At 40.2% G+C, this 205,260-nt stretch overlaps 1 protein-coding gene across 1 annotated transcript; it reads left to right on the top strand.

Annotated features, from left to right (window-relative positions):
* The first annotated feature begins 13,827 nt into the window (after positions 1-13,827).
* ENTHD1 (ENTH domain containing 1) lies at positions 13,828-169,344 on the top strand. The gene is made up of 6 exons (XM_049885192.1): positions 13,828-14,176; positions 45,811-46,053; positions 65,931-66,049; positions 81,006-81,129; positions 148,937-149,332; positions 168,630-169,344. Exons 1-6 carry the CDS (start codon positions 13,828-13,830, stop codon positions 169,232-169,234), a joined length of 1,836 nt encoding a protein of 611 aa, XP_049741149.1. The 3' UTR covers positions 169,235-169,344.
* Positions 169,345-205,260: the final 35,916 nt, after the last annotated feature.

The raw sequence follows: 205,260 nt of genomic DNA, 5'->3' as shown, positions 1-205,260 counted from the left end.
CCAGGGGCAAGGACTAGAAGGCAGGAGGGGACAGGACAGCTAGTAATAGGGAACCCAAGTTCAAGAAGGGAGACTGTTGACATGTCGTAGGTTTGCCAACCAATGTCATAAAACAATATGTGTACTATCTGTTTAATGAGAAGCCAGTTTGTTCTGTAAACCTTCATCTAAAGTGCATTAATAAAAAAAGTTAAACATAGAATCATCATATGATTTAGTAATTCCACTGCTAGATATACATATACTCAAAAGAACTGAAACCGGGTGTTCAAAGAAAAATTTATATATTGATGTTCATAACATCATATAGAAACAACCCAAATGTCCATCAACTGACATCAACAAAATGTGGTATATCCATACAATGAAATATTATTCAGCCGTAAAAAGGCATGAAGTTCTGATGCATGCAACAATATGGATGAACTTTGAAAATATTCTGCTAAGTGAAAGAAGCCAGACATAAAAGGCCGCATATTGTACGACTCCATTTAAATGAAATGTCCATAATAGGCAAATCCACTAGGTGGTAATGCTTTATGCTTTTGCTGAGCCTAACCAACTCTCTCACTGCTGCTGGTGTCTCTACCCTCATTGGGATTACAGTCTTTAATCTTGTCCTGTTCTCATCTTTCCACTTACCTCTTCAATCACATTTCATATGCTGACTACTTTGGAGTCTGTGAATCTAGACTGAACCCTCTCCTTTGTTCTGTTCTCTCTACTCAATTACCTGTGGGCATCTTCATTTCAGATTCCCCTACAGAATTCTCACATTCAAAATGTCCAAAATAGAATTCATTATCTTTCCATGTTAAACCTGCTACTCAGACTCTATTCCTCATTCTGGTGAATAACAATAACCATCTACACAGTCACTTCAGAAAGAAACTTGGTGGTCACTGTAGATTATTCCTTCTCCCTAACTCTTTTATGTAGTAGGAGCCAAGTTCGAGAACTTCTACCCCTTTAATATTTCATGGAAGAGTAAATTGGAAACAGGAGAGTGAGCAGAGTGAAGTATCCCCATTTCTTCTGCTTTCGTTGTGCCTTTCATCACTATTTCCAGAACTATTGCAACATTCTCTTAACTGGTCCCTCTATTCTGCTTCTTATCTATTTTTCAAACAGCATCCAGAGATTCATTCTAAAAGGGGATAATGAATGGGTTTAAGAATTAAAAAAATAGAATCTCTGGCCTTCTCAAAATACAGCAGATAGTCTTGTAATCCCTCAACAAGGTCAATGGAATTCAACATCAAGGACAAAAGATTAGTCCTTAGGCTGAGGGGAAGAGCATAGTATTTGGATTCATGAGATTTGGGCTCAAGTTATAGCTAAATCACTAGCTAGATGAATATTCCTGCACAGTTAACATAACCATATCTGTGCCCAGTCCAAGAAAGGTGATTAACAGAATGCAGAAATTATTAAACAATATCATTAGTATCACACGCAAGTAAAATTTTGCTGAAGATCATTCAAAAATGGTTGCAGCAGTACATCAACAGGCAACTGCCACGCATTTAATATGGACTTAGAAGAGGACGTGGAACAAGGGATGTCACTGCTGATGTCAGATGGATCTTGGCTGAAAGTAGAGAACACCAGAAAGATGTTTACATGTGTTTTATTGACTATACAAAAGGCATTCGACTGTGTAGATCATAACAAATTATGGATAACTTTGCAAAGAATGGGAATTCCAGAATACTTAATGTGCTTATGAGGAACCTGTACCTAGACCAAAAAGCAATCATCTGAACACAGCAAAGGTGTGGTTTAAAGTCAGGAAAGGTGTGTGTCAGGGTTGTATCCTTTCACCATACTTATTCAGTCCATATGCTGAGCAAATAATCTGAGAACTAGAGAAGCTGGACTATATGAAGAAGAACGGGGCATCAGGATTGGAGGAAGACTCATTAACAACATGTGATATGCAGATGATACAACCTTGCTTGCTGAAAGTGAAGAGGACTTGAAGCACTTACTGATGAAGATCAAAGACCACTGCCTTCAGTATGGATTACACTTCAACATAAAGAAAACAAAAATCCTTACAACCGGACCAATAAGCAAAACCATGATAAATAGTGAAAATATTGAAGTTGTCAAGGATTTCATTTTACTTGGATCCACAATCAACACCCATGGAAACAGCAGTCAAGAAATAAAATGACATATTGCATTGGGCAAATCTGCTGTAAAAGATCTCTTTAAAGTGTTAAAAAGCAAAGTTGTCACTTTGAGGACTAAGGTGTGCCTGGGTGGTGGTTAAGAGCTCAGCTGTTAACCAAAAGGTTGGCATTTTGAATCCACCCAGCTACTCCTTGGAAACTCTACAGGGTAGTTCTACTCTGTCCTGTAGGATCGCTAGGACTCAGAATCGACTTGATGGTAACTGGATTGCTTTTTTTTTTTTTTTGATCCAAGCCATGGTGTTTTCAATTGCCTCATATGCATGCAAAACCTGGACAATGTATAAGGAAGACCGAACAAGAATTGAGGTCTTTGAATTATGGTGTTGGCAAAGAATATGAATATACCATTGTCGTGTATTGAATTGTATCCCCCCCCCCCCAAAATTTGTGCCCACTTGGTTAGGCCATGATTCCCAGTATTGTGTGGTTGTCCTCTATTTTGTGATTGTAATTTTATGTTAAAGAGGATTAGGGTGGGATTGTAACACCCTTACTAAGGTCACATTCCTGATCCAATATAAAGGGAGTTTCCCTGGGGTGTGGCCTGCACCACGTTTTATTTTACAAGAGCTAAATTTTTAAAGAGGAAGCAAGCAGAGAGTTGGGGACCTCATACCACCAAGAAAGCAACACTGGAAGCACAGCGTGTCCTTTGGACCCAGGGTCCCTGGGCCTGAGAAGCTCCTGGACCAGGTGACGATTGAGAACAAGGACCTTTTTCCAGAGCCGACTGAGAGAGAAAGCCTTCTCCTGGAGCCGACGCCCTGAATTTGAACTTTTAGCTTACTTTACTGTGAGAAAATAAGTTTCTCTTTGTTAAAGCCATCCACTTGTGGTATTTCTGTTATGGCAGCACTAGATGCCTAAGACAACAATGGACTGCCAGAGGAACGAACAAATCTGTCTTAGAAGAAGTACAGCCAGAATGCTCCTTAGAAGCAAGGATGGCAAGACTTCGTCTCACATTATTTGGACATGTTATCAGAAGGGACCGGTCCCTCAGGAAGGACATCATGCTTGGTAAAGTAGAAGGTCAGAGAAAAAGAGGAAAACCCTCAACGAGATAGATTGACACAGTGGGTGCAACAATGGGCTCAAATACAGCGACAATTGTGAGGATGGTGCAGGACCTGGCAGTGTTTTGTTCTGTTGTACTTAGGGTTGCTATGAGTCAGAACCGACTGGACAGCACCTAACAACAACAATAATATTTGTTTTTACTAGCTCAGATCAAGGTCACATCTTCCAGGAAAACTTCCTTGACTATGTAGATTTAGACAAGCCCCTCTTTAAAAAAACTTTTTTTTCCTCTTACTCCCATAACATTCTATGCTTGCCTTCACCATGACACTTACTATGTTATATTATAATTATTGGTTTATTCCTGTCTCCTCCATTAGATTCTAATAACTTCCTTATTTTCCCATGGTCCAGCATAGTGCTCAGTACTATAGAATGAATGCATGTTCCTCAATCTTAGCTTCCTCATTTGTAAAATGGGATAAGAATGCCAGCTTTTCACAGTTCCTTTGAAATTTACATAAGGTATGCATATTAAAAACTTCATAAACTATAACTCAATGTCTAAAATACTTGTTGTTTGTCCCCCACTGCTTTATAGAATAATGTCCAGACACCTTAGCATTGCACTCAAGGCCCTAAACAATTTGGTTGCAAGCCACCTTTTAAATTTCTCTCTGGCTTTTTAATTTCACTCTATTATAGCCAACTAGGAAATATTTCAAACATGTCAACTTCTTTCATACCTCCTATCATTTTACGTTACACTTAACCTATCCATGTCAGTATTAATAATGTGGGCTATTATTATGATAATGGTTATTAAAGTAGTAAATTACCAAAAAACAAACAAAACCCATTGCCACTGAGTTGATTCTGACTCAGAGGGACCCTACAGGACAGAAGGAAATGTTACTTTCATGCCTGAACCATAGCAATAGTCTACTAAGCACTTTCTTTGTCTCAGAGCCTCCCCATTCTAGTCAATATTCAATTTGGCCACGAAGGTGCTTCAAAACATGTGTTTGATTTTATTTTCAAAGTCTATACTGGTTTTTTTTTTTTTTTTATTCATCACCTACTGGATAAAGTCATGTACAGGGTTCTTCATGATCTGACTTCCCTCTGCCACTTATCTCCCTCTGCTATTCAATTAACAGCATTTTAGACAGCCATAGTAACTACAGTCCTTGCAGTTTCACCGGAAACCCTGGGGGCCTAATGGTTAAGTGCTATGGTTGCTAACCAAAGAGTCGGTAGTTCAAATCCACCAGGCGCTCCTTGGAAACTCTATGGGGCAGTTCTACTCTGTCCTATAGGGTGGCTATGAGTTGGAATCGACTCGACGGCACTGGGTTTGGTTTTTGGGTTTGTAGTTTCACCAAGGCAATAGGCTCTCTCTCTCAACTTCCATGCCTTTACACGTGATGTATCCTTTGCCTCGAATGTTCGTCTTCACTTTGTCTACCCAGCGAACACCCTGTCATCCTTGAAGATTCAATTCAGATGTAAACTCTTCTGTGAAGGCTGACCTTAAATGCTTCTTGGCAGAATTAGATGCTCTCTCCTCTCTTATTACGCTATATATATCATGTCACAATGTTCTGTGACCGTGCCTGTCACCTCTACTAGCCTGTAAACTCATTCAGCAGGAGGTTTGTGTTCTATCTCTGGGTCCTTAACGTTAGGCAGGATGCCTGGCACATGGTGGGTGCTTACTGAAGATCCGTTAAATGTATCAGTGACTAGCCGTCAGTGGTACCCAAGCTCATCCTTGGAGGCACTCCATCGTGCACAGGACTCTTTTCATCTATAGAGACTACTATTACATTCTTTGTCCTTTGAGGTGGAAATCAGCTGCGGGTGGCATTTTTCGTCAGTAAAAATTACAGTAGTCAAATTTTAAATACGTATTCTTTGAAAGAAGAATTAGGGCAGCGCCACAGCCCAACAGATTGTGAAAAGAAGACTTTTGCTTTCGTTCCCTTTGATTCTTTCCAGCTGGGGCATTTAATACGCTCTGCCCCAACCCCGCCCCCATATTGCTCAAAGACCTTGGGAGGGGCGGACACCAGAACAGGCAGGAGCCGGAAGTGAGGGAGCGGAAGTGAGGAAGCGGAAGCGGGGAAGAAGGTGGGTGCTTGGGCCTGGTTGGAGGAGGTGACAGGGGAAGAGGCATGGCGTTTGAATTTGAGCGGGAAAAGGCCCCAACCACTGCGGCAGGTGGACTTTTCCCTCAGGTAAAGACCATGTTTAGGGGTAGGAATGGAGAGGAGCCTGAAACAGCCGGCTCCCATCCCATGCTGGTGCCAAGCAGGTCCGGGCAGGAAGGCGAAGAGACCGTCATAGAGGGGTTTACGGGGCTCAGCCAGTGTGAGGGAAGGCGCCTGCTGTGTGACGCCATCACGTTCCTCTCTACTTCTAGGAACTTACCCGCAGCCATGCCTGCCCCTCTGTACTAAATTGCTCCTTCCCTGAGGGCAGTCGCTGGTCTGATTTATCTGAGTGACCCAGTGCCCCGCATAGGGCCCTTGCAGCCAATAGTAGTCATCCTGAAATGGTTGTTGGATGAAAGAAGAAATGGATGCCATTGAAAGACCCTGTCTACAGTAGTTGATTCTTTCTTAGCCGCCACCACTCTTTCCCAAGCACCTCATTTCTTCCTCTCAACAGCCCTGTTGTTGTCGTTAGGTGTGTTGGTTCCGACTCAGCAACCCTATGTACAACAGAATGAAACACTACCCTGTCCTGTGCCATCCTCACAATCGTTGCTATGTTTGAGCCCATTATTGCAGCCACTATGTCAATCCATCTCATGGAGGGTCTTCCTCTTTTTCACTGACCCTCTACTTTATACCTGTGCACTTTACAGCCCTATCTGATAATTATTTCTTAAGCTGCAGATGAGGGAACTGAGGCTCAGAGAAATTCTTAAGCCCTAATTAGGGAATGACAGAGCAAGACCTCAAATTCATGCCTTTGGAGTCCTAATTAAAGTAATGAGACAGCTATGTGAAGGTCCCAAGTAAGATTACCGTGTGAGCACATGGTGAACAGTCAATAAAGAATCACCATTTACACCAGAGGGCAGAGACAGTCTCGTGCACCTGTTTCTCCATTTCCTAGAAACGTGTCCGCCACATGGTAGGCTCTCAAAAATTATTAGCTGAGTGAATGAACACACAGTTGGGGTTAAAAAAAAGTTAGTTTCTCTGCCCCTTGCAGTGTTGTTTCCATTAAATCAGTAACACCTCCTAATGACATGATATTCTCTACAATAGTTCTCCCATAACAATCTTGGCCAGAGTTTATTTCCTCCTGAGTTACCTGAGTCTAACTCATGTCAGTGGGCAGAACCTGTCCAGATACAAGAGCTGCCTTCTCCTCATAGCCCTACCCTAAGTGTGTCTTTGCCTGTAGGTACCAGCCTCTTAGGTACTGTTGCTATTATTGTTCTATATGTATGGATAAAGTCAACTCAGCATCTCAATCCGTTATCCTCAATTCTGAAATCCAGAAAGTTTTGAAAAAAAAATTTTTTTTTTAACGTATATAATCTGGCAACAAAACATGAACTAAAGGGAGGCAATTTATAGTCTTTATTCCACTTGGTGTGAATATTTACATGTTTTGTTGCAGACATGTTAACATGTTTGATTTTGAAGAGCTGCCCCACATCCTACTGTGAGTATCATGTCATGTATGGTATAGGCACTGCATTACCCTTCAAAAATGCTCTCATATTTGAATTCTACAACTCATCTGGCCCCAAGAGGTTTGGATAAGAGATTATAGACCAGTAGTTTAAAGTTCCCCCCAGATGTCTGTCAGTTCGTCGTCTTGTGGGGGCTTGTGTGTTGCTGTGATGCTGGAAGTTATGCCACCCATATTCAGATATCTGCAGGGTCACTCATGGTAGACAGGTTTCAGCTGAGCTTCCAGACTAAGATAGACTAGGAAGAAGGACCTGGCAGTCTACTTCCGAAAAGAATTAACCAATGAAAACCTTATGGATAGCAGTGGAACATTGTCTGATAATAGTGCCGGAAGATGATCCCCCAGGTTGGACGACACTTAAAAGATGACTGGGGAAGAGCTGCCTCCTCAAAGTGGAGTTGACCTTAATGATGTGGGTGGAATCAAGCTTTTGGGACCTTCATGTGCTGATGTAGCATGACTCAAAATGAGAGGAAACAGCTGCAAACATCCACTGATAATCAGAATGTGGAATGTATGAACTAGGAATCTAGGAAAATTAGAAACCATCAAAAATGAAATGGAATGCATAAGCATTGATATGCTAGGCATTAGCTGAAATGGATTGGCATTGGCTGTTTTGAATCAGACAATCATATGGTTTTCTATGCCAGAAATGGCAACTTGAAGAGGAATGGTGTTGCATTTATCATCAAAAAGAACATTTCCAGATCTATACTGAAGTAAAACACTGTCAGTGACAGGATAATATCTATATGCCTACAAGGAAGACCAGTTAATACTATTATTCATATTTACGCACCAGGCACTAAGGCCAAAGATGAAGAAATTGAAGCTTTTTGCCACCTTATGGAGTCTGAAATTGATCAAACATGCAATCAGGATGCGTTGATAATTACTGGTGATTGAAGTGTGAAAGTTGGAAACAAGGAAGAAGGATCAGTAGTTGGAAAATATGGTCTTGGTGATAGAAGTGATACTGGAGATGGCATGCTTGAGTTTTGCAGGACCAATGACTTCTTCATTGCAAATACCTTTTTTCACCATCATAAACGGCAACTATACACGTGGACCTCACCAGATAGAATATACAGGAATCAAATAGATTACATCTGTGAAAAGAGATGATGGAAAAACTCAGTATTATCACCCAGAACAAGGCCAGGGGCCTGACCTGTAGAAGAGACCATCAATTGCTCCTATGCAAGTTCAAGTTGAAATAGAAGAAAATTAGAACAAGTCAACAAGAGCCAAAGTATGACCTTGAGTATATCCCACCTGAATTTAGAGACCACCTCAAGAATAGATTTGATGCACTGAACACTAACATCAAAAACCAGAAAAGTTGTGGAATTACATCAAGGACACCATACATGAAGGAAACAAAAGGTCATTAAAAATACAGGAGAGAAAGAGAAGACCAAAATGGATATCAGAAGAGATTCTGACACTTGCTCTTGAACACTGAGCAGCTAAAGCCAAAAGGAAGAAATGATGAAGTTAAGGAACTGAACAGAAGATTTCAAAGAGCAGCTCGAGAAGACAAAGTAAAGTGTTATAATGACATGTGCAAAGAGCTGGAGATAGAAAACCAAAAGGGAAGAACACACTGGCGTTTCTCAAACTGAAAGAACTGAAGAAAAAAGCCAAGCCTTGAGTTGCAATACTGAAGGATTCTACAGGGAAAATATTAAACGATACAGGAAGCATGAAAAGAAGATGGAAGGAATACACAGAGTCACTATGCCAAAAAGAATTGGTTGACGTTCAGCCATTTCAAGAGGTAGCGTATGATCAGGAACTGATGGTACTAAAGGAAGAGGTCCAAGCTACACTGAAGGCATTGGCAAAGAACAAGGCTCCAGGAATTGATGGAATATCAATTGAGGTGTTTCAACAAACTGATGTAGTGCTGGAAGTGCTCGTTCGTCTACGCCAAGAAATTTGGAAGACAGCTTCCTGGCCAACTGACTGGAAGAGATCCATATTTATGCCTATTCCCAAGGAAGGTGGTCCAACCAAATGTGGAAATTATAGAACAATATCATTAATATCACGTGCAAGCAAAATTTTGCTGAAGATCATTCAAAAACAGCTGCAACAGTATATCGACAGGGAACTTCCAGAAATTCAGGCCAGTTTCAGAAGAGGACATGGATCCAGGGATACCATTGCTGATGTCAGATGGATCCTGGCTGAAAGCAGAGAATACCAGAAGGATGTTTACCTGTGTTTTATTGACTATGCAAAGGCATTTGACTGTGTGGATCATAACAAATTAAGGATAACATTGCGAAGAATGGGAATTCCAGAACACTTAATTGTGCTCATGAGGAACCTGTACATAGATCAAGAGGCAGTTGTTCGGACAGAACAAGGGGATACTGTATGGTTTAAAGTTAGGAAAGGTGTGTGCGTCAGGGTTGTACCCTTTCACCATACCTGTTCAATCTATATGCTGAGCAAATAATCGGAGAAGCTGGACTATATGAAGAAGAACACAGCATGAGGATTGGAGGAAGACTCATTAACAAGCTGTGTTATGCAGATGACACAACCTTGCTTGCTGAAAGTGAAGAGGACTTGAAGCACTTACTGATGAAGATCAAAGACCACAGCCTTCAGTATGGATTACACCTCAACATAAAGAAAACAAAAATCCTCACAACTGGACCAATAAGCAACGTCATGATAAATGGAGAAAAGATTGAAGTTGTCAAGGATTTCATTTTACTTGGATCCACAATCAACACCCATTGAAGCAGCAGGCAAGAAATCAAAAGACACATTGCTTTGGGCAAATCTGCAAAGAATCTCCTTAAAGTGTTGAAAAGCAAAGATGTCACCTTGAAGACTAAGGTGCGCCTGATACTTTCAATTGCCTCATATGCATGCGAAAGCTGGACAGTGAATAAGGATGATTGAAGAGGAATGGACACCTTTGAATTGTGTTGGCGAAGAATATTGAATATACCATGGACTACCAAAAGAACGAACAAACCTGTCTTGGAAGAAGTACAACCAGAATGCTCCTTAGAAGCAAGGGTGGCGATACTGTGTCTCACATACTTTGGACATATTGTTAGGAGGGATGAGTCCCTGGAGAAGGACATCATGCTTGGTAAAGTACAGGGTCAGTGGAAAAGGGGAAGATCCTTAATGAGATGGGTTGACACAGTGGCTGCAACAACGGCTCAGGCATAACGATCATGAGCATGGTGCAGGACCGGGCGGTGTTTTGTTCTGTGGTACATAGTGTCACTATGAGTAAGAACTGACTCAATGGCACCTAACAAAAACAACAACAGTTTTATGTCACTTGATAATTTACATGATTTTCTCTTAGGTAAAGTAAGGGGCTTAAGTGTGTGTGTGTGTGTGTGTGTGTGTGTGTGTGTGTGTGTGTGAACAACCTTGCCAAAGCATTGTGGAAGGGCAGATCTAAAAAGAAAAATAGGAGTCCTCATCATTTGTTTAAATTGGGATTATTTAAGGGAGAAATAAATCTCCTTAACCAAACTGTAAGCATTTTGAATGTAGGGATCATGTCTTACATTTTTATATCCTCCACAAAGCTATATAAATGATAGAAATACTCAAGAAGTATTTGCTGATTGATTTGAAAATATTTGCTCAAAACTCTAGAGTTTTACTTGACAATTACGAGAGCTGGGCTTTATTTTTCAAATGCCGTGTTTATAATCCAAAGCTGTAGAGTCAGTGCAGGTTTATCCCAAGGCAGATCATTCAGTCATTGTGTCATTCACTCAAGACATGTTCTTGACTATTTACTATATGCTAAGTACGTAATACCTGTGTTAGGAGGCCTAGTTGTGCAGTGGTTAAGCGCTCGGCCACTAACCAGAAGGCTGGTTCAAACCCACCAGCTGCTCTTTGGGAGAAAGAGATAGCAATCTGCTTCTGTAAAGATTTGCAGCCTTGGAATCCCTATGCAGCAATTCTGTTGTGTCTTACAAGGTCGCTATGTGTTGGAATCCGCTAGGTGGCAATGGGTTTGGTTTTTTTTGAGGTACCAGTTAGGCAATAGGATTGTGGTGGTAAGTAAGATGATCAAGGTCCCTGACCTCAAGAAGCTCCCGGTCTGCTGGGAGAGAAAGTCAGTGAGCAGATGGACAAACACATAAGGACAGATTATGATAAGTGTCATGAAGAAGATAAACTGGGTGCTAAAACGAGTATGATGGGGAGACCTAAGTAGTTAGCGAGGTCAGTGAAGGCCTCTCTGAGGAGCTAACACAGATTTGTGACGTGAAATACCCCACTTCTTCTTTCTGTTTCTAAATATAGGGATTTGGGTAGCCAGAAAACTGAGATCCAGGTGTGGAAAATTACCCTCATGGGCGGTAATTTTGTCTCAGATGTCACATTACTGTAACTAAAAGCTCAAGGTTATTTGATGGTATAAGTAAACTTGTTATTTGCATATAGTCAGGCATCTAAAATAAATAATAATATAATTTATAACTAGCATCAATAATATAATTTATAACTAACATATAATTTATAACTAGCATCAATTAATTCAGTTCCTTGTTAGTCTATCTTACATATTCTTTGTTCTTGTTACAAAGTACTGTATATTAGTAAATGATATGAATTCACTTATCTAGACTTTTTTTGTGATTTTTCTAATGGTTGGGAATGTATCTAATTTTGGTATAGTGTCAAGCACATCCATTTTAAACTACTACACTGAATAAACCAAAAAAACAAAAAAACCCAAACTCATTGCCGTGGAGTTGATTCCAACTCATAGTGACTCGATAGGACAGAGTAGAACTGCCCCATAGAGTTTCCAAGGAGTGCTTAGTGGATTTGAACTGCGGACCTTTTGGTTACAGCCATACCTCTTAACCACTACTCCACCAGGGTTTCCAACTATACTGAATAGAAGGTTATTATTTTCGTATTTTTTCAGGACAAAAAATTCATTTCAGAAAACATTTTTGAAAAACTGAATCATGCACGTTATAGAGTATAGGAAAACCTAAAAATTAGGATTGTCCCTCTAAAATAAAGATAGGTAGCTATCATAAAAAGAAAAAAACCAGAGATGTAATGGTGTTCAATTCTAGCACGTTGTGATTCTGAGGAGTTTTTTTTTAAAGAGATGTGTGAGGGAACAGATCAATATTCATTGTCCTAAGCCAATGTCCCAGTCATCTCTGCACTGAGTGAGTCTGGTAGAGTGAAAAAAAGGACAATAGAAAAAGAAAACCCTCATGATTGAAAATTTTAATAGCTTATTGAAACACATTATAAATCAAGGTTTTGCCACAGGAATGAATCAGATAAAAATGGCTATATCTGAAGTGCGAACAAGAGAGAAAATCAGAAATTTGTAAAAACGTACAACTCGTTTTCTTGCTAGGGTTGATGATAGTCTCTCTCTAAGAAATCTTAATTAAACTAATACATTTTCTAACTTGCTTATTTGAGAATGTGTCATACTTTTACAAAAAAAAGAAAAGAAATTTTAATCATCCCCTATCCTGTTGTTGCTGGTTTTTTTTTTTTTTTTTTAAGGAAGTGGTAGTTCATTTAGGATGGTTCTGAAAATGTATGTCTTCCTTGAAAACACACACACGAATTAATCAAGGCTGCACTAGGGGATGAGAAGTTCAAGGAGAGAAACAAAACTAAAAATAACAAACACGTTCGTTATGGATTTTAAGATTTTTTCTTTGTATACGTGCACTGTCTCTAGTAAAGTCTAATTATAGATCATCTGGGTGTCATGGGGCCTGGATGCATGTCAGGGCTTGAAATCAATTCGGTACACCATCTCAGTGGCCATCAGTGGTAGATCACTAGGGAAATGGGAAACCAACTGACCCACCTTAATGCAAAGTAATGAAAAGGAGGAAAGGAAGTGGTTTCATGTACCCTGTGAACTGACGGTTCACAAGCGTTTCAGGTTTACGGACTGCGTACACCTTTTAAGTTTTAACGTATCAACCTGCACGGGCCTTGCTGTGTGTGTCTCCTTTAGAGAGCCTACAGACACGTGCTGGTCACTCCAGGTTTTAGGGAAATCTTTACAGTGTTTGAATCTTACTGTTGACACTGTTTAATTCTAAACTCATACTTCTTTTTCTAAAGCTGAGTAAAGAAAGTAATTCAGCCCTTTCCTCAAACTCACCAGCCCTATCTGGACTAAAATATTGGTTCAGTGTACCATGAATTAGCTGTGGAGTCCACTGAGGTACAACTCCCAGTTTTTAGATGAAGGAGAAGACGGACCATCCTTAGATCTGATTGTAATGACTTCAGTTCTGAAAAGAATACAATCATAGTGTCACTTGAAGAATGTCAGGCTTAATTTTCACCATCATTTTAATTATTTTCAGAGCATAATGTTTTTGTTTGTGGCAATATATCTTAAGCTTAAGATGTCAGAGCACAACTCACTTGCCCACTGTCCCTGTGATGGTTTATAATCATTGTATTTCTGGCCAAAGAGGTCGAATGATATTTTCTGTGGAAACTTTTAGGACTAGAAAGACCACTTATATTTCTTTATATGATATAGGCCAATCATTTATGAAAGATTTCCCCATACCCATTCTAGGAAAATGTATATGGTACCCTAAATTCTGGCTGATGTAAGTGAGGGGCTAATTTAGAAACTAAACCTAGATTTTTCAGACTGACTTGATCTACAAACATTTTAAAAGATGTTTAACTTACATATTTTTGTGCTTTTCTTTGCAGGAAATTGATACTTTGTCAACATGGAGATGAATCATTTGTATTTGGGAACAGCAGAACTGGGCACCAATGACCTGTCAAGAGCTTTATAAACCAGTCACACAAACCGTATTCCATTGCTCTCATCCTTCATCTCACCTTCAAACTTGTCTTACCTATGGCATTTAGGAGGCAAGTGAAAAATTTTGTGAAAAATTACTCAGATGCTGAAATAAAAGTCAGGGAAGCAACTTCTAATGACCCTTGGGGTCCTTCTAGTTCTCTGATGTTAGATATCAGTGACCTGACTTTCAACACGATTTCTCTCTCAGAGATTATGAATATGCTATGGCAGAGACTCAATGACCATGGGAAGAACTGGCGCCATGTATATAAGTCCCTTACACTAATGGATTATCTCATCAAGAATGGATCAAAGAAAGTTATTCAGCATTGCAGAGAGAGGTTCTGTGACCTTCAAACACTAAAAGAATTTCAACACATAGATGAAGCTGGAAAAGACCAAGGTAAGAGTTAAAGAAGCTGATAGAACATGTCAATAAAAATTAGGAGTTTTGGAAGAAAAATTTTGAACCAGGAGCTGGGGAAAAGTTGTTCTTAAATGTGCTATCTACCTCTCTTTCCCCTCAGACAGTTATAGTTTCCAGTTTAATCCTTTGTGTTGACTCTTCAGTGCCTTGGAGAATTTTTTTTATTCTTTCCAAGAAAAAAAAAAATTTTTTTTTTTAAGAGAATGTGTAAAACTAAGACACTTTAGTTCCAATAACATGATACCTCATAGAAAGTGAATAAAATAGGAGGCATGGCAATTGGTATAATAAAGTCACTGTACTTCATAATTATAATTAGACTGGAATTTAGTCATGAATGTAAGGAAGTGTTTCCAAAGACTGTAGAATCTTCAAAGACTATCTAGATGGAAATAGTTATATGAATACAAAAATTTAGGTCATAATATTTAGGTCTGTTGGGGGTGGAGGAAGAGGTGAAGTAGGGAAGGGGTATATGGAATACTGAGATGATTCAGTAATGCCTCGTCTTCTACAGTGGTAAAAATCAGCACTTCCTCCCTATCTAATGTAAAATAATAATTTATGTTTAAAGTGAATAGACTGATGAGTCGTGAGAAAAGGGTAAGATTCAGTACAATCTCAGTGTTAAGTATTCATTTTGAGTTTAAATTATTTGATTGTTTGTAATGTGTGTGTATATATGTAGTAATTATTGGAATTTTATTAGCTAAACACTCCATACCCCAGATACACTGAAGAGTTAATCAAACTCTAAAATACAAAAATATAATTTCACAACTTTAGCCAACAGTTTACATGGTTGTTAAGATTTTAATAACTACAGTGTATATATTTTTAAATCTTTTGAAAAATCATATGAACAGGTTTTAGTAGATTATTACAACACAATACAGTCTTGATTCAGTATCATACTAGAACAAATAATTTTCTGCTATTGTAAACAAATGTCTCATAGAAATATTGCTTTATGTTCTTGTATACAAGAAATATTGTTGAGCGAATGGCTTCCAGACTTGGCTTACAAAGCAGTGGTAGGTGAGCTATTAAATAACAATAGACATAGTATAACTGTGTAGGGAATTGGTATTACATTGCAGTAACTTTAAGCACGGTGCTTTGCTTAGAATATATTATACTCCTTTCTTAATATGTACTTAGGACAACTTGAAGGAAAGCATTTGTTGCAACAACAAATGCATAGTTCTATGGATTTGGTAGTGAAAGTGAACGTCTTACTCCTGGATTGCTGATTCCAACCTGGTGCTGGTTGGTAGTGACTATAAACAGCTAGGCCATGAGAATTGTCTCTGTGAGAGCTTAATTTGTGGTTTGTTTTTGAGATGTATAGTAAGCACCTGTCCTGTAGTGAAAGTATTAGGGCTTCTTGGCAACTTAGTACTAAAGTGAGTAGATATTCCCATCTGGACTGGACGATGTTTCGTTCTGTTGTGCATAGGGTTGCTATGACGGCACCTAACAACAAGTTTCTTTTTTAAATTGAGATATAATTCACATGCTGTAAAATTCATTCTTTTAAAGTGTACAATTCAATGGTTTTTAGTACAGTCTCAGAGTTGTGCAACTATGACCCTTTCTGATTCTAGACATTTCCATCACCTCAAAAAGAACCCTGTACCTGTTAGCAGTCATTCCCCATTTTCCCCATTCCTGGGCGACCATTAATGTATTCTCTGTCTCTGTGGACATGCCTATCTGGACGTTTCATATAAATGGAATCATTCAATATGTGGCCTTTTGTGTCTGGCTTTTTCCACTTAGAATGTTTTCAAGGTTCACCCGTGCTGTGGCATGAGTCAGTACTTTATTCCTTTTCATGGCTGTTTAATGTTCCATTGTATGGATGTACTACATTTTGTTTATCCCTTCGTCATTTGATGGCTATTTGGGTTGTTCCACTTTTCTGCTGATGTGAACATCCAGGCATAAGGTTTTGTGTGGGCATATGTTTTCACTTCTCATGGGTGTATACCTAGGAGTGAAATTGCTGGGTCATATGGTAACTATGTTTAACATTTTAAGGAACAGCCAAACCATTTTCCAAAGTGACTGCACCATTCTTCAGTCCCACCAGCAAGGTGTGAAGGTTCCAGTTTCTCCATATCCTTGCCAGCACTTGTTATTGCCCATCTTTTTTATTATAGCCATCCTAGTGAGTGTGAAGTAGTATCTCATTGTGGTTTTGCTTTGCATTTCCCTAATGACCATTTGGAGTCCTGGTGGCACAGTGGTTAAGAGCTTAGCTGCTAACCAAAAAGTCAACAGTTTGAATCCACCAGCTGCTCCTTGGAACCCTTATAGGGTGGTTCTACTCTGTCTATAGGGTCACTGTGAGTCTGAATCGACTCGAGGGCAACAGGTTTGATTTTTTTTTGGAATGAACAAAGATATCGGACATCTTTTCATGTACTTACTAGCCATTTTTGCCTCATATACATGCAAAAAGTAGACAATGAAAAAGGGAGACAGAAGAAGAATTGATGCACTTGAACTGTGGTGTTGGTGAATACTGAATATACCATGGACTGCCAGAAGAATGAGCAAATCAGTCTTAGAAGAAATATAACAGATTTCTCCTTAGAAGTGAGGATGGTGAGACTTCAGCTCACTTACTTTGGGCATGTTACCAGGAAAGGCCAATTGTTGGAAAAGGACATCATGGTTGGTAAAGTAGAGGGTCAAAGAAAACGAGGGAAACCCTCAGTGAGATGGATTGACACACCAGCGAAAACAATGGACTTAAGCGTACCAACAGTCATGAAGATGGCACAAGACGGGGCAGCATTTTGTTCTGTTACACATAAGGTACCCATGAGTTAGAGCCTACTCGATGGCACCTAACAACAAGAGCAACATTGGCAATTTGCATATCTTCTTTGAAGAAATGTCTGTACAAATCCTTTGACCATTTTTAGTTGGGTTATCTGTCTTTTTATTGTTGAGTTTTAAGAGTACTTTATATATTCAGGAGACTAGGCAGTGGGTAGGCTCTTATCAGATAGGCAATTTTCAAATATCTTCTCCCATTCTGTCGGTTGTCTTTTTACTTCCTTGTTGGTGGCCATTGACACACTAAAATTTTAAATTTTGATAAAGTCCAGTTTATCTAATTTTTTTTTTTTTTTGGTTGCTTGTACTGTAGGTGTCATATATAAGAAACTGTTGCCTAATTCAAGGTCATGAAGATTTACACCTATGTTTTCTTCTAAGAATTTTATGGTTTTAGCTCTTACATTTAAGTCTGGGACCTATTTTGAGTTAAATTTTATATATGATGTGAGGTAGGGGTCCAACTTCACTTTTTTGCATGCGGATAGCCAGTTGTCCCAATCCCATTTGTTACAAAGACTGTTCTTTCCCCCATTGAATTATATTGGCATCCTTGTTTTGAAAATAGGTTGATCATAGATGCATGGGTTTATATCTGGACTCTCAATTTTATTGCATTGATCTACCTGTGTGTCCTTATGTCAGTACCATATCTGTAACTTTGTAGTAAATTTTGAAACCTGGAAGTGTGAGCTCTCCAATGTTGTTCTCTTTCAGGATTATTTTAGTTATTCTCATTCCTTTGCATTTCCATGTGAAATTTAGAAGTAGCTTGTCAATTTCTGCAAAAAAGGCAAATGGAATTTTGATTAAGATTGCATTGAATCAGTAAATCAATTTGGGGAGTTTTTACCATTTTAACAGTATTAAGTTTTCCAATCCATGCATACTGGATGTCTTTTCATTTATTTAGGCTTTCTTTAATTTCTTTCTACAGTGTTTTATTGTTTTCAGTACAGGTCTTGTGCTTTTCTTATGTTTATTCCTCAGTGTCTTACTTTTTTGGATGCTGTTATGAATGGAATTTTTCAAATTTCATGTTTGAATTGATCATTGCAAATGTGTAGAAGTGTAACTGATATTTGTATGTTGCTTTTGCATCCTGTAACCTTGCTGAACTGGTTTATTAGCTTAGCAAATAAAGATAATTTTATTTCTTCCTTTCCAATCTGGATACTTTTTACATCTTTTTCTTGCCCAGTTGTCCTGGCTAGAACTTCTAGTACTATGTTGAATAGAAGGGGTAAGGGGACTTCCTGATTTTGCTACCCATCTCAGTAGGGAAGCTTTCAGTTTTTTACCATTGAGGATGGTTTTTTGCAGATGCTGTTTATCAGGTTGAGGACATTCTCTTCTATTCCTAGTTTGTTGAGTGTTTTTTATCATGAAGCAGTGTTAAATTTTGTCAGATTTTTTTTTTTTTATTGAGGTGATCATGTGTTCTATGAATATGGTATATTACATTGATTGATTTTTGTATGTTGGGACAACTTTGCATTTGTGGGATAAATCCCACTTGATCATGGTATATAGCCCCTCTTTTTTTGCAGGGGGGGTGTGGGCTTCCTCTTTTATTATTACTGTACTTTAGATAAAGGTTTACAGAACAAACTAGCTTCTCATTAAACAATTAGTACACATATTGTTTTGTGACATTGGTTACCAACCCCAAAACATGACAACACTCTCCCCTTCTCAAGCCTGGGTTCCCTATTACCGGCTTTCGTGTCCCCTCCTGTCTTCTAGTCCTTGCCCCTGGGCTGGTGTACCCCTTTAGTCTAGTTTTGTTTTATGGGCCTGTCTAATCCATATTTATGCCTATTCCCAAGAAAGGTGATTCAGCTGAATGGAGAAATTATTGAACGATATCATTAATATAACCAAACCAAACCAAATCCAGTGCCGTCGAGTTGATTCCGACTCATAGCGACCCTATAGGACACAGTAGAGCTGCCCCGTAGAGTTTCCAAGGAGCACCTGGCAGATTCGAACTGCTGACCCTTTGGTCAGCAGCTGTAGCACTTTAACCACTACGCTGCCAGGGTTTCCATTAATATAACTCGTAAGTAAAATTTTGCTGAGGATCATTCAAAAGTGGCTGCAGCAGGATATCAACAGGGAACTTCTAGAAATTCAGGCCAAATTCAGAAGAGGATATGGATCCAGGGATACCATTGCTGATGTCAGATGGATCCTGGCTGAAAGCAGAGAATACCAGAAAGATGTTCACCTGTGTTTTCCTGGCTATGCAAAGGCATTCAACTCTATGGATCATAACAAACTATGGATAACATTGCAAAGAATTGGAATCCCAGAACACTTAATTGTGCTCATGAGGAGCCTGTACACAGATCAAGAGGCAATCTATAGAACAGAACAAGGGGATACTGCATGGTTTAAATTCAGGAAAGGTGTGTGTCAGGGTTGTATTCTTTCACCATACCTATTCAATCTGTATGCTGAGCAAATAATCTGAGAACCCGGACTCTATGAAGAAGAAAAGGGCATCAAGATTGGAGGAAGACTCATTAACAACCTGGGTTATACAGGTGACACACCTTGCTTGCTGAAAGTGAAGAGGAAGCCCTTACTGATAAAGATCAAAGACCATAGCCTTTGGTATAGATTACACCTCAATATAAAGAAAACAAAAATCCTCACAACTGAATAGGTAACATCATGATAAACGTATAAAAGATTAAGTTGTCAAGGATTTCATTTTACTTGGATCCACAATCAACACCCATGGAAGCAGCAGTCAAGAAATCAACAGACACATTGTATTGGGCAAATCTGCTGCAAAAGATCTCTTTAAAGTGTTGAAGAGCAAAGATGCCACCTTGAAGACTAAGGTGCACCTGACCCAAGCCCTGGTGTTTTCAGTCACCTCATATGCTTACAAAAACTGGACAACGAATAAGGAAGATGAAAGAAGAATTGATACCTTTGAACTGTGGTGGTGGCGAAGAATATTGAATATGCCATAGACTGCCAAAAGAACAAACAAATTTGTCTTGGAAGAAGTACTACCAGAGTGCTCCTTGGAAGCAAGGATAGCAAAACTACATCTTACATACTTTGGACATGTTATCAGGAGAGATCAGTCCCTGGAGAGGGACAATGCTTGGTAAAGTGGAGGGTCAGCAAAAAAGAGGACGATCCTCAACGAGATGGATTGACACGTTGGCTGCTACAATGGGCTCAAGCATAACGATTGTGAGGATGGTAGGACCAGGCAGTGTTTCATTTTGTTGTACGTAGGGTTGCTATGAGTCAGAGCTAGCTCCATGGCACTTAACAACAACAGTCTTTGGCTGAAGGGCAAACCTTAGGAGTGACTTCGTTACTGATCTTAAAGGGTGTCCGGGAGCCATACTCTTGGGGTTTCTTTGGTCTGTCAGGCCAGTAAGTCTGGTCTTTTTTTGTAAGTTAGAGTTTTGTTCTACATTTTTCTCCAGCTCTCTCCGGGACTCTCTGTTGTGATCCCTGTCAGAGCAGTCTGTGGTGTGTTGCTGGGCACCATCTAGTTGCGCTGCACTCAGTCAGGTGGAGCCTGTAGTAGTTATGGTCCGTTAGTCCTTTGGACTAATCTTTCCCTTGTGTCTTTCGTTTTCTTCATTCTCCCGTGCTCCAGACCTATATCCCCTCTTTTTTTTTTTTTTTTTTAATTTTAGGTCAGATTGAGGCTTAATGATGTAAGTAAAGAAAATCTTCATTGTTTTTGATCATGCCGTGCTTCATAATCCAGAAATTGTGAAGACATAAACTTCCCTGAGGATTAAATTTTTTCTTAAAAATTAAAATAAAATACTCATTAAAATTTTGCATCCTCAAGAGTTAGGTGGAAAAAAAGGCAGACTTTTAAAAAATAGTAGTTAGTGGTATATAATCATCTTTGTAATGTACGGAGCAGCTATTTTTAATCATAGTACTGAGTGCTATGATTTCATAGAATGGGAAGAGAAGATCAGCCCCTCCTCTAAAAAGCTTTTATGAGCAATTTTGAGAGATAAAATAGATAAGCATGTAATTGTAAATATACGGACAAACCTATTTATGCATTTATATCTAGGTATAAATAACTGGGTTTAAAAAGCAAAGATGTCACTTTGAGGACTAAGGCGCTCCTGACCCAAGCTATGGTGTTTTCAGTTGCCTCATATACATGCAAAAGCTGGACAAGGAATAAGGAAGACTGAAGACGAATTGACGCCTTTGAGTTGTGGTGTGGGCAAAGAATGCTGGATATACCATGGACTGCCAAAAGGACAAACAAATCCGTCTTGAAAGAAGTACAACCAGAATGCTCCTCAGAAGCAAGGATGATGAGACTTCATGTCACATACGTTGGACATGTTATCAGGAGTGATCAGTTCCTGGAGAAGGACATCATGCGTGGTAAAGTAGAGGGTCAGCTAAAAAGAGGAAGACCCTCAATGAGATGGATTGCCATAGTGGCTGCAACAATGGGTTGAAACATAACAACGATCGTGAGGATGGCACCGGATTGGGCAGTGTTTTGTTCTGTTGTACATAGGGTCGCTGTGAATTGGAACTGACTCTACGGCACCTAACAACAATAACAACATAAATGTGTACTCTTATACGTAGAAGCCCTGGTGGCGCAGTGGTTAAGCATTTGGCCCCTAACCAAAAGGTCCACAGTTCAAATCCACCAGCCACTCCTTGGAAGCCCTATGGGGCAGTTCTACTCTGACCTGTAGGGTTGCTATGAGTTGGAATTGACTTGATGGCAACTGGTCTTTTTTTTTTTTAATACCTAGGTATACTATACACAAGGTGTATGTATATGTTTACATCCACCATCATAAAGGTCTTAGAATTTTCAACAGTTGGGCTTAGAAAAATAAGCATAAGTACACTGTGGAATTCTTTGTAAATATCAAGAGAGCAAGAAAAACACGTTAGAACTGAGATGTCAACAGAAGCACAGTATATAGTATATTCATTTGTTGATTACTGAAGAAACATTAGCTATGGATTGGTAACATTGGTACAGATTATTCATTAATTTAGTAAATATTTATTAATTGATAGAAAACTATTCCACTAGAAAATATTTCTTATTTTATCTTTTAATTTTCTGTTTTTGTGCTTGTTTTATAATGAGTGAAGTATTGTTAGAATAACAGGTCTTGGTATCATTTACTTTATACATAAATAAACGCATATGTACTGGAGATGCGGCACAAACGTTTGTTACTGAAGCGGTGTGTGGTCAAAAGAGTTTGGAAACCACCGGCTGTCAGGATGAAGTCCAGACCCCTTAGCACATTTCCAGTCTGCCTTTCCACTCTTGTGTCCTTAGTCTTCAGTTGAGCACATTGTGTTGCTAAGTATTCCTGATACGTTGTTTTCTTACATATCTCTGTGCATGTACATAAGATGTTTCTTCTTCCTTGGAATATTCTTTGCTTTCTATCTGCCTAGTGAACTCCTACTTAACCGTTAAGTCCTAGATCAGAGGCCTTTATCTGTGCCCCCGACTCCGTCTTCTTTCCCTCACTGGGAAGAACTAATTGTTGCAACACTTTATTGATAATATCAGTGTGGTGGTTTCCATAGTATATTTTGTTTTATCTATTTATTATATATATTTTTTCCTTAACTAGATTCTGAGAGCATGTACCATTTCTTAATCGTCTTTTTTACCACGAGACTGTGGCACATAGTAGGCAAGCAGTCAATTTTCATTGAATGGAATTCGTGGAAAAAGGCAAGAGACCTGAGGAGGGACCTGTGATCACTGAAAAACCGGTTGAAAAAAAGAATTTTGTTCAATTGGGGAAGAAAAAAGGTAGAGAGTGAACTCCATACTGAGAAACTAATGGAAGAAAAATGTGGTTATCCAACTAATATATAACTAGGGTATAAAAGTTATCAAGAAGAGACAAAAGAAAAAGATAAAAGCTGAAGATGGCATAGGAAGAAGACTTTCTTTCTGGCTTTCCTGATTGGTCTTTGCCCTTGCTGGCCTTTGCCTGGAGTGGTCTCCTCCCAGATGTCTGCGTGACTTCCTCACCATATTCACATCTTCGCTCAGAAAGTCTTCTTGTTAGTGAGGTCCTCTGTGGCTACCTTGTTTGCACCTCCTCTTTGCACTGGCACGTCCTAGACATCTTTTCTGTTTTATTTTTCTCCACAGTATTTCTCATGTGACATGGTGGGTATTTTATTTTATTACTTGTTTGTTGTCTGTCTAGCCCTGCTAGAATGTAAGTTTCCTGAGGGCAGGGACACTTTGTGTTTCTTTTGTCCAACCATGCTCTATCTCCAGCATCTACAATAGTGCCTGTCACATAGTATGTCTTCAGTGTTAATAGCAATAACTCAGGGAAACAGAAAAATTGAAAAATGTAGGATAAGCTTGTTTTCAAACGACATGTTAGTTACATTTGAAATAATGACCTCAATATATTTTTTCTTTAACCTCCAGGCAGCTTTTCAGGCGAAGTACCTCTGTATATTTAAAACAATGAGTCCTATTGTTAATCTGAAAAAATTAACAATAAATGCCTGATTTTCTTTGCCTCCAAACCTTTGGAACACTGTGTAGTGTATTTATTGTAGTGCCTTTGTTTTTCAGATTATCAGTTGGACACATTGCTTTAAATTTAGAAGTACCTTACCTGAAACAGTGTCTAGAAGCTATACTAAAACATATTGAAGATATTATTTGAAAATGTAAGTAAAGTACTGTTTAAAAATAATATTTTTCTACATTTCCCAATATTTTGGACCCCAGGAGCCCTGGAGGTACAGTGGTGAAGCTCTCGATTGCCACCTGAAAAGTTGATGGTTTGAACCCACCCAGCAGTTCCGCAGGAAAAGACCTGGTGATCTGCTTCTGTTAAGATTACAGTCTTGGAAACCCTATGGGGCAGTTCTACTCTGTCACATGGGGTGGCTGTGAGTGAAAATTGACTTGACAGCACGCAACAACGATCTTCACAACAACCTTTTGAGATAGGTGGTATTGGCCTCATTTTATAGATGAAGAAATTAAGGTGCAAAGAGGTTGAATAAATAGTTTCCACAGCTCGTTAGTAGCTGAGCCAAGATTATAATCTAGGCATTTTGGCTCCGGAGTCCATGTTCTTAATGACAGTATATTGTTGAGTGCCTGACTGAATGACTGAATGAATAATGTTATCCCATCCTTATCATTCTGGTCCCTCTTCTACTCTATCCTGTAAACGCGTGTCATGTCTGTAGACCTGCCCAAGCATTGAGCCAGTTACACAGAGCAGGATGGAGCAGATAGGAAGGCCTGAGAACTGGAACTAGCTCTGCTCACTAATTGGGGCAGGAACTGAGAAATTTATCCTTTTCTGCATCTGTTTCAGAGTTACTTAGGTCAAGGATGGTATAGGAAATGTACAACCTTATACTCTTGACTTGTGTCTCTCACAGCTTAAAAAGTTCTTCGTTCAAGTCTGACTAGTTTGATGATCTTGGGCAAATAACTAGACACCCTTGGCATGGCTGGGTCGCCACCCTTCATCTCAGATTGGGGACCCAGTACAGTTTAGGCTCAGCCTCATCAGAATGGGTGCCGTGTTACTCCAGATGATTCAGAGTCCCTAGCTGGTAAAAAAAAAAAAAAAATTTTTTTTTTTTTTTAGCTGGTAGTCCTGAGTCTCCGTGACATTCCTAGCGAGCGTCTAACTTCTTTCCTTCATGTCCAGAATGTCTGTATACCTCTGTCAGCAGGTTTATGCACATGTCTATAGCGCCTGAAAAACTGACTTTCTCAAGAGTGAGCATAGACAGTGTCCCCAGCACTTAGAACATTGCCTGGGGGTAGAATCACTCAGTAGATATTAGATGGATGGACGATTAATACCTTAATATTTTCATTCCTTTAGCAAACTCATAACAATTTACTTTTTCTTAGAAAGATAAAAAAATACAAATATCAGATTGACTAACAAAAATTTCCGTTTATTTACTATAAATTATTTTTTATTAGTTTTTAAATGCTAGTAGTGCTTTATTGAGATATAACTTATTTATTATAAAGTGCATAGATCTGAAGTGTACAATGTGATGAATTGTGGCAAGTGTAACCATCACCCGGATCAAGATAAAGAACATTTTCATCACTCCAGAAAGTTCCTTCACGCTCCTCTCCAGCCGATCCTCCCCCCTCCCAGAGGCAACTACTACTATGATATCTTTCACCATAGATTATCTTTATTTATTCTTAAATTTTATATGAATGGAATCATAGAGTATGTATTCTTTTGTCTTTGGATTCTCTCAACATAACGTTTTTGAGATTCATCCATGTTGTTGCTGAGTTGTGTTCCATGGCATGTTTGTTTATCCATCTCCTGTTGATGAATTTTGGGCTGTTCATAGTATTTGCCTATTTTGAATAAAGCATTCTGCTGAAAGTCTTTTCGTGGCCATAGATTTTCAGTTCTCTTAGGTATATACTTAACCAAAACCAAACCCATTGCCATCAAGCCGATTCCGACTCACAGCAACCCCGTAAGACAGAGTAGAATTGTCCCATAGGGTTTCCAAGGCTGCAGTCTTTACAGAAGCAGACTGCTACATCACGGAGTGGCTGGTGGGTTCGAACTGCCAACCTTTCTGTTAGCAGCCAAGTGCTTAACCACTGTGCCACTAGCATTCCTTGGGTGTATACTTAGGAGTGGCATTTCTGGGCCATAGGATAGGTGTATACTTACCTTTAATGGAAACCACTAAACAGTTACCTTAAGTGGTTTTACCATATTCCTTGCCTACTATAAATGGATGAGAGTTTGTTGTGCCATATTCTTGTTAACACTTAGTATCATCATTCATTTTAATTTAACCCTTCTGGTTGGTGTATAGTGTTATTTCAGTTTGGTTTCATTTGCATTTCTCTGATGACTACCTTTTTATGTGATTTTTGGCCCTATGGACATCTTTTGTCTGCTTAAGTGTTTGGTCTGTTTTTTTATTGTCTCACCCCCCTCCCTTTTTTTTTTTTTATTATTGATTTGTAAGAGTTCTTTATATATTTTGGAAGAGTCCTTTGCCAGATATATGTATTACAAATATTTTCTCCAAGTCTACAGCTTGTCTTTTTACATTCTCGGTGGTACCTTTTGATGAACAGAAGTTTTTAATTCCCATGAAGTCCAATTTTTTTTCTTTTATGGTTAATGTCTTTTGTGTCCTACCTGAGAAACTTATCTATCCCAAGGTAATGAATATATTCTCCTGTTTTATTCTAGAAGCTTGATAGTGTTAGCTAAGTCTGTGATTGATCTCAAATTCACTTTCGTGTATATTGTGAGGTAGAGGAAAAGTTCACTCTTTTGCCTGTGGCACCCAGTTGTTTGAGCCTTATCAGCTTTTAATAATGGAACATTTCCATGTATATTATCTCGTTTAATCCTTACAACATCTTGTGAGAAAAGGAGGTTATATATTATCTCTCTTACAGAGATGAAGAGCTAAATCTCAGAAAGATGAATTACTTAGGTAAGGTTGCACAGTTAATTAATAACTGAACATGATTAGAACCCATATATCTCAACACTGTGAACTCTGACTCCTAGCGACCCTACAGGACAGAGTAGAACTGGCCCACAGGGTTTCCAAGGCTGTAGTCTTTATGAAAGCAGACTGCCGCATCTTTCTCCCACGGAGCAGCTGGTGGGTTTAAACTGCTGACCTTTTGGTTAGCATCCAAGCACATAACCATTGGGCCCCCTGTGCTCCTTTGATACTATTTAGTGCTGTTCTCGAATACAACCCAACCTCTCTTACTTGAGTTCTTAAAAACATCCTAACGGGGTTTTACTATATTACTAGAATGAACTTATTAATGTCTGAAAGTACTCAATGGAATTGGAAATGCCTTTCATGCCATCAAATTATTTATTTATACAAATTATGGTATTTTTAAAATAAAGCCAATTCAGATTCTAGGAATTGTATGCATTACAGGTTTATGTGTTATTTTAATCTCAATTAGGTGAGTCATGAAATTGCAGTTAATTTTGTTTAACTGGGACATTTTGTACACACACACACACGCATGCATTTACATTAAAGGTATATATTTTTAAAATGAGGCATTTTAAAAAGACAAAAATTCGGTGTTGCTAAAAAAGCTGTTTTGGCACAGGTAGTATGTGTTGGTGATATTACTGGTATTTTAGTTTTCCAATATCATCATCACTCACCTAATTTAGAAAATTAGGTACTTTGCATTAATGTCCGTGGCCGATTTATGTATAGGTTTCCTCTCCCCCTGTCGTGTCCGCTGACACTCAGGGATGAGCCTGACCAATCGCCTACCACCCTCCCATTTTCTCACCAAAGTTTGAATATCTTGGCCTAAGAACTAAGCCTTTTAAGCCAGAGTTAAGAGATATGAATTAAAATGTGAAAGGTAAATACTTTGGAAGATATAATACATTTATTTTTACATTTACTAAGTTATAAATTATTGAAATCTCTTTTTTTGGGAGAGGGTTCAATTTTTGAGTTCAGCTTTCACAGAAGGGGAGAAAACACCAGATATTTGGCCCTTGAAAGGGTTTACTGAAAGAAGGAGTCCTGGACCAGGAAAAGGGGATGATTGAGATTTCCTCTTTGTAGAGACTATAATATTGAATAGAATCAAGATTCCTGGCCAAGAAAAAGAAAAGCATTTAAAAATGTAAAAACAAAACAAAAAACCCAACTGCTTAGATGTTAGATTAGCCATGTTAACGCTATAAAGCCAAATGGCTAACATTAGTTTTATGTTAACTTTTACAGAGGGATTGGACGTGAGGTGGTTTGAGGCAGACAGCTCCTAGTCAGTATGATGCCGTGACTAAGCACTTTGGAAAAAAATCTATCTTCAGGGTGGATCAGACTTATTTTTTTTTTCTACAGCGGTTGTACAGCACTAGTCAAAGTTCTTTAACCAGAGAACCCATCTGATACATGGCAGTGAATTGATTAATTAAAGCAATGTGGGTGTGTTCATTTACAGAGCGGTATATTGACAGGTTAATTTACACAAGGCTGCTGAGGTCATTTATAGCTTAAGTGAGCAAATGTGATTTCCCGTAACCAACATTTTTTATAGCCTTGATGAACAAATGAATTTCCTTTAACAAACATTTCTTATAGGCTTTGGGTCATCATAAGCCTTGTGACTAAAAGTTATATTATTATGTTTAAATAAAAACTTTATACTTAAAATTGTTGAATATTTTGATAGGCTTTTGTTCTTTTTCAACAAGTATAGTTGTATTGATTGATAATCATGATAGCAAGAACCAAAGCATGAATTCATTTAACCTTAAATATAACCTTTGTCCATCTGGCCATCTTCCCACAGTGCTCTTTATCTGGTGTACTCACATGGATGACAGAGTACAATAAACAAAAAAATGGGATCGTAGCCAGGATAGCACATCAGTGCTATATACGTCAACAGAATTACTCTCTTCTCAAAATTATTCTCATCAAATAAAATAGTTTACCTTTGTATGCTAAGGTCAGTCAAAGAAAGGAAAGTCTGGATTTTGTTATTTTTATAGAGCCAGTCTCCACTTTCTAGTTTATTACCTTTATGACCTTGGGAAAGTTTATTAATCACCATAAACCTACTTTTCTGTAAATGGCACACACACACTCAATAATAATTAACTCTGAGGGTTGTTGTCAGGATTACAGATACTATCTGAAAGTTAGGCACATAGTAAGTCACCAGTCAATGCCGGCTAATCCTGCTAGTCCTAGCGTGCTGTTGCAGGCTTAACGAAGGAGTGGCCAGTAGCTTTTCAGGTTTTGTCTTCATTCTAATGCTCTTCAGCTTTTCTGTATTTTTTTTATCCCACTTGGTCTTTGGGGATCATTTTAGATGTGAGGATTTAAGTCTTTTCTGCAACACTCTCAGCTATCGTCTCTCTTAAGATTACTTTTCTGTTATTACCTTAATTTTCTTCTGTGGAAACTCCTCTGGATGAATACTGGGGCCTTGCAACCTGTGCTTTTATAACTTTTAATTAATCGTTTTGATCTTGTGGCCTCACTGTGTTGTATTTTGGAAGAATTCTGTGGTCCTTTTCCCTAGTGACCGATTCCCTGCCTGTTCAAGTCTGGAGCATATCTTGGCTACTGAGGGCTTTTTGTTTTGTTTTTTAGTGTAACCATTGGTTTCATTTCTAGATTTTTCTTTTTTTTTCCCTATTCATCTGTTCTTGTTTTATTTCTGTCAGTTTTTCTTTTGTTTTATAATTTCATAGTCCTTATTGTGGCTATGATTCCTGTATTAACCTCTCTTCCTCATATTTATTTAAAAATCTTTGTTACGGGGCTCTAAAGCATTGAATTCGTTTGTGGTGAATTTATGTTTTGATTGCTGGTTTTATTGGCTGTTTTTCTTATCATTAGATTTTTGAAAATGTATTTTGGAATTTTAGTTTCCAGGCTTATTTTGAGGCGGTTTCTTCCTCCGACCACTCATATTTACTTTTTCCTGTATGCTGTTTTTTCATTTCCCTTTACCCAGCCCCCCTAGAGCTACCACAAACCAAACAGGCCTTATAAACGTGGCGCAATGCCCTGCGATAACAGTGGGAAGTCACAGATCCGGCCACTGAGCAAGCAGGTGGCTGAGCTCAGCTCTGGGTCTGGAGGCTGCATGTGCACCCTTCTGCTGTTAGACCCGCGGCCATGTCTGCGCCATAGCCCGGGAGGCAGTTAGCAGCTGGTGTGTTTCTTTTCTTCCCAGCCTTCTCTCACACACAGATACCCCTTAACATCAAAGAGGGAGACCAGCTCTGGTTCCCTACTGCCTGAGGAGCTGAACTTCTGACTGCCAGATCAGGAGCCCAGCAGCCCTGTAGCTTCAGCCCTCCTCACCCTGCTTTTCATTTCACTTATGTTTCTGGTTTGTTTAGATTCTTATCTGGGTTTTGAGACCGGCATTATCTATCATTGCTGTGTATTTGGAGCAGAGTGGAGGGGTACTGTGAAGATGAACTTACTGTGCCATCTTGACTGTGGTGTTTTAACTTGAAAATAACTTGATCAGATGTACTGTTTTAGAAATCTCCCCTGGAGGCACTGTGGAGGGATATTGGAGGGGAGAACAGGTAACACCATAGGGCCTGCACCAAGGCAGTGGTAGGGAGATGGAGAGGAGGCACGAATTTAGAAGATGCTTCGTAGGTGTGATCAGTAGATATGGATAACTGAATTTGGGGAGAGCTATGTTCATATTTCTGGACTAAAATGGAGGTTAAATTCTCTGAGAAAGGAATAGTGGAAGAAGAGAAGATTTTGATGGGGGTGGGTCAGGAATGGGAGCAAGAGTGTTAAGATGCTTTATAACTAATGTTTGAAGCCTAATAGTTGTTTTTCTGAAGATGTAGTGTGTGTCTTTCCTGGCGGTTCAACTCAGTGCCCAAGATTTTTGAATTTCCCATATTTCCAAACCTCTTTCCATGATGTTCAGTTATAAACTCCTCCCCAGCATCTGGGAAAAATTTCCTCAGCATATTCATTCATCTATTTAACAAACATTTCTGAAGTGTCTTTTAAGCAAACAAGCACAGTTCTGGCCTTCATGGATTTTATATTCTAATGGGGGAAAAAGACATTTATCAAATAAATGGACAATTACAAACTGTGAGAGAATTATACAAGAAGGTGCTATGAGACTATATGAAAGCAGGACCTGATCAAACCTGAGGCCCTGGTGTACACATAGGGGGTGGTAGGAGGGGGCTTGTCACCTATCAGCAGAAGGCTTTCCATAACAAGTGAAATCTGGGCTTTAAGCTGAAGGACGAGTTAACGAATTCAGGGAAGGAAGGGGGAGATGTTCATTTCTGGGCAGAGGTGGTATAGTTTCATGGGTGGGGGAGCCTGGTACATGCAAATAATTTATGTATGTTTATTTATTGTGCTTTAAGTGCAAGTTTACAAATCAAGTCAGTCTCTCATACAAAAACTTATACACATCTTGCTATGTACTCCTAGCTGCTCTCCCCCTAATGAGACAGCACACTCCTCCTCTCTACCCTGTATTCCCTGTGTCCATTCAACCCACTCCTGTCCCCTCTGCTTTCTCATCTCACCTCCAGACAGGAGCTGCCCGCATAGTCTCATGTGTCTACTTGAGCCAAGAAGCTCACTCCTCATCAGTACCATTTTCTGTCTTATAGTCCAGTCCAATCCCTGTCTTAAGACTTGGCTTTGGGAATTGTTCCAGTCTTTGGATAACAGAGGGTCTGGGGACCATGACCTCTGGGGTCCCTCCAATCTCAATCAGACCATTAAGTCTGGCCTTTTTTACGAGAATTTGAGATCTGCATCCCATCGTCCTCCTGCTCCATCAGGGATTCTCTGTTATGTTCCCTCTCAGGGCAGTCATCAGTTGTAGCTGGGCACCAGCTAGTTCTTCTGGCCTGCAAAGAATTTAAAAAGAAACCAGAAGGGAGGTCAAATCAGGTAGGGCCCTGTGGACTACATTAAGGACTCTTTGTTATCCTGCAAACAGTGAGAAATCATTGGATTGTTTTAAGCAAAGGAGTGACATGATTTGTGTTTGAAAAGATCAGTCTGACTTCAGTGTGAAGGGAGGATTGGAAAGGTGTAAGATTAGGTGTGGGAGACCAATTAGAGGCTGTTTTAGTAGTCCAGAGATTAGGGTGGTGATGGTAGTGGAAACACAGACACGAAGAGATTTGAGGAGTATTTAGGAGGTAAAATTGATAGCATTCTTAGCCAGAAGTGTAAATATCCTCTCAAACATGGGACGCTTCAGGTAGTCTATCCCTTCACCTCTCTCCCATGTTGGATCCTGTTTCCTGGATCCTACCCATTTCTTGCTTTTTTTTTTTTGGTTTGTTTACTGGTCTGTTTCAATGAAGCACATTCTTTAGTCGCTCCCTGTGAAAGAGTGCTTGAGATGTTGATTTTTTGAAACCCTGTGGCTGGAAAACATCTGAATAATATTCTCGTACTTGTTAGGTATTTGACTGAATTTAGAATTCTAGATTGGAAGTCACTTTCCTTCAGAATTTTGAAGGCATTGCTCTATTCTAACTGTCAGTGTTGCTCTTTCAAAGTCTGATACCCATATAATTCCTGAGCCTTTGTATATATGATTATCTTTTTCTCTCTGGAAGCTTTTGAGGTCTTCTCTTTGTCCTCAGCATCCTGAAACTTGGTCTCGGTCCGTTTTCAACCTTTTGTGGAGCATTTGTGGGCCCTTTGACACTGAAAATGCGTACTCTTCAGTTCTGGAAATCTGTTTTGAATTATTTCCTTGATAGTTTTCTCTAATTTCTGTGCTCCTTATTTCAGAACCTCATATTATTTGGTGTTGGACTTCCTGTTGAACCTCTGATTTTCTTGACTTCCCTGTTTTCTATCTCCCTTTTTTTTTTTTTAATTATCATTATTTTATGGGACATTTTTTCAACTTATCTTTCTACTCTTCTATTGAATTTTTCATTTCTCTGGTATTTTAAATTTATAAAAGCTTTTTTATTCTTTAAATGCACCTATTTCTGTAGCTTTCTTTGTTTTAAGCATATATTCTATTATTTCTCTGAAGATATTACTGGGGTTTTGTTTAGTTTTAATCCATAGTATGAATTTTTCTGTTTCCTTTGAGTTCATTTATATTTATGTAAAAATGCATTCAAAGCAACTGTATACATGTAATTTTAATTTTGTAAAGTTTCTTTCACGTGAAACAACATATATACAAGGAGTTCCGGAAAGTCTTAAACATAAGAATAAGTTTATCAGAAATTTGTAAAAATGCTATGTCACGATAAATTTCTGGAAATTGCAATATTGTCTATGACTTTATTTTTTAAGGATCTACTCTAGTAGCTTTCAAATGCTTCCACTGTGAAAAGTTTCCATTAAAATACCTCCACCAGAAAATTCATCATACATTTCTATTACATTTGATGCTAACTTCTGAAAGGTTTCTGCAAAAATAAGAGAAAATGCTGCACGATTGAACACTGACTATTTGATCTACTGCTCTAGATCAAGCGTCCAGTTTTTGGTGGGAAAAAAAAACCTCATGTTCCATTGATTCATTGCTTTTCTTTTATCTTTTAGAAATAATTTTACTTTCAAAAAAGTTGCAAAAATTGTTCAGAGTTCCTGTATATCCTTCATTCAGCTTCCCCTAAATGCTACCATCTTACATAATTTACAGTGCAATTATCAAATCCAGTATAATAACTTCGATATGTGTCTATTAACTAATCTTATTCAATTTTGCTGATTGTTCCACTCATGTCTTTTTTCTGGTCCAGAATCTGACAGTGCTTTAGTTCGCTCATCTGCTTAATCTGAGAAATCTGGGGAAAGTTCGTCAGTCTTTCTTTCTTTTTCTTTTTTAATTAAAAAGATTATTGTGATAAAAATATACAACACTTTCGCAATTTTAACAATTTTTATGCGTACGATTCAGTGACATAAATTACATTCACCACGTTGTGCAACCATTGCCACTATTTCCAAAAGTTTTTTCATCACCGCAAATAGAAACTCAATACCCCTTAAACAATTCCCCCATTCTCCGGTTTTGCCAGCCCCTGGTAACCACTAATCTACTTTGATCTCTATGCATTTGCCTATTCTAGATATTTCATGTAACTGGAATCATACAATACTTGTCTTTTTGTGTTGGACTTCTTTTACTTAGCCTAATGTTTTCAGCCACCATGTATCTGTCAGTTTGTCATACTATGGTGGCTTATGTGTTGCTATGAGACTGGAAGCTATGCCCCCGGTTTTGAAATACCAGCAAGGTCACCCATGGTGGACAGGTTTCAGCAGAGCTTCCAGAATGTTGATATACCATGGATTGCCAAAAGAACTAGCAAATAAGTCTTAGAAGAAATATGACCAGAATGTTCCTTAGAAGCGAGGATGGTGAGACTTTGGCTTGCTTACATGGAAAGGCCAATAGCTAAAAAAGGATAGCACGTTTGGCAAAGTAGAGCCTTAGTGAAAATGAAGGAAACCCTCAATGAAATGGATCGACACAATAGCTGGAACAAAGGACTAAACATACCAACAATGCTGAAGATAGAGCAGGATTGGGCAACATTTTGTTCTGTTATACGTGTGGTCACTGTGAGTCAGAGATGGCTTGACAGCAACTATCGAAAGCAATGTTTCCAAGGTTCATCTGTGTCATATCATGTATAAAAACTTCATTTCTCTTTATGGCTGAGTAATATTCTATTGTATGTATATCCCACATTTTGCTTATCCGCTCATCTGCAGATGGAAACTTGGATCGTTTCTACCTTTTTAGTAACTGTGCATAATGCTGCAATGAATACTAAGAGCACAAGTATCTGTTTGAGACTCTGCTTTCAAATTGTTTGTGTATATACCTAGGAGTGAAATTGTAGTGGTGTGTGGTAACTCTTATGTTTAATTTTTAAGGAACTGCCAAACTGTTTCCACAGCTGCCATGCCACTTTGTATTCCCACCAGCAATGGATGAGGGTTTCAGTTTTTCCGCAGCCTCCCCAACACTTGTTATTTTATTTTTTTGATAATAGCCATTCCAGTGGGTGTGAAGTGACATCTCATTGTGGTTTTGATTTGCATTTCCCTGATGACTAATGATTATTGAGCATCTTTTCTTTCATGTCTGTTGGTTTGTCGTACTGTGGGGGCTTGTATGTTGCTATGAAGCTGGAAATTATGCCACTGATATTCAAATGCCAGCAGGGTCACCCATGGCAGACAGGTTTCAGCTGAGCATCCAGACTAAGACAGACTAGGAAGTGGGACCCGGCGGTCTCCTTGTGAAAAGAATTAGCCAGCGAAAATCTTATGAATAGCAGCAGAACTTTGTCTGATATAGTGCCAGAAGATGAGCCCCTCAGGCTGGAAGGCACTTAAAATACAACTGGGTAAGAGCTGCCTCCTCAAAGTAGTTGTTGTTGTTAGGTGCTGTCGAGTTGGTTCCAACTCATTGTGACCCTGTGCACAACGAAACACTGCCTGGTCCTGAGCCATCCTTAGAATTGTTTGTTATGCCTGAGCTCATTGTTGCAGCCACTGTGTCAATCCACCTCATTGAGGGTCTTCCTCTTTTCCACTGACCCTGTACTCTGCCAGGTGTGATGTTCTTCTCCAGGGACTGATCCCTCCTGACAACATGTCCAAAGTACGTAAGACGCAGTTCTGACTGATGATATTGGTCGCCATCCTTGCCTCTAAGGAGCATTCCGGCTGTACTTCTTCTAAGACAGATTTGTTTGTTCTTTTGGCAGTCCATGGTATATTCAATATTCTTTGCCAACACCGCAATTCAAAGGTGACAATTCTTCTTCGGTCTTCCTTATTCATTGTCCAGCTTTCACATGCATATGATGTGATTGAAAATACCATGGCTTGGGTCAGGCACACCTTAGTCTTCAGGGTGACATCTTTGCTCTTCAACACTTTGAAGAGGTCCTTTGCAGCAGATTTGCCCAATGCAATGCGTCTTTTGATTTCTTGACTGCTGCTTCCATGGGTGTTGATTGTGGATCCAAGTAAAATGAAATCCTTGACAACTTCAATCTTTTCTCCATTTATCATGATGTTGCTCATTGGTCCAGTTGTGAGGATTTTTGTTTTCTTTATGTTGAGGTGCAATCCATACTGAAGGCTGTGGTCTTTGATCTTCATCAGTAAGTGCTTCAAGTTCTCTTCACTTTCAGCAAGCAAGGTTGTGTTATCTGCATAACGCAGGTTGTTAATGAGTCGTCCTTCAATCCTGATGCCCCGTTCTTCTTCATAGAGTCCATGTTCTCATATTATTTGCTCAGCACACAGATTGAATAGGCATGGTGAAAGAATACAACCCTGATGCACACCTTTCCTGACTTTAAACCAATCAGTATCCCCTCGTTCTGTCTGAACAACTGCCTCTTGATCTATGTTAAGGTTCCTCATGAGCACAATTAAGTGTTCTGGAATTCCCATTCATTGCAATCAAAGTAGAGTCAACCTTAATGATGTGGTTGGAGTCAGGCCTTGGGGACCTTCATTTCCTGATATGGAATGGCTCAAAATGAGAAGAAACAGCTGCAAACATCCATTGAAAATCGGAACCTGGAATGTACGAAGTGTGAATCTAGGAAAATCAGAAATCATCAAAAATGAAATGGAATGCATAAAGATTGATATACTAGGCATTGAAAACAAAAAACAAACCCATTGCCATCAAGTTGATTCTGACTTACAGTGACCCTATAGGACAGAGTAAAACTGTCCTGTCCCATAGAGTTTCCAAGGAGCATCTGGTGGATTTGAACTGCTGACTTTTTTTTTTTTTTTTTAGCAGCCATAGGTCTTAATCACTATGCCACCAGGGTTTTCATCCTAGGCATTAGTGAGCTGAAGTGGCCTAATATTGGTCATTTTGATTCAGGCAATCATATGGTCTACTATTCTGGGAATGACAACTTGAAGAGGAATGCCATTGCATTCATTGTCAAAAAGAGCATTTCAAGATCTATCCTGAAGTACAACACTGCCAGTGATAAGATAATATCCATACACTTACAAGGAAGACCAGTTAATACGACTGTTATTCAAATTTACGCACCAACCACTAAGGCCAAAGATGAAGAAACAGAAGATTTTTATCAGCTGCTGCAGTCCGAAATTCATCAAATATGCAATCAGGGTGCACTGACAATTGCTGGTAATTGGAATGCCAAAGTTGGAAACAAAGAAGGATTGGTAGTTGGAAAATATGGCCTTGGTGATAGAAATGATGCCGGAGAGCGCATGATAGAATTTTGCAAGACCAACGACTTCTTCATTGCGAATACCTTTTTTCACCAACATAAATGGCGACTATACACATGGACCTTGCCAGATGGAATACACAGGAATCAAATCGACTATATCTGTGGAAAGAGACGATGGAAAAGCTCAATATCATCAGTCAGAACAAGACCAGGGGCCGACTGTGGAACAGACCATCAATTGCTCATATACAAGTTCTAGTTGAAACTGAAGAAAATTAGAACAAGTCCACAAGAGCCAAAATATGACGTTGAGTATATCCCACCTGAATTTAGAGACCATCTCAAGAATAAATTCGACATGTCGAACACTAATGATTAAAGACCAGATGAGTTGTGGAATAACATCTAGGACATCATACATGAAGAAAGCAAGAGGTCATTAAAAAGACAGGAGAGAAAGAAGAGACCAAAATGGATGTCAGAAGAGACTCTGAAACTTGCTTTTGTATGTTGAGTAGCTAAAGCTAAAGCAAAAGAAAGAAATGATGACGTAAAAGAACTGAACAGAAAATTTCAAAGGGGAGATCGAGAAGATGACGTAAAGTATTATCATGACATGTGCAAAGGCCTGAAGGTAGAAAACCAAAAGGGAAGAACACACTTGGCTTTTCTCAAGCTAAAAGAACTGGAGAAAAAATTTAAGCCTCCAGTTGCAATATTGAAGGATTCTCTGGGGAAAATATTAAATGATGCAGGAAGCATCAAAAGAAGATGGAAAGAATACACAGAGTCACTATACCAAAAACTGGTCAATGTTCAACCATTTCAGGAGGTAACATGATCAGAAACCGATGATACTGAAGGAAGAAGTCCAAGCTGCACTGAAGGCACTGGGGAAAAACAAGGCTCCGAGAATTGGAGGAATAGCAGCTGAGGTGTTTCAAGAAACAAATGCAGCACTGGAAGTGCTTGCTCGTCTATGCCAAGAAATTTGGAAGACAGCTACCTGGTCAACAGACTGGAAGAGATCCGTATTTATCCTAAGAAAGGTGATCCAACCAAAGGCAGAGGTTATCAAACAATATCATTAATATCACATGCAAATAAAATTTTGCTGAAGGTCATTCAAAAGTGGCTGCGGTAGTATATCCACAGGGAACTTCCAGAAATTCAAGCCAGATTTAGAAGAGTTTGTGGAACAAGGAATATCATTGCTGATGTCAGATGGATCCTGGCTGAAAGCAGAGAATACGAGAAAGATGTTTTACCTGTGTTTTATTGACTATGCAGAGGCATTCGACTGTGTAGATCATAACAAATTATGGATAAAATTGTGAAGAATGGGATTTTTTCTTTTTTTAATTGTGCTCATGAGGAATCTACATGAATCAAGAGACAGTCATTGGAACAGAACAAGGGTTTACAGTCAGGAAAGGTGTGCATCAGGGTTGTATCCTTTCACCATACGTATTCAATCTGTATGCTGAACAAATAATCCGAGAAGCTGGACTATGTGAAGAAGGATGGGGCATCAGGATTAGAAATTTTTTAACAACCTGTGTTATGCAGATGACACAACCTTGCTTGCTGAAAGTGAAGAGGACTTGAAACACTTACTGATGAAGATCAAAGACCACAGCCTTCAGTATGGATTACACACTCACAACTGCACCAATAAGCAACAGAGAGAAGATTGAGGTTGTCAAGAATTTCATTTTACTTGGATCCACAATCAACAACCATGGAAGCAGCAGTCAAGAAATCAAAAGGTGCATTGCATTGGGCAAATCGGCTGCAAAGGACCTCTTTAAAGTGTGGAAAGGCAAAGTTGTCACCTTGAGGACTAAGGTGCACCTGATCCAAGCCATGTTTTTTTCAGTCACCTCATATGCATGCAAAAGCTAGGCAATAAATAAGGAAGACCAAAGAAGAATCGACGCCTTCGAATCATAGTATTTGTGAACAATATTGAATATATCACGGACTGCCAAATGAACGAACAAATCTGTTTTGGAAGAAGTACAACCCGAGCACTCCTTAGAAGCAAGGATGGCAAAACTACGTCTCACATACTTTGGACATGTTGTCAGGAGGCATCAGTCCCTGGAGAAGGACATCATGCTTGGTAAAGTACAGAGTCAGTGAAAGAGAGGAAGACCCTTAATGAAATGGATTGACACTGTGGCTGCAACAATGGGCTCAAGCATAGCAGCAATTATCAGGATGGCTCAGGACCAGGCAGTGTTTCCTTCTGTTGTGCACAGGGTCACTATGAGTTGAAACCAACTTGATGGCACCTCACAACAACAACAACAACAACAACTAATGACTATTGAGCATCCTTTCATGTGCTTATTGGCAATTTATGTCATCTTTGGTGAAATGTCTATTAAGTCCTTTGCCCATTTTTTAGTTGGGTTGTCTTTTTGTTGTTGAGTTGTAGGAGATCTTTATGTATTTTGTTCTCAGTCTTTCTTTGCCTTTCATGACCTTGATACTTTTTTAAGAGTACTAATCTGTTGTTTTGCCTAATGTTCCTGACTTTGGGTTTGTCCGATAGTCTTCCTGATTATATTCAGGTCATGTACATTTAGGAGCCCTGGTGGTATAGTGGTTAAGAGCTTGGGTTCTACCAAGAGGTTGGCTGTTTGAATCCACCAGCTGCTTCTTTGAAACCCTATGGGGCAGTTCTTCTATGTTGTATAGGGTTACTATGAGTCGGAATCTACTCGATGGCAATGTTTTTTTTTTTTTTAATGTACATTTGGCAAGAATAGTACAGAAGTGATGTTGCGCCCTTCTCAGTGCATCATATCAGGAGGTACTTGATGTCAGTATGTCTCATCACTGATGATACTGAAGTGGGGTCTCCCAGGTTTTTCCACTGTGCAGTCGTTATTTTCCCCTTCATATTTAATAAAGACCATCATTTTATGTGTATGTTGTTGTTAGGTGTTGTTGAGCTGATTCTGACTCATAGCAACCCTATGTACAATGCTGCCCAGTCCTGCATCATCCACACAGTCGTTGCTATGTTTGAGCTCATTGCAGCCACGGTGTCAATCCATCTCATTTAGGGTCTTCCTCCTTTTCACTGACCTTCTTCTTTACCAAGTATGATGTCCTTTTCCAGGGACTGGTCCCTCCTGATAACACGTCCAAAGTACAGAAGATGAAGTCTCGCCATCCTCTCTTCTAAGGAGCACTCTGACTGTACTTCGTCCAAGACAGACTTGTTCATTCTTCTGGCAGTCCATGGTATATTCAGTATTATTTGCTATACTATACTATAATTCAAAGGCATCAATTCTTCTTTGGTCTTCCTTATTCATTGTCCACCTTTCACATGCATATGAGGTGACTGGAAACACCTTGGGTTGGGTCAGGTGCACCTTAGTCCTTAAGGTGACATCTTTGCTTTTTAATACTCAAAAGATTCCTTTGCAGCAGATTTGTCCAATGCAATATGTTGTTTGATTTCTTGACCACTGCTTCCATGGGTGTTGATTATGGATCCAAGTAAAATGAAATCCTTGACAACTTCAATCTTTTCTCCGTTTATCATGATGTGGCTTATTGGTCCAGTTGTGGAGATTTTTGTTTTCTTTATGTTGATGGGTAGTCCGTACTGAAGGCTCTGGTCTTTGATCTTCATCAGTAAGTGCTTCAAGTCCTCTTTACTTTCAGCAAGCAATGTTATTTCATCTGCATATTGCAGGTTGCTAATGAGTCTTCCACCAATCCCGATGCACTGTTCCACTTCATATAGTTCAGCTTCTTGGATTATTTGCTCAGCATACAGATTGAATAAGTGTGGTGAAAGGATACAACTTTGATGCATACCTTTCGTCACTTTAAACCACGCAGTATCCCTTTGTTCTATTTGAACAACTGCCTTTTGATCTATATACGGGTTCCACATGAACACAATTAGGTGTTCTGGAATTCCCATTCTTGGCAATGTTATCCATAATTTGTTATGATCCCCACAGTCGAATGCCGTAGCATAGTCAGTAGAACACAGGTAAACATCTTTCTGGTGTTCTCTGCTTTCAGCCAAGATCCATCTGATGTCAGCAGTGATAAAACTTCATTCCACATCCTCTTCTGGATCTGGCTTGACTTTCTGGCAATTCCCTGTTGATGTATTGCTGCAACTGTTTTTGAATGATCTTCAGCAAAATTTAATTTGCATGTCATATGGTATTGTTTGATAATTTCCGCATTCTGTTGGATCTCCTTTCTTTGGGATGGGCACAAATATTAATCTCTTCCAGTCAGTTGGTCAGGTAGCTGTCTTCCAAATTTCTTGGCATAGACAAGTGAGCACCTCCAGCGCTGTATCCGTTTGTTAAAATATCTCCATTGGTATTCCATCAATTCCTGGAGCCTTGTTTTTCGCCAATGCTTCAGTGCAGCTTAGACTTCTTCCTTCAGTACCATTGGTTCTCGAGCATATGATAGCTCCTGAAGTGGTTTAACATTGACCAACTCTTTTTGGTATAGTGACTCTGTGTATTCCTTCCATCTTTTGATGCTCCCTGTGTAGCTGAGTGTATTGGGGACTGAGTGTATAGCTGGGAGTTTCGAATTAACTTTTATATGGAATGCATTGTTTATTAAAGGAAGAGTAAGAACAATGTGCTAATTTGAAGGATATGTACATGACTGTTATAAAAATTATGTATATAAATATATATGATTATTATTAAAACTCCATAGTAACTGCGGTAATAATTTAGAACCTAGACTAGTAAAATAATTTTTTGGGGAGGAGAACAAGTGTTTTATCACAGATATTGTTTCGAACTGTTAGCACATGGTAATAATGAAAAGATGCCTTTTAATCAGTTTTTAAGTCTCCACAATTTGCCTCCTTATTGCCTGCTCTTGGGAAAGACCATTGCTACTACCCCACTATTGGTACTAGGTACTTTACTGCTAAACTTGTTCTTACTTTGGGATTTTTCCGTCCTCTGTTCCCTCTGCCTGGAGCTCTGTGCCCTTATGTCTTTGTGTGGCTGGCTTTTTTTTTTTTTTTTTTTTGCTGTTCAAGAGTCAGCTGATATTTTACTTCCTCAGTTAGGCTTTCTGTGACTCTGCATCAAATTTGTTTTTAGCACATCGCCCTGCTTTAGTTACTTGAGACCACTTATTTTTATCTGAAATTATCGTGTTTATTTATGATTATTAGCTCTTTCAACTACTAGAATGTACATGCTACAATGCAGGGACCTTGTCTCTCTTTTTCTCAGCTGTGCTTCTACTCCTTAGAACATTTTCTGAGAACTTAAGTGTTCAAGATGACTATATAACTACATAAATGAATATCCTTGGCTGTTGATCTGTTGCATAGTTGTTCTGGTACTTTGTCCTTTACTTTTCATTTGTGAGAACTTCTCAAATTGGCTTTCCATTCATTCATTTTTTTTTTTTTTCATCACATTGATCCTCCCCTTACCCCATGATGCTGTTTTATTGGGATTGCAGATTATAGCATAATGGGCTATAGTGATGGGCATGTGAGTGTTTAAAGCTGGGCCAATCAGAGCCATTCTCCTGGATATTTCAAATTTGAACGAAGGAAGAGTGTGGCAAAGTATGAGATGTGAGTTTGGAGCTCTCAGTGGCCATACTCATGTCTAGTTAGAAGAAGCCAATCTGCAAGAGGAGAAAATGAAGCCACTGGGCAGAGAGAAGCAGAGATGGGAGAGGAAAAAGCCCTGGAGGTTTTCTAGCCTCTGGTTCCATTGCACCTGAGGCTCAATTGCAGCCCCTGGTTTTCCCGTGACTTTTGCCTTAGTAAGTTCAAATTGAGTTTCCATCACTTGTAACTAAAAGATACCCAATTAAAACAGAATGTAGTTCTATTTTCATTTTAACCTGCATCTCAACTAACAACCTTTTCATCTTGTTTCAGAGGACCCATGTTTTCTTTTCTTTGACACAAAGCGTTGCTGCCTAAGCTTATTCTATTTTCAGCAGTTCTTTTACAAGACCCTCTTGCCCTCACATTTTAGAATGATGTCCTCCTTCCTTCCTTTTCAGAAACATTAGTTAGAAGCGAGTAGGTGCCGTCTCAATATTACTATTGTTATTATTTAATTCGTCCTTGAAGCAGGTTTATCATTAGATTTCCTAACTTTCAACTTTGGTACTTCAGAATAGCCAGTTCGGTAACACAACATCTTGCGGTTAGTAGAGGGGTAACCAGAGCAGTAGGCAGCCTTGAGAAGTTCATCTCCGGGAGATTTCTTCCCTGGTTTTGGTAAGCTCTTCTGACCTGACCTTCCTGGTGCTGCTGAATGCCACCTCGGGGAGGAGCCCTGATGTTTCAAGAAGAAGTCTTCCTCATTGCTGTGGGCTTGCTGCTTGGTGTCCCTGCCTGTTCTCTTAGAACTATCACAGTGGCCCTCAAAGCCCAACAACCTGCACAGACTCCAGGTGGAACATTGCACATCAATCCCATAATGTCTAGTTCTAACTTTTTTCTAATCAGGGTGTTTCAAGAAATTATTTCGGGCCAAGCAACTTTCTCAGGCAGCTAAACTGTAAGTTGACTGTCAATATCTTTCATCTACCTGGTTGCATTTGCACCAGATTAAGGAGGATATCTGAGACTTGGTAATTTGTTTCTTTGTTGATTCATTCACTCAATAAGTATTTGTTGAGCATCTGCTTTGTGCTAATCACTCCTTTAGATGCTGAAGATACAGGGGCGAATGAGATCTCTCTGCCCTCATGGAGCTTATAGTCTAGGTGAGGAAAGAGTTAACAAACAAGTAAACAAACATAAAATTAGATAGTGGTAAATGCTGAGGTGAAAAATAAAGCAAGGTAAGGGAATAGACAGTGAAGGGGTGGGGCTATTAGACAGGGTGGTCAGAGAAAGGCCTCTCTGAGGAGATGATGTTTGGGTAGACACCTGAATGAAAAAGCAATCTAGCCGTGCAAAGAGGTCCTGGTGGAAGCAACAGCCGCTGCAAGGCTCCCAGGAGGTGAAGAGTGTGGTGGGATTGCAGAGTAAGGAGGCTTGGCTAGAATGGAGGAGGGGGTGAAGGGAAGGTGGAGAGAGATGAGTGTATGAAGTGAAGCATGGGAAAACAAGTTTTACACCTCTCCAAAACCAAACTGTGTTGATTTTCTGGGGGAAGATAGTGTCAGATTGTCCCCAAAGGCTGAAATTCACAACAGACTTCTCTCTATCATGACACCTAAGTGGTAACCCAAAACATTGTGGAATTTTCTGACTATGGACTGAGAGTTAGTCACAGAAATTAAGGATGTTTAGAATGATAAAATTTGAAGCAAGTATGGAATATGTTAGAAACCCTGGCAGCACAGTGGTTATGTGCTCGGCTGCTAACCAGAAGGTCGGTGGTTGGAACCCACCAGCCGCTCTGTTGGAGAAAGATGCGGCAGTCTGCTTCTGTAAAGATCACAGCCTAGGAAACCCTATGGAGCAGTTGTACTCTGTCCTATAGGGTCGCTAGGAGTTGAAATTAACTTGATGACAATGGGTTTGGTTTTTGTTCTGGATGAAATACATGTGGAAGGAAGAAATGATGAGGAAATGAGACTAAATAAAATATAAAACATAATGTTGGAAAAGATGGCAACTTGAGCAAAGGTTTTTGACACTGTCTATATCAATCCATAATGAAATGACTAGCAGTTAGAGGCATTGCTGGCTTCTGTCTTCAAAATATACCCCGAATTTTACCATTTCTTGCTACTTCCACTGCTAGTAAATTATAGTTGGAAATGTTAATACTTTAATTCATTATCAGTGGAGCTCAAAACGAGCATCGTAGTGTATCTTTAGGGATTTCTAGTTTATTTTTGAAAGAATGCTTGGGAAATCGTGGAATGTTTGTATGAGTTGGTCCCAAGTTGTGGACAAAGTGATTTTTTCTATCAGTTCTTCTGGGAGAGGGTTGAGAATAGTAATAATAATACCACCTTGTATTTGAATGAGTACTAGGTGATAAAAAAAAAAAAAAGGTGATAGAGTTCTTTTATATTTGTGAAGTAGACTAGAGGATATGCTTATACTGCTTTTCAGAAAGCAAACTCAGGCCCAGAGAGCTCACCTTACTGGTCTCACAGATGGTTAGGGGTCAAGCCATCACTAGGACTCTGGTCTTCTACTCATGCTCTGTCACTATTATGGCACCAAATGTTTTGACAAGCTATTATGTTTAAAGAAAGCCAGTTGCCCCTCCTTGCTCCACCTCAATTCCATCCCTCTAAGATAACATAGAATCGACTCCACAGCACTGGGTTTTTTTTTAAGATAACATATTAACAGTGTTGTGGGTACATTTTCTGTCTCTCTCTCTATCTATCTACCTACCTATGTATTTCTCTACTCTCCTGCACATACGTATAGTGGCTTATTTTCCCCTATGCGTTACAGATTTTGAATCATCCTATACACATTACTTTAAATCTGTAACCACATGTCACAGTCATACTTCTAGGTCAATACTTCTAGATCTAATTCATTCTTCTTTGTATGGCTATATTGTTTGATTTGTTTCAAGAAGTATGTATTGCTTTTAAAAGGAAAATCCAATAAAGTAAAAAATATAATGTCAATGTATTTTTATCATATATTAATAATTTATTTACTTGGTAATGTATAGGAAAACCAAACCTGTTGCCGTCGACTTGATTCTGACTCATAGTGACCCTATAGAACAGACTAGAACTGCTCCATAGGGTTTCCAAGGAGGGACTGGTGGATCCAAGCCACTGACCTTTTTGGTCGGTAGCCAAGCTCTTAACCACTGTGCCATCATGCCTCCAATATACAGGAAAAGAAGTATACTTATTGACAATTCTATTGAAACTGAGGCTTCCCTCTTTATTTGCTACAAGATTTTTTGCTTTGCTTACGTTTTCATTTTTTTCTTAATTGCTCTTGAAATAAAAATTAATTGTAGCCTTAGGATTTTATTTTCTAAGCAAATTCCATGTATTTTTCAGGTTACTATATCCGGGAAAAGTCTAAGCAAGTCATCACATTGCTGATGGATGAACAATTGCTGCATAAAGAGAGGGAAGTAGCATGTCGGACTAGACAGCGTACCTCCTACTCTGTGCCGTTCCCTAAAAGATTCCCTGGTACAGGTAGCTCACCAACAGCGTGTGCTTCTGCCCCCACACCAGAAATTCCTGCTTCCAAGAACAAGCATAAGCTTCTTAAGGTTGCAAGACTACATCGTAAAAGTGCGTATCATGAACACTAACCTAAAAAGTAATGGATATCATTTAAGAAAATATAAAAATATTAGGTTTTAGTGCTAAATTATTAGGACTATGTTAGTACTAGTATAACTATGTTAGACTTTATATTGTAGAGAACAAAGATGATGAAGAATATTCAGTAGAAAATTTTATGACTATTTTCTGAATGGAATGATTGAGGACTCAATTAAAAAAAATTTTTTTAACTTGAAAGGTACTATACTAGTGATTGGCATGTTTGGCATCATGATTAAATTTTAGTATTTTAATCATTAAATTATTTTCTGAGACCAGGGTTTTGGGTATGTGTGCATTTGCACTATTTGATTTACTAATCGAGATATTGAAATTTTCTAAAATGTGCCTCAAAATTCTAAAAGTGCTCTGATATTCTTCTAGCGCAATACCTTGAGTTACATGACCTTTCCTTGCCTCAAACTTTAAATCTGGACTATTGAACTTTTTAAAAAAGGGATTTATTTCTAATTTTATAATAGAAATCAGCAGAGAAACAAAATTATCTTTTCTACCAAATTTGGTACAACATAAATCAACATCATTTAGCCCTAATTTCTCCAGTACAAGCCCTGTTGATAAGTTGTGTATAAGGAGTAGACAGCTTGAAGAAGCAAAAGCACTAATGAAATGTGACTTGGATAACTCTCCCTTGAAGTGAACTTCATTAGTGTGGCTTTGTGCCACGAGCAAGGTGCACAGCGGGGCTAATACACTGTCCAAATACTGTCTTAGCTATCTAATGCTGCTATAACAGAAATACCATAGGCGGGTGGCTTAAACAAATAGAAATTTCTTTTCTTACAGTTTAGGAGGCTAGAAATGCAAATTCGGAGCACTCGCTCTAGCAGAAAGCTTTCTCTTTCTTTCAGGTCTAGGGGAAGACCCTTGTCTCCTTTTAAGATCTATGGCCCTGGGATTCCTTGGAGATCTTGGTATCAGTCTTCCCCTGGGTCTAGGAGGTTCTCAGCACAGGGATCCTGGGTCCAAAGGATGTGCTGTGCTCCCAGCTCTTCTTTCTTGGTTGTAGAAAGTCCTTCTTCTCTCAGCTTGATTCTCCTTCCTTTTATCTCTTTTAAGATAAAAGGTGTGACTCAAGCAAAGATGTGACTTGAGTAAGGATATGACTTAAGTAAGGGTGTATTATTGACATTGTCTTGTTATCTAGTGCTGCTATAACAGAAATACCACAAGTGGGTGGCTTAAACAAACAGAAAATTCATTTTCTCACAATTTAGGAGACTAATATAGTTTTGTTTTTTTTTAACATAGTTATGGAAACCCTGGTGGCGTAGTGGTTAAGTGCTATGGCTGCTAATCAAAAGGTTGGCAGTTCGAATCTGCCAGGCGCTCCTTGGAAACTCTGTGGGGCAGTTCTACTCTGTCCTATAGGGTCGCTATGAGTCGGGATCGACTCGACAGCACTGGGTTTAATATAGTTGCAGTTATTTTCAGAGGCTGACCTCCTGGCTTTCTTCTGGACTCTGTTGAGAGATCCTGAAAGAGCTGAAGGCCAATGTGAATAGATAATTCCAAACATCAGTTAACTGTGGAAATTAAAAAACGTTAATAGTTGATACCAACGCCAACTAATCATGCTCAAAATCAGTAAAGTACTTCTCCAGTTTGGTCAAGAATTCTCAGCTGTTCACTCAATTGTATCTAGTAAACCACCAGGGAGATAAAAAGATAGTAAAAAGAGGTGACCATTGTTATTTTAGCAGTAAACTAGCACCCTTGTGTACTTCAGTGCTTCTAAAAGTAGTGGAGTCCCTTTCTTTTGGGTATCTCTCTCTTTTTAAATGAATCTCCGAAAGACACAGAGACCCATTCTAAAATTTTCTCCTGGAAGCCTTTAATTCAAACTGACACTAAAATAAACCGTTTAAAATAACCAGTTATGACTCATCCAGAATTTCTCCCCTTTCCCTACTTCTCTCTTACCTTTTTGGTCTTCCTTCTTCCTTTTTCTTACTCTCCTTTTCATTATAACATATAATTATTGAATTTTATTATTTGAAATTTGGTTATGTAGAAGAAATTTGGAGATAGAGCAGTGAATAAAACAGGTAAGGTTCCTGCCATTGAGGAGGTAACATTCTCATGACAGAGACAGGTATTAAACATACATAAGATAGGTATAAAATATAATGTCTCATAGTGGTAAGTCATATAAAGAAAAGAAAAGCACAGTCAGTGTATAGAGACTGACAGGGGATGGCTTTATTTTAGGTTAGGTAGTGTCTTTTTTTTGTGTGTGTGTGTCTTAGGCTGGGTTCTCTAGAGAAGCAAAACCAGTGAAGTGTATAAATATAAATTTAGAGAGATTTATATCAAAGAAATAGCTGATGTGATTATAGAGGCTGGAACATCCCAAGTCCATGGATCAGGATAGAGGCTTCTCCTGGTTCACGTTGCCGCTGGAGCTGGTGGACTCAGGATTGGCAGGTCGGAGAGCAGGGTATTGCTCACAGGCTGTGAAAATGGACAAATCCCAAGATGAGCAGGTAAGCTGCTAGCTCACGTCCCAAGAACTGGAGGTCAGACGAACAGGAGGCAGCTGCAGGATCCAGGGCAGGCAAAAGCCAGAACACCCACTTCTATTCAGATGTAGGCCACACACCCAAGGAAACTCCCTTTGAACTGACTGGCTACTCACAGCAGATCCCGTCAGGGGGATGATCACAAATACACACCAAGAATCGTGGCCCAGCCGAGCTGACGCACAATCTTAACCATCCCAGGTAGTGAGGGAAAAGCTTTTGGAGAAGGCGAACCTTGAAGCAGAGACCCGAAGGCTGTGAGGGGGCGAGCTGTGTCTATCTGGGGGTTCCAGGCAGAGGAACTGCAGATGCTCTGGACCTGGAGAAGGTTAGCAGGCTTAATTCAGAGCCCCTGAAATGGGTCCCCGGATCACCGGAGAAGTAGCTCCACTCAGCCATTTGTGATTCATGTAAGAAAATCCAGCTTATTGCTTTATACTCACAATTTTTTTAATGCAAAATGATATCCCTCAGCTTGGTCACACACCTCGTCCACTGTACTAAGCTCTGAGTGACATCTGACTAGTTCACAAAGTCAGTCAACCTTCAAATGAAGATGTTTTGCTACAGTTTATTTTTTTAATACCGCGAACACGTATGGAGCGCCTGCTTACTACACGCCAGGCCCTGTTCCAGGCACGGGAAGCAGAGCAGGTGTATTTCTGCCCTCGCGGAGGCTGTGCCTAGTGACGTCCTGGGAAGCTCTCAAGTCTGTTGCAAAAACAGATGTTCTGAGAGAGCTTTGGTCGGTGATGACATCACTGAAGTGAACACGTATTAGGACTACTATTTAAAATGAATAGGGAATGTTTGGCCTTAAAAGCTGTAGTCAGTTTGTTAAAAATGTTATATTATTTAAAAGTTCATCCATCCATGTGTAGATATAGCGACGTACACATTCACACACACACACATATCAACATACATACATACGTATATAGATACACGATATATAGATGTGTGTGTGTTTGTGTGTGTTCAAATATGAATGATTGGATTGAGTTAGCAATACTAACCATTTCCATATAGGCATTTCACTCCGAAGCTGTATTTTAAAGGAAGAAAGAAAACTGACTATTTTTGTAAAAGATAGGAGACCAAAAAAAAAAACCAAACCCATTGTCGTCGAGTCGATTCCGACTCATAGCAACCCTGTAGGGCAGAGTAAAACTGCCCCATGGGGCTTCCAAGGAGTGGCTGATGGATTCAAACTGCCGACTTTTTGGTTAGCAGCCGGACTCTTAACCGCTGAGCCACCAGGGCTCCAGAAGGCAGGAGAAGATAGGGAAATGAATGGGGGAGGGGCATTCTTAGTGGGACAGGAGAAGTAACAAGTAAAACTTGGAGGTGGATAGACCAGTTAGAATTAGGTGCATCCGCAAGTGATAGTAGTAGAGGACACACAATAGTAGATGCTTAAACATAATAGGACTTTATTTCTCTCTTCTAAAAATGATCCAGAGCTAGGTATTTTAGTACTTAGCTGGCTCTTCATAATGTTAGGGACTCAGGGCTTTTTCTGTCTTGTTGCTCCACCAAGTTAAGCATATGACTTTCACTTCATGATCCAGGATGGCTGCTTGAGCTTCAGCCATCTCATCTGCATTCTAGCTAGTAGGAAGAAGGAAAGGTTGAAAATATGAGTTTTCTTTCCCTTTAAGGAAATTTATTTGAAGTTGCTTATAACATTTTGGCTTATATATCACTGTTTAGCACTTAGTCACAGGGACGCACCTAAATGCAAAGGAAGCTGAGAATTGTCCTCTATTCTGAGCAGCCACGTGCTCAGATAAAACAGATTCTGTTGTTAAGGAAGAAGGGGAGAATAAATATAGGGTACAAGAAAATATCCCTACCATAGTGGGAAAGTATCCAAACAAGAAATGGATCAAGCATGGTAATACATGGTTTTCTGACTGGATGGAATAGAGAATATGCATTTGAATATACAGAGAGATGTGGGCAAGAGAGATGAGAATACTCAGAGCAATCCATAGAGGATATAAACAGTACAGTATTTGGAAATTTCAATTTGACATGACTAGCAACTAGGAACCACTGTAGGCTTTGGAGAACAGAAAGGATGTTTAGCTTAGTCACAGAATTTTGCTTTCTTATTACTCAAAACAGCTGTTGGTGGGAGATAATTCTTACTGCTTTGTGTAGAAATGAAGGAGATGCGAACTAAGGGAGGCGTTGTAAGAGACAGTTGTTCAGTCTAGGCATCCAGGACCTGCTCTCAGGTGGTGGAAATCAGGGAAAGGCAGTGTTTAAAGATAGAATGTAGAGGAAGAAATGGTGTAAGTGAGTGATGTATTGGAGAAGAAAGAAATTGAAAAGGACTAACGTTTGGAGTTAGAGAAAACGGAGGCAAGTGATGGTATCATACAGGTGGATGTCTCTAAATTATTTAGTTGTAAGGAAATGTGAAATTGAATACATTGCTAGAAATCTGATCCTCAGGCTTTAGGATCTAGAATTGAAACAGCTGTGCCTAGCTTCTTTGTGGTAAATTAGCAAGGGAAGAGAAGTACTTGAAAGAGGTGTTATGCACACATCACCACTTCTACTCCTTTTTTTTTTTTTTCTATTTCTGGATATTTTCTCCATGTTTTATTCCGGTAGATAGCTTGGATGGTTTCTGTTTAGATGATTTTGATGTTTGAAGGAAGAGATGAGCTGAAGGGTAATTGCTGCCTGATGGCAAGACAGAAAACTGTAAAAAGCACAGTTAACAACTCAGCTTCTTTGAGATAATGAGCATCAGAGTTAAGTCCTTTCTTTAAAGGCAATTATTATTATAAAAGCAATCGCCAGAGGTAGTGCTTACAACCAGACCAGCAAAGCATTGCCTCTGTTGGTCATCTGATCTTCTGTAAAGAGCTCTTTAGTAGTAGTAATCTTTGCAATAGAGCTTTACTTGTATTAGAGAAGAATTACTCTGGTCTGTGTTAAATGTTAATAGCATTCTATCTCAAGGAAATATTTCTGTACAAATAGTATATGACTGCTATTGAACCAAAACTTACACACCTTCTCCTCACTTACGGAGGACTGTCTCGTTATCCGATATTTTGCATTTACGACATAGTAAAAAATCTATTATCTGACTATTTTGCTCTTTAACAATGTATGTCTGGCAGTAACAAACCCTGAGGCGACAGTAATGCCGACTGTGATGCCTAAGGTTATGTGTTAACTTGTCTGGGCCATGATTCTCAGTGGTTTAGCAATTATGTAATGATGTAGTCATCCTCAATTTTATGATCTGATGTGGTCACCCTCCATTTTTGCATAACAATAATTTTGTATAACAACCAGGTCTTTGGAACCTAACCATATTGATAAGTGAGGACAAGGGTGTATTGCAAAGTAACGGTCGTGCTTTTATAATCAAAGACACTAATGTTGATATTGCTACTTCCTACAGCAAGCTTTATTCTAACAGAGTTGATGTGGAATCATACTTGCTTCCCTTATCATCTATAGACTACATGGCAGGGCTTATGGTTCAAATTCCGGTTGCTGCTAAACCATTTGGAATGATGAATATTATGTGTTGCTTTTTTTTTTTTTAATTTTGTTGAGCTTTAAGTGAAAGTTTACAAACCAAGTCAGTTTCTCATACAAAAACTTATATACACCTTGCTATATACTCCTACTTGCTCTCCCTCTAATGAGATAGCACACTCCTTCCCTCCTCTCTCTGTTTTTGTGTCCATTCGGCCAGCTTCTGACCCCCTCTGCCCTCTCATTTCTTCTCCAGACAGGAGCTGCCCACATAGTCTTATGTGTCTATTTGATCCAAGATGCTCACTCTTTATGTGTTCCTTTTTTAAAAATTTAAGAATAAATTACAAAAAATCATTGTTAGGTGCTGTTGAGTTGGTTCCAACTCAGAGCAACCCTGTGTACAACAGAATGAAACACTGCCTGATCCTGCGCCATCCTCATAATCCTTGCTATGTTTGAGCTCATCATTGCAGCCACTGTGCCAGTCCATCTCATCGAGAGTCTTCCTCTTTTCTGTGACTCTCTACTTTACCAAGTATGATGTCCTCCTCCAGGGTCTGGTCCCCCCTGGTAACATGTTCAAACTACTTGAGATGAATTCTTGCCATCCTCACTTTTAAGGAGCATTCTGGCTGTACTTCTTCCAAGGCAGATTTGTTTGTTCTTCTGGCAGTCCACGGTATAGTCAATATTCTTTGGCAACACCATAACTCAAAGTCATCAATTCTTCTTTGGTCTTCCTTATTCATTGTCCATCTTTCACATGCGTATGAATCGATTGAAAATACCATGGCTTGCGTCAGATGTATCTTACTCATCAAAGTGACATCTTTGCTTTTTAAAGCCTTTTCTTGGTCTTTTGCAGCAGATTTGCCTGATGCAATATGTTGTTTGATTTTTTGGCTGCTGCTTCCTTGGGTGTTGATTGTTGATGCAAGTAGAATGAAATCTTTGACAATTTCAATTTCCTTATTTGTCATGATGTTTATTGGTACAGTTGTGAGGATTTTCATTTTCTTCACATTCAGGTGCAATCTATACTGGAGGCTGTGGTCTTTAATCTTCATCAGTAAGTGCTTCAAGTTATCTTCAGTTTCAGGAAGCAAGGTTGTGTCATCTATATACTGCAGGTTGTCTTTCCCCAATCCTGATCCTGCATTCTTCTTTATGTAGTCCAGCTTCTGGGATTATTCAATCAGCATATAGATGAATAAGTATGGTGAAAAGGTACAACCCTGACGCACACCTTTGCTGACTTTAGACCATGTGGTATCCCCTCGTTCTGTTTGAACGACTGCCTCTTGGTCTATGTATAGGTTCCTCATAAGCACAATTAAGTGTTCAGGAATTCCCATTCTTGGTAATATTATCCATAATTTGTTATGACCCTCACAGTTGAATGCCATCACGTAGTAAATAAAACACAGGTAAACAATCTTTCTGGTATTCTTTGCTTTATTTCTTTAATCAAATTTTTCTTTAGTTCTGTGAACATATTTATAATGACTACTTTGGAATCTTTTCCATTAAATCTGACATCTGGTAACTCTCACAGGAAGTTTCTGTTGCCTATATTTTTCCCCTGGTGTGTGGGTTGTATTGTTCCTTTGCATGCTTCATAATTTGTTGTTGGAAACTGGATATTTTGATATTATATTGTTACAATTCTGGGCACTGGTCCCTATTTGGGAGTTGTTATTGTTATTTGCTTGTTTATTTGTTTAGTGACTGACTGGATTATCTTAGTGAAGTCTGTTTCTCTCCCCTCACACACCACAGCGTTAAGCCGCTGATGTTGCTCCTCAGGGAGGTGCAACTTTGGGTATGCCCTCAGTCACCTGGGCTGCCAGAGGTACTGGTTTGGCTATCTCCCACTCTTTCTTTCCCTGACCACACCAAGCTGTTAAATTCCACTAATTTCCTACTGATTGCTCTATTGTTTACAACAATGCCCAGGGACATGAATTTCTTTACAAACTAATCTAATCAAATGGTGGCTGTTGGGGGAATGTTCTGCCTCTATGGCCTCCCATCCAGGCTGCCTAAATAAAGGCCTCAGGCCGAGAGCATTCTCCGATAAGGAGGCTGGGAATTGGGTTGTTTTCTTTCTCTGAGTTCCTTCTCCTTGCCAGAGAAGCCTTCCCCCTGTTCTGGGCACGCGGTCACTTTCTCTGTCTGTCGCACGTGTGTGGGCACCACATGGCACCTGGACAACCCCACTTCTATAGCGGGGAGGAAATGGGGCCTCTCATGCTGTGGCACAAGATGGGGAAAGTGCCAGATTGTAAGAGCTGGCCTTGAGGGGTGGACTGAAGGGGAAACAGGTCTGTGAGGCCAAACATGAGCAACCTCATGTGATCTACTAGTTCACTACAGTTTGTAGTCTTCTGTAAGCCCTTGGCATGGGACCACTATTGTCCACCACCACTATAAAACCTCTGCCCTCCCATTATGGGGTGTGGAAATCTGCTTTGGTCCTGTGGCCGCTCAGGACTCACCTCGTATGTAAGTCTCCCTAATGTACTCCTTTGCTGCCATGCTGGAGCTGCCCAACTCTTTCTTGGGTCTCTCGGCACCCTTCATTTTTAGAGGCAAATTTCAAGTTACGGGGCCATGCCTGGACAGTGGCTCCTTTGAAGAAATAGTTTCTGAGGTCAGTGTTTGTATCATATTTGTTCTGACCCCAGGAGGGCTCCTCCCGACTGCCCTATTCCCTCCTGACAACAGTTCTTATTCTCTCCTGAAAACTAGCCAGCCTATAGTCTAGGCTGTATCTTCATTAGATCTACAAATCTCCTTCTAATTCCCTTCACCAAACCTCCACTGTTTTTGAGAGGGCCATTAGGTTTTAATTTCTCCATGTTGTGTTACAAATGAAGTCAGTTCCTTTGGGGGGAAAGATGAGGAGCTATTTGTTATATGCCCTACTTTTTCCCCAGGCAAAATCCCTGAGCCAAGGCTTTGGAGCTGGGAAGAGGGACAATGGCAAGCTTTTCTCTGAGTGACACCCCCATTCTAGAAGCTGAGTGTTTTGTGGGGGGGGGGGGGTGGGGGCAGTAGCCTGAGGTGCTCTTAGCCTGCCTTTTCTGGCAAGAAATTTGCTGACTAACAAGCTGGGGGAAGGGATATCAGGGTCCCAGTATTCTCAGCACCCCACACCCCAGGTAGAGCCTTTGTTCCACAAGTAGGATTACGTAGAAAAGGAGAGCCTGCCCATCTCCACTGTGCTCAGCTGACCTTAGCGTTAGCATCAGGCAGCTGGGGGCAGGACAAGAAGCTCAAAATGGGAGCTGTGGGGAGAGGGAGCTGTGTTCTTGGCTGCAGCAGCCTGGGGTGGAATCTCTGCCTTACTGAGCTAGAATGGGGAAAGGAGGGAACAGTCTTGGTTCAAATACCACAGACTTTTGCCTTTGTTAACAAAATTCTATTGATTTCCTTGAGGAGGTGTTCATTCATTTGTTATTTTCCCTTGGAACCATTTCCAGAGGATTTACAGTTTTTAAAAATTGTTTTCGCTAGTTTCACTGGAGAGGGGTCACTGGAGCTCCTCACAGTGTCATACTGTATATTGAACTGTGGCTTTTTATTTCTCTTTGTCTATAGTTGAACATTTAATACAATTTTGGGTTTTGTGTTCCTTTTTATTCTGATACAAGAAATTCTGGCAATGTCTCAGATTTTGTATGTTGGTGTTAATAAAATTCTGAAATAAAATTGCCTTAACTTGCTTTTTAAGATCTCTAGCAACAAGTTTGTTATTTCTTACTTTTTCTTTTCTACCTATTTCAAAATTTATCTCTTATTCTACTTAAAGAGCTCTGCTTTTTTGTTCTTTATCCTTTTTGTATTCTCATCTTTTTAAAAAAACATGTCTTTTTCCCACTAATCTTAAAAGTCCCTTTTCAGGAAGGATTTATGGTGCTCACATACTCTATCTCCTATCCCTGTGAAGCATTTCTCAGAAGTCGAGAGAAGCAGAGCAGTAAAGGAGACACAGCAGTTTTGTCTGTAGTGGATGCTGGAATGCGCTTCCCAGATCCCCCCCTTCAAAATCAAAGCACTTATGCCCTCAGCTGCTGGGAGTGTTGGTGGCTGAGCGCTCTTACTTGACTCCTTCTCTGGGAATTCCCAGTTATGTCTCCCTGAGGAAAGCTTAACATCCAGTGACTAGTGGATGTGGGCTGGCTCATTCCCTTCAAGGCACGTCAACTATGAAGAGCCATCCTAGCTCCAAAGCTCCTAGTAGGCGGATCTTGCAGTTGCTCATCAAGCCTGTTTCTCCCTCAGCCCAATCCTACTGCCCTAACTCCTCACAATGATTGTTTCTGAGAGTACTCATAACGCTCTCCCACATAGAAACCTGAGTCTCGGCATGTTTTCTCGGTTACACAACCTGTGATGATTTTTCTATCAGATTTAAAAATAAGGACAATAGTAATATGCATACATAAACAGAGAAATACTTATAAAACAAATGGGGCAAAATATTAACAATTGGTGAATCTGGATTAAGAGCTTATGGAAGTTCTTTGTACTTTTCTTGCAACTTTTTGTAAGTTTGAAATTATTGTTAAACAAAAAGTTTAAAATATGAGGACAAATACCAATTACTTGAAGATGCTTACATGTGATTGTGCTCTAAGAGAATGAAATTGGAGTCAAGTTACAAACTTTCTGCAAAAGTTAGGTGGGAGCTTATTAGTTGCTATGGACTTTACTTTTGTGTCTATCTGTTTTTCATTAGCCCCGTGAATATTTTCTATAATGGATACAGGCAGTCTCCAGCTTATGAATGCCTGACTATGGACAACTTGTACTTGAGAACGGAGTGTCAGAAAGCCTGTTGTATTAAAAATTGAGTTAAACATAGTGGTTCATTAGTGTTAACCTTTAATCATGATCTTTTTTCTTTTTTTTTCTATCTAAATGGTTTTTTACAGTTTATCTAAGATTTTTTTATAGTACTGTATACCTAAAAAAAAATTTTTTTTTTTACCTACACACAAACACACAGATTCTCTCTTCAGTATAGTACCATATGTAATTGCTTTTATTATTACTGTATTATTATTGTTATATACTGTGATATTATATTTAAGATGTTTTAGTGTATTTAGAAGTGTTTCCTAAGTGTTTTATATGCATCAAAAAGTAAAATATATACTATATACTAAGACAAATGTTTGACTGAAGGTAAATAAGAGCTGTATTTACCTGTTCTGACTTACCTACAAGTTTGATTTAAAGTCAGTCTTAGGAACAGATCTCATTCATAACCCAGGAGCTGCCTGTACACTCATTTATTAAAAAAATTAATTTTGTTATTGGCCATACCCAGTGCAGAAAATGACCTGTCAGTCTTATTAGATGCTAAATAATAAATGGAACACTTTGGAAATCTGTTCAATTTATGGAACATTTCACTTCCAAAATGTGCTGTTGCATTGTTAATGTCTGATAGCCTGAATGTCAGTTTGATATCTCATTTACAAAATAGCACAGGGCTCCCCGTTCTGCTTTGTGGTGTTATCTGTGTCTTACAGCCTCAGCGAGATCGACAGCTTCTCTTGGCTTCTACAAGGCGCCTGCAGCCTGGGTGTCGTAGCCTCACCGTCAGATGACTCAGTAGCATCATTTCCTGGAGCATCTTCACTTTTTCCTTTGAGGTTTTCATTTACATACCAGCCCTCCTTGGCGGGTGACTTCACAGTCTCAATTGAGGAGCAGCTTATGATAGCAAAGGGACTTCATTTTCTCTCAGGAACTAAATGTGCGTTCGCTCCTTCCACGTGCTTGTGAAAACTCCCAGAGCTAAATGCTGTTTAATCACCCAATCTAGAGTTGCATTAAGCACACCACCCTTCCAGTGTTGTGCTGTGTGGTGGTAAAAAAAAAAAAATTGAATGAATTTCAATAGACTCACTATATTCTAACTGCTTTCTCCTTCATCCTATAAGATACTTTAAGATAAGTTTATAACATTTTAGCTTTTCTAAGCCAAAAGGCATTTTTAAATATGCAAGCTTTTTTTTCTTTCACAATTCTTTCTAGTCTTCGATTTTGCTCACCATGTATTTGAAGATATACTTTCTGAAGTTTTTATTAGTACAGTTTTGTGATGTCTTAAACCAAAATCCATGTCATTTCAGTGATAATTTTGTTGCTGAACGCTGAAACAGCAATAGAAAATATGTTGTTGCTGTCAGGTGCCATTGAGTCAGTTGCGACTCTGCAACCCTGTGTACAACAGAATGAAACCCTGCCTGGTCCTGCGCCGTCCTCACAATCATTGTTATGCTTGAGCCCATTGTTGCAGCCACATGTCAGTCCATCTTGTTGAGGGTCTTCCTCTTTTTCGCTGACCTTCTACTTTACGAAGCATGATGTCCTTCTCCAGAGACTGATCCCTCCTGATAACATGTCCAAAGTATGTGAGATGAAGTTTCACCATCCTTTCCTCTAAGGACCATCCTGGTTGTACCACCTCCAATACAAACCTGTTCGTTCTTCTGGCAGCCCGTGGTATATAAAATAGCCATCACCAACACCACAGTTCAAAGGCATCAATTCTTCTCTGGTCTTCTTATTCACTGTCCAACTTTTACATGCATATGATGCGATTGAAAACACCATGGCTTGGGTAAGGCGCACATCAGTCCTTAAAGTGGCATCTTTGCTTTTTAACATTTTGAAGAGGTCTTTTGCAGCAGATTTGCCCAGTGCAATGCATCTTTTGATTCTTGCCTGCTGCTTCCATGGGTGTTGATTGCGGATCCAAGTAAAATGAAATCTTGACAACGTCAGTCTTTTCTCCGTTTATCATGATGTTGCTTATTGGTCTAGTTGTGAGGATTGTTCTCTTTATGTTGAGGTGTAGTCCATACTGAAGGCTGTGGTCTTTGCTCTTCATCGGTAAGTGCTTCAACTCCTCTTCACTTTCAGCAAGGAAGATTGTATCATCTGCATATTGCAGGTTGCTAATGAATCTTCCTCCAATCCTGCTGACATTCTTCTCCATACAGTCCAGCTTCTTGGATTATTTGCTGAGCATACAGATTGAATAAGTATGGTGAGAGGATGCAACCCTGATGCACACCTTCCCTGACTTTAAATCACGCAGTATTCCCTTGTTCAGTTCAAACGACTACCTTTTGATCCATGTACAGGTTCCGCGTGAGCACAATTAAGTGTTCTGAAATTCCCATTCTTCACAATGTTATCCATAATATGTTATGATCCACACGGTTGAATGCCTTTGCATAGTCTATAAAACACAGGTATTCTCTGGTATTTCTGGTATTCTCTGCTTATAACCATGATCCATTTGACATCAACAATGATGTCTCTAGTTCCACATCCTCTTCTGAATCCAGCTTGAATTTCTGGCAGTTCCCTGTCGACGTATTGCTCCAATAGCTTTTGAATGATCTTCAGCAAAATATTACTTGCATGTGATATTAATTATATTCTTCAATAATTTCTGCATTCTGTTGGATCACCTTTCTTTGGAATGGGCACAAATATGGATCTCTTCCAGTCAGTTCACCAGGTAGCTGTCTTCCAAATTTCATGGCATAGACGAGTGAGCACTTCCAGTGCTACATCTGTTCGTTTAAACATCTCAATTAGTATTCCGTCAGTTCCTGTAGCCTTGTTTTTTGGCCAATGCCTTCAGTGCAGCTTGGACCTCTTCCTTCAGTACCATCAGTTCTTGATCATATGCTGTCTCCTGAAATGGTTGAATGTTGACCAATTCTTTTTGGTATGGCGACTCTGCATTTTCTTTTGATGCTTCCTGAAAGTAGATAAATGATCTAAGCCTCAAATCAACACTATTTACCTGTGTTAAGTATGTAATTCCAAAGTCCAAAATAAGTTCATTTTAATTATTCTATTTCATGTGACATTACAATGAAAGTTATAACTATAAATGAAAAGTTCTTCTTATTTCTTCCGTATCTTTGGCATATATCATACTTGTTCCTTTTGTTCATATAGTTCCTTCTGCTTGGAATAGTTTCTCTCTTCCTCTACATTTGTTAGAGTCCTATGAGTCTATGGTGACTAACGACAGCAGCAACAAAGCCATCCTTCATAGCCTTGTTCAACTTCCACTTCCTGTTTGAGACTCTGGTTACTCTAGTGCACATTGCTTTCTTTCTACTTAGTAATGTCTGTTGTTCCTAAAGTTAGTTAATTCAAGAAAGTTTAGTATGTAATACTTACATAATTGTGTCGTATAAGTCTGTATGTTAGACTTACCTTCCTACTCAGGCAATAAACTTTTTGAAAGCAAGGACCATATCTTATACCATTGCTCTTCAAGCTACTATTCCCACATACTCCCTAAGACAATTTTGAAAAATTATGTACTCCCTCACACATTTTTAATTGGCACGTGAACTTTTATCTTGTCATTGTGAAGAATATAATTTGTCATATTGTAAATATCGACATTAAAAACAAAATAGAAAACTCTTCATCAATCTTTTAAATGTACCTAAAGGAATCTGAACACCATTGTGATTGATACCTACATTCATTTGAAAAAAATACATGAAGGAAGTCTTCCTTAAGTGTGGGAAATTTGACATCATTCCTTTTTTTCTCCTTGAAGTCCTATTTCTATTCCACATCCCTCACAGAATTTTATCCTTATATAAATTATTTTTATGCTTCAAAGTCTTCTCTACATCAAAGATGCATATAAATTAAGTTGAAGTTTTTTTTCTAAATTTTCTGTGACCAGAGGCTTTAAATGGTAAAATATTCTTTCTAGATTGGCTTATCATTTATAATTATTATTAGTAGGCAATATATAACCACCACATAAATAAATATACATTTTTATAAATACTTATTAAACTTAAAGAATACTATTTTATTGAAAATACAAGCTTTTATGAGATGACTGGGACTGTTTACCCATATATGAATATTACTTATTATTAGAAATAAGCAGAGTTCAGCATAAATTCCATTCTTATTTTACATTTTTATAGATGTAAGAGTTGAGAAAACTTGTTCACATAAAAACGTAGGTGGGAATGAAAGGTGTTTTATTGTACCAATGTCAATCAATTCTGTGAACACCTTACAAGTAATATGCCATAATTATATAGTAATTTATTATAAAAATATTTTTTTTATCTCTTGTCAACTCTTAACTTCATTAGGTCATTCTTCACTGTTGTTGAAAGCAAAGAATTGGAAGTACGCTTACTATAAGATTTGTTAAACAGTCATTAGGAGTAATTTACTTTCTCAGTTTCTGGGAATAATACCAAAAAATCTTTACTAAAATTTATCAAATGACTATTAGTTGTACCTGTCATACTTTAACCCAATATACTCAGAAAATATGAGAAAAACAAGAATATTAATTGCAATATACCTGTCAATACAATAATGTTTTTGAGAAAACTATTTTATCTTATGTACTTTAAAAATATTTTCATCAAATTTTCAGAAGTGAACATTTGGTTCATTCAATTTTTGGAAAATATTTACCATATAACCTAATTGGCAAAGCCAGCCTCATTGTCAAAACAACCAGTCAGATAAGATATAAACTTCCTTTCAGAGAAAGTCTGACTTTATTTATTCAAATAAGAGTATAAATGAACATCACTTTGACAGTCTTCACACTTCTGAATCCTTTTCATAAGAGAGATGAGTAAAGCATAGAGCCTTATCATCTATTTGTTGCCTTGGTGAACCAAGGCACCACTACTTCCCATGCTTTCTTTGCTTTGCTCTCCTGAGACTCTCCCTAATAATGACGCATTCTTTGACAATAGTTGGGGGATAAAAAAGGCAAGGTCATTAAATGAAACTTGTCAACTGTCCTGCTGCCCTCTCTGCATACCGAACATCCTAGTATGGGCCAAAATATCATGTCAGGAATGCCATGTTTTGCCATTAAAAGAAATATGCGTAAGACAGGACAAACCTTGAAGTTTTACTTTGGGATTTTCATGCCTTAATAAAAGGAAGCCTTCCCTATACCAGTATATTAAACTATTGTTTGGTGGCTCAGAGGTTTGTATGCTTTGGAAAGATGTACTGTAATAAGATGGGTAAGGGATATGTCTTTCTTTCTAAAGTGGGAGGAAATTGATTATGAAAGGGAAGGGGGAAAGAACTAGCGTGATGCCTCCAAACAGTTGCAATGCCGGGTAGACAAATTTTTGAAAAGAATATATATGGAAGTTGCAGACTAGAATTGTGTTCCCCAAAAATATGGGTTGTAAATCCTAACCTCTCTGGCTGTGGTTATGATCCCATTTGGGAATGGGTTGTCTTTGTTATGTTAATGAGGCAGTATTAGTATAGAGTGTTTTAAGTCAATCTCTTTTGAGATATAAAAGAGATTAAACAATCGCTCCAGCAAACAGAGATGAGGGAAGAGAAATGCCAAGCCACATGAAGATTCCCCAGGAGCAGAAGCTCAGAAGAGACAAGGATCTTCTCCATAGCCAACAGAGAGCCTTCCGCTAGAGCCAGCACCTTGAATTTGGACTTCCAGCCTCCTAAATTGCAAGAAAATAAATTTCTGTTTGTTAAAGCCATCCACTTGTGGTATTTCTGTTATAACAGCACTAGATAACTAAGACAGAATTCGGTACTGAGAGTGGGGTGCAGCTCTAACAGATACTTAAAATGTGGGAGTGGTTTTGGAATTGGGTGATGGGTAGAGGCTGGAAGCTCTCTAAGGTGCCTAATAGTAAAAGTTTAGATTGCCTTGAAGAGACTGTTGGCAGAATTATGGATGTCAAAGGCAATTCTGGTGAGGGCTCAGAAGAGAGTGAAGAGAGCTATAAAGAAAATCTTGTCTTAGCGAATACATGTGGCTTGAGCCACAGAATTTTGCTGGAAACGTGGGCATTAAACGTGCTTTTGGTGAGGCTTTCAAAGAAGATGACGAACATGTGATTGGACAGTGAGGAAGGGCAGTGCTTTTTATGCAGTGACAAAGACCTTGTATGAATTATGCTCAAAGATTTAGTGGAAGGGAGAACTCGTAAGTGATGAACTTGGATATCTGGCTGATGATATTTCTAAGCAAGATCTTAAGGGGGCTGCATGGCTTCTCCCTGCTGCTTATAGTAAAATTGAGAGGGAAGAGATGGGCTTAAAAATGAACTGGGCAAGATGAAAACAGAATTTAAAGTTTTGAAAAATTCTGCTGTACAAACTAAGGACACGTGTCCTAGAATGTTCACCGAGGATGTGGCTACACAATCTTTTATTAAAGAAACTAAGCCTGTGACTGATGGAGCTAACCAGCTACCACAGCAGAAAATCCATCACCTTAGACTGAATGGGGACAGAGAAAGAATTAAAGGAAAGAATACTGTCTGCCTCTTGGAATTCTACAAGCAGGAAACGGGCCAAAGGAACTACATCTTTTGCCCTCCAAGAAAAGAAAAACCATCAGTGAAGCAGCTCAGAGATCAGCAGAACTATTGGAAGAAGCGTGGGAAGTAGGGCCTTCTCAGTTTCGAAGGGTGGGGCCATGGTCTCCTGGATCTCAAAGAGTGGGGCCACAGCCTCCTAGGTTTCAAAGAGCAAGATTTTCACTAGCATGGTTCCAGAGTGTGGAGCTGCCATGAAAGTGTGCCAGGGGTATGGGGCTGCCACCCAAAGCTGAGGGGATGGGGCTGCCATGCCCAAGAGGCAGAAGAACGGGGCCTGCAGGGGCTGAGGGGGTATGGTCATCACTCAGATGGACTAGGAAAATGGGGCTGTCCAAAGCTGAGGGAACAGAGTTGCCTTCCCAGTGGGCCTGGAAGGCAGAGCTGAAGCCCAGGGCCAAGGGACCTCCACCCAGAATCCAGAGAGCATAACTAACACCCAAAGTCTGGAGGGCAGGGCCATTCCCTAGATGGTCTCAGAGAAGAGAGGATTATTTTCAAGCCTTGAGAGTTAATGTAAATTGTTTTCCTGAGTTTAGGACTTGCTTGATACTGTTATTCCTTCTTTCCCCACAATTTCTTCCATTGCTAATGGAAATGTGTATCTTGTGCCTGTTCCACCATTGTACTTTGGAAATATAACTTGTAGTCTAGATTTCACAGGTCCACAGATGAAGAGGACTTTTGCTTCATGATGGAATATGCCTAAAGTCTCACCCATATTTGACTTAGATGATTCAGAAGATGAGATTTTGGACTTGGGGTTTGTCATGTATTGAATTAATGTCCACCAAAAATATGTGTATCAACTTGGTTAGGCCATGATTCCCAGTATTCTGTGGTGGTCCGCCATTTTGTGATTGTAATATTATGTTAAAAGGATTAGAGTGGGATTGTAACGCCGTTACCAGGTCACATCCCTGATCCAATGTAAAGGAAGTTTCCCTGGGGTGTGGCCTGCACTGTTTTGTATATCTCAAAAGATAAAAGGAAAGGGAAGCAAGCAGAGAGTTGGAGACCTCATACCACCAAGAAAGCAGCAGCAGGAGCAGAGCGCATCCTTTGGACCCGGGATCCCTGCGCCTGAGAAGGTCCTCGACCATGGGGAGATTGAGGACAAGGACCTTCTTCCAGAGCTGACAGAGGGAGAAAGCCTTCCGCTGGAGCTGATGCCCTGAATTTGGACTTGTAATTTACTAGGCTGTGAGAAAATAAATTTCTCTTTGTTAAAGCCATCCACTTGTGGTATTTCTGTTATGACAGCACTAGATGACTAAGACAGAGTTGATTTAAGACTTTTGGGATGATGTGATGGGGTAAATGTGCTTTGCATGTGGGGAGGACATTAGTCTTGGGGGGCTAAAGGATGGAATGTTACAGATTGAATTATATTGTAGTTCCTAAACTCTATGCCTGTGTTTATAATCCCATTTGGGAATCTTTATTATGTTAATGAGGCAGGATTACTGTAGAGTGTGTTCTGAGTCAGTCTCTTTTGAGATATAAAAGAGATTAAACAGGCAATCCAGCAGGCAGAGATGGGGGGAAGAGAAATGCCAAGCCACAGGAAGATTGTCCAGGAGCAGAAGCACAAAGAGACAAGGACTTTCCTCCAGAGCTAAGAGAGAGAGAAAGCCTTGCCCTAGAGTTGGCACCTGAATTCAGACTTCTAGCCTCCTAAATAAACTGTGAGAAAATAAGTTTCTGCCTGTTAAAGTCACCCATTTATGTATTTCTGTTATAGCAGCCCTAGATAACTAAGACAGCGTAGGAAGGAAAATGATGTTAAGACTACAAAAACATTAAATTTAGCAAAAAAATATAAGCAGAAATATCAGTTCATTTTCATTCATGTAGTTTCCCTTTTGTGTTTAAGTTAAATTTTAAAAGAGAATTATGTTTCATATTTCTTTTTTTAATCAAATGATCTGTATATTTCTGATTAATTTCTCCTAGAATACGTGAAACTCACACTGCAGTTATAACATTCTTTTAAATATTAATTAGAATAATTATAGTTGTCATTCCTATTTTGCTACAAATTCATCTGAATCATTTTTACATTTTCAAACTATTTTCTATACTATGTTGTACCTTATTAATAAAAAAGACTTTCAAATAATAAAGCTATAAAATAGAGTTGTTGATGGGAGATAAGGTGAGAAATGATGGTGTATTTTTTTAATCTGTCTTGTGAATTATTATAAGGGATTATTAAAATAATATTCATAACTAGCTATCGGCAGGTGATATATATTTATTTAGTAGACAAAAGGGATCTTCAGAAGTGATTAACTAAAAAATTATGTACTAATGTAAAAACATTGCTATTTTTGGCCAAAGGAAAATCTTAGCTATATTTTGTTGACAGAAAATGCTTCCCAGGCAGGATCAAAACAAGAGCAGTGGCAAAACATCCAGTTGCCTGGTGAGACTGCATTATCCCAGGAAACACTACCACTCAAGATTAATGCTTGGAAATCAACAGAGGTGAGTCATTGTGTTAATTTCCTGTTGCTGCTGTAAAAAATTACCACAAACTGATGTCTTAAAACAACACACATTTATTACATTCACAGTTCTGTAGGTTAGAAATCTGACACAGTTCTTACTGGGCTAAAATCAAGCTGTCAGCAGGGCTGTGTTCATTTTTGGAGGCTCTAGGGGAGAATTCAAGAAATTTGGAAGACGGCTACCTGGTCAACTGACAGGAAGAGATCCATATTTGTGCCTATTCCAAAGAAAGGCAAGCTGACAGAATGCGGGAATTATCGAACAACATCATTAATATCACATGCAAGTCAAATTTTGCTGAAGATAGTTCAGAAATGGCTGCAGCAGTACATCAACAGGGAACTGCCAGAAATTCAAGCCGGATTCAGAAGAGGACATGGATCCAGGGATATCGTTGCTGATGTCAGATGAATCTTGGCCGAAAGCAGAGAATACCGGAAAGATGTTTACCTGTGTTTTATTGGCTATGCAAAGGCATTCGACTATGTGGCTCATAACAAATTATGGATAACATTGTGAAGCATGAGAATTCTAGAATGCTTAATTGTGCTTATGTGGAACCTGTACATAGACCAAGAGGCAGTCGTTGGAACAGAACAAAGGGATACCGCATGATTTAAAATCAGGGAAGGTGTATGTCAGGGTTGTATCCTTTCACCATACTTATTCTATCTGTATGCTGTGCAGATAATCCGAGAAGCTGGACTGTATGAAGAAGAATGCAGCATCAGGATTGGAGGAAGAGTCATTGACAACTTTCCATATGCAGATGACACAGTCTTGCTTGCTGAAAGTGAAGAGGACTTGAAGTACTATAAAGATCAGTATGGATTACACCTTCACATAAAGAAAACAAAAATCCTCACAACTGGACCAATAAACAACATCATGATAAACGGAGAAAATTTTGAAGTTGTCAAGGATTTCATTTTACTTGGATCCACAATCAATGCCCATGGAAGCAACAGTCAAGAAATCAAAGGACATATTGCGTTGAGCAAATCTGCTGCGAAAGATCTCTTTAAAGTGTTAAAAAGCATAGGAAAACTAAGGTGGGCCTGACCCAAAGTATAGTGTTTTCAATAGCCTCATATGCGTGTGAAAGCTGGACAATGAATAAGGAAGACCTAAGAAGAATTGATGCCTTTGAATTATGGTGTTGACGAAGAATATTGAATATACCGTGGACTGCCAGAAGAAGGAACAAACCTTTCGTGGAAGAAGTCCAGCCAGAGTGTTCCTTGGATGTAAGGATGGTGAGGCTTCGGCTCATGTACTTTGGACATGTTATCAGAATGGACCAGTCCCTGGGGAAGGACATCATGCTTGGTGGAGGGTCAGTGAAAAAGAAGAAGACCCTCAAGCAGGTAGATTGACACAGTGGCTGCAACAATGGGCTCAAGCATAACAAAGATTGTGAGAATGGTGCAGGACTGGGCAATGTTTCATTCTGTTGTACACAGGGTCACTATGAGTCAGAGCTGACTCAATGGCACCTAACAACAATAACAAACATACTTATGAGCCCTGGTGGCACAGTGGTTAAATGCTTAGCTGCTAACCAAAAGGTCAGTGGTTTGAACCCACCAGCTGCTCCATGGGAGAAAGATATGGTAGTCTGCTTCTGTAAAGATTATAGCCTTGGAAACCCTATGGGGCACTTCTACTGTGTCCTGTAAGTCCCTAAGTTGGAATTGACTCAATGGCAACAGGTATGGGTTTTTTTTTTTTTAACATACTTAATTTTAAATACCTTTAAAATTGCTTTATTGTTTTCATTTTGGCAGGAGTGAATTCTGTCTTTTTCCTATTTTGGAATGCTGGTTTGTAGACTGGTCTTGAGCGGCTCAAGTTTTTTTTTTTTTTTTTTTAATCTTTTTTCTCTCTCTGTCCTCACCCCTCCCTGCTTGACAGGTTTTCATTTGCCTCCTGCAGACACCTGGGACCACCTATCCATATTCAGACTTAGGCTGGCAGTTTGAGGCTTTTTTCTCTTGCTGGTCTGAGAGGTATTGCAGATCCAGTCCCCAGAACAAAGGGTGCCATGATGTAGTTGCTGGAGAAGTTTCGTCTGTGGCCCCTTGCCTCCCTGGGTGTACTGCTCCTAGAAGCCGCAGCCCCAGGCTGTGAATGATGACAAGCTCCATGAGCAGGGGATCCTAATGCCTGAGCATATTGTCAAGCACTGAGTCTATTTTTAGCACTCCTAGCATGGATGGACGCTTTTAATCTGCACTTACCCTTTAAGAGTTGAGCTCCTGGTTTCCTGTCTTTGGACCCAAAGCCCCAGAGGTGCATGGCTTCGACCCTCCTTACCATTACGTGTTTCCGTTTGTGTTCTGATTCATGAAGATGTTTATCTTGTTTTTGAACATGGCTCTGTCTTTTTAATTTTTACATTTGTATTTTCTCTTTCATTGCTATATGTTTCCAGAAGGGAGGGATCCCGAAAGTACGAACTTATGAAATCATCTTATCTGAAAACCTATTCTGCTCACAACTGTATGAAATGACCTCATTCACTCATTCGTTTTTCTGTTCAATATGTTTCTTCCACTGGAAGGAAAACTCCTTGAGACTAAAGACCTTTTCAAAAAGTCTTATTCATTTCTGACTCTCTAGTTGCCAAGATTTAGTCTTATTTTAGTCTTACATTACTGAATTTTGCTAAATATTTGTCAAATGAAGAAATGAATGAATGGATAGTAGGCACTGATTAGATATTGCTCCCCTCTGTCTCTTTCCTTGAAAGATGCTGGGTTGGTCTGCTCAGAGTGCTTTGCTTAGCATTCCCCACCACAATTCCTAGGAGAGAGAGAGGCTGAAATTATTTCCTGACCTTCTCTTCTCAACCCCTTCCCCCAACCGAATTAAGTATTGGATTCAGGTGATTTTCTAGCAGCCAGGAAAGTAGGCAAAATGAAAATTTTGCTGTTCTTTAATTGCATAGTAGCTCACAGATTGAAAATATGTAGATTATTTTAAAAGAAAAATTAAGTCAAAATCACTTTTAAATTTGCGATCGGTCTATTTGCGGCTGATGGCTTTTAAGGAGGGAAAATAGACTTGAATAATTCTCTGTGCTTGGGAGCCTAAAAATGCCACCTGACTTTCTGGCCCTGTTAATTATTACTATTGCTTTTCCTTACTTTAGAGAAACCCACTGTAATTGACTTACATCATTCCCCGTCGTATATGAGTGAACAAAAAGTGGTAGCCTTCTCTCAAGAGAAGTTTAGATGCTGGATTTTCCTGCTTCAAAGCATCACTTATCACAACAACATCCCATCTTCTTACTGACAAGCATCTCCTGCTACTAATGCTGGGAGCTTTCGATGCAGCCCGATATGTCCTCTTCTGTAATCTGCTTTTGTAACAAGAGACAAAACCTAGCAAGCTGAACAGTAAATGCAGTTCTTGTTGCCAGATGGACTACACAGGAGGTACTGTATGACATGAAGACTCTCATGTTCTCAGTACAGAATGAGAAAGACAGTGTCGATTGCCTAGGAGCAGTCAGGGGTGCCTAGAAGTGTCTTTAAAAATTTTTTTTAAATTAAGCCTTTTAACCTGTACTTTTCCTACAAATAAAAGGAAAATTCTCTAAAGAGCAGGAAGTAAAATTCTCAGCTGAAGAGAGCTTTCAAAGACACAGCAGTGCTGGCCTAACTGATACTTTAAAAACTAAAGAAAGCCTTTAAATTTATGACACTTCAGTGTGGCCCTCTCTTCTGTCTGTATACTGTGTGGAATTTTTGTTATTTAAAGTTTCTGATTAATAAGACTCATCACCTCAAAAGATCTTCCTGTTTTCCTCTTCGAGGAGCTTCAACAATGAGTTTGTGATTTTTTGGTGGCAGTTGTTTCCATAGCAACAGATAGGGATGCTATGAATTTGTTCACATACAATTAAAGCTGACCAAAACCCTCCGTCTAGTTGTGAGTTACTCAATTGCTGGTGGTAGAAGATAAATGTTTATTTCCTACTGCCTCCATTTATTATTTTGCTAAATGAAGAGTATAAAATTTTTACCCTTGGGTTTATGAGCATATCATTTATTATATTTGCAAAAATTTGAGCTCATCAGAGTTGTTTGAGAAATGGAAATTATCATTATTCTAATTATTTAATTGATCATTTCTTTATCGCTTTGCTGCATCATCGCTTTATGCATAGAAATCCTTTTTTATTTTCAGGTTTATATTTTTATTCTTTTTAAATGAGAAAATACGTATTGAAGAAATGTTCAAACAATATAAATGGGTAAAGAGCGAACATCAAAGTTTCTTTTCATTCCTCTCTACTGCTTCAGTCTTTTTCCTCAGAAACAGCTATTTTTTTTTTAGCTAAGTTTTCTGGAGATTTTCTCTGCCCACACATTTCTTTTATCTAAATAGAATCATTCAATATATATTGCTCTGCAAGACGCTTTTTTCACAAAGAAGTCTATCTTGGACATCTTTCTATATAGTAAATGGAATCACTCATTGTACACTGTTGCAAAATATACTTTTTTACCGAACGATATACCGTGGTCCTATTTCTATATCAGTGCAGATAGCCGTGCTACAGCCTTGGCGTATTAATGAATCTCAGTTTATGTAACTTTTCCCTACTGGTAATCATTTAGGGATTTTAAAAAATGTTTTTTGTCTATTAAAGGCAATGGTACAATAATAATCCAATGCATATATAATTTTTACAATGCCCTCCCAGGAATGGGATTGCAGAAAGATTGTATTTATTTTTAGTTTTGAAAAATACTACCAGATTTTCCTCCCAAGAGTTGCACCAATTTATATCCACCAACAGTGTATCAGAATGACTCTTTCCCCCCACCTTTGCAAATAATGAGTATTCTCAAATTTTTTAATATTTGCCAGTCTGAGAGGTAGGAGAATTTTTTTTTGGATTATATGTAAGATTGAGCAACTTTTCGTGTGTTTATTGGGCATTTCTGTGTCTTTTTATTGGCTATATTCATGTTCTTTGCTCGTATTTTAATTTGGCATCTCACCTTTTTGTTGTCAATTCCTGGAAGCTGTTTGTCTATTAAAGAATTAGTCCCCTTGTCTGGTCCTTTATCTTTCTATTAATTTCCAGTTTGCTATTTGATTTTTTACTTTGTTTTTGGCTTTTATTTATTTGTTTTGCATATAAAAGTCTTTAAGTTTTATGTCATCAAATTGGTCTTTCTTTTATGGTTTCTAGATTTCAAGTCATTCTTAGAAAGACCTTCCCTATGCTAAGGCTTTATAAAAAGTCACTGATTTTTTGTGCTTTAATTTTTTAAATTTAAATCTTTTGTCTATCAGGAATTTGTTTTGGTATATGAGGAGTTAGAAATTCATCTTTTTTATTTAGTATATTTTTATAAATGGTTATGAGTTGTCTTACCATCATTTGTTGAATAGTCATTCTTTCCCTATTGATTTGAATTGTAGCTTCTATCACATAATAATTTCCCATTTATATTGGATCTATTCCTGGATTGTCTGTCTGCTTATATTAAAAAACCAACATGTAAAGATAAATAAAATTAAAAAAAAAAACAAAGCAGAAAGGTTATCCATAATGGCATAGAGGGAATAAGGTGAAAAGGAGGGATAGAAGCTAGATTTTTGTGAATATACCTCGTTTTTTAGATTTGTCATTGGAACATTGGGAATATTTTGTTTAATTATAAAACAAAATTAAACTAAGAAAAGTAATTCCTAAAAATATAAAATAAAACAAGCGTACCTTGTATCCAGTGGTGTTTTAATTCTGAGATGTTGGTATTTTTGCTCTGAGACTACTGTGGGTATAATATGGGATGAATCAAATGAGTATCATGTGGCACTCTCTTTCTTTCATTTTTGGCATCTTCCAGAACTATGATTCTCAGCATGGGAGAAAGGAGATAGAAAAGATTAAGTCATACCTCTATAGACCTGCATTGAATTAGAATTATGTCAGTATGGACTCAGGATAAATTTACCTTACGTTTTTTTTTTCCTTGCTCTATCTGTTGAAAAGGCCTAGAAACAAAGATTATTCCAGTAACAATGAGCACCCATAGTATTCAGAAGGTAACATATGATCAAGAACTGATGGTATTGAAGGAAGAAGTCCAAGCTGCACTGAACGCATTGGCAAAAAAAAAAAAAAAAAGAAAACATGGCTCCAGGAACTGATGGAATACCCATTGAGATGTTTCAACAAACAGACGCAGCACTGGAGGTGGTCAGTCATCTATGCCAAGAAATTTGGAAGAAGATACCAACTGAAAGGGATCCGTATTTGTGCCCATTCCAAAGAAATGTGGTCCAACAGAATGAGAATGTGGAAATTATTGAATAATATCATTAATATCACTGCAAGTCAAATTTTGCTGAAGATGATTAAAAAATTGTTGCAGCGCCATTTTGGAAAACCATATGGCGCTTCCTTAGAAAGCTAGAAATAGAAATACCATACAATCCAGCAATCCTACTCCTAGGAATATATCCCAGAGAAATAAGAGTCATCACACAAATAGACATATGCACACCCATGTTCATTGCAGCATTGTTCACAATAGCAAAAATGTGGAAACAACCTAGATGCCCATCAACAGATGAATGGATAAACAAACTGTGGTACATACACACAATGGAGCACTATGCAACGATAAAGAACAGCAATGAATCTGTGAAGAATCTCATAAAATGGATGAATCTGGAGGGCATTATGCTGAATGAAATAAATTAATCACAAAAGGACAAATATCGCATGAGACCACTACTATAAAAACTCATGAAAAGGTTTATGTAGAAAAAGAAACAATCTTTGATGGTTTCAAGGGAGGGGAGGGGTCGGGATGCAAAAACACTTAATAGACAATAGATAAGTGGAAACTTTGGTGAAGGGTAAGACAGTACACTATACTGGGGAAGCCAGCACAACCTGTACAAGGCAAAGTCATGGTAGCTCCATAGACACATCCAGACTCCCTGAGGGACTGAATTGCTGGGCTGAGGGCTGTGGGGACCATCGTCTCGGGGAACATCTAGCTCAATTGGCATAATATAGTTTATGAAGAATATGTTCTACATTCTACTTTAGTGAGTAACATCTGGGGTTTTAAAAGCCTGTGAGCAGCCATCTAGGATACTCCACTGGTCTCACCCCTTTGGGAGCAAGGAAGAATGGAGAAAACTAAAGATACAAGGGAAAGATTAGTCCAAAGGACTAATGGACAACATCTACCATGGCCTTCCACCAGACAGAGTCCAGTAAAACCAGATGGTGCCCGGCCACAACCACTGACTGCTCTGACAGGGATCACAATAGAGGGTTCTGGACAGAACTGGAGAAAAACGTAGAACAAAATTCTAACTCAAAAAGGAAGACCAGACTTTCTGGCCTGACAGAGACTGGAGAAGCCCTGAGAGTATGGCCTCTGGACACCCTTTCAGCTCAGTAATAAGGTCACGCCTGAGGTTGACCCTTCAGTCAAAGTTTGAACAGGCCCATGGAACAAAACAAGCCTAAAAGGGTACACCAGCCCTGGAACAGGGACTGGAAGGCAGGAGGGAACAGGAAAGCTGGTAATAGGGAACCCAGGGTTGAGAAGAGAGAGTGCTGACATATCGTGGGGTTGTTAACCAATGCCATAGAACAATGTTTGATGAGAAAGTACTTTGTTCTGTAAACCTTCATTTAAAGTACAATAAAAAAAAAAAAAAGGTTGCACCAGTACACCAACAGGGCACTGCCGGAAATTCAAGACAGATTCGGCAGAGGACATGGAACGAGGGATATCATTGCTGATGTCAGATGGCTCTTGACTGAAAGGCAGAGAATACCAGAAAGATGTTTACCTGTGTTTTATTGACTGTGCAAAGGCATTCGACTGTGTGGATCATAACAAATTATGGATAATATTGGGAATAATGGGAATTCCGGAACACTTAGTTGAGCGCATGCAGAACCTCTATTTAGATCAAGAGGCAGTCACTTGAACAGAACAAGGGGATACTGTGTAGTTTAAAATCAGGAAGGGTGTGCATCAGGGATGTATCCTTTCACCATACTTATTCAATCTTTATGCTGAGCAAATAATCTGAGAAACTGGACTACATGAAGAAGAATGGGGCATCAGGATTGAAGGAAGATTCATTAACAACCTGTGATATGCAGATGACAGAACCTTGCTTGTTGAAAGTGAAGAGGACTTGAAGCACTTACTGATGGAGATCAAAGACTACAGCCTTTGGTATGGGTTACACCTCAACATAAAGAAGAAAAAAATTCTCGTATCTAGACCAATAATAGACACCAATTTTTGTGCCTTGGATGGCCGCTTGCAAGCTTTTAATACCCCAAGCACTGCACAACAAGCTAGTAGGTAGAACAGAACCACTAACGACCTTATTAGATCAATTAACTGGGATGGCTCTTGAAACCATGACCCTCGTTATGGATTGAATTGTGTATCCCCAAAATGTGTGTCAGCTTGGCTAGGCTGCGATTCCCAGTATTGTGTGATTGTCCTCCATTTTGTGATCTAATGTAGTTTTTCTATACGTTTTAGATCCTAACCTCTATGATTATTAATGAAACAGGATGAGAGGCGGTTATGTTGATAAGGCAAGATACAATCTACAGGATAAGGTTGTATTTTGAGACAATCTCCTTTGAGATATAAAAGAGAAAAGTGAGCAGAGAGGAGAAGGACCTGTCTTAGTTTTCTAGAGCTGCTATGACAGAAAATACCACAAGTGGATGGCTTTAACAAACAGAAGTTTATTCTCTCACAGTCTAGTAGGCTAGAAGTTCAAATTCAGGGCATCAGCTCCAGGGGAAGGGTTTTTCGGTTGGCTCAGAAGGAAGGTCCTTGTCATCAACTTTCCCCTGGACTAGCAGCTTCTCCGTACAGGAACCCTGGGTCCAAAGGTCATGTTCTGCTCCCACTGCTGCTTTCTTGGTGGTATGAGGTCCCCCTGTCTCTCGGCTTGCTTCTCTCTTTTATTTCTTAAAAGAGATTGGCTCAAGACATAATCCAATCTTGTAGATTGAGTCCTTCTTTAACATAACTGCTGTCTGTCCCACCTCATTAACATCATAGAGGTAGGATTTACAACACAAAGGAAAATCACATCAGATGACAAAATGATGGACAATCACACAAAACTGGGAATCATGGCTTAGCCAAACTGATACACATATTTTTTGGGGGCACAATTCAATCCATGACAGACCTCATACCACCAAGAAAGAAGAGCCAGGAACAGAGTGCATCCTTTGGAGCTGGGGTCTCTGCACTGAGAAACTCCTAGACCCAGGGGAAGATTGATGACTGGGATTTCCCCCAGAGCCAACAGAGAGAGAAAGCTTTGCCCTGGAGCTGGCTGCCTGAATTTGGACTTCTAGCCTCCTGGACTGTAAGAGGAAACCCTGGTGTCATAGTGGTTAAGACCTACAGCTGATAACCAAAAGATCGGTACAGAATAAATTTCTGTTTGTTAAAGCCGCCCATTTGTGGTATTTCTGTTATAGTAGCACTAGATAACTAAGCCAACCATAAACCTCCAAACCAAGGAACTAAATCCCAGGAGGTGTTTGGTCGTACATAAGCAGCCTCAGCACCTACTCTTTTGTTATTGTAAATCTTCTAAGTTTTTAACAAATAAAATACTTCAATTCTCAAAGTTTCTAATGTTTTAAATTACAATGTATAAATAAATATTAGCTTTACTATTTTTCATTTCTGTCTACATTTACAACTGAGAGTAAGAGAATTTTTAATACTTTTACAAAAAAACTTTAAAGGTTAAAGAAAAGCATACTCTTTTTTAAAAAAATTGATTACTGTGATTATTTTGTATGGTTTCAGTTTGCACAGCCATTTTTATGGTCCTGTACTATCATGCAAAATGAGGACAGCCTGTATTTGATGTTTAAATTAGATCCATTGTAGTTGCTATCCTTATTGATGCTAAAATTGTCCCATCTTTGGCCAGTGTATACTTTAAATAGGCTCCTGAGTCCTTTTGACGTAAAGTTAGTATAGTATTCTTTGCTATCTGGTAGAACAAGGTGTTCTGGGGCATATTGATTATTTTCTATCCAGGACACTTGTCCGAGGAGCCCTGGTTCCTTTGAGAGAGAAATGATATTTGGAAAAGACAATCTGAACACTTGTTCTTAGGTGCCATCCAGGTGGTTCTGACTCTTAACGATGCTAAGAGTACAACAGCACAAAACACTGCCCAGTCCTGTGCCATCCTCTCAATCCTTGTATTTTTGAGGCCATAGTTGCAGCCACTGTGTCAGTCCATCTTGTTGAGGGTCTTCCTCTTTTTCGATGACCCTCTACCTAATGTCCTTCTCCAGGAACTGATCCCTCCTGATAACATGTCCAAAGTACGTGAGATGAAGTCTCACCATCCTTGCTTCCAAAGAGCACTCTGGCTGTTCTTCTTCCAAGATAGACTTGTTCATTCTTCCGGCAGTCCGTGTTATATTCAATGTTCTTTGCCAACACCATAATTCAAAAGCATCAATTCTTCTTTGGTCTTCCTTATTCATTGTCCAGCTTTCACATGCATATGTAGTGATTGAAAATACCATGGTTTGGGTCAGGCACACCTTAGTTCTCAAAGTGACATTTTTGCTTTTCAGCACTTTAAAGACGTATTTTGCAGCAGATTTGCCCAACACAATACGTCGTTTGATTTCTTCGTTGCTGCTTCCATGGGTGTTGATTGAAGTAAAATGAAATCCTGGGCAACTTCAATTTTTTCTCCTATTATCATGATGTTCTTATTGGTCCAGTTGGGAGGATTTTTGTTTTCTTTATGTTGAGGTGTAATCCATACTGAAGGCTGTAGTCTTCGATCTTTATCAGTAAGTACTTCAAGTCCTCTTCACTTTCAGCAAGCAAGGTTGTGTCATCTGCATATCACAGGTTGTTAATGTGTCATTCCCCAATCCTGTTGCCCCATTCTTCTTCATATAGTCCAGCTTCTCAGATTATTTGCTCAGCATACAGATTGAGTAAGTATGGTGAAAGGATACAACCCTGATGCACACCTTTCCTGACTTTAAACCACGCAGCATCCCCTTGTTCTGTTCGAATGACTGCCTCTTGGTCTATGTTCAGGTTCCTCATGAGCACAATTAAGTGTTCTGGAATTCCTGTCCTTCACAATGTTACTCATAATTTGTTATGATCCACAAGATGGAATGCCTTTGCATAGTCAGTGAAACACAGGTAAACATCTTTCTGGTATTCTCTGCTTTCAGTCACAATCCGTCTGACATTAGCAGTATCACTGGTTCCATGTCCTCTTCTGAATTGGCTTGAATTTCTGGCTGTTCCCTGTCGATGTACTTTTGTAACCACTTTTGAATGATCTTCAGCAAAATTTTACTTGTGTGTGACATTAGTGATATTGTTTGATAATTTGTGCATTCTTTTGGATCTCCTTTCTTTGGAATGGGTACAAATATGGATCTCTTTGAGTTGGTTGGCCAGGTAGCTGCCTTACAATTTCTTGCCATAGATGAATGAGCACTTCCAGCACTGTATCCCTGTATTAAAACATCTCAATTGGTATTCCGTCAATTCCTGAGACTTGCTTTTTGCCAATAACTTCAGTGCAGCTTGGACCTTTTCCTTCAGTACCATTGGTTCTTGAGCATATGCTCCCTCTTGAAATGATTGAAGATCTACCAGTTCTTTTTGGTATAATGACTGTGTATTCCTTCCATCTTCTTTTGATGATTCCTGCATGGTTTAATATTTTCCCCCATAGAATTCTTCACTATTGCAACTCAAGGCTTGAACTTTTTCTTTGGTTTTTTCAGCTTGAGAAATGCAATGTTCTTCCCTTTTGTTTTTCTATCTCCAGGTCTTTGCACATGTCATCATAATACTTTGTCTTCTCTATTCGCCCTTTGAAATTTTCTGTTCAGTTCTTTTACTTCATTATTTCTTCCTTTTGCTTTAGGTGCTCAATATTCATGAGCAAGTTTCAGAGTCTCTTCTGACATCCATTTTGGTCTTTTCTTCCTTTCCTGTCTTTTAAATGACCTCTTACCTTCTTCATCTATGATGTCCTCGATGTCATTCCACAGTTTGTCTGGTCTTTGGTCATTAGTGTTCCACATGTCAAATCTATTCTTGAGATGGTCTCTAAATTCAGGTGGGATATACTTGAGGTTTTATTTTGGCTCTCGGGGACTTGTTCTAATTTTGTTAAGTTTCAGCTTGAACTTGCACAGGAACAACTGATGGTCTGTTCCACAGTTGGCCCCTTGCTTTGTTCTGACTGATGATGTTGAGCTTTTCCATTCTTTCTTCCCACAGATATAGTCAATTTGATTCCTGTGTATTCCATCTGGCGAGGTCCATATGTATAGTCGCCATTTATTTTGTTGAAAAAAGGTATTTGCAATGAAGAAGTCATTGGTCTTGCAAAATTCTAGTATGCGTTCTCCAGCATAGTTTCTATCACCAATGCCATATTTCCCAACTGTGGATCCTTGTTCTATGTTTCCAACTTTCACATTCCAATCACCAGTGATTATCAATGTATCCTGATTGCATGTTCGGTCAATTTCAGACTGCGGAAGCTGGTAAAAATCTTCAGTTTCTTCATCTTTGGCCTTAGCAGTTGGTGTGTAAATTTGAATTATAGTCGTATTAACTGGTCTTTCTTGTAGGCATATGGATATTATCCTATCACTGACAGCTTTGTACTTCAGGATAGGTCTAGAAATGTTCTTTTTTATGATGAATGCAATGTCATTCCTGCTCAAGTTGTCCTTCCTGGCATAGTAGACGATATTGTCTGATTCAAAATGGCCAATACCAGTCTGTTTCAGCTCACTAATGCCTAGGATATCTAAGTGTATGTGTTCCATTTCATTTTTGATGATTTCCAATTTTTCTTGTTTCATACTTCATACATTCCAGGTTCTGATTATTAATGGATGTTTGCAGCTGTTTCTTCTCATTTTGGGTTGTGCCACATCAGCAAATGAAGGTCCCGAAAGGTTGACTCCATCCATGTCATTAAGGTCAACTGTACTTTGAGGAGGCAGCTCTTCCCCAGTCATCTTTTGAGTGTCTTCCAACCTGGGGGGCTCATCTGCTGTCACTATATCAGACTATGTTTTGCTGCTATTTGTAAGGTTTTCACTGACTAATTCTTTTCAAAGTTGACGGCTGGGTCCTTCTTCCTAGCCCGTCTTAGTCTGGAAGCTCAGCTGAAATCTGTCCGCCAATAATGACCTGCTGGCGTCCGAATACCAGTGGCACAGCTTCTAGCATCACAGCAACACACGAGCCCCCACAGTACGACAAACTGACAGACACGTGGGGGATAATGTAAATACCTGGTAATAGTATGTGCATTTGTCCAGAAAAAGATTTGTATAAGAATGTTTGAAGTACCTTAGTTCATAATAGCCAAAATTTGGAAACAACTCAGATATCCAGCTGTAGGATATTGGAAACAAATTGAGGGAATGAGATCGCCTGGAAAAAGGCTTGAGGGAACTTTCTGGAGTGAAGGAAATGTGGTTACATGGATATATATGTGAAAAATTATTGAGCGCTACACTTAAATTTTATGCATTTTACTATGTCTTAATTCTATTTCAATAAAGCATTAAGTATTAAAAAAGAAAGAAAAGAATCCCCAACTCACAGAAGAAAAAATGAGAACTCAGTCCATCCCACTGGATTTGAATCCTCATTTAAACAAACTGTAGAAAAATCTGTTTATGACCATTTATGAGTGTCTTAGTGCTGCTACAACAGAAATACCACAAGTAAATGGCTTTAACAAAGAGAAGTTTATTCTCTCACAGTCCAGTAGGCTAGAAGTCCAAGTCCAGGGTGCCGGCTCCAGGAGAAGGCTTTCTCTTACTGCTGGCTCTGGAGGAAAGTCCTTGTCATCAGTCTTCCCTTGGTCTGGGAGCATCTCAGCGCAAGAACCTCAGCTCCAAAGGATGCGCTCTGCTCCAGGTGCTGCTTTCTCGGTGGTATGAGGTCCCCTTGTCTCTGTGCTCACTTCTCTGTTTTATATCTTAAAAGAGACTGGCTTAAAACATTTTCTAATCTTGTAGATCTCTTCAGCATAACTGCCGCCAATCCAGCTCATTAACATCATAGTGATAGGATTTATAACACGTAGGGAAATCACCTCAGACGGCAGAATGGTAGACAGTCATACAATATTGGGAATCAGGACCTAACCAAGTTGACACGTATTTTTGGTGGACATAATTCAATCCATGACAACGCGTAACTGAAATTTCGAGCAGTTTACAATAATTGATGATATTAAAGAATTATTGTGACATTTTATAGGTGTCATGCAATTATTGTTTTGTTATGAAAATTCTTATGATTTAGAGGTACAAATTGAAGTAAGTGATATATCTAGGATTTGCTTCAAAATAAAACAGGAGAGTGGTAGAAATATAAATGAAACAAAACTGGCCTTGAGCTGATAATTGTTTAACCTGTGCTATTAGATTGATTATTCTGTCTACTTTAGACTCCATGATAAAAAGTTAAACTTTTAAAATCCAAATAAAAGATGCATGCCGGTTGCCCAATTATTACCAATAAAACAAAATAATTGGCCACTGATATACTACACTGCAGGGATGCTCAGGGAAAGTTAATGCCCCAAACGAAATCATTGCCTGTCTACATGAGGTATCTCCAGCAAAGAGTGGGGATTCCCCATGAAGGAAAACTACCCTGCTCTTAATGGGCACCCAAGTGTGTAGACAGTTTATCTGTAATTTGTTTAAATCAAAATGTGGAGATGATAAGGTTAGTATAATACACATATTGTATCTCCATAAATTGTACATCCATTGTAACTGGGCAGTGAGATTAAGTTTTGTCTTTTCAATATCATGTTCTCTCTTGTTTTTTATTAGGACCTGATGTTATTTTATGATGATGACCCAGAGCCACTTTTGCCAGCAATACCTCCTTCCATTGTCTCTTCCGCTACGTGGCTGTCGGAAGGGGAACCTGAGGTTTGTAACCTCTGGAATGCAGGTAAATTGGTTAAAGAATAGGAAGTTTACTCAGAAACTTGAATAATAAGAAACGCTGGCAGAAATTGTTTTTAATCAGATTTTATTTTGTGAACTATAAATAGTTGGCTTTTATTTAACTTTGATAATGAGGGACGAGACAAGCATGGATAAGTCTGACTCACGCATGGCCCTATAATCTGATTTTACCATTTGTTTCAATGGTTTTTCTCTATTTTACTTTATTTTCTTTTTCATTGTTTCAAAAAAGTATTAACTAATATCTTTTACAAATGATAAAACAAAGAAATATTAATCGGAGTTCCTTCTTTTATTAGCTTCCTTTTGATGAAGAGTTTAAATTATGACACTTTTTCAAAAGTAGGCTTAGGGGAAAATGTGAAAAATCAAGATACATGGAATCCTACAAATTGGTTAATCCTCTCTTAAATAATTAACATTAGAAAAGGCTCAGTATAAAATTATGCAAAACTGGTCTCCAATAAATTATACTATCAAAATCCAGGGCTCTGCAGCTACTTGAGATCTTGTAAGGATCTGATGGATTCCCTGTCAATCTGATCGGTTCTCCAATAACTCTCAGTTTTCAATACATTCTTCTTGATTTTCTCACAAAGTAGGAGACAAGGCCTTCTACCAAGACGAGAATGAAACTTTCTCATTAGTATCTTTCATCCTCTCAGATACGTATTTTTGCTCTTATTTTTGTTCCTATAACCTTTCTGTTATCACAGAGACACCTCCTTATGTGTTGAGTTCCATCTTCCCCTTCTTTGGATGTTGCCCTCAAGTAACCCATGCTCCCTCCCTCTTTTCCTTCTTTCACCCTTTTCTTTTTTTTTTAGCTGAAATCTTATCTAGAACCCTGATATACAAATATAAAAGCTATAGTTTATGAGTATAGATTTATTCTATTTTATAAGTTCATATTTATACAGCTTCCTTATAAAACCGATGGTGAGAAAGATGAGGCTATTTTAATAGGCACAAAAAGAAGAAATTGGGGGTTACTCTAAAGAGTAAAAAGTCACATGTAGCCCATAGGGTGGTTCTACCATTTCACTTGGTTAGAACCAATTTTAATTGGAGGGGCTTTTCTGATTTTTAAGTCTCTTTTCTGATCTTTACTTCACATTGGTCTGAGAGTTATCTTGCAAAGATGCAGATCTTAGCATTTCCTTCCCAGTGTAAAATTTTCAATAGTTCTTCACTGCCAATAGGATACGTCTGACCATTGTATCCTGTTATATAAGACGTTCGTAGCCTGGTCTGAACCTGGTGGCCTCATCACTCATAAGTACCGGTACTCACGATGCTCTGTGACATCTACATTCCATTTCTTGTGTAGTTTCTTCTCTTTAGAATTTCTTTGTTCCAGTTATTTTGGCTGTGTAGCACTTACCCTAAAACGCACTGACATCAAACAACCATTTATTATGCTCGCAAGTTCTCTGGGTCAAAAATTAGGGCAGGGCACAGTGGGGATGGCTTGTCTACTCCATGATGTATGTCGGGGCCTCAGCTGGAGAACTTGAAGGCTGGGGGCAGGAAACATCTGAAGGCTCCTTCCCTCACATGTCTGGCAGTTGATGCTGGCTGTCGGCTGGGTGCCTCAGGTTCTCTCCACGTGGGCCTCTCCATGTGATTTCTCCACATGGACTAGTTTGGGCTTCCTCACAGCATGGTGGCTGTGTTCCAAGGGTGAGCATCCTGTGAAAGAAAGGGCCAGGCAGAAGCTCAAAGTCATGCTGTGCTACTTCCACCCATTCTATTCATCAAGGCAATGACAAAGTCCTGCCCAAGTTCAAAGGGAGGGAACACAGACCCACCTCTCAGTGGAGGAATGTCAATGTCATTTGAAGGAGCACGTGGGATGGGATGTGCACCGGTAAAGATACAGACATCGTTGGAAAATACAATCTGCTACAATTCTCCACCAACTTTCTAATGCTTGACAAAATCATATTCAAACATCAAGGCCCCACTCAAACGTCACTACTGCTATAAAAAATCCTTCCTCACACGAAACTAAAATTTCTTCTTTCACTATGTTCCCACAGGATTTTGCCCATGCCCCTATTGTAGAAGTTATAGTTTTGTATCATAAATATTATTAATTTTTAAATTATATAAGTAATGAGTATACTCTTGATTCTTCTAAATTAAAACAAGATAATAAAGCTAAAATCTCCCTTTACTTTCCTTATCCCAACACAGTCCTGTCCCCAGAGTTAACTGTTAGTATCAACTTGGAGGCTACTTTCTAGAGCTTTTCTGTGCATTTACATACAAACATGTACCTTTAGGAGTAATAGAATTGATTTGTTTTGTTTTAGAACATTGTTCTGTGTGTTTCTGTAACTTTAAAAAAACTTAACAATATCACTTGGAGAACCTTCAATGCCTGTCAATATTTAGAGATTTACCATTTTTTAAAATTCTTGCACTGCCTGGATATTTATAGTTTATTCCCCTGCTGATAGACATTTTGGTGTTTTATATATTTTACCATTACAAATAATGCTTTAGTGTATATCCTTGGGTACATATGTGAATGCTTCTTAAGCAAAGTGGTTTGCTGGGAATAGAATTGCTGGGTCACTGTGTGTCTTAGTTATCCAGTGCCACTGTAACAGAAATATCACAATTTGTTGGCTTTAACAAACAAATTTATTTTCTCCCAGTTTAGGAGGTTAGAAGTGCGAATTCAGGGTGCTGGCTCTAGAGGAAGGCTTTTTTCTCTGTTGGCTCTGGGGAGAAGTCCTGTCTCTTTTCAGCTTCTGTTTCCTTGGTTCCTTGGAGATCTCATGTGGCGTGGCATCTTTCTTCCCCCTCTGCTTGCTTGCTTGGTTGCTCCCACAATCTGTTCTTTTTATATCTCAAAAGATATTTACTTAAGATGCACCCTACACTAGTACTGCCTCGTCTTAGTTATCTAGTGCTGCCATAAATAGAAATACTATAAATGGGTGGCTTTAACAAACAGAAATTTATTTTCTCACAGTTAAGGAGGCTAGAAGTCTGAATTCAGGGTGCCGGCTCTAAGGAAAGGCTTTCTCTGTCAGCTCTGGAGGAAGGTCCTTGTCTTGTTGAGCTTCTTTGCATGGATGATCTTCATGTGGTTTGGCATCTCTCTTCCCCCATCTCTGCTTCTCACTTGCTTGTTTAATCTATTTTATATCTTAAACACACCCAATGCTAATCCTGTCTCATTAACATAACAAAGACAACTTATTCCCAAATGGGATTATAACCACTGGCATTAAAAAAACTCATTGCCATCGAGCTGATTCCAACTCATAGTGACCCTATAGGACAGAGTAGGACTGATCCATAGGGTTTCCAAGGAGTGCCTGGATTTAAACTGCTTTTGGTTAGCAGTGGTAGCTCACCATAGCTTTTAACCACTGTGCCACTAGGGCTCCACCACTGACATAGAGGTTAGGATTTACAATACATAACTTTGTTGGACACAATTCAATCCATAACACACCTCATTAACATAACAAAGACAGCCCATTCCCAAATGGGATTAAAACCACAGGTGTAGGGGTTAGGATTTACAACACATATTTTTGGAGGACACAATTCAATCTATAACATTCTACCCTTTGGCCTCCAAAATTCATGTCCTTCCCACTTGTAAAACATATTCACCCTCATCACACCATCCCAAAAGTCTCAAGTCAACTTCAAGTCCAAAATCTCATCTTTTGAATCATCTAAATCAAATATAGGTAAGATTTTAGGTGTATTCCATCTTAGCACAAAATTCCTCTTTACCTGCAAACCTGTGAAATTTAGAATACAAGTTAACTGTTTCTAAACTACAATGGTGGAACAGCACAAGGTAGACATTTCCATTACAAACGGGAGGAACTGGAGGTAAAGAAGGAATAACAGGAACCAAGCAAGTCCAAAACCCAGCAGAACAAATTTTTTCTCAAGACCTAGAAACAATCCTCTGTTCTTTGAGACTGTCTGGGCAATGGTTCTGTCCTCCAGACTCTGGGTGTTGGTCATGCTCTCTGGATTCTGGGTGTGGGTCCCTCACCCCTGAGTGGAGGTCCCACCTTCCAGGCCCACTATTATGGAAACCTCACCCCCTCGGCTTTGGGTGGCCCCATTCTACTAGACCATCTGAATGGCGACCCCATTCCCTCAGCCTCAGTAGGCTTCATTCTTCTGCCCTTTGGGCATGACAGTCATATCCCCTCAGCTTTGGTCAGTGGCTCCATCCTCTTGGCCTACCTGAATGGCAACCCCACACTCCGGAACCAAGTTGGTGGAGTTCTGACTTATTTGAAATCCAGAAGGCTGTGGCTCCACCCTTTGAGACCTAGGAGATCATGGTTCTACCCTCTGAAACCAAGTCAGCCCTGCTTCTAGTGTTCCTCCTAGTAGTTCTGCTGATCTCCAAGCTGTTTCAGCGAAAATCCTTTTCTTTCCTTGGGGGGCAACAGATGTAGCCCTTTTGGTCTGTTTCCTGCCTGTAGAATTCCAAGAGGCATACAGCTTTCCTTCCTTTTATCCTGTCTTTGTCTCCTTCATCCTAAGCTGATGGGTTTTCTGCTGTGGTAGTTGGGTAGATTTGTTGGTCACAGGTTTAATCTCTTTAGCAAACGATTGAGTCACCAAGTCCTTGGTGAGAGTTTTAGGGCACATGTCCTTTGTTTGTATAGCAGAATTTCCCAAAGTTTTAAGTTCTAGTTTCAATTACACAGTTCATTTTTAAGTCCATCTCTTTCCTCCCACATTCTACTATAAATGGCAAGGAGAAACCATGCTGCGCCTTTAAGATCTTGCTTAGAAATCTTCTCACCCAAATACTCAAGTTTACAATTTACAAGTTCTACCTTCCACAAAACATTTGAACGAGATTTAGACAAATTCTTTGCCACTGCATATAAAGCATTGCTCTTCCTCCATTGTCCAATCACATATACATTTCCTTTTAAAGCCTCACCAGAAGCACATTTAACACCCACATTTGTAGCAACATTCTGTTGATGGCACCATATGTATTCTCTAAAATGATAAAGACTTTCTCTGTGGCTTGCCTCAATTCCTTCTGAGCTGTCACCACAATTGCCTTTTATGTCCATAATTCTACCAATAGTCCCTTCAAGGAAATCTAGGCTTTTACTATTAAGCACCTCAAAACTCTTCCAACCTCTATGCATTACCTAATTCCAAAGCCACTTCCACATTTCAGTTATTTATTAGAGCAGCACTCCACTGTCTTAGACTGGGTTCTCTAGAGGAGTAAAACCAGTAAAGTGTTATATAAATATATATATATAGAGAGAGAAATTTACTTCAAGGAAATGACTCACACAATTGTAACCAAAATGGCTCACACAGTTGTGGGGTCTGGTAAGTCCCAAATCCATGCATCCGGCAACAGACTGAAAACGTCTGCTGGCTTACGTGGTTGCAGGGGCTGAGGAACCCAAAATCTACAGGCCAGTTGTCAGGCCGGAGGCTGCTGCAGGCTTACATCCCAAGAACTGGAGGTCAGGTGACAAGAAGAGTGCAGGGTTGGAGGCAAGCCCCACCCCCAAAGAAACTCCCCTTTCAACTGATTGACTGCTCACAGCAGATCACAAAATGGACGATGATTACACAGTGTCTGCCAAACCACTGAGAATCATAGCCTAGCCAAGTTGACACGAAACATTAACCATCACACAGTGTATGCCTATTTTTATATTAATTGTATGGCCAAATTGCCCTTCAAAATATCAATACCGGTTTACATTCTGGCTTGCAGTATGTGAGAGTACTTATTCACTCACACCTCTGCCAACACTTGGTATTTTCCAGTCTTATGTTTTCCTTACTTAGATAAAAGTTACGTTGCGGAGGAGGTATAGTTTGCATATTGGGTTACCTGTTTATATCCTTAACGTGTTTTTCTCTGGGGTTGTTTGTTGTCATTCATTTAATTTGATTTTGTAGCATTCTATATATGTGCTACTAATCCTTTCTCTGTTGTTTATGTTGCAATTATCACCCTCCAGGCTATGAATTGTCTTTCAATTTTCTTAATGATGTCTTTATAGAAGCTTTATGTTTTATATAGTTAAATGTGTTCTTTTCCTTCATAGCTTTTTTTTTTTTTTCCTGGTATCTTTTTTTATGAAGAGGTACAGTATTTAAGAGCTTGGAAGATTAGCAAAAGGTTGGCAGTTCAAATCTACCACCCACTCCTTGGAAACCCTATGGGGCAGTTCTACTCACTATGAGTCGGAGTTGACTCGATGTCAATGGGTTTCCCCTACACCAAGTTCATAGTACATATTCACCCATATTTTAATTAGTTTTTTAATCCATCTGGATTTAAAGTATTTGTGAATGGTATTTATTAGATAGCGGTTACACCTTTCCCCCACAGTGGGCAGCCTAAGTAGTCTAACAGCATTTATTGACCAATCCATTTTTTCTCTGTTGTTTTGAAGTGACTCTTTCTCCTGAGCTAAGTAGGATCAGTTTCTTAACTCTATTCTGTTCCATTGATCCATTTTTCTGTTCTTGGCCTATATTTAATTTTTTTGTAACTAGTGTAATTTTTTTAGTGTGATAGTAAAGGAGCATGGTAGCGCAATGGTTAAGTGCTCAGCTGCTATCTGAAAGATTGGCGGTTTGATCCCACAATGCGCTTCACAGGAGAAAAGACCTGGTGATCTATTCCCATCAAGATTACAGCCTAGCGAGATGAGAAGGCAGAGGGGGACAGGAGCTGGTAGAATGGACACGGGAAATACAGGGTGGAGAGAAGGAGTGTGCTGTCACATTGTAGGGGGAACAACTAGGGTCACATAACAATGTGTATAAGATTTTGTACGAGAAACTGACTTGAACTGTAAATTTTCACTTAAAGCACAATTTAAAAAAAAAAAAAAAGATTACAGCCTAGGTATTCTCATCAACAAAAAGATTACAGCCTAGGAAACCCCATGGGGCTGTTCTGCTCTGTCCTGTAGGGTCGCTATGAGTTGGCATCTACTTGATAGCACCTAGCACCAACAACTTTATGGTAGTATACCACAGTGTGTATCAATGTATCCCATTTACCTAACCATTCTTACGTTAATGCTCATTTAAACTATTTCCATGTCTTTACTATTATAAACCAAGCTGACATGACATCTTTCCCCTCCTCTCAAAAAAAAAATTAGGCTTTTTATTTATATTATGATTTGACACAGATTCTAAAATACCTTACTCTGAATTTCTGTTGGTAAATTCTGTCCAGCTCACTAACTTCTTCTGTAAACAGATGGTTCTAATTTACATGTTACAATTTTGACAACTTCTGCTCAAGGCAAAAATAAACTAGGAAAGTTATTCTGGTGCTGCCTGCTCACTCGGTTCTCCTTCCTTGCCCTCCCCCGGGCACGCAGCGGGCCGCTGTTCACACTCTGGCCTGCAGAGCGGGAGAGAGCTTCCTCGCCCCACTCCCACCAGCACTTGGTGTTTGCTTCACGGATCCAGTTCTTTCACCCCCCCCAGTAACCACTCCCTTGAATTTTGTGCTCCTCAGTCTTGCTTCCCTTAAAGGTTTTACTAGATGTATTTATACCTGAAACAATATATTCTGTAGTTTTAACACACTTTTGGACTCTGTATGTGGAATCACTTTGAATTTATTTTTCTGTGACTTCCTTTTGTTGTTAGTTGCCACGGAGTCGTCACTGACTCATGGTGACTGTGTATAACAGAATGAAATGTAGCCCATTTCTGAACCAAGTCGAGTTGGAATCGACTCGACGGCACTGGGTTTTGGTTAACCTCAGTGGAAGGGGCATTGATTAAATCAATCATGCCTGCTTAATAAGACCCTGGTAAAAGCTCTGGACACGGAAACTCCATGGGCTTTCTGGTTAGTGAGAGACATTGATGCATGTGGGAAGGTAAAAACAAAACCAAACTCATTACCTTCGAGTCAATTCTGACTCATAGCGACCCTATAGGACAGAGTAGAACTGCCCCATAGAGTTTCCAAGGAGCGCCTGGCAGATTCGAACTGCTGACCCTTTGGTTAGCAGCCGTAGCACTTAGCCACTACGCCACCAGGGTTTCCATGTGGGAGGGTAGTGCCTCCCTTTTTGGGACACGGAAGCTCCACATTGGGAGCCTTCCCAGACCTCTTCCTATGCATCTCTTCATTTGTGTCTTTTTCGCTATAATAAAGCTGTAATTTTATGTACTGTATAGCACTTTTCATGAGTCATTATAACAAATTATCAAATCCAAGGGAGTAGTGGGAGCCAGCAGGTCAGAAGTGAGGGAGCCCTGGGGACCCCTGAGCTTACGGCTAGCATCCTAAAGGAGTAGCGGGAAAACCTTAAATATGTAGCCAACATGTCAGAAGTGAGGGTGTTGTGGGGACTCAAAGCTTGCAGCTGGCACCCGAGGTCTTGGGCAGACTTGGTAGTATGAAAGGCTGTGCCCTTTAACTTCTCTAACAACTTCTCAGTGGTCAGGGTCAGAGAAAGAAGTGCTGCGTGTGCAGTTGGAGTCAGAATAAACGTGGAACAGAGGGGGACAGAACTGATAATAAATTGATTTGGATTGATCAACACTTTTGGCGTCAGAGAAGTGGGATTTGATTTTCCTGGCAGTGGCTATAATTTCTGACTGGTGCTGGCATACCTTGTAGATTCATCTGTAACCAAGCCTGTACTTTTCCCTCTTAACTGGTAATAGAGAATTCTCCATGAAGCTATAGGTATGGATGGAGGGAGAGGCAGGTGAAAGAGCAGGAGCAGGTACTATGGAGTCTGAACTACCTCCTTGTTTAGACTTCCGGACCTACTTGAGTCTGGGCTCATATATACGGTTTGGATTTTACAGTGGAATGCTGCTGCGCTTGTCCAATTTTATGTTTTATAGATCAGAAAATATCAATTACGTGATGGGCACATAGTCATTTGGTGTCCTGTGGTCAGACATTCAGTCTCTATCAGGGTCAAGTACCGAGCCAAGAGTTGATTTTCAAATGGGTAATAATTGTAGGCAGAATATTCCAAAGCCTTAGGGATCATCTCTGAGATTTTCCTGTTGGTGTTGTCAGAGGCTCCATTTAACATCTCTGCCTCAGGCACTTGTAGTACCATTGGTTCTTCTCGGTTATAAGGTCCAAGAGTCAAGGCAGCTATGACAGTAGCCTGGACTTGCTGCAGAGCATTTTCTCATTTTGGTCTTCACTCTAAACTGGCAGTAAATTATCAGAGCAGCACACCCAAATGTGGTATACATTGCCTCTAAAATTGAAAGAGACCCATGATCTGGTCATTGTGTTTCTTTCTTTGCGTTGGGCAGTGCACGGTGCAACAATTTGTCTCTTACTGCAGAGGGGATAGCCTTACATACTCCATACCACTGCAAACACTTCCCAGGTGTGACAGGCCCCCGAACTTTCCAAGGATTTATGTCTCACCTTCTGCACATGTATAGCATCAAGTGCTTCCTACTTCCTGCTTAATAAGTCCAGTTATCATATCCTCAGTGTAATAGACCAATGTGATGTTCTTTCAGATATTAAGAAAATCCAGGTCCCTCTCTTGTTGTTGTTGTCAAGTTGGCTCCAGCTCATGGTGTCCGTATGTATAGCAGAATGAAAAGTTGCCCAGTCCTGGGCCATCTGCATGATCATTGCTATGTTTAAGTCTCTTGTTGTCAGTTCATCTCACTGAAGGTTTCCCTCATTTGTGCTGGCCTTCTGTTCTACCAAGCATGTTGTCCTTTTCTAACAATTAGTCTTTCCTCATGATGTGTCCAAAATAAGTGTGCCAAAGTCTCACCATCCTTGCTTCTAAGGAATATTCTGGTTGTACTTCTTCTAAGACAGATTTGTTCACTCTTTTGGCAGTCCATGGTATATTCAGTATTCTTTGCCAATAGCACAATTCAAAGGCATCAATTCTTCTTCAGTCTTCCTTTGTCATTGTCCAGCTCTTGCATGCATATGTTGTTGTTGTTTTTATATGACATTGAGTTAGTTCCAGCTCATATCAACTGTGGGTACAAGAGAATGAAAACACTGCCTGGTTCTGCGCCATCTTCACAATCTTTACGTTTGAGCCCATTGTTGCAGCCACTGTGTCAATCCGTCTTGTTGAGAGTCTTCCTCTTTTTTGATGACTCTCTACCAAGTATGATGTCCTTCTCCAGGGACTGATTCCTCCTGATAACATGTCCAAAGTATGTGAGACGTAGCCTTACCATCCTTGCTTCCAAGGAGCATTCTAGTTGTACTTCTTCCAAGACAGATTTGTTCATTCTTTTGGCAGTCCATGGTATATTCAATATTCTTTGCCAACACCACAATTCAAAGGCATCAATTCTTCTTTGGTCTTCCTTATTCATTGTCCAGCTTTCACATGCATATGAGGCGATTGAAATACCAGGGCTATGAGGTGATTGAAAAGACTGTGGCTTAGGTCAGGTGCACCTTAGTCATCAAAGTGACACCTTTGTGTTTTGAAACTGTGAAGAGGTCTTTTGCAGCAGATTTTCCTGACACAATGTGTTGTTTGATTTCTTGACTGTTCTTTTCATTGTTCATCAAAGTAGAATGAAATCATTGACAACTTCAGTTTCTTCATTTGCCATGATATTGTTTATTGGTCCAGTTGTGAGGATTTTTGTATTCTTCACATTCAGATGTAAGTCCTTCTAGCTGCTATTAAAAGAGACAGCAGCAAAACTGGCATAGTTGTGAGATAAGACACTATAAGTATACTGTTGTCCCCACCACATGAAGGCTGATAGCTTCTAATTATCTTTACCGATAGGGATTTTAAAATCATTTCTAGGCCAATAGCTGTACACCAGATGCGAGGGCTGTGTTGATTTATTCTAGCAGCTGGACCTACAGTTATGGTTGGCATCACCACATAATTACATTTGCAATAAATAAACTACAATCATTCTTCACAATCCATCTGGCTTTTCAGAAAAACAGGCAAGTTAAATTGGAATGTGGTAAGAATCATCACCTTTACAACTTTTAAATCTTTGATGGTGACGCTGATCTCTGCAATTCCCCCAGAAATATCTTTTTTTTCAGGGGGGAGGGGAGTATTAATTCTAGGGGTTTCTACTTGATCCTTCTAACTATAATAGCCTAAACTCCATGGGTTGGGGAACCAATAGAGGGATTTTGCCAGGTACCAAGAGTATCCATCCCTACCATACATTCTGAGACTGTAGAAATAACTGGAGGGAGACCTGAAGTTTTACTGGACCCATTCTGAAATGGATTCCAGGCCAAGACTTCGTCTGTCGTCTGAATTTCATAAATCCCTACTCTGACCAGTAGACTATAATGGCATTGCTGGATCTCTAAGAATTAGTGCCAGTTCAGAGCCAGCATCTGATAAGACCTGGAAAGTCTATGTTTTTTCCGTTCCAAGTGGAGTCTTTGCTATAAATGATTCAGGTGCCTCTGAGGAAGGCTAATGGGAAGATTTGCTGGTGTATACCTGTGGCTGCCTTGCGGGCTTCATCCTCAACTGGATCTGACCTTCCCCTCAATTAAGAGGTTCTGGTTCTGTGAACTGGCTAAGGTTTAGGAACTGGGGAAAAGGCCAGGAATACTCCCTCTAACTCTGGATGCTAGTTAGGTTTCCCACCTGCATATGTCAAGCAGCACCTCAGTAGGATGCCCATCTATTTCCTATAGAGCCTATGATTCCTTAAGCATCGCCACACATTCCTGAGTGTAAAACAAAACAAAGCAAAACTGACATCGTTGCATCTCTGTGGCTTACTCTGGCTATTATGTCTAGCTTGTCTCCAAGAGTGAAGCACTACCATTTGGCTCTTATCACTCCAAGATCCCATCATTCCCACTGAGATTAGGGAGCCCAATTCCATTGCATTGTCCCGATGATCATCTCCAGCCTACAGAGGACACCCAGTCCAAAGCCCTTCAAAGAGGCACCAGCGCCCTTACCAGTACATGTTTTTAATACCTTGGTGAAGGAACAGCCTCCACGGATGATAAGGAGGTGGCTGAGCAGGTTTATGTAATAGACCCATCTCAATAGTCTCACCTCCTGGAGCATTTAAGTTTCCTACACAGTGTGCCAGAAGCACCTCTTTTTCTGAAGCTCCTGCTAAGTCCCATCCACATGGTGCTCACTCTTTCTCACTTTCTCTCGCTCTCACTCTCACCCTTTTCAGATCCCGCTGAAATGCTACATTCTCAGGGAGCCTTTCTTGAACATCTTATTAAAAATGTACACTCGACTACCTCCACCGACACTCCCTACCCCTGGTCCTTGCTTTATTTTTCTCTATAACACTTATCCTCATCTGACATTCTATATAATGTACATATTGATTTTATTTAGTAAGAGAGTAGTCTGATCCAGGAGTCCCCAGACCACCCAAAGACATCGAGGTAAATCTGCCATTACACAGCACTGACTTTGTGCTCTGCTCTTTGGCCACTTCCAGGTATATACGGTGCTTTCCAAATAGTTGGATACAATTTATAGGTGCTTTTTTTTTTTTTTGCACTGTCTTCCATTTCAAGGCAATTGCTGTATGACTTCACATTTCCTGGAACAGTCTTTATATCAGCCATCAGAGCATTGTAAAGCATGCTTTGAATCACAGACTGTAGGCATTTGAGAAGTTATCAACATAGTAGTAATTGTGTATGACATTGTTGGTATTAAAAAATCTAATTAAAATCTTTTTAACTTTTCCCTCTTTTTTACTCTAAAAATATGGGAAAGCATGGCTCATGCATGAAAAACAGATATAAATGAAACTATAAAAGGTTTTTATTGAAATGAATGTTTAAAAATAGAGCAAATCTGCAGTCATTTGCATTAGAGGTCAATTAAATAATTACAAGACTGTAGGAGGATTATAACTACATATAAAGACGCCACCTTTTGTCATACAATGCCCAATTTTTTTCATCATTGTGCTGATTAATTGAAATATTAACAGATGCTGACTTTTGAATTACTTGTAAATTTTAGGTCAAGAAGCTATCTAGCCTAGATTCTTTTCTACATTACGAATGATTATGTATATCATAAAAATGTCATATAACCCCTCCAGCTTTTCAAATTAGGATAATCAAGCTTTATCTAAACTAAAGTGACAGGTCCTTTATCAAATGACTGTGATTACTCAGATGTGTAAGCCCAAAGTTGACTTTATTTGAGTGAAACAAATGGCTCTGTATCTATTTACAAGCATGTGTAAATTATTCATTCTACAAAAATTTGCCAGTACCTACTATGTGCCAGGCACTGTGCTAACTGCCGAATATCCGATGATGAGCAAGACCCCCGCCTTAATGTAGCCTCCAGTCTAGTGGTCTAATCAGACAAATGAGATCGGTGTTAGAACAGGGAGAGTACCCAGAAGCACACAGAAGGGGCGCCTAACCCTGAGTTGGGGTTTTAGGGGAGGCTTTCTGGAGAAGGTTATGTCCTGGAATGCAAGGGATGAGTAAAGATGACAATAATAGCCAATGCTGATATTGTACTAGTTGTGTTCTGGGCATGCTTTTTAAGACTTTTAACTCAATCTTCATAACAGTCTTCTGAGCTAGATGAGAAAAACACACACAGAAAGCTTAAACAGCGTATCTGAAGTCACAGAGCTAGGACATGGCCACGTCGGGGTTTATACCGGGGTAGTCTGATCCCAGAGCCAATGCTGATGTGTTTCAGGCCTGTTGGCTGTGACCCAGAGTAAGAGACGCCATTTACATCATGACCCAGTTCTCTCTCTATCTCTCTCTTACCTCTAAAATTATAGTTTCACAGAACGGTAAAACAATACTTACTAGCAATGCACTCTGATTTTTTCTAGACAGTTTTATTTTTTAAAAAGTTGGGTGTGACCCACAAAACTGATTTTACAGTGGGTCAGAACCCACAGTTTGAAAAACTGTTTACTACACTGTTTGCCTTCTATGCAGAATGAACCTGAGCAAGTGAGGAGAGAAGAGAATGTCCCAAGCAGAGTCAACAATATCTGAGAGTCGGGGGGCAGGAGCGGGCAAGAGCAAGCTTGGCAGGTTTAAAGAACTGGACGGGAGTTTAGCAACAGGGCTTTAGGGGTAAATGAATGGCAGGAGAGGGCACAGATGAAGTCCAAGAGGTAAGCAAAGTCTTATAATAAAAGTGACCATATAATTTATTGTCCAAGTCAGGGTTCTTTTGAGAGTGAAAGGGGGCACAGCTAATAATTATGCCAGGGAAGCAGATGTAAACTGGGAGCTTCCTGGGCAAAGAGGCAGAACGCTCAGTCTCCTGATAAACCATGTTGGGTTTCAATCATGTGTGAAAAACAATGGGGAACTTTCAAGTGTTTTAAGCAAGTACGTGATATAATCAGAGCTTTGCTTTAGAAAGATGACTGTGGATGTAGTGTAAAGAAACAGTTGGGGGTGGGCATGTTAGGAAGACCAGTTGGGAGTCAAAAGAGAATTAGGACTTAAGAAATTTCTAAAATGCAAATCTGATTAGGTCACAACTCTGAGAAGCTTCCCATAGGATAAAGTCTCAATACCTAGGCATAGCAGGTAAGCTCCTTCCTCCTTGGCCTCTGCTTAGCTCCCCAGCTTTACCTTTCGCCTTTTTCCTCATCCTTTCAACCCCCCATAAGATGTTCTAGCTATGCTGCGCTACTTCCCACGGCGCCATATTGTCTCATGCTTTGCACTCAGTGATTCCTCGCTAGTAAAGCCCACCTTCACTTCTATTCTCCATTTCTAGTCATTTGTCTGAATTCTGCTCATCCTTAGGATTTAGCTAAGAAGGCCTCCCGGACATACCGAGCAAAACCAAACCAAAACCAAACCAGTTGCCATAGAGTTGATTCTGACTCATAGCGATTCTAAAGGCTGGGTTTATTGCTTCTCCTCCCCTGGGCTTTTGGGACACTCTACATGTGCTAGGGACATAATGTCTGTTCTGCTGTATTGTTGTTACCCATTACTTCCGTCACCCTCAAACCAACCAGACTGTAACCTTTTTTAGAGCAAGGGCTGTGCCTTCATCGTTGTATTCCCTGCCTGTAATCCAGTGCTTAGCACATAGTAAGTGCTCAATTAAGTACTTGTTAGCTGAATAAGCATCATTTGAAATGCTCGTAAATTGAATATAATTATCCTCACAGTGTTTTTCCAGTGTTTTTTGCATGTACTTTAAAAGTATCTTCAAAGAAGATTCATGATGGTTTTTTTTTAAAGAAGAACAGAATGAGCAGCACAATGGTTCACCGATGAGGTCTGCTACCAGCAGAGGCGCCTTTTGAAATTTTGTAGAACTTTCCTCATCCCTAGTTAATACTTGATTGTTATGTTAGCTGAAGAGAGTCTGTTTAAAAGGAGGAAGTCCTCAAAACACATACAACTTGAAATAATGTTCAAGAATACAGAGAGTGAATTCATGAGGGAATGGAGTTTGCCCAGATATTATTCATTTAGTTTTTCCTTTCATATCTCTTCAGGTCTGGTCTGAAACCATTATCCACCTCTTGTATGGCAGAACTCAGATATGCAGGGTAATTTTCCCCTCACTTCTAGATGTTGGGGTAGTTACTCAAATTAGGAGGGGGTTGAAAGGGCTACAGCTGAGGGAGGAAAGGCTGGAGGGTAAGAGGTGGAGCTGAGGGGCTCTCTGTGGTGAATTAGAAGAGGAGAGGTAAAGAAAGAACAAAGGGTTATCGGGGAGATGGAAGAGCCCTTCAATGATGGCATCTTACTCATGGTTGAGTCATGGCACAATGTTTTCATGTCATGAACTCAAGTATATAAAAAAGAATATCTGTATGTTTCTATAATTCAAAATGGTATCAAATTTCCTGATGGCAGTAAATATAATCTTGGTTATTCTATATTTTCTCAGTCATTTCAAGTTTAAACTCAGTCAGTTGAGGATTTCCCCTTCTCCCTCCTTCTCTTGAGGATAACCTCTAAGTTTTGAGGTCCCGCATGGCATCATGGCTTTGGGGATGGGGAGAACATCTGGTTCCTGGTTGTTGGGCATCTCTTCAGGCTGACTTATGCTGAGAGGAGACTTATCCCGTCGTTCTTTAATTGTCTACATCTCTTTCTGCTGCATTCGCTGATATTATAACAGTACTACTCTGGTCTCAAGTCTTTGGGCTATGAATTTTGCATTCTCCTGGCTCATCCTGAGGCCCTTCCACTCCTGCTACCCTTGCTCAGCTAATTCTGCAACCCTTAGGAACTTCTGGATGCTCTCCGACATCTCTCACATAATAGGGACTCTAAGTGGCTGAATTAGGTACTCTGTTCCCAGCCACACCTAATTGCCATTTCTATTCTCTTGCTTCCATCATACTCTGCTGGTGTAAGGTGAAGAGGTGTGGGGGAATTCTAAAATGTTGCTCACTTTTCCACACCCCACCTGTGAAACAAGCTGAAATCCTCTCTGCCCTCAGAATGAAAACAGCATGAGAGAAGGAATTTTTCTGTTTTGTTCACCACTGAATCCTCAGTGGCTGGCTAATAGTAGAAATTAATAAATACTAGTTGGTTGGTCGGTCGGTCGGTCAGTCGGTCCGTCGGTCAGATGATTAGCCACTCCTGGTCTTCCCAGCTCCCAGGAATTGGCCCTGGACAGACTCCGATGCGAGACCACCAGCACCTAACTCTTTTGCTTCTTCTTCTATTCATCTGTTTCCTCAGAAGATCTTTAGTGTGGGGTAGAAGCTTAGAGTGGGGGAAAAAAAAAAAATAAAGGGGCTAAGAGAGCATTCTTCCCAAGTCTTCATCTGTTACAAGTTAATCTAGCAAATTTATTTGTTTGTTTTGTATTTTAATATACATATATTTACCAAAATACGTGAATATAAGAAAGAAAATATTTCAGAAATATATAAGATAAAATCTGCCACTACGTGTTCTCATTCGTATCATTTAACTCATTTTTAAAAAATTATTGTGGCGAATTTTATGTAACAAAACTTTTACCATTTCAACCATTTTTATGTGCACAATTCAGTGACATTAATTACGTTCATTGTGTTGTGCAACCATCACCGTTATCTGTTACCAAACTTTTTCATCGCCCTTAACAAAAACTCAGTATCCTTTAAACAATACCTCCCCATCTTCCCACCCACCCCTGGTAACCATTAATAAAATTTGGTCTCTATAAGTTGGAATTGACTCTATGGCAATGGGTTTTATGCATTTGTCTGTTCTAGATATTTCATATAAATGGGATCATACAATATTTGTCCTTTTGTGTCTATTTTTGTGTTTATTTTTAATTTAAGTCTTTCATCTCTAGACCCATTATGAAACTTCTTTCTGTGCAATGGTGGCTTCATATTTAAGTGTGTATCCTTGGAGAAAGAGCTTTGGAGATTCAGTGATGTATGGAATTAATGGGGAGGGAGAGTATGTGTATTTGAAGTGCTAATACTTCACTTATCCTTTCATTCTTGTATCCCCAGTTCCTAGCACAGTGCCTGGCGTATAGTAGGCTCTCAACTAATTTTGTTAAACTGAGTATTGGATAAGTCAGAAACTGAAGGTACTGAAGCAAGAAGAGCCAAAGTTTGGGGGTATCTTCAGGGTAAAGATGGAATGGGATATAGAGAAGGAATGATCAATATCCTTGGCTCTTTATTGAAACACAATTCTTTTCAATAAAGCCATATAATTTGTTAATTTTGATGCTATTAAGGAGTGTCAATATTATATTTATTGATAGTAATGGTAGGTCCTCTGTAGACCCCAGCTTAGTAAAATAACTCACTAGAGTCAACCCAGAAGTCGTTAAACTTTTTATAAGCATAATCTGAAATATATGAACAACTAGGTGTTAATTGTATAAAGGGCAGTAAAATTCCAGAAAGGAGGGTTGAGAAATTAGATTTTAATATAACAGATAATTGCTTAGCTTCTACCACATGTCAGGCACTATGGTAGGCATGGAGATAGAGCAGTGAGAACGGCTGACCTTGTCTGCCCTCAGAACAGGCAACAGATGATAAACAAATAAAATAATAATAGGTTTTAATATGTGCTATGAAAGATATAAGCAGACAGCTTCAGTAAAGTTATGGTGGGAGTGTTAACTCTAGTTAGGGTAGTCAGAGGAAAGCTTCTACGTAAAGATGATGACGTCACAGGAGATGAGAAGCACAGGAAGGAACATTCCAAGCAGGGAGAACAGCAAGTTCAAAGGCCCAGGGTGGAGAAAAGCTTAGCATGCTTCTGAAGGCCAGTGTGGCTGGAATGTGGCAAATGAGAGAGGACATTAGGCTCATGCAAATCAGAGGAAGGTGGACAGGCGCCACATCACGCAGGGCCAGGTAACTCATGGTGGGAGTTGGGACTGAAGTCTGAGCACAGTGGGAACATTTTAAACAGAGGAGGGATGTAATCTGATTTTTGTTTACCTAAATATAAATTGGGGGAGGATGAATTCTCAGGGGAAGCAGAAGCAGAAGTATCAGTAAAGAAGCTATGTTGACTATCCGTAATTGAGGGCAGACGGAGGCAGTGGCTGTGGAGAACAGTGGGCAGATTTGAGATACACTTGGGAGTTTTTTTTTTTTTTTTTGGACAGCCCTCAGGGTTTCCTGATGATTGGTTGTCAGAGTGAGGAAAAAGATGGAAACAAAGATGACTACCAGTTTTCTGCCCTCAGGAAGTGAGTGTGTGATGGTACCTGTCATGGATTGAATTATGTCCCCCCCAAAATATGTGTTTTGATTTGGCTGGGCCATGATTCCCAGTATTGTGTGGTTGTCCTCCATTTTGTGATTGTAATTTTATGTTAAAGAGGATTAGGGTGGGATTGTACCACCCTTACTGAGGTCACATCCCAGATCCAATGTAAAGGGAGTTTCCCTGGTATGTGGCATGTACCACCTTTTATCTTACAAGAGATAAAAGGAAAGGGAAGCAAGCAGAGAGTGGGGGACCTCATACCACCAAGAAAGCAGTGCCAGGAACAGAGCACATCCCTTGGACTCGGGGTCCCTGCAAGAAGAAGTTCCTATTCTGGGGAAGATTGATGAGAATCTGACAGAGAGAGAAAGCCTTCCCCTGGAGCTGAAGTTCTAAATTTGAACTGTTAGCCTACTTTACTGTGAGGAAATAAATCTCTTTGTTAAAGCCATCCACTTGTGGTATTTCTGTTACAGCAGCACTATATGACTAAGACAGTACCATTTACTAAGATGGGAAAGATGGGGGAAAGAACAGGTTTGGGGGATATCTCAGGAGCTACATTTTGGATGTGTTACATTTGACGTGTCTGTGAGACGGCCACTAAAATCCTGCATTTACTCTTCAGGGAATATTGACTATGACCCATTGCCGTCAAGTCGATTCCGACTCATAGCGACCCTATAAGTGGACTAAAACAATTGAATTGGGACTCAGACAATTGTTATTCCTGTTGAGAAACTTTTTTTTTTTTTAAGTCTAACAGTGCTTTGCTGATAGTAATTGTGTGTCTGCTGTGCATTTCAGAGATCTGAGCATTCCATCGCTGTAAGAAAAAAAGTACAACAAACCTTAAATGTAGGTCATCACCAGACACGCGCAACCTACTAAAAAATTCTGGGAGCGATCTAGTAGTTAATCTTTTTTCCCTTGTTGCTGATTACAGTCTAAAATGATCAAACTACAGCTTCATTTTCCCTGGAGTTAGCAGTTTTATAACAAAATGTAAATAGTGGTACTTGGCTTTTCCCTCTTTATATTGCTGTCTTCGATATAACAGAGCCTGGATGCTTTAGAGGACCGGATAAAATAGATAATAAAAGACCTGGAATCTGATAGGTTGGTTAGGATCGTGTAAATTTTCTTTCTCCCTTCTAAGGATTTCCTAGTGTCTCATGTGTGCCCACGCATGTATAATGGTGCCCATGCATGTATAATGGTAGCACCAGTGAACACTAACAGCACCATATATGTGCTTTGGCATTTTGCAGCAGGTGTTCTTTTGTATAGCTAGATCAGCATGCAATGTGGCCTCGACACAAGATGAGCAAAGGGCCACAGCCATTAAAAATCTTGATAACTCAGTTGTAGCTCATGCCAAGGTCAAATATTTTGAATAAATATAGATTAAAAGGCGTTTCGCTTCTTTATATATGTTTGATTTACTTAATGTAGAAAAGAAAAACCCAGAAAGCAGTGCTTTCATAATTTCATACTTTCATAATGATAGTTACCAGTCCTTTGCTACCTATAAACCAAACCAAAAACCAAACCCATTGCTGGCGAGTCCATTCTGATTCACAGTGAATCTATAGACTTGGAAGAAGTTTAATTATTCAGAAATACTCAATCACTAAATTGTGACAATTCTATGATAATCATATCTTAACTCTCACCTGTATACCTACTTTGGGACCCTGTCGTTTCTTGCCTGGACTGTTATAATAGCTTTGTTGGTGATCTCTTTGCCTGAATCTCACTTCCATCAACCTGCCCCATAATCGCCCCAGTGATCTGTATAACATAACAAATCTAGTCACATTACTTCCTCTTCAAAAAACTTTTCATTTTCTATAGGATAAAAACTATACTCCAGACTTCTTACATTTTCAGGAGTGTGGTGAACTAGATACTCTGAAGGACCTCCTGCTATAAAAAACTAGATTATGGTTAAAACCTACCTTTGATGTCTTTTAGGTTTTAGAGAGCACTAAAGGAAATCTCTGAAGGCAAAACAAAAAGACACAAACCAAGTAAACCAAAGAATTGAAACCTGATTGGAGCAGGGAGCTGTGTATATAAACAAAAGGCAGGTTTCCCCAAAGGCGAATGCTGATACCAGCATCACAATCAGAAAACTAAACCTTGGGGCAGCAGCACAGTAAGGAAGCTGAACCTTAGGCTTCTGCAGTAAGTTAGAGCACTCAAGGGGGAGCAACTGTTTCTAGGTCAGTAGGGCTGCACGCTTCTGACAAAAACACAGATCCTTTCCAGAAGGAAAGCATGGCTGGCTTAGAGCCCCAGGATTCTTACAGAAGAACATCAGCCAAACATGATCTCATAACCAGTGATTGCTAGAAATACAAGGAAATAAGCCTACATAAGTTAGAGTCTACACAAACACAAACAACAGATTTAGATCTCCAAGAATTTCATAGGTGAAGCATTAACTACAGAATATTAACCAGCTGAGTATGAAATGTTTAAAGAGGAAAAAAAAAAAAAACAGAATCGGTAAGGGACAGATGACTCAACGGATTTGAAAAATAATCAAATAAAACTTTTAGAAAAGAAAAATTAAAGTGAAAATAATTTAGTGGTTGTGAATGGGTTAAACAATAAATTAATCTATTAATCTAATACTCCAGAAAAAACTGAAATGAGAATTAGTGAATTGGGATATATATCAAAATAAATTACTCAGAATGTAACAAAAAGGCCAAGAAGATGGAATATATGAAAGAAAAGTTAAGAGACAAAAAAATAAATGAAGTTTGATATAGTCAATTGGAGTTCCAGAAGGAAAGAATTATGTATCTAGAGAGAAAGAGACAATATTTGATGAGATGATGGGAGATTATTTTTCCAAAACTGATGAAGGATATGAACCCAAAGGTACGGGAAACACAATATATACCAAGAAGGATAAAACAAACAAGGAAACAAAACCCATTGCCGTTGAGTCGACTCTGACTCGTAGCGACCCTATAGGACAGAGTAGAACTGCCCCATAGGGTTTCCAAGTAACGGCTGATGGATTCCAACTGCCAACCTTTTGGTTAGCAGCCGAACTCTTAAACACTGCACTACCAGGGCTCCACCAAGAAGGACAAGTAACTAAAGACAATTGCATATTTGCGCATATCATGGTAAACCTGTAGAACACCAAAGACAAAGAGAGAAAAGGCGGATTATCTACAACGGACTAACATCCGACTTCACAACATCAACATTGGAAGCCAGAAGATGGGGAATGTTATCTTCTAAGTTCTCAGAGGAAGTATCTGTCAACCTAAAATGTGTAACCAGTAAATCTATTCTTTTAAGAAAAAAGATGAAATAAAGACATTTTCAAAGAAACAGAAACTTAAGTTTACCACCACAGACCCTCATTAAAGGAACTTTAAGCATGTATTTCAGAAGGAAGAAAATTATTCCAGAAGGAAGGTCTGAGGTCTAAGAAGGAATGACAAAGAATTTGGTAAACATAAAACCAAAAACCAAACCTATTGCTGTTGAGTCAATTTCGACTCATAGTGACCATATAGGACAGAGTAGAACTGCCCCATAGAGCTTCCAAGGAGTACCTGGTGGATTCCAACTGCCGATCTTTTGGTTAGCAGACATAACTCTTAACCAGGGTTTCCATAATAGTAACATCTAATTTGTGAGGTTAGGAAAAGAACTAAAATCCCAGGTAGAAATAGCATATGTAAAAATGGTGTGATGGCATCCAACCTCCTCTGGCTTCACAAGGGGGAGGAGAAAGAAGAATCAAGGTCAATATCAGACCAAAGTTGATTCCTATGAGATGGATATCAAACATACCTCCACTCTCCAACCTTTTTACCAATTCTGACACCAGCTATCCCTCCCATGACACACTCTACTTCTCTGCCTGGTTTGATAATTCCTTGTAATGGCCACACAGAACTCACAGATAATACTCATGATTGTGGGGTTTATTAGGGAAGTGGCAGGTTACAATTCAGGATCAGGATCAACAGGCTACAACTCAGAATCAGGATCAAGAAGCTCATAGGCCAAGTCTGCCCTCTTCAGTACAGGATAGCTCTCTCAGCCCCTCTCGGCAGTGCAGGGATCCTGTCAGATCCCTGAGGACAGGCTCCTCTCATATTCCTTAGGATATGCTCCTTTCAGCCCCCTGAAGATAAGGTCCTCTCGCCCCCCTCAGTACAGGCCTCCTGTCTCAGCCCTCAGCCCTCACTGAGGCCTGGCCTCTGCCCTGAGAGGTCAAGTGTTACAAAGCTCTTTAGCTCCAAGTGCCCTGAGGCACACCACTCCACCAGTAAGCCTTGGGCCCAAAGGCACTCAGCTCTCTTGCTCCATGGGTCAGCAAGCCTAGCTCCACCAAGTGCTCGGAGGCACCCCACTCTGCCAGCAAGCCTCCTTCCCGAAGGCACGCAGCTGTCTCACCCTGTGGGTTGGCATGCCCACTGTAGTCATCTTTCTCCATGGGCCAGGAAACCCACTGTGCCTTCTTGCTTCTGTCTCCTGGTTCTGCTGTCGCCATTTCTATGTCGCCACTTTTTGCTATCTTTCACCATCTCCAGTGTTACAGCTCTCTCTGTCTCCTGGGTCTAGGAGATTATCAGCGCAGGCAACCCGGGTTCAAAGAACATGCTGTGCTCCTGTCTCTTCTTTCTTGGTGATAGCGAAGTCTCCCCTTTCTGCCTCTGGGATGCCTTGTTTTAGCCTAGAGAGATGGCAAATTGACCAATCCCCTTGTTAGGGTTCCATATACCTATTTGCATAGTCCCACCCCCACAAGTGTTTCATGCACGTTATTTTCATTGTGAGCAAGTGGTGGGCCACAAGTACCTTATTTCCATAGTCCCAACCAATCATTGCATGCGAGTTACAACACCATGCATGGCTCAAAGGGCTTTATTAAGTAATTCACTGCACTGCAGCATATAACTCAGGAGGAGTCAATTAGCGTTTCAGGGTCCTAACGACCAAAGAAAGGTGATCCAACAGAAAGTGGAAATTATTGAACAATATCAATATCACAAGCAAGTAAAATTTTGCTGAAGATAAATAAAAAATGGTTGCAGCAGTACATCAACAGAGAACTGCCAGAAATTTGGGCCAGATTTGGAAGAGGACGTGGAACAACGGATATCATCCCTGATGTCAGATGGATCTTGGCTGAAGGCAGAGAATACCAGAAAGATGTTACCTGTGTTTTATTGAATGCAAAGGCATTCAACTCTGTGGCTCGTAACAAATTATGGATAACATTGTGAAGAATGGGAATTCCAGAACACTTAATCGTGCCCATGAAGGAACTGTACATAGACCAACTGGCAGCTGTTCGAACAGAACAAAGGGATACTGCATGGAAAGTCAGGGTTGTATCCTTTCATCATACTTATTCAATCTGTATGCTCAGCAAATAATCCGAGAAGCTGGACAATATGAAGAAGAACAGGACTTCAGGATTGGAGGAAGACTCATTAACAACCTGCATTATGCAGATGACACAGCCTTGCTTGCTGAAAGTGCAGAGGACTTGAAGCACTTACTGATGAAGATCAAAGACTACAGCCTTCAGTATGGATTACACCTTAACATAAAGAAAACAAAAATCCTTACAACTGGACCAATAAGCAACATCATGATAAAATGGAGAAAAGATTGAGGTTGTCAAGGATCTCATTTTACTTGGATCCACAATTAATACCCATGGAAGCAGCAGTCAGGAAATCAAATGATGTATTTTCTTGGGGAAATCTGCTGCAAAAGACCTCTTTAAAGTGTTAAAAAGCAAAGATGTCACTGTAGGGACTGAGGTGCACTGACCCAAGCCATGCTTTTTTCAGTCGCCTCATATGTATTCGAAAACTGGAAAATGAGTGAGGAAAACCAAAGAAGAAATAATGTCTTTGAATTATGGTGTCGGTGAAGAATATGGAATATACCGTGGACTGCCAGAAGAACGAATCAATCTGTCTTAGAAGAAATACAGCCAAAATGCTCCTTAGAAGCGAGGATAACAAGACTTCGTCTAACGTACTTTGGACATGTTATCAGGAGGGACCAGTCTCTGAATGTTAGGAATTGAACTGTGTCCCCCCAAAATGTGTGTCAACTTGGCTTGGCTGTGATTCCCACTGTTGTGTGATTGTCCACCATTTTGTTATCTGATGTGATTTTCCTACGTGTTGTAAATTCTACATCTGTGATGTTAATGAGGTGGGATTAGTGGAAGTTATGTTAATGAAGCAGGACTCAATCTACAGGATTAGGTTGCATTTTAAACCAATCTCTTTTGAGATATAAAAGAAAGAGGCAAGCAAATAGACATGGGGGCCTCATACCACCAAGAAACAAGAGCCAGGAAAATAACTAGTCATTTAGATTCGGATTCCCTGTGCTGAGAAGCTCCTCAACCAGGAAAGACTGATGATGATAAGAACCTTACCCCGGAGCCGACAGAGAGAGAGAGCTTACCTCTGAAGCTGACATCTTGAATTTGAACTTCTAGCCTCCTAGGCTGTGAGAGAATAAACTTCTCTTTGTTAAAGCCACCCACTTGTGGTATTTCTGTTATAGTAACATTAGATAACTAAGACACTGGAGAAGGACATCATGCTTGGTAAAGTCAACAAAAAAGAGGAAAACTTTCAATGAGATGAATTGACACAGTGGCTGCAACAATGGCTTAAACAGCAATGATTGTTAGGATGGCGCAGGTCCAGGCAGTGTTTCATTCTGTTGTATATACGGTGATATGAGTCGGAACTGACTCGACGGCACCTAACAACAACAACAAAGTCTTTGAATAATAATCCAGGAGGTGAGTTAATATATTAACATTAGACTTTGCCAGGTTACCTATTTGCATCAGGATATTAAAATGGGCATCTTTCTGATACTCTTTTGCTTTAAGTGTTAATCATAATAAAATAGATATCAATTATTAAATCTACACGTGGAGTTTTTTTTTCTTTAAAGGAAATGGATGAAAGCCTTCTCCATAACTCTTGAATCCTACCCTTAAGTACCTGTGGTATGCTTGTTGTTGTTGTTAGGTGCCATGGAGTCGGTTCCAACACACAGCGACCCTATGCACAACAGGACAAAACACTGCCCACTCCCCTTTGCCATCCTTACAGTCGTTGTTACGTTTGAGCTCATTGTTGCAGCCACTGTGTCAATCCGTCTTGTTGATGGGCTTCCTCTTTTCCGCTGACCCTGTACTTTACCAAGCATGATGTCCTTCTCCAGGAGCTAATCCCTCCTGATAACATGTCCGAAGTATGTAAGACGCAGTCTCGCCATCCTTGCTTCTAAGGAGCATTCTGGTTGTACTTCCTCCAAGACAGATTTATGCATTCTTTTGGCAGTCCATGGTATATTCAACATTCTTCACCAACACAACATTTCTTCAGCCTTCCTTGTTCATCGTCCAGCTTTCACATGCATATGATGCGATTGAAAGTACCATGGTTTGGGTCAGGCACACCTTAGCCTTCAAGGTGACATCTTTGCTTTTCAACACTTTAAAGAGGTCCTTTACAGCAGATTTGCCCCATGCAATGCGTCTTTTGATTTCTTGACTGCTGCTTCCATGGGTGTTGATTGTGGATCTAAGTAAAATGAAATCCTTGACAACCTCAATCTTTTCTGCTTTTATCATGATGTTGCTTACTGTGTGGATTTTCGTTTTCTTTATGTTGAGGTGTAATCCATACTGAAGGCTGTGGTCTTTGATCTTCAACAGTAAGTGCTTCAGGTCCTCTTCATTTTCAGCAAGCAAGGTTGTGTCATCTGTATAACACAGGTTATTAATGAGTCTTCTTCCAATCCTGAAGCCTTGTTCTTCTTCACATAGTCCAGCTTCTTGGATTATTTGCTCAGCATACAGATTAAATAGGGATGGTGAAAGAATACAGCCCTGACGCACACCTTTCCTGACTTTAAACCACTCAGTATCCTCTTGTTCAGTCTGAACAACTGCCTCTTGACCTATTTACAGATTCCTCATGAGCACAATTAAGTGTTCTGGAATTCCCATTCTTCGCAATGTTATACATAATTTGTTATGATCCACATATGCCTTTGCATAGTCAATAAAACACAGGTAAACATCCTTCTGGTATTCTCTGCTTTCAGCCAGGATCCATCTGACATTAGCAATGATATCCCTGGTTCCACGTTGTCTTCTGAATCTGGCCTGGATTTCTGGCAGTTCCTTGTTGATATATTGCTGCAGCCGCTTTTGAATGATCTTCAGCAAAATTTTGCTTGCATATGATATTGTTCGATAATTTCCTCATTCGGTTGGATCACTTTTCTTGGGAATAGGCCTAAATATAGATCTTTTGCAGTTGATTGGCCAGGAGGCTGTCTTCCACATTTCTTGGCATAGATGAGCGAGCACTTCCAGCACTGCATCCATTTATTGAAACATCTCAATTGATATTCTGTCAATTCCTGGAGCCTTGTTTTTCGCCAGTGCCTTCAGTGCAGCTTGGACTTCTTCCTTCAGTACCATCGGTTCCTGATCATATGCTACCTCTTGAAATGGTTGAACATCGACCAGTTCTCTTTGGTATAACGACTCTGTGTATTCCTCCACCTTCTTCTGATGCTTCCTGCGTCATTTAATATTTTCCCCATTGAATCCTTCGCTATTGCAACTCGAGGCTTGAATTTTTTCTTTAGTTCTTTCAGCTTGAGAAATGCTGTGTTCTTCTCTTTTAGTTTTCTATCTCCAGCTTTTTGCACATGTCATTATAATACTTAACTTTGTCTTCTCAAGCCACCCTTTGAAATCTTCTGTTCTGTAGAATGCTAGATCCCTTTTATATGGCCTTTCTTGCTGTGGTCTTGTAACTCCCATCAAATGATTGGGTGGGATTATGCAAACAAAGTGTTTGGGGCTTATCAAGGGGATTGGACAGCTTGCTAATAATGCAAATAAGGTGCATGACACCATTGTGGGGGTGGGACCCTGCAAATAAGGTGTGTGGAACCTTAACAAAGGGATTGGTCAATGTCGTCATCTTGCTAGGCTTAAAATGAGCCATCCAAGAGGCAGAAAGGAGGGGCTTCACTACCACTAATTAAGAAGAGAAAGGAGCGGAATGCATCCTTTGGACACAGGGTCCCTGTGGTTAGAACCTCCTAGACCCAGGAGACAGAGAGAGAGAGTTGTAACACTGAAGATGGTGCAAGATGTTGAGAAGTGGTGGCAGAGAAACAGCAGTGGCAGAACCAGGAGACTGGTACAGTAGGCTTCCTGGCTCACATAGCAAGGCTGTTACAGTGGGTGTGCCGACCTATGGAGACAGAGAGCTGAGCACCTTTGGGCAGGAGGTTTCCTGGTGGAGTAGGGTGCCTCCAGGCACTTATCAGTAGAGCTATGCTTGCTGATCCACAGAGTGAGAGAGCCGAGTTTCAGGGGTGAGTCTTACTGTTGGAGTAGCATGCCTCACCTCTGAGCACTTACTGGTAGAGTTAAAAAGCTTTGTAATACTCACTCGAGCAGGGTAGAGGCCAGGCAGAGGGGCCAAAGGCTGAGAGGCTGAGGGCCAGGAAGAGACCTGCCTATAGGCACAGCCAAGAAGCTGTCCTGACTGAAGAACTATATTCTGAGTTGTTCCTGAACCTGAATTGTAACCTGGTACTTTCCAAATAAACCCCATCACTGTGAGTATTGCCTGTGAGTTCTGTGTGGCCATTTCAGTGAATTACCAAAACCAGTAGGGAAGTAGAGAATGCTGTGGGAGGGACGGCTGGTGCCCAAATTGGTAAAAAGGTTGGAGGGTGGAGGTAGGTTCAACCTCTGCCTCATAGGAATCAGCTTTGGATAGTTGATGCTGATAATGATTGTCCTTCTTCCCCCTTGTGAAGTTAGATGAGATGGTCAGATGTCGCTCCCGCCATGCCATTTTTACACCAGCCACCCACACCACCCACATGGCCACACGCTCACACACACACACACACACATAGTTTGAGAATATTATAAAGGGACAATGCTGTGGAAGAGAAAGACTCTGGTGAGAAGGTAGGTGAAGTTATTTCTTGGGAGAGAACTATTGCCACGCTGTGAATCTCCACCCAAACCTCCTTTGGGGAATGGTGGGAAGACTGCTACTCACTAACTTCAAGCCTAGTAAGAGGATTTGAAATATATTCTCTGGAGTTGGAGACATGCAAAACTTGTGCTGGTTCATGCCTGAGATGGTAGACTGGCTTGGGGGAGAGAAAAGCTGACCAGTAGCTTTGGTGGTGATGCCACAGCAGGCTTAGTGAATTGGGATTGACCTGTGCCCCCAGAGTTTGTCAGGGCAAGGGCTGTGCAGATGTGGGTTATGCAGGAGGGAGAGCCATCATGGTCATCTTGGTCTTGTCTAATAGAGCTACCTGAAAGGGCAGAAAGACCTGAGTAGAAAGAGCCTAGAGGTAGGTGAGGAAGGTGTTGCAAACAGCCACCTGGAATAGATATGTAATCACCCAAAACCTTATAGTCACCCTGACTCATTCTCTCACATCAGCTCTACCTTCAAAACATAGCTAAAATCAGATCACCTCCATCACTCTCACCCCAGCCCTGTCCACCATTGTTGCCGACAGGGATTATTGCAATAGCCTCCTAACTTGTGACCCTGCTTCTGCTCTGGCCCCCTATATCCTTTCTTCACACAAAAGCCAGAGTAATTCTATAAAAGAGAAGTCACATCATGACTTGAGCAAAAACCATGGAGACTTTGCTCAAAAACCCCATAGAGGGGGTGGGGCCAAGATGGCGGACTAGGTGGACGCTACTGCGGATCCCTCTTGCAACAAAGGCTCAGAAAAACAAGTGAATCGATCACATACATAACGATCTACGAACCCTGAACAACAAACACAGATTTAGAGACGGAGAACGAACAAATACGGGGAGGCAGCGATTGTTTTCAGAGCCTGGAGCCAGCGTACCAGTCAGGTGATCTTCGGCGCCCGATTTGGGGCAGAACCCAGGGAGGCAGACGGCACAAACAAGGGACCCAGCCCTGGCCCCCGAACTCATTCCGGGAGGGGGCCCAGCCGGTTCGCGCGGGCGGCGTGGCGGCGCAGCCGGTGGGAGAAGTCCCTGGAAGGCAGTGACTGGTCTTGGAGCGGGGAGAGCAGCGTCCCAGCCAGGGAACTGTCCCGCCGGGATTTTGGCGGGGCGCGGGCACGGCATAAGCGTGGGGAGCAGCTCCACCCCCCGGAACTGACCCCGGGTGGGGGGGGCCTAGCCGGTTCGCGTGGGTGGCGTGGCGACGTAGCCGGTGGGAGAAGTCCCCGGGAGACAGTGACGGGTCTTGGAGCGGGGAGAGCAGCATCCCAGGCGGGGAACTGTCCCGCCGGAATTTTGACTGGGAGCAGGCACGGCATAGGCGCGGAGAGCTGCTCCACCCCCCTGAACTAGCCCCGGGGGGGCCCAGCCGGTTCGCGCGGGCGGTGTGGTGACGCAGCCGGTGGGGGAGGTCCCCGGGGGGCACTGCCTGGTCTTGGAGTGGGGAGAGCGGCGTCCCAGCCGGGACGCGCGGTCGCAGCGCAGGCGCAGGGAGCTGCTCCGCTCTCCTGAGCTGACCCCGGGGGGGGGCCCAGCCAGTTTGCGGAGGCGGCGCGGCGACGCCGCTGGCGGAATGGGGAGTCCCCGGGAGGCAGCAACTGATTTTGGAGTCGGGAGTGCACCGTCCCAGTTGGGGAACCTTGACGTTGGGCGTGGGGCTGGCAGCGGAGGATCTGACCATAACTCCAGCGGGCCAGACCCCCCGGGGGCAATCTCCACACAGCCAGCACACATAGGCGATGCGCCCCGCGGAAATCTCAGGTATAATAGTCATTCCAAGCAAGACAAGCAACTCTGGGTATATTCTGAGGTGCTACTCTCCTATCTCTCTGATCCCTCCCCCACCCTCCCCAGGCAGCTTCATTAACATCCGAATAGCCTGAGCCAGAGGGAGAACTCTGATAGGGATCTGACTGCATTTTTTTTTAGCGGATTTTCTGGAAAAACTAGTTTCCCAGTGATGGCTCGGAGACAACAATCCATATCAAACCACATAAAGAAGCAGACCATGACAGCTTCTCCAACCGCCCAAACAAAAGAATCAAAATCTTTCCCAAATGAAGATACAATCCTGGAATTATCAGATACAAAATATAAAAAACTAATTTACAGAATGCTTCAAGACATCACAGACGAAATAAGGCAAACTGCAGAAAAAGCCAAGGAACACACTGATAAAACTGTTGAAGAACTCAAAAAGATTATTCAAGAACATACTGGAAAAATTAATAAGTTGCAAGAATCCATAGAGAGACAGCATGTAGAAATCCAAAAGATTAACAATAAAATTACAGAATTAGACAACGCGATAGGAAGTCAGAGGAGCAGACTCGAGCAATTAGAATGCAGACTGGGACATCTGGAGGACCAGGGAATCAACACCAACATAGCTGAAAAAAAAATCAGATAAAAGAATTAAAAAAATGAAGAAACCCTAAGAATCATGTGGGACTCTATCAAGAAGGATAACTTGCGGGTGATTGGAGTCCCAGAACAGGAAGGGGGGACAGAAAACACAGAGAAAATAGTTGAAGAACTCCTGACAGAAAACTTCCCTGACATCATGAAAGACGAAAGGATATCTATCCAAGATGCTCATCGAACCCCATTTAAGATTGATCCAAAAAGAAAAACACCAAGACATATTATCATCAAACTTGCCAAAACCAAAGATAAACAGAAAATCTTAAAAGCAGCCAGGGAGAAAAGAAAGGTTTCCTTCAAGGGAGAATCAATAAGAATAAGTTCAGACTACTCAGCAGAAACCATGCAGGCAAGAAGGGAATGGGACGACATATACAGAGCACTGAAGAAGAAAAACTGCCAGCCAGGGATCATATATCCAGCAAAACTCTCTCTGAAATATGAAGGCGAAATTAAGATATTTACAGACAAACACAAGTTTAGAGAATTTGCAAAAACCAAACCAAAGCTACAAGAAATACTAAAGGATATTGTTTGGTCAGAAAACCAATAATATCAGATACCAGCACAACACAAGGTCACAAAACAGAACGTCCTGATATCAACTCAAATAGGGAAATCACAAAAACAAACAGATTAAGATTAATTAAAAAAATAAAATAATACACATAACAGGGAATCATGGAAGTCAATAGGTAAAAGATCACAATAATCAAAAAGAGGGACTAAATACAGGAGGCATTGAACTGCCAGATGGAGAGTGAGACAAGGCGATATAGAACAATACAAGTTAGGTTTTTACTTAGAAAAATAGGGGTAAATAATAAGGTAACCACAAAAAGGTATAACAACTCCATAACTCAAGATAAAAGCCAAGAAAAACGTAACGACTCAACTAACATAAAGTCAAACACTATGAAAATGAGGACCTCACAATTTACTGAGAAAAACGTCTCAGCACAAAAAAGTATGTGGAAAAATGAAATGGCCAACAACATACATGAAAAGGCATCAAAATGACAGCACTAAAAACTTATTTATCTATAATTACGCTGAATGTAAATGGACTAAAGGCACCCATAAAGAGACAGAGAGTCACAGACTGGATAAAGAAACACGATCCCTCTATATGCTGCCTACAAGAGACACACCTTAGACTTAGAGACACAAACAAACTAAAACTCAAAGGATGGAAAAAAATATATCAAGCAAACAATAAGCAAAAAAGAAGAGGAGTAGCAATATTAATTTCTGACAAAATAGACTTTAGACTTAAATCCACCACAAAGGATAAAGAAGGACACTATATAATGATAAAAGGGACAATTGATCAGGAAGACATAACCATATTAAATATTTATGCACCCAATGGCAGGGCTGCAAGATACATAAATCAAATTTTAACAGAATTGAAAAGCGAGATAGACACCTCCACAATTATAGTAGGAGACTTCAACACACCACTTTCGGAGAAGGACAGGACATCCAGTAAGAAGCTCAACAGAGACACGGAAGACCTACTTACAACAATCAACCAACTTGACCTCATTGACTTATACACAACTCTCCACCCAACTGCTGCAAAGTATACTTTTTTTTCTAGCGCACATGGAACATTCTCTAGAATAGACCACATATTAGGTCATAAAACAAACCTTTGCAGAGTCCAAAACATCGAAATATTACAAAGCATCTTCTCAGACCACAAGGCCATACAAGTGGAAATCAATAACAGAAAAACGAGGGAAAAGAAATCAAATTCTTGGAAAATGAACAATACCCTCCTGAAAAAAGACCAGGTTATAGAAGACATCAAGGAGGGAATAAGGAAATTCATAGAATGCAACGAGAATGAAAATACTTCCTATCAAAACCTCTGGGACACAGCAAAAGCAGTGCTCAGAGGCCAACTTATATCGATAAATGCACACATACAAAAAGAAGAAAGAGCCAAAATCAGAGAACTGTCCCTAAAACTTGAACAAATAGAAAGTGAGCAACAAAAGAACCCATCAGGCACCAGAAGAAAACAAACAATAAAAATTAGAGCTGAACTAAATGAATTAGAGAACAGAAAAACAATTGAAAGAATTAACAAAGCCAAAAGCTGGTTCTTTGAAAAAATTAGCAAAATTGATAAACCATTGGCTAGACTGACTAAAGAAATACAGGAAAGGAAACAAATAACCCAAATAAGAAATGAGAAGGACCACATCACAACAGAACCAAATGAAATTAAAAGAATCATTTCAGATTACTACGAAAAATTGTACTCTAACAAATTTGAAAACCTAGAAGAAATGAATGAATTCTTGGAAAAACACTACCTACGTAAACTAACACATTCAGAAGTAGAACAACTAAATACACCCATAACAAAAAAAGAGATTGAAACGGTAATCAAAAAACTTCCAACAAAAAAAGCCCTGGCCCAGACGGCTTCACTGCAGAGTTCTACCAAATTTTCAGAGAAGAGTTAACACCACTACTACTGAAGGTATTTCAAAGCATAGAAAATGACGGAATACTACCCAACTCATTCTATGAAGCCACCATATCCCTGATACCAAAACCAGGTAAAGACATTACAAAAAAAGAAAATTATAGACCTATATCCCTCATGAGCATAGATGCAAAAATCCTCAACAAAATTCTAGCCAATAGAATCCAACAACACATCAAAAAAATAATTCACCATGATCAAGTGGGATTTATACCAGGTATGCAAGGCTGGTCTAATATCAGAAAAACCATTAATGTAATCCATCACATAAATAAAACAAAAGACAAAAACCACATGGTCTTATCAATTGATGCAGAAAAGGCATTTGACAAAGTCCAACACCCATTTATGATAAAAACTCTAACCAAAATAGGAATTGAAGGAAAATTCCTCACTATAATAAAGGGCATCTATGCAAAGCCAACAGCCAATATCACTCTAAATGGAGAGAACCTGAACGCATTTCCCTTCAGAACGGGAACCAGACAAGGATGCCCTTTATCACTGCTCTTATTCAACATCGTACTTGAAGTCCTAGCCAGGGCAATTAGGCTAGACAAAGAAATAAAGGGTATCCGGATTGGCAAGGAGGAAGTAAAGTTATCACTATTTGCAGATGACATGATCTTATACACAGAAAACCCTAAGGAATCCTCCAGAAAACTACTGAAACTAATAGAAGAGTTTGGCAGTCTCAGGTTATAAAATAAACATACAAAAATCACTTGGATTCCTCTACATCAACAAAAAGAACACCGAAGAGGAGATAACCAAATCAATACCATTCACAGGAGCCCCCAAGAAGATAAAATACTTAGGGATAAATCTTACCAAGGATGTAAAAGACCTATACAAAGAAAACTACAAAGCTCCACTACAAGAAATTCAAAAGGACATACTTAAGTGGAAAAACATACCTTGCTCATGGATAGGAAGACTTAACATAGTAAAAATGTCTATTCTACCAAAAGCCATCTATACATTTAACGCACTTCCGATCCAAATTCCAATGTCATATTTTAAGGGGATAGAGAAACAAATCACCAATTTCATATGGAAGGGAAAGAAGCCCCGGATAAGCAAAGCACTACTGAAAAAGAAGAAGAAAGTGGGAGGCCTCACTCTACCTGATTTCAGAAGCTATTATACAGCCGCAGTAGTCAAAACAGCCTGGTACTGGTACAACAACAGGCACATAGACCAATGGAACAGAATTGAGAACCCAGATATAAATCCATCCACGTACGAGCAGCTGATATTTGACAAAGGACCAGTGTCAGTTAATTGGGGAAAAGAGTCTTTTTAACAAATGGATGGTGCTGGCATAACTGGATATCCATTTGCAAAAGAAGGCAACAGGACCCATACCTCACACCATGCACAAAAACTAACTCCAAGTGGATCAAAGACCTAAACATAAAGACTAAAACGATAAAGATCATGGAAGAAAAAATAGGGACAACCCTAGGAGCCCTAATACAAGGCATAAACAGAATCCAAAACATTACCAAAAATGATGAAGAGAAACCCGATAACTGGGAGCTCCTAAAAATCAAACACCTATGCTCATCTAAAGACTTCACCAAAAGAGTAAAAAGACCACCTACAGACTAGGAAAGAATTTTCAGCTATCACATCTCAGACCAGCGCCTGATCTCTAAAATCTACATGATTCTGTCAAAACTCAACCACAAAAAGACAAACAACCCAATCAAGAAGTGGGCAAAGGATATGAACACACATTTCACTAAAGAAGATATTCAGGCAGCTAACAGATATGTGGGAAAATGCTCTCGATCATTAGCCATTAGAGAAATGCAAATTAAAACTACGATGAGATTCCATCTCACACCAACAAGGCTGGCATTAATCCAAAAACCACAAAATAATAAATGTTGGAGAGGCTGCGGAGAGATTGGAACTCTTATACACTGCTGGTGGGAATGTCAAATGGTACAACCACTTTGGAAATCTATCTGGCGTTATCTTAAACAGTTAGAAATAGAACTACCATACAACCCAGAAATCCCACTCCTCGGAATATACCCTAGAGATACAAGAGCCTTCACACAAACAGATATAAGCGCACCCATGTTTATTGCAGCTCTGTTTACAATAGCAAAAAGCTGGAAGCAACCAAGGTGTCCCTCAACGGATGAAGGGGTAAATAAATTGTGGTATATTCACACAATGGAATACTACGCATCAATAAAGAACAGTGATGAATCTGTGAAACATTTCATAACATGGAGGAACCTGGAAGGCATTATGCTGAGCGAAATGAGTCAGAGGCAAAAGGACAAATATTATATAAGACCACTATTATAAGATCTTGAGAAATAGTAAAAACTGAGAAGAACACATACTTTTGTGGTTACAAAGGGGGGAGGGAGGGAGGGAGGGAGAGGGTTTTTTATTGATTAATCAGTAGATAAGAACTGCTTTAGGTGAAGGGAAAGACAACACTCAATACATGGAAGGTCAGCTCAATTGGACTGGACCAAAAGCAAAGAAGTTTCCAGGATAAAATGAATGCTTCAAAGGTCAGCGGAGGGGCGGAGCCAAGATGGCGGACTAGGCAGACGCTACCTCGGATCCCTCTTACAACAAAGACACGGAAAAACAAGTGAATCGATCACATACATAACAATCTACGAACCCTGAACAACAAACACAGATTTAGAGACGGAGAACGAACTAATACGGGGAAGCAGCGATTGTTTCCAGAGCCTGGAGCCAGCGTACCAGTCAGGTACGGCACAAGCACAGAGACCTGCTCCACCCCCCTGAACTAACCCTAGGAGGGGGACCAGCCGGTTCCACAGGCGGCGTGGGACGCAGCCGGTAGGAGAAGTCCCCGGGAGGCAGTGACTCATCTTGGAGCAGAAAGAGCAGCATCCGAGCCGGGGAACCGTCCCACAGGGATTTGGACTGGATGCAGGTACGCCATAAACACGGAGAGTTGCTCCACCCCCCTGAACTAACCCCGGGAAGGGGACCAGCCGGGTCGCGCGGGCGGCGTGGGACGCAGCCGGTAGGAGAAGTCCCTGGGAGTCAGCGACTGGTATTGGAGCGGGGAGAACAGCGTCCCAGCCGGGACACTCGGTCACGGCACAAGCACGGGGAGCTACTCCACCCATCTGAACTAACCCCGAGAGGAGGCCCAACTGGTTCTCGGGGGCGGCATGCCACGTGGCTGGAGGGACGAGAAGTCCCCGGGAGGCAGCGACTGATTTTGGAGTCAAGAGTGCACCGTCCCAGTAGGGGAGCCTCGACGCGGGGCGTGGGGCTGGAAGCGGAGGATCTGACCGTGACTCCAGTGGGCCAGACCCCCCGGGGGCAATCTCCACACAGCCAGCACACATAGGCGACGCCCCCGCGGGAATCTCAGATATAATAGTCATTCCAAGCAAGACAAGCAACTCTGGCTATATTCTGAGGTGCTACTCTCCTATCTCTCTGTTCCCTCCTCCACCCTCCCCAGGCGGCTTCATTAACATCTGAATAGCCTGAGCCAGAGGGAGAACTCTGATAGGGATCTGACTGCAGTTTTTTTTTTGGCGGATTTTCTGGAAAAACTAGTTTCCCAGTGATGGCTCGGAGACAACAATCCATATCAAACCACTTAAAGAAGCAGACCATGACAGCTTCTCCAACCCCCCAAACAAAAGAATCAAAATCTTTCCCAAATGAAGATACAATCCTGGAATTATCAGATACAAAATATAAAAAACTAATTTACAGAATGCTTAATGATATCACAAATAAAATTAGGATATCTGCAGAAAAAGCCAAGGAACACACTGATAAAACTGTTGAAGAACTCAAAAAGATTATTCAAGAACATACTGGAAAAATTAATAAGTTGCAAGAATCCATAGAGAGACAACATGTAGAAATCCAAAAGATTAACAATAAAATAACAGAATTGGACAACACACTAGGAAGTCAGAGGAGCAGACTCGAGCAATTAGAATGCAGACTGGGACATCTGGAGGACCAGGGAATCAACACCAACATAGCTGAAAGAAAATCAGATAAAAGAATTAAAAAAAATGAAGAAACCCTAAGAATTATGTGGGACTCTATCAAGAAGGATAACCTGCGGGTGATTGGAGTCCCAGAACAGGGAGGGGGGACAGAAAACACAGAGAAAATAGTTGAAGAACTCCTGACAGAAAACTTCCCTGACATCATGAAAGACGAAAGGATATCTATCCAAGATGCTCATCGAACCCCATTTAAGATTGATCCAAAAAGAAAAACACCAAGACATATTATCATCAAACTCACCAAAACCAAAGATAAACAGAAAATTTTAAAAGCAGCCAGGGAGAAAAGAAAGGTTTCCTTCAAGGGAGAATCAATAAGAATAAGTTCAGACTACTCAGCAGAAACCATGCAGGCAAGAAGGGAATGGGACGACATATACAGAACACTGAAGGAGAAAAACTGCCAACCAAGGATCATATATCCAGCAAAACTCTCTCTGAAATATGAAGGCGAAATTAAGATATTTACAGACAAACACAAGTTTAGAGAATTTGCAAAAACCAAACCAAAGCTACAAGAAATACTAAAGGATATTGTTTGGTCAGAGAACCAATAATATCAGATACCAGCACAACACAAGGTCACAAAACAGATCGTCCTGATATCAACTCAAATAGGGAAATCACAAAAACAAACAAATTAAGATTAATTAAAAAAAAAATACACATAACAGGGAATCATGGAAGTCAATAGGTAAAAGATCACAATAATCAAAAAGAGGGACTAAATACAGGAGGCATTGAACTGCCAGATGGAGAGTGAGACAAGGCGATATAGAACAATACAAGTTAGGTTTTTACTTAGAAAAATAGGGGTAAATAATAAGGTAACCACAAAAAGGTATAACAACTCTATAACTCAAGATAAAAGCCAAGAAAAACGTAACGACTCAACTAACATAAAGTCAAGCACTATGAAAATGAGGATCTCACAATTTACTAAGAAAAACGCCTCAGCACAAAAAAGTATGTGGAAAAATGAAATTGTCAACAACGCACATAAAAAGGCATCAAAATGACAGCACTAAAAACTTATTTATCTATAATTACGCTGAATGTAAATGGACTAAATGCACCCATAAAGAGACAGAGAGTCACAGACTGGATAAAGAAACACGATCCCTCTATATGCTGCCTACAAGAGACACACCTTAGACTTAGAGACACAAACAAACTAAAACTCAAAGGATGGAAAAAAATATATCAAGCAAACAATAAGCAAAAAAGAAGAGGAGTAGCAATATTAATTTCTGACAAAATAGACTTTAGACTTAAATCCACCACAAAGGATAAAGAAGGACACTATATAATGATAAAAGGGACAATTGATCAGGAAGACATAACCATATTAAATATTTACGCACCCAATGGCAGGGCTGCAAGATACATAAATCAAATTTTAACAGAATTGAAAAGCGAAATAGATACCTCCACAATTATAGTAGGAGACTTCAACACACCACTTTCGGAGAAGGACAGGACATCCAGTAAGAAGCTCAACAGAGACACGGAAGATCTAATTACAACAATCAACCAACTTGACCTCATTGACTTATACAGAACTCTCCACCCAACTGCTGCAAAATATACTTTTTTTTCTAGCGCACATGGAACATTCTCTAGAATAGACCACATATTAGGTCATAAAACAAACCTTTGCAGAGTCCAAAACATCGAAATATTACAAAGCATCTTCTCAGACCACAAGGCAATAAAACTAGAGATCAATAACAGAAAAACGAGGGAAAAGAAATCAAATACTTGGAAACTGAACAATACCCTCCTGAAAAAAGACCAGGTTATAGAAGACATCAAGGAGGGAATAAGGAAATTCATAGAAAGCAACGAGAATGAAAATACTTCCTATCAAACCCTCTGGGACACAGCAAAAGCAATGCTCAGAGGCCAATTTATATCAATAAATGCACACATACAAAAAGAAGAAAGAGCCAAAATCAGAGAACTGTCCCTACAACTTGAACAAATAGAAAGTGAGCAACAAAAGAACCCATCAGGCACCAGAAGAAAACAAACAATAAAAATTAGAGCTGAACTAAATGAATTAGAGAACAGAAAAACAATCGAAAGAATTAACAAAGCCAAAAAGCTGGTTCTTTGAAAAAATTAACAAAATTGATAAACCATTGGCTAGACTGACTAAAGAAATACAGGAAAGGAAACAAATAACCCGAATAAGAAATGAGAAGGACCACATCACAACAGAACCAAATGAAATTAAAAGAATCATTTCAGATTATTATGAAAAATTGTACTCTAACAAATTTGAAAACCTAGAAGAAATGGATGAATTCCTGGAAAAACACTACCTACCTAAACTAACACATTCAGAAGTAGAACAACTAAATACACCCATAACAAAAAAAGAGATTGAAACGGTAATCAAAAAACTCCCAACAAAAAAAAGCCCTGGCCCCGACGGCTTCACTGCAGAGTTCTACCAAACTTTCAGAGAAGAGTTAACAACACTACTACTAAAGGTATTCCAAAGCATAGAAAATGACGGAATACTACCCAACTCATTCTATGAAGCCACCATCTCCCTGATACCAAAACCAGGTAAAGACATTACAAAAAAAGAAAATTATAGACCTATATCCCTCATGAACATTGATGCGAAAATCCTCAACAAAATTCTAGCCAATAGAATCCAACAACACATCAAAAAAATAATTCCCCCTGATCAAGTGGGATTTATACCAGGTATGCAAGGCTGGTTTAATATCAGAAAAACCATTAATGTAATCCATCACATAAATAAAACAAAAGACAAAAACCACATGGTCTTATCAATTGATGCAGAAAAGGCATTTGACAAAGTCCAACACCCATTCATGATAAAAACTCTTACCAAAATAGGAATTGAAGGAAAATTCCTTAACATAATAAAGGGCATCTATGCAAAGCCAACAGCCAATATCACTCTAAATGGAGAGAACCTGAAAGCATTTCCCTTGAGAACGGGAACCAGACAAGGATGCCCTTTATCACCGCTCTTATTCAACACCGTGTTGGAAGTCTTAGCCAGGGCAATTAGGCTAGACAAAGAAATAAAAGGTATCCGGATTGGCAAGGAAGAAGTAAAGTTATCACTATTTGCAGGTGACATGATTATATACACAGAAAACCCTAAGGAATCCTCCAGAAAACTACTGAAACTAATAGAAGAGTTTGGCAGAGTCTCAGGTTATAAAATAAACATACAAAAATCACTTGGATTCCTCTACATCAACAAAAAGAACACCGAAGAGGAAATAACCAAATCAATACCATTCACAGTAGCCCCCAAGAAGATAAGATACTTAGGGATAAATCTTACCAAGGATGTAAAAGACCTATACAAAGAAAACTACAAAGCTCTACTACAAGAAATTCAAAAGGACATACTTAAGTGGAAAAACATACCTTGCTCATGGATAGGAAGACTTAACATAGTAAAAATGTCTATTCTACCAAAAGCCGTCTATACATTTAACGCACTTCCGATCCAAATTCCAATGTCATATTTTAAGGGGATAGAGAAACAAATCACCAATTTCATATGGAAGGGAAAGAAGCCCCGGATAAGCAAAGCACTACTGAAAAAGCAGAAGAAAGTGGGAGGCCTCACCTTACCTGACTTCAGAACCTATTATACAGCCACAGTAGTCAAAACAGCCTGGTATTGGTACAACAACAGACACATAGACCAATGGAACAGAATTGAGAACCCAGACATAGATCCATCCACGTATGAGCAGCTGATATTTGACAAAGGACCAGTGTCAATTAACTGGGGAAAAGATAGCCTTTTTAACAAATGGTGCTGGCATAACTGGATATCCCTTTGCAAAAGAATGAAACAGGACCCATACCTCACACCATGCACAAAAACTAACTCCAAGTGGATCAAAGACCTAAACATAAAGACTAAAACAATAAAGATCATGGAAGAAAAAATAGGGACAACCCTAGGAGCCCTAATACAAGGTATAAACAGAATCCAAAACATTACCAAAAATGATGAAGAGAAACCCGATAACTGGGAGCTCCTAAAAATCAAACACCTATGCTCATCTAAAGACTTCACCAAAAGAGTAAAAAGACCACCTACAGATTGGGAAAGAATTTTCAGCTATGACATCTCCGACCAGCGCCTGATCTCTAAAATCTGCATGATTCTGTCAAAACTCAACCACAAAAAGACAAACAACCCAATCAAGAAGTGGGCAAAGGATATGAACACACATTTCTCTAAAGAAGATATTCAGGCAGCCAACAGATACATGAGAAAATGCTCTCGATCATTAGCCATTAGAGAAATGCAAATTAAAACTACGATGAGATTCCATCTCACACCAGCAAGGCTGGCATTAATCCAAAAACCACAAAATAATAAATGTTGGAGAGGCTGCGGAGAGATTGGAACTCTCATACACTGCTGGTGGGAATGTAAAATGGTACAACCACTTTGGAAATCTATCTGGCGTTATCTTAAACAGTTAGAAATAGAACTACCATACAACCCAGAAATCCCACTCCTCGGAATATACCCTAGAGATACAAGAGCCTTCATACAAACAGATATATGCACACCCATGTTTATTGCAGCTCTGTTTACAATAGCAAAAAGCTGGAAGCAACCAAGGTGTCCATCAACGGATGAATGGGTAAATAAATTGTGGTATATTCACACAATGGAATACTACGCATCGATAAAGAACAGTGACGAATCTCTGAAACATTTCATAACATGGAGGAACCTGGAAGGCATTATGCTGAGCGAAATGAGTCAGAGGCAAAAGGACAAATATGGTATAAGACCACTATTATAAGATCTTGAGAAATAGTAAACCTGAGAAGAACACATACTTTTGTGGTTACGAGGCGGGGAGGGAGGGAGGGTGGGAGAGGGTTTTTTATTGATTAATCAGTAGATAAGAACTGCTTTAGGTGAAGGGAAAGACAACACTCAATACATGGAAGGTCAGCTCAATTGGACTGGACCAAAAGCAAAGAAGTTTCCGGGATAAAATGAATGCTTCAAAGCTCAGCGGAGCAAGCGCGGGGGTCTGGGGAACATGGTTTGCGGGGACTTCTAAGTCAATTGGCAAAATAATTCTATTATGAAATCATTCTGCATCCCACTTTGAAATGTGGCGTCTGGGGTCTTAAATGCTAACAAGCGGCCATCTAAGATGCAGCAATTGGTCTCAACCCACCTGGAGCAAAGGAAAATGAAGAACACCAAGCCCACACGGCAACTAAGAGCCCAAGAGACAGAAAGGGCCATATGAACCAGAGATCTACATCATCCTGAGACCAGAAGAACTAGTTGGTGCCCGGCCACAATCGATGACTGCCCTGAGAGGGAGCACAGCAGAGGACCCCTGAGGGAGCAGGAGATCAGTGGGATGCAGACCCCAAATTCTCATAAAAAGACCAAACTTAATGGTCTGACTGAGACTGGAGGAATCCCAGCAGCCATGCTCTCCAGACCTTCTGTTGACACAGGACAGGAACCATCCCCGAAGACAACTCATCAGAAATGAAAGGGACTGGTCAGCGGGTGGGAGAGAGACGCTGATGAAGAGTGAGCTAATTATATCAGGTGGACACTTGAGATTGTGTTGGCAACTCTTGTCTGGAGGGGGGATGGGAGGATAGAGAGAGAGGGAAGCCGGCAAAATTGTCAAGAAAGGAGAGACTGAAAGGGCTGACTCAAGACGGGGAGAGTAAGTGGGAGTAGGGAGTGAGATGTATGTAAACTTACATGTGACAGACTGATTGGATTTGTAAACGTTCACTTGAAGCTTAATAAAAGTTATTAAAAAAAAAAAAGTTCAGCGGAGCCGGGGCGGAGGTCTGGGGAACATGGTTTGAGGGGACTTCTAAGTCAATTGGCAAAATAATTCTATTATGAAAACATTCTGCATCCCACTTTGAAATGTGGCGTCTGGGGTCTTAAGTGCTAACAAGCGGCCATCTAAGATGCAGCAATTGGTCTCAACCCACCTGGAGCAAAGGAAAATGAAGAACACCAAGGTCACACGACAACTAAGAGCCCAAGAGACAGAAAGGGCCACATGAACCAGAGACCTACATCATCCTGAGACCAGAAGAACTAGTTGGTGCCCGGCCACAATCGATGACTGCCCTGACAGGGAGCACAACAGAGAACTCCTGAGGGAACAGGAGATCAGTGGGATGCAGACCCCAAATTCTCATAAAAAGACCATACTTAATGGTCTGACTGAGACTAGAGAAATCCCGGCGGCCATGGTCCCCAGACCTTCTGTTGGCACAGGACAGGAACCATCCCCGAAGACAACTCATCAGACATGAAAGGGACTGGTCAGCGGGTGATAGAGACATGCTGATGAAGAGTGAGCTAATTATATCAGGTGGATACTTCAGAGTGTGTTGGCAACTCTTGTCTGGAGGGGGGATGGGAGGATAGAGAGAGAGGGAAGCTGGCAAAATTGTCACGAAAGGAGAGACTGAAAGGGCTGACTCAATAGGGGAAGAACAAGTGGGAGTACGGAGTAAGATGTATGTAAACTTATATGTGACAGACTGATTGGATTTGTAAACGTTCACTTGAAGCTTAATAAAAGTTAATAAAAAAAAAAAAAAAAACCCATAGAAAATTCTTATCTCACACAAAGGACATTTCTGATCTGACTCCCAGCTACCCGCTCTGGCTTCTCTTCCGCCTCTTCTTCTTGCTTATTCTGCCATGGCCATTTTTGACTCCTTGGTGTTTCCGGAACATGTCAAGCACCCTTCTGCCTCTGAGTCTTTGTAGTCTCTTCCCTCGGACTGGAATGCTCTGCCCTCCACTAAAAAAAAAAAAAATTTTTTTTTTTTTTTTTTTTTTTAGTCCATGTGATTTTTCTCTTATCTCTTTTCTGCTCAAATGTCACCATAACAGTAGGGCCTCTTTGCCCATCTTCTGTAAATAGTAACACTGACTCTTCTGCAGCAGCCCGCTCATTCGCTGCTTGTTCCCTATGCCCCTTAACGGCCTTATTTTTTTCCCACAGAATTTATCACCATCCAATGCACTACATATAAATACTTGTTTAATTGTTAATTTCCTCTTCTGCCACTGTAATATGAGCCTCAAGAGGATGAAGACTTTGCCTTTTTGTTCACTGTTGCATTTTTAGTGCCTAGAATAGTGCATGACACACTGTCTAATAAATAAATATATATCTTTTGAATGTATGAAATGAAGGGAGCAGAAGGAGGAGGGACTAATTAATCTTAAATGCCACAGAGGTGTCAAGAACTGAAAAGTTTTCATAGGATTTGGCAAATAAGAGGTCATCTGGTGGCCGCACAGAAGACAGCTTCAGTTGAGAGATAGGAACTGAAGCCAAGTTATAATGTTTTGTGGAGTTGAACAGGAAAGGAGGAAATTAATTCCGTGAAAAAAAAAAATTTTTTTTTTTTTTTTTCCAGCATGTTTGAGTGAGGGAAGAAAAAGAAAGATTTAAGAACAACTAGAGGGACTCACGGAAGAATAATTAAAAATGGAAAAGTCTAGGCATTCTTCGGGCTGAGAGGAGGAAACTAATAAAAAAGAAGTTGAAGGCAGGAAGAGAGGAAATGTCTTGAGTGGGTGTTTCAGTGACACAGATGGCAGGATGGGCCTGAACAGACTTGAGAAAAAACGTTTCCTGAACTCAAGGCTGAAGGAGGGGTGTGAGTAGTTGTGGATGTAGTTAAGTTGATACCAAAGAGGATGAGAACCTGAAGCAGATCAGTTTAAAGACCTGTTTTCTTGATGAATAGGGGAGAAGATCCTCTGCTAAAAGTGAAAGGGAAAAGGTCAAGTTGACAAGGGTGCTTGAGAAAAGCAGTGAAGGTTTGGAATTTTCTGAGAGAAGTGGGAGAGCTAAGGACAAGCAAGGACTTCTGAGCACTCCTGAGGACCCAGATGCCTTGGAGACCATGGATTTACAGTTGTGAATTTTGCCAGGAACAAAGTGTAGAGGAGAGAAGAAAGGGGTTTCTAAAGTGTGTCAGGCCCAGAGTGGTAGATGCAAAGATTGAAGGTCATGGTGGAGGAGTTAGAATAAGTTGAACCGACTAGATATCCCACATTAGGGAACTGTGTAGTTAGGAGGCCCCCAAGACACTGTAAAGAACTCTCACATTTACCTCACAAGAGAGCCAGCCTTTGAGTACCTGTCATTCAGAGGGTTGGATGGCTGTATTAGCCAAAACATTGGCAGGAGTCAACAGACACATGACCACAACAGTGGCCAGGTGAGGAAGAGACAAGACACGTGTTCTAAAACCCTAGAGGAGCTAAAGCTTAGAGGAGGGAGGGGAAGAATTATTCCATAAGCCAGTCAATGTCTAACTGCATCCCAAGATGAAGAAAGGGAAAAACAACAAAAACCTGTTGCCACTGAGTCAATTCCGAATCATAGTAGAACTGCCGCATAGGGTTTCCAAGGAGTGACTGATGGATTCGAATTGCTGACCTGGTTAGCAGCCGAACAGAAAGTGATTTAAAAGAACAGACCAGGAAGGAAGAAGAGCCATCGCAAAAGCTCAGAGTCGTGAACGCTCATAATGTGTTGGGGAATCTTTCAAGTACTTCAGACTGGCTGACGTGTAACGTCATGGCACACAGAGGCTGTAAGGAAAGCTGGAACTGTGATTAGAGGCGATGTTAGATCTCACCCGTCTGCCATATCTCTTAATTTTAATTTTTTATATCTTCTCTCTTTTTGATCTCTGTGCTGCATTTTTTAATAATTTCTTTGTACCTGTCTTCCAATTCCCAAATTTCTCTTCAACTGGGGCTAGTCTACTGTTTAAATCCACTAATTCATTTTTTAACTTCAGTTATTTTATTTTTCATTTTTAGAAACTTAGATCTTTGTCAAATCTGCTTGTTTTTGTTTTTATAATTTCTTATTCCTTGCTCCTATTTTTGTGCTTTTATGTATTTCATATTAAATATATTTATAGTTATTTAATCTTCTGTGTTTAGTAATTCCAATGACTAAAGCCTTTGATGGTCTAATTTTTCCGGCTTTTCCTTTCTTGGGCACAGTGCTTAGCACCTGGTCCATCCTCAGTATATTTGCTGAATAAATGAATGATTGAATGAAAATATGTGAGAGATGCTGAAACACGTGAAATATTAATAGATAGATTACAGTATAGTGCTATAAATCATATTATAAAAATACAAGAAAAAAGCTATAAGTACAAGGACTATGCAACTTGCCCCTGCCTGGGGAAGACAAAATGGACTGTGTCTTCTTAGGTATTCACAAGGTGTTTTCCACAGGGTTTTTTTTCACCAACATAAATGGTAACTATTTTTATACACATGAACTACCAGATGGAATACACAGGAATCAAACTGACATCTGTGGAAAGAGACAATGGAAAGCCTCAATATCATCAGTCAGAACAAGGCCGGGGCTGGCTGTGGAACAGATCATCAATTGCTCACATGCATGTTCAAGTTGAAACTGAAGAAAATTGGAACAAGTCCACGAGAGCCAAAGTACGACCTTGAGTATATCCCACCTAAATTTAGAGACCATCTTGAGAATAGATTTGACGCATTGAACACTAATGACTGAAGACCAGACGAGTTGTGGAATGACATCAAGGACATTATACATGAAGAAAGCAAGAGGTCATTGAGAAGGCAGGAAAGAAAGAAAAGACCAAGACGGATGTCAGAGGAGACTCTGAAAATTGCTCTCGAATGTTGAATAGCTAAAGCAAAAAAAAAAAAAAGGGATGAAGTAAAAGAGCTGAACAGAAGATTTCAAAGGATGGCTCAAGAAGACAAAGTGAAGTATTATCATGACACGTGCAAAGGCCTGGAGATAGAAAACGAAAAGGGAAGAACACACTCACTATTTCTGAAGCTGAAAGAACAGAAGAAAAAATTCAAGCCTTGAGTTGCAATACTGAAGGATTCTACAGAGAAAATATTAAATGATACAGGAAGCATGAAAAGAAGATGGAAGGAATACACAGAGTCACTGTACCAAAAAGAATTGGTCAACATTCAACCATTTCAAGAGGCAACATATGATAAGGAACCAATGGTACTCAAGGAAGAAGTCCAAGCTGCACTGAAAGCATTAGCAAAAAACAAGGCTCTGGGAATTGACAGAATACCAACTGAGATGTTTCAATGAATGGATGCAGTGCTAGAAGTGCTCACTCATCTATGCCAAGAAATTTGGAAGAGCTACCTGGCCAACTGATGGGAAGAAATCCATGTTTATGCCTATTTCCAAGAAAGGTGATCCAACCAAATGCAGAAATTACTGAACATTATAATTAATATCACACGCAAGCAAAATTTTGCTGAAGATCATTCAAAAGCACCTACAGCAGTATGTCCACAGGGAACTGCCAGAAATTCAGGCTAGGTTCAGAAGAGGACGTGGAACCAGGGATATCATTGCTGATGTTAGATCCTGGCTGAAAGAAGAAAATACCAGAAAGATGTTTACCTGTGTTTATTGACTGTGCAAAGGCATTCGACTGTGTGGATCATAACAAATTATGGATAACATTGCAAAGAATGGGAATTCCAGAACACTTAATTGTGCTCATGAGGAACCTGTCCATCATTCCAGAGGCAGTTGTCCTGACAGAACAAGGGGATATTGAGTGGTTTAAAGTCAGGCAAGGTGTGCCTCAGGGCTGTATCCGTTCACCATATCTATTCAATCTGTATGCTAAGAAAATAATCTGAGAAGCTGGGCTGTATGATGAAGAACACAACATCAGGATTGGAGAAAGACTCATTAACAACCTGCGTTATACAGATGACACAACTTTGCTTGCTGAAAGTGAAGAGGACTTGAAGCACTTACTGATGAAGATCAAAGACCACAGCCTTCAGTGTGGATTACACCTCAACATAAAGAAAACAAAAATCCTCTCAACTGGACCAATAAGTAACATCACGATAAACAGAGAAAAGATTGAAGTTGTCAGGGATTTCATTTTACAATCAACACCCATGGAAGCAGCAGTCAAGAAATCAAAAGACACATTGCATTGAGCAAATCTGCTGCAAAGGACCTCTTCAAAGTGTTGAAAAGCAAAGATGTCACCTTGAGGACTAAGGTGCCCCTGACTCAAGCCATGGTGTTTTCAATTGGCTGAAAGTCTCACCATCCTTACTTCTAAGGAGCATTCTGGTTGTACTTCTTCCAAGACAGATTTGTGCATTCTTTTAGCAGTCAATGGTATATTCAATATTTTTTGCCTACACGACAATTGAAATGCATCAATTCTACTTTGGTCTTCCTTATTCATTGTCCAGCTTTCACATGCATATGATGTGATTGAAAATGCAGTGGCTTGGGTCAGACTCGCCTTTCCTGACTTTAAACCACTCAATATCCCCTTGTTCTGTCAGGACAACTGCCTCTCAATCTCTGGACAGGTTCCTCATGAGCACAATTAAGTGTTCTGGACTTCCCTTTCTTTGCGGTGTTATCCATAGTTTGTTATGATCCACACAGTCGAATGCCTTTGCATAGTCAATAAAACACAGGGAAACATCTTTCTGGTGTTCTCTGCTTTCAGCCAGGATCCATCTGACATCAGCAATGATATCCCTGGCTCCACATTCTCTTCTAATTCCAGCTTGAATTTCTGGCAGTTGCCTGTGGATATATTTGCTGTAGCTGCTTTTGAATGATCTTCAGCAAAATTTTGCTTGTGTGTGATATTAATGATAATGTTTGATAATTTCCTCATTCGGTTGGATCACCGTTCTTGGGAATAGGCATAAACATGGGTCTCTTCCAGTCAGTTGGCTAGGTGGCTGTCTTCCAAATTTCTTGGCATAGAAAAGTGAGCACTTCCAGCGCTGCATCTGTTTGCTAAAACATCTCAATCGATATTTCGTCAATTCCTGGAGCCTTCTTTTTTGTCAATGCCTTCAGTGCAGCTTGGACTTCTTCCTTTGGTACCACCGGTTCCTGATCATATGCCACCTCTTGAAATGGTTGTATGTCGATTGATTCTTTTTGGTATAATAACTCTATGTATTCCTTCCATCTTCTTTTGATGCTTCCTGCATTGTTCAATGTTTTCCCCATGGAATCCTTCACTATTGCAACTCAAGGCTTGGATTTTTTCTTCAGTTCCTTCAGCTTGAGAAACACGGAGCATGTTCTTCCCTTTTGGTTTTCTATCTCCAGCTCTTTGCACATATTATTATAATACTTTATTTTGTCTTCTTGGGGTACCCTTTCAAATCTTCTGTTCAGCTCTTTTCCTTCATCATTTCTTCCTTTTGCTTGAGTTGCTCGATGTTTGAGAGCAAGTTTCAGATTCTCCTCTGACATCCATCTTGGTCTTTTCTTTCTTTCCTGTCTTTTCAATGACTTCTTGCTTTCTTCATGTATGATGTCCTTGATGTCATCCCACTACTCGTCTGGTCTTCAGTCATTAGTGTTCAATGGGTCAAATCTATTCTTGAGATGGTCTTTAAGTTCAGGTGGGATATACTCAAGGTTGTATTTTGGCTCTCGTGGACTTGCTCTGATTTTCTTCAGTTTCAGCTTGAACTTGCATATGAGCAATTGACGGTCTGTTCCACAGTCAGCCCCGGCCTTTTTCCGACTGATGACACCGAGCTTTTCCATCGTCTCTTTCCACAGATGTAGTCAATTTGATTTCTGTGTATTCCATCTGGCAATGTCCATGTGGTTAGTCACCGTTTATGTTGGTGAAGAAAGGTATTTGCAATGAAGAAGTCGTTTGTCTTGCAAAATTCTAGCCTGCGATTTCTGGCATTTTTTCTATCACCAAGGCCATATTTTTGAACTATTGATCCTTTTTCTTTGTCTCCAAATTTTGTGTTCCAATCACCAGTAATTATCAATGCATCCTGATTGCATGTTCAATCAATTTCAGACTGCAGAAGCTAATAAAAATCTTCAATTTCTTCATCTTTAGCCTTAGTGGCCCCCACATGTCTGTCAGTTTGTCATGCTGTGGGGGCTTGTGTGTTCCTCTGATGCTGGAAGCTATGCCACCGGCATTCAGGTACCAGTAGGGTCACCCATAGAGGACAGGTTTCAGCTGAGCTTCCACACTAAGACAGACTAGGAAGAAGGACCTGGCAGTCTACTTCTGAAAGGCATTAGCCGGTGAAAACCTTATGAATAGCAGCGGAACATTGTCTGATATAGTGCTGGAAGATGAGCCCCCCAGGCTGGAAGGCGCTCAAAAGATGACTGGGGAAGAGCTGCCTCCTCAAAGTAGAGTCGACCTTAATGATGTGGATAGAGTCAAGCTTTTGGGACCTTCATTTGCTGATGTGGCACGACTCAAAATGAGAAGAAACAGGTGCAAACATCCCTTAATAATCGGAACCTGAAATGTAAGAAGTATGAATCTAGGAAAATTGAAAATCATCAAAAATGGAATGGAACACATAAACATCGATATCCGAGGTGTTGTTGTTGTTGTTGTTAGGTGCCGTCGAGTTGGTTCCAACGCATAGCGACCCTGTGCACGACAGAAGGAAACACTGCCTGGTCCTGCGCCATCCCTACAATCGTTTTTATGCTTGAGCTCATTGTTGCAGCCACTGTGTCAATCCACCTTTTTGAGGGTCTTGTTCTTTTCCACTGACCCTGTACTCTGCCAAGCATGATGTCCTTCCCCAGGGACTCATCCCTCCTGACAACATGTCCAAAGTATGTAAGATGCAGTCTCGCTGTCCTTGCTTCTACGGAGCATTCTGGTTGTACTTCTTCTAGGAGAGAGTTGTTGGTTCTTTTGGCAGTCCATGGTATATTCAATATTCCTCGCCAACACCACAATTCAAAGGTGTCAACTCTTCTTCGGTCTTCCTTATTCATTGTCCAGCTTTCACATGCATATGATGCGATTGAAAATACCATGGCTTGGGTCAGGCACACCTTAGTCTTCAGGGTGACATTTTTGCTCTTCAACACTTTAAAGAGGTCCTTTGCAGCAGATTTGCCCAATGCAATGTGTCTTTTGATTTCTTGACTGCTGCTTCCATGGCTGTTTATTGTCGATCCAAGTACAATGAGATCCTTGACAACTTCAATCTTTTCTCCGTTTATCATGATGTTGCTCACTGGTCCAGTTGTGAGGATTTTCGTTTTCTTTATGTTGAGGTGTAATCCATACTGAAGGCTGTGGTCTTTGATCTTCATTAGTAAGTGCTTCAAGTCCTCTTCACTTTCAGCAAGCAAGGTTGTGTCATTCACATAACGCAGGTAGTTAATGAGTCTTCCTTCAATCTTGATGCCCCGTTCTTCTTCATATAGTCCAGCTTCTCGTATTATTTGTTCAGCATACAGATTAAGTAGGTATGGTGAAAGAATACAACCCTGATGCACACCGTTCCTGACTTTAAACCAATCAGTATGCCCCTGTTCTGTCTGAACAACTGCCTCTTGATCTATGTAAAGGTTCCTCATGAGCACAATTAAGTGTTCTGGAATTCCCATTCTTTGCAGTGTTATCCATAGTTTGTTATGATCCACACAGTCAAATGACTTTGCGTAATCAATAAAACACAGGTAAACATCCTTCTGGTATTCTCTGCTTTCAGCCAGACTCCATCTGACATCAGCAATGATATCCCTGGTTCCACTTCCTCTTCTAAAACCGGCCTGAATTTCTGGCAGTTCCCTGTCGATATACTGCTGCAGCCGTTTTTGAATGATCTTCAGCAAAATTTTGCTTGCGTGTGATATTAATGATATTGTTCTATAATTTCCACGTTCGGTTGGATCACCTTTCTTGGGAATAGGCATAAATATGGATCTCTTCCAATCAGTAGGCCAGGAAGCTGTCTTCCATATTTCTTGACATAGATGAGTCAGCACCTCCAGTGATGCATCTGTTTGTTGAAACTTCTCAATTGATATTCCACCGATTCCTGGAGCCTCGTTTTTCGCCAATGCCTTCAGAGCAGCTTGGACTTCTTCCTTCAGTAGCATCGGTTCCTGATCATGTGCCACCTCTTGAAATTGTTGAATATCGACTAATTCTTTTTCGTATAATGACTCTATGTATTCCTTCCATCTTCTTTTCATGCTTCCTGCATCATTTAATATTTTCCCCATGGAATCCTTCACTATTGCAACTCCAGTCTTGAATTTTTTCTGGTATTGGCCATTTTGAATTGGACAATCATATAGTCTACTATGCTGGGAATGAAAACTCGAAGAGGAATGGTGTTGGATTCATCACCAAAAAGAACGTTTCAAGATCTTTCCTGAAGTACAGCACTGTCAGTGATAGGATAATATCCATATGCTTACAAGGAAGGCCAGTTAATACGACTATTATTCAAATTTATGCACCAACCACTAGGGCCAAAGCTGAAGAAATAGAAGATTTTTATTAGCTGCTGCAGTCTGAAATTGATCGAACATGCAATCAAGATGCATTGATAATTACCGGCGATTGGGCGAAAGTTGGAAACTAAGAAGAAGGATCAGTAGTTGGAAAGTATGGCCTTGGTGATAGAAACAGTGCTGGAAATGGAATGGTAGAATTTTGCAAGACCAACGACTTCTTCATTGCAAATACCTTCTTTCACCAACATAAACGGCGACTATACACATGGACCTCACCAGATAGAACACACAGAAATCAAATTGACTACATCTGTGGAAAGAGACGATGGAAAAGCTCGATATCATCAGTTAGAACGAGGCCAGGAGCCGACTGTACAACAGACCATCAATTCCTCATATGCAAGTTCAAGCTGAAACTGAAGAAAATCAGAGCAAGTCCATGAGAACCAAAATATGACCTTGAGTATATCCCACCTGAATTTAGAGATCATCTGAAGAACAGATTTGACGCATTGAACACTAGTGACCGAAGACCAGATGAGTTGTGGAATGACATCATACATGAAGAAAGCAAATGGTCATTGAAAAGACAGGAAAGAAAGAAAAGACCAAGATGGATGTCAGAGAAGACTGTGAAACTTGCTTTCGAACATCGAGCAGCTGAAGTAAAAGGAAGAATTGATGAAGTAAAAGAACTGAACAGAATAATTCAAAGGGCATCTCGAGAAGACAAAGTAAAGTATTATAATGATATGTGCAAAGACCTGGAGATGGAAAACCAAAAGGGAAGAACACGCTCGGCATTTCTCAAGCTGAAAGAACTGAAGAAAAAATTCAAGCCTCAAGTTGCAATAGTGAAGGATTCTATGGGGAAAATATTAAACAATGCAGGACGCATCAAAAGAAGATGGGAGGAATACACAGAGTCATTATACCAAAAAGAATTTGTCATTGTTCAACCATTTCAAGAAGTAGCATATGATCAGGAACTGATGGTACTGAAGTAAGAAGTCCTAGCTGCTCTTTACATAGATCAAGAGGCAGTTTGTTCGGACAGAATGGGGGATACTTACTGATTGGTTTAAAGTCAGGAAAGGTGTGTGTCAGGGTTGTATTCTTTCACCATACCTATTCAATCTGTATGCTGAGCAAATAATACAAGAAGCTGGACTATGTGAAGAAGAACGCGGCATCAGGATTCAAGGAAGACTCATTAACAACCTGCGTTATGCAGATGACACATCCTTGCTTGCTGAAAGTGAAGAGGACTTGAAGCACTTACTAGTGAAGATCAAAGACCACAGCCTTCCCTATGGATTGCACTTCAACACATAGAAAACAAAAATCCTCACAACTGGACCAGTGAGCAACATCATGATAAATGAAAAGATTAAGTTGTCAAGGAGTTCATTTTACTTGGATCCACAATCAACAGCCATTGAAGCAGCAGTCAAGAAATCAAAAGATGCATCTCATTGGGTAAATCGACTGCAAAGGACCTGTTTAAAATGTTGAAGAGCAAAGATGTCATCTTGAAGACTAAGGTGCGTCCGACCCAAGCCATGGTATCTTCAATTGCATCATATGCATGTGAAAGCTGGACAATGAATAAGGAAGACCGAAGAAGAATTGACGCCTTTGAATTGTGGTGTTGGCGAAGAATATTGAATATACCATGGCCTACCAAAAGAAAGAACAAACCTGTCTTAGCAGAAGTACAACCAGAATGCTTGTTAGAAGCAAGGATTTCGAGACTGTGTCTTACATACTTTGGACATGTTATCAGGAGGGATGAGTCCCTGGAGAAGGACATCATGCTTGGCAGAGTACAGGGTGAGCAGAAAAGAAGACCCTCAATGAGGTGGATTGACACAGTGGCTGCAACAATGAGCTGAAACATAACAATGATTGTAAGGATGGCTCAGGACCAGCCAGTGTTTCATTCTGTTATGCACAAGGTTGCTATGATTCGGAACTGACTCAAAGGCACCTAACAACAACGGCCTTAGTGGTTGGTGTATAAATTTGAATAATAGTCGTATTAACCGGTCTTCCTTGTAGGTGTATGGATATTATCCTATCAGTGACAGCGTTGTACTTCAGGATAGATCTTAAAATGTTCTTTTTGACGATGAAGGCAACACCTTTCCTCTTCAAGTTGTCATTCCCAGCATAGTAGACCATATGATTAACCCATTCAAAGGGGCCAATACCAGTCCATTTCAGCTCAGTAATGCCTAAGATATTGATGTTTATGCATTCCATTTCATTTTTGACTATTTCCAATTTTCCTAGATTCATACTGTGTACTTTCTAGGTTCTCATTATTAATGGATATTTGCAGCTGTTTCTTCTCATTTTGAGTCGTGTCAGATCAGGAAATGAAGTCCTGAAAATTTGACCCCATCCACATCATTAAGGTCAACTCTACTTTGAGGAGGCAGCTCTTCCCCAGTTGTCTTTTGAGTGCCTTCCAACCTGGGGGGCTCATCTTCCGGCACTATATCAGACAATGTTCCACTGCTATTCCTAAGGTTTTCACTGGCTAATGCTTTTCAGAAGTAGACTGTTGGGTCCTTCTTCCTAGTCTTAGTCTAGAAGCTCAGCTGAAACCTGTCCTCCATGGGTGACCCTACTGGTATCTGAATACCGGTGGCATAGCTTTCAGCATCACAGAAACAGGCAAGCCCCCATGGTATGGCAAACTGACAGACATGTGGGGGGTAAAGCACAGAGGTACAGCAAAAAAGTGGAAGGTCCTCAATGATATGAATTGACACAGTGGCTGCAACAACGGGCTCAAGGATAGCAACAATTTTGAGGACCGTGCAAGACTGGGCAGGATTTGGTTCTGTTGTGCATAAGGTCACTATGTGTCAGAGTGGACTCGATGGCTCCTAACAACACCAATAATATTCAAAGTTTTAATACGTGTCGTTTTTGCTTATTTGGAAGAGCATCACGTTTTGCTTCATGAGAAATAACACTGTCAGAATTCATGATTTAAATAATATTTAAAGGCTTGTTCCAGTGTCACAGTCTTAGACGTGATTTTTACTCTGGGAAGGACTAAAAAGTTTGCTATTGTTCTGTGCGTCTGATGGGAAAATGTTTGAAAAATATAGATGTTCATCTCATAGTCATCTTTCCATAGCACATTTACTCTTGGTTTCCTAAGAGACTGGCACAAGCTTAGTTTTTATTTTTATCACTATTGAGGGAGGGAGCCGTGGTGGCATAGTGGTTAAGAGCTTGGCTGCTAACAAAAATGTTGGTGGTTTGAATCCACCAGCTGCTCCTTGGAAACTCTCTGGGGCAGTTCTGCTCTGTCCTATAGGGTTGCTATGAGATGGAATTGAGTGGATGGCAAAGGGTTTGGTTTGGTTTTATTGAGGGAGATTATTTTTATTAGTGGTAAAAATTTAACTGTTTTATAAGTAAGCCATCATGCTTGGGGCCTATAAACCCAGGAATTTCTGAGGGAAGTTTCTCATTGCCTCTGGTGCAGGGCTATGGTGAAGACACCCTCATATAATTCCACTTCTTCCTAATAGCAATGCCCAGTAGCGAGATAGTGCTTACGGTGTGCAGACACCATTTTAAGCATTTTGTGTATTTAATTCGTGTGAGAATTAAGCCTCCTGGAGTCTGGCGGTGCAGTGGTTAAGAGCTTGTCTGTTTACCAAAAGGGCAGCAGTTCACATCCACCAGCTGCTCCTTGGAAACCCTATGGGGCAGTTCTACTCTGTTCTATGGGGTCGCTGTGAGTCAGAATCGACTCAATGGCAAAGGTGTTTTTTTTTTTTTTCTTTCTTTTTTCGAGTCACCTATAGGGTTTTGTTGGCATTATAAGGATTGGTCTGATGGTCACAAACACTTGAGCCTTCAGGAGCCTGATCATCTTGTTCAGCCTGGCATATGCTCCACCAGAGCGTGGAGATCCTCCACAGGCCAGAGAACAGATTCCATGCACACTGTAGCCTCAAAGGCAGGAAACCATTCAACGAGTGAATGATCACTAGCTTCCCAAAGATGTTTTCAGCTTCGGCTTTTATAATCACAGTCCATTGAAGGAGATTATTTTTATTATTGGTGGAACCTTAACTATGGTTTAAAATTTAATAATGAGCATCCTGTACTTATTTTATAATCCATTCATTACAATTTGTTTTCATGGCATGAAAGTCTTCAGCTGTCCCACTGAAGAGATTTTAAAGAAAAGGCACTTTTACACGTGTCTGTATCCCTCTTTTCCTACAAGAAATTAAACCGTTATCAAGTTTATATTGAAAGAAGTCATATATTTGCCATATTTCAGAGCTACATTTTACAAATTTGTTTTCTTGTTTTAATACTTGGGTATAATATATGCCAAAACCAAAGAACTAAACCTTTTGCTGATGAATTGATTCCAACTTATAATGACCCTATAGGACAGAGTAGAACTGCCCTATAGGGCTTCCAGGGAGCGGCTGGTGGATTTGAACTGCTGACCTTTTGGTTAGCAACCTGAATTCTTAACCACTGCACCACCAGGGCTCCGGGTATAATATATACTATAGTTGCATGCAATGAGATATGACAAAATGACATTCCAGAACTTACAGCTGTTTCTCTCTCTCTCTCTCTCTCTCTATATATATACTGTACACACACATACATACATGTACATACACACCACTGATTATAGAGAGATTATGTTGGTGCTGTTAGGTGCTGTCGAGTCAATTCCAACTCATAGTGACCCTATGTACAACAGAATGAAACACTGCCTGGTCCTGAGCCATCCTCACAACTGTTGCTATGCTTGAGCCAATTGTTGCAGCCACTGTGTCAGTCCATCTTTTTGAGGTTTTTCCTCTTTTTTGCTTACCTTCTACTTTACCAAGCATGATGTCCTTCTCCAGGGACTGATCCCTCCTGATAACATGTATAAAGTATGTGAGATGTAGTCTTGGCATTCTGATTCTAAGGAGCATTCTGGTTGTACTTCTTCCAAGAAAAATTTGTTCATTCTTTTGGCAGTCCATGGTATATTTAATATTCTTCACCAATGCCACAATTCAAAGGTGTGAACTCTTCTCGGGTTTTCACATGCATATGAGGTGATTGAAAACCCCATGGCTTGGGTCAGTTGCACCTTAATCTTCAATGTGACATCTTTGCTTTTCAACACTTTAAAGAGGTCTTTTGCAGCCGATTTACTCAATGCAATGTGTCTTTTGGCCTCTTGACTGCTGCTTCCATGGATGTTGATTGTGGATCCCCCCCAAAATGAAATCTTTTACAACCTCAATCTTTTCTCTGTTCATCATGTTGCTTATTGGTCCAGTTGTGAGGATTTTTTTTTTTCTTTATGTTGAGTTGTAATCCATACTGAAGGCTGTGGTCTTTGATCTTCATCAGTAAGTGCTTTATATCCTTTTCACTTTCAGCAAGCAAGGTTGTGTCATCTCCATAACTCAGATTATTAATGAGTTTTCCTCCAATCCTGTTGTCCCGTTCTTCTTCATATAGCCCAGCTTCTTGGATTATTTGCTCAGAATGCAGATTGAATAGGTATGGTGAAAGGATACAGCCCTGACACACACCTTTCCTGACTTTAAACCAATCAGTATCCCCTTGTTCTATCCAAACAACTGCCTCTTAATCTATGTAAAGGTTCCTCATGAGCATAATTAAGTGTTCTGGAATTCCCATTCTTCGCAGTGTTATCCATAATTTGTTATGATCCACACAGTCGAATGCCTTTGCATAGTCTATAAAACACAGGTAAACATCCTTCTGGTATTCTCTGCTTCAGCCAGGATCCATCTGACATCAGCAATGATATCCCTGGTTCCACGTCTTCTAAATCCGGCTTGAATCTTTGGCAGTTCCCTGTAGATATACTGCTGCCGCCACTTTTGAATGATCTTCGGCAAAGTTTTGCTTGCATGTGATATTAATGATATTCTTTGATAATTTCCCCATTCAGTTGGATCACCTTTCTTAGGAAGAGGCATAAATATGGATCTCTTCCAGTCAGTTGACCAGGTAGCTGTCCTCCAAATTTCTTGGCATAGAGGAGTGGCACTGCCAGTGCTGCATCAATTTGTTGAAACATCTCAATTGGTATTCCATCACCTCCCGGAGTCTTGTTTTTTGCCAGTGCCTTCAGTGGGACTTGGACTTCTTCCTTCAGTACCATCGGTTCCTGATCGTATGTTACCTCCTGAAATGGTTGAGTGTTAACCAATTCTTTTTGGTGTAGTGACTCTGTGTATTCCTTCCATCTTCTTTTAATTCTTCCTGTGTCATTTAATATTTTCCCTGTGGAATCCTTCAGTAATGCAACTCGAGGCTTGAATTTTTTCTTCAGTTCTTTCAGCTTGAGAAATGCTGAGCATGTTCTTCCCTTTTGGTTTCCTATCTCCTGGTCTTTGCGCATGTCATCATAATACTTTGTCTTCTTGAGCCACCCTTTGAAATCTTCTGTTTAGCTCTTTGTCTTCATCATTTTTTCCTTTTTCTTTAGGTACTCGATGTTCAAGAGCAAGCTTCAGAGTCTCTTCTGACATCCAGTTAGGTCTTTTCTTTCTTTCCTGTCTTTTTAATGACCTCTTGCTTTCTTAATGTGCGATGTCCTTGATGTCATTCTACAACTCGTCTGGTCTTCGATCATTAGTGTTCAACACGTCAAATCTATTCTTGAGATGGTCTCTAAATTCAGGTGGGATATACTCAAGCAAGTGATGGTCTGTTCTGCAGTTAGCCCCTGGCGTTGTTCTGACTGATGATATTGAGCTTTTCCATCATCTCTTTCCACAGATCCAGTCGATTTGATTCTTGTGTATTCCATCTGGCAAGGTCCATGTGTATAGTCACTGTTTATGTTGGTGAAAAAAGGTATTTGCAATGAAGAAGTTGTTGGCCTTGCAAAATTCAACCTTGCAGTCTCCAGCATCATTTCTATCAGCAAGACCACATTTTCCAACTACTGGTCCTTCTTTGTTTCCAACTTCCGCATTCCAATCACCAGTAATTATCAGTGCATTCTGATTGCATGTTCAATTAATTTCAGACTGCAAAAGTTGGTAAAAATCTTCAGTTTCCTCATCTTTGGCCTTTGTGATTGGTGCATAAATTTGAGTAATAGTTGTAATAACTGGTCTTCTTTGTAGGTGTAGGGATATTATCCTATCACTGACAGCGTTGTACTTCAGAATAGATCTGGAAATGTTCTTTTTGACGATGAATGAAACACCGTTCCTCTTCAAGTTGTCATTCCCGGCGTAGTAGACCATATGATTAACCAATTCAGAACGGCCAATACCAGTCCATTTCAGCTCACTAATGCCTGGGATATTGATGTTTATGCATTCCATTTCATTTTTGATGATTTTCAATTTTACTTGATTCAAACTTTGTACATTCTACGATCCGATTATTAATGGATGTTCACAGCTGTTCTCATTTTGAGTCATGCCGGATCAGGAAATGAAGGTCCTGAAAGCTTGACTCCATCCACATCATTAAGGTGGACTCTACTTTGAGGAGGCAGCTCTTGCCCAGTCGTCTTTTGAGTGCCTTCCAACCTGGAGGGCTCATCTTCCAGCACCATATCAGACAATGTTCTGGTGCTATTCATAAGGTTGTTCCTGGCTAATTTTTTTCAGAAGTAGACTGCCGGGTCTTCTTCCTAGTCTTAGTCTGGAAGCTCAGCTGACCATGGGTGACCTTGCTGGTATTTGAATACCAATAGCATAGCTTTCAGCATCACAGCAACACACAAGCTCCCACAGTATGACAAACTGACAGGCATGTGGGGGAGAGAGATTATATATTATAGATATCCTAATATATGATTATTTGGAGTTTCATGCAATATATAGTAAGAAAAAATATATTAATACATTCATGTAAGCATATTTAAGTCTCACTATCCATTTAAAATTGTTGGCTTGTCTACTTTAAAATAGTATATTAATGAGCAATTCAAATCACTCTTCTGTGTTAATAATTTGAAACTATGGCCTCTTAGCAAAATGGCCTTATTATCTTCAGACCCTACTTCCTCTGATTAACATAATTACTAAAGTAGGAGCTCCTTCAGTTACACATTTTAAACTAAGGAAAGACATATTTTGGCATCCATCTTTTGTCACGGTTGCCAGCTCTGGGCTTTGTAGCTGTGTTTGGATACCATGTATCAGACCAACAAGAGAACTGATTGCAGAGTTAGCTCTGTTGGAATATAACACTCATTATGAGATTTATAATATCATGGCATATAAAATAGTACACAATGATTAGAGTACTTGAAACAAGGCAGAATTATTAAAAAATGAAAAAATAAAGGTACTAGTGTGGCATATACCTATCTTCAGGCAAAGCCTCTTAACTCCAAATTAAATCTGAAGTTCTCTTTCAACAGATGTCATCATTTTCTCCAAACTGTCAAAAAAAAAAAAAAAAAGAAAAAAAATCCTTAGTGCCTTTAACAGGAGAGCTGTTCTTTTTTGTCCTTTAGGCTCAAAGTATGGAAGTGTTTTGTTTTGTTTTCCTCCTTACTTCAGATATTTTAGTGATAGTCTGTATTTAAATTTGCCACATCATGTCATAGTAGGTAATAAGCTTCTTCCTAAAGGATAACTATCAAGAATAATCAAACCGTCATTCATATGACTGACGTCTCAAGGTCCCAGATTGCATTAAACAAGTGAAAAGCTCTGTATGATAAAGAAAACTGGGCAGAGTCTCATAATTTAGTACTGGGCTTTCCATCCAGGAGACTGCTGGATGAAAACTTGAGAACAAAGCTGTTTGAAGTTCAGGTTTAAATTGAAAGAAAATGAGAAACCAGATAAAGCAAGCCAACCAAATTAATTCACTCTGCACTCCTCTGCCTTTTTGGTGGAATTCAGAGAATTTCCCTCTTCCCCAAGACCTCTTCCTGGGAAAAGATAAACAGGCACAGATACTTAGGCTAACTCTGTAGTCAACTCAATCCCCATTCACATGGTCCTGCATCCCTACAAGCAGCACCAGGGACAAATGGAGTGACCCCGAGGTAAAATTCATTCACTTCACAATTATGAGCACATATACGTAATGAGTAAGGAAGACCAAAGAAGAGTTGACAGCTTTTAATAGTGGTGTTGGTAAAGAATACTAAATATACCATGGACTGCCAAAAGAAGGAACAAATCTGTCTTGGAAGAAGTACAGCCAGAATGCTCCTTAGAAGCAAGGATGATGAGACTTCATCTCACATACTTTGGACATGGTGTCAAGAGGGACTAGTCTCTGGAGAAGGACATCATGCTTGGTAAAGTAGAAAAAGAGGAAGACCCTTGATGAAATGGATTGACACAGTGGCTGCGACAATGGGCTGAAGCATAACGACGATCATGAGGATGGTGCAGGACCAGGGAGTGTTTTGTTCTGTTGTACACAGGGTCGCTATGAGTCGGAACCAACTCAGTGGCACCTAACAACAATACATCAGAAAAATTGTTGGTAAAGAAACATTTGGTACAGCTGATTTCACCATATGTTTTTGTTCCTTCCTTTATTCCCCTAGTAAAAGCATTGGCTTAGGATTCAAGGATCCTGGGTTCTAGTCCTATAAGAACCCCTGGTTGCTCAGTGGTTAAAGCACTTGGCTGCTAACCAAAAGATTGGGAGTTCGAAGTCACTGGCTGTTCTGTGGGAGAAAGATGTGGGAGTCTGCGTCCGTAAAAATTAGAGCCTAGGAAACCCTATAGGGCAGTTTTACTCTGTCCTATAGGGTTGCTATGAATCGATTCTATGGCAACAAGATTTTTCGGATTCTGGTCCTAGTTCTGCCCTTTAATCTTTGTGTGGTTCTGAGCAAGTCACTTAGTCTCTGGAAGTCTCAATGTTCATACACACTCTTCTACATGTATCTGAGCATCCAAACAACAGATAAGTCTCTTTTTCTGCCTAACAATTTGCAACTATCTTCTGTACAAATAAAGACCCTCTCCCCAAAATAAGGAGCCATAAAGTCCCCAGCCTTCCTAGGTACTTGATCCTCCAATTCCTAAAATTTCTGAGGTTCTGTGGTGAAAATTGGTTTACTTTTCATTGGCTTTCCCATTTGCAGCATTTAGGGTTTTGCTTCCTCTATCCCTCCATGAGCCTTTCCTTTTATAAACATTTGTTGATGTCTTACATCTTTTGTTGTCTTCTGTTCTATTTGTAGATTTATACCTTTTTACTCCACTTCTGTAATTCCAGCGGGTTTTTGGAAAAGAGGGGAATAAGCAAATATGTCTTGTAGCAGATGCTATTGATGCCCCCGTTCCATATCCCCTTGGCCTACCTTTAAGTACAACTGCAGTCTTGGTGGCCAGTTCCTGTATACCCTGGGATTTCACCACCTCAAGTGCCTATTTCTCTTTCCTTCTCTACGTCAGAGATTTCTCCGCAGCCCTGAGATTTGTTCAACCTGGTGCCAGGGATTTAATATCTCCAGGGGCAACCTTCAACCAGTGAAGGCAGGAGTCAGGGATTAAATATTCCACCTTCCCATCCTTGAAAGGGCAATTCTGAGGCATGTTCCCCAGCAGGATTGAGCCTCATTTGCCCACATTGGTAATCTGCTCATTAATATACTTTGTATTGGTTTCTGTCTGTTCTTTACTTCATCTTTCCTCCTCCTTCACTTTACTTCTTAGATAACTGACCAGATCAACTACCTGCATCCTTTTCTCAGAGTCCACCTTGGAGAGAACCAAAATTAAACATGTTCGGTTTTCTGTTTTATACAAATGTATTCTTTCTGTTCATTCATTTTTTTCCCATTCATTCAAAAAATCATTTATTGAGAAACTATAGCCTCTAGACATTGTAAAATTAAACAGGTAGCTTGTACTATTAGTTATTTGTATGTGTTCATCATGCATATACTTGAGTGTATATATTTATGGTGAACATGTATATATGTGTGTATATTATATTTATGTACATATTTGTATACATGTATGTGCACATATGTGTAGGTATATGGCACACTTGATCTTGAATTCAATGACTTCCACATATATACATCTCCAGAGTCTAATACAGGCCACTGCAAACAGTAGGTACTCAACAAGTATTTGCTGAGGGATTGTTTTCACTTTTAGTCGTCACATATCTACAATATACATTGTTGTACACAAAATCAGCATATAAAATTCATATTAGATAATTTACAAATTCAGAAACTATTAAATTTAACAAATTTTTGCATACCTACTCTGTGCAAAAGCACACCGGAGGCCATAAAGTTCGAATGCAGTAATTTAATGTGATGCGTGACAGGCATTATACAGCGTATAATTAGGCAAAAGCATGAGTGTACAGAAATGAATGCAGTATGATTTCAGAGAAGAGGAGGATTCGTCTGGATTGATAAGAATGATTGGAAATAGCTTGCAGAAGTGATAATTATTTGACACGGGCCTTGAGAAATTGGTAGAATTTAAACAGGTGGGGAATTGTACAGGGTGTGCCTTGTTGGAGTGCAGGGTGAAAAAATCAATGGCAATAAAGAGACCTAGTGAACATGGATAATGAAGATAGAGGGACCTGAATGAATACGGGACGTATGAGTAAGGAAGAGACTGGCTTGATCGAAGGTTAGTTTCCTGTTGCGTAAAGGTAGACAAAGGAGCCCTGGTGGTGCAGTGGTTAAAGTGCTTGGCTGCTAAATGAAAGCTTGATGGTTTGAAGACACGAGCTGCTCCATGGGAGAAAGATGTGGCAGTGTACTTCTGGAAAGATTACAGCCTTGGAAGCTCTATGGAGCAGTTCTCCTCATCCTCTAGGATCACTATCAATTGGAATTGACTTGATGGCCAACCTACTGTATGCAAAAGCACAGTGCCTAAAAAATAGGCTTTTTTGTTTTGTTTTGTTTTAAATGATAGAAAATAAGCAATGGAGACCCTTTAAAATCCAAGGAATTTAGACTTTGTCCTTGAAATAAGAGGGAGGTTTTGAAGGATTTTTTGAATATGAACGATAAAGAAACTGGCGATTGAATTGAAGAGGATTGGTTGGGCATGTTGCACAGAATGAGGAGGGGTAGAGCAAGGCTGATGGCAGAGAAACTCAGTACAATTTGCTTTCTAAAATGCTCAGACCTCCTTAGCTTTCTGTTTAAGTAAATATTTTCTCCTTTAAATAATTTACTATTCATTTTAATCATTAATTTTGATGTGTCATCATGGTTTCTCTTTTAGATCATAGTATTTATTATAAAAGTTACCAGTTTTTGTTTCTTTTTTTAAGGTTAAAAAACCAGAAGATCACATTCTATTCTTCCTGGGCTACTGGGAAAGGGGGTTGATAGAAACAGGATGACCTCAGACAGGTTCATTTCATTGAATTTTAGAGGTTTTTTTTTTTTTGTAATTTTAAACATTTGTCCTAAGCTTTAAAATAATAGCTATACCAATGACTTTATATATCCCAATTTTGAGATTTAGATTGAGTATTACTGTGAATATTTTCACTAGAAAGTCATTGTCATTCTTCATCTTAGTTTACATATTGCTAAATTTTAAGATGGTTTTATTACATATAGAACAAGACTTTTTTTCTGATCTTCCCATATGTATAGGGAAAGTCAGTGGGAAAATCTTTGACTGAAATGCACTTTTAAGGAAGCTTTTATGTAAATATGGTGAGGTACACATGCACTTTGTTTGGAATATCCTAAACCCCGTACTTTACCAAGCATGATGTCTTTCTCCAGGGACCGGACCCTCTTCATAACATGTCCAAAGTATGTAAGACAAAGTCTCACCATCCTTTCTTGTAAGGAGCATCCTGGCTGTACTTCTTCCAAGACAGATTTGCTTGTTCTTCTGGCAGTCCATGGTATACTCAATATTCTTCGCCAGCACCACAATTCAAAGGCATCAATTCTTCTTCGGTCTTGCTTTTTCATTGTCCAACTTCCGCATGCATATGAGGTGATTGAAAATACCATGGCTTCGGTCAGGTGCATCGTAGTCCTCAAAGTGACTCATGGCAACTCACAGCAATGGGTTATTTTCCTCCAACAGTTTTGTTTCCTTTAAGCATTGTCAAGTAGCTAAACTATATTCAATTTGGAAAAACAAAGGCATTTGTTTTTCTTTATCCTTTAGCTTCAGTTTAGCCTTCCATTCAACAAGTATTTATTGATTATATTCTCTACATGAGAATGACATCGTTCTAGGTGCTGGGATACAAAGATAATTCATAATCAGGGACTACTGTTGTGGAGCCTGTTATCAAGTAGGGGGCCAGACTTGTAATACATGAGATAAAGTCTTACAAACAATATGGTAAGTTAGACAATAGGATAGGGTGAGGAGAGAAAAGAGTCAGGGAACAGTTTATGGAGAAAGTAATACTTGAATTGAGATTTAGAAGATAAAGTTTGGAGATGAGAAGGTTGGGAAAAAATGAAATTCCTGAAGGTAGCAATACAAGTTTCTTGAATTGTCTAATTCTGTGGTATACCAGCAGCTTTTTGGCCCAGGCTTGTGTCCAACAGTGAATGAAAAAGGAAAGGAAGATTCTTAGTGTCAAAGAAAATTTGCTTTTCTTTAATAACTCAGAATCTGAAAAAGGTGACGATAGGACATAAATGTCCATTATGAGGTACATTATGATGTACATTCTAATATATAAACACCTGATAGCGAATTACACAATTCCTTCCTCGTCTTCCCTTCAGGGAGCTTCAAATGATATAATCTTCTTCCTTTGCCCTCTCTTGCCTAGTTATGCTTCTAATTTTATGGCCTTTGTCTCTTAAAAATATTTTCTCTTTCTTTTCATAATCAAATTCATTAAGAGCAATCCCTAGCATTTAGAGTTTTGATAACAATGTGTATTTAGAAATTTCAACCAGGGCCACAATTCATAGATCCAATAGATATTCCTAGATCAGGCCCACCTTAAATTCCAATTCCTTAAAATTCTTTCAGTTTCCTTCTATTTATAATAAATATTGCTTGTCGTATGTATTCCAGGCACTGTACTAGGAACTTTGGCAATGTTAATAAATAAAATGGAGAAAGATCACTGACCTAATGGAACTTACATTTTAGTAATTGTCAGAACAGCTCTGAAAGATTGTTTCTTTTCTCCCACATAGAAAAAAGATTTATTAAAATTATGCTGCTACTTAAAAAAAAAAAAATTTTTTTTTCCACCTAAAGTAGTGATTTTCGTTAACGTGCCTTGTGTAGACACTGGGGGCAAGAAGACAGTCTTTATTTCAGGGGTGAAAGGCTTTTCTGTAGCTGGGGGTTCTGTAAGGATAGACCAGTATGTTGTGACGTATTTAGTTAATCTTGTAAAATATGAAAGTTTAAAAATGCTAAAAATACAGTGATTTCAGAGACAAATAAGTGGGTGAAGGGAGAAATATTTAAAGACAAGTTATTTGAAGTGTTCCTTGCCTTGTGCTTCAGTGATGGGAGAGGGAGAAGGCAGCCACCAAATGACTAATGTCTCAGTTATAGCTTGGGTACATTTTAAATAGGCAGAAGAGAAACAGAGTAAGAAAATAGGAATGACTAGATAGGGGAGAATCCTGTAATAGCATTAAAAAAAAAAAAACTTATTTATTAAAATTACAGTGGATTTGAAATAGAGTATTTTAGTTTTATTTCAGTTCTTCCTTGTTATTTTACAGGTGCTATCCCCACTCCCTCGGAAAAAAGCCCATCTCTGCAGACAAATGTGAGCTTGGACAAGAAATCAGACAGTACTATTACAAATACTGTCGTAGGAAAGCCCTTGCACACGCCTCTAGAAAAGCAGTCAGCTGCAAAAAGTTTTGAAGCATTGACAACTCTACCAGCATTTCAGTCGTCAAGTAAAGAAGAGTTCATCAGCCCTGATTTAAGAATATCAAAGTCAGATTCTACTTTTTATAACCAAGCCTCTGTAGAGACACTCTATGTCTCTCCCTCATTCAAGACATTTGACCCCGTAAGGGAGACTATAATCAATAAGGACTCTCGGAAGCCAACCCCATCAAGCATGGCTCAGGTGGATAATGAAGACCTCCAGCCCTTAACCACATGGGGTGAGTCTACGTAAAAAAATAATAATAAAACAACTCTTTTGGAGCATTCTTCTTTCTCTTTTCTCTGCTTCCTGTCTCCTTCCTTTGGTCCCTCCTTTCACTTTCTATCAGGCAGTGTTGAAATGCACATGCTGAAGAGGTACTTGTTAGTTGGGCTAATTTTATTATTTGATTTTATTTTATTAAAGGGGGCTAATAGACAATTCATCATCGTGGGTTACAAGTGCCTCGTTGAATGCATTACCACAAGTTGTGAGCAATTTAGGAGCAGACCAAATTAGAAGGAACTAGTATTAAATAAACGCTTCCTGTTTGCTATTTAGGGTAGTTATTAAGAGACTATATGAAAAAGTTATCATGTATATGTGTGTATATATGTGTCTGTAAAAAAAATTTTTTTATATATACATAACACACCTCTTTTTAAAGTGCTGTGTACCATTACAAAAAAGGGGAGGATTTCTTTCCCTTTTCTTTTTTTATAAAACATTAAGAAGGTTGCTATATTTTATAGACTAGATGACAAAGGAAAAAGTCAGTTGAGATTCTAGGTTAGGCTGTTTCTTCTTTAAAGTTAGTTAGTAAAAGTATGATTTGTTTCCTCACAATGTTTTCAAAAACTAAGTAGTAGTTTTATTGATTCTTATGCATAATATTTACCAACTCATATGAATATCAAACTTTTAATATGTAATTGTTAAACTACCTTGAGCTCAGATCAAAATGGAAGCTGCCATGTTAGGGTTAATTTACCTTGATGCTGGTAAGATCAATAAATGACAAAAATTCTTACTGCCTCCTTCCAGAATTTTTTGGTATTGAACAGACTAAAGGTAAAACTGATTCTTAGTTTTATCACCGTATTAACTTTTCCACTGAGACAGATGATGTGGAAGCCAATTAGTACTGCTTACGATTGTCTGCGGCCAAAGACCTGCTTAAAGAATTATAGAGCAAAGATGTCACTTTGATAGCTAAGGTGTACCTGACACAACCCATGGTGTTTTTAGTCATCTCATATGCATGCAAAAGGTGGACAATGAAAAAGTAAGACCAAAGAAGAGTTGACACATTTGAATTGTGGTATTGGCTAAGAATATTGAATATACCATGGACTGCCAGAAGAAAGAACAAATCATTCTTGGAGGAAGAACAGCCAGAATGCTCCTTAGACACTAAGATGGTCAGACTTCATCTCGCTTACTTTGGATATGTTATCAGGAGGGACCAATCTCTAGAAAGAGACATCATGCACGGTAAAGCAGAGGGTCAGCAAAAAAGAGGGAAACCCCCAGTGAGACAGTGGCTGCAACAGTGGGCTCAAACATAGCAATAATTGTGAGGATGGTGCAGGACTGGGCAATGTTTTGTTGTACATAGGGTCTCTCTGATTCGGAGCTGACTCAATGGCACCTAATAACAACAACATGATGGCTATGATGGCTTATGTCCATGACAGCCCCCTGGGAAGTTGTTATTTTTGGTTCATTTCTTTCACGGATACCACAGAAATTCATTGGAAATATTTTTTCACCATTGTCTGTGTACCAAGTACTCTCAGTTATACAAAATAGCAATAATTTTCTCTAAAAACAATTAGGTAGGAGGTCTTTTGTTTCTGACTTCGATGAAGTAGACAGTATTGGTGTAACCCTCCCACCAAAAATAATTATTAAAGCCAGAAAATTATTAAAAGCTGTTTTGAAGTCAAGGTAGTCAACAATCGAGGTTTTCCCCCCCTTGGGCCATTTGCCTATTAGCAGAGTAGGATGATAGAAGCTAAGGGAAAATCAGAGGCCTGGACTTTCTACTGTCTCACTGAGCTTGGACAACAGAATTGCAACTTGGGACTGTCCAGGTGCCAGGGACTTGAAAAGCCATATTCCAGAGAAGAAGGAATTATAGAGCATAAAGTCCAAAAGTCTTTGTACAGTTTCTTGCTTGAGCATTTGTCTACACATGGTGCAGTGGTTAAGAGCCCAGCCACTAACCAAAAGTTCAGCAGTTTGAATCTACCAGCCACTCCTTGGAAACCCTGTGGGGATAGTTCTACTCTGTCCTTAAGGGTTGCTATGAGTCAGAATTGACTCAGTGGCAACGGGTTTGCTTTTTTTAAGCTATATACGTTCTGGGTGAGATGCTAAAAATGTAAGTGGCAAGCAAGTTCTAAGAGGTCAGTGAACTAACTGAGCAGAGATTCTGTTATCTTGTGGTGCTAGGAGACAGAAGCTGGAATTCAGGATGTGCCAATTAGAGGTTCTCTGGTAAATATTCCAGGCTTTCAGTTGAGATCTCTGAAAGGCTACACCCTAATCATCAGAATTACATTCTAGGAGTAGAGACAAACCAGAAAAAAGAACAGTCCTCAAAAACGCTGAAACCCAGCTTCAGCTAGAGCAAACTGATGAACTTGTATTTCATCTGCTTACTAGAAGACAATTAAAGTCTTTACAATTTTTCATACAATATTTTTTAATTCAACAAAAAGTAGGTGCATCAGGAAACAAATAAATGGCCAGAAATAAAAGAGAAAGAAATAGGCAACAGAAACAGACCCACAAATGATCGAGATACTGAAGTTATAAGATAGGTACTTTAAAATAATTTTTATTAATATAATAAGAAAACAGAGGAAAATATGGATTATTTCATCAGAATGCTAGTGTTTACTAAGAAAAGAATCACATAATAAAAAATTTATAATCAAATGAAAATTCTAAAGCTGAAAAGTTGACATATCCTGAGATGTCAGAAGGCAGAATTTAGTGCTGGCAGGGCAGCTGGAAAGTTATGAGTAAAATCATAAAAGGGAGGGAGACGCAGAAAGGGTAAACCACAAAACCTGTGTATAAACTCTACCCAAGTCCTTGGCTGACTGCTAAGCTATATGGGAGAAGATTCTAGTGAGTCTGGCAAAAAGAAAAAGAAAATCCTGGTTGAAACCAAAAGAACTGAGAAGAAACTTCAGCTGCTGCTCACTGCAGGGGAGACAGCCTGAAGAGTTCAGGCCATTTAACTTCAAGCTAGAACAAAGATCAACACTCTTCAGAGGAGTGTAACAGAATTCAGGGACTCTATAATGTATCATCCAAATGTCTAGTATAAAATAAAGTCATTAAACAGACCAAAAAAAAGAAAAACCAGGAAGATGTAAGAAGTCAGTAGAAATCAGCTCTGAGACAATCCAGATGTTGCAATTAGCAGACAGGTTCTTAAAGCAGCTATTATAAATATATCCAAGGACTTACTTTACTCATACACAATGAACAGATGGGAGAATCTCAGTAGATAAATAAAAACTATATATATATATATATATATAAAAGAACCAAATGGAAATTCTAGAGCTGAAAAAGAAAACAATTGAAATGAAAATTTCACTAGAGGGACATAGCAGCAGATGGGAAATGACAGAAGAAAGAGTAAGTGAATTTGAAGATAGATCAATAGAAAATATCTAATCTGAAAAATGGAGAAAAAAAAGATTAACAAAAAATGTACAGGGGCTCTGAGTCTTGTAGCCAATATCAAGTAGTCCAACACTGGTGTAAGGGGAGTCCCAGAAGAGGATGAAAAATCGATAGTTGCCAAGAAAATATTTAAGAAGTAATAACCCCACACTCCCCCAATTTTGTAAAAGAAAATACAGAGCCAAAATGCTCAATGAATTCCAACAGAATAAATACAAAGAAAACTATACCTAGGCACCTTATAGTTGAACAGCTGAATTCCAAAGATAAACTCTTGAAATCAGCAAGGGAAAACTGACATATTACAACCAAAATACAACAATATAAATGACAGCTAACTTTTCATTCTAAACAATGGATTTCAGGAGACACTGGTATGTCTTGACAAGTGCCCAGAATTCTACATCTAGCAAAACTTACCTGCAAAAATTAAGGTGAAGAAAAAAACATTCAAATAAAGAAAACCTGGACTAATCACCAACAAATATACACTACAAGAAATGGTGAAGATTCAGGCTAATGGTAAAGTACACCAGATAGTAACTTGAATCTACAGTTAAGAAAAATAAGCCCTGGAAATGATAAATATGTGAGTGATATAAAAGACTATATATATATATTTTCTTCTAATTTAAAAAATACATCTAACTGTTTTTAAGCAAAAATTAGACTACTTTATCTTGGAGTTTATAACATATGTAGATGTAATACAAGGACCCCTGGTGGCACAGTGGTTAAAGGCTTATCTGTTAACTGAAAAGTCGGTGGTTCAAACCCACCAGCTGCTCCATGGGAGAAAAGATCTGTTGATCTGCTCCGTTAAAGATTACAGACTAGGAAACCGTATGAGGCAGTTCTACTCTGTCGTGTAGGGTTGCTAAAAGTCAGAACTGACTTGATGACACAAAACAACAACAGATGTAATACATATTACAACATAGACAAAGAACGGAAGAATTCATGAAACTATGACATTGAAAGATTTCTATATTTTACATTAAATAGTAGCATGTTAACTATAATTTATGATAAGACCCAACCATATGCTATCTATGAGGGAAGCACTTTAAAAGCAAGAAGATTAAAAAATTTATACTACGCCAGCAGCATAAGAAAACTGGAGTGGCTCTATTAGTATCAGACAGAACAGACTTGAAGGCAAGGAGAATTACTAGAGGCAAAGAAAGACATTTCATATTGGTAAAAGGGTCAGTACCTCAGGAATATATAGCAACTGTAAGTGTGCATGCATCTATTAAAAGAGCTTCAAAAATACATGACGGAAACCGTGGTGGTGTAGTGGTTAAGTGCTACAGCTGCTAACCATAAGGGTCGGCAGTTCGAATCTGCCAGGCGCTCCTTGGAAACTCTATGGGGCAGTTCTACTCTGATCTATAGGGTCACTATGAGTCGGAATCGACTCGACGGCACTGGGTTTTTAAAAATACATGTAAGACAACTAACAGAATTATAGGAAGAAATAGAGCCACAATCATAATTAGAGATTTTATCACTCCTCTTTAAGCAATTGATAGGACAAAAAGACACACAAAAATCAGTAAGTATATAGAAGTTATATATCAGTAAGTATAAGTATATATGAATAGTACTGTCAAAAACCTTCCCCCACGCATCTGTCAGTTTGTCGTACTGTGGGGGCTTGTACATTGCTCTGATGCTGGAAGCTGTGGCACCAGTATTGAAATACTAGCAGGGTCACCCATGGGCAGACAGGTTTCAGCTGAGCTTTCAGAATGAAAATCAAAAGAGAAGAACACACTCAGCATTTCTCAAGCTGGAAGAACAATATCATTAATATCACATGCAAGCAAATTTTTGCTGAAAATCATTCAAAAGTGGCTGCATCAGTATATCAACAAGAAACTGCCAGAAATTCAAGCTGGATTTAGAAGAGGACATGGAAACAGGGATATCATTGCTGATGACAGATGGATCACAGCTGAAAGCAGAGAATACCAGAAAAATGTTTACCTGTGTTTTATTAACCATGCTAAGGCATTAGGCTGTGTAAATCATAACAAATTATGGATAACATTGTGAAAAATGGGAATTTCTGAACACTTAATTGTGTTCATGAGGAATCTGTACATGGATCAAGAGGAAGTCGTTCGAACAGAACAAGGGGATACTGCATGGTTTAAAGTCAGGAAAGGTGTGCCTCAGGGTTGTATTCTTTCACCATACCTATTCAGCCTGTATGCTGAGCAAGTAATACGACTCATTAACAACCTTCATTATGCAGATGACACAACCTTGCTTGCTGAAAGTGAAGAGACTTGAAGCACTTACTGATGAAAATCAAAGACCACAGCCTTCAGTATGGATTACACCTCAACGTAGAGAAAACAAAAATCCTCACAACTGGACCAATAAGCAACATCATGATAAATGGAGAAAAGATTGAGGTTGTCAAGGATTTCATTTTACTTGGATCCACAATCAACACCCATGGAAGAAGCAGCCAAGAAATCAAAAGACACATTGCATTGGGCAAATCGGTTGCTGAAGACCTCTTCAAAGTGTTGGAAAGCAAGGATGCCACCTTGAGGACTAAGATGCACCTGACCCAAGCCATGGGGTTTTCCATCACCTCATATGCATGTGAAAGCTGGACAATAAATAAGGAAGACTGAAGAAGAATTGACACATTTGAATTGTAGTGTTGGTGTAGAATATTGAATATACATGGACTGCCAAAAGAACACATAAATCTGTCTTGGAATAAGTACAACCAGAATGCTCCTTAGAAGCAAGGATGGCGAGACTGCATCTTACATACTTTGGACATGTTATCAGGAGGGATCAGTCCCTGAAGAGGACATCATGCTTGGTAAAGTAGAGAGTCAGGGAAAAAGAGGTAGATTAACACAGTGGCTGCAACAGTGGGCTCAAGCATAGCAACAGTTATGAGGATGGCGCAGAACCAGGCAGTGTTTCGTTCTGTTGTGCACAGGGTTGCTATGAGTTGGAACTGACTTGACTACACCTAACAACGACATAAAAAACTTTAATTGGCATCTGTAAAATACTACAGCCAGTCACTGTGGAATACATTTTTTTGAAGTACAAAAAGAATGTTCACCAAGAAAGTACATATACTGTACCATTAAAACAAAAAGTAATAATACATTTCAAAAGATTGAAATATTAAGGAGTATATTCTCTGATCACAATGAAATTCAATTAGGAAATGGTAACAATAAAATACTTACCAAATATTTGAAAATTGAACAATACATTTCTAAATAATCCATGAGTAAAACAATAAATCAAGAGAAATGAGAAAAATATTTAAATCTGAATAATAATTAAAATTGAAAAATTATGAGGTGCAGTTAAATTAATGGTTATAGGGAAACTTATTGCTTTAGATGCTTATATAAAAAAGGAAGAATGCTTAAAATCAATGATACAAGGTTCTAACTTAAGGCAATTGAAAAATGTAAATTAAACCCAAAGTAAGTAGAAGGAAGGAAACAACAAAGAATAGCAATATAAGAAATTTGAAAAATAGTAAGAAGTAAAGAATTTTAAAAACCAAAAGGTGATTTTAAAAGAGTTAAAGTTTATAAACCCTTAGCAAGACTGATCAAAAGAGAGAGAGAGAAATCACAACTTACCAATTCCAAGAATGAAAGATAGAATATAACTGCAAATCCAGTAAGCATCAAAGGATAATAAGAATATGAATAAAGTTATGACAATAGATTTGACACCTTAGTTGAAATGGATAAGGCAACTGAACAAAACTCACCTGAAATGAAGATGAAACTGAAACCTGAATATGAATATATTATCAAAACTCCTCACAAAGAAAATCCCAGTCCCAGATAGCTTTCCTAGTGAATTCTAAGAAAGAAATAAAATCAATGTTACACCAATTATTTCAGAGTATAGAACAGGAAGGAGCACTACCCAATTCATTTTACAAAGCCAGCATAACCCTGGTAGCAGATCCTGACAGGCATTACAAGAAAAGTAAATTATACATGAATATCCCTCATTAACATATAGTCCTTAATAAGGTCCTTAATTAGATATTAGCAATATATCAAAAGAATAATACAGCACGAACAAGCAGCATCCCAGAATTTTCAAGAATGGTTTGACATTTGAAAATAAAATCACTGTAATCTACCGCATTAACAGAATAAGGGGGAAATGATGTAATCATCTCAATTCACACAGGAATAGCATTTGATAAAATTCTACACTCATTTACGATTTGAAAAAGTCTCAGCAAACTAGGAATAAAAGAGACTCCCTCAAACTGATAAAGGGCACATACCAAAAAAACCCACTGAACATCACAATTTGGAAACCCTGGTAGCATAGTGGATAAGAGCTGTGGCTGCTAACCAAAAGGTCGGCACTTCAAATCCACCAGGCGGTCCTTGGAAACTGTATGGGGCAGTTCTACTCTGTCCTATAGGGTCGCTATGAGTCAAAATAGGCTTGACGGCAACGGGCTTTTTTTTTTTTTTTTTTTGGTTTTAACATCACAATTAGTGATGCTAACAATACACGAAATAATTCATGAGTCGAAGAAATTTAAAGAAAAAATGAGAAAATATTTAAAACTGAATGATAATGAAAGTTGTATGTGTGTATGTGATATTGTTTGATAGATTTAGTACCATTTATTACAAATTCTTAAAAGAAGGCAAAATACAGTATTTCTCTCTTGGTAAATCAAGGCCAAATTGTTTCTGCAATGATTGTTTAGGACATGGCTTGGTTGCATGTCTGAACACCCCAATTTGAAAAATAACCTGGTTTCACAGAAGAGGCAGCGTGAGCCTGACAGGGGGTGATAGCATTCCTAGAGGGAGGATGGAGAATCTATTAAATGTCCCTAAGCCTCACCATAAAGTCAACTTAGGGGTAATCAGTATCTTCATCTCTAAAACAGGGACGACGAGACAATCTCACTACCACACAGAGCTGTAATGGGGACTAAGAGTTAATAAACTGCTTAGAATGGAGCCTGGTATTCCTTAAAGGTGAAATAAAACTCTGCTATTTTTACTCAAATGTTTATATTTTTTGTCCCACTTTTAGAACTGTAGGACCTCAGGCCCTTCTCAACCCTCAAAATTCTCTCTGGTTGTTTCCAGAAGTCCCCAGAGGTTTCTCATTTATTCCCAGGAACAAGTACACCCCTATCATTCCAGGGAGAGGAATAATAGAGAGTTGTAACTGAGCAAAGAGATTCTGGGGAACTCCAGTGCATCCTCCATAGAGCAGCCAGAGTGACCCGATGACGCAGTTAAACCGTGAACGTCCCTGTGTTCTTAGAATAAAGACCCGGTAGCCTGCTGGGCCCTGGGTGTCCTATCTTCTGCCTCTCTCACCAGCCTGGTGCTCTGTTTGTCAAATAAAACCTTGTTGCCTCACTGCCTTGCTCACGTTGTCCCCTTTGACCATAACACTCTTCTTCTACCCCTTCACCTAGTTCATGCCTACTCATCCTTCAGCTCCGCTCAAGCATCACTTCTTCAGGATTTCCTGACCCCCAAGTTCTTCCAAATTCCCACAACTGTATACTGACTTAGTACCCTGTAATCTCTTTCATAGCACTTCTTGTCATCCTAATTAAATAATAATTCCCTATGCATTTCATTGTTTAAACTTGATTCTCTCCTTCATGAAGGCAGGGACCTTGTCTGCCCTGTTTTTATTGTATCCCCAGCACCAAACCCAGCCCCTTGCATGTAGTGAATATTTGATATTTAGTAAGTGAGCTAAAAGCAGCTCAGTAAAGCAACAATGGAAGGTGTGTCTGAAAAAGTGATCGAAGAGACTGGAAAATTAAGCCAGGACAGATAATGAGCTATGTGTGCCAGGTTAAGAAGTTTGGGCTTTGTTCTGAAGACAATGCAAGTGACTAAATGTTGTAAGCCGGGAAGCGACCTTAAAGAAGTAATTGTGGCAGCATTGTGAAGGACAGATTCGGAGGAGGTGAAACTAGAGGCAGGAGGACACTTAAAAGGTTGTTGTAGGAAGCTAGGTAAGAGACAGAGGTAACAGAGGGTGAGCTAGAGGGAGCTTTCCAGAACTCCCAGATGGAGTATGGTCTGGGAGCAGGGGACTGGAATCCAGAATCCAGAAAGAGAGCGAGTCCCCTCCTTTCACGAGCCTGGAAGGAAGGAGGAGAAAGGATGTATGAGATGTGAGGGAAAGGTTTTGTTGTCAGTGTTTGTTGCTTTTAATGATTAAGATGTATTGAGGGAAGGAGGGAAAGGGGAGCCGTGGTTTAGGAAGCGCTGACCATCTGTGGACAGTGTTGGAAAGTTTGACAATAGACGCTGGTGGCGGTGGAGCAGCATGATTAATGTGGTCGGTGTCACTGAGTTGTGCTCATACAAAATGTTGAATTGGCAAACATGTTATATTTTTACCAAAATTTAAAAAATAATTAAAAGTTGTATTGTGTCCTTCTGTGCCACCCACTATACGAAATGGCCTCAATTTCTTATTGTCTGAGGTCATCCACTGAGACTGAGGGGTTTGGAATGGTAAAGGGGCCTTGAGGAGAATGGTAAAAATTTAGAACAGGACTGGAGAGAGTGGAAGAAGGAGCTGCCAGAATACTCGCTGAGGGCCCAACTAAGATGCGGGAGCAGTGATCTGTAGTGGTCCTAGTTTGTGGGATCCCCTGGTTTGCTCCAGTAGTACTGACCAGTCTGGGAATGGGAATGGGATGGGTGGATATTTGCACTGACACAGGATCAGGACAGGGATTGGCAAACTACGGCCTGCTGCCTGTTTCTGTAAATAAAGTTGTATTGGAACACAACCATGCCAGTTTGTTTGTTTGTTTTGGTACACACTGTGGCTGCTTTCTTGCTATCATGGCAGGATTGAGTTGCAACAGAAACTATATGGCCTGTAAAACCTAAAATATTTACTGTTTGGCCCTTTACAGAAAAGTTTGCTAACCTCTGCACTAGGAGTTAGCAGCAGGTTAGGCAGAAAACAAGGCGACAGCTAGGTAGAGATGGTGGCAAGAAAGCGGTTGAATGATGTTTAATGGAGATATAGACAGGACAACAAAGGAGATACAGCCAGGAGGGCATTGCCAGAGTGAGAGAATATATATATATGTTGTTGGACTCGTCTCAGTGAGGCCCAAGTGTAGATGTATTAGAAGGAACGGAAGGGCTGGAAGTGATCGAGAAGTGGCTATTAGAAAGCACGATCTCAGAGTAGGGCAGTTCTGAGTGATGGCACGTGCTAGGCGGACCTCAGGACAGTGGGTGAAGGCCACTGTGGTTGTGGAATTCAAGAAACAATGAAGCTGGAATGGATGACTAGTCCACAGGGACACCACTGTCCCTCTGGATGATGGAGAACAAAAAAGACAGTGAACCAGGTGCTCAAGTCTTTATTATTTAGCTATTTTCTTGTTTTGTTTTAAGAAATTCTCATTTATATGGAGTCTGAGTGTGATGTGATAAACTCTTTGGAGATAATGAGCTGAGCCAGTAAAAAATACTTGCATCTTCTTCTTTTAGCAGATCTCAGATATCAAGGAGACTGTCTAAAGCAGCTACCTACTTATACCTGAATGTTTTACTGAATGGGAGGGACAGCTTAGCTGCAGGACCCTCCTCATTTGACTTTTTGATACCAAATTATGGTATTCCTGGAACAGTCCATCTCTCTACTCCTCAGTTTAAATTTTAGGTTATTTATCTGTAGCTCAAACTGTTCTTTTAGGTCATGAGATGTTTTATCATGCACACTAAAAAGAAAAAAGCTGGGAGATGCTTGGCAGCCAGATTTGATGGCAGGCAGCTTTCGTGTTGTGCTCACAAGCCACAGGTAAAGTGTACTGGACTTTCTAATTTTTTTGGAGAAAAAAGAATCTATTCGTGCTACATCTTCTCGTATGCAATAGTGGTGGGAATTCCCACCGGCTTCATCCTTTGCTTCTGTCTCATTGGTTCCATCTGTTTAGTAGGTACTTGGGTAGTTTTTTTTTGGGGGGGGGGGGGTAGTAGTTGTCCTGCATAGCTACTTTCAGTTCACCTTTTGCTAGTGTAAGAACCAAACAAAACATGTATGCAAAAGACCCATCAACCATACTCTGTGCCTTTTTGTCTATAAAAGGCTTCAGAGCCAGAACAGTTAAGAAGTCCAGGAAAAGAAATAGGGAAAATGATAGAAAGCCATTCTGCAAGCGCTCCCAGCTAACCCTGAGCTACTGGTCAGGCTGGTTCCGGAGCACCAGGTGGGGCAGAGTGTTAAAGGGAGCCCGTGGCACCCCTCCAGGGGAGCCAGGGAGGTGCCTGGCTGTGATGCCCTCACTCTTCCCCAGCCCCCTCCCCCCTCACAATCCCAGCAACTCTTCTAGCTGTTCAACTCCTGCCTGCTTTTGTGTAGGCAAAAAAGACACATTGATTCGATTTTTAGAAAAATTTAGCGAGCCAAATATAAGTAAGTGAGAAAACTCATCTTTAATCCAAAACCCAGTTTTCTCAATAAAAACATCACATAAATGATTTAGAAGCAAAGACTCGTTTTTCTTTCTAATTCTGTTATTCCTAAATGTATTTCTTTTCTGTAGCTCATTTAAAATAATGGCATTACAAATAAATTTTTAAATGTTAACATTTTTTAATTGAGATATAATTGGCATACTATAAAATTCATCCTTTCAAAGTACACGATTTAGTGGATTTTCGTATAGTCTCAGAGTTGCGCGACCACCGCCACTATCTAATCCCAGAACATTTTCATCACCCCAAAAGGAAGCCCCATACCCACTGGCAGTCCCACTCCGTTCCTCCCTGCCCCTAGCCCCTGGAAACCACTAATGTACTTCCTGTCTCTATGATTTGCCTTTTCTGGACATTCATATGAACGGGATCATACCATGCACGGCCTTCTGTGTCTGGCTTCTTTCACTTAGCACAGTGTTGTCAAGGTTCATCATGTTGTAGCATGGAGCTGTAATTCATTCCTTTTTCTGGCTGAATGATATTCCATCGTACGAATGTACCACTTTATATTTACCCTTTCATCAATTAGTGGACATTCGGGTTGCTTCCACTTTTTAGCTATTATGAATAATGCTGCTATGAGCCTTTGTGTAAAATGCTGTATTCTTTAACCACAGAAAAAAGATCAGAATATTGTAATTTTTGTATATTTTTAACTTGACAACCATGTGTATAAGCAAAAAGACTAAAAGAGGAGAATTGGAAAACAAAAAAATAATCCCTCTGTTGTACAGTAAACTATTTAAAAGTGTCTGGTTGACCAAGGATCTGCTGCTTATAGACGAATTGTAAGTAACAACTGCAGCAAATGAGAGTTCTAAAATATTTCTAGAAATCTGTCATTTTATTTTTACAGTCTGTACAGTTCTTCTAAATGCTTTCAAAATTTAAGATTGAAATATTACAATTAATCTGTCCAATATTATTCATGAGTATAAGACATAGACATACTAGAGATAACACTTGGAATAATTTTTATCAGCACCTTAACGTTAATTCCCATGCACCTATCAATCACACAATGAGATTTTAAAATACAGCCGTTTATTAGAGCTGATTCGCAATATTTGCTGCATTTCTACTCTGGTGAGTGGACTGTGTGAAGGCGATGAATGCTAAGAAGATGCCCAGATAGCTGCCGTGGTGAGCAAGAACAGGGAGCTAAGCGGGCAGTGGAGATGCACCCTGAAGTACAGCTACAGTGGATGGTCCAGGTGTGGCGTGTTTGGAAACAGAAGTAAATTGGTGTGTAGCAATTAGAGACCAAGTGCGCGAAACATGATGTAGTCTGTGAGTCAGAGCTGCAAGACTGTAAACAACAGTAAGCTCTTTAATCGGCAGCTGTAGCCACAAAACAGAAGTGGACCTATAGTACAAAGCAGTAGTTCGCAGCTTTAGCATGCGTCAGAGACACCTGGAGGTTTGTTAAAACTCGGTTTTCTGGGCCCATACCCCAGGTGTCTGATTCCGTAGATCTGTAGTGAGGCCCAAGAATTTCATTTCTAACAAATTCATAGGCAGTGCTGCTGCTGCTGGTCCAGGAACCACGCTTTGAGAACCATTAGCGTACAGTTAAATACCAGGCTTTTTTAAGTCACATCATGTGTATATGACTAACACAGATATATGAATAATAGTCTGTGAGTAACATGTAACTAATGTAACTGTATTATCCTTGAATATATAAGATAACAATATATAAATATTTGACTCACATTGTTTTCCTCTTGACTTACTTAAATACTTCTTATAAAATCACTCTTTCTAACTAGAGTGAACTCAATCTCTTCTGTGTTTGGAATAGTGTTCTTAGTACTCTTAACAGGTATATTTTGGGTCCTAGGATCCTTGTTGTTGTTGTTAGGTGCCAGGTCGGTTCTGAATCACAGACGCCTGTGCACGACAGAAAGAAACACTGCCGAGTCCCGAACCATTCTCACAGTTGTTGCTATCGATGAACCCATCGTTGCAGCCACTGTGTCAATCCATCTCCTTGAGGGTCTTCCTCTTTTTCCCTGACCTTCTATTTTACCAAGCATGATGTCCTTCTCCAGGGACTGATCCTTCCTGATAACATGTCCCAAGTATGTGAGACGTAGTCATGCCATCCTTGCTTCTAAAGAACATTCTGGTTGTACTTCTTCCAAGACATTTGTTTTTTTGACAGTCCATGGTATGTTCAATATTCTTCGCTAACACCACAATTCAAAGGCGTCAGTTCTTCAGTCTTCCTTATTCAATTGTCCAGCTTTCACAGGCGTATGAGGTGATTGAAAACACCAAGGCTTAGGTCACACGCACCTTAGTCCTCAAAGTGACATCCTTCTTTTCAACACTTTAAAGAGATCCTTTGCAGCCGATTTGCTCAGAGCAAGGAGTCTTTTGATTTCTTGACTACTGCTTCCATGGGTGTTGATTGTGGATCCAAGTAAAATGAAATTCTTGACTTCAATCTTTTCTTCGTTTATCATGATGTTGCTTATTGGTCCAGTTGTGAGGATTTTGTTTTCTTTATGTTGAGATGTAATCCATACTGAAGGCTGTGATCTTTGATCTTCATCAGTAAGTGCTTCAAGTCCTCTTCACTTTCAGCAAGCAAGGTTGTGTCATCTGCATAACGGAGGTTGTTAATCAATGTTCCTCCAATCCTGATGCCCCGTTCTTCTTCATATAGTCCAGCTATATGGATCTTAGAATCTCATAAAGGGCATATACATAGTTCTGCCATTTGATGCATTGATCTTACCTGAAAACATCCCCCTGCCAAATGGTCATTAGTCTGTTCATGAGCTCCATGGGTGCCAAGAAACTCACCATTTCCCAAAGCATCCAATTTCACGTATGAACAGTCGTGACTATTAGAAAGCTCTTTTTTGGTAATTGAGCTAAAGTCTGTTATCCTATAACTTTCACCTATTGATCTCAATTCTACCTCATGCGCAACACAATAAATGGAAAATATTATTACTTTTTTTTTATTAGGTTTTGTAACTATCTTCAAATAATTGAAAATAGCCTCTTACCCTTTCTCCCACTATCTGTTTTTGGGTCAAGATTAGCAAACCCATCAGCCATTCCTTATATGATAAGATGTCAAATTCTTCACCATCTTTGTTGCCTGCCTTCTTTTTTTTTACCTAGAATTTAACACAATTCTTTGATAAATGAAAATAATTCTAATACACTGGAATTCTGTGGAAATATAGTATACTGGTAAAAATCATATGCTTAGAGACTTGAGTTTGAATCCCATCTCTATCCCTTTTGAGCCTTGTGATCTTGGGAAATTTTGTCAGCCTTTTTAAGATTCCTTTCCTAGGGTTATAGAAATTATTCCACGTGTTATTGCTGGGGGTGGGGCTAAATCACGAGGATTCAAAAAAAAAAAAAAAAAACCTGTTGCCATTGAGTCGGTTCTGACTCATAGCAACCCTATAAGACAGAGTAGAACTGCCCCATAGGGTTTCCAAGGAGTGCCTGGTGAGTTTGAACTGCCGACCTTTTGATTAGCAGCCAAACTCTTAGCCACTGTGCCACCAGGGTTTCTAAATAATGAGGATTAGGAGACAGTTATTTGAAAAGTGGTTAAATAACTAGGCTTCTCCTTGACAAGTAGTTAAACAGTTGTCTTCCACACTCATCCACACCCACGACCCCTGGCAGAGGACTGGAGCTTTGTATTTTGGAGAGAGTAGATGTTTTTGTTGTTAGGTGCTGTCAAGTCGGTTCCAACTCATAGAGACTCTATGCACAACGGAACAAAATACTGCCCAGTCCTGCACCATCCTCACCATTGTTGCTGTGCTCGTGCCCATTGTTGTAGCCACTGTGTCAGCCCATCTCATTGAAGGTCTTTCTCTTTTTCACTGACCCTGTACTTTACCAAGCATGATGTCCTTCTCCAGGGACTGGTCCCTCCTCATAACATGGCATAGTCTCGCCATCTTTGCTTCTAAGGAGCATTCTGGTTGTACTTCTTCCAAGACAGTTTTGTTTGTTCTTTTGGCAGTCCATGGTATATTCGATATTGTTGGCCAACGCCACAATTAAAAGGTGTCAATTCTTGTTCGGTCTACCTTATACATTGTCCAACTTTCACATGCGTATGAGGTGATTGAAGACACCATGGATTGAGTCAGGCTCACCTTAGTCCTCAAGGTGACATCTTAGCTTTTCAACACTTTAAAGAAGTCTTTTGCTGCTGATATGCCCAAGGAAATACATCAATTTTTCGACTGCTGCTTCCGTGGGTGTTGATTTCGGATCCAAGTAAAATGAAATCCTTGACAATGTCAATCTTTTCTCCATTTATCATGATGTTGCTTATTGGTCCAGTTGTGAGGTTTTTTTTATTTTCTTTATGTTGAGCTATAATCCATACTTAAGGCTGTGATCTTTGATCTTCATCAGCAAGTGCTTCAAGTCCTCTTCAGAGACCCCTGAGATGTAGGGTCTCTGAAATGAGAAATGCTAGGTAGAGTTCAGGGTGTGGGTACTGTAACAAAATCTACAGGATTAAATGAAGATATGTAAATAAAATACTGACTGGTGGTCACTGGTAGCCAGATCTTTACTCTCTAGGCCGGAGGTAGGAAAACTCTTCTCTTAAGAATCTGACCCCGCTAAAAAGAAAGAAAGAAAGCTACTGACATTAGTAGTTCCGTAACAAATAACCCACTCAAATGACTATATGCTGGAGCTCAAAGTTAACAAGTTTCGAACTGACATTCAGAGCTTCCAGTCAACTTTTTAATTCTCCATTCTTAATCATAAGCAAACAACAAGGAGTACCAGACATCCAAGAAAAACCTCTAACATGGAACACTGAGAGAAAACAAAGAAAAATTACTTAAAAGAAAGATAAGCTATGCTGGGAAAGGAAAACTTTTTTAAAAAGCTGTCACTAAGATCCTCAAAGAGATAGAGTAATATGTTGTATCCATGAAAACAAGAATAAGATGCTATAAAAAAAGAATTTCTGAGAACAACCAAAAAAAAAAAAGAAAAAAATCTCTTGAAAATTAAAAATGTAATAGCAGAAATAAAAAACTCAGTGTAAGGATTGGAAGCTAAAGTTGACAAAATCTACAAGGAAGTAGAGAAAAAAGACAAAGATAGGGAAAATAGGAGAGAAAAATTAGAGGACTAGTCCAGGAGGTCTAACATATAAACAAGAGAAGATCCAGAAAGAGAGAACAAAGCCAACACAGAGGTAAAATCATTGATTAAATTGTTCGAGAATTTTTCTAAAACTGAAGGAAATGAGTTGCCAGATTGAAATGCACACTTTCAGTTCACTTCGGTGAATGAGACTAGTCCCACTTCAGGGCGTATCACTGAGAAGTTTCAGAGCCCTGGGAACAGAGAGGAGATTCTATACTACTTCAGAGATAAAATAGATTATATACCGTGAATAAGAATTAGATTGATTTCTGACTCCTGAACAGCAGTACTGGAACCAGGAATCAAAAAGACAATGGACTGTTCCCTAAGAAATTCTGAAAGAAAAGGATTTCCAACCTAAAACTCTGTTCCTAACCAAGCTATCATTAAGCACGAAGGTAGAATACACATTGTCAGACGTGCACATTCTCAGAAGTTGTACTTCTCATGCACCCATTTTCAGTGAATTAGTGGAGAATGTGCTGCACCAAAATGGGAGTAAACCAAAACAGAGGAAGACGTGCATCCAGAAAACAGGAGAGCCAGGATAGGAGAATGGTGAAGGGACATGCCAGGTGACAGCTGTGCTGCCAACATAGAGCAGCCCCAGTTCAGAGTGTAGCAGTGTAAATCAGAACACAAACACGTGGGGGCTTCCCTCATCAAGACACCCACCACCATTACTCTGTCTTTTCAGTCCAAGGATAGAATGTCTGAACGGGCCGGGCCTTGACTTGTAAGCGCACTTGGCTCGGCTCGACCGTGTGCTGAGGAAGTTCTTGCCGTCCTTGTCATGTCCTGCCGCTGCGTCAGCTGAGAATACTCATTTCACCCCACAAAAGTATTGTGACTGGAACTTTTCCTGAGAACTGGAGATAGGCTGTGCAGAGCTTTGAAGCAGAAAATAGAAGCCTCCTGCCCGTGACCATAGTTTTTACAGGAACCCCAACCAAGTTTAGAAGGGGCATGAATATATAAAAAAATAAAATAATACAGGAAGATTAAGTCATCTGTGCTAAGCCATAAGCGTTAAATTTCCTGTTCTATGACTCAGGGTGGCTATGATTCGAAACTGTCTCCATGGCAGCAAACAACAATGACATGACTTACAGTGAATAAGTTTTTGTTTTTAAAGTGGCAAGTCTAGATTTAGTTACAAAGACTTTAGAATGGGATTTCCCTAGTATGTGCCACCTACTACATATATGAATATAAATAGGTATCCCAAGGAGGAAAAAAAAAAATTCTGTGATCAAGAAAGTTTGGAAAACACCTCGTTACATTACTGTAGGCTCCTTGGAACGTTTAATGTGCTAATGGACATTGCTTTTCTCCTAACGTGAGTCACAATATACAACTGCCCAGTCCTATTTGACTCTGAAGCCCTGTTTTCACAAAACCTCTTGTAGCATCTTAAGGAACACAGTGTTCCTCCAAACACATTTTGGGAAATATTTTTAGAATGAAGTATGTGATAAGGGATTTAATATGATATTTCCTCAAAGAAAGTAGAGGTTTTATCAAATCTTTAATCTTACGAAAAATAAGCTTAGATTGCTTTTTATTTTACTTAGAGTTTCTTCGTGAGAAAAATAACAATCTACGTGTGCTGAAGTATTTTAGATCTGAGATGGGTAGGACTTCAGTCTTGATATTTGACCATCGCATGAAAAAGGTTAATTTCAGTAACTTTTGGGTACTTTTAGTTGGTATTTCATTTTGCCATAATATTCTCTGTAGGAAAAAAAAAAAAAAGATGAATCTAAGTTGTAGGTTTCTCAGATATTCTACTTTAATTGACAACGTAAAATACTGTCAGTAGAGTAGCGTTTAATTCTTTACTTTTCTGCTCTCTCTGATAAGCTTAGTGTAAAAATATGCTTGGTAGGGTTTGGGAGTCAAGATGAATATTGATAATTCTATTTTAGTTTTCTTTCCATGGTATTATTGATGTATAATACATCCAGAGATTTTCTGAATTTCCTGCTTTGGGTTTATTTAGGATTATTATGGATATTTAACATTTAAAATTCTAAGTAGTTTATTTATGTTGAGACCTTCCAGATAGACGTTTACATTGTAGAATTATTTCAGCTATTACTTGCATAACGTTTCTCTCTGATTTGTATATTTTAGTTTCAACCGTCTCTAAGGGAACGTCCTCCTTTTCTACACTATCCGTGTCATCTCCCGATTCAGCCTCTCCAGAGAAGTCAGTTCATATCTTACCCTCGATTTTGGCTGGACCTTCCTTCTGGACTTTATCCCATCAACCGTCTTCTTCTGCCTCCTCTAAAGATAGCAATAAGACAGCCAGGGTTCATCACCCCTTTGCTCCTAGGGGCCCAGTGTTTTCTGATGAAGAGGAAAATGACAACCTCAATCTACCGGAAATTCTTCCAAGTAACTCTGATTCTGCTAAAAATAAGACCAGCCATATCTCTAGCACTAATTGGGTAGAGTTTTCCGCCCACAATGTAGACCACTTCACTTCTGTGTCCTGTGCTCGTTTTCAGACAACCAAAGGCTTGCCTGGGGAGCCTGAATCAAACAATTCTGTTAAAGTTCTTTTAGGAGAGGTAAAAAATGCTATAGTCAAATTACATGAAGATCTGAGCATGGTGATACAAGAACTTCATGCCATCAATAGCCATCTAGTAAACATGAGTGGGAATAGTCAGCAAATAAGTAAATCTTCGCAGGCTACGCAGTCTTCCGAGGGTAGCTCAGGTCACATCTAATCATCTCAATAGCCATGTTTGATAGAACTCATGTGGCTCCACTTCCCAAAGACTTAAGAAGTTAACCTTTTATAGACTATTATTATTATGGCAAAAATAGGGCGATGGTATAATTTTTCCTTGTCAAGTTTATTAGCCAGTATCTTTCAAACCAATAAATTCATCTGGGTAGTTTATTGGGGTCATTAATGTTTTTAAAGAGAAAAGATGTCACCTTTGGTCATATTTTCAGATTTAAATTATTAGTTCATTTGACACCGAAGAGAATTTCATTCTTGCGTGCTCTGTACTTTACCTCAAAATAGGCTAAGCATTAGTGAAAGTCGTTTTAAGACCTCAAACTGCAAATGAGTATTCCAGAGCCCTTATGAAGCCCTTTATTTTTCAACTGTATGGAGCCCCATTGTTAACAAGATTTAGCCTTGACATAGGAGGAGTAAGTTCATTGTATACATTTCACATGTTCTTTTGCCAGATTTCAAGTTCTGCAAACTAAGGGCAGGAAATACTCTTTCCCTTCTTTCGGGTGCCACAGTTAGTTGACTGTTAAATTGAGATGAGTAGGACATGGAACAAGTGGTTTTTTATTGTTAACCGATGTTGCAAAGTGAATTCAAATGCATACTTTCTTTTCCTTCTGTTTTGGAAAATAAATTTGATATTTTCCATCGTGTGTGTGTCTTTTTTAATTCATTAAGACAGTCTTTCAAATTGAAATCCCAATTATTTGTGGGCAAAATGATGTAGTCTGGGACCATAGACCAGTGATTCTCAACCCTGCTGCACATTGGAACCTTCAGGGAAGCTTTTATTTTCTTAGAATATTGTAATGGGTTCCATGTTTCCGTCACTAAGTTTCAACAACTACCAAGTCATGGCTAATCTTGTTTATATTCCTCTTCACTGATTATTTTGAGGAAGTATGGGAAATTTAAAAAGTATACTAATGCCTGGATCCCACCATTGTTAAAACACTCAGCTGCTAACTGAAAGGTCAGCAGTTCGAACCCACCAGGTGCTGCATGGGTTAAAGATGTGGCAGTCTGCTTCTGAAAAGATTACAGCCTTGGAAACCCTATAGGGCAGCTCTACTCTGTCCTATAGGGTTGCTATGAGTCAGAATCAACTTGACAGCAATGGGTTTCACTGATTATTTTGAAGAAGTATGGGAGATTTAAAAAATATACCAATGCCTGAATTCCCAGCCCAGACAAACTAAAACTGATTTTCATTACACAGATTGGGTTTAGAAATAGAACTACATTCTATTTTGGTGAGTATCATCCGGGGTCTTAAAAGCTTATGAGCAGCCATCTAAGATACGCCACTGGTCCCACCCTGTCTGGAGCAAGGGAGAATGAAGAAAACCAAAAACACAAGGGAAACATTAGTCCAAAGGACTAATGGACCACAACTACCACAGCCACCACCAGACCAAGTCCAGCACAACTAGATGGTGCCCGACTATCACCACCGACTGCTCTGACAGGGATCACAATAGCAGGTCGCAGACAGAGCTGGAGAAAAACGTAGAACAAAATTCTAACTCAAAAAAAAAAAAAAACAGACTTACTGGTCTGACCGAGACTGAAAAAACCCTGAGAGTATGGCCCTCGTACACCCTTTTAGCTCAGTAATGAAGTCATCCCTGAGGTTCACACTTCAGCCAAAGATTAGACAGGCCCATAAAACAAAATGAGACTAAATGGGTACAGCAGCCCAGGGGCAAGGACTAGAAGACAGGAGGGGACAGGAAATCTGCTAATGGGGAACCTAAGGTCGAGAAGTGGAGAGTGTTGACATGTCATGGGATTGGCAACCAATGTCACAAAACAATATGTGTATTAATTGTTTAATGAGAAACTAGTTTGCTCTGTAAACCTTCATCTAAAGTACAATAAAAACTGAAAAAAAAAAAGGAAAAAAACAAATTGGGAAAAGAAAAAAGGAAATAGAGCTGTCAGTGCAAACACCCTAAAGCAGGACATTATTTGGCATGTTTGAGGGATGGCAAAGAGGCCAGTGTGATGGAATGAAGTGAGCATGGAGGAGAATATTAGAAGATTTGAGGTCATAGAGGGAAGAACAAGGAATGGTTCCAGATGGTATATGTTCTTGAAGATGAATTCAAGGTATGGAACAGAGCAAGTGAAAAGATGAAGTTGACATCAACTGAGATAGGAAAGTTTGCAGATGGAGAAAATTTTGAGGAATTCATTTTTAGATATATTAAATTTCAGATGTGTATTAGATAACCAAATGGGTGTATTTTAGCTAGCCAATATATATTGGTTAGAAAACCAGATGTATATTAGATAACTAATATATGGTTTTATATTAGATAACCAAGTATGGTGCAGTGGATTACTTAATATGGCTCTTCTAGCCACGGTCTTGTGGCTCCCACAAAATGATTGGGTGGGGCTATGCAAATAAGGTGCTCATGGCCCATCAAGGGGGTTGGATAGCCTGCTAATAATGCAAATAAGGAACCCTTTCAGGGGTGGGACTATGCAAATAGAGTGCTTGTGGAACTTTTGTAGGGGATTGGTCAGTTTTGCCATCCTGCTAGGCTTAAAAAAAGCCAATCCCAGAGCAGGAAGGGTACTGCATTACAATCAAGAAGACGAGCCCAGAGCAGATCACATCCTTTGGACCCAGTGTTCCTGCACTGAGAACCCCCTAGACCTGAGAGAGAGAGAGCAGTAACACTGTAGGCAGCAGTGGTGAAAGACAGCAGGACCCAGGAGACCAGTGTGAAATGGCACAGTGGGCTTCTCAGCCCATGGAGCAGGTGGGCTTGCTTAAGGGAGTGGGGTGCCTCCAGGCACTTGTCAGTGGAGCTGAAGAGCTTTGTAACACTTGCCTGAGGAGGACAGAGACTGGGCTGAGGGCCGAGTCCAAAGGCCTGGCAACAGAGACCAGGCCCGACCAGGGCCCAGTGGCAGAAGCCAGGCCCACCCAGGGCCTGGCAGCAGCAGACCAAGAAAAAGTTGTCCTAATCAAAGAACTGTATCCTGAATTGCTTCCCTAATAAATCCCGTCAGTGTGTATGGACTGTGAGTTCTGTGTGGCCTTTGCAGCAAATTATCAAAACCAGCAGAGAAGTAGAGAGTGCTGTGGGAGGGATGGCTAGTGTCAGAGCTGGTAAAATGACTGGAGAGAGGAGGTTTGTCTGACCTCCATCTCATGGGAATCGGCTCTGGAATGATGTTGATGATGATTCTGTCTCCTCTCCCTGAAGTTAGGCAAGGTCTGAGGCCACCACACCGTTTTTACACCAAGCAAGCCGTTGTGTTTGTGAGAGTGATCTAGATTGGACTGGTAGCTGGGAGTTAGTATTTGGTTGTTACGTAAAGCTATGAGACTGATGAAATCACCAGAGGAAGAGAGTATGATAATGGAGAGGAGAAATCGAAGGGCTGAGCCCGTTTAAGTTGGTGAAAGAAGGTATTTGCAGTGAAGAAGTCGTTGGTCTTGCAAAATTCTATCATTCAATCTCCGGCATTGTTTCTATCACCAAGGCCGTAAATGGTGACTATACACATGGACCTCACCAGATGGAACACACAGAAATCAAATTGACTACAACTGTGGAAAGAGACGATGGAAAAGCTCAATATTATCAGTTGAAAAAGGCCAGGGGCTGACTGTGGAGCAGACCGTCAATTGCTCATATGCAAGTTCAAGCTGAAACTGAAGAAAATCAGAGCAAGTCCACAAGAGCCAAAATATGACCTTGAGTACATCCTACCTGAATTTAGAGACCATCTGAAGAACAGATATGACGCATTGAACACTATAAAGACCAAAGACCAGACAAGTTGTGGAATGACATCAAGGACATCATACATGAAAAAAGCAAGAGGTCAATGAAAAGACAGGAAAGAAAGAAAAGACCAAGATGGATGTCAGAGGAGACTCTAAGACTTGCTCTCGAACGTTGAGCAGCTGAAGCAAAAGGAAAAATTGATGAAGTCAAAGAGCTGAACAGAAGATTTCAAAGGGCGGCTTGAGAAGACAAAGTAAAGTATTATAAAGATGTGTAAAGAGCTGGAGATGGAAAACCAAAGGGGAAGAACACACTTGGCGTTTCTCAAGCTGAAAGAACTGAAGAAGAAATTCAAGCCTCAAGTTGCAATAGTGAAGGATTCTATGGGGAAAATATTAAACAACGCAGGAAGCATCAAAAGAAGATGGAAGGAATACACAGAGTCATTATACCAAAAAGAATTAGTCGATGTTCAACCATTTCAAGAAGTAGCATATGATCAGGAACCGATGGTACTGAAGGAAGAAGTCCAAGCTGCTCTGAAGGCATTGGTGAAAAACAAGGCTTCAGGAATTGAAGGAATATCAATTGAGATGTTTCAACAAACAGATGCAATGCTGGAGGTGCTCACTGGCCTATGCCAAGAAATATGGAAGACAGCTTCCTGGCCAACTGACTGGAAGAGATCCATATTTATGCCTATTCCCAAGAAAGGTGAACCAACTGACTGTGGAAATTATAGAACAATATCATTAATATCATACGCAAGCAAAATTTTGCTGAAGGTCATTCAAAAACGGCTGTAGCAATATATTGACAGGGAACTGCCAGAAATTCAGGCCAGTTTCAGAAGAGGACATGGAACCAGGGATGTCATTGCTGATGTCAGATGGATCCTGGCTGAAAGCAGAGAATACCAGAAGGATGTTTACCTGTGTTTTATTGACCATGCAAAGGCATTCGACTGTGTGGAACATAACAAATTATGGATAACGTTACGAAGAATGGGAATTCCAGAACACTTAATTGTGCTCACGAGAACCTTTACATAGATCAAGAGGCAGTTGTTCAGACAGAACAAGGGGACGCTGATTGGTTTGAAGTCAGGAAAGGTGTGCATCAGGGTTGTATTCTTTCACCATACCTATTCAATCTGTATGCTGAAAAAATAACCCGAGAAACTGGACTATATGAAGAAGAATGGGGCATCAGGATTGGAGGAAGACTCATTAACAACCTGCGTTATGTGAATGACACAACCTTGCTTGCTGAAACTAAACTGAAGAGGACTTGAAGCACTTACTAATGAAGATCAAAGACCATAGCCTTCAGTATGGATTCCACCTCAACATAAAGAAAACAAAAATCCTCACAACTGGACCAGTGAGCACCATGATGATAAACGGAGAGAAGATTGAAGTTGTCAAGGATTTCATTTCACTTGGATCCACAATCAACAGCCATGGAAGCAGCAGTCAAGAAATCAAAAGACGCGTTGCATTGGGTAAACCTGCTGCAAAGGACCTCTTTAAAGTGTTGAAGAGCAAAGATGTCACCCTGAAGACTAAGGTGCGCCTGGCCCAAGCCATGGTATTTTCAATTGCATCATATACATGTGAAAGCTGGACAATGAATAAGGAAGACAGAAGAAGAACTGACGCCTTTGCATTGTGGTGTTGGCGAAGAATATTGAATATACCATGAACTGCCAAAAGAATGAACAAATCTGTCTTGGAAGAAGTACAGCCAGAATGCGCCTTAGAAACAAGGATGGTGAGACTACATCTCAGATACTTAGGCTTCTTTTGCTGTTCTCTTTCTGTTTGTTTGAGTTGTGTAGCTAATGTTTTGATTTTGTCTCTTTCTTCTTTTTGATGTGTGCATCTTTTGCTATAAATTGACCTCTGAGTACTGCCTTTGCTGTGTCCCAAAGGTTTTGGTATGATGTGTTTTCATTCTCATTTGATTCTAGAAATTTTTTTGATTCCATTTTTTTTCCTTGCTCTTCATGTTGTTAATTTCTACTTTGATGACTTTGTGGTCAGAGAAGATACTTTGTATTATCTCAGTGTTTTGGATTTTGTTGAGGGTTGCTCTATGGCCGAAGATGTGGTCTATTCTGGAGAAAGTTCCATGTGCGTTAGAAAAGGATGTGTACATTGCAGCTGTTGGGTGGGGTGGGCAAGTTGGCTGATTGTGGCCTTTAGGTCTTCTGTATCTTTGTTGAGTTTCTTTCTAGATGTTCTGTCCTTTACCAAGAGTGCTGTGTTGAAGTCTCCTACTATTATTGTGGAACAGTCAGTTTCTCCTTTGAGTGCTGTTAGAGTTTGTTTTATGTATTTGGAGCCCTGTCATTGGGTGCGTAGATACTTATTATGGTTATGTCTTCATGATGGATCATCCCTTTAATCATTATATAGTGCCTTTCTTTGTCTTTTATGGTGGATTTTGTTTTAAAGTCTGTTTTATCTGAGATTAGTATTGCCACTTCTGCTTTTTTTTGGTAGCTGTTTACTTGATATATTTTTTTCATCCTTTGATTTTAAATAAATTTCCATCTTTATTTCTCGAGTGTCTCTTGTAGACAGCATATTGATGGATCCTTTTTTTTTTTTTTAATCCATTCTGTCACTCTCTGACTCTTTATGGGTGCATTTAGGCCATTTACATTCAGTGTAATTATTGATAGGTGTGAGCTTATTGTTGTCATTTTGTAGTGCTTTTTTTGTGGTGCAGACATTTTCTTTGTTCGTCTTACTCTCCTGTGCTGAATTCCTTTTGTTTGTGGATTTTTTTCCCATTTCTTTTGTGTTTGTAGATTTTGTTTTTACTGAAACTTTGCTTTTCTTCTTTATTTTGATGACTAGTCTTGTTAACTTTCCTTGTGGTTACCTTGAAATTTACTCTTATCTTCCTAGGTTCGAACCAGTCTATTATTACTTGGTATTGCCATGCCTTCCTCTCCATTAGAAAGTTCTATACCTACACTGTTTATTTCATCTTTTACACCTTAACCTCTCTGGTTCCCTGCTGTAAATCCTTTGGTTTTGAAGAGTTCTTGAGAGTTCATTTCCTAGGTTGGTGTCTGGCTGGTGTGATCTTGTGTCTTAGATTCAGGCTGTGGTCTGATGCTGTTTGTTCTCAAACCAAAGGACTCCCTTTAATAATTATTGTAAATTTGTTTTGGATATTACATATTCCTTTAATTTCTGTTTATCTGGAAATATTCTAATTTCACCATCATATTTGAATGAGAGTTTTCCAGAATGTATTATTCTTGGTTGGCAGTTTTTTTTCTTCCAAGGTTTCTTTTATGTCATCCATTGCCTTCTTGCCTGCATAGTTTCTGCTGAGTAATCAGAGCTTAGTCTTATCGTTTCTCCTCTGTATGTGACTTCGTTTTTCTCGAGCTGCTCTCAGGATTCTTTCTTCGTCTTCGGTTTTAGAGAGTGTGACTATGATATGCCTTAGTGATTTTCTTTTGGGGTCTATCCTATATGGGGTGCATTGAGCTTCTTGGGTGGTCAGCTTTTCATCTTTCATGATATTAGGGAAGTTTTCTGTCAGTAATTCTTCAATGGTCCTCTCTGTGTTTTCTCTTCCTCTGTTCTGAAACTCTAATCACTCGCAGATTATTGCTTTTGATTATATCCCCCATGATTCTCAGGGTTTCTTAGTTCATTTTTCTGATTTTTCCTCAAAGTGATATCCAAGTATTTGTCTTCAATTTCACTGATCTTGTCTTCCATTGTTTCAAACCTTCTTCTCAGACCTTCTATGACACTGTCCGTTTCTGAAATCCTGTTGTTTATCTTTTGGGTTTCTAATTGTTGTTCTTGCATGATTTCTAGTTGTAAATTTATTCTGACATTTTGTTCCTGTATTATTTTCCTGAATTGTTCCATTTTTTGTCTGTATTTTCCATGAATTTATCCATTTTTTTCCTCATTTTTGTCTGCTTTTTGCTTCAACTCCTGGATAGCTCAGAATATTAGAGATTTGAATCCCCTGTCAGGTAGTTCTAGTGCCTTTTCTTCTACTGGTAACTCATCTGGTGTTTTATTTTGGATGTCTACTGGAACCATGCTGTCCTTTTTTCTTTTATGTTTTGATATTTTCTGCTGTCTTCAGGACATTCAGTACTTATTTACTTCATTTATTGATTGTAGATTTGTTTGTTTTGTCCTGCTTTTTTGTTTTATTTGGTTATGTCTGAGCAGGTGAGCTGTGCGTTCTTTGATGTTTGCTTATCTGTGAGCATACTTTTCACCTCCTTGTCCAATGGGCAGGGTCAGCCTCTCAACTATGGTGCAACAGGGCAGGTCCAGCTGAAGGGGAGTGGCTGGGATGGGTTGTTTGTAGCACGTACTGGGGCTGACAGGGTGGGACAGGGGTCAGTGCAGGGTAGGTTCCAGTAGGCCATGCCTGTGCTGCATGGGGGTGTGATGTTCAGCACATGGTGCAGGTAGGCAGGAGGGAGGTGGAAGGTTGTAATGTGTGGAGATAAGATGGGTATGAGAAAGAAGAGAGAGAAACAGAAGACAAACAAACGAAAAGCACTGAGGGAGCTTGCCATTGGAGTGGAGAGACAAGAAACCAAGGAATGAATAAAAAGAAAAAGTAAAAGAGAAAAAAAAGTGCCCCCAGGGATTCCACCAATGATCTGGGAAGTGGCTCCAGGCCTCAGGGTACAGTCTGTCTAGAAGGAGTGGAGATGGCACACAGTGCCAGGTATTCAGGAAACAGGCAAAGAAGAAAAGGCAAAGAGGGATGAAAAACTGAGAAATGAAGAAAAAAGAAAAGGAAAAGAGAAAAGAATAAAAAATTAGAAAAACAAAATAAAAAGAAAGGCCCCCAGGGATCCCACTGGTGTAGCTGCACAGACCAGGGAAGTGTCTCCCAAGCCATGCAGTACAGCCCAGCTAGAAGGGCAGAGATGGCACACAGTGCCAGGTATTTAGGAGACAGGAAAAGAAGGTGAGTAGAGATAGATGAGAAACTGAGAAATGAAGAAAGACAAAAAGAGAAAAAGAAAAGAGAAATGCTCCCAGGGATCCCACCCACATGGCTGCACAGACCAGGGAAGTGGCTCTCAACCCTGGCTAGAAGGGGCTCCCAAGCTGAGAAAAGAAAAACAAAAAGAGGCCCAGGGGATTCCACCAGCATGGCGGTGTGGGCCAGGGAAGCAATTCCTCAGCTAAGTGGGGCTTCATAGCCTGTTGAGAAGCAGCAAAGATGGCACACAGAGCCAGGTGTTCAAGAGAAAGGAGGGGGAGGAGGTCAGAGGCAGGGAAGAAACCAAAAGAAGCCAAAAAAAGCAATATCAGCATCAAAAAAACGACTGAAGGAGCCAGCCAGTATGGGCGGGGTGAATCTAAGCAGCAAGGAGCCAGCACCTCCCAGCCAAGCAACTGCAACCAACTGGGAAACGGTGGAGGCTGGGCAAAAGGAAGAAGGGTGGAGGGTGGGAAAGCATGTATCACTTACCAGGTGCTCTGTCTCCTGCTGGGAGCTCCGTGAAACTGCTTTCCTATAATCCCTGCCCGCTGACCTCCAACAGGAGTCAAAGAGGGTGTATCCATGCTGTGTTAGCTGATAGGGGACCTCCACTTGTATCTCTCCATGCTCTCTGTTCTCTGTCAGTTTCTTATTCCATTCAGTGCTTGGTTGAGTTCTTTATCTCTTCATTTGATGCTTAGGGTTACAGGATTGGCATTTGTCTCCGTTTTACTTAGTTTTTTTGGTTTTTCCTGTGGAGGGACAGCATGGCACTTCTCTCTATAGCACCATGCTCTGAATTTCTTCTGTATGTAATATTTTCATTGACCTTTGATCAAAATATATTCTAATTCTCATCATAAAGAAATATAAATGTACATTTCTTAATTTCAAAACACAGTGTACTCTCTGATAATTCTAACATCTGAAATTTTTGCAAGTCTATTTTTGTCATATATTACTTTCGCTGGTTCATGCTCATGTGTTTCCTTGTGTGGTTGATTATCTGACTGTGTATTGGTCATGATACTTGGAAAATTGTATGAATAATATAAGAGCTTGTTTGTTTTTGCTTCTGCAAATGTCTGTTGCACCATCATACTCACTACGTAAATCAAGGTTATGCCTTAAGGTTTTCTAGAATACCCAGGCTAATTCCAAACTTAAATTCCTCATAACAGCCAGTTCACTTCCAATTCATTCTCACTGCATAGCCTTCAGATTCCAGTTTATTGTAAGAAGGATCTCTTGTTAGACTTCCCACCTCATAGGAAGTAATTTCTTTTCTTATCCCCTTTCAAGCCCATCATAATGAAAGTTAGAATTTGTTGGACTCAACAAATGCCCTTAAGGAAAAGTGGCTTCTATGATCATTTACCTATCAGGTTTCTATCTTTTTCAGTACCTACTATTTGTAAGATTCTGTACCAGTCCCTGAGGATACAATGGTGAGCAAAACCAGGTATAGTTCCTTTCCTCAGAGAGCCTGAGTTCTAGAGGAATTTGATAAGATTAATCAAATTAATAAGAAATGTTTGGAGGGGTGACCAAGATGGCGGAGTAGTCAGATGCTTCCGGTGATCCCTCTTACAATAAAGACCAGAAAAAACAAATGAAACAATTATATTTATGACAAGCTAGGAGCCCTGAACATCAAAGGCAAAGTTAGAAAATGGACTGAGCAGCAGGGGGATGGAGAGATGCTTCAGAAGTGGAAAGGAGTTGCCAGACCTGAATGGTCAGGAACCCTCAGGCACCATTCCCTGGAGTGACCACAGTGGATCTGGCTGCAGCATTCCAGCCTCAGTTTCCTCAGGAAGAGACAGCCAGCCACACAGCCTACTCACACCTCCAGAACCAGAGAAGAATGGCACTCTCAGCAAAAGCTAAGTACTTGTGTATATTTTACCACGTCCCCAGCCCCCAAGCCAGCTTCAGTGGCTGTTGATTTCCCTGGGCCTGAGATAGGCCCTACTGAGCGTCCTGAGCCATTCTTCTGGCCTGGAGAAGGAATAAATTCACAACTGGGGGAAAAGATACTCTGCCAGCTCCACTAAGCTGGGGAGCTCAGGACAGAAGCAGCTCCTGTCCAGATATAAATAGTCCATGGACTTTCAGTATCTTTCCCTTCTGCATGGACCTTTGTGGGCCTATTTCAGGAGAATAGGCCCTTGTTGGCAGACTACAACTGTTTCAGCTGTGCGGAGGAGTGGTGGGTGTTTGAGGTTTGATATTGTTTTGCCTATTAAACAGGCTCCTCACCTACCCACATCAGGGCCTAAGGGCTGGTGGCTCCACCCATGTCACCTAGCCACCTGCAACAGGGGTCCAAGTATAACTGGTACCTCCCAGCCCTTAAAAATGAAATCATTGGGTGCCCATGATCTGTCTGCAGAACCCACCCACCTGTGTGCTCTAGGGAACAGGGACATGCTTTCCTCACAGACACTGGGGAGAAGGTTATCAGCCCTCTGCCTTGTTCACAACATGACTCTCTGTTGCAACCAAATATCTGTACCTACACCAATCACCCCTGCCCCTCTAAGACTGTAGGACAGAGCCCGTACCATGCACTTGATGACCAACTACCTGGACACCTGAGCTGAATCCACACAAGAAAAGAGAATGCACTCCTAGGCTCATATACCTGGTAACAGCTCTAGCCATCTGGTGACAGGATGTTAGAGCTCCAAAGGCAAAAATAATCAGGCTAGCTCACTCAAGGAACCCATTTGGGCATATCAAAACAAAACAAAGCAATAAGCTAGGATACAGTAAGCAAACATAAAATAAACTAATACAACAACTTATAGATCACTCAGAGACAACAGTCAATACCAAGTCACATGAAGAAGCAGACCATGATGACTTCAACAAGCTCTCAAAACAAAGAATCAAGGGATCTTCTGGATGATGGTATCTTCCTGGAATTACCAGATGCAGAATACAAAAGATGAATATACAGAACAAACCAAGGAACACACAGATGAAGCAGTTGAGGAAATGAAAAAGGTTATCCAAGAACATAATGAAAAATTTAATGAGCTGGGAAATCCATAGACAGACAACAATCAGAAATTCAGAAGATTAACAATAAAATTACAGAATTAGACAAAAAAAACAGGTCAGAGGAGCAAAATTGAGGAACTGGAAGGCAGAATTAGTGAGGTTGAAGATAAAACACTTGGCACCAATATATTTGAAGAAAATTCAGATAAAAGAATTTTTAAAAAATGAAGAAATCCTAAGAATCGTGTGGGAGTCTATCAAGAGAAATAACCTACAAGGGATTGGAGTACCAGAAGAGGGAGGGAAAACAGAAAATACAGAGAGAATTGTTGAAGATTTGTGGGCAGAAAACTTCCCTGATATTATGAAAGAAGATATCTATCCAAGATGCTCAACAAACTCCACATAAGGTAGATCTCAAAAATAAAGTCACCAAGACATATTATAATCAAACTTGCCAAAATCAAAGATAAAGAGAGAATTTTAAGAGCAGCTAGAGATAAACGAAAAGTCACCTACAAAGGAGAGTCAATAAGAAAAAGCTCGGAGTACTCAGCAGAAACCATGCAGGCAAGAAGGCAATGGGATGACTTATATAAAGCATTGAAGGAAAAAAATTGCCAGCCAAGAATCACATATCCAGCAAAACTGTCTCTCAAATATGAAGATGAAATTAGGATATTTCCAGATAAACAGAAGTTTAGGGAATTCGTAAAAACCTAACCAAAACTACAACAAATACTAAAGGACGTTCTCTGGTGAGAAAATCAATAATATCAGAAATCAACCCAAGACTGGAACACAGGACAGAGCAACCAGATGTCAACCCAGGTAGGGAAATCACAAAAATAAATTAAGATAAAAAGATGATCAAAACAGGGAAACAGCGATGTCATTATGTAGAAGAAGACAACATTAAAACAATAAAGAGGGATTAAGAAATGTAGTTATAGATCTTTCATACGGAGAGGAAGACAAGGTGATATAAAGAAATAAAAGTTAGGTTTAAACTTAGAAAAATAGGGGTAAATATTAAGATAACCACAAACTATGCTACTCATCAAAATAAAATACAAGAAAAAATAAAGACTCAGCAGAAACAAAATAACAACAACCAATAAAGAGGAGAATACAATATATAAAGATAAACTACTAGGCACAAAAAATGAAGTGGGAAAAAGAAACTGGCAACAACATACAAAAAAAGAAATCAAAATGACGGCACTAAACTCATACCTATCCATAATTACACTGAATGTAAATGGACTAAATGCACCAATAAAGAGACAGAGAGTGGCAGAATGGATTTTTAAAAAAATGATCCATCTATATGCTGCCTACAAGAGACACACCTTAGACTTAGAGACATAAACTAAAACACAAAGGATGGAAGGGAATATATATCAAGCAAACAACAATCAAAAAAGAACAGGAGTGGCAATATTAATTTCTGACAAAATAGACTTTAAAGTTAAGTCCACCACAAAGGATAAAGAAGGACACTATATAGTGATTAAAAGGACAATATACCAGGAGGATATAACCATATTAAATATTTATGCACCCAATGAAAGGGCTTCAAGATACATAAACTCTAACAGCATTGAAAAGTGAGATGGACAGTGCCACAATAATAGTACGAGACTTCAACACACCACTTTCAGTGAAGGACAGAACATCCAGAAAGAAGCTCAATAATGACACGGAAGATCTAAATGCCACAATCAACCAACTTGACCTCGTAGACACACAGAACACTCCACCCAACAGCAGCCAAGTACACTTTCTTTTCTAGTGCACATGGAACATTCTCTAGAATAGAACACATATTAGGTCATAAAGCAAGCCGTAGCAGAATCCAAAACACTGAAATATTACAAATCATCTTCTCTGACCATAAAGCCATCAAAGTGGGAATCAACAACAGAAAAATCAGGGAAAAGAAATTGAACACTTGGAAACTGAACAATACCCTGCTCAAAAATGACTGGGTTATAGAAGACATGAAGCATAGAATAAAGGAATTCACAGAATCCAATGAGAATGAAAACACTTCCTATCAGAACATTTGGGACACAGCAAAAGAAGAGCTCAGAGGTCAATTTATATCAATAAATGCACACATCCAAAACAGAAGAAAGGGCCAAAATCAAAGAGTTGTCCCTACAACTTGAACAAAGAGAAAGAGAGCAACAAAAGAAACCCTCAGGCACCAGAAGAAAGCAAATAATAAAAATTACAGCAGAATTAAATGAAATAGAAAACAGAAAAACAATGAGCTTAACAAGACCAGAACCTGTTTCTTTGAAAAAATTAACAAAATTGATAAACCATCGGCCAGACTGACCTAAGAAATACAGGAGAGGAAGCGGATAACCCGAATAAGAAATGAGATGGGCGATATCACAACAGATGCAACTGAAACTAAAAGAATCAGATCACTATGAAAAATCTTACTCTAACAAATTTGAAAACCTAGAAGAAATGGGTGAATTTCTAGAAACACACTACCTACCTAAACTAGCAAAAACAGAGATAGGACAACTAAATAGACCCATAACAAACGAAGAGATTGAAAAGGTAATTTAAAAACTCTCAACAAAAACAAATCCTGGCCCTGACAGCTTCACTGGAGAGTTCTACCACACTTTCAGAGAAGAGTTAACACCACTACCACTGAAGGTGTTTCAGAGCACAGAAAATGACAGAATACTCCCAAACTCATTCTATGAAGCCAGCATGTCCTTGATGCCAAAACCAGGTAAAGACACCACAAAAAAAGAAAATTATAGATGATATCCCTCATGAATTTAGATGCAAAAGTCCTCAACAAAATTCTAGCCAATAGAATTCAACAACATATCAAAAAATTATTCGCCATGACCAAGTGAGATTCATACCAGGTATGCAGGGATGGTTCAACACGAGAAAAACAATTAATGTAATCCATCATATAAATAAAACAAAAGACAAGAACCATATCATCTTATCAATTGATGCAGAAAAGGCATTTGACAAAGTTCAACACATATTCATGATAAAAACTCTCAGCAAAATAGGAATAGAAGGAAAATTCCTCAACATAATAAAGGGCATTTATACACAGCCAACAGCCAACATCATCTTAAATGCAGAGAGCCTGAAAGCATTCCCCTTGAGATCAGGAACCAGACAAGGATGCCCTTTATCACCACTCTTATTAAATATTGTGCTGGAGGTCCTAGCCAGTGCAATTAGCCTAGACAAAGAAATAAAGGGCATCCAGATTGGCAAGGAAGAAGTAAAAATATCTCTATTTGAAGATGACATGATCTTATACGCAGAAAACCCTAAAGGATTCTCAAGGAAACTACTGAAATTAATAGAAGAGTTCAGCAGAGTATACAAGATAAACATAGAAAAATCAGGTGCATTCCTCTACAACAACAAAAAGAACATGAAAGAAGAAATCACCAAATCAATACCATTTACAATAGCCCCCAAGAAAGTAAAATACTTAGGAATAAATCTTACCAGAGACGTAAAAGACCTAAACAAAGAAAACTACAAGACACTACTGCAAGAAACCAAAAGAGACCTACATAAGTGGAAAGACATACCTTGCTCATGGATAGGAAACCTTAACATTGTAAAAATGTCTGTTCTACCAAAAGCGATCTATAGATACAATGCAATTCTGATCCAAATTCCAATGACATTTTTTAATGAGATGGAGAAACAATCATCAACTTCATATGGAAGGGAAAGAGGCCTTGGATAAGTAAAGCATTACTGAAAAAGAAGAACAAAGAGGGAGGCATAACACTACCTGATTTTAGAACCTATTATACCGCCGCAGTAGTCAAAACAGCCTGGTACTGGCACAAAACAGATACATAGACCAATGGGACAAACTTGAGAATCCAGACGTAAATCCATCCACATATGAGCAGCTGATATTTGACAAAGGCCCAACGTCATTTAAATGGGGAAAAGACTGTCTCTTCAACAAATGGTGCTGGCATAACTGGATATCCATCTGCAAAAAAATGAAACAAGACCCATACCTCACACCATGCACAAAAATGAACTCAAAATGGATCAAAAACCTAAATATAAAATCTAAAATGATAAAGACCATGGAAGAAAAAATAGGGACAAGGCTAGGAGCCCTAATACATGGCATAAACAGTATACAAAACATTAGTAACAATGTCTAAATAGCAGAACAGATACGTGAGGAAATACGATCATTAGCCATTAGAGAAAGGCAAATCAAAACTACAATGAGATTCCATCTCCCTCCAACAAGGCTGGCATTAATCCAAAAAACACAAAATAATAAATGTGGGAGAGGTTGTGGAGAGACTGGAACACTTATACACTGCTGGTGGGAATGTAAAATGGTACAACCACTTTGGAAATCAATTTGGCGCTTCCTTTAAAAGCTAGAAATAGAACTACCATACTATCCAGCAAACCCACTCCTTGAAATATATCCTAGAGAAATAAGAGCCTTTACACGAACAGATACATGCACACCCATGTTCACTGCAGCACTGTTTACAGTAGCAAAAAGATGGAAGCAACCAAGGTGCCCATCAATGGATGAATGGATAAATAAATTATGGTACATTCACACAATGGAATACTATGCATCGATTAAGAACAATGATGAATCTGTGAAAGATTTCATAACATGGAGGAATCTGGAAGACATTATGCTGAGTGAAATTAGTCAGTTGCGAAAGGACAAATATTGTATGAGACCGCTATTATAAGAACTGGAGAAATAGTTTAAACAGAGAAGAAAATATTCTTTGATGGTTACGAGAGTGGGGAGGGAAAGAGAGGGGTATTCACTAATTAGATAGTGGACAAGAACTATTTTAGATGAAGGAAAAGACAACGCACAATACAGGAGAGGTCAGCACCACTGAACTAATCCAAAAGCAAAGAAGTTTCCTGAATAAACTGAATGCTTCGAAGGCCAGCGTAGCAGGGGCAGGGGTTTGGGAACCATGGTTTCAGGGGACATCTAGGTCAATTGGCATAGTAAAAGCTATTAAGAAAACATTCCACATCCCACTTTGGAGAGTGGCGTCTGGGGTCTTAAATGCTAGCAAGCGGCCATCTAAGATGCGTCAATTGGTCTGAACCCACCTGGAGCAAAGGAGACTGAAGAGCACTAAAGACACAAGGTAATTATGAGCCCAAGAGACAGAAAGAGACACATAAACCAGCGACTATATCAGCCTGGGACCAGAAGAACTGATGACTGCCTTGACAGGGAACACAACAGAGAATCCCTGAGGGAGCAGGAGAGCAGTGGGGTGCAGACCGTAAATTCTCATAAAAAGACCAGACTTAGTGGTCTGACTGAGACTAGAAGGACCCTGGAGGTCATGGTCCCCAGACCTTCTGTTAGCCCAAGACAGGAACCATTCCCAAAGCCAACTCTTCAGACAGGGATTGGACTGGACTACAGGATAGAAAATGATACTGGTGAGGAGTTAGCCTCTTGGATCAAGTAGACACATGAGACTATGTGGGCGGCTCCTGTCTGGAGGGGAGATGAGAAGGCAGAGGGTGTCAGAAGCTGGCCAAACGGACATGAAAATAGAGAGTAGAGAGAAGGAGGGTGATGTCTCATTAGGGGGAGGGCAACTAGGAGTATATAGCAAGATGTATATAAATTTTGGTATGAGAGACTGACTTGATTTGTAAGCTTTCACTTAAAGCACAATAAAAATTAAAAAAAAATGTTCTGGGAGGCGTATTTAGGATTTGACCTTGTCACAGAGTTCAGGGAAGTTTTAGCTAAGAGAGTAACTTTTGAGATGAATGTCAATTCCAGGATCACTGAAATAAAAGCCATTGGTGAGAAAATAAACTCTATGAAATAAAATAAGGATGAAATCTAAAGGACCTCTCTTCTGTTGGCTTTCTTCATCTAAGGGATCCATCAATGGGTTCTTATGGGGTAATGGGATCTCTCTTTTTGGTACTGGATATAAAATTTCTTAGTTGTACATTGCTAAGACTGGAGAAAAAGAAAACTTCCAGAGATACAGTACTCTCCTCTTTCCCTCCCCCATCACCAAAAGGTTCTGCATCAGGAATTTGACATTTACTCAGAGAAACCCCACAAATAACTGTGGCAGCAAAAACTGTCCCTCTGAGAAACTACCTACTTACTGCATGCACATTGTAACTTCAGATTTTAACTAGGTTTTGCATAGCTCATGTATTTTAATTCAACCATTTGTTAATTAGCATTATTAACAAACACTTATTTGAGCTTCTATTTAGCCAACTCCATTAAACGAATAGAACAAACTTGGTTTAAATTAAGAGTGGGTATATTCTGATTGACTTTGTAATTATCTTAGATTAAAAATACTTCATTGGATGTTATTCTGTTAAGTATTTTACTTAGAACTTGAGGATCCTATTATGAGGCAGTTATAAAAATGTACAGTTTACTTACTGTCGAATTAATCAAGTATTCATTCTTTGAATATTTATTAAGCACCTATGATGAGTAGACAGTTTGCTAGACATGGGAGATACGGTGGTGAGAAAGATGGATGGGGTCTCTGCCTTCCGAGTCACAGTGTAGTGGTGATACAGACAAACTGACAGACACGTGGGGGTATCAGTGGGTAATTACAGAGTAATGTGTAACTGTTATAAATTTTGGAAGCACAGGCTGGTGTGAGAGGCCTTAATAAAGACAGACAAGTAATCCTGACTAAGGAGTCAGGGAATGCTCCCTGGAAGAAGTGATGTCCAAACTGAACCTTGAAGGATAAGCAGAAGTTAGTCCAGTGAAGGGAGGTTAGAGAGAGAGTTTTCCAGGCAGAGAGAACAGCATGCACAAAAGCTGGGAGCGAAAGAGAACGCGGTGAGTTTGAGGCTGGGATGTACGACACTGTGGGATCAGATGCTGGTGCTCTTTAGTTTCAGGCTGCAGTGATACAGTAGATGATGGTTCGGTGGTGGTGAACGCAGAATAAAAGAAAAAGACTGAACAACAAGTAACTAGCTCACATTAAAATAACGTGTCACAGAAATGCTGGGGTTAAGGGTTTCCAAAATCCATTCACAACCCGATTAAAAAAAAATAGACTTTAAAAAGGATTTTTGGAGACCTTAGTAACTTATCCTCCCACCAAATGAGTCCACTGTGGCAGTGGGTTGCCCCTGGAGGCGTGTGCCTTCATTGTAAAGAGAACGGTAAGCCTGTGAACAAGCTGGTGAGTCTGTTACATATTCGGTGTACTGGGACTGTTTTTCTAAGTTATGCTTAATTTTTAACAGAGTGGATTCTGAGCTATGATAAAAGGGTTTAGATACGTGGGACGTGGGATTTTTATTTCTCACAGAACACCAAGTAACTTGAGGAGGCCGAGTGTATTATTGCTATGCCAGAATATATGTGCCACCTTTTATCAGCAGGCAGGTCTAGAAAAGAGTAAATTGGCACAGAAGAAACTAGGTTTTCAAGATGATTTTGTTTGGTCATTTTGAATTCTGTTTTCTCACTGATGGTGCAGAAAGTTCTCAGTGATATGGTAATTATTGCAGAATTATGGCTTTAGACATTTGTAGCTATTCAAACAGTAAAATTCCATTACAAACAATTCTGATCTATGTGCTCAATTATGCTGCATTGAGAACGTGTCCCCTATAGCGTATACTGTGTGGAGGAGGAGAGATCCTAGAACCCTAACCACAGGGGGCAGAGATAATGGAGTGTTAGTGTATTATATATGACAGATGTGACATAATGAGGCTAAATCACTAAGTTACTGCCCATAGACTTTTTGGTCTAATATCCTGTTGGATCTTCATAGCATTCTCCAATGAGTTACACAACAAGAGATTGAATCGATCATACTTTCTTAGCATTTCTGTTCTTATCTAATGGTCCACTTATTTCACTGAAAAGCTCTTAGCACATCAGAAAGCTGCTAAAAGCATTGATTAGCGAAACAGAAAGATCAGCTTATCCACTTGGTAAGTTAAGTATTTTTATTATTCACGATCATTGATTAAATTAGTCATCATTGATTAAATTAGTCATCAATAAAACAAACAAATCATCAGTCAATATTGATGCAGCAGTAAGAATGTATGTAAGGTCTACTAAGCTTTTAAGTTTTGTGTCGTCTCACAGGTTATTGTTGTTAGGTGCCGTCAGGTTGGTTCCGACCCATACCAACCCTACATACAACAATGCCTGGTCCTGCGCCATCTTCACAGTCATTGCTATTCTTGAGCCCTTGTTGCACCCACTGTGTCAATCCATCTCATTGAGGGCCTTCCTCTTTCTCGATGACCCTCTACTTTACTAAGCATAATTTATTACTCATGAAGATTTTTCCCCATCTTCAAACATCTGGGGAGATCTGAATCAGATCCTAGTGGGTGAGCACCTGTTCTTTGTGTCCTCAGATAGAATACTTTGGGATTTAGAAAACATCCTAACTGATTTAGAAAAGTGGCTTCTCTTAGAGCTAGAAGGCTAAGCTATCAGTATCTGAGAAAATCTAACCTTCAAAATAAGACACATAGATTTACAAAAATAAATGGAAAGGGCATTTCAGGTGGTGACAAGAGCGGGGCTATAGAAACTAATGAAGTGTGAGCACCTCCGTCTATGCCCAACTTGCTTGAAGAGAGCCTACTTCCACTGGTGAAGCAGTGAAATGATGTCGGTGGGGAATGCTTTCTGAGTTTCAAAAGACTGATTAACAAACCTTGGAGACTACCTTGGATATTAACATTGTTGTTAGCTGCCATCAAGTTAGCCCCAACTTATGGCGACCCCGTGCACAACTGGACCAAATGCTGCCTGGTCCTGCACCATCCCCATGATGGGTCGCACAAGAATGTTGTGACCCATAGGGTTTCCACTGGCTGATTTTCTAAGTACATTGGAGGCTTTCTTCTTAGTCCTTCTTAGTCTAGAAGCTCCACTGAACCTATTTAGCATCATAACAACATGCAAGCCTCCACTGACAGAGGATGGTGGCTACGCATGAGGTACATCGGCCAGGAATCAAGCCTAGGTCTCCTGCATAGAAGGCAAGAATTCTACCTCTGAACCACCACTGCCCTTCTGAAAATTAATAAAAAAAAAAAAAAAAATTTTTTTTTTTTTTTAGTTAACATATATTCATCCAACAAATATTTATTGAGTACCTACTTTGTACAGCCTCTGTTCTAGGTATTTAAGATACATCAGTGCGTAAAACAAAAAAAAAAGCCCTGCCCTGTGGAATTTCCTTTTGAGTAAGGAGAGAGACAATATACAATAAACACACTAAGTGAATTACTAGAATATAAGAAAGTGATCCATGCTATGAAGAAATTAGAGCTGGTAAGTGGATGGATGATGTCAGATGGATCTTGGCTGAAAGCAGAGAATACCAGAAAGATGTTTACCTGTGTTTTACTGACTATGCAAAGGCATTTGAGAGGATCATTACAAATTATAGATAACATTGAGAGGAATGGGAATTCCAGAACACTAAATTGTGCTCATGAGGAACCTGTACGTAGATGAAGAGGCAGTCATTCAAACAGAACAAGGCGATACTACATGGTTTAAAATCAGGAAAGGTGTGTGTCAGGGTTGTATCCTTTCACCGTACTTATTTAGTCTATACGCTGAGCAAACAATCTGAGAAGCTGGACTATATGAAGAAGAAAAGGCATCAGGATTGGAAGAAGACTCATTAAAACCTGCAATATCCAGATGACACAACCTTGCTTGCTGAACATGAAGAAGACTTGAAGCACTTATTGATGAAGATCAAAGACTACAGCCTTCAGTATGGATTATACCTCAACACAAAATAAAAATCCTCACAATTGGATCGATAAGCAGCATCATGATAAACAGAGAAAAGATCAAAGTAGTCAAGAATTTCGTTTTACTTGGATCCACAATCAATGCCCATGGAAGCAGCAATCAAGAAGTCAAATGGCATACTGCATTGGGCAAATCTGCTGCAAAAGACCTCTTTAAAGTGTTAAAAAGCAAAGACGTCACCTTGAGAACCAAAGTGCACCTGACCCAAGCCACGGTATTTTCAGTCACCTCATATGCATTCAAAAGCTGGGCAATGAATAAGGAAGACTGAAGAAGAATTGATACCTTGGAATTATAGTGTTTGCAAAGAATATTGAATATACCATGGACTGCCAGGAGAATGAACAAATCTGCCTTGGAAGAAGTACAGCCAGAATGCTCCTTAGAATCAGGATAATGAGACTTTGTGTTGCTTACTTTGGACATGTTATCAGGAGGGACCAGTCTCTAGAGAAGGACATCAAGCTTGGTAAAGTAGAGAGTCAGTGAAAAAGAGACTGTCCTGGTTATCTAGCACTGCTATTACAGAAATAGCACAAGTGGATGGCTTTAACAAACAGTTTATTCTCTCACAGCCTGGTAGGCTAGAAGTCCAAATTCAGGGCATCAGCTCCAAGGGAAGTCTTTCTCTCTCTGTCAGCTCTGGAGAAGGTTCTCGCCATCTATCTTCCCCTGGACTAGGAGCTCCTCAGCCAGGGATACCAGGGTCCAAAGGATATACTCTTCTCCTGGCACTACCTTCTTGATGGTATGAGGTCCCCTGTCTCTCTGCTCACTTCTCTCTTCTATATCTCAAAAGAGATTGGCTTAAGATACAATCTAATCTTGTAGATTGAGTTCAACCTCATTAACATAACTGCCACTAATCCCATCTCATTAATATCATAGAGGTAGAATTGACAACACATAGGAAAGTCACATCAGATAACAAAATTGTGGACAATCACACTACACTGGGAATCATGGCCTAGCCAAATTGATGTATATATTTTTGGGGGACCTCATACCACCAAGAAACAGCCAGGAGAATAACCCATCCTTTCTTCCTGCACTGAGAAGCTCCTAGACCGGGGGGAAATTGATGACAAGGACCTTGCTCCAGAGCCAACAGAGAAAGAGACATCCGTGGAGCTGGCACACTGAATTTGAACTTCTAGCCTACTAGACCATGAGAGAATTAACTTTTGTCTGTTGAAGCCCTCCATTTGTGGTATTTGTTACAGCAGCACTGGATGACTAAGACAAAGACCCTCAATGAGACAGACTGACCCACTGGCTGCAACAATGGGCTCAAACATGGCAACAATTGTGAGACTGGAGCAGGACCAGGCAGTGTTTTGTTCTGCTGCACATGGGGCGGCTAGGAGTCAGAGCCGATTTGATGGCACCTAACACCAACAACAAGGGATGGAAAAGGCTTGGCAGCTGGAGGATGGTTACAATTTAGTAACATTCGGGCAAAGGTTTGAAGGAGGTCAGGGAGTTACCATAGGATCTCTGGGGCATGTGCCTTCCAGGTCGTGGGTACAGCCAGGGCAAGGGTCCGATGTATTCACGGAATAGTGAGAAGGCCGGTGTGTGGAGCAGGGAGGGTGGGGTGTAGTAGGAGAGGATGACCGAGGGTCAACAGGGTGCGGGCGAGACCCTGTTGGGGTTTTGTAGGCCATGGTAAGGCTGAGGCTTTCATTTTTACTGACTGGGGAGTATTGGAGGTTTAGAGGACTCAAGGTTTAAAAGGATCTCTCTGGCTGTTGTGCTGGGAGCAGACTGTAGGGCAGCAAGGGTAAAAGCAAGATGAGCAGTTAGGCAACTAGTTAACTGAGGACTTACTAGGCGCCGTGCGTTATGTCAACTCACTCAATGCTCTCCACAACTCTTTAAGGAAGGTACTATTATGACACCTATTTTATAAATGAGGAAATTGAGGCACAGAAAGTCTAAACAGCTTGCCTACATTCACCCAGCTACTAAGGGGAGAAAGCCAGGATTTAAGTTCATAGCCCATCCTCTTAACACTACAGAGAGAGACAGAGAAGGAGTGCGTGCAAGAAGAGTTTCTTGTATAGTGGTTAAGAGGGATTGAGCCAAGGCACAGCAGGGTGAGGAACTTGCCTTCTATTTCTGGATTGTACACTTGCTACTTTGGACAGGTTAAAGGAATTTTCCTGATAGCTATCAATCACTAAAGCGTGTGTTGTCGCTTAGGTTATCATTAACAAGATTATCATGTTATTATCCAAACTTCAAAAAATAATAACTTAATTCTATAGCAATTTATAGATGTTAAAGCACTTCACACACATTTCCTCTTTGAACCTCACAGCAAATCATGACTTCATTATCTTTCCCCCAACCTGCCCCTCTACTTGGCTTTCCTGTTTTGGATAATGGCACCACTGGCTCTAGAATGCTCCTTATAAGCAAGAATGGCAAGCCTTCATCTTGCTTATTTTGGACATGTTATCAAGTGGGACCAATCCCTGGAGAAGGACATCATGCTTGGTAAAGAAGAGGGTCAGCGAAAAAGAGGAAGACCTTCAACGAGATGGATTAACAGAGTGGCTGCAAGAATGGGCTCAACCATACCTACTATTAGGAGGATGGCACAGGACCAAGCAACTTTTTGTTCTGTTATACATAGGGTCAAAGGGCCCTGGTGGCACAGTAGTTAAGTGCTGCCTGCTGACCGAAAGATCAGCTGTTTGAACCCACCAGCCACTTCATGGGAGAAAAATGTGGCAGTCTGCTGTCATAAAGATTACAGCCTTGGAAACCCTATGGGCCGATTCTACTCTGTCCTATAGGGTTGCCATGATTCAGAATTAATTTGACGGCGACGGGTTTTTTTAATATACATAGGGCTGCTATGAGTTGAAACCAACACACCACCACCTAACAACAGCTCTAGAATGTTATTTGGGTCCTTTCTTTTCCTCTGTCTCCACATCCAGTCAGACTCTGGGTTCTGTTAATCTGTTCTATCTTATCAGTGTCTTGTTCCTTTCCCTTCTTTTCTATTCACTTGGCCGCCACCCTAACCCCAATACCTAGTTGCCGTCCGGTCAATTCCAAGTCATGGTGACTAATCCTATGTGTGTCAGATTAGAACTGTGCTGCAAGGGGTTTTCAATGGCTGATTTTCAGAAGATGATTGCCAGGCCTTTCTTTCAAGGCACCTGTGGCTGGCCTCCAACCTTTTGGTTAGCAGCTGACGGTGTTAAACATTTACACCACCCAGGAACTCTGGCCATCACCCTAATTTAGGCAAATAGCTTTCCCACCTCTATAGTCTTTTCCAGTCCATGCTGCATGTTACTACCAGAGCTATATTTTTACAGCAAACTTGTAAACCTTGCTCTGGACTTCTCACCAGCAAAGAGACCTCCCCTTTCCTACAGTCATGGCTGTTCACTGGTGTTCAAGGCCTGCCATCACCTTGTTCATATTTTTATTGGCGATTTGCTTCCCCAGTTCTTTTACTCAGCCCCCTGCTTCCTCTTACACTTTATTCGTCACCCAGCTCGCACATCATCTCCCTGTGATCATTGTGCCTGAAAGAGACCTCGTTGCCTCCTGAGCATCTCTCGACATTTTGTTTATGCCCCTCATTTGGAACTTAACATAAATTATACAGCTTATATGTTAGAGTTATTTTATCTGTTTTTAGCTTCCCCATCAGAGTGTAAGCTTTTGAAGGGAAAGAACTGAAAAGTTTATCCCTGGGTGGTGCAAGCAGTTTGTACTCCTCTGTTAACCAAAAGGTGGGCAGTTTTTACCCACCCAGAGGCACCACAGAAGAAAGGCATGGCCGTCTGCTTCCGTAAAGATTACAGCCAAGAGGACCGTATGGAGCTCAGATCTACTCTAACACATGGGGGTGTCCTCAGTTGGAACTGTCTTGATGGCAATGGGTTTGGTTTTGGTTTCTTAATAATAAAATTTTTATTTGTAAAGGATTTCACTGTTTACAGTTTTATACACATTAGCCCATTTGATCCAAATAATAGCCATTTGAAGTCAGTATTGTCTGACAATGCTGCATCATCAGGTTATTATTATTGGCCACTGATATGAAGATAAGGTGTTAGAGAACAAAGAGACTAAATACATTGACCACCATCACTCTGCAAGGCAGGTAACTGTTTCATACTATCAATTCCCTAAAATTCTCAGCTTTAAGGACCTTCATTTCCACTCTGTTGGCTATTGGTTTATTTAAGGTTTCTATTTCTTCTTGAGTCAATTTTGGTAATTTATTTTTCCGGGAAAGTATTCATCTTATCTTAATTTTATTCATACTGTTTTCAAATAATATTTTTAGAAATCTAGTTTATCTTTGATTTGGTCCCAATTTTCATTTTAATTAATATTTGTACATTTTTTAAATTTGATCCATTTATCTAGAGTTTTGTGTGCTATATTTTTTAGGAAATAACTTTAGTTTTGTTCATGCTCTTTGTCACTTTTATGTTACGTTATGATCTGTTCTAAGCTTTCTTATTTCCTTTCTTCTGTTTTTTTTCTTGAGTTAAACACTTGTTTATCTTCCACCTTTCTTGCTTTTTAACAAATGCATTTAAGGATACACATTTGCCTTTAGTTACTACTTTTGCTGCACCCCTAAGTTTTATTATATAGTCATTTTACTGTTCAATTCTGAATACTTTGTAATTTTCACTGTGATTCCTGTAATTATTTCTTTTTTCAATTATCTCTTTGAACATAAATATTTTAAAGTCACTTTTAAACTATTCCTACAAATTAATTTTATCAGGCATGAGTTCATGTTCTGATTGTTGATTTTGGTGACATCCTTTCTGTCATTAGATTTCCTCATATGTTTCGCAATTTTGGTTTGCAGGTTTATTTTGAGGGGAAAGTTTTAAGTTTATTATTATTTCTTTCACCTTCTTTGTGCTTACAACTCCCTGTCTAGCAGTTTGGGGATTTCCTTCATAGCCAGCCCTTGGGCCCCTAGTCCAGGATCAGGTCTTATCTTTGAAGACTCTGGTAATATTGAAGCTGGTTCTCCCCACCCCTACCCACCCAGTTTTCCCTTATGTTTCTCCATAGCACTAATCACCTTTTAATATAGTATGGTAAGCTTGGCTGCTAAACAAAAGGTCAACAGTTGGAATCCACCAGCCACTCCTTGGAAACCCTATGGGGCAGTTCTACTCTGTCTTATAAGTTCGCTGAGTTGGAATCAACTCAACAGTCACGGATTTGGTTTTTTGGGTAATTTATTTATTTTATTTGTCTGTCTCCCCCACCGTTGTTGTTGTTAGGTGCCATTGAGTTGGCTGCGAGTCATGGCAACCCTATGTACAACACAATGAAACATGCCCTCCCCCACTAGAGTATAAGTGCCGTGAGGGTAGGGACTTTTTTTCACTGTTGCATGTTCAGCCTCTAGTATCCAACCAAACCACTGCCATTGAGCCGATGATTCTGACTCATGGCAATCCCATGTTCTTCAGAGTGATACTGTGCTCCATAGGGTTTTCAATGGCTATAGCTTTATGGAAGTAGATCGTCAGGCCTTTCTTCCATGGTACCACTGGGTGGATTCAAACTGCCAACATTTTGCAACACCCAGGCACTCCAACAAAGCCCATACCTGGTGTTTCATAGCACATTAAGCAAGCCCCTAGTGGGCAGTCAATAAACATTTGCGGAATGAATAAATGAATCAATGCAGATCTAGTCACTGAGCTGGTGGGTGGCTTGGGTCTGTTACCCATCCTGAGACATCTATGTCCTCCTGCCTTCTATGGCCCCATTTCCCAAAGAAACAGTTTGGTAGTTGTCACTTAATTTTGAAAGAAGAAGCCCCACCCTGGCTTTTGGCTTCAAGCATTGCACCTGACTAGGGCTCTGGTCTCGTATAGAGGGAGCACTTAGTCTCCTTCCTCCCTGGAAGGCCAAACTCCAGCTGCCCTCTCTGCTCCCAGGTCTAGAGCTAGTGGGCCCGAGCTTCAATCTTGCTCTCCACTTTGCTTTTCGTGCTGTTTCTTATTTACGGAGAGATGTGTATCTGGCTTCTTGAGCCTGGCTTGTTTTTCCTTCTCTGCCTCTATACTTTACCTGCTGTTGTCCTGTGTTTGAAACAGAGGAGACCAAACAAGGTATGAATTCCCTGCACCAGCTGGACTGGAAGTCAAGGGATCATTTTTTAAATGTAGATCTAATCACCTAGTAATCTCATTTTTAACATATTTTCTTAATCGATAGATGTGAACATTTTAAACAAAGGAAACTCAATTCTTACTGTTAGCTTCCTCTGCCTCCCTCCCAGATAAGTGAAACCTGGGGCTTAGGGGCAGCACACCCTATCCTGGTCTCCTCTAGTATTTCTGCTCGTCGGGAAGGTCACCGGCATGCCCCTGCCTCAGCCCCAGATTGCAGAGTCATCTTTGACACCTCCCTCCATTCTACACCACAGATAACTAGCTACCAAGTGCTGATAATTTTTCATGCTTAGTATCAGTCACCTCAGTTCACGTCTCTTCATCCTTACTGTCCTTGGTTTGGGTTATTGTCCCTCAGTTGTATTGTTGCAGGGGCCTCCTGGTCCCCACTTTCTTTGACCTGCACCTGTGGGACAAAGAACTTGGTTTGGCCCTTTGACTCTGGTTTCTGAATGTAACCTGAGCAATCAAGATGCCTTTGTTTTCCAAAATAGCCAAGCAAGTAGGAATTACACATGAAAGGGTTAAGAGCTATGGCTGCTAACCAAAAGGTTGGCAGTTTGAATCCACTAGGCGCTCCTTGGAAACCCTATGGGGCAGTTCAACTCTGTCCTTTAGAGCATTATGAGTCGGTATTGACTCTATGGCAAAGGGTGTTTTTTTGTTTTTTATTATAGTTTTTTATTTTTATAGTCTTCCTCCAATCCTGATTCCCCGTTCTTCTTCATATATTCATATAGAAGAATGGGGCATCAGGATTGCAGAAAGACTCATTAACAATCTGCGTTATGCAGATGACGCAGCCTTGCTTGTTGAAAGTGAAGAGGACTTGAAGCACTTACTGATGAAGATCAAAGACCATAACCTTCAGTATGGATTGCACCTCAACATACAGAAAACAAAAATCCTCACAGCTAGACCAATAAGCAACATGATGATAAGCGGGGACAAATTTGAAGTTGTCAAGGATTTCATTTTACTAATCGTTAGTTGTAAACATTTTTAAACAACAGAAACTCAATTCTTACTATCAACACCCATGGAAGCAGCAGTCAAGAAATCAAAAGACACATTGCATTGGGCAAACCGGCTGCAGAAGACCCCTTTAAAGTGTTGAGAAGCAAAGATGTCACCTGACCCAAGCCATGGTGTTTTCAATCGCCTCCTATGCATGTGAAAGCTGGATGATGAATAAAGAACTGACGCCGTTGAATTGTGGTGTTGGAGAAGAATACTGAATATACCATGGACTGCCAAAAGAATGTACAAACCTGTCTTGGAAGAAGTACAACCAGAATGCTCCTTAGAAGCAAGGATGGCGACACTGCATCTTACATATTTTGGACATATTGTCAGGAGGGATCAGTCCCTGGAGAAGGACATCACGCTTGGCAAAGTAGGGGGTCAGCAAAAAAGAGAAAGAACCTCAGTGAAATGGATTGCCACAGTGGCTACAACAATGGCTTAAGCATAATAGTGATTGTGAAGATGGTGCAGGACCTGGCAGTGTTTTGTTCTGTTGTACGTAGGGTTGCTGTGAGTCAAACCGACTTGATGGCACCTAACAACAACATACCTATAGTCGGAATCGATTTGATGACAATGGTTTTGGTTTGGGTTCGTATACCTGGCAACTAACTTCAAGAAGGGAGGGGAGCCTAATGCAGTCATACATATTCATTGATTGGATTCATCATAACTATGCATTAAGGCTCAAGTCATACATATTCATTGACTGAATTGATCTTTTTTTTTTTATGCATTAAGGCCCAAGTCATGCATATTCATTGAGATCTCAATGACTAGGGGACCCAGGACCTTGGAGCACTCTCTTTGACACCTCTTGGATTGGTGAGAACATCCACCGCATGGGAGGAGGAGCTGTACTTCCCTGGGGACGATGGAGGCCCAGTGCTGGGAACTCTCCCAGACCTTGACTGATTCGTTTTTATGCTTGCATCCTTTCTGTTTATAATAAATGGATAACTGTAACCTTGGTGGCATAGTGGTTAAGTGCCACAGCTGCTAACCAAAAAGTCAGCAGTTCGAATCCACCAGGCGCTCCTTGGAAACCACATGGGGCAGTTCTATTCTGCCTTATAGGGACGCTATGCGTCAGAATTGACTTAAAGGCAACAGGTTTTTGGTTTTGGTAAGTATAGGTAATAGTTTCCATGAGTTCTGTGAGGCATTCTAACAATTTTGAACCCACTCGGGACAAAGACAGCCAGCAGAGAGGCTGGCATTTGCCTGTTTGGCAAGGGCTGAAAGGACTGAGTCCTAACTTGCAGAGACCAAACCCTGGGTGTTTAAGGTCAGAGAAAGAGTGCCACATAGGTAGCTGGTGTCAGAATGATGAAATGCAAAAGTGAATATGGGTTATCTTCACATTTTGGAAATCAGGCTTATGTCAGCTACTATTCATACAGGTCCCCATCCTCAGTGTTTAGGCTTCAACGTCAGTGTCTCCAGGAAGTCTTCCCTGAGCCCCTAGACTGTGTCAGGACCCCATCCACCCACCCCACTGGCTCTCACCACTCCCTTTACTTACCCCTAGGGTGGCCCTTGCCACACTGTGTTGTCGTTGCAAAATAATGGATTGGTTAAGGGCCGAGTCATGCAGCTAGACTGCCTGAGTTCAAAATCTCTTACCACCATGTGACCTCAGGCAAAAGGCTGGAGGAAGGTACAATGGGAACCTAGAGGAATATCCCAGGGTAGAGACACGGGGTAGCTTGCAGCAACCTTTTATAGGGTGTTTACAGCCTCCAGTTTCCAGGGGAAAATGCCGACAAGGCCTGGACATGGGACGAAGTGGGGGAGCTCTACTGTACTAGCCCCACACCATCCCAGGTACCTGTCACAGCCCACCACCCCTCCCAGCTCCCTGCTTTGCCCAGAAACAGTTGGAGGCCTGACATCAGGAGCTCTGGCCCCACCTGTAGTGGGTTTGAAACGTGTCTTCTCTTCATTCCAGCCCAAGAGCTGAAGCCCCAATAATAACCGTAACTGAGACTTACGTCGCACTTAGTGGCTTTATAAGAGGTCCCAGAGTGGGGCAAATGGTTTATGATTGGCTGTGATCCTAAAGGTTGGTGGTTTGGACCCACCCCCTGGCACCACGATTCTATAAAGATGATAGCCAAGAAAACTCGATGGAGCTGGAGTACTTCTACTTTATAATGCATGGGGTCACCGTGAGTTGGAGTTGGCTCGATGACAATGTTTCTAGCTTTTGTTTTGGCTTTGTAGGGTGACAACTGGGCTTGACGGAACTACATTTCCCAGAACTCTTTTCGGGTCAGGGTGGGCCACAGAGACTCGTGGGCTGTGGAAAAGGAGTGAAGTGGCCCTGTGTTGCTCCTCTGCTGCTCATCTCCTGGGGAGGTGGGGAGGAGGGGGGAAACGCAGCACCCAGGCTGGCAACCGCCCCTCCTCCTGCTGCTCCTCTGACTCCTTGCCCCGCTTCACACCCGTCATTTCTCCCCGACCACCTGCCCTGCCGCCTTCAAGCTCCAGCATGGACAGCCTTACAGAGACAGTTTTGGGAGGTCGAATCCCTTATCAGGATGTGTATTCAAAATGCCCCTATCGCCCCCCTCCTGGATTATTGCAGCAGCTCCTAGTGCTCTTTTTCACTGGTGGAATCCCAACCACCACAAGCACTTAAATGTATCAACACATTCAATCCTCACCCGTCTCCCTAAAGTAAGTAACGTTGTTATTATCCCATTTTACAGATGAAGAAACTTAGACACAAGCCAAAGTGACTTGCTCGAGGTCACTGGCTACCCCAGGGAAGCCGCTCCAGGGTCTGTCTCTCACAGACATGACGCTGTGTCACACTGAGGGGGGCCCAGGGTCCATCTCTCACAGACATGACACAGTGTTACACCGAGGGGGCTCCAGGGTCCGTCTCTCACAGATGTGATGCTGTGTCACCCTGAGGGGGGTCCAGGGTCCGTCTCTCACAGATGTGATTCAGGGTCACACTGAGGGGGCCCCAGGGTCTGTCTCTCACAGATGTAATGCTGGGTCACACTGAGGGACCCCAGGGTTCATCTCTCACAGATGTGATGCTGGGTCACACTGAGGGGGACCCAGGGTCCGTCTCTCACAGATGTGATGCTGGGTCACACCAAGGGGACCCCAGGGTTCATCTCCCACAGATGTGATGCCAGGTCACCCTGAGGGGGGTCCAGAGTCCATCTCTCACAGATGTGATGCTGGGTCACACCGAGGGGTCCCCAGGGTTCATCTGTCATAGATGTGATGCTGGGTCACACTGAGGGGGGCCCAGGGTCTGTCTCTCACAGATGTGATTCAGGGGCACACTGAGGGGGCCCCAGGGTCCGTCCCTCACAGATGTGATGCTGGGTCACACTGAGGGGGCCCCAGGGTCCGTCTCTCACAGATGTGATGCTGTGTCATACCGAGGAGGACCCAGGGTCTGTCTCTCACTGATGTGATGCTGGGTCACACCGAGAGGGACCCAGGGTCTGTCACTCATGGATGTGATGCTGTGTCACACTGAGGGGGCCCCAAGGTCCATCTCTCACGGATGTGATGCTGTGTCACATTGAGGGGACCCCAGGGACTGTCTTTCACAGACATGACACAGTGTCACACTGACGGGGCCCCAGGGTCCGTCTCTCACAGATGTGACACAGTGTCACACTGAGGGGGGCTCAGTCCTGAGCTCCCCAGTAACTGGGCATGCAGTTACCCCATGGCCCTGTTTAGCTGGTTACTCCAGCCCAGCTTTTAGGCTTCTGTCTGCTGACCCTTTTCCCCCAGGAATCCCCACCCTCTTCTCTGGGTCACTTTTGTGACCCTCTGGCCCGGATCTTAAGTCCTCTTCCCAGTACTCAACATCAGATGGCATTTGTGTGTTGACCATTAGGTCTGCCCGCTCGCTTCCTGAGCTTTACTGCTGTCATATGTCCCCGTGGCCCCCCTTGCTCCTCCCTGCCTGGAACTACACCGTTCTGGTCAACTGCAGCCTGGACTCCCTACTTCACAAGTACTGACGGAGTGTCTGTGATGTGCCAGACACACAGCAGGCAGTGGGGACACCAAAGGAGGGACAGTGCCTGCCCTCCAGGAACTGACCGTCTGGGGCTGAGGGGGAACCCCAACCGTAAGGGTCAGGGAGAATTTCCTGGAGGAGGTAGTATCTAAGCCGACACCCAGATGCATGGGAATCAGCCAGGTGATGGGGCAGAGGAGCAGGTGTGAAGGCTGAGGCCGAGGCCCAGAAGGCGCCTTCTCCAGGGGGTCCAAATAGTTCAGGGATGGGGGTGGGAGGTAGATGTCAGGAGAAGAGCGATCTATGTAAGCAGTCATGAAGGCCATCTAAGAGCCACGTGCCCTGCTGGTCAGGAAGACCATCTAAGAACCACGCGCCCTGCTGGTCATGAAGACCATCTAAGAACCATGTGCCCTGGCGGTCGTGAAGGCCATCTAAGAAACACGCACCCTGCTGGTTAGGAAGACCATCTAAGAACCACGTGCCCTGGCAGTCATGAAGGCTATCTAAGAACCACATGCCCTGGTGGTCGTGAAGGCCATCTAAGAACCATGTGTCTTGGGGAGAAGGCAGAGTTGCCGTCCGAAGCGAGGCTTATTGGGAAAGTCACCAGCCACCCTGGCTCCGGTATGGAGAATGGAAGAGGGAGGGCAATGCAAGACCAGAAGACTCATAAAGAGATGGACACGGTGGTCTGAGTGAGCCACAGTGGGCCCTGAGTGCAAGTGGAGGTGGTGGGTGGAGAGAGAGAAGTTGGCAGACTGGAGAGAAATTTAGAAAGTGAAAGTTCGGAGGTTCAGTGGTTAATTAAAAATGCGGGATGAGAGAGAGGAATGCGTCAGGGATGCACTCCAGAATTCTGGCTTATTTATAATCATAATAATAGCTGACATTTACTGAATGCTAACAATGTTCCAAGCACTTTTTAATTCTCTCTACAACCCTGCCAGGAAGGTAGTGTTATCATCATGTTGCACGTGGAAAGCAAGGCTAAGAAAAGCTAAGGAACGCGTCCAGGGTCACACAGGTCACACTCAAACCTCGAACTCTGGTCTGTCTTGCCGTAGAGCTGGGGCTCATTACCACTTGGCTCTACTGCCTCAGAATTCAAGGTTTGGGTAACTGGGTGGCCAAGGGTACCGTTGGCTGGGATAGGGAAGTCGGGAGAAGGACAGGTCGGGCCCCACCCCTCACTGGAGGAGCCCAAGCTTCGGCCTTCTACGCTGCCCCTCCCCACTCACATCCTGCTCTCCATCTGGTCACCCCGCTTCTCAGACCTGCTTAGCTGACGCTGCCATCCCAGACCTTCTGGATCTTCCGGTGTTGGTGCCCCTGTTTCTGAGAGCCATCTGCCTCCACCCCATAATCCCCAGCCCTCTCTGCCCCCTTGCATGACAAGACTCAAATTAGAGAGACTAGGGCTGTGGGAGGACATTTTAAGAGCTGGTTTGGAGATGAAGGGACTGTCCCCATTTCTCTTTTTCCCACCTAACTGAACGGGAAAATCTCATGCAGCCACACACACAATTTGATTTTCATTGGGAGCTGTTTTCACTGTTTCACCGTCAAGGTGCAGAATTTTCACTTAGAAAGTTTAGAAAATAGAAGCCCCTGCCTCTGGAGTATACAATATGCATTTGAAAACCACATGGGCACCTGGAAGCAGCCCACAGAAACTAAAGGAAGAAATCAGTTCTATAAAGCAGCAGTATGTTCATGGAGCCCCTGGGTGGTGCAGACAGTTAATGCACTTGGCTGCTAACCAAAAGCTAGTCCACCCAGCAGCACCTCAGAAGAAAGGCCCGGTGGTCTACATCTGAAAAATCAGCCACTGAAAACCCAAGGGAGCACAGTTCTACTCTGACACACGTGGGGTCGCTCTGAGTCAGAGTCAATTTGGCAACTGGTTAGCGCTTAATCTGTTCTTCTGGAAAAACCAGTGTGGGGCCACTGACTCAGTCCTGTCCCCAGGCTGACAGCCTTGCTCTCTCTGTGCTCGTGATGGATATTTGCTTTACTTCCCCATGTTATGTAAGAGAGTCCCAGAAATGCTGTCCACCCCAGAGGAGCCAGCTTTTATTAACCATAAACATGTTCTGTTCACCTGGATGCCCGTCCCCCACCCCTCCCCGATAAAACAAAAGTGAGATGACTGAACTACATGTTATGAGGAGGGACCAATCCCTGGAGAAGGACATCATGCTTGGTAAAGTAGAGGGTCAGCAAAAGAGAGGAAGACACTGGATGAGATGAGTTGACGCAGTGGCTGCAACAATGGGTTGAAGCATAGCAACGACCGTGAGGATGGCACAGGACCGGGCAGTGTTTTGTCCCGTTGTACACAGGGTCACTATGAGTCAGAATCAACTCAGTGGCATCCAACAACAACAACAACGTTAAAGCAAAATGGGAGACTAAACACAAAGCTTGAAACACAAATGCCAAGGAAAAAGACAACTACTAGCAATGGGAGGAAAACCAACGCCGAGCACCACACCAGTAAGAAGGCTCGATTTAGCTGTTCTCCTTAGAGAAGAGCCCAAACTCTCGCAAACCGGGATTGCCTAGTGACTCCTCAAAGAACAAGGCTACGTGACCTGGCCGTTGACCAAGGTGACAGCAAGTCAATCAATCCCAGACCCTTTGTGGACAGCACAGCTGGAGAAGATGCCCTGAGGGGGCCTAATTGGGAAGCTGACTTGAGACTTGAGACAGAAAGAAGTGAGGGTGGGGGGCTAGGGGGGTGGGAGTGGGTGGGAGTGGGGAGTAGGTGGGTGGGAGTGGGGGTGGGTGGAAGGGGATGGGAGTCGGTATGGGGGGTAGGGAGTGTGAGGGGGTTACAGGGGTGTGAGTGGGGGTAAGGGGTATGAGTGAGGGGGTAGGGGGTGAGAGTGCAGGGTGGGGGTCAGAGGGGAGGGTGTGGAGGTGGGAGTGGAGGGTCTGTGATGGAGGACAGGGAGGCACGGTAGTCACAGTTGCCATGCCTCAGTGGACCAGCCAGCAGGGTGTGTGTAGGCAAACGGAGGGGGGATGGGGGTGACCCACCAGCAGGTGCCCTTCCAGCACCCATTGCGGGAGGGGCGTTGAATGAGGAGCATTGTTCCATGGGCGTTGTCAGAGAATAAGTCAAAACTTTTCCACATTCTCAAGGGAAGGGCCCCACAA

This window comes from Elephas maximus, chromosome 4 (genome assembly GCF_024166365.1).
Source record: "Elephas maximus indicus isolate mEleMax1 chromosome 4, mEleMax1 primary haplotype, whole genome shotgun sequence".
In the NCBI taxonomy this organism is placed as follows: domain Eukaryota; kingdom Metazoa; phylum Chordata; class Mammalia; order Proboscidea; family Elephantidae; genus Elephas; species Elephas maximus.
The sequence above is the reverse complement of the archived record's forward strand: the minus strand, read 5'-3'. Positions and strand labels throughout refer to the sequence as shown.

Coding starts and splice junctions, on each gene's coding strand:
- ENTHD1 (XM_049885192.1), top strand. CDS start 13,828: ATGGCATTTAGGAGGCAAGTGAAAAATTTTGTGAAAAATTACTCAGAT. Junction 66,050..81,005: donor ATGCTTGGAAATCAACAGAG/GTGAGTCATTGT, acceptor GTTTTTTATTAG/GACCTGATGTTATTTTATGA. Junction 81,130..148,936: donor TTGTAACCTCTGGAATGCAG/GTAAATTGGTTA, acceptor GTTATTTTACAG/GTGCTATCCCCACTCCCTCG.